The 243,793-nt window shown below is 44.6% G+C and overlaps 1 protein-coding gene across 4 annotated transcripts; it reads right to left on the reverse strand.

The window, feature by feature from the left end:
- Positions 1-4,552: 4,552 nt before the first annotated feature.
- On the reverse strand, positions 4,553-237,323 carry CHM (CHM Rab escort protein). Of its 4 annotated transcripts, XM_075940752.2 has the most exons (15): positions 237,190-237,321; positions 197,397-197,463; positions 175,372-175,444; positions 168,966-169,090; positions 148,161-148,545; positions 140,220-140,336; positions 137,087-137,207; positions 133,245-133,470; positions 87,631-87,708; positions 68,296-68,400; positions 64,898-64,961; positions 61,361-61,457; positions 32,527-32,625; positions 15,853-16,022; positions 4,553-5,866 (listed from the first exon to the last, which is right to left on the reverse strand). In XM_075940752.2, the coding sequence occupies exons 1-15, from the start codon at positions 237,260-237,262 to the stop codon at positions 5,654-5,656; spliced, it is 2,013 nt and encodes a 670-aa protein (XP_075796867.2). In that variant the 5' UTR covers positions 237,263-237,321; the 3' UTR covers positions 4,553-5,653. The 4 variants fall into 4 exon arrangements, with proteins under 4 accessions (XP_075796867.2, XP_075796868.2, XP_075796869.2 ...); XM_075940753.2 differs by lacking the exon at positions 87,631-87,708; XM_075940754.2 differs by lacking the exons at positions 4,553-5,866; positions 15,853-16,022; positions 32,527-32,625 and adding an exon at positions 59,368-60,474 and having other exon boundaries at positions 237,190-237,322.
- Between the last annotated feature and the right edge of the window lie 6,470 nt (positions 237,324-243,793).

The raw sequence follows: 243,793 nt of genomic DNA on the forward strand, positions 1-243,793 counted from the left end.
AGGACAGAGAACAGTGTTCCCTGAAAGCCGTGTGCTTGTGTGGCTACTCGGGAAAAGTTCAAATGCTGCCCAGCTGATTAGCAGGATGCCCACAGCTAGGTTTTGTGTTTCGATTGATGGTGCCCATTTGCACTTGACGCGGGGCAAATAATTTATTCCACGCATGGGTGGAAAAGATTAGAGGGAACATTGATACAGAGAAGCATCATTTGCATCATTACCCACTCCACTTATAGTCTGTCTCCTTTTAGTACTGAAATAGTTATGCAAAAGGTATAGATTGGTAAGTCCATACTCAGGAGGCCAAATTAAATGATCGCTATACCCTTTTCTGGAAATCTGAGAATCTGAAATCTTTCACATCCTCAAGTAATTTTTCTGAACAACCTGTTTAAAACTGGCATCAGCTATATTTAGGTTGTGTCAGAATAAGAAAGCAGAGGCTAGAGGCTTAGGGAGCCCAATGAAGTATCAGACTGGCCTCGTTAACACTTCTTGCTAACATTCAACATTTTGAATTTATGCATCTTTCCTTCTATAGAAAAGTCTACTTCAATATTACTAATGTGCATACTATGAATTTCAGACCTTCTGCACATCTTGGAATGAACATTGGTCAGTTTGATATTGGTCACTCTCAAATTATATGAAAACAGCTGTTAAAAGAATATTATTTAGGTTGCAAAGTCAAGTGCCTGAAAGTAACTAAATTGCCCTGTGCAATATTGTTCTGCCCACTTTTGTATCTATTCAAATGGCATGTGTTCATGCAATTAAATACTACAGGTTGAACCTCTCTAATGATTTTAATTAGCTGGCTGTCCACTTATCATGGATGTAGCCAAGATTCCTGTGGTCCCATGATGTTTGTTTACAGTCACCAGCCCTGGTTCTCCATGTTCTGTGCTGTTATTTACCTTTAGTTCACCCCTAAATGTCTTCTAATAGCCCAGTAAGCAGTGGAAGTGTTCGTAACGCTGCTAAGCAATATTGACCTCCTATGGTGAGCAAATTCTTTGGTTCGGCATCGGTCAGGTCCCGAGGGTACCAGACTAGAGAGGTTCAACCTGCATTACAATGCTTGCACATAAGGGGAGCACCGTTAAGGTTGTTGTGGATACATCAAATTAGCATTTTTTGACTTCTGAGTGCTTGATGATGCAACCTGAATATTATTTTTAATGTATTTTAACATTATTTATATTTATATTTTTAAATGGAAAAAAGGTGAAAACAAGTAATGTAAAACTAACAGCTCACTCCATTCATACATCATCAGCAGAGTTTAAACCATGAGCCTCTAGCACCATAGCGTAGACTGGTACTACTTGAGATACATAATTAACTGTGTTAGCTGGCAGCAGCGGAGGGCTATTATCCCAAGTGGAGATAGACTGCTGGATCCAGCGATAGTTTCTACACATCTCAGCTTTCTCCTTTCCATCCCTAACCTGGGAGTTGTGGTAGAGCAGTCCCCTGATATGGGGAGAGAGCAACTGCTGGGTCAGGTAGGCATTTGCAGAAGATCAATCAAACCTAATTTCTATTCATGTGCTACACCCATGGAACGTGTAGGTCACAAAGGCCAGATGGTAGCTTGGAGGAGGAGAACCCAGACTGGCTCACTTTCGCTTCCCATGCTAGCGGTGCTTTGATGGATCCTAAACATTACCCCTACAATGGCTGCTGCTGCAGAAGTGGCGGTTGTGAACTCAGCAGTTGAACGAAGGTAATCAAGTTATTTTAGAATGACGACAATATGTTCCTGAGAAACACAAACCAGAGAAATAGTCATTGCTAATAGCTTATATCTCAGGAAAAGCTGAACAAAACTTCATAGTAAAATGGCACTTCATATTTTGAGGTTATTCCCCATTGAATGAAAGGAGCATATTTGTAGGCTAGGGAGGTGAGTTTCTGAAAGGAAAGATTTATATATAAAATAAGTAAATGTTAGACACTCTAAACATAGGAGTTAGTATTACCTTCTTCTACAACTACTTCCTTTACATGGGGGCAAAATGTGCCAATAACTGGAGGGCATTCAAACATCTGTTGGCATTCCTCATGGCATTCCTCTGAGAGGAAGTCCTCACTCTTCAGGACTCCCTCCAGAAAGTGGTAATGCTTGCACATTTCTGCATCAGCAAGTCTCATACAAACGGGATTTCTTTTAGGGGTCAGTTTTCCCATTGATACAAAAAAATTTACATATGCAAGCCCATTAGAATTAATGGGAGTTTCCCATATAAATACCCTTGCCATGATAGGAGGAAAGAATCCAGAGTCTGCAAAGATCCAAGTTCTAATGATTACCTGTCAAATGACCCAAAGCATCATCATCTGCATGAAAAGCAGATGCAGCAGCTTCTTGGCAGAAAATACTTCCTAGGAAAGGGTAACTGATTGCTGTCAGAGAGCAGACAATATAACATCAGAAAGAAAAAGTGGTACTAGACTGATGGTTTGAATATTAAGAATTAATCCAATTAACCAAACTTAAAAAGGAACTCAAACATATCAAAGCACTTGTTAAAATAAAGGTGTGAAAATTGTATGAGCTCCAAGGTGCTTGAAGGACAATACAACTACTTGTTTAAAAATTAAATTAACCTTATCTTTAACCACAATAAATTCCTGGTTCTTAAAAAGTCATGTTATCTTTTTAATACATCCTGTCTGACAAGCCTTAAAAACTACTTCAAATAAGCCTAACCCTCACTTTGTATGCTTAAATCATTTAATTTGAGACTAAACCACAGTTCAATACATGATTTCCATATAATAAAAGATCATCAACAGACTTGTTTATTCCTGTTGCAAGTGAGCTGTTGGGTACTCAATTACCATTGGAGAAACCATTTAAGTTTTCATTCACTATTTGAAGAAGACATGAAAAGGTATTTTAGGCAATCAATATAAGGTAAAGTCACAGCTTATGACTTGTAAGTTGTACAGCCTTTGTTTTATCTAAAAATCAAATGTGTAGCATTACAAACCTTTTACTTTACATTGACATGAATGCATAAAATATCTGTATTGAGTAAATTTCTTAGGATTCATGTGAATTTTAATCACATCACAGATAGCAATGTGACAATAAACCAACTTTAACAAACAATACAACAAAACTTTAGACGCTTGCAATAAACTGCTTCTCTTGAACTGAAGGAAAATACAGAAAGAAACATACATGCAAGCAAACCTTCAATTTTCATACAACAAATATAATTTCCTTGTAAACATAAAAAATGTAAAATTAAACATGATTCCTATCATTGAAAGGCAAAGAGAAACCAGGTCCTTGTTGTCTTAGTTCCTTTACAGATTTATAGACATTAAGCATAATTAACCTACATTCATGCTTTTTGATATGCACATACGAATGGTAGCTGAGAATGGGCAAGCAAGCAGCCTATTTGTTACCATCTTTAATTAGATGCTTAATTGCAAGCATACCAAGGATCAGTATTATTTAGCAATCGAAATGAATTGCATGTACTTTTTTTTTCTGAGGACTTTATAATTACATAGCATGATGCTGATCCAATAAAAACAGAAGTGACAATGTAAACACTAACATGTTTAAAATGGAATTTGGATACTGTATGATGCAAGACAAAATAATGTTCTATATTGTGTTAGCTATGTTGTACAAAAATAAATTGACTTCTATGGCACAAAGCCATCTGCAAGGTAGGCATATTTACTGAAATACTGTAGAAAATCCTAGCTGGGTCAATAATTTCAGTCAATATCAGGTATCGATTATTTATTGGAATTACAGGAGAACCTTGCGATCTGAAGAATCAATATTCGCAATTCCTTGTATTTGCAGGGATCTCCTGGCTGGGGCTGGGAGCCTCGGGGAGCTCACCATGGAGGTCAGGAGCCACAGGAAATTCACTTTGGTTCCTGGCAGCAGCAGTGAATTCCCCACAGTAAGTTCTCCACAGCTGTCAGGAGCCACAGTGAACTCCCTGTGACTTCCATCTTACCACGGCTCCCAGCATCTGTGGGGGAGTTCCCCACTGTGAGTTCCCTGTGGCTCCCAGCCCCCATAGTGAGTTTGGGAGCCGCGGGGAACTCACTGTGGGGGCCGAGTTGTGAAATTCACTAATACTAAGAGCTGTGACATTCGTAATGGTGTCAGGGACACATCCACTGTGAATGGCAAGGGTCTCCGTAATTTGAATTGATGTACATGAATTGATGTACAGGATTTAAAAAGTACTAATGTGCTTGTATAACGGTATACTCAGATCTAAGCTTATGTAGCAGTTAAACTCTCACAATCATCCAAATTTGTTCATTGTGCATATTTTTATATATTGGTAATTTATACTATAAATATTTGATTTGGGTAAATCTTAAGATTTTATGGTAAAGCTTCCAACACTCAAATTTCATTTTTTTGTCATTTAAAGCACATATATACTTCTTTCTTTTTCTAGAGCATATAATTTCAAAACATTTAGCAGAGAGGTGAGAGTCTATTTAGTATCATTAACCTTTTCAAGATTTTTCTGGTTTCATAATTCTGTACACAAAGTAAGTTTATAAATACATTTAACAATTCTCTTATATAAAATATTATTTATGATTCATCATTACAAAATGCATAATTTACTATCACACAGCTTTTAGATCATTATCTGGGATGAAAACAATTGTAAATATAACAAGCCCAACTTTTTTCCTAATGCCATTTTTAAAAATTTTAATTAACTATTGAATTTTTTTTCAGATCCAAGTCCTGGAAAGCTTTATGTATGCGAAAGTTTGGGGCCATAATCTTGTCTAAGCAAAACATTTGCAGGGACTCAAAATATGCTGCATTACTGGAGGTTCTTAAGTAAAAAAAGTAGTAGACTATAAATATAACCGTCAAACAGGGATAAAGTCTTGACTCCAATCAAAACAAGAATGACAGAATGTTTCAAGTAGTAATACAGTTTCAATTGAGACCAATATATTTATTATATACAGTTTATTTCTGCATATTATAATAAGCTTATTCCTGCATATTAATAAACTTACCAATTTAAAAAACAACCATAGGATATTTTTCATTAGCAAAGTAACTGTGATATTAATTATTTGAAAACCAGCCTTCAAATGCAGGACTTATATCAACAAATAAAAGTGTATTTGTTTGAACACCCTCAAACTCTCAATACTGCCTAAAGTTCCCTTTTTTGTAATCAATTTATAGGACGCAAAGATGTGGGGGTAGATCCTTAGCTGGTGTAAACTGAAGTCAATACAGCTGTCACAATTTACAACAGTGTATGGTTTGTCCTTTTGTCCATTATATTAAACTAGTTCACAAATTTTGTTGTTATTGACGCTTGAAGTATCAAGTATCAAGGTGGCAGAATCATTACTAAAATAACAACTCTTCTCAAAGAAATTAAAATCAGATTTTAAAATGTAATTTTTATTTTTTGCTTCTGGATCCAGCTCTGACAACCTTCCTGTGACAGGCTGAGTATTACTCCATTATAAGCAGTTCCCCTGAAATCAAATAGGCTACTTATTTTTTACTCAACCTAAGTAAGGAGGAATAAATACAACTGTTTGTTCTACCTCCACCAGACTAAGTCAAACTCTTCCATGGAGATAAGGGATACTGGGTTCAATCTTAATACTTCTATTCTTCATGTTGTTCTTCTGAAAATTGGTTGCTATCTCCATCACCACCACTGTTTTCCTCAGGTGAGGGCTTTGTTATTACATTAGATGAATTACTGAATCCAGGGTCTTCTGTCTGAGTCCCATCTCCATCATAGATAATATCTTCTGGATTTGGTGGCGGTGGACAGAACTCCTCATTAGGAAACATTTCTTGAAAAATTGTCTCAGCCTATATTCAAGGAAAACAAAAGTTAATTTTAGATTGAAATTTAATACACTGAAGAAATATTTTACTGACATTTAAGATTAAAAATGTGATAATTGCAACAAACTATAATGACCATTTAAAAGTGTTACTAAAAACAGATAAAAATCAGGAACTCAGTGGTGTGAAAAGTCAGATTCTGTGGTTTCTCAGCAACGGTTGGTGCATTCTACAGTAGAATTCAAACGTAGCTTTCATTTACAAAATACATGTATCTTTTTCCATTGGGAAGAAAGACATAGTCCAGTCCAACAACAGAAGCAGAAAAGATAGAACTAATCTCGCCCCTATCAGGTGGTATGAACTTCACAGGTCTGTTGGAGCTATTCAAAAGCTAACATTTAATATAGATCATTTATCCCCCCCAAATACCTCCTTTTTAAATTAAAAACTACAATTATATTAGTGTATTGCAATATTTACTACTGTTGTTTTTCCTATTAAATGCATAGCTTAATATTTATTACTATTATTGTAAAATGTACTTTTTTCGGCAAATGCATATGTATTTTTGCTTGCTGTATTTTTATATTTTACAAAAAAATTATATATAAATGCTTATATATCTACTGTGGCAAAACTCCAGTCATGCCCCATCAGTCTTGCACTACTGGCGGATAGTTTTAGCCTCAGAGGCTCACTGCGGCCCTCCACACAGCATCTTTCTCTTTAAAAGAGGCAGGGTCCACAGCTTACTGAGCCATATTCATCACAGGTTAGTTCATGGTTTTGGAGTAAAACCCCCTCTATAATCCTGGTTTTCCTTCATGGGGCAGTCTCTGTGTTGGCATGGGGGAGGTTTATGGGGAAACTAGGCCCATCCACTACTCCGGGTTCTGGCCCAGGGACCCTAAGGCAGCAGCAACAGACACTATTGTTATGCTTCCAATCTGGGCCACTTCTCCAAAGAGTCCCTCCAAGTGCCTCCCCTTTGGACCTTCTAGCCAGTCCCAGCTCACCCACACATAGCTTCTTCTGTACTGCACTTCCTCCTTTCAATCCATCACTCTTTGTCTTCCCCTTCTCCTTACCTGGGAAAGACCTTTTAAAACAGCCCTACTACCTTTAATTGACCTCAACTGTTGAATTAGCTTGCTCCTTCAGGCAAGTCATTGACTAGCCCCAGGTGTGTGTCTGCCTTCATTTAATGGCAGCAGTCTCTAGGAGTTTTGTTATATCATTTGGAGTTACAGAGTTTAGAAAGAATTCACTGGAAACACAGAGAGCTTGAGCAGTTGTAAGTGTCCATTTATTCCATAACACAACTAACTAGAACCAGCTCAAATTAGCTGGGATGACCCCTAATGACCTAACTGAGTTACTATAACAACAACAATACATAAGTTTATTCAGGGAAGAGAAAGCTATTTATCCATAGCTCTGTATACCTGTCTTCCATGAGAGTGTGGTAACCTGCTGGTTTGGGTCTGTCATACTATTAAGTTTGTGTTTGCATGCAAGTGTACTCAAAGAAGACCACATATTTGAAAAAGATATCTATATAAATAATAAATTAAATGTTAATAAGAATAAAGTTTATTTAAAGAAATACAGTTATTTCATTATTAAACCATATAGTCTAGACACTGTCAAGATTAATACTTAAACGTGATGATGTCAAGCTGTTGACTGTCACAGTGATTGATGTTAAGAATGCTTACTACAGGGAAAAAAATCAAAGCAGATGCTATAGTAATGCATGGATTATAATAGTAAATACACTACAGCTTGGGTGAGTAATTCCCATGCAAAAGAACAGTAATTCCTATAAATCATACATTTTGCATAGAATTAAGACCTTAGGGAGCACGAACGAAATCCCAGATAGCCACTAGCTATAAAGAGGTGTGATTATTTATTACTCTATTTAAATTGCTTTCCCCAAAATAAGTACCGTAAATTAGCGTATATAACCCGTGCACGAGTATTACCCGCAGCCATGTATAACCCGCAGTTTTTCCTGATTGAGTAAAAATAGTCTTACATACTCCTCGCGCATGTATAGACTGCAGGAAATGAACCGTGGATACTGTTAATGAACGGCACCTGTAATGAAGTGTTAATGAGCCGCAGCAGATGACGCTGAGCAGTAAGTATGATACAACCCTTATTGCAGGTATATAAAACCCCTTTGAACCACACCGTTTTACCATTCATTTATTCCTTTCGTGCACAAAAAGGTGGTTTTTTTAATCCTAAATGTCTGCTAGTTTTAGATTCCTTGGCCACCCACAAAGAAACTTCAGTTCAGAAACATATAAACACTGTGGGGCGCACGTATCACATAATACCAGGTGGGCTGACCAGCAAGTTGCAGGCACTTGATGTGGCTGTCAGCCACCCATTCAAGCGCTTCATCCGAAAGAATGGGACAGTTGGATGACAAATGGGGAACACACATTAACTCCAGCAGGTTGACAGCGCGGTGCAACTTACGTGGAAGTTTGCAGATGGGTTTTGGCTGCTTGGGACAGAATAAAACTGGCTAATATTCCCAATGGGTTCCATAAATGTGACATTCTTCCCAATGTTGACTCTTCTAGCTCTGAATCCGACTATGACAGCGATTCTGATTTGGCACCACAGGTCTCAACGGTCATCGAAGCTCACCTAGCCTTGGCTATGGATGTTAGGGATGTTTTTTGTGACAGTGACTACGACTAAAGTTTTGATGGTTTTGAAAACTCAGACACTGACAATGTGAAGATGGCTTTTTTTAAAATAGTTTTACCATATATTTATTCTTTTACTAGTTGCACAGTAAAATAATGTATTTTAACATAACTGCCTCAATTATTAAATTAAAATACGGTGCTTTTATCAAGTAAGAATCAGTCTTGTCTTCCTGTACTTTCAGTTAAAAAAAATGCTGTATTACACGTGGACGAGTATAGCCCACGGGAGAGGGGGAGGGGGAGAACGGAGTTATATACGCAGGTTATATACGCTAAAACATGGTAATGAACAGAGGGGTCTCTCCTTTTATAGTGCATTTAATGATGCTCATTTACAAAGAAAGCTAAGAAGTCTTACAGTTTGGGGATTATTATTTAGATAATATCAAACGACAAACGACAAATAAGCATACTGGCAGCATGTAACTTCTAGAAGGGGAAAAAGGCCAGCACGGGAATCCCCTGATGCTATAGAGGTAAGCAATCGCTTTCAAGCTCTCTCCACAGGCTCTGCAGTGCTGAAAGCTCTGGAAGGGACCTCACAAGTAAGAAACCAGAAGGGAACACCATCTACTGGAAGGCATGGGATGCGTAATCCTACGGATGAGGGTTCCATGGCCACCACGCCCAAAAAGAAATGACGGGTGGTGGTGGTTGGGGACTCCATCCTAAGAGGGACTGAGCCATCCCTCTGCTGTCCGGACCTGGAATCTCGAGAGGTGTGCTGCTGACCAGGAGCTCGCATTCAGGATGTCAGTGAGAGGCTTACCAAGCTGATCAAACCTTCGGATCGCTACCCCTTCCTGCTACTCCACGTGGGAACTAATGATATGGCCAAGAATGATCTTGAGCGTGTTACTGCGGATTATGTAGTGCTAGGAAGAAGGATCCAAGAATTTGGAGCCCAAGTGGTATTCTCCTCCATCCTCCCTGTTGAAGGGAAAGGACTGGGCAGGGATCGTCGAATTGAGGACGTAAATGCGTGGTTGCGCAGATGGTGTCGCAGAGAGGGCTTTGGTTTCTTCGACCATGGGACTCTGTTCCGGGCGCAAGGATTGTTAGAAAGAGATGGGATCCACCTAACAAAGAGAGGAAGGAGCATCTTTGCGGGCAGGCTTGCAAACCTAGTGAGGAGGGCTTTAAACTAGGTTCGTCAGGGGACGGTGACCAAAACCCTGAGGGGAGTGGGAAAGTCGGATACCAGGAAGAAATGCAGAGAGGAAGGGGCAAGAAAGGAGGACCCATGTTTTGAATGGAGAAGATAGGACGATCAACTGGTTACCTGAAGTGTTTGTACACTAATGCGAGAAGCCTGGGTAACAAACAGGAAGAACTGGAGGCCCTGGCCCAGACCAAAAAATATGATTTAATTGGGATAACAGAGACTTGGTGGGATGACTTGCATGACTGGAGCGCTGTCATGGAAGGGTACAGACTGTTCAGGAACAACAGGCAGGGGAGAAAAGGAGGAGGAGTTGCACTATATGTAAGAGAGCACTATGATTGCTCTGAACTCCAGTATAAAGAGGGAGAAAAACCTGTTGAGAGTCTATGGGTTAAGATTAAAGGAGCAAACAACAGCATTGATGTTGTGATTGGTGTTTGCTACAGGCCACCGAATCAAATGACCAGAGAGGAGTTTAAAGGTATAGCTCAAGAATGCCGGGGGGTTATCAGGAAGGCGAAAGCGCAAATGGAATTGCGACTGGCTAAGGATGTGAAGGATAACAAGAAAGGTTTCTACAGGCATGTTAACAAGAAGAAGGTGATCAGAGAGGGTGTGCGGCCCCTAATGGATGAAGGAGGTAACCTAGTGACAGATGATATGGGGAAAGCTGAAGTACCCAATGCTTTCTTTGCCTCTGTATTCACGGACAAGGTCGGCTCCTGGTCTTCTGCGCCAAGTGACGCAAGATGGGATGAAGAAGGACCTGGGGGTTAAAGTGGATGAGAAGCTGGATATGAGTCAACAGTGTGCCCATGTAGCCAAGAAGGCTAATGGCATATTAGGTTGCATTAAGAGGAGCATTGCCAGCAGATCCAGAGATGTCATCAATCCCCTTTATTCGGCTTTGGTGAGGCCGCATCTGGAGTACTGTGTCCAGTTCTGGGCCCCCACTACAAAAAGGATGTGGACGCATTGGAGAGGGTCCAGCGAAGGGCAACCAAAATGATTAGGGGGCTGGAGCATATGACTTATGAGGAGAGGCTGAGGGACTTGGGTCTGTTTAGTCTGCAGAAGCGAAGAGTGAGGGGGGATTTGAGAGCAGCCTTCAACTTCCTGAAGGGAGGTTCCAAAGAGGATGGAGAGAGGCTGTTCTCAGTAGTGACAGATGGCAGAACAAGGAGCAATGGTCTCAAGTTATGGTGGGAGAGGTTCAGGTTGGATATTAGGAAAAACTATTTCACTAGGAGGGTGGTGAAGCACTGGAATGGGTTACCTAGGGAAGTAGTGGAGTCTCCATCCCTAGAGGTGTTTAAGTCTCGGCTTGACAAAGCCCTGGCCAGGTTGATTTAGTTGGAATTGGTCCTACCTAGAGTCGGGGGCTGGACTTAATGACCTTCTGAGGTCTCTTCCAGTTCTATGATTCTATTATATAAATGGCATAAAGTTAGTTTCTGTGCCCTTGCAATCATTGGCCATTGCACTGATGATGTGAACAATAGGGTCAAGTGGTAGCCAATTGTAGAGGTGAAATTTGTGGTGTGGGTATCTATCATTCAAGTCCATATACACAAAACAGCCTCCTGATGATGAATTTCACTCACCTCTGACCAGCAACAGATTTGAACTGAGAATCCTAAGATGAAGGATTCCATTAACAATTTTCTAAGTGACAAACTCACTTTGGTATCAACATACAATATTGGTTTCCTTAGTTTACATTTTTTCTTCTCTTTCAAAACCATTTTCAGTTACAAATCAAGAATATAGGGATCACATCTAACACACAAATTCGATATTACAGTATAAACCAGGGGTCCGTAACTTCTGGCCCATGGGCCAGATCTGGTCTGTGGGGTTAATCCCTGATGGGCCCCCCACCGCTATATTTATCTGCACCTCCACAGGTATCGGCCGATTGTAAGCTCTCATTGGCCATGAATCATTATGGTCTGTGCCACTTCCTGCCGCTCTCATTGGCCACAAATGGTGATTCACAGCCAACGAGAGCTACAATCGTCCAACACCTGCACAAACTCAAGTAAATATAGTGGCAGTGCTCCACCAGTGACTAACCCTGATGAATCATCGCCATTTTATTGCCCACTCATGGTATAAACTTTGCCTATTCAATTGGAAAACCAGCTAAATTGATTTAGCCGTTTATCAAGTTTCAAAGGAAAACTTTAAAGGTAAGGTAAGAAAACACTCCAAAAAGTCTAACGTTTCTTTATTAAACCACAGCGAAATTTTATCAACAGTTAATTCTGTTGGACATCACTAGGTGAAGAAAATGTAATGGCATCTTATATTTAAAGAAAAAACTACTAAAACAATCAACGTGTGCAGTGCATCTACCTGTGTGACAGTCAATATCAAATTACCGTATTTTAGCGCATATAACCTGTGGGTTATATATGTTTTTATAAACCGCACACCTCCTCCCGCCACGGGGCATACTCGGGTGCGGGGTATACAATATTTTTTTTACTCACCTGGTAAGCTCCTGTGCAGCTGCCGCCCTTCAGCCTCCGGGCGGGGGAGCACTCATCCCCCAGTTCCTGCGCAGCCACAGGAACCAGCGGGATGAGCGCTCCCCCGCTCGGAGGCTGGCAGCTGCGCAGGAATCAGGGGGATGAGCGCTCCCCTGCCCGGACGCTGGAGGCTGCACAGGAACTGGGGCGGTGAGTGCCTGCAGGAACCAGGGCATTTAAGCTGGCTAATTCCCTCCCCCACTCCCCGGGCACTGTAAGTTAGCTAATATACCCCGGCACAGTTTGAAATAAAAGTCTTGTATACCCTGCAGGTTATACCCCTGCACTCCAGTCCCCTGCCCTCAGTCACAATCACCTGCTTCATCCCAACTCCCTCCCAGACTCCAGTAATCCTCCGTCACCCCAATACCTTACCCCAAGCTCCCTTTTGCACCCATCCTCCATCCCAGACCCCGCCTCTCCTCCATCAATATCATGGAAGAGTACGGCCCTCGACCACTTTCCAAAATCTTGGCATGGCCCCATCAAAAATTATTGCCCACCCCAGACTAAGAGCAAGCATGTAATCAGTCACCTATGTTAGAGGCAGATCATCCATACCACCACCCCGCTAATATAGCATGTTCCCTGTTGGGATATGTAAGAATTAGTAGGGGTCGGGGAAGACCATACAATAGTGGTAGGGGTCTGGGCAGAGCAGGCATTGTCCTTTGAACATGTTTTCCCCCTTTGTTCTTGCAGCCTGGAAAGAGAGAGAAACGGTCTGACCAGAGCAGGTATTGTCCTCTCTCATGTATAAAAATGCTCTTTCCTTTTGTTCTTGCAGTCTAGAAAGATAGATAAGCATGCAGTTGGACAGTGTCATCTTTGTTTTTTTCTTGCTTTCTCTCCAAAAATACTTTCAGGATCACATCCTTTATAATCTCTAACCTGCAGATTCAGGAAGTCTGTAATGTAAAAAAGTGCTAATCTAACTGAAAATCCTGTAAACAGGAGCAGGTATAACAATATTCATCACCTGCCTATTAATATTCATTGCATAGAGTTAACATTATTAAATAAGGACTATGGGAAAGTAGTGATAGACATGTGAATTAGTATGCTAAAATGGATAAAGGAGTGTAACTGGTGCCAAATTATTGCTCACCCAGAATGTTGTGTTGGGGGTCTGTGATGGTGTGTGCATACCCCACACTGAATCGGTTGGAGTTAAAACACTGTGGGTGGAAGAAGTCATGCTCCTTCACCCAGACTGGGCATGCTCCAAATGCTGGGACAGCATAAAAGGCAGTAACACATCTCACTCTTGGCTGGCCACCAAAGAAGAAGGACCTTCACCAGGAGCTCCAGAACTGCACCAGCCAGAGACTCACACGGCAGGACCCAGGAGACCACCATGAGCTGCCAGCACCAGAGGAGCTCCAGGAAGAGGTAGCTGCAGTGGAATCAGAGGATTCAGAGACCTCCAAGATGGACCTTCACAAGCTTTGGTAGGAAGTGACCCAGGGAGGGTGTCGGAGTGGTATCTCCTACCTAGGTGAGCTCGTGTTTCAGTCAGACTCCCCACTGAGCGAGTGACAGAATGCTCTGCCACTCACAGGGCCCTGGGTCAGGACCAAGTGGAGTAGAGTGGGCCCAGGTTTCCCTACTGGGGCAGGCGGCCTCCCAACTTATTAACTCTGCCCTGAGTTAAAGGACTCCTCCATCTTGACTTTTGTTGAGAAGCTATGCTTGCTCTGAGTTAAAGGGTTACTCCACATTGACTTTGGCCACAAGTTTGTGTTTACCCTGAGTTAAAGGGCCATTCACCTTTATTGACTTTGCCCTGAGCCAAGGGCTTCCCCGTTATTGATTCCGGTCATTAGACTGCATTGCCCTGCATTAAAGGGCCATTCCACTGACTCTGGCTAGTAAGCCATGTTGCCCTCAACAAAGGGCCATTCCTCTTTATTGACTCTGGCTGGTAGGCTGTGCTGCCTGGAGCTAAGGGCTCCCCCATCTTTGACTCTAGCTGTTAAGATGGACTTCCCTGAGAGAAGGGTTAACTTCATTGACTTCGGATGTTGGGCTGTATGGCCCTGAGATGAGGGTTAATCTTATGGACTTTGGTCATTAGGTTATACAACCTCAGACCAAGGGTTGTAGTTTACAGTCTAAAAGAGCCCGCCAATGACCCAGCAACTGACTAGACAGCATACAAACATTTGTGTCCCCTCAACCCCAGAGATGTGGTGTACATACGCCGCAACAGGGCCCAAGGTGGAACAAGTATCTGCAATAAAGAGGTCCATTTACTCCATCCACTCCTAGGTTGCCTGTTTCTTCTCTAACATTCCCTATAGCATATTTTCTAGTGCTTTTGGCCTACACAGTTCAAAAGTATGATGTGAGGAAACTTCAACCACACTCCTAGGAAGATTAATCCATAGTCTCATTCTGAAGAAGTTTTTTCCTTATGTTCAGCCTACATTTTTCAAGTCTTAATTGAATCCCATTACTATTTCTAGTAACAGGCCTCTGTTTCATACAAAAATGTTCCTCTCCTTGTCGTTTAAATCCTTTATGTATTAGTGAACTATGTTCCACTTAAAGCTAGTCACTGTTTAGGTAAACGAACTACAGTATTTTCTTAAATCAACCCCTCTAGATCCTGATCATTTCTTTAGCTTTCTCTGAGGTCAATCCAGTTAATACATACCCTTTCAATCGGGACTTGCCCAGAAGAAAATATATTATTTTAGCTGCAGTCATTTCAGAGCCACATAGAGGAACTACAACAACTTGCACTTTTAAATGTAAAGAACAGTAGCTTCCAGTTACAGTAACTTAACTCATATTGAAATAGAATAGAGGGGTAAACAAAGATGGTCCTGGATGTGGCTGGTAATAGAGGAGAGCATGGTGTGAATATCTTATACCACAGCTCACTATCGGGTAAAAAGCAAACTGTAAATATGTCCAAAATAGCTTTTAAATGCAATTTAAGGAGCTCTTAATTTGCAGTTAGTTTAAAATGGTAAAACAGTTTTAAATTTACTTTTAAACAAATCAGGTACAATAGAACAGTGCTACCCTACTGTTTTGCTCTATTTCTCTTTGGATAATCCTCTCACTTTCTGGTAAGCAAATTATTGTGTTATAAAATAAAGTGAAGGATACTATAAAGCTCTTAATTATATTGTTCTGACACCACAGTTCAGGCTGTGTCAGCCATTCCATTATTAAACTATATTAAAGAGTTTATGCTTGGGCATAAAAAAAAGTTTGGTGCTCATGTTCTCTGGCCAAAGCCACTTAAAACAGGATAGCCAGTTAACATTATGTAAGTGTAAAAAGTGTTAGTGTGTGTCAGCACTGAAGGCACCCATATCATAGTAATGACTGCAGGATATAGGTATAAACTGCCAACCTCTCTTTCTAGAGTGGATGATAAAAGGGAACAGCAATGAAGACACCTTAGAGGCACCAATAAAGGGTGAAGCAGGGGCTGGACTAATTTTTCCTCTGCTCAAAGTAATAGGGAAAGCAGGCAAAAAGGGGCCAGGTGAGAAAGCAGTATTTCAGGGGCCTATAAACTAAAAGCTCTTCAACCACAAAGTTGAAAAGTTCCCTTACCTGTTTGACAGCATAGTCACTTCCCAGTTCACAATCTGGCCCAGAACAGACATAGACGTTTGAGGGTAAACTGTCATATGAATTTTTGTCGATGCCCGAAGAATCTCTCATGTTGAAGTATAGTGCCCATAGGACTCTGGGCTTTTCCGGTCCTCCTTCATTTTCAGACTCTGAATGGCAAGAAATGTTTTTAGTGACTGGCATTCAAATGTAGTAAAAGACTGGTATAATTCAACATAATAAAACACATCCGTTATTAGCATGAAATTATTGTATGTACTAGAGTACAAATACATACATACATACATACATACATATTTTGAAACGTATTAAAGCATACTGATAGTGCTTCTAATACATCCCTTTTTTCAAAAGGTTTCCAGAAAGGAATTTCATAATTAGCCACTTAACATTTTACATCTTGATGGATTAATACAATTTGTAATTTTTAAATAAAGTTTTTGGTATTCCTTAAAGAAAAAAAAACATGTTATTTTGAATCCAACATGCTTTATATTTCTCCTAACTAATCTGAGCACGGTCCTTTTACAGTGTGTCTTAAATTAATCATCCCATTCTGGAGCTGCTGATTTTGAAGTCCAATACATTTCCCAACTCTTTTCAATAACAAGTGATGCCCTCAGTGCTCCCTTTGTAATTTCAAGAGCAAAGCACATTAAATGTTTTTCCACGACTTGTTTAGAAAAGGATTTCTCCATGGAAAAGAAAAATGTGGTTATGGATGTATTCCCCTATGCCTAAAACCCAAAAGCCAAAATTTACATTGATTATAAAGCTGGATATGAATTAGTGTGCCCTTGTAGTTGAGAAAGCTAATGGCATATTGTGGTACATTAGTAGCATCATTGCCAGCAAATCTAGGGAAGTGATTATTACCCTTTGTTCAGCATTGGTGAGGCCACATCTGGAGTACTGTGTCTAATTCTGGGCCTCCCATTACAGAATGGACGTGGATGCACTGGAGAAAGTCCAGCAGAGGGCAACGAAAATAATTAGGGAGCTAGAGCACATGACTTATGAGGAGAGGCTGAGGGATTTGGGCTTATTTAGTCTACAGAAGAACGAGGGGGGGAGTTGATAGCAGCATTCAGCTACCCAAAGGGAGGTTCCAAAAAGAATGGAGAGAGGCTGTTCTCAGTGGTGGTAGATGACACAACGAGGAACAATGGCCTCAAGCTGCACTGGGGAGGTCTAGGTTAGATATTAGGAAAAACTATTTCACTAAGAGTGTGGTGAAGCACTGGAATTGATTACCGAGGGAGGTGGTAGAATCTCCATCCCTAGATGTTTTAAAGTCCCATATTGACAAAGCGTGGCTGGGATGATTTAGTTGAGATTGGTCCTGCTTTTAGCAGGGGGTTGGACTTGATGACCTCCTGAGGTCTCTCTCAACCTTATGATTTTATGAAATTACATTGCCTATTACAAGACAGGTGGGCTACGTCTACACTGGCCACAATTTCCGGAAAAGAGATGTAAATCAGGTAAGTCAGGATAGGGAAATCCGTGGGGGATTTATTCCTTTCAAGTAGGAATAAGAGATCCTCCGGAAAAGGGCTTTATTCCGGAGGATCGCGCCAGTCTAGACTCTTTTATTCTGGCTTTTCCCCAAGCCGGAAAAAAAGCGGCGGACATGTTTATTTAAATCCACGGGGGATATTTAAATCCCCCGCGGATTTCCCTATCCTGACTTACCTGATTTGCATCCCTTTTCTGGAAATTGTGGCCAGTGTAGACATAGCCGTGTGGTAAAACAGTCTCTCTTATGTTACATAGAATCACAGGGCGGAAGATACCTCAGGGAGTGATGGAATTCAACCCCCTACTCAAAGAAAGACCAAGCCCATCTCAGCCAGGACTTCTTCAAGCCAAGACTATAAACCTTCTAGGGATGAAGATTCTTACACCACCATAGATAATCCATCCTAGTGCTTCACCACCCTCTGAGTAAAACAGTTTTTCTAATATCCAACCTAGACCTCCCCCACTAAAACTTACATCCATCTCTTAGTTGCTTTTTCTGTTTCACTTCCCTTCCAATCCCTTCAGTATGTATGGAAGTTACACTTATTTTGTATATCAACCAAATGACAAAGAAATGCATATAAGTCAATCTAGTACAGTGGTTCCCAACCTTTTTTATACCATGGACTGGCAAACACATTCATAACCCTTTGGTGAACTGGTAATATTTTATTTGCATATTCATTATTGTAATTAATTTTAAGAGGTCACGTGTTATTTTACATCACATCTGTATGCACGCAATACATGTTCAATGTTTGCAGATATCTACAACACAAAAATAATTCTGTTAAAAGACTCCTTTCTTTCTTATCTTGGGCCATTAACACCTATGTAAACTTTGTTCATGGTCATGACCTAGGCCTTTTGTTCTGTGGCTGGATAGCTCCCAAAACCCCAGCTCTGGAGTGTGCAGCTTTTGTACTTTCTGCTTGTGAAAAGTACTCTGTAAGAGCCAGATGATTATATTTGTAGCTCTGCCTTATGCTGTGAACAGCAGCACCCTTCCCCCAGAAAGAGAGCTTTTTGTGTGCACAAATGGCCAGACCCTTTCCCAAGCAGGCAGCCTCTTAGTGGTGGGCTGGGCTGGGAGTGCTTCTGTCATAGAGCTTCTCATTGTGGCACACACAGCAGGGAGGGAGGGTAAACTCCCCCAGCCAGAGCTATTGCCTCCCACGGAACCCGACCCACAGTCTGGGTGCTAGTAAGCACCCTCCACAAGGCACTGGTGTGGAGTCCCTCTAGGACCCCGGGGAAACTGAACCCGAGAAGTGGAATCCAGCCTCATTCCTGGGGTGGTAGGGCAGACGAAGAAATCAGCTGTACCCTTGCCCCAGCTGGCTGGAGCACATTTACTTGGGGGAATTTAGGGAGATGTATCTGCACCCTTCCCCCCTCCCCCCCTCGCATACAGACCTGCACAAGAGGAAGGTCTCCAATCCTCTGCTTTAGCGTCTACTGGGGGGAGGGAGGGCCTGACTGCGCCTCTGGACAGCTGCTGCCCTGCACAGTGTGAGCTGCCAGCCCCTCACTGGGGTGCCAGAGGTTAATGAGTCTCCATTAATGCTCCCTAGCATCTCTGGGTCTTGTTGACCTTGGTGCTGGTGCATCACAGAAGAAGGTGTGTGGAAACTACTCCTCGCTGGCCTCTGCTTACCATGTGCAAGGAGGCTGTGCTGTGCCAGGAAAAGCCCCTCTCTCAGCTCACTCTCAGCCGGGGGCGGTTCCTAACCACTGTGAACTGTTGGCTGCCAGGTCATGCCAGGAGGTTGGGAACCACTGATCTAATACTACCATGCAACAGGACTGACGTAAAATGTTGCTTCACAACATATATTTTATTTTGTCAATTCCCACTTAACAATGACGAAGAGTTTGCAAAACCTTCAAAAAAAAAAAAACCGAATAGTCTAGCAGCACCTTACAGACTAATAAAATATGTAGATAGTATCATGAGCTTTCATGGGTACAACCCACTTCTTCAGATGAATGTTCTTCAATTTGCAGTTATGCAGCACTTTTCGGAGGATAACAGTGCCTGACAAACTCTAAAGGTTGGGATTGTAAAAAGGGATCTACAGAAATAAGGTGCCTACCTCCCAATTCAAACAGGAGTACTTATGAAGGAATTGGCAACAAATACAGAAAATAAAACTACAAATTACATTGATAACCAAACAATATAAATAATAAATTTCTCCAATGCAGGTAGTATACAGGCAGTCCCCGAGTTACGCGGATCCGACTTACGTCGGATCCGCAGTTACGAACGGGGTTCCTCTCCCTGGTCTCCAGCAGACCAGGGAGAGGAAGCAAAGCGGCGGAACACGTGGGCAGCAGACAGGGCTATCCGCTGCCCACGCGCTCCGAGGCTTGGCTCTGCTTTGCCCCCCCCATCCTCCTGGTCTGCAGACCGGGGGGGGGGGGGGAGGGCGGGAAGCAGAGCCAAGCCGCGGAGCGCCCGGCCAGCTGACAGCCCAGAGCGTCTGGGCTGTCAGCTGATCGCGCGCTCCGGGGCTCGGCTCTGCTTTGCCCCCCCCCCCGTCCCCCTGGTCTGTCCCGCTGCCCCCGTGCTCCGTGGCTTTGCTCCAGACACCTGTGGTACAGCAGCTGGGGCGCTGCCAGTTGGTCCCGTAGCGCCGCTCTGGGCGCTACTGGACCAACCAGGCAGCACCCCAGCTGTTCTGCCCCAGGCGTCCTGATTCAGCCACTGCTGGTCAGATTCAGCAGCGGCTGACTTGGGGACGCCTGGGGCAGAGCAGCTTGGGTGCTGCTGGGTTGGTCCAGTAGCGCCGAGGAGCGGCGGCGCTACTGGACCAACCCAGCAGCACCCCAGCTGCTCTGCCCCAGGCGTCCCCAAGTCAGCCGCTGCTGAAACTGACCAGTGGCTGACTACAGGAAGCCCCTGCCCCGGGCTTCCTGGAATCAGCCGCTGATCAGTTTCAGCAGCAGCTGACTTGGGGATGCCTGGGGTTCTTAAGTTGAATCTGTATGTAAGTCAGAACTGGCGTCCAGATTCAGCCGCTGTTGAAACTGATCAGTTTCAGCAGCGGCTGAATCTGGACGCCAGTTCCGACTTACATACAGATTCAACTTAAGAACAAACCTACAGTCCCTATCTTGTACGTAACCCGGGGACTGCCTGTAGTCATTCTATTTGTCTTTTTTGTTGTTTCATTGTTAAGTGGAAATTAAAATATTTTTCTGCTTATCTGAGGGTGCATCTAGACAATGGCACTATTTTGGGATACTTCTGGTATCCTGCAATAGTGTTTTTCATATCTTGACAGCGCATCCATGATTTCAAAATACCTTTTGAAATCATGGGTGCGCTATTCCTACATCCCTGTGAACCTCATTCCATGAGGATTAAGGAACATTTTGGAATAGTGTTCTATTTACTCAGATTTATTTATTTTCGAACAACTATCATGCCAGATAATGCTTACATTCAGAAAACCACAAGCAACGCTGTACTGTAAATAAAACAGCAAGTACATAAGACTACATCTATATAATTCTATCAGCATCTATTTTTATGACAATTAAACAATTTATTTAAAAAATAGATGTTAACCGTATAGAATAATCTGAAAACAAATTAAATCAACCTATGAAAGCATAAGCCTTAATACAGAACAAGATGCACATTAATATATTAAAAAGTTCATACTGCTCATAAAAGTTACTTCTTCCTTATTTAGTCAGGAAAATGAATGGAGTCCTCTTTTCCAGGTGACTTTCCCTCTTTGACCTGCCATGGCCCAGTGCTCCCTTTATCTAGTGATTCATTTTCAATAACTCCAACAGTATTTGTTCTGACATTTTAATTAAAATACGACCACTACCTCATCCTGATGATAAAAAGGCTCATGTGCCAGTGAAAACTAGCTTTTCAGTGCCTCAGTGCACCTGAGGACCCCTTCTGATCAGAGTTCTTATAGAATTTCAGTCGGTTCTAAGTAACACATCATTTTAAAACTGGATCGCTTTAAACATTAAGATTAATGTAAACAAAAAAAACCCACCCTAAATGGAACAGACGATACTGAACAGCAGGCTAATCATTTATTTACCCTTTGATACTCTTAAGAGACAGACATACAAGACTGCTTTTGAAAATGCAAGATGCAGGTTATATGTTTAAGCTTACATCTCTAGCATACAGCTTTAACTGAATGAGCACATTAGTAATGAAATATCTGAATGAAAGAAATAACAGACGTAATTCCTTATTTTACAAGCTTGTATTTACAACTCCCAATTTTGGGTCCAAAATCTGTCTTCCAAAGTCCAATAGATGAGTGAATGCATTTTTCTCAAACATTATAAAAAACCTGATTTTTCAATTTTTGCTGTTCCCCTTTTGTAAAAATGAGATTTGCCTGCACTGTAAGCTGAAAAGGATCAAAAAAATATTTTTGAGGATATATGTGCTGGTCAAGCCAAATCAGACCTTCTGATGAAGGCAATAATGATTTTCCTTTTTTTTTATTATCAAAAAAGGACTTGAGCCTTGCAGCTACAAAAGAGAGTTAAGAAAAGTCAAAAGGAGAAGAAACAGGAAAAGAGTGAAAAATTAAATCAGCTTTTCTAAAACATGGTAAATAAGACTGATTCCTTAGCCCTTGAAAAAAGTGATCATAACAATCCATGGTGAAATGCATTCTGGGAAGTATGTGTAGCTTAATTAACTGCAGTATGCAGATGAAAGTGATGGAACAGAAAATAAGGAAAAGACTGTGGATCCCTATGTGGGAAAACTAAGAACTCCAGAAAATTAGAAAAGGGGGTGGGGGGGGGGGGGGAGGGAGAGGAGAAAAGTGCCACATTGAGCCTTTTGCAAGTTAGTATGTTATCAATGATTATTAGAATTATCTACACTAGATAGTTTCTGTGTTTGGTGACAAAGTAATACTCCAGTTGACTAAAAAAAATTCCAATGTTTTGCCATTAGAAGGCAACTCCCTATAGTTGAGTACGAGTACTCTAACATTAAAAATAGTTTAATTTGTTCAGAATGGAGTAGTCACCAAGATTACCACCTGTTGCTCCACACAAAATACAAGGTTAAGTTCAAAATTCTGGTATTGATTTTTGAGGACCCCCAAAGAACTGAGACCAATCTTCTCTTTGCAACGACCACATTCTTCAATACATACGTTCCCCAAGCACTACGAAGCTGTTGGTGTCAAGGGCAAAGTTCATGAAAACATCTAACCTGGCTCTCTCAGAAACAGGGTCAGAGCTTTGGGACTCATCACTGTCAAAAAGACTGACTAGAAAATCTCAAGATACATCTAGACTGCTTTCCTCTTCCAAAAGAAGAAATGCAAATGAAGCACTGATTAGCATATTCACATGCTTCATTTGCATATCTTCTTCCGACCCTTTTTGCGGAAGAGGTTTTTTCACCAAAAAACGCAGTCTAGACACAGCTTTTCCATGAAAAAATAAATAAACCCTTTTTCAAAAGAACCTGTAAACCTCATTTTTTGAGGAATATGGGTTCTTTCAAAAAAAGTTTTTTTTCCACGAAAAAGCCACTTCTAGACTGTGTTTTTGGTGAAAAAAACCTCTTAGAATCATAGAATACTAGGACTGGAAGGGACCTTGAGAGGTCATCGAGTCCAGTTCCCTGCCGTCATGGCAGGACCAAATACTGTCTAGACCATCCCTGATAGACATTTATTTAACCTACTCTTAAATATCGCCAGAGATGGGGATTCCACAACCTCCCTGGGTAATTTATTCCAGTGTTTGACTACCCTGGCAGTTCGGAACTTTTTCCTAATGTCCAACTTAAACCACCCTTGCTGCAGTTTAAGCCCATTGCTTCTTGTTCTATACTCAGAGGCCAAGATGAACAAGTTTTCTCCCTCTTCCTTATGACATCCTTTTAGATATCTTCCCCAAAAAGGGCTGAAAGAGGATATGCAAATGAAGCACGAGAATATTGCAATCAGTGCTTCATTTGCATTTCCTCTTTTGGAAGAGGAAACCAGTCTAGATGTACCCTCATTAGCTTCAAGATTAAAAATACAATTCACTTCAATGGAAAGTTTGGAAAAAAGGAAGTTACTCACCTTGTGCAGTAACAACTGTTCATGGAGATGTGTGTCCCCGTGGGTGCTTCACTGTTGGTGTTGGGTTATCCCAGGGCTGCAGATCAGAGCTTTTCCAGAGCAGTTGTCAGGTAGGCTGTGCATGTGTGAGAAGTGCCTTGCGCTGTTTGCACTTTGACACCTCATGCACGTGTGGCCCCAACCCCCGTCTCAGTTCCTTGCATATGCCCAAGTAAAGTAACTCTGAGCAGTGGGGAGGAAGGGAGGGTCGGAGAGCACCCATGGGGACATACAACTTGAAGAACAGTCTTTATTGTACAGGGTAACTTCCTTTTCTTCATTGAGTGATGTCCCCGTGGGTGCTCCACTGTTGGTGACTACAAAGCAGTACTCCACCAGGATGGTGGGGCTCAGAGTCACTGTTTGGCGGCTGTAGACAATACTGCTGCAGCTACTACTGTAGCTTCCGTAAGCTGCAGCATACTGGCATAGTGTCTAGTGAAAGTATGGTTGGACAATCAGGTAGCTGCCTGATAGAGGTCTTTAAGGGGCACATTCTTTAGAAAGGCAGATGAAGTTGCTGTAGCACGAGCAGAATGTGCTTTTGGTAGATCTGGTAAAGGCTTATTGCAGATAGAGTGACAGCGGATTATGCATGACGATAGCCATCTAGAGATGCAGTGGGTTCAGATTGGTGTGCCATTCTGCTATTGACACGAAAAGGCGTAAAGTTCACAGAAAGTCTGTTTACATAGAAGGCTAACGCACATCTAATGTTGAGGGTATGCAGCATAGCATCTCTAGAAAATGCATGGGGTTTAGGAAAGAACGTGGGTAATACTATCGGTTCACTGATATGGAAGACTTTGGGTAGGAAGGAGGGGTGTCGGCGTAGGATTACTTTGTCCTTCACGAAGATGGTGTAGGGTGGTCCCACCATCAATGCCGCAATCTTGCTAATTCTCCTTGCAAAGGTGATGGCAATTAGAAATAACTTTATTAGTAAGAATGGAAGAGTACAGCCTATGGCTGAAAAGGGGGTCTCATGAAGCAGTCTAAGACCAGGTCCACAGGCTCCATAGGGAGGAGGGGGGGCACATACTCTATGTGGGAGGTACAAATTCCTGAGTCCTTTTAGGAATAGCATGGTGATGGGGTGAGCAAAAACTGATGATCCATCAACTCGCATGTGAAAGGCCGTTTTGCAGCAAGCTGTATCTTCACTGACTAGACAGGTGAGAAAATTTCTCTTACACAGTAGAAGACCATCAACCAGAGCCACTTTACCTGCAAAAATGAAGGCGATTCTCTTCATGATGGCAACAAAACCACACTGATCCCCAAACTTCACCATACAAACATACTGCACTTGAAAGATGGGGACCTGTCCATCTCATCACCATTCCCCTACATCATTGTCATGGACAGGGCTCGATAAATAATGTAATCTACTTGCCCGCGGTGAGTAGATTATGACCCGGAAGAGCCAGCGCAGAGCGATCTGCGCATGAGCAAAACGATCTGCGCATGCGCAGAACGGCACGAAACCGCGTGGCTGATGAGTGAGGCTCGCCGCCGCTTGGCGAGCCCTAGTCATGGAACCAGAGAGGAGCCAGGCATGAAGGTGCAGGGTGTGGGGCTGAGGTTGCAACAGATTGCCTCCATTTTGAAAGAGAAGGTTGTGGAGATGAGGAAGCAGGAACAGCAGTTCGATGGACAGACTGTGGAGGCAAGGAAACCAAGTCTGCCTCGACCATGAAAGTGCTATCAGAGTGAGCTGAGCTGAATTGGACTGAACCTTGCAAAGGACCCTCGGGATCAATGGAATTGATGGGAAGACATAATACAGAGGGTCCGCCTAGGACCATGGTCACCAACCAGTAGATCGTGAGCTACCGGTAGATCTCAGGGGCTCTAAGAGTAGCTCTTGAGCCCTCTCTGAACTGCGCGCCTGCGCAGTACATTTACATTAGATTTCCTCATTTGAGGAGCAGCTACTCACTGAGCAACAACACAGGTGAGTAGCTGCGAGGAATGCTGGGAGCTGGGAGGTTGGGAGGGCTGAAACACCCCAGCCAGCTGACTGTGGCTTTCACAGCTGGAGCTAGGCGCATCCTCCCTGGGCTGAGTGCAGGGCAGCTGGGCTGGAGCAAAGAGAAGTGGCTGCCCGGCCAGCTGGCCATGGCGCTCAGCCAGGGTGCACCAAGCTCCACGTGGGCTGGCGCAGAGGAGAAGCTCACTGGCCAGCTGGCTGTGGCGTTCAGCCCAGAGGAGGCTGAACCACGCTTCAGCTGATTGGGCGGCTTCCTCTCTGTGCCTGCCCACGTGGAGCTTGGTGGCACCCAGGCTGAGCACCATGGCCAGCTGGCCGGGCAGCCGCTTTTCTTTGCTCCAGCCCGGCTGCCCTGCGGTCAGTCCGGAGGGAGCGCGGGTCAGAGGCTTCCCTCCGTGGCTGGTGTAGGGAACTCCCTGCCCCCAACCTTGTTCCCTCTCCTCTGCCCCAAATTTGTCCCCCGCCCTCCTGGCCCCCTGTTCCCTCTCCATTGCCCCCCCCGACCTCGCTGCAGAAACCTGCCCCCCCCTGCAGAAACTTGTCCCCCAGCACCTTGCCCCCCCTGCTGAAACCAGTTCCTTCTGGCACCCTGTCTCCTACTACAGAAACCTGTCCCCCTGCTCCCCTCTACAGAAACCTGTCCCCCCCAGCACCCTGTCCCCTGCTGCAGAAAGCTATCCTGGCACCCTGCCCCCTCTCCTCTGTCCCCACTGGCACCCTGTTCCCTGCTCCAGAACCCACTAGCACCCCTCCCCAGTACTGTGTCCCCTGCTCCGAAATGACTTTTCTATGGGTCAGTGACCCCCTGATTCAAGGCAGGTTCCCTGTCATTCTCATAAATAAAGACAATGCAGAAACTTTCTGTGTTTAACATAGTATTTTATTTAAAAATGAAGCCTGGCCAACAAACCCCGAATTGGGGCCAAACCCCCATCTGGCCACAACCACTCCTGCACTCCCCCTTCCCCAGACCCTAGATCTGAGCCTATGAAACACTGGAACCTCATGCCCTCAGCCCCTCACATACCCCAACCCAAATTCCTGCACCCTCACATCCGCAAGCCTGTGGCTTGCTTAGTATCCCAACACTGCCCAGCCTGGAGTCCCCTCCCTGAGCCAGTGTCCCCTTCTCCACCTCCTCCTACATCCAGATTTCCTCCCAGAGCTTGCACCTCTCACCCCTTCCCACACCCAAATCCCTCATTCCCACCCAAGAGCCGACACATCCTGTCTCAACACAGCAAGGGTCCAGCTAGACTGCAGGGCTGTGTCTACATTGGCACCCCTTTCTGGAAAAGGGATGCTAATGAGACACTTGGGAATTGCAAATTCCGCGGGGGATTTAAATATTCCCCACGGCATTTGCATGAACATGGCTGCCGCTTTTTTCCAGCTCGGGGTTTTGCCGGAGAAAAGTGCCAGTTTAGACGGGATCTTGCGGAAAATAAGCCCTTTTCCAGAAGATCCCTTATTCCTACTTAATAAAGGGCTTATTTTCCGCAAGATCCCGTCTAGACTGGCGCTTTTCTCCGGCAAAACCCCGAGCCGGAAAAAAGCGGCAGCCATGTTCATGCAAATACCACGGGGGATATTTAAATCCCCCGCGGAATTTGCAATTCCAAAGTGTCTCATTAGCATCCCTTTTCCGGAAAGGGGTGCCAATGTAGACATAGCCCAGGAGTTTTTCAGGATTCTGGAGATATCCCAGAAAAACTCTTCTGCATCCAGGGTTGCGTTTGTTCTTCCGCTTTTTTAGTGGAAGAGCAAACGGGCTCTTTTGGTCACCCCTATATTCCTCTTTCCACAAGGGTGGAAAAAGAAGGGTTTTTTTTCTGACATTTGGTCCAGTGTAGACAGGCCAAATGTTGGAAAAACCTCTTCCTACAGAAGAATAAAAAAAAATAAAAATAAGCAGCAGTATAAGGATTGGGGATAGCAAGTGATGGAGAGGAGGAGAATAGAGAGAGTGGGGCCTCAAGGAAGGGGCGGGGCTTCATGGAAGGGGCGGGGCGATAGATCTTGGCTTGGTCCGTCATTTAAAAAGTGATCTTTGGTATAAAAAGGTTGGAGACCACTGCTCTAGGAGATTAAGAAGGCATTGCCTAGAGATCCCTTGCCCAACCCCGCTCAAGAGCAGAAGCAGGTGCACTTGGTGTTGTGGTGAGTTGCAAACAGGTCTATTGACGGGTAACCCCATCTGTGAAAGACAGAGGTGAGGACCACTGGGTGTATCCTCATTCATGGTTGGTCGAGAAACTGCGGCTCAAAACATCCGCCATGGTGTTGTTCACTCTGGGTAAGTACGATGCCCTCAAGGTGACTTTGTGGCAAATGCACTAGTTCCACAGATGCACTGCCTCTGCACAAAGAGATTGGAATCAGGTGCCTCTCGCCTGTTTATATAAAACATGTTGGTCGTGTTTTCCATGAGTATGTGCATTACCGAGTTGGTAATGATCATAGCAAAGTTTTTGCAGGCATTCCTGATGGCCCTGAGCTCGAGGAGATTGATATGTAATATTGTTTCGTGGGGCAACTGCCGTCTCTGAACAGTGTGTTGGTGTAGATGAGTGCTCCAGCTTAATGGGGAGTGATTTGCATGGTGATCTGCATTGTTGGTTCAGGCTGATGGAAGGGGACTCTAGCTAGGAGACTGTTGGATGATGTCCACCATTTGACAAATGCAACATGCTTTTGGGAATAATAACTACTTTGTTAAGTGGATGGCGCGATGCATTGTATATATTGTTAGCCAATGTTGTAAGGTGAGGAAGCGGGCTGTACAATGTTGGTAGTGGCAGCCAGATGGTCCATAAGCTTGAGACAGGTAAGTGTGGTAGTAGAGGGGCTCATGGAAAGAATCGTCACCAGGTCCTGCAGTGCATTGAAACTCTGATGTGGAAGATAAACTCAAGCTGACAAGGAATCGAGGTGGGCCCCAATAAACTCTTATGTCCTGACAGGCTCTAGAGTGGACTCCGGCTGTTTAAGAGTAGGCCTTGATGATAGAAGAGGCATTTGGTCCTGGAGACCATACTGGTGGTGTCCACATGAGATTGCCCTTTTATAAGGCAGTCGTCCAGGTTCAGGAAAATGACCATACCCTGGTGTCTGAGGTAAGCTGCTACTACTGCCAGGAACTTTGAAAAGACCCGAGAAGCAGAAAAATTCTGAAGGGGAGAACTCTATTGGAAATGGTCCTTGCCCATGGTGAATCTGAGGAAGCATCTGTGAGAGGGATGTATTGCCAGGTGAAAACATGTGTCCTGTAGGTTGAGGGTTGCGAACTAGTCCCCCTCGTCCAGTGCTGGGATAATAGAAACTAATGAATCCATTCTGAAATATTGTTTTCTCAGAAACTTGTTTAACTTGTGGAGATCCCCAATCTGTCTCCAACCCTGTGTGTATTTCTCAGGGAACGAGTCTGGGACCCTCTCTATTGCTCCTAGATGGAGGAGGCGATTGATTTCTTGCCTGAGAGTAGTTTCGTGAAAGGGGTTCCCGAAGAGAGATGGGGTAGGAGGAAGGCTAGGGGGTAGTGAAATGAAGGAAATGGTGTATCCTCTCCAGATGATATCTAACACCCACTGGTCCGATGATACAGAGTCCCAGTAGTGGAGGAAGGAATGTAGTCTATGGGTGAAAAGATAGTATTGGCTTGTTGGCACTGACCAAATGGAGAGGTCTGGCAGACCCTCGACCAAAGGTTCAAATCTGCTGTTTGGCAGCCTGGGAACCAGAGGAGCAAGACTGGGGAGGACACTTCATCTGGGGATGCTGTGTGGTTCGGTTAAAGTCATGGGGCTTCTGCTGTGGACGGTTAGAATAGCTATCCTTGTTCTACTGTAAGGTGTATAGCGCTTCCAACGAGATGGTGGGGTATATATACCCAGAGTCCTAAGAGTAGTTCTGGAATCTTTGCTGCTATGTAGGACATCATCCGTCTTGGCTTCAAAAAGTTTCTGCTTGTAAAAGGGGATATTCTCCACTTTAGATTGCAGTTCTCTGGGCACTCCTGCTGCCTGGAGCCATGAAGCCCATCACATAATGACAGCTGTAGCAGCTGCATTAGCAGCCATGTCTGCCACATCGAGTGAGGACTGAAGAGCTGTGTGGGTGATGGTGTGGCCCTCATGAGTACTTATTTTAAATATGGGCCTTTTGGAGTCTGGGAGGTGCACCATTAGCTCGATTAGCTTAGAGTAATTATCAGTATTGTGGTTTACTGGAAGCACCAAATAGTTTGCAATTCTAAGCTGTAGTGTGGCAGAGGACGATACTTTTCCACCAAACATGTCTAACTTTTTGTGTTCTTTGTGTGTGGATCTGAACTGCGGAATCTTGGATCAGTTATTAGCAGCGTCCATTATTAGCGAGTTGGGCAGTGGATGAGAGAAAAGGAAATCAAGATCCTTAGGAGAAACAAAGTACTTTCTATCGGCTCTTTTAGAGGTCAGTTGGATGGAGGCTGGAGTCTGCCACATCTCATCTGATGCCTCCATAATAGCCTCATCGATTGGTAGTGCGACTTTCCCTTGAGAGGTGAGCTGAATATTTTTAAGGAGGCAGTGTTGTTTTTCCTTAACCTCCTGTAGTTGGACCTCTTGGGAGGTGGCCACTTTTGAAAAGTTCTTGGAATTGTTTGAGGTTGCGTGAGAGGTATGTATCTTCTGGTATAACAGCTTCATCAGGTAGTGATGATGAGTTGTTATTAGCTGGTATGTCAGTCTGCTCATCTGGGATCTAGCCCTCCTCTCCTCTGAGTCGACTGTGGTCAGGAGGGTACAATGGGGCAAGAATGGTGGAGGCCTCCTCACTGGGATGGAAGGAGCTGAGAAGCGGCACCTGCGGGACCCCCAATGTCCCCATGGTGGCCAGTAGGGTGGATAGTGTGGAGGAGGATATGGCCAGTCCAAGTACCATGAGGAGTGATGTTTGTCACAGTGATAGTAATAATGCCTGGAAGCAGTAGGAGAGGATTGTCAGGAGGAGAAAACACTCCTACAATCATCTTCCCCGAATCCCATCAGCTCTGACAGCACAGGAGAATTCACAAGCCTTGGTGAAACATATGGGGAGAACTGTGCTGGAGATGGCTCCCTAGATGGAGGGAAGGACTCATGTTGTTCTCTGTGTCTGTCCTGTGCAGGTGGGGGATAAAGGGAATCTGGTGGTGCTGATCGGTACTATTGCAGCATGTTTTCTGCCCGTGCTGGGACTCCCAAGGGAAGGAACATTGTGTCTGGTAATGGCTCTGTGGAAGCTGGCACTGGAGGTTTGCGGTGCGCATACTTACGTGTCTTTGCTGAGGTCTTGGTCAGCACCAGGTCATGTATTAGTGCTGGTACCAGGGATCGTCTGAGAGATCTTTCTGGTGCTGATGATGAGCAAGTCGGCACCGAGACATTGCGGGCGGTAACAAAGGTGGTGCCGGTTGGTGGTCTTGGCACCGCTGCACCAGAGGTGTTGGGTTCGTCTCCCTTGCTGACTCTTGGAGACAGAGTAGGGGGAAGGGACCTCGCAGGAGCAGTTCTCCTCCTTAGGCGCTTTTGGGGGGGAGGAGACCTTTCCTTGTTAGCCTCTATAGGATGACAAGAGGACTCTGGGTCTTATGAGGGCTGACTAGCTTTTTTGAATAAAATCATGCAGAGCCAAAGCTCCCTGTCTTTTCTAGCTCTTGTGGTAAGACTGCGATAGTGCTCACATTTCTGTGGTAAATGAGCCTCCCCCAAGCAGCATATACACGATGAGTGTCTGTCAGACAGGCATGGGATCCCCACATGCCTCACATTTCTTAAATTCCAGCAAACCCAGCATTGTGCTTCTGACGGTGACTGCGATTTTTTGTGTGGCAGTTTGGCTTCCTGCCTTGTATTATACTCTTTCTGTCTTCCTTTGTCATATGTTTGTTGTTTCTGTTTGTTTGATTTTGTTGTTATTATTATTATTAATAATTTTGTTTGCAGAATGTAACAGGATGGGGGGCCAGTTTGCCTGGCCCGTGGTTCCCTCAAATGAAAAAACATTTTTGTTTAAACAGAACAATAATGTATGTAATAAGGAACAACACTAAAAACTAATAAAACTCAAAGTAAACCATCTGAGGAAAACAAATGCCCAAGGCGAGAAAGGAGCTCCATCCATGACTGAGGGCGTGTTTTGGGTGTCAAATTGCAAACAGCGCAAAGTGCCTGTCGCACATGCATGGCCCACCTGACACCTGCTCTGGAAAAGTTCCAATCTACAGCCCCAGGACAACCTATCATCAACAGTGGAGCATCGATGGGGACATCACTTGAAGAGGAACTACAGTTATAAACAGTAAACAAGAGAAGTGGAGGAAAATGATGAAGACAAAGACAAGAAGCGATTTAAGAGAAGGGATAAGAGAAAGGAAATGAGCACCTTAAAAAAATTGCACACAGCACAGATTGCTTTAGGGAATCAGAATGGAAAAGTAAATCACAAGCCCATTGAGATTTTATTTTACCTTGGGAATGCCAACAGTAAAATAATGGTTGTCCTCATAAGAAATAAGGAAGGATAAGGGAAAAATGGGATACAAGTAGTGCATTAGTAGTTGCCCTGATGTTTCAGTACTGGTGTCTAAGTGCATATTTTTGTTGGTCTTTTAAACAAACCTTTCCTATGCAAGGAAATATTTGTTAGAAATATAAACATTGAATATAAATATGCAGAAATGAAGAAAGCATGGGGGGAGTGGGAAGGAGCATTTTCCCAAAGTCTTGCTCTGCTCATGCTGACCTACTGGACCTAAACAATGTCTGATGCTCTATCCAAGACTATTACATCATAGTCAAGGTAAGAGATAGATAAATGTCACTTAAAAATATATATTGAATCCATTCCTTTAACTTTAGAACATGGATACCCAAATAAGTGGAGATCACTGTATGTGTTTTCATCTTGATGGTACATTCAGATGTTCAGTAGAAGACGTGTTAAAATTCAAAAGACAAATTTTTCCCATAATACATCTATTTTCCTTACCTCTCTCAGTTTCAGAATTTAGGGAGAATAGCTTCTGTACAATAGGCTCTAAATCTTCTTTAGCAGTTTTAGTTGATGAGCAGGTAAAATGGACCAAGTCTGTTGGAACGGGTAACACAGACTGATTATCATTATTACCAAGACCCTTACATACAAATATTGATTATAACTTTTAAAAAAACACCAGGGCCAAGACTTCACAGATGTCACTTCTCTTAGTTAGGAGAAGAGCTGCATTTTTGGAGCAGAGAAGTTTAGTTTAGGAAGAGTAATGAAAAAATTCTGAGGCCTTGTTTATACTTACTGGAGGATTGTCGCTCCGGCAATTGATCTTCCAGGGTTCGATTTAGCAGGTCTAGTAAAGACTTGCTAAAATGAACACTGTGGGTGCCCTTATTGACCGCAGTATTCCTCACAGCTGTGAGGAATGAGCGAAGTTGATGTAAGAGTATCTCCTGTCAACCTCCTGTTATGGAGCCATACCATAAAAATTGATGGAAGGTTTGTTGACTTCAGCTACACAATTGTCATAGCTGGAATTGAGTATCTTACATTGATTTGCTCCCCTGGTGTAGATATGAGCTGAGTAAGATCCCCAAATATAAAGTGTAACTTTTGCGGCGTAGGCTATCATTTCATAAACAGTACTGGAACCAATAACCAGCTAAATCTGATCCCTACCGTGCAAAAATTTAGCTTTCTCCGATTCTTACGGAGCAAGTCAATTAAACATTTAATATCTGCTTTTTAAACTTAAGTACAATATACAAATTTACCTTAAAATTCACAACAGTATATTTCCTTTTCTAGATCTTTATGAATATTTTCAATCTCGCCATTCAGACACATACATATTTGTACCTGACAGCCTCTTTCAATTTCTTTTTTAAACTGAACTAAATAGCCTATGAATGAAGTGCCTGAAAAATCTCAAACGGCATTCAAAAATTAATGTGATTTCAAGCAATTTATCCTAAAGACTAAAGTGATGTTTTCATTTAGCACTGTACTTAAAAATATCAGATAATTTTCTTAAAACAATACTGAGATATGTGTAGCTTAATGACATGTTGATCAAAGAGATGTTTACAATCATTAGTACAGCATTGCCTGTAATAGGTCTATCTTACCTATCAAGAAACAGTCCTATTAACATGAGTAGAAGTTGCAGACAAACAACTGTTTCAATATAGTTCTGATATAACAGTTTAATATAAAGAATTTTCTTAAGAATTTTGTCTGTAGCAACCTGCAGGGAATGGAAGGATGACTCCAGGCTTCAGGAGGGAAGAGCTCAGAAGAGGCATCCGATAAATCAGTCAGAATATTTATTTATTTAAATATTTTTGCCCCACCTCTCTATTTAAAATATTCTAGGTGGCTTACAAAATTTTATAACACAATACAAACATATATAAAAAATTAAAATACGAGACCCCAGAGGGACATAAAACCTGCTAAAAAATATTGAGAAGAGGAACATACACATACAAACTCAAACAGCAATAAAAGCATGAGTAAAAAGGGTGGCGTTAGCCTGACTCCTAAATAATGTTAGCGTTGGCACCATGTGACTATCACAAGGAAGAGAATTCCACAGCCTGGGAGCAAAAGCTGAGAAGGCCCCGTTCCGTGTTGATGTTAATCTTATCTCCATAAGAGGGGGAACACTGAGCAGAGCCTCTCCAACTGACCTCGATCCCCCAGGCAGGTTCACATGGGAGAAAACAGTCCTTCAGATTCCCCAGAGCTAACCCATTTAGGGCTTTATAGGTCATAACCAACACCTTAAATTGTGCCCGGAAACATACTGGAAGCCAGTGCAGCTGCCAGAGCACTGGCATAATGTGGTATTATAACAGGTATTAGTCAAAATTCAAGCAGCCACATTCTGGACCAGTTAAAGTTTTTGAAGGCTGTTTAGAGGCAGCCTCACAAAGTGCATTACAGTAATCCAGTCGGGATGTAACAAGAGCATGAATCACTGTGGCCAAGTAAGGCTTGTTCAGGAAGGGTCGCAGCTGGCAGATCAGATGAAGTTGCCCAAAAGCACTCCTGGCCACTGAAGAAATTTGGTTCTCAAATGTTAAAAAAGGGTCCCCCCACACTGCGTACCTGTTCTTTCAGGAGGACAGTAACCCCGCCTAGAACAGGTACCACACCACATTACCGAACAGACGACCTCCTGATCTACTTGACCTCAGTCTTATCTGGATTCAACTTCAGCTTGTTTGACTTCATCCAAACCATCACCGCCTCCAGACACTGGTTTAGATCAGTCACCGCCACACCTGGTTCTGATGTCACAGGGAAATAGAGTTGGGTGCCATCTGTATATTGATGGCACCGTCCTCCAAAACTCCTTATGACCTCTCCCAGCAGCTTCATGTAGACGTTAAACAGCACAGGGGACTAGACAGACAATTCTAACACTTTGTTGGACCAAGGCCCTAGCCAGTGAGATGGTAGCTTGATAGACCACTCCATCTCCCCGAACATTGAGCCGCGGCTGGTGCTGTACTGAGAACCCAGCCAGGCACAACTGGGAAAGATCAACGCCTCCCTCTACTCCCAGCCAGGTTGGCCCCTTCATCCAGAATTAAATCATGGATGACAGCGGTATCCAGGGATACCGACCTGGCATTCAGCAGCAGCACCCTCAAAGCTGATGGCCAGGTATTAAAGTTCCCAGAGTTACTGGGGCTGGAAACAGGACCAGAACAAGGAAAAGGACATAACTGTCTAAACTACGTTCCCCTTGGCTGGACAGTCCGGATCTCTCACCAGCACACACAAAAATTATACTATAGCACACAAAACTACCACCACCACAACACACACCCTCGCCCTCAGTCTGCCCCCAAAGGGCTCACCGAAAGGGCAGCCCCCTTTGGCTCACCCCTTTGGGGTGGCCCGCCAGCAGCAGCACGCCACCAGGCGCGGCCTCCTGGCTTTAAGCCCGCACCTGGTAATGGCTGCAGGCAACACCTGCAGCTGAAAGTTCTTAGTCCTAATGGGGCAGGCCTCTTACTCAGGAGACAGGCAGCAGCAGCAGTGCAGCAACAGCGGGGCTAGATCTTTCCTTCAAGGGGATAGAAGGCTAAAATGCTACCGAAAGTTGCAGCACTTCTTTAAAAAGACCTCTTTGTTTTACGAGCTTGGAATCCTATCAAGTTATTACCTAGCACAGTGGTCTCCAAAGTGGGGTGCGCAAGACGATCTGAGGGGGTGCACAAGATGATCCGAGGGAGTGCATGTGCAGTGTACTCAGTGCAGGGAGCCGGAGGTGGTGCTTGGAGGGGGAGGAGGATGGTCACGGCACGCCGCCTGCTGCTTCCGACCCAGCTCTGGCTGTCAGGGCTCTGGGGAGGGAGCCGTGGCGGCAGCCATTCCGCTTCCTCCTCCTCCTCCTCACCGCTGCTGCGTCCTGTCAGCACTGTTGCAAGGTGTGGTGGGGAGGATGGGGCACTGCCCGCCTGCTTGTTGTCCTGAAGGCACCTCTCCAGGGAGGAAGAGTGTCGGGGAGACCGGTGGCTGGGTGGGCATCGAGGGCCCCGCTGCCACTGGAGGTGCAAGTTAAGCAGCAGTGGCGAGGTCTGCGTGTGCCTGGTGCCATGCCTGGGGTCGGCAGACGCTGTAAGACTCTGACAGCCGGGGGAGGAGGACCCCGCGGTGCAGGGTGGCTGGATCGGCGGGGATTCTGCTGCTGCCGCCGCTGCTATTTGCTGCTGAGCCGATGCCAGTCCTCGGAGTGGCTCTCGCCAGGGCCTGGGAATGGCACTGCGCCTGTCTGGTCATCTCCGTGGGGTCGCTCGCTCGCTTCCCCCCTCCCCTGCCCTGCACTGTGTTGCTCAGACAAGCACGTTCAAAAAGTCCCCTGCCCTGGATGCCACGCTTCTGAATTCGCCACGAAGATCCACCCTGGGATCGCTCCGAGGGGAGTGGGGGCAGGGATTATGCAGCAGGGGGTGTGGTGATGACTCGTCACTCTGTCGCCTTCGGGAGGCAGGGCCGGCCCAAGCTACGGTCTGCCCAGGGCACAAGAATGGCTCCGGCTGGCCCTGCCCGGAAGCAGCTGGAGCCAGGGCTGGGGGGACTTCTGGGGCCCGATAGCAGATTCCAGTCCCACAAACTGGAAGACAGAAGGTAGGGGAGGGAAAGGAGGAAAAATACGGGGAAGGGGTGGGAGAGGAAGGGGCTTGTGCTGAGGGGAGGGGGGACAGGGTGATGCTGGGAGAGGAGAGGGTAAGGGCACTGGGGCTAGAGGGGGAAGGTGGAGGTGCTGGGAGAAGGCTTGAAAGAAGGGGTGGGCATGAGGAAGGTGGGGTTGGAGCAAGTAATGTGTGAGGGCACAGAGGCATGAGAGGAACGGGGGGCAGAGGGTGATGAGGGGATGGGCATCAGGGAAAAAGAGGGCAAAGGGGGTAGGGGCAGTGAGGGAAGGGGGAGGCACCAGGAGGGTGCAGGGGTAAGGGAAGGTGCAGGTGCCAGAGGATTCTGGGGGTGAAGCAGAAGGGCAGACACTTGCAGAAGAGGGACCAGCACTAGAGGAGAGAGGCAGGGCAGGTGTGTAGAGTGGGAGCAAAAAGGTTTTCTGTACACTTAATAAATAAAATAAAATACAAAATTATTTTAAAAATATTGTTTATTTCATCTTTATCTCATCCTTTTTTAATTTCTATTTTTTGCATGTTTTATAATGTACATAATATATTAGTAAAGTAGTACATGTAATTTATAAATAAATAAATATACATATATTGGGGGTGCGTTCTCAAAAATTTTTTACCGATAGGGGTACACGATCAAAAAAGTTTGGAGACCACTGACCTAGCACATGTGTAACTGCCTGTTGAATAAGAATATAATATACATTTTAGAGACAATTTCCCCCTCTTAGATTATGAGACATTTATGAACTGTAATGTGACCTCTTTACATTTGCAGTGCTCATGTCCAAGTTGTCTGTGTACATTGAGAAAGCAAATACCATGTGAGATCCATGGGATAATTACAGAGAAGAGGAGAAATTTGTATCTGGTTTTGTATTTGTATTGTTTGTAGGGGCAGTGTGCTGGGAGAGAAGCTGAGCCCTGATTAGGGGGCGGAGCTTCACTGATTAGGGGTCCTATAAAGGTAGCCTTCTAGTCAGTCAGCGGCACAGGAGCAGCAAACAGAGCTGTAAACAGGGGAGTTTGAGTGGGAGTTTGGATATTGGAACTTGTTTGGGGTTTGTTTTTGCTGTGGAGGGGGTGTTTTGGTTTGTTTTTTTGTTCAGCAGACTAATAGGATTTTGGTGAGAAAGTAGATAAAACACAGAGGCATTAGTGGCCATGGCCCAAGTAGTAGAGAACACAAGGAAGATGATTGGATGTGGTAGCTGCGGTATGTACATGATTCTGGAGGAGGTACCTGAAAGGAGTTTTGTTTGCATGAAGTGCCGCCTGATAGAGCTGATGGAAGAAAAGATCCGAGGACTGGAGATGCAGGTGGAAACTCTGGTCGAGTTCAGAAGGGGGTTTGAGCAAATGATGGGGCAAAGGCATGACATGGCTGAAGGGGAAAGCTTAGATATGCAGATGGAAGCAGGATCAAGGGCCTCAGAGGGGGGACTGCTGGGTGAAGAAAATGAACAGTGGAAGCATGTGACTAAGAGAACCAGGCAGAGTAAAAGATGGGTAAGTGAAGGAAAAATAGAGCTCAAGAACAGGTATGTGGAGCTGGAGAATGAAGAAGAGGTACAGCAGGTAGATAATGAAGATGGAAGGGTAAGGAAGAAGAGAAGAGTGGCTAGTCCCATAGATAAAGGGGAAGACTTAATGGAGACACCACCAATAATGAGCATTAGGAGGATACAGGATGGGTTAAAGAGGATTACAAGGGAAAATAGGAATGGCAAGGACTTGCAGCCAGAGGAAGCTAGAGATAGACTAGAGAATTTCACTGTCACTAAGAAAAGGCAGGTCTATGTGACTGGGGACTCCTTATTGAGAAGAATAGATAGGCCTGTAACCAGAGCTGATCCAGAGAATAGAAGGGTGTGCTGTCTTCCAGGTGCTAAGATACGAGATGTGGAACTGAGGTTGAAGAGGATTACTAAGGGAGCACGAAGGAATCCATTGATCATCCTTCATGTAGGAACAAATGATACGGCTAGATTCTCGCTGGAACGAATTAAGGGAGACTATGCTAGGCTGGGGAGGATGCTCAAGGAAATTGAGGCTCAGGTGATTTTTAGTGGGATCTGCCTGTTCCTAGAGAAGGGCAACTAAGATGTGATAGGATTATGATGATCAATAGATGGCTTAGGCAGTGGTGCTATAAGAAGGGCTTTGGGATGTATGGTCACTGGGAGGCATTTATGGACAGAGGACTGTTCTCTAGGGATGGACTTCACCTAAGTAGGGAGGGAAATGGACTTCTAGGATGGAGGCTGGCTCAATTGATTAAGAGAGCTTTAAACTAGGAATTTGGGGGAGACAGTTGGGAGATGCCCAGGTAATCTCTACGCCAGATTTTAACACTGAGAGGGAGGAAAACGAAGTAAGAAAGGATATAGCTGGGGGTAGGAGAATGAACATGAGGAAGAGTGGGGTGGATATTAGTTTAATAGGTCATATTGGAGGTATAACGTCCGTGCCAAATTGGGTAAAGAATGTGAATGAGGCCAAATAGCAAAAATTAAGATGTTTGTACACCAATGCGAGGAGCCTAGGTAACAAAAAGGAGGAACTAGAGCTATTGGTCCAGGAAGTGAAACCAGATATTATAGGAATAACAGAAACCTGGTGGAATACTAGGCATGACTGGAGTACAGGTATTGAAGGGTATGTGCTGTTTAGGAAAGACAGAAATAAGGGTAAAGGTGGTGGAGTCGCACTGTATATCAAAGATGAGGTAGATTGTAAAGAAATAAAAAATGATGGAATGGAGAAGACAGAGTCTGTTTGGGAAAAAATCACATTGGGAAAGAAAACTATCAGATCCTCCCCTGGGATAGTGCTTGGGGTGTGTTATAGACCACCAGGATCCAATTTGGATACGGATAGAGACCTCTTTAATGTTTTTAATGAAGTAAATACTCATGGAAACTGCGTAATCATGGGAGATTTCAACTTTCCAGAGATAGACTGGAGAACAAGTGCTAGTAATAATACTAGGGCTCAGATTTTCCTAGATGTGATAGCTGATTAATTCCTTCATCAAGTAGTTGCTGAACCAACAAGGGGGGATGCTATTTTAGATTTGGTTTTGGTGAGTAGCGAGGACCTCATAGATGAAATGGTTGTAGGAGACAACCGTGGCTTGAGTGATCATGAGCTAACTCAGTTCAAATTAAATGAAAGAATAAACAAAAATAAATCTGAGACTAGGGTTTTTGATTTCAAAAGGGCTAACCTTTAATAAATTAAGGAAATTAGTTAGGGAAGTTGATTGGACTAAAGAAATTATGGACCTTAAAGTGGAGGAGGCCTGGAATTATTTTAAGTTAAAGTTGCAGAAGCTGTCAGAAGCCTGTATCCCTGGAAAAGGGAAAAAATTTATAGGCAGGTGTGTTAGACCAAGCTGGATGAGCAAGCATCTCAGGGTATGTCTACACTACCCTCCTAGTTCGAACTAGGGGGGGTAATGTAGTCATGCGGAGTTGCAAATGAAGCCCGGGATTTGAATTTCCCGGGCTTCATTTGCATAAAGACAGCCGGCGCCATTTTTAAATGCCGGCTAGTTCGGACCCCGTGCCGCGGGGCTACACGCGGCACGGACTAGCTAGTTCGGATTAGGCTTCCTATCCGAACTAGCTGTACGCCTTGTGGAACGAGGTGTACAGCTAGTTCAGATTAGGAAGCCTAACCCGAACTAGCTAGTCCATGCCACGTGTAGCCGCGCGGCATGGGGTCCGAACTAGCCGGCATTTAAAAATGGTGCCGGCCGGCTTTATGCAAATGAAGCCCAGGAAATTCAAATCCCGGGCTTCATTTGCAACTCCATATGACTACATTACCCCCCCTAGTTCGAACTAGGGGGTAGTGTAGACATACCCTCAGAGAGGTGATTAAGAAAAAGCAGAAAGCATATAAGGAGTGGAAAATGGGAGGGATCAGTAAAGAAAGCTACCTTATTGAGGTTAGAGCATGTAAGGACAAAGTGAGAAAAGCTAAAAGTCAGGTAGAGATGGACCTTGCAAAGGGAATTAAAACCAATAGTAAAAGGTTTTATAGCCATATAAACAGGAAAAAAAAACAAAAAAAGAAGAAGTAGGACCGCTAGTTACTAAGGATGGAGTGGAGGTTAAGGATAATCTAGGAATGGCCCAATATTTGAACAAATACTTTGCTTCAGTCTTTAATGAGGCTAATGAAGAGCTTAGGGATAATGGTAACTTAACAAATGGGACTAAAGATATGGAGGTAGATATTACCATATCCGAGGTAAAAGCCAAACTTGAACAGCTTAATGGGAGTAAAATTGGGGGCCCAGATAATCTTCATCCAAGAATATTAAAGGAACTGGCGCATGAACTTGCAAGTCCATTAGCAAAAATTTTTAATAAATCTCTAAACTCAGAGGTTGTACCATTTGACTGGAGAATTGCTAATATAGTTCCGATTTTTAAGAAAGGGGAAAAAAAGCAACCTGGGTAACTATAGGCCTGTTAGTTTGACATCTGTAGTATGTAAGATCCTGGAAAAATTTTTGAAGGAGAAAGTAGTTAGAGACATTGAGGCTAATGGCAATTGGGACAAATTACAACATGGTTTTACAAAAGGTAGATCGTGCCAAACCAACCTGATCTCCTTTTTTGAGAAAGTAACAGATTTTTTAGATAAAGAAAATGAAGTGGATCTAATCTACGTCGACTTTAGTAAGGTATTTGATACAGTACCACATGGGGAATTATTGGTTAAATTGGAAATGATAGGGATTAATATGAAAGTTGAGAGGTGGATAAGCAACTGGTTAAAGGGGAGACTATAGTGGGTCATACTGAATGGTGAACTGTCAGGTTGGAGGAAGGTTACTAGTAGAGTTCCTCAGGGATCAGTTTTGGGGCCAATTTTATTTAATCTTTTTATTGCTGATCTTGGCACCAACAGTGGAAGTGTCCTAATAAAATTTGCGGATGACACAAAGTTGGGAGCTATTGCCAATTCAGAAAAGGATCGGGATATCATACAGGAAGATCTGGATGATCTTGTAAATTGGAGTGATAGAAATAGGATGAAATTTAATAGTGAGAAGTGTAAGGTTATGCATTTAGGGATTAATAACAAGAATTTTAGTTATAAGCTGGGGACACATCAGTTGGAAGTAATGGAGGAGGAGGACGACCTCGGAGTCCTGGTTGATTATAGAATGACTATGAGCCACCATTGTGACATGGCCGTGAAAAAGGCAAATACGATCTTGGGATGTATTAGGCGAGGTATTTCCAGTAGGGATAAGGAGGTGTTAGTGCCATTATACAAGGCACTGGTGAGACCCTATTTGGAATACTGTGTGCAGTTCTGGTCTCCCATGTTTAAGGAGGATGAATTCAAACGTGAACAGGTACAAAGAAGGGCCACAAGGATGATCCGAGGAATGGAAAACCTGTCTTATGAAAGGAGACTCAAGGAGCTTGGCTTGTTTACCTTAACCAAAAGAAGGCTGAGGGGGGACATGACTGCACTTTTTAAATATATTAGAGGGATAAATACCAGGGAAGGAGAGGAATTATTTAAGCTTAATACCAATGTGGACACAAGAACAAATGGATATAGGCTGGCTAGTAGGAAGTTTAGACTTGAGATTGGATGAAGGTTTCTAACCATTAGAGGAGTGAGGTTCTGGGACAGCCTTCCAAGGGAAGAAGTGGGGGCAAAAGATCTATCTGGCTTCAAGATTAAACTAGATGGGTTTATGAAGGGGATGGTTTGATGAGATAACATGATCTTGGTAACTAATTGACCATTCATTATCAGTGGGAAATAGGTCAATGGAGGGATGACAGGAATTACTAGAGAACTTTCTGGGTGTCTGGCTGGTGAGTCTTGCCCACATGCTCAGGGTTTAGCTGATCGCCATATTTGGGGTCGGGAAGGAATTTTCCTCCAGGGTAGATCTGCAGAGGCCCTGGAGGTTTTTCACCTTCCTCTGTAGCATGGGGTACAGATCACAGCTAGAGGATTCTCTGCATCTTGGGGTCTTCAAAGTATTTGAAGGCTTCAATATCGGAGATACAGGTGAGAGGATTATTCTGGGAGCAGTGGGTGAGATTCTGTGGCCTGAACTGTGCAGGGGGTCAGACTAGATGATCATAATGGTCCCTTCTGACCTTAAAGTCTATGAGTCTATGAGTAAGAGATTTTACACTTACAGAAAAGGCTTCTAATATCAGGACATGATAAGTAGTAACAACAAGAAGAAGTGATACATATACTTAGACAAAATTTCAGCCATGTCACAGATACTTGTAAAAATGAAAGATGGATCAAAATATGTATAACTACTGAGATTTACAGTAAATAGAGCCATGTCAGAGTTTAGAATTTCCATTTTAGAATAATTGCTATCAGCAGAAATATATTCACAGCTCCCTAATTTTGAACCAGATTTTCAGAAGAGCTTAGCTCCCAACAGGTTCAATTTAGGTATCTAAATAAAGTCCTGTCTAAACTATTACATTACATCAAATTATATTTGAAAACACTTAGTAGCCAACATTTTTAATGAGAACTATTTCCCCTTAGCCATGGCTTCAATGGATGCTTTGTTCCTATGCTTTCCAACAGAATATTTGGGAAGAATGTCATCAGATATTAGCTTGCAAATCTGATTTCCACCAATGGAGCTGCAGTTCCTCCACAATTGAACTATAAATCTTAGTTAGAGGAGATATCACTTCTGAAAAATGCTGATAAAGAATATTTATTTTCAAGTAAATTTATCTAGATTTTTGTTTGATTTTGTACTCTTAATGGCCCACCAGCTGAGAACATTCACATGGAAGACAGTACAGCCAATATTCTCAGAGCTGAAGTGAGTATCCTAGCTGTGTCACAGTGAAGATCCCATTCTTTTGTCTGTGAGCTCACCATCCCCTTTGTTTGTTGTTTAAAATTAGATCTTTTCCATCTACTCTGATTCCTCGCTGTCAGCTCAAGGGCAACAATGGTGCTGAATAACTTCTTTCCAGCACTTTCTTTATTGAACCAGCTTTATTCATCTTTAAATCTCTTTGCTCAATGCCATTATTCACTGTGTCTATCAAACACGTTCTCAGTATTCTTTTTATAGTTTCTTGCACAGTGCTATATGTTGCTGTATATGGTATCCTTTCCAGATCCATTCTTGACACATCTCTAAACAGTCACAGAGGTCTTTCTTTAATTTTCTATAACTGTGTTAATTCCTATTCCAGACTTTTTCTTAGCTCTTCTTTTTTTACTTTCTGAAGTCTTGAAACTCTCAGTATTCCCTTGATCAGTTCATTTTTCCAGTTAAAACCTTTTGTTCATTGGCTGCCTTCATAACTTTCCAACCTAAAAAACAGCAGCTTGAAAGCTCTCTTTTGTTTTTATGAAACATCTATAAGCCTTCCAGATGTTGCAGATTTTCTGAATGCAGTAACAACATCTGATTCTTCTTTTTATGTTAACTTCACAATTCTCATTCTTCGATACAGTTCTCAATGTGCACATTTTTTTCCTCACTGATTCTAATTCTTTGTGGCTGTGTCTACATTGGTGCGATCTTGCGCCAAAACTTGCTACCTGTCTATGCTGGCCGCGAGTTCTTGCTCAAGTACACTGACGTTCTAATGTATGAAATCAGGGCTTCTTGCGCAAGTATTCTGATGCTCCCACTCAGGAATAAGTCCTCTTGCGCAACTGTTCTTGTGCAAGAGGCCAGTGTAGACAGGCAACATGAATTTCTTGCGCAAGAAAGCCCTATGGTTAAAATGGCCATCAGAGCTTTCTTGCGCAAGAGAGCATCTACACTGGCATGGATGCTCTTGTGCAAAAGCACATCTCTTGCGCAAACGCACAGGTCAGTGTAGACGCTCTGTTCTGGAAGAGTTTTTGCACAAGAACTCTTCCGCAAAAGAGTTGTTGCGCAAGATCATGCCAGTGTAGATGTAGCCTGTCTGTTTGGTTTTACCTCTTTCTCTTCTTCCAATTGTCATAATTTTTGTCTTCTTAATGCTTATCTTCAGTCCAATTTTTCTGCTTTCCCAATCTACTTTGTGAGTTACTATGTGCCTGGGCCTGCGTTGTTCCACAGTGGGCAGGGAGCTGCTCCAGCTCCCACTGGTTAATTGGAACCAGTAAGGATTACCTATTAAGGATGATGCTTACTAGTTATCTGGTTAATCTTTCACATCCCTAAGACGAACTGGCTTCTGATTCAAGTTACATGAATTAAATACATACACAATATCAAATAAGACTGCACTGCAAAAATTTATTTGTCCACTTTCTTATATATGAGAGTAAAAAATAATTTGCCATCAATCATCATGATAAATTGGGGGTGGGGGAAACAAACAGATCTTGCTTGTGGTCTACTAAATATTCATGACAATTCATCTGGGGATAGCATGATTCAAGTATCTAAAAAAGAGACTATGAAGTTCTGAATAATATAGTGTAGAAAGCTATCTAACACTGAGGAGGAAATGGTCTCCAGTTGCGGGGTGGAGGTCTAGGTTGGATACAAGAGAATTAGTTTTTCCTAAGAGGGTGGTGAAGCACTAGGGTATGGAGGTAGTGCAATCTCCATCACTAGAGGTTTTTAATTTCTGGTTTGACAAAGTGCTGGCTAGACTGATTTGGTTTGGACTGGTCCCGTTTTTAGCAGGGGATTGGACTCTATGGCCTTTTGAGGTCTCTTCCAACCCTATGATTCTATGAAAGATTTGATTGTTAGAGATCTTTTCTATGTGTAAAGTATATATTTATGGTCCTGTATATCTAATCAACCCCTCCAATGGATTGCTACCTTGTAGCAGTTGGGAGGCTTGTGTGTCTCAGTGACCCCTAGAGCTAAGTTGGCGGGAGCCTAGTGCTCCTGGTAGGATCATCCATGCCAGACAGGTCGAAAGACCAGACTAAGTGTGATTCACTGGTCCTCCAGGTTGGGTGTTTGGCTCAGGGCTAACAACTCTGACCTAGAAAAAAATTGTTATGGAAACAACAATGAAGAATTCTCCTACAACTTTGTGCGATGGCCTTCCAAAGTCTTCTCTGGAGACCTGTATGACTGAAAGTAGTGAAAACCATGAGGAAGCTACTGCCACGATGATGGACAGCAAGACAAAGACCAGAATTGGATTCCGGAATATATGAACCATGTACAATATTGGCAAGTTAGCACAAATAGTCGCCGAAATGAGACGAAACAATTTACATGTCCTTGGTGTTAGTGAGAGTAGATGGACAGGATCGGGGAGACTGAAGACTTCTGCAGGAGAAACAGTGCTTTACTCTGGAAGAGACTATGACCAGCATCGAGAGCAAGTGGCCATCATCCTTAAGAAGGGGATTGAGAAATGTTTGCTAAAGTGGAAACCTGTCAACAGCAGATTGATGAGGGTCAGACTGAAAAGAAGACAAGTGAACATCACCTTGATCGAGGTTTATGCTCCAACCAATGACAGTAGTGAAGAAATTAAAGACGTCTTTTAGGAGCAGCTTCAGGCAGAAGTGGAGTCTACACCACACCATGATCTTATCATCATCAAGGGAGAGCCAAATGCCAATGTGGGAAATGACAACACACACTATGACAGGGCCATGGGCAGACATGGGTGTGGCACCATGAATGATAATGGTGAGATACTTGTAGGGTTTTGTTCTGTCATTGGAGGGAGACTCTTCCCACACCGCAACATTCACAATCTGACTTGGTTTTCACCAAATGGCAGAGGCAAGAACCAGATCGATCATCTGATGATGGTCATGGAGACGCTGCTTGCAAGATGTAAAAATGAAGAGAGGAGCGGACGTTGGTAGTGATCACCATTTAGTGATGGCACTTGTGAAACTTAAGCTGTGAAGAATAGGTATTAAGACATCCATACAAAGATGCTTCAATGTTGAAAAGTTATGAGATGTCACCACAAAGACTGCCTTCACCATTCAACCAAGGAACAGACTCCAAGTTTTGCAAGATTTAAGGGATGACGTATCTACCAGTATCACAGATTAACATGGCATGGGAACAGATTGTGCTCAGTCTACACAAAGAGCAGTGAGGCCTGTCTGGGTTTCAAGATAGGAAGAAGAGGAAGGAGTAGATTAAGCCTGATACCTGGAAAGCCATCAAAGAGAGATGGGACATAAAGAAGAGAGAGGTAGACGCCAGATCAGCCAGAATTCAAGAAAGATACAAGCAGAATTACAGAGAGGCAAATCAAAAAGTAAAGAAGTTAGTGAGGGCAGACAAACAAGCTTTCATGGAGGACCCTGCCACAAAAGCTGAAGATGAAGCTAATCAAGGGGAGCAAGGAAACCTGTACAGAATCACCAAGCTTGTTTGTGGCAAGTATTATGGCAGGACAAGTGCCTCCATTAAGGACAAATAAGGCCAGTTACTGTCAACAGAGAAACAGCAAGAAGCATGCTGGACAGAACATTTCAGAGAGGTTCTGAATAGACCACCACCTGAAGAAGAAGTGGACATTCAGGAAGCTGAGGAGGACCTTGATATTAATATTGATCCACCAGAGAAAGAAGAAATCAGTGCAACCATGAGATCCCTGAAAAATGGCAAAGCTCCAGGACCTGACAACCTGGATGCAGAATTGTTTAAAGCAGACCCAGAACTTGCAGCCACCATTCTCCAACCACTGTTTGTAGCAATTTGGGAAGGACAACAGATACCCAAGGACTGGACCAAAGGAGTCATCATCAAGATTCCTAAGAAAGGAGCACTTAGTGACTGCAACAATTGGTGCGGGATCACCCTTTTATCCATACCCAGCAAGATCATCCAGCGGATCTAGATGCTGTTGACAAGTCTCTGAGGAAAGAACAAGCTGGATTTCACAAGGTAAGAGGATGTATAGACCAGATTTTCACCCTGAGAAACATCATAGAGCAGTGCACAGAGTGGAAGAGACAGTTGTACATAAACTTTGTTGACTTTGAGAAGGCTTTTGACAGCATACACAGAGAAAGCCTTTGGCACATTCTGAGAGCCTACAGAATCCCTCTGCAAGTGGTCTAGCTCATTAAGAGTTTTTAAACCAACTTCACATGTAGCGTGGGATACTGAGATCTGTCTTTTGAAGTCAAGACGGGGGTCAGATAGCGATGTGTCATGTCTGTACTACTCTTCAACATGTTGATCGACTGGGTGATGTGGAGAACAACAGCAGATGCATCAAGGGGTATCAGATGGACACCTTTTTCCACATTGGAAGACCTTGACTTTGCAGACGACCATACCCATCAACACATGCAGGAAAAGACACAATACCTATGCACCTTTGGATGCCAGGTTGGACTAAGAGTTAGCCAGAAGAAAACAGAGATTATGATTCTCAATATAGATTCACCAGCACCAATCAAGATAGATGATGCAGACTTAACCAGCACAGACAACTTTACATACTTAGGCAGCAGCATCCGCCATGATGGAGATCTAAACAGTACAGTGTCCACATCAAGCTTAAGCTGTACCACAGCTGTGTCATATCAACACTACTATACAGCTCAGAGCGCTGGCGGATGACAGAGTGCGACCGTGCCAAGCTCTCATCCTTTCACACCACCAGCCTTCATAAGATACTTCACATCTTTTGGCTGAAAACAATCTCCATCTACGACCTGCTCCTGCGATGCCACCAGGAGGACATGACCACTATCATTATGAGAAGACGCTGGAGAAGGGAGGCAGACGCCATTGTAAAGATAGCACTTCACTGGACGCCTGAAGGACAATGGAAACATGGGAGGCCCAAGACAACATAGCGGTGTACTGTTGAGGCAGATATGAAGAGAATGAACTACAACTGGGACACGCTGGAGAAAATGGCCAAAGACAAACAAAAATGGAGAACTTTCGTTGCTGCCCTACACGCCAGCAGGCGTAATAGGCATTTACTATTAACCATATCTAATCAAAAGAAAAAATGCTACATACTGTATGGGCAAGTCCATCTTGCTACTAAATACAAAACTATATACTTCCCGCATATGATCAAATTTGAAACATTTTATGAATATGGGTTTTACATTTAATTGTCTTGGTTGCTGGATTTTTTTTTATGAAAAAAGGCTGGAATTTTCTACTGCTATCCCATGGGGCACCTATGTAGTCTCTTTCTCTGTTCTACAGAGTCTTGTTTGTGGATGGAGCCAGCTACTGTATTATATTGTCACTATTAAGACTCCATAGATCTTTGTTTAGTGTTAAAGATCTTGAAGCAAGCATTAGCTCCTGCTGGACCCCCTCTACTGGTATGCAGCTGCAGGGGAACACATAGCTCTCAATTCATGAAGGAGCAGTCCTGTGACTGAAAGCCTTTTAGAAGTATGGGACTTGCACAGCAATGGAGAGGCTAAACACTCTGTTTACTATCTCCAATTCTTCCTATGCAAGTAGCGAGTTATCTCGATCAACACATAGTATTTGCAAGCTCCCATTTTCATCAGTGGATAAGACAATCTGTCTCAAGGGAAGGCAGTGGAAAGGAAAAAAACTAGTAGCATCATTGTGGCGATGTGTAACCATGATTTGAGCATCTCCACAGATTTTCAACTCCAACTCTGAATAGGTTTTCATCTTTCCATTCTTATGGCACTATACATCACATATAATTTTAATCAATCCCACAGTATGAAAGGCAATTATTTAAAATTTAATAAAAATGTTACTACACAGACACAAACCTTATTTTAAGAAAACTGTGCACAGCTTTGTAATAAAAAATGTTGTTTTTTTTAAATCATGATACTTCTTTTGTAAACTGCAGTCTAGGATAGTGTTAAAGTTATTTCGTTTACGAATGTATGAAAAACATTTTAGATGAACTGGTACCACCAAAGTTAGAGCATCTTTTGTCTTCGGTAACAAAGATGAAAATCAGAAAACATATTCTTGATTATTAAAAAATTAATTCATCCTTGAGCTCAACCATGAATGGAAGCTTTCAGCCCAAAAATAAAGTACATCTCAAAGATAAGTAAATTTTAGAACATGTGATGATAGCAAAAGCCATCTTGCAACCTTAACTAAAATGCTCACTACCTCAAATGTTTTCTCAAAATTTTCTAAAAAAACCAAAATAAAACATAAAACCTATAAATCACTGAAGTTCACATCATTTACTTTCTACAAAAAGATTTTTATTACCTTTGAGGTTATGATTATAAGTCACAAAGTCTCATCAGTATATATTTTGATTATGTTTGATTTACTCAGGAATAACTGCATTAGATACAGTGGTTGCCAACATTTGTCTTGCAGTAATTCTTCTAGCGAGAAGAATGATGAGTTTAGTTCATGATTTCATCATTACAGTCTCAATTTTTAGGGCAAGTGAAGGAGTTTGGTTCCACTCAGCTGGCAATACCGATTATATGCCTGTCATTTATGCATTATGATCAAAGACTAGATGTATTTGTATACTTATCTTAAGTAATTGTTTGAAGGAGAAATCAGTCAGGTTAAAACCCATTTACAGATAATGATGTAAAAATAAAATAAGAGATTTATGAAATATGCTCTGCTACTAGAATTTAGCTCTACCCAAATGCCACTATATATTTCCAATACTATGGCAAAAAAACAAAAAAAACAAAAAAACCCCCACTAGTTCATCACTAATTGAGTATAAGAACAAAATACGAAAAGTATCAAAGGGTATGTCTATGCTACAGGATAAGGTCAAACTAAGATTGCAGCCAAAGTATCTTAATTAGACTGCGGGAAGTCGAAGGGAGAACACTTTCATTTGACTTCCCTTACTCCTCATGGAAGCAGGACCACCGGACCATCAACCAGAATGCCCCCCTCAATTCAAATTAGCATGTCTTCACTAGGCCCACTAATTTGAACCCTGAAAGATTGATAGTGGCAGCTTTGATCTTCTCTGTAGACATACCCAAATTGTGCAATTTAAATCCCTCAAAAGAAGTACATTCTGAGGAAGGGCTACAAAAAGTGGAAGTAATGTGGAGAGGCAGAATGGAGTAAATGGTTTAAGACTCTTGTGCTAGATTTTAGCCTCAATTTTGACTATTACTACCTGTGACATAGTGGGGTGCTGTCTGTCTTGTAATCCAGTGTTAATATCCCAGCTGTGTTGTTTGATTCCCAATGATTCACCCCACATGCGTATGTGTATTGGCCCAGACACCTAGTCCCAGCCTGAGCAGATAAGAAGGCTGTTCCAGAGAGAGACAAAGGAAGACAGGTGGAGCCAGCCACCTAGCTGGGGGGTAGGGCCGGGGAGTTGAGTTAGGCTAGGGGGAGTGAGGATGTTCGAGACCAAGGAAGGGGGTGAAGCTCCTTCCCCCCAAGAGGAATAAGGCTGTCTGTCCTGGCTCCTGAGTTAGCATCAATCCTATGCTACACTGGATCTCTGAGAAGCAATAAAAACCTTCTACTCTACTGACTGACAGAGTCACATCTGGCTGCAGATGGGGGTGGAGGGTCAGGGGCTCCCCGACACGTTGTCACACTAGCATGTAATTTTATATCCACTCTGAACATTATAGGTTTTCTGGGTTTCACCATCTTGCATCTTAAGCTGGAGAATACTGGTTGAGCTGGCCAGAAGAAGAGAGCAATTCTTGATAGGTTGGGGAAGAAAGGAAAGCAATCCCTGATGGCTTGGGGGTGGGCGGGGTGTGTGAAGTACAATTGTTGGAAAGGGGGCCAGCATGGTGGTCGACTCATTAGGAAGGAGAGCTTTTAAAAGGCTAGCCTGTGCTTAGACCCTTCCCTCTTATTCATGGAGCAAGACTGGCAGTACCCCTCCTCCCTCTCTGTTCTGATGGCAAATATTCCAGGTTATTGACTATATCTGCTGTGGACATTACACTGGCCACCCCATTGAGTGGGGCTGGAAAGAAATTTTTCCCTTTCCACCATATTGGCCAGGTGCAATTGGGATTTTTTTTCACCTTCCTCAGTCAGTTCAGGTGGGCTGTTCATGCAGAATGTGAAGGGTGGTAGGCCATATGTTGTAACAAATTTAAATGTATAATGGATGATCAGTATAAGTACTCTATAAAAGAAAGTATATAGTAATAGATAAATGGCTTGTGGGAAGGACTTAACGAGAGATACCTGGTAAATGAGCAAGCTGGAAGTAATTGGGGACTCCTATGATTGGTATGGCATGGAGCCAGTCCCCTATCATTATAGTCCACCTTTCCACTCTTACAAGGGAGATGGTTGGTAAGGTCTTGGCAGCAAAGATTTTGCTGGAGGGATCTGGATAGAAATGGGGACAGTTGAGTTAAGCCTCTTGGAAATGGATCTGCTGGAGGGACGGGAGTGGAAAAGCGAGGGAGCTAGAAAAGAGACACTCCTTCCACCAGTTAATTCTGAGAGAAAAAAAGAAAGGGTTACCTGCATGTTATCTGCCTGGTAGTCCCAAATATCTAATAATAAAGTTGCAGCCTGATTAAACCCTTATCAAATGTCTTCTATCCTTTCGGCATAGCCAGACACAGCGATTTCCTGTTCTGTGCTTCATAATTGATTGAACAATAACAAATTTGCCATTTAAATAAATGAACATTTTCAATATAACTGACAAAGTATTTGCTTGTATCCATACATAACATAATGATTTTTAAACTGATATTTATTTATTCTATACTATAAACAATTTTAATAGATTAGGTGGCTTAGTAAATAAGCTCAGCATGCTTTCACTTCTGAAAACCTGAATTCAGATATAGGTTATGGGACATAAATTGGTTATTAAAGTTATTACTTGTTAAACTGTTGAATAATCAATGCGATCTCATTCTACTTTATCTCCTTGAAGTAACTTCGATAAACTCTTTTTACAGAATTCAGAAAAGACCAACAGCTATTTCTGAGATTCAATAGGAACATATTTTTAATTGTTTTCAAACCACATCAAATGTTAATAGTTCAGAAATAAAGCCTTGAAAATAGGAAATTTTAATGAAAACACTGGAAGGTTCCTTCTAATAATTTAATTCATATTTTTATATTCATGTAAAGAGTTTGTACATCTGTCCATGTGTTTTTCTGTTCAAGATCATCAAATTTGGTATGCAGCTTCCTCTTATCCTAACTTAAAGCAAAGTAAGGGTTTGGTTGTTCCAGGACAATGGGATGTGGCTGGAATTTGATTGTTTCTCATAAGATAGGAAGGGAGAGGTCTGGTAGGAGGGACAGTTATACTGTAGAACAGGGCTACTAAACTTTGGAAGCACCGGGGCCAAAACTGATACTCTCAGCATATGCTAAGGGCTGCAATTTAAGTGTAGCTGCATGTATATGCAAATACAGGCAGTCCCCGACTTACGCGGATCCGACTTATGTCGGATCCGCACTTACGAACGGAGCTTTCTCGCCCCGGAAGTCGGGGCGAGAAAGCCCCGTTCGTAAGCTGCTCCGGTGCCCCTGGTCTGCTGGAGACCGTCTCCAGCAGACCAGGGGCACCGGGCGGGTTCCCGCGCTTCTGAGGCTTTGCCAGAGCAAAGCCTCGGAAGCGCGGGAACCGCTGCTGCTGCCACTTGGGTGCCGGTGCCTGTGGTCTGCTGGGGACCGTCCCCAGCAGACCACAGGCACCGGGACGCAAGCGGCAGCAGCGGGCGGGTTCCCGCGCTTCTGAGGCTTTGCCAGAGCAAAGCCTCAGAAGCGCGGGAACCCCCGCTGCTGCCGCATGAGACCCGGTGCCTGTGGTCTGCTGGGGACGGTCCCCAGCAGACCACAGGCACCCGGACTGAAGCCGCAGCCGCGGGGGGGTCCCGCGCCTCTGAGGCTTTGCCAGAGCAAAGCCTCAGAGGCGCGGGGAACCGCTGCTGCTGCCGCTTCAGTCAAAGCGGCAGCAGCGGCGGTTCCCCGCGCCTCTGAGGCTTTGCTCTGGAAAAGCCTCAGAGGCGCGGGACCCCCCCCGCGGCTGCGGCTTCAGTCCGGGTGCCTGTGGTCTGCTGGGGACCGTCCCCAGCAGACCACAGGCATCCAGACTGGAGCGGCGGCAGCAGCGGCGGTTCCCCGCGCCTCTGAGGCTTTGCTCTGGCAAAGCCTCAGAGGCGCGGGACCCCCCGCGGCTGCGGCTTCAGTCCGGGTGCCTGTGGTCTGCTGGGGACCGTCCCCAGCAGACCACAGGCATCCAGACTGGAGCGGCGGCAGCAGCGGCGGTTCCCCGCGCCTCTGAGGCTTTGCTCTGGCAAAGCCTCAGAGGCGCGGGACCCCCCGCGGCTGCGGCTTCAGTCCGGGTGCCTGTGGTCTGCTGGGGACCGTCCCCAGCAGACCACAGGCATCCAGACTGGAGCGGCGGCAGCAGCGGCGGTTCCCCGCGCCTCTGAGGCTTTGCTCTGGCAAAGCCTCAGAGGCGCGGGACCCCCCGCGGCTGCGGCTTCAGTCCGGGTGCCTGTGGTCTGCTGGGGACGGTCCCCAGCAGACCACAGGCACCCTGACTGAAGCCGCAGCCGCGGGGGGTCCCGCGCCTCAGAGGCTTTGCCAGAGCAAAGCCTCAGAGGCGCGGCACCCCGCTGCCGCTGCGGCTCTGCTCCCCGTGTCCCTGGTCTGCTGGGGGAGGGGGGGCGCAGCTAGTGTGCTCCCCCCCCCCCCCAGCAGACCAGGCTTTTGTTTTGGACTCTGGGGCAGAGCAGCTGGGGCGCTGCCGATTGGTCCTGCAGCGCCCGTGGGCACTACTGGACCAACCCGGCAGCACCCCAGCTGCTCTGCCCCAGGTCCTGATTCAGCCGCTGCTGGTCAGTTTCAGCAGCGGCTGAATCAGGACGTCTGGGGCAGAGTAGATGGGGTGCTGCTGGGTTGGTCCAGTAGCACCCCAGCTGCTCTGCCCCAGGCGTCCCCAAGTCAGCTTCTGCTGAAACTGACCAGCGCTGACTACAGGAAGCCCCAGGCAGAGTTGCTCTGCCCCGGGCTTCCTGGAATCAGCTGCTGATCAGTTTCAGCAGCAGCTGACTTGGGGACGCCTGGGGTTCTTAAGTTGATTCTGTATGTAAGTCAGAACTGGCGGTCAGTTTCAGCAGTGTCTGAATCTGGACGCCAGTTCCGACTTACATACAGATTCAACTTAAGAACAAACCTACAGTCCCTATCTTGTACGTAACCCGGGGACTGCCTGTAGCTTCTTTCACATTGATTAGAAAGATTAAGGCAAGACTACACAACACGCAGGCCCCATTTAAGTCAGTTCAGCTGATATTAATAAAATGCAATATTTACCCAATTTCTACCCACATGATAGCACTTTTAATGAGCAATGACAGTGCAGGAATTTAACTACTAAAACACCTATCAACAGAAGACCATTATATTGATATGCCATTATGGAGCGTGTTCCCAGAGGAGGCCATGTTCAAAGGATACCACCTGCAGACCGCATGTCAAGCCCTGCATAAATCCAAACTGCACTGTGGACTGCAAACAAATGGGACACGTGCTGAGTAGCCCTACTGTAGAAGGGTAGCAGCAAGGGCCAGGAGAGGAGCTCTGGGACAGCTATATACCCATTGGGCCACCAAAGGGAGGGATGGATAAAAGGACAGCTATCTAATATATATTTCAGAGAAAAACGTAACAAAAAATAGTCTAGTAGCACCTTAAAGACTAACAAAACATGTAGATGGTCTCATGAGCTTTCGTGGAACAACCCACTTCTTCACATTTTATCTGAAGAAGTGGGTTGTGCCCACGAAAGCTCATGAGACCATCCACATGTTTTGTTAGTCTTTAAGGTGCTACTAGACTATTTTTTGTTTTTTAAGTTTTTCCTTTTACAGACTAACTCGGCTACCCCTCTGAAGTATTTCATGGTGTTTGTTTGTGTTGTTTGTCTCTCAGACAGGGGATATGCACCTCTTCCCTGGCTCTGTGTGCCGGAGCTGAAGCAGCCATGGAGAGGCCCCAAGCTGCTGTGCTGAGAGAGGGCTGGGGTTGTCCTCTGTCCTTGGGGTAACCTGCATATTGAACCTCTAATTCCCAGCCCCAAACAACCCCAGAACGATTTAAATGAAGAAAAACAAAACGTGTTTGAGTTAAGGCAGAAATATTTCCTATAGCAATACAATTCTGATAAAATCTCATTTCCTTTCTAATGTTATTATGATGAAAAAATCCCATTATCTAATATTGGTACTACATGCTATAGATACAAAGAGAAAAACTGTTATTATGTGATAGTGTTTTTGCCATAGCAATTTGTCTTTTAAAAAACAAACTCTAAAGAGATGTCAGATGAAATTCAGATGGTTAGTGCTTTATTCATTGACAAGAGGGATGTTAGATACTGTGTAACCGAATAGTCATGTAACCGTATCAAATTTTAGTGGTTACATGACCATTTGATAGTTCCCAGAGGTGAGGCCAGCACCCTGTGCACTCCTGGTCCCACTGTCAAGGACCCCCCACCAGCCCACACTGCTGCCTCTCTACCAGAGGCAGCAGAGGGGAGTGGCAAGCGGGAGCTGGTTTGTGAGGGAAGCCCGTTTAAAAATCGGCTTCCCGCACAGACTGGCTCCCAGCTGCCATCTGATACAGAGGCAGCAGCACAGTGTGGCAAGCAGCCCCTGTCCATGGAAGCAGCACCTGTCCGTGGGGAGCTTGGACCCCACCCCGTGGAGGGGCTGCTGCCGCAGAGCAGCCACTGTCCATGATGGGCCCAAGCTCGCCACACACAGAGGCTGCTTGGAGGGTTGCCGGAGTAGCCTCTGTCTGCAGGGAGCTCGGACGCCCCACGGGCCCACCATGGACAGGGGCTGTTTTGCAGAAGCAGCCTCCCCTGTTCTCCACATGCTGCTGTCTCTGATAAGTTGGCTCCCCCCAGCACTAGCTCTTGCCTGCCCACCCCTAAATGCCTCTGTAGGAAGCAGCAAAGGGGGGGGGGGAATTCCATGGAGCTGGCATGGGTGGAGAACGGATTTAAAAGCCATGTCTCCGCATGTATCGACCCTCACCTGTCTGCCTCACCCTCTGCACTGCTGCCTCTGTATCAGAGGCAGCAGCACAGGGATGAGGGGGCTAGTGGATCCAGTGCTTGTGGGGAGCCGACTTTTTCAGCTCTGTATCCCCTCCTTGCTGCCTCTAATAGAGAGGCAGCAAGGGGTGGGGGGAATGCGTGTAGTCAAAAGGATTAACTAATAAGCCCAGGTTTATCTGTTAACTGTATGGTCGTCTACACAATGACATCCCTAATTGACAGGAGGAAGTTTATGATGTTGGATTAATTGTATATATGAAAATACAATCAAATAAAATAACATTAATTGCAGAGTATGCACAGAAACACAATATAACCAGAAACAAAGGAAAAAGATGAAGAACCACAGGACCCTAAAACAAAGACTGTTTCCAAAATATTATGTGAAAAAAATTCCCTCTTCCTAAGTATATTTGCTACTTATGTCAAAAGGCTATGCTATGAAGTGAACTATCAGTAACTCTGCATACCACACATCATATGGGATGTGGTTCATGTTGTTAGGCTTAAAGGTATTCTAAAAGATTACAAAAAAAAGTCACATTTGTGCCATTCTTTGCATGTTTATGATGCATGAAGAAGTATTGAATTTCATATCTGGTCTTCCTATTTTTCTGGAGCATAGCTTAGATGAGTCAAAAGAGGTGATTGGAAGCTATTTCAGATCTACACTTCAGGAGGCTTCATTCAAAAAAATTCTCTGAAGATTTTTAGTGAAGTAACTATAAAAGCCATCTCCACTGCTCTCCCTCCAAGAAATAAAACAAAGAAAGTAAAAATCACTTCTCTCAATAACTCAGATATCACTTTTTTTATTAACAGTGATATTATAATACTGCTAAATCTTCAGGTTATTGTGTTTATCTTGCAGCATAAACAATCCCTGAATTTCCAATGTAAAAAATAAGGTGGAAAATAGCGTTTTGTTTTGTTTTTTAAAGCACACACACAAAGAAACCCATCAACTTTGCAGGCCTTCCCTTGTAATTCTGAAAAACACAATAGAGGACATAAGCTCACTTCCCTACCCACACTTTGCCATCTTTTCATAAATAATCACACCACCTAACTAATCTAATCTTGGTTCTCTCATGTGAACAGATCTTCAACTTGAATGGTGATATTATAAAGCATACACATCTCTGGAGACTAAACCCAATGATTTTTATAGAGCAGTGGTCTCCAATCTTTTTACACCCAAGGTCACTTTTTGAATGTCAGGGCAAGCCAAGATCTACCCCATCCTTTCCCAAGTCCCTACCCCCTTCCTTGAGGCCCTGCCTCTCTGTTCCCCTCCTCTCCATCATTTGCTGTCCCCAGTCCTTACTCACTCTCACTGGGTTGAGACAGGAGGTGCTCTGGGGTGGGAATGAGGGATTTGGGTGTGGGGAAGGGGTGAGAGGGAATTTGGGTGCAACGGGAGGTAGAGAAGGGGATGCTATGCTCAGGGAGGGGACCCCAGGCTGGAAAGTGTTAGGGTCAGGTAGAGGGGTTGGGGTGCTGAGCCAGCCGCAGGCTTGTGGATGTGAGGGTGCAGGAGTGTGGGTTGGGATATATAAGGGAATCAGGGAAGAGGTTTGCAGTGTGTGGATGGTTCAGGAGTGTTGTGGCATAAGACTGGAGTTGCTGGGGGGTGCAGGAGATTGGGGATGTGAGAGGCTCAGGACAGAGGAGTTCCAGTGTATGATAGGCTCAGTTTTGAGGGTCTATGGTACAGGAATATTATGATGTTGCATCCAGATGGGGCTTGGTCCCAACTGTGGGCTTGTTGGCCAGGCTTCATTTTAAAATAAAATATTATGTCAAACACAAAATGTGTCAGTATTGTCTTTATTTATGAGAGGGGCGGGAAACAGGTTTTGAGTCGGGGTCACTGACCCACAGAAAAGTCAGTTGGGGCCACACAAGTGAGAAGCCAAAAAACAACAGCTCTAAAACCCCCCAAGCCTCGCTAATGTGCCCTCTACAGAGACACCTCACTCCCGTGGCACTCCAGCCCCAGGCCAGATTAACTCTTCTGGGGTTCCAGGATTAGTGGAATTTGTGGGCCCCTCTACAATCCGAGGTGGGGCCAAAAAGGAGAGATCCAGTGTGCGGGACAGGGCTACCAGTGAGTGGAACAGGAATGAGGGTGCAGAATCTGGGTGAAAAATAGGTTATAGGAGCAAGCTGGGGGTAGGTGTCTGACCAGGAGGGAGGGGGCAGGAGCAGGGTGCTGGTGGGTGTCTGGCCATAAGGCAAAGACAGGGTGATGGATAGTGTCTGGGCAGGGTGCTGGATGGGGTCTGGGCAGGGGGCAGGGTGTTGGTGGGGGGTGGGTCTGGCCAGGGGGCAGGAGCAGGGTGCTGGTGGGGGCCTGGAAATGGGGCAGGAGCAGGGTGCTGTATGGTGTCTGGCCAGGGGGAAGGGTGCTGGTGGGGGCTGGGGCAGGATACTTGTTGGGGTCTGGCCAAGGGGAGGGGATGAGGACAGCTCAGCTGCGTGCCAGGTCCAGGGTCTCAGGAAGAAATGCGGGCTGCTTTTCCCCTCTCCAAAAAGCTGGGTATGTCGCCCCGCCGATGACTTTCTTCCCCCTGCTGCCTTCCTGTGTGGGGAGAGGGCTGGGGGACAGGGAGGAGTCGTCATCCTGGGACTGCGCCAGCTCCAACTTCTCAGGTAGCGCGGGCTGTCATGGGGAACGGAGGGAGAAGGCATGTGCTTCTTGAGAAGTTGGAGCTGGTGCAGTCCCGGGACTCTTACTCCCCCTGCTCCCTCCCCCCGCCAGCAGGAAGGCAGCAGGGGGAAGGAAGTCACTGGCGGGGCGACAGACCCAGCTTTTTGAGGGAGAGGAAAAGCAGACCTGGCACGCAGCTGCGGGACTTCCCCTCCACGCTGCAGGAAGCCGGCGCTAACCTCCATTTTTGCAGGAGGTAGCATCAGCGCAGGCTCCTTCTTGGAGGTTGAGGGGAATAAGGAGGGGCAGAACGCCTCGCAATCGATTGGTCGTACCCCCGCAATCAACCAGTTGAGTGTGCTCGATGGGTTGGTGGCCACGGTTGTAGAGTTTGAACGCCAGCTTATAAGTCTAAGTGGCAAACAAACAGATCCACTATGCTACTAAAGATAAACGTGTATTGTTTTTATAGTTCAATTGTCCCTTTTATAATGCAGAGATGCAGCCAAATTTTTTCCTCATTTTTCTCAGCTTATAGAAATATCAAGTTCTGACTTTCTCATTTCACAGGGGACTTCAGTATTTTAGCACCTGGTAAGTGACATCATAGCTCTCGCAGGTTGGGGTGGCGGGGGAGCAGTCAGATGAGCATACAGCTCCAGGAAGGTTGTTTTATGCATCCTAGAGTTCTGTTGCCTCTGGTCTTCATCCCACACTTGCATGACAGTGCAATCCCACCACTCAGTGCTGGTTTCCCTGGCCCAGAAATGACGATCTACTCAGTACAACTGCTCTGTGTGTGCCAAATGCCATGACAGATTGCTGTTGTCTATGTACACACACAGTTCCCTCTGAGTGTTCTTACTCTTTCAGTAATTTCAAGATGGTCTCTGCAGCTACGTGTGAGGTCCCAATGACAGAGTATGTGAGAAAAGTGCAGGATCCATTTTTTCTTGCTGCAGATGCTGGCAGAAAATGGCAGTTGGTAAAAGGATGCCAGAAGCCCCTGAACAAAGTGGTGCTTGACAGGCTATTTTGTATGGTTGTAGGATGTCCTGTGCTCTATACTGTGGCTTGTGTTCTGGACAGTGTTGCCAGAGGCTGTGGAATATGGACCCATACTGCATTTGCTCCCACTGTGAAAGGGAAGCTAAAAATATGGACAATCTGTCAACAACGGGAGCAAGTGAAAACATGCTTTAACAACATTTTTGTTTGGCAACCTCCACATGTTGACATTAATTTCTGCAACAAAACTGTTTTTCCTATATCAGAGGTTAGATTACAATTCAGAATCTATTTTACTTATCTATTTTTAAAAAAATGCAGGACAATAATTAGTAAAACTGTATGACATGTGAAAGCCTGAGCAATTTGTAGTGGCATTCTACTTTACAGAACACCAAACACTAAAAGTGATACAATTTACATGAAAATCCAGGATTATAACTGGAAAGCAGGGTCTTGGTTATCATGTATTTGTTACTTACCTGTCATGTTTAAGAAATGCTGAACAGTTATTTTTTCTGTATAGTTAAAATAAATTATGAAAATAAGTGAAACTGGTGTGATTATACTGTGTTATTTTGACAAACTATGCATAATTTTGTATTTCTGGTGCAGAATTCCCCCAGGAATAATGATATAATATCTTATGAGATAAATGATATAAAACAGTATGTGGTCCCAACTGCAAATGGATGTGAGGACTATATCTACATCATCTGCTCTCTCCAGAGACTCTTCTGAGAGAGTTTATAGAAACAATGCTGGTACTGTGTTTTCAGATATTCCCTTTTCAAATAACAAAGCAGACCACAGAAGCTTATGAAATAGTAGGTACATGGTACTGGAATAAGATGAGGATGAGTGCAATTATTCTTTTTCCTATTGACAGCAGCAAACTGTTATAGATTATTTTCCTCAAGCATAATCAGATAATTGCGCAATAGAAGACTGATTCAAACAAGTATTTTAATAATTTGTTTTCATAAGTGATGAAAGAAAAAGTCAAAATACATCTGTTTTGTACTTACAGGTGTTTCTCATGCATGTCATGGTTGAAGAGCACAATTCAATGATTCGAATTGCTGGCAGTCCTAATTCCTCTGGTGGCACTGTCAAAATTGAAATCTAACAGAGATAAACATAACATTCTGAATATCAGATTAGTCAAAGAAGCAATTTGATCTTTATTTTCATTATTCTACGTTATTAAAGGGGCAACTTGAAACACGGTTAACAGACTATTGAGTACTTATATAAAAATGCCTACTGCCATAACATATGAAAGTGGGAACAAATCTTTAAGCGCCCAAAAAAGGGGAAAAGCCCAATAAATACTTATACTGTCATCGTATGTAACTATTTTAATAGCTACACAGCATATAATATTGAGCATGTATTACAGATTTAACATTAAATATACACTTGTGAAATCTTATTCAAAGTTGATGTTATTGACTATCAAGTTTCAAAATATCCATATTTTCTAAAATAAGATAGTTTGACTTGATTTCCACAAATGTTTTAAAAAGTTCATATTTGAGTATTTATATGGTCTCAAAGAGCTGCTACAGACTTGTGGGTAAATAAGTATGCAGTCTATCAACACCACAAATATGTATTTATCCAATAGACTTAGAAAGCTCCAGAGAAGCAGTTATTGTCAACTCCCATAAACACAGCATATGAAAGACTGATTTCCTTTTATTAACTTCTTTAAAAATTTATAAACAAAAATCTGTTAAAGTACGGTAACATGAAGGATCAGACGTCCCACAAAATCAAGGCAAATCCCAGTTAAGGTAAAAAATAATTGATGACACATAATATTACTTTCATGTAGTTTTATTTTCTTGTGTACTCCTAAGACTCCTTTGGAGGAAGAAATCTATGAGCTCAATCCTAACCTTATTCACATGTATAGTGCCACTGAAGAGAGACTATTTTTGCTAGAAAAGTCTGTGGAACAAGATGTATATTAATACAAAAACCTACACTTTTTCCACACAGAATTTAAGAAACCTAAGTATTTTCTTGCCACTACCAATATTAACAACAGAATCCTTTTACTGTGCCACTGGTTCATGAGGATGTAAATAAGTGTAATAGACAAGTGTCTAGTGGAATCTTGATTCTATGTGGGCAGCTGTTGGTTGCAAGAGGAGTTGGAAGAACCGGGAGTCTATGAAGTAACATGCATACAAAATAATGATGTAGAGAAAGACTATAGGAAATTCAATTCTCCCCCTCTCATAACAGAACATGTGAACATTTAACTTAATTTAAGGATAAAGAAATGCTTTAACCACACAAATCTCAGAGGGTTAGCTGTGTTAGTCTGTATCTGTAAAAACGAAGAGTTCTATAGGGATGTTAGATAGCATGTAATTGAATAGTCATGTAACTGCATCAAATTTTAGCAGTTACATGACTATTCAATAGTCCCTGGAGGCGGGGCCGGCAGCCAGTGTGCTCCCCTGCCACCCCGTGTTGCTGTCTCTCTATCAAAGGCAGCAGCATGGGATGGCGGATGGGAGCCACTCCGTGAGTGGAGCCAGTTTAAAAACCAGCTTCCAACGCAGACTGGCTCCCACCTGCTGCCTGTGCTGCTGCCTCTGGTACCACAGGCAACAGGATGGAGCATCCCTGTCTGCGGGGGGGGCCCCGAGCTCCCCGAAGACAGAAGTTGCTTGGTGACAGCAGCCCCTGTCTGTGGGAGCTCAGACCCCCACAGATAGGGGCTGCTGCCATGGAGCAGCATCTGTCCATAGCAAGCCCAGGCTTACTGCAGAGGTTGCTCTGTGGGATGGTGGAGCAGCCTCTGTCTTTGAGGAGCTTGCACCCCCATGGACAGGGGCTGCTGCCATGGCACAGCTTCTGTTTGTGGTAAGTCTGAGCCCACCACAGACAGAGGTTGCTTCATGGCAGCCTCTCCTGCCCTCCCACATCCGTGCTGCTGCTTCTGATAGAGGCAGCAGCATGGGGGCAGGGGAGAAGGCAGGTGGTACCATGGAGCCGGTGCTGGAGAGAGCCGGGTTTTAAGCTGGATCCTCCCAACTCTCCGCTGCTGCCTCTGTAGGACGCAGCAGAGCCTGGGGGGAGCAGGCGGGTTCGTGGAGCCAGTTCTTGTGGGAAGCTGACTTAAAGCTAGCTCCTCAGAGTCACCATCTCCCACACCGTCTTACTGCCTCTGATAGAGAGGCAGCTGGGGTTCTGTGTGTGAAATGTGTGTAATCAACAGGATCAACCTATAAGTCTTCGCTTATCGGTTAGTTGGGTATTCGACTATACTATGACATCCCTAGAACCCTATGGCACCTTAAAGACTAAGGGTATGTCTACACTTGCCCCCTAGTACAGACATTGCACAAGGAGTAACAGTTAATTCGAGGGAAGGGTTTTGGCTCAGACTACCTCGTCTACATTCGGCAATTTAATTTGGGCGACTGGCATTTTAAAATGGCGACTGGCCGCGAATATGCTAATCAAGCACGGGATATTTAAATCCCATGCTTCATTAGCAACTTTGGTATGCTTCATTTGCCTCCCTAGTCCTAACTACGGGGCAAGTGTAGACATACCCTAACAGATTTATTTGGGCATAAGTTTCCATGGGTAAAACACACTTCGTCTAATAGACTCCTCTTTGTTGTAACCACGCAATAGATAGGCTAACTGTAAATTCCACAAAGAATATGGCAAGATCTAAAGGTCTGTATATTTATATGGATAATAAAAATATCTGAGTTATAATGGTCAACATTTAAAAGTTTTGGAGGGGATGTAAAGAAACGTTCATGGCTAATCATTATTATGGATTGGAATGAGACTTCCCTGCAAGTTGTACTTTGGGTTGAGAACTTTACAGCACCTGATTTGAACTCAATAGATTATGCTATTTAAAGTGTATGTTCCCCCTTCAACAATTAAACTCCTACAGCTGATTCAGCCTCACTGAGCTCAGACTTGGAAGCTATTCACTCGCAGCATGGCTGTTCAGGTTCAGCCCGGTGCCTGAACTCTGGGAGGGTCACAGAGGCTGGATTGCTGAACAAGCCCAACCATCTGCACTGCCATCAAAAAGCCCTGCAGCCCGAGCCCTATGAGCCCAAGGCTAACAAAGGCTAGCTGTAGTTGTCCTACTGCAGTGCAGATACATATCCTCAGTGAATGGATAACAAAAGGATAACAACTGTACCGTGGACTATGCTAGTTTCCTCAAATAAACACATATAAATGCCCCTCCTGGCCTAGAGGAATATCACCTAGGGAAAATTTTGAAATTTAGTTTCAATTCTGATTCAATCCATGGTATTTTTGCGACTACCAACAGACACAAAAATATCCCAATCCTATTGCTAGCTAGCAGTTTTCCATTTTCACTGATTTTATGTTTAATTTGCAATTTTAAGGAGAAAAAATGGGATTAAGACAATATCAATAGAACTAACTAATCGGAAAGTTACATTCAAATAGAAGCAAACATACAAATTAATTGTTCACAGAAGTTTAATGTGTTCATATACAACTCCTTAAAGAGATTACTAATACAGAATTAATATATATACCTGCTGGTCTGAATCTGTCTTTAGTATGGATTGATCTGTAATGAGCACTGCTCTGGAGATCTGCCTACAATTAAATAAAGCAATTATGGTACTTCACAAAACAGCTATTTGAATTCAGGCCTTTTAAAAATACACATCACTAATTACATATTTCTTATTATGAAATAGCCAACTTCAATAACCTCAGTTAATGCATTATAACAATTGACCAAAATAAAAGCACAAATATGAGTAAAAGGCTATAAGACCAGGGCTTGAGCTTCTATTACATGGATAAAAACATTTATTTGAAAATCAGAATGTTATTACAGAACCCTTTATTTCAGTGACTCTACAATATTCTGGTTATACACTAACTAGCATTTTGAAGCAAATTTTACATTTTTATGAATAAGTACATATATTACTGACACATTTCATATGCATTCAGTGGGAAAAATGAAATGATCTTGAGTAACAAAGTTTTAGAAACATGCAACCATCATATAAATTACCACAAAGAATTACATTGCTTCGATGAATCATATTTAATGCCATAAAACTCCATATTTGAGACATTTAAATTTATAGCTCTTTCTGCAGCATCTGCCACAAGCTTCCTGGCTCTTGTGCTGCTTGTCACACTGGTCAGCAACAAAAGTATATCAAGCAAAAATGGTACAAGAATAATGTTACTTTTAAATAGAGCACTGGCAGCCCCCAGCAGCAATCTTCCAACAGACTATTTGAGAGGGAGAGAGAGAGAGAAGGGAGGGAAATAATGCAACAAAATCACTATCACTAAGGCTGTGGCTAGTATTGGTACAGTTCTCCCAGTGGCTGCCAGCATTATATGAAGATGCGAGCTAAACCAGAGAAAAATCTCAAAAGGAGGAATGACTGCAACTACATTGTAATTAGGGAAAAAAACACTACCTAAAAAAGGAAGAAACAACAAACAGTCATTTTTAAGTTTGTAGAGAAAACTATTGGTGCGTGGCTTGAAAGAGTGACTCCACATGGGCATTATTGCCTCAAGCTATATTGCTAATCATTTTTCTGTCTTTTCACTATAAATCCATGTGTACCTGTACAGAAATACAGAGATATACACAGATATACGTGCACAGTTGCAAAGTCAACGTCACAAAAGTTAGGAAATGCTAAAAGTTAACTTTATCCATGGAACACTGGAGTTATATGCAGGTATGGAGGCCTATTTGCATTGAGTTCATTACAGAATTATTATATTCATATTATCGTAAACATATTGTAATATATAACTCCAATGCCTACAACTTAGTTTACATTTTCTGATTAAGTCTGCTAACATACACACGTGCACGCTGAGGTAGTCACATGAACGCATGCTTCTTCTACAAGAGCTCTGCATCATGCATTGCACAGGCTAGAGTGTGCTTAGTGAATAAGACATTCAATATTTGTTTTTATATTCAAAGTATGCCTCTATCCTTTATTTACTGTACATCTCCCAAATCCAACATGAAACAAAGGATAATTACTTTTTCTTATCTCCTTTACTATAATATTAATTACTATAATATGTGAGTCTAACACATTACTAAATTTATCTTCATACCACCTCTATGAGATTGGGATGGGTTTCACAAATGAAAAACTGAAGCTTAGGGAAATTAAAGCCAGAATTTGAACCCCTCCCCCCCCCACACACACCTTCCCAGCCACTTGCAGTATGCTGAAGACAAGGTATCCAATTTGAGAAATGTTGGGCCTGATTTTCCAGAGTTCATGGCAGGGCCGATTGAAAACCTTCAAATAAATATCTCCCCACTCAGAAAATGGTGTTTTGTCTGCACTGTAATTTTACCTAGGGAAATGTAGATTTTTGGAAGAATTTTCCATTGGGAAAATTAAAACAAAAGTGAAGTACCGTGGCAGCTTGGCCACAAGGAGAGACCACAGCATGCAACGGGACAGGAACAAGGTCCAAAGGAGAAATACGAGCATAAAAGACTATAATTCCAATGAAGCATCGTGACAGTTCTGTCAGATGCAATGATTAATATTAACTTAAAACATGTCTGAGATGAAAATAAATCTCAAAGTACTGATATTTCCTGTAGAGAAGCCTTTTTTTTTAAAAAAAAATCAAGTCTTGTACTTAGCATTTTTCAGGGGTCCCTGGCATACATCTCTCCCGGTATGTCTACACTAGCTCGTTAATTCGAGCTAGGTAGACAAATGAGGCGACCGGAGTTGCAAATGAAACCCGGGATTTAAATATTCTGAGCTTTATTTGCATATCCCCGTCTGGTCGCCATTTTGAAATTTCACTAGCCCAAACTCACTGCTGTGCGGTTACACGCAGCAGTGAAACGTTAATTTGAACTAAGTCCTTAGTTTGAATTAACTGTTACTCCTCATTCCACGAGGAGTAACATTCCTCGTGTCATTCCATGAAGAGTAACAGTTAATTCAAACTAAGGACTTAGTTCAAATTAACGTTTCACTGCCGTGTGTAGCTGCGCGGCAGTGAGTTCAGGCTAGTGAAATTTCAAAATGGTGACCGGACGGGAACATGCAAATAAAGTCCGGGATATATAAATCCTGGGCTTCATTTGTAACTCCAGTCGCCTCATTTGCCTACCTAGCTCGAATTAACGAGCTAGTGTAGACATACCTCCCTTATTTGTCATTTCAAGTATCTGTCACTGATCAATAGCATGTTCTCATTCACATGGGTCCTGATCTGCATACCCTGTGCATCACTTTCCTGTGAGTGATTAGCACCTAATGGCAGCCAGCATTCCCCACCCCCCAGCACCTCCTGTCCACCATGGCAAGCTATTCAGTGATATGCAAGTCGCACTGTGAGGGAGGGAAAGAAATGGGGACAGGGTGCCCTTGGAGGAGGGGGTAAAATAGATAGGAACAGGCAGGAGAGGTGAAGGGGACAGAAAGAGGCAGGGCAGGCCATAATTTCTTATGGAGAAAAATTCCCTGGTATCCATTCTTTTGGTATTTGTTGTTCTTTTCAAGAATGCAGACCCAATATACACAAGAAGCTATAACTTTCATCATCAGCACAGAAAAAAAGTGATGATTTTCAACCCTTATCCAAATCTGAATAGAAGCCGCTCTTAACCAAGTAATATCCCCCTGTCAAATACTAATTTCCTACTGTATGAACAGAAATCTTAGATTTTAATACAAATCTTTCAGAAAAAAATTACAATGAAAATACTAAGGGAGCTAAGTATAGGGTGCATAGTGCCCTCTTTACTATGCACACGCAAGAAAAAAAGCCACACAGAGGATTAGGCTATGTTACCATGAAGCTGCTCTCTACACCAATCTGTAACATTTCATTTGCAACATATTTTATATATTGTACTTTTTAAAAATAACACTACTTAATCTTTTTGCACATTATTTACCTGTAGCACATATTTGTGCATGTTTTCTCTGAAAAGTAGCTATCTTCTACCACAAAATACTTAGCACTTATTCTTTGCCCAAAGTGATCTATCATTGCTTTACATCTGTAAAAGAAGATACAATATGAAGAGATTAATTTCACAATATAACTTATATAAGTAATTTGTTCTGTTCATGTAGTTGAACATTATTTGAGGGATTCAATTGAGTTTCCAACACAGTAATAAATGCCATGAATTTTACCTGCAAACAGCTAGAAATTACTCAACACAAATCTGATTACTTATAAAATGACCTTATAAAAGAAACACATAATATAGTGCATGCAACTCTTCGTTCTAAATTATACCATAAATACTATTAGAACACAAACAAAAATAATGTATCGCATCACTAATTCTGGCTCTTTACAGCAATTGCTGAGGGTTTATATTGCTTGCCTATATAGAACCTCCAGTTCCTACTCTTACCATGAGTGCAATGCCATATCACCATGGTATGTTTTCCATTGGTACCATTTATCAAAGTAAGGCTGAGGGATGTAAAATCCTGTTTAAAATGTTAACCAGTTAAACCAGCCCGCCGTGTCTCAACATGGGCAGAGGGCTGATGGAGCAGCTCCCTGCCTAAGGTATGGTGGGCCAGGCAGGGCCTGCCGTGTCATGCCGTGGGTGGATGGCTGCTTCGGCCCCACCAGATGCCGGAAAGGTAGCGCTTACCGGCTAACCGGTTCCCTTTTACATCCCTAGCAAGGACAATTTTACTGTAGGAATAAAACTTTAATGACAAGTTAGAAAGAAAGTTAGTTTGACTAATGTAAAGGAGTAGCCTTGAGAAAAGGGTACTGGGGTAGTGGGAAGGGACAAACTGAGTGATCCAAGTGATCTTTTCTGGTCCTATTGTCTGTGATTCCACAAAGCACTTATGATTTAATCCTTTAGCTGGCAAAACACAATATATCATATTGTTCTAAGAGCAGCACAATGATCATGGTAGATAACAGTCTTGAAGACAAATTTGCTTCAGGCACATATTTGAAAATCTAATATTAAGAATTTCTCTAAGGTCTTCTGTACACTAGTAGCAGCATGCAGGATACATAGAGATTTATCAGCTGGGTCCACACTGTGATGTGTACATACAGCAGTGACAAGTTCTTGTGGGGGAAAGCAGCAGGATAATACAGGCAGTCCCCGGGTTACGTACAAGATAGGGACTGTAGGTTTGTTCTTAAGTTGAATTTGTATGTAAGTCGGAACTGGTACATATTTTGGGGGACGGACGGGGAGCTGGAGTTAGGTGGAAAAGACCCTGATTCTCATACAACTTCCTTATTCTAAGAAAAACACATCCTGTTTTGATATGAAGGTTTTTTTTGGTTGATATTTTAATTAAAAATTGATCATAAGTTTCAGTGTTTCATTCTATATCCAAATCTTCCTTTTGGGGTACCTGAAAGATCCCAGTTATTCATTTAATAGTCAGAATCTTTGTTTTTTATAACTAAAAAAAGTTTATTCAATGCATATTACTGTTCCAAATAGAATTTGCTACAGATGGTTCAGTGAAATGGGTATTAAGTGTAATCAATAGTCATTGGAGAGCAGTGAAATATTGATACAATCAAAGCTGTTGTTGTATTCTGCTGAGCAGAAAATGGAAATCCCTTCCTGTGAAGTGTGTGTGTGAATTTATCCACAGGATTAATTTTAAAGAAAAATTCTGTGTTGGGAACAGGAGTGGGTCCCACAGGTGGGACCTCATTGTCCACGCACCCACTTTGCAACCAGACCCATCCCCTCAGGGCTTACCCTGCTCCGCTCCTGCCAGGGTGTGGGGTTGGGGCTTATCCCCTCTTCCCTTCTCTCCTGCTCCTCCCCATTCTTGCCCACCCACAAAACTGGGTAATTTTTCAGCTTCACCTCTGCCAGGCTGGAAGGGACTTGTTAATTTCACGTGACGCTAACAAGATACTTGCAGCTCTAGTGCTGTTGCTTCCAAGGTGGGGACTGTAACACAATGGGTCTCACTGCCTGCTGCTCCTGCTGTTCCCTAGGAAATTAATTTTTCCGCTCTGGAGTGCCCCCTTTTGGCTGGTGTCTTCTTCCCCCCAGCAGACCCGCGTCCTCCGCAGCGAGAAAAGCTGCTCTGCGTCTCCCTGGTCTGCTGCAGGAGGGGGTGCCCCCCGTGCCACCGGAGGCGGCGACAGTGGGGGAAGCTCCCCGCACTAGGTGCACCCCCCCCGTTTGTAACTAGGGATCCAACGTAAGTCGGATTGATGTAACCCGGGGACTGCCTGTACACTGCTAAAAACAGCAATATGGATGGGGGAGGTACCGCTTGGGCACATACGATGCCTGTACTCATCTGAGCACTGCCTTGCAGTTTACACTGCTTTTTATTGCTATGTCACCAGGGTTTGCAGTGTATGTACTCTACAGTGCACTGTACTACATATGGATATAGAAAGAATTAAGCAGCCCAGCATTTAGACTATCATATTGTCTCTTATCTCTACATTCAGAGCACAGCATAATAAGCTTTGATGTTAGGTGTTGCATGTACATACTACTATAACATAAAAATAATGAAAAATTTAATTTACAAAAAAGACCTAGAGCACATCGGTAGATGAAACAGATTTAGCCTCTATGACATAAGCTCTACCTATCTTTTTGTGAAATCCTTCCACACTAGTTATTTTCTAGGAAACTTCATTGATATTAGTCTCCAAATCACTCATTTACTAAGTAAAAAAACAGATGCTATCAAAAAAAATTGTGATACTACTGTCTGGCACTATCTGAGGGTATAGCAATTTTTCATATCTGATGTCAAAGTATAATGCAACAAAATCATGTTTCTGTACTTATCAGGGCCAAAAACTGAGTGCAAAATCCAAAATATGTAACAAGAATAGTGGCGCAGGAAGCTAAAATAGTGGGGAATATGTGCTGAAGTTTAGCTATTTTATTGAAATATTACACAAGTGGAGTAAAAGGATCTCAAAGTATTGGAAATTACAGGTTGAACTTCTCTAGTCCGGCACCTTTGGGACCTGACCGGTGTTTGTAACAATATTTTGTTCTTTAATTGCTGAGTGTAACTATTTTTTAAGTTTGGATTTTTTTTTTTATAAGCAACGTCCATTGACATACATGTTCGGTAGCTTTCCTTGTGCTCTTTACCAAGCATAGCAAGGGTAATGCAGGAGAACAGTTCTTCAGTTATTTTAGTGCTGCATGGGCAATAATTAGAATTGCCACTACTGACATGGTTTGAAGCCACATTATGTTTCATTGTTTGTATTTTCTCAAAGCTGAGAAGTCGAATACACTATCCAAGACTACAATTTCAAAGAATATTCTTCTTAATGATTGCTGTTATTAGCTCAGCTTTAAGCAGGATGTGCATTCAACAGTTTTTTCCTTCCTATCTTTCTACCCTCTCCCTTCAATATTACAAAGATCTTTAAGGTTTCATCCTGGATTCTCAAAAGGATTGTTAAGGTTTTCTATAATGTCAGATCACTTTTTGTATAGAAAATTCAAAAGTTTGATGAAATAGTATTGGTCTGATGTGCAAAACATCTCCTACTCAGCAGAGTGAAGCCTTTCTGAATTGGCTACCCAAATGACAGAAATCAGTTGCCTCAATGGAGCATATTTTGGAATGTGATCAACATAAGAAGTGATCACCTCTAATGTCATTAGCTCACAGACATTACCTCCCCTCCTCATCCCCCCTCTGTTCTGAAATTTGATTTGTCCTTTTTATATGTGTTCGCTTTTTTTGATTGTATCCCTTTGGTATATATGGTCATGCCAATTTTTTTCCACAATTTGATCTGAGGAAGTGGGTCTGGCCCACAAAAGCTCAACACCTAATAAACCATCTTGTTAGTCTTTAAAGGGCTACATAGTCCTGTTTTTTGTATCAACGTAAGAGAATCCCTAACAGGGTTCACTCTTGTACATGGTTAAATATTCTTTGATATTATGCCACTTTGTTTGTATTAGCGACGAGGAGTCCTGTGGCACCTTATAGACTAACTGAAGTGTAGGAGCATAAGCTTTCGTGGGCAAAGACCCACTTCGTCAGATGCAATTACTTATCTACCAACAAAATATCCGATTACAAATTAAGAATAAATACTTTTATTTAGTTATCAGTCACTTTCACACAGTAATCTAACCTGAACATCTCACAAAAGATGAAATCCTAAGGAGTTGGTAGTGTTGGTATTGTCTTCAATGGCACAAGGATTTAATCCCTATATTTTATGTAGCGCTTGAAATGAGTGACAGAAGAGAAATACAGGTAGAATAGACTCACGATTTAGTTGGAATGGTAGCAAAAACTAAGTGGCAGCAAGTGTACAAGAGACTGATAAAATCTATTAATGCTAATTTCATAATTATATGTCATTTCCATACTACCCATCTAACATTCTAACTCAATCTAAATTCAGCAACTTCCATGCACATTATAGCCATTTAATTTAAAAATAAATATTAAATATCTAAAACTAGCTTAATATTTTTCTTATCGCATTTAAACATGAAATACCACACACATAAACTGTAAATCATGCAACTCAACATGTATTTCATTTGTTACTTTAATTTTTTTAAATGTGATCATTCTAAAGTGCTCATTTAAATACTGCTAATAAACAAGTAAGTTAAGCTGGCACTATTCATATCCGCTTATAATCTTTTTTATTGTTTATGAACAAGTATCCCACATTCCCCCAAACATTCTGGAGGGGAAAGGTTCATTAAATGTCATCACTCAAAGCCAGCAAAAGCAACTATATAGCCTTTTTATTTTCCTGCTAAGTGTTGTTCTCTCTTTTACTCAGGAATAGCTATCAAGTCATATGTCTGATAAAATTTTAAACAGAAAAGAGATATTAAAAGAAGAAAGAAGCACAATGAGTTTATACTTCACTTTAAAGAATAATCATGAGAAGATTTCTGTCAAGTGCTGCTACCCAATAAGAAAACATTTATGCACTGACATTATCAGGTCTCTGTCATCTGATATGCGTTGGGACAATGAATCATATAGAGCCCTCCATTGACCTTCTTTCAATGTGCCTAGATAAAAGGATGAAAATTAGAAGCCATATCCTTGCAATGCCATGAGTTATAAATGTACTTTATAGGGCTCATTATCCAAACTAATGGACTAAGGGCGACATCCTTGAAATGGACTTACCAGCACTGACAAAGCCAGTATGCAATATTTCAGGAAAGATATGTAAATTACAGTGTTTGCTATTTCTTTTTATTATAGAAATATAAATTTTAATTTGTCACATCTCTTCAGGTTTGGGACAGAATTATTTTAGTAGAAACACATTTAAAGTAGACTCAACTTAAAATGTTAGCAATTATTTTTAATGGAGCCATACTTCAAATATACTTGATGTAAATTAAAATACCTTAAATCTTACCAAGTTAAGCCAAATGAACAATCTCTATTTAGTATACAGGAATTAAAAGCAAAAAGATAATGAAAGGTTAATAGTAATGAAATTCGCTTTTCATTTCTTTTAGTGCAAACACCATGATGCTCTTTCAAGTTCATTCATGTGACAGGGTCACAACAGAAGGCTATAAAAAAGTAGTCCTATTCAATTCTGGGAGGTGAGCCTCCCAGACTATGGGGAGGGTCCACAGAGCCCAGCACACCAATTGATTACTGGGGACAAAGAAAAAATAGGGATGGGTTTGGAGGTCATAGGGTCAAAACAATGTAGCCGAATGTGGACAACAAACAGAGAACCCAGATAGCACCCACTGCCCCTCGAAGGTCTCAAGAGAGCTAGCAGACGCCACCCAGTGGAACTCTACCAGGATGCGTGAATGGATACAGGAGCAGAAATAGGTCCCACAGTCGCAGGCCCCTCCCTCAGTCAACCTCTGCTCCCTGGTCTTGTGTGGCGGTGCGTCGGGGATCCCCCCGATCCTGCACCCTATCTCCAGCAAGATGAGAGTCCGCCAGCAAGTAGAATAGAGAGGGTTTATTGCTTTTCCAGGATACAGCACAGCATAGATGTGATGTGGACATAAGGAGTTAGAAGCTGGCAGCTCAGCACTCTGCTTAGTCTGTTCTCTTCATGGTTTTCCAGCTAAAAATTGCCCAGATCACAGGGCCTGCCCCCCGGCCAGGTGGCCATCTCCGTCTCCCTTCCTTTGTCTCTCCCCCTGGGAAGAGCAGTGCTATCTGCAAAGGCTGGGACTAGATGTCTGGGCCAATACACATGTGGGCGAATCAGTGGGAATCACACATCACAGCGTGGGGAAACCCCGGGTTACAGAGCAGAAAGCACTCCCACTATGCCACATCTTGTAGATTACCATCTTGGCTATAGTCAGGAGGAGGTTAAGGAGGAGGTCCTGCAACTTTGTGGAGCCACGGATGGGATATGCATAAATTAATAGGTGAGGGGAGAAGTGCAGCCAAAACCTCAACTAGAGGTTCTGGAAGAGCCAAAAAAGGGGCTGTAACCTGGCACACTCAAGATAAACATGCGCCAGGGACTCCCTCATGCCATAGAAGGGGCAAGTGTTGGGAACAGGAGTGAAATACACCAAGTACACACCCGTGCTCACAGCACTGTGGAGGATTCTCCAGCTGATGTTCCCAGCGGGCCGCGGAACCAAAGGTGGAGTAAAGACTGGCCCACCAGGGCTACCCACCATGTTGGTGGTAAGTGGTCCTGCCACTTGGTATCTGTGCAGGACATGAGGGTGGGGAAGTGAAGAATGTGAAGCATGAGTGTGTACAGGTGACTCTTTGGTGCGGTTCGAAAGGGGACCGGCTGCACGATAAAAGGAGGACCCTGCTCTCCAAGGACTCAGCTCAGACACTAGCAAGGTCAGGACCAAGGACATCCCACAACACACGGTAGAACTCCATGGTCAGCCCGACCATGCTCATGAACTTATTGGTGGTCATGAGACGGAGGGCTTCTGAGAACTCGACCAGAGAGAGAAAGGCAGCTCTCAGCAGTCCCAGTCACCCAGGCTGACGGTTGGGAGATCATTCCAGAGATCTCTATGGGTGTTGGTGTCAGTCAGATCCAGAAAGAAAAGGGAGGCATAGAAAGGCTCGAGCCCTCTCGCACATCTCCACCAGATCCATGGGGAGGAGCATGCCGTCCTCTGCCAGAAGTTTTTTAGCCCTCCTCTTTGTCTACAGGGCATAGAAGAAGTGAGTATCGTGATTCAGCTCCTGGAGTAAATGGATGCAAGAACGAACAAAGGCACCCCGGGCCCGAAGGTGGTCGACAGCCCTGAGTTCCTTCCGCTTCTCCTGGTACTTTCCACAGAGGGATGGATCTCCAGGGCAAGTGGCCAGACACCTCTCTAGATCTAAAACCTCCTGTTCCTATTGCTGCATCCTGCCGCCGGCTGGTCCCCAGGGTGTAGTCACTGCAGAAGAGCCACATGCACACTTTCCCCACATCCCACCACTGCTGTGCCAAGGGAAAGGTGCACTGCTGCCCATGCCAGGCCAGCCAGGACTCCCAGAAAGACGCTATGAAGCCCACATCCTCCAGCAAGCTATTGTTGAAATGCCAGTAGGTAGGCCCCACTCCTTCCGAGGAGAGAGAGGCTGTCACGGCCACCAAGTGGTAGCCCGAGAACAGGGCTGGCCAAATCCTAGAAGAGTGGGCCTGAGAAAGGTGATAACGAGAAATATAAATGCAGTCCAATCAAGAGTGAAATGACCATTGACCCACCACCCAGACAAAGGTGAATGCCAAATGACAAAGGAAAGTACCAGGAGCAGGGTCCCTTTCCGGGTGGTGGTCACACCAGACGACCACCAGGGAGTATTGCTCTATTATCTCCCTGAGGATGTCTGCGGTGGCCTGGCACTGCTCGGTCCCTGTGAAGTCCCGTTCCTCGAGGGTGCAACTGAAACCCCAACTCAGGACCAGGCACTCACGAGGATTCAGAGAGCCGAGGAAGGCCGATGCCTGCTGAAGAAGCGGAGCCTCTCCAGGCCGGACGTCCGGGCTTAGATGTTAACAAGATTTAATGTCCGCCCCTCCACACAAACCCAGAGGTGCAGCAGGCAAACGTGCACAACTCAGCAGTCCCCAGAAACTCAGGCTGTAGGTTCGGGGAGAACAGGGGCACCACTCGGGATTCACGGGCTGACAGATAGCTGAAACAGAACCTGTCCCCTCACTCCAGCTGCCGGCTAGCCTCGGCAGCTGGAAAAGTGTGGGTCTCCTGTAGAAAAAGGCAGAGTACCCCACCTCCTGAAGGAAAGAGAGCATCTAACACCTGCAGAGACCTAGCCTACAGCACCAGGTGTTCAGAGCGGCAAGGATGAACAGCAGCATTGAGAGGGCTGGGAAAGATCCTCGCTGGCAGGTATGTGGGCAGTCCCTATTGGGCACTGCAGAAAACTGACTGTACCTAAATGTAAGCAGGGCATCACAAAAGCTGTGGGTCTGCCAGTAGGCTGCAGCCTCCTGCCGCCCAGTCCCTTTACACACCCCTAAAATGGCCCTTATGGTCCAGAGGATGGGATGGAAGTCTCCTCAGTGCTGAAGGGCGAGAGCCACTTTGTTCTTGAAAGACATCCATGGCTCCAAGGGTATGTCTACACTACCCTCCTATTTCGAACTAGGAGGGTAATGTAGGCATACTGCACTTGCAAATGAAGCCCGGGATTTGAATTTCCCGGACTTCATTTGCATAAGCGGGGCGCCGCCATTTTTAAAACCCCGCTCGTTCGACCCCCGTGCAGCGTGGCTACATGGGGCACGAACTAGGTAGTTCGAACTAGGCTTCCTAGTTCGAACTACCGCTACTCCTCATTCCATGAGGAGTAACGGTAGTTCGAACTAGGAAGCCTAATTCGAACTACCTAGTTCGTGCCCCGTGTAGCTGCGCTGCACGGGGTTCGAACGAGCGGGGTTTTAAAAATGGCGGCGCCCCGCTTATGCAAATGAAGCCCAGGAAATTCAAATCCCGGGCTTCATTTGCAAGTGCGGTATGCATACATTACCCCGCTAGTTCGAACTAGCGGGGTAGTGTAGACATACCCCAAGAAACCACACATCTCGCCCTTCAGCACATTGGGCGTTGGGGCCTCAGGCCCCCTAACATCTTCTGGCCAGATCCCCTATGGGCCCTGCGACTAACAGGAAAGCTGGGAACCTGAAATTCCTGACAGTAACGGCAGTGGCAGTGGGAGAATAGCCCCAGATGTGCTGGGAGCGGGAGAAACAAAAAACGCCTCGTGGGAGCCAATGCCTGAACTAAAAGTATCAACAGGAGGAAGTGAAACTGTGTATTGGGGGAGGGTAACTAGGAAAGAAAGGGAGGCTTAGGTGCCAAACAAGAGAAAATGGGAGCATGGGCACACAGGAAAAAGATGGGGAGGAGGCAGTGGAGAGAGAGGGCCTGCTGCTAAAAGGGGGGGAGAGGGCAGCTAGACATTGAGGATGGGGAGAGGACAAGTGTGCCAGCAGGCACCTAAGTTGCAACCCCCCAGTACCTGCTGCAGGGCCCAGCAGAGCAAAAGGGGGAGGAGGTCAAGCAGTGGGGCCAAGAATGGAAAAAGGCCCCTGCAGCAACTGAGGCTAGGGAGGAAGCAGCAGTATTGGTGGCAGCAGCAGCAGAAATACAGCATAGGGAAACCGGGGGGAGGTGATCCACACCCCACTCTCAGCGCCCCACAAGAGCTGCACTAGCCACAACCTAGGGACCGAGATGGAGAGTGGGCCTCTTACAAACTGCTTACAGCACCTCCACCACAGAGCAAGCTGTGGGGAGAAAGGACCATAGGAGCTGCCCTAAAGCAGCCCTCTTACCTCCTCTGCCTCAGGGGGAGCAGCAGCAGGAGTGGTGGAGTCCAGGCCTTCAGCACTAAAGAGGATAGAGTCTGGGTAGAACCCCACGAAGTTGTAAGAGGAGATCCTCCCTACTTCCCCGCCCAGAGGTAGGGCAGCAGAGGCTCCTACTCATCCCCAGATCCAGCAGCCTCAACAGGTAGCTGAGGTGAGGGGGGAGGAAGTTGCCTGCAAACCACAGGAGAGAAGAAAAAGAGGGGGCCTGTTCCAGAATGAAAAACAGCCAAGGCCTGCCTGCCACAGCAGCAGCCCCCTCACCCCACACATTCCTCCTGAAGAAGTGAGGGGTGCAAGGGCAGAAGACAAGAGTAAGGATTGACAGGGACAGAGCAGAAGGCTATAAGAAAGTTGTGGAGAGGCAATATACAGGTATAAGTCTCAGACTGAGGAGATCTCTGTTCCCAGAGTAAGAGGGCAGGACTGGTTTAGAACCAGCAGAGGCAATCACGGGCAGTGGACACCGGGGGCTAATTGACCAGGCCTGCAGAGTCAGGCCACCTTAGGCTAATTAGGACACCTGGGGGTAAATAAGAAAACCAGTTCAGACTGGCTATAAAAGAAGCTTTGCCTACAGTTGGGGCATACGAGTAGCTGAGAGGACAGAGAAGGATGTTGCTGGGAGTAGGAGGAAAGGCGACAACTGAACACAAGGCGGACAAACCAGAGAGAAGGAAAGTGCTAGGGAAGGTGTGGGGAAGTAGCCCACAGGTCTTGGAGCTGTCTTATAGCAGGTTTTGGGGATTCACACAGGCAGCTACTATTACAGGGCTGTGGGCTGTTCCCTCTCAACACCCACCTCCACATTTCCACTTGGAGAAAAGGACTGTGGAGTTTATTTTCCATTTTGCTATACGTTGGCCAATGATTAAAAGAGCTCAGCAAACAGCAAACTAAAGCTCTTGGTGTGGTGCCTAAATCTATGGGGTGCTGTGAGCTTCTGAAACAAGAAAATCCGCCAGGAAGCGCAGGACCCACCAAGTTTTCATAGGAGCTTTGCCACATTAACCAACACCAGAGTTATGTCAAGTTCTAGCAACATGGTATCTTTTAAGTAATTAAACCCTTTTAAAAATTGGTGATTCATATTAAATTACCTATGTATGTAATTTTTAGCTTTTTTCTTCCTTTCTTTGCTTATGTTTAATTGAAGCAGAAATACTTATTTATACTACACCTTTTCAAACAAAGATACATAGCTACAGTGAAAAACCTCTTAGTTGCATTATTCAAGCCTTGGAAGAACTATGACAAAAAGATTTTAGCTTTCTTCTGTTCATATTATTATGATGGTTTATATATGACAAACTACATGTAAAGGGCTATATTTAACAATTATATAATAGAATGGCTTTCTTGAATGTAATAGGTGGACAATAATCTAGTGAAGATAGAATTTTATTGGGTACTATTGCTCTTTATCGACCCTCCACTGATAAGCTGTATGTTACATATGCTTCAGAAAAGGCGGGTAGTGGCTTGAGAACTTGTTTTAGTGACAGAGAGGCTCCTCCATGTGTATCCTTAAACCAGTATGACAAACAGGATCAACTTTGCTATTCATATCAACTTTCTGAGCTGTTGGCCATGTCACATGATAGCCAACCAGCTAATAAAAGCACTTTATTACACTTCAATGCCAAATCCATTTTATTCTTTGTTCTTTGAATGACCACTTTGCTGGTGGCAACTTGGAGTAACTTGTAGTGGGTAAACACAACATCTCTTGAACGGCTTGTATCAAGTACAATGTTTCTCAAAGTGGTCCGCTACCAGGTCGCTTCGCTTTGTTTACTTAACAGCTCTGCAGCCATGGAGCCTCATGGTTCCCATGGGCTGCGGTTCGCCATTTGCAGCCAAGGGGAGCTACGGGAAGCAGAAGTCCAAGTCACACTGCTTCCCGTGGTTCCACTTGGCTGCAAATGGCAGCCCATGGGAGCAACAAGGCTCTGTGGCCATGTAGCCGGTGAAGTAAAGAAACTGGAGCGACCCGGTAGCAGCTCTCTCAGAGTGGTCCATGGACCACTTTGAGAATCACTGATCTATTACAAAATCTACCAGAAACAGATTACTATCTCTCTAGTGCATGACTACAATAGGATAAGACACAGAGAACATTAACGAAATAGTTGGAAAACAGAGATTTGAGAATGATTTTTAAAAATTCATTATACAAAAAAAGTGTCTTCCCTAAATTATACATTATAACATAGGAATAAAACATGAATCCTGTTGGTTGGATCTAGCCTCTGTGGTATGTATATATGAGCCCTGTGAGTATTGTGTCCAGTTCTAGGCCCCCACTACAAAAAGGACGTGGACGCATTGGAGAGGGTCCAGCGGAGGGCAACCAAAATGATTAGGGGGCTGGAGCATATGACCTACGAGAAGAGGCTGAGGGAATTGGGTCTGTTTAGTCTGCAGAAGCGAAGAGTGAGGGGGGATTTGATAGCAGCCTTCAACTTCCTGAAGGGAGGTTCCAAAGAGGATGGAGAGAGGCTGTTCTCAGTAGTGACAGATGGTAGAACAAGGAGCAATGGTCTCAAGTTGTGGTGGGAGAGGTCCAGGTTGGATATTAGAAAAAACTATTTCACTAGGAGGGTGGTGAAGCACTGGAATGGGTTACCTAGGGAAGTAGTGGAGTCTATCCCTAGAGGTGTTTAAGTCTCGGCTTGACAAAGCCCTGGCCGGGTTGATTTAGTTGGAATTGGTCCTGCCTAGAGCAGGGGGCTGGACTTGATGACCTTCTGAGGTCTCTTCCAGTTCTATGGTTCTATGATTCTATGGTTCTATATTTACAAAATTCAGTATAATATGTATACATTTGTACTACTCAGATGTAAATAAAGCATATTCAACCAATACACTGTCTTCCTCAGTGTGCATGCAGCATGGAACTAAGGCTAAGAGGTGTGAACTTTTCTGCCCTATATTACTGTCACTGGACCATTGACATGAAAGCCCAATAATGAAACATCAATATCAACATTAGCTTTTCCATTGCAAATCATTTAAGTGACTAGCATAGGAAGGAAGTGAAAATGAAGCCACAGAAAAATGAGGAGTAGAGCTTCTGCACAGAAGAAAAGAGGAGGCACAAAAAAAAGTAAGAAAACAAAGGGCAGAAAGAGTGGTATTCCTAGAAAAAGTAGAAATGTTTTCTCACTGAGCAATACTAAATCTGACAAAAAGGTATGAAAAGATTACTATAATATCTAAAACGTTAGTAACTACACAAAGGCCATATCTATGTACTAGCTTCCTTCTGACACCAATAGGAGGTATGTAGTCCAAATTATAACACAAACCCACAGACCAAAATTAAACATAGAATTTGGACCTTTAGACCTAATTAGTTTGATACCACAGCATTGGATACTGTACAGAAGATGAGAGGAAAAAAATAAGATTGATTATCAGACCAGATTTGTATTTGTACTACTTAGATCAGGGATAGGCAATATTTTTGGGTAAGGGACCATTCTAAGATTTTGGAAAGTGGTCAAGGGTTGCACTTTCCTGTGGAGGAGGTGCGCGGTCTAAGATGGAGATTCAGTGCAGAAGGGCACATGGGATAAGGGAATGGGGTGCAAGAGACTCTGTGAAGTCTGAGAGGGAGTTTGGTGAAGGAGGGAGTTTGCCCGCGTGTTCCGCCGCTTTGCTCCCTGTCCCCCTGGTCTGCAGACCCGGGGGACGGGGAGCAAAGCAGAGCAAAGCCACGGAGCCCGAGGGCAGCAGGACAGCCACGGCGCGTCTGGGCTGTCCCGCTGCCCCCGTGCTCCGTGGCTTTGCTCCAGACACCTGTGGTACAGCAGCTGGGACGCTGCCAGTTGGTCCCGTAGCGCCGCTCTGGGCGCTACGGGACCAACCGGGCAGCACCCCAGCTGTTCTGCCCCAAGCATCCTGATTCAGCCACTGCTGGTCAGATTCAGCAGCGGCTGAATCTGGACGCCAGTTCCGACTTACATACAGATTCAACTTAAGAACAAACCTACAGTCCCTATCTTGTACGTAACCCGGGGACTGCCTGTATATAAACCATGAAAAGCCTGTTGATGGGTAAAGTTTAGCGGTGGAAGGAAGAGGGGTGATGTTGTGGTTGGGGTCTGATGTACACCACCAGATCAGGTGGAAGAGGTAGACGAGGCTTTCTTCGGACAACTGAGAGAAGTTTCCAGATCTCAGCCCCTGGTTTCCATGGTGGACTTCAGTCACCCTGACATCTGTTGGGAGACCAATATAGCAGTACACAAACAATCCAATGGTCTGGTAGCACTTTATAGACTAACAAAACAGGTAGAAGGTATCATGAGCTTTCGTGGGCACAGCCCACTTCTTCAGAAGACCAGAGTTATGACTAGGGGATAAGAAAACTCGAAATAAATAGGAGAAGGGAAGGGGCAGGGGGAGAGAAAGATGCTCTGTTGCCCACCCCCCTACCTCTATACATAAAGTATCAGGAGAAAGGGTGCTAAACCTGAGTAGATAAAGATCAAAGTCAGTGGATAGACTGGTAAGGTAGGAAGGATACCATTCAGAAAGCTGTTAGCACCTTCAGTGATAAAGGGTCCACCACCCCATATCTTGATTAAGTCCATGAGTAACTGAATTGAATTTGCATATGTATTGTAATTCCAAGCTTTCCCTGTGTATTTGGCTTGAGCAGCTGGCCTGTGACAAGATTGCCACCTTCAGATCTGTGAGATTATGGTTAGGGAAACAGAAATGTTCTGCCACTGGCTTCTGAGTATTTTCCTTACATATATCCGATTTATGTCCACTGATTATTTCCCATAGAGAACGTCCAGTTTGACCAATATATAGTAGAGGGGCACTGTTGGCATTTCATGGCATAGATGAAATTACTAGATGAGCAGTCAAATGATCTTTTGATTTTATGGCTTGTGTTGTTTGCTCCAGTAATGAATTTGTCAGTGTAGATATGTGGGCATAGTTGGCATCTTTTCTGGTTGCAGGGACGGGTTCCTGGAGCTTATGATGTGGTTGTGTGGCATGGTTATCAGAAAGTATATGTTTCAGGTTAGGGGATTGTCTGTAAGCAAGGATAGGTTTTTCTCCCAAGGCATCTGAGAGTGAGGGATCATTTTCCAGGATGGGTTGTAGATTGTGTATGGTGCGTTGGAGGGGTCTGAGTTGTGGACTGTAAGTAACAACAAGAGGACTTCTTGGTACAAGTGCTATAGGAACTGACCAGGGGGCCAAGCGCAGCTTGATCTGCTGCTCACAAACAGGGAGGAACTAGTAGGGGAAGTAGAAATGGGTGACAACCTGGGAAGCAGCGTTCATGGGATGGTAGATTTCAGGATCCTGACCAAAGCAAGAAAGGAGAGTAGCAAAATACACACCCTAGACTTCAGAAAAGCAGACTTTGACTCCCTCACAGAACTGATGGGCAGGATTCCCTGGGATGCTTACATGAAGAGGAAAGGAGTCCAGGAGAGCTGGAGTATTTTAAAGAAGCCTTATTGAAGGCACAGGAAGAAACCATCCCAATGTTCAATAAGAAAAGCCAATATGGTAGGTGACCAGATTGGTTTACCGGGGATATCCATGGTGAGCTTAAACACAAAAAGGAAGCTTACAAAAAGTGGAAAATTGGACAGATGATTAGGGAGGAGTATAAATATATTACTCGAGAATGCACAGGAGTTATCAGGAAAGTAAAAGCACAATTGCAATTGCAGCTAGCAAGGGATGTGAAGGGTAACAAGAAAGGTTTCTACAGGTATGCTAGCAATAAGAGGGTGATCAGAGAGGGTGTGGGGCCCTTACTGGATGAAGGAGGTAACCTAGTGACAGATGTGGGGAAAGAAAAAGTTAGTAACTATTTAGAAAAGCTAGACATAAACAAACCCATGGGTCCAGATTTAATGCATCTGAGGGTACTGAGGGGGTTGGCAAATGTCATTGCAGAGCCTTTGGCCATTATCTTTCAAAACTCGTGGAGATCAGGAGAGATCCCGGATGATTGGAAAAAGACAAATGTAGTGCCCACCTTTAAAAAAAGGAAGAAGGGAAATCCAGGGAACTACAGACCTGTCAGCCTTACCTCAGTCCCCGGAAAAATCATGGATGGGATCCTCAAGGAATCCATTTTGAGGCACTTGGAAGAGGGAAAAGTTATCAGGAATAGTCAACATGGATTAATGAAAGGCAAGTCATGCCTGACCAATTTGATTAGCTTCTATGATGAGGTAGAATAGATGACTGTGGATATGTCAGTGTATGTGATATACCTTGACTTCAGCAAAGCTTTTGATACGGTCTCCCACAACATTCTTGACAGCAAGTTAAGGGAGTATGGATTGGATAAATGGACTGTAAGATGGATAAAATGCTGGCTAGACTGTCCAGCCCAACGGGTAGTGATCAACGGCTTGATGTCAGGTTGGTGGTCAGTTTTTAGTGGAGTACCACAAGCATGAGTTGTAGGGCCAGTTTTGTTCAAAATTTTTATTAATGAGCTGGATGAGGGGATGGATTGCACTCTCAGCAAGTCCGCGGATGACACTAAACTAGGGGTAGAGGTAGATACGTTGGGATGGCAGCTATAGGGTCCAGAGTGAACTAGACATTTTAGAGGACTGGGCCAAAAGAAATCTGATGAGGTTCAACAAGGACAAGTGTAGAGTCCTGCACTTTGGAAGGAAGAATCCCAAGCAGTGTTACAGGCTGGGGACCGAATTGCTAAGCAGCAGTTCTGCACAAAAGGACCTGGAGGTTACACTGGATGAGAAGCCGGATATGAATCAACGCTGTGCCCTCGTAGCCAAGAAGGCTAATGGCATACTAGGGTGCATTAGAAGGAGCACTGCCAGCAGATCTAGAGAAGTGATTATTCTCCTTTATTTGGCTCTGGTGAGGCCATACCTGGAGTATTGTGTCCAGTTCTGGGCCCTCCACTATAGAAAGGACGTGGAGACATTGAAGAGGGTCCAGCGGAGAGTGACCACAATGATTAGGGGGCTGGAGCACATGACCTATGAGAAGAGGCTGAGGGATTTGTGTTTGTTTAGTCTGCAGAAGAGAAGAGTGAGGGGGGGATTTGATAGAAGCCTTCAATTTCTTGAGGGGAGGTTCCAAAGAGGATGGAGAGAGGCAGTTCTCAGTAGTGACGGATGGCAGAACAAGGAGCAATGGTCTCAAGTTACAGTTGGAAAGGTCTAGGTTGGACATTAGGAAAAACTATTTCACTAGGACGGTGGTGAAGTACTGGAATGGGTTACCTAGGGAGGTAGTGGAATCTCCATCCCTGGAGGCTTTTATGTCTCGGCCTGACAGGGCACTGGCTGGGTTGATTTAGTTGGGATTGGTCCTGCCTTGGGCAGGTGGCTGGACTTGATGACCTCCTGAAGTCTCTTCCAGTTTTATGATTCTCTCCCGTGGATATAAAGCAGATATCCAGGGATTTGCAGTGCTCTACACATATTATACTTCTTATATTTTGCCCAGTCACCTGTTTCTTGTCCCTCCTGAATACTGCTCTCCTTTAGGTAACTGGGAATCGTAACCCCTTGCTCCTCAAAGTGATTTTTGTTTTCTCACTTCCATTTCTTGTTTAGCAATACCTATGTGAGCTTCTCCTCCTCATTTACATGTACACAAGGCTTTAATCTGAAAGTTCCTGGAAGGATGCGGAAGTGGCTAGTAACAAGGAAAAGAATCTGCACCACAGGATCAGTCAGCCCTCTGTAAATTACCATTGGTCCATGGACTAAAGTTTGCTAAAGTCTGTTACACAATTAGTACTGTTGAATCAGTTACAGAGTAGTTAGCACCGAAACTGGAAACTTTGTTTCCAGAAATTCTGTGGCCCACAAATAATTGGTGCATATCTAAGCACCACATGGTATGATTCTGTATAACTGTGAAAACTAACCTGAAAGAATCCAACATGTGGTGCAACTGGCAATAAGTGAGTTTGTTAATTTCTATTCATATACTAAACCAGGGATCGGCAACATACAGCACGTGTGCCATAAGTGGTACACAAGCTGATTTTCTGTGGCACGTGAGGTGGGAGCTCAGCTCAGCTCGTTTCCTGCAGAGAGGAGGAGCAGGACGGGATAGGCACGCGCACAGCATGGAGTAGGGGCCAGGGCAGCCCAGCAAGACCCTGCACTGAGCTCCATGTCCCTGGGACAGCCTCTGCCTGGCCTGGGCGGGCAGCTCCCAGGAGCTAAGTAGTTAATGACCCCCATTCCTGCACACTACAGGCTCTGCCTCCTATTCTGAGAGGGCGCGGGGCTAGGGCTGCCCTGCAGATCGGGGCTGGGTGGGACGCCAGAGCCCGGGCTGCACCATGCTGCTCCCCATGGGCTGTGCCCACTGGGTTCAAACCAGCCCTGGGCTCTGCCTGCCCCAAGCCCGGAGCCACAGCCTGCAGATGAGGGGTGAGCTGCAGCAAAGGGCTGGTCCAGGCAGGGAAATGAGTCTGCCCCCCTCCGGCCCCTCTTCACTCCAGCACTGCTCTCAGAGGGCTGCGAGTCCTAGCATGGCTGCCCTGCCAGTGAGCACGCTGGGGGCACAGGATGTGGAGGTAGGAGGGGGGTAAAGAAGCAAAGCACTAAAGGAGCCACCTACATGCTCTGTGTGGGGGAGGGAGGGAGGCTGTTGCAGTTGCACCGCAACAGGGTGCGCTCCTGCAAGGCTGTCCCAGCCGGAGGAAGGAAAATGGCAGTGCACCAAGCTATTTCTGGCTTGCTTCTTTCCCACAAGCCAGATCTGGCATGGCTTTTTGGGACATTTCATTACTTGATGGGGACACCAGAGCAGAGTATTTAAAATCAGGACTGTCCAGGACATATGGTCAATGTACATATAATGGAAACTATGGCAATCAGAAGTGCAAGCAATGTCAATGCAAGAAACAAAATATGGAATGATTTTTCTTCACTCAACTTCAAACTTTCCTGTAGGCCAGATACCACTGTACAAGAATTTATTCTAGGATAAGAGGGCAGCATAGTTTATGACAACAATCTACCTAAAAACTCATTAAAATCTTTTCTCTCAGAGTGACATGCATTATCAGCAAAGATTAATCTGATGAGTCTTTAGGTGAGCTCCATTTTTAAAAATTCAATAACAGAGGGCTTTGTTGTCACCTGACGAAAATCAATTAGAGTAGGTAAGGCCACAAGGAAAACTAACATCACTCATCACCAGCCCCCCGGCAGCTGAAATGATTTGTCTTCCAAGCTTGGGTGATCAGGAGCTGTAGTAATATCACAGGGAAATTAATTTAGTTTCTATATTCTAGACCCACTTTCCTTGTTCTGGAGGACCTATACACAAATTACTTATAATCAAGGTTGATGTGTTCTTTAATACCAAGGAGGATGTTTGAAGAATAATTTTTTAAAATAGACTTCAGCATTATAAAACTGTGTTTTGTGCAAAAAGGTTACATGTGCAGTATTACCCTTACCGTCCAGATTCTTTGTCCACTACAAGGCACTTAACTGAATGGCGAAGACAATAGATTCCACCAAATACAGCACACATCCTAGAAACATAAGAAAAAATAAAAGATTCATTGTGACTGATTGTGAACAACTTCTATACTAATAAGAAAGGGAAAGTGAATTAAGTACATCAATATAATAGAATTTAACATCCTAAATGTCAGAAGTCTGAATGCCAGAATTGGAGATCTCTCTGTGCCAAATGAACCATATTATATACTTTCAAAACTGTATTCAGAACAATGCAATTTAACTATTACTAATGCACTGAGCCATTAGTTCAGATATTAATGAGCACACACATGCTAGCACAAACAAACAGAAGTGGAGAATGCCAAGTACCTCTCACAATGTGGCCAAATGTCAAACTATGTTGCAAGTTCTGCTGAAAAAGCCTTATTTTGAATATAAACCATACCTTTTCTTGCTGTTGAACACTTAAAAAGGAGCATCTGTGAGGGGAGTAGGTCTAAAAATTGGCTCCTTACCAGACCAACTCCCACCTGCCACCCCCTGCTGCTGCTTCTGATATAGAGGCAGCAAAGCTGGGCAGCAGAATCTCCTGTCTGAAAGGGGCCTAAGCTCCCCACAAACAAATGCTGCTATGCAACCTCACCTGCTCCTTTCCCCCACTGCACTGCAGCCTCTGATACAGAGACAGCAGTCCAAGGGTGGGGGGAGGCAGGCAGCTCCTGAGATCCGGTGCTTGTGGGGAGCCGGCTTTTAAGATGGCTCCCCCGAGCACCAGATTCTACTTGCTCCCTGTGCTGCTGGCTCTGTGAGAGGCAGCAAGGGGACAGGAGGCTCCACAGGAACCAGCATGCATGGGGAGCCGGCTTGAGGTATGTGTACATGTAGTCATTTGGATAACCCAAGCTTATCAGTTAACCGTTTGAACTTCTATACGCTAACATTACTATCTATTTTTCTCTTTATACATCACCAAACAGTCCTATCTTTACCACAAAGATATCATCTGTAATACACTTTCTTATCGAGCAAAAACAAAACAAAAACAATTGTCATACCTCTAGTAGCTAATTAGGATTAATCTGAATTATATTAAATTTACCACACATACAAGTTAAAGGCCAATATGAAGGATACCTAGAAGTTTTTAAGTCTCGGCTTGACAAAGTCCTGGCTGGGATGATTTAGTTGGGAGTGGTCCTGCTTTGGGCGAGGGTCTGGACTCGATGCCCTCCTGAGGTCTCTTCCACCCCTATGATTCTATGATTCAATGTACAGTAGCTCATTATATTACAGTCGTTGTATTTGTCTTATTTTTATGACCGCTATCTGTGACTCATGTTATGGTAAATTTTTCTCTAAGTTTAATACATTCAATGTAAAACAAAAGATCTCTATGGGAAGGCACAACGATAACAACATAAAACAGTACACATTATGAGAGATACAGAAAATTATGCAAACTTTGTTTACTGGGGCAGCTACTTTGTTTTGAGGCAGCTCAAAATTTGGGAATATTCAGTTTCCCAAATTAGGAAAAATATTGCCTATTGTAGAAAATCTCACTGTGACCAATTTGAATAATGAAGGCAGAGAAATCCTGAGCAGCCTCAGTAACAATATGGCTGGCATAACTCCCTGTGCAGGAGAGAGCTGGTTCTAGCACAGTAAAGGTCTTAACCACATTTTAACATCCTTAGTGTAGATCAGACTAATCGTATAGTCGATACAATTTGTATCACCTATACGATTAGTTGATAGGACAACTCTGCAGAGCCACAGCGGGGGTAGCTTCAGGAGCTGGCTTGAGCTGGGACTGAGCAATCCCAGCTCATGCTGGCTCCAGGTGCCACCCATGCTGCAGCTCTGCATTTTAAATGTAGTAAGAGCCAATGGGCTCTTACTACATTTAAAATGCAGAAGCACAGCAATCAGCGTGAGCCGGGACTGCTCGGTCCTGGCTCATGCCGAGTCCAGCAACCCCTGTTCGACAACAGCCTCCCCGGGAGACACTGGTGGGAGGAACCTGCTTTTAAGCTGCTGCCTCTCAGTGAACCAATGGGGGAGAGGGCGGGTTCTACAGAAAGCATGAGGCTAGCGGGATTCAAGCAGTCCCCCTGACTCCATGTTCCCACTGCATGTTCCCACTATGGCACTTCAGCCTTTGAAATGGAGAAGAGCTCTGTGGGACTGCTTAAGTCCCCACTGGCCCTGTGCTCTCTGGGGCGCTTATGCTTTTGAAACATGGGGCTCTTATACATTTCAAACGCTGAAGCGCCACAGTGGGAACTGGTGTGAGCAGGGACTGCTTCAGTCCCCACTTGCCCCACCTCCCCAAAGAAGACAGTGCTCCCCACTTTGCTGCATCTCACGGATAGAGGCTCCTGCACATTGATGGCAAGGGACCACCAAAGACAAGAGAAGGAAGCAAATAAGACAAGAACGTTCACACCCTTCCTTTATAGAAAACATCACTAGCTTTAAGAGGATTGTTTCCCTATAGGAGAAGAAACAGAATTTCATTTCTTCAACATCTTTCTGTTCTCTTTTGCCCCCACTGAAGTCCAGCTTCAGCAACAAGACAATCAAGTTCACACTAGTCAAAGGCACTCTGCTAGACATCACACTTAGAACTACCAAAAAAATTAAACTACTAATAATCTAGCAGCACCTTAAAGACTAACAAAACATGTAGATGGTGATATGAGCTTTTGTGGGCACAACCCACTTCTTCACATGACTGCAGTATTAAAAGTCCAGATCCAAGGATAAATAAGGGAACGGGGGTGGGAGGTGGGGGAGAAAAATAGTGAATTAGATTGTTCAAGTTACAAGAAGCTGATAAGAACAATTTGCACCTCTATAGTACCCAGTGGATGGTTAAGTCATTAGGATGTGGAAGGTAGTGTGCGAGCCAGCCAATATCTTTATTCATTCCTCTCTGATTGGAAGCAAACTTGTAAATGAAGTTAAGTTCCAACCAAGCCACAGATGCCAGAGTCCAGACATGCCAGGCCACCCTCCTAATTTTTTGCTCAACTCCCATCATGCTGTTCGGGGCTCCAACTGGCACAGAAATTGTTCTGCCAAAGCACAAACTTAGAACAGACAAAATTATCAATTTCTGTTTATTTTTCCCCTCAGAGGAGAGGGGTAACAGTTTGGAAAAATCTATTTATTCTTCCTTTCCTTTTAGCTACACTTTCGTTTTCAAGGGGAAAAAAAAACCTTTGTGTTTCTAATATTTTCCTTTTGCTTTTTTCTTTATCTTTACAAGTGAATGAGATGTTTGCATGATAATTTGTCCCTTGGCCCAGACCTACCCCGTTATGTAGACTTATGTATAAAATGGTCAAGAGAACTTATATATTACTTAAGTTATATCATTTTAAAACTGAAGTATTGCTAACATTTTCCTAGATAGTATCACCAGAGACCCTTACAAATAGTATGTCAGATTTGGATGCCCATTTTCAGAGGTCATCAGCCTCAGTCATTCACCACTGAAATGTCATCACTTCTAGGAGGGCACCTAAAGCAACTGTTTTAAAACATTATGCAGCAGCTTTATACAGGAAATAAGGAGAGAAACACTATCACCAATTACTCCTGTGGGTAATTTTAACTAGGAAGCATGATTACCCAATTTGGAATGCGTGTTAGACACTGAAATTAACATAACTGCTCTTATAGAATGTGCTGGGGAGGTTTAGGGACCCAATTAAAGTAATGTGCTCTATTTGGGTCTACAATTTGAAGAAACATCAATTAATATGGAACATACCTGCCTACAAATATAAAAGAGGGTTGACTTTGGGGGTGCGCTTACACCCCTGGAGGATTATGGACTGTGTCTGGACACTGGGATATCGGTTTGACAAGCTGCTTGCCTATATACCAATAGGAGCAGATGGAGGTGGCCTTCTGCAGATTTACAGTCCATAATCACAAAATACGTTTTTTCTTTGGGGGTTATTGACTACATACAATACCATTTAGTCACACAATATTTGTGGGTTATTTGCAGTATATCAGGTTATGAAGAGGCACAGCATTTATTTCAGTTAGGGAATGGAGACCAGAAATTGGATTTTTTTAAATAAATTATGCTGTTTGTATTGCATGGGCAATTTCAGACTTTGAAACACCATCGCACTGACATGGTAGAATTCATCTCTCTTAATCTCTCCTTTGATATCTGATAGCTATGTATTAAGTTTCCTTTAGTGGAAACAAAATTAAATGGAGGTGAGAGATAGGGAGTTGGCATACCCAACATCAGAGGTCAAGAGGTAGGGGTTCTTCTTATCCTCTCAATCTGACATCAGCCCAGCTTCACCAAGCCCAGGTATTACCACTGAATTTCTAGTGTCATGGTCCCTAACACATACAAGCATATAATTCCTGACCAAGAACTAGAAATGAAAATCTGGAAAAGCAGTCTTGAACTTCAGAGTGTGGGTGGTTTCTATAAGCACATAGGGAAAAAAATTCTAAAAAATATAAAGCTAAAGTTGCAGAATACAGAAATCAAAAGGCAATATAATTAAGGATGTGTTTCCAACCTTAACTCTGCCATAAAAGTATACATTGGGTTGCAAAGTTCTGGCTGTACCCTGTGGGTCTCGCGCTACTGCCAAATAAAATTAATCTCAGAGACTTGCTGCGGTTCTATACATAAGAGGAGGTTACTCACCTCCTGTATCTGATGTTCTTCAAGATGAATGTCCCTGGGCGTGCTCCACATCCAGCACCTCTGGACAGAGTTTCTTCAGCAGGGGTTGTGACTGTGCTCTGCCTTGTCGGTTTACATAGAACATGCATGCCGTGTTGTCTGTGTAGACACAGACGTGTATCCTTTTTGCTTGAGGGAGCAGTTTTTGACATGCTAGGCGGACAGCTCGGAGTTCTAAAATATTTATATGGAGCGCACACTCCACAGAAGACCATAGGCCTTAAACTGTTCTTCCTTCTATGTGAGCGCCCCAGCCTGTGAGTGAGGCATCCGTGGTGATGACCACTGTGGGTTCTGAAGATTGGAAGGGTGTGCCTACAGTTAGGTTGGATGCCTTTGTCCACCATTTTAATGATGCCTTGACTGATGGAGGCATAGTTAGACTCTTTGTCAGTGAATGAATGTTCGGTTTGTACTGGGTTAGGAGCCAGCCTTGGAGACACCTCATAAATAATCTTGTATTGGGCACTACTGGGTTGCAGGAAGCCACATGGCCTAGAAGTCGGAGGCAGGTGAGTGTGGTGACTGTAGGCATGTCCTGGAGGGATAATGCCCGGTGCCTGATGTGAGTGGCTCTGTCGAGAGAGAGGCTTTGGCTGTGACAGAGTTGAGGTGTGCCCCAATAAACTGCATGGTCTGCGAGGGTGTAAGCATTGATTTGGGGTGGTTCACTAGAAGTCCTAGAGAGTGAAAACAGTCTAGCACCATGTGAGTGTGTTGGTGGCACTCGTGTCTGGACCTTGCTTTTACTAGGCTGTCGTCCAGGTAGGGGTATATGGTAATTCCTTGTCTCCTTAGGTGGGCAGTGACTGCCACTAGGATCTTGGAAAATACTCTCGGAGCTATAGAGATTCTGAAGGGTAGGACCACGTACTGAAAATGGTTTGAACCTAAAGTGAAACGGAGAAAATGTCTATGAGATGGTCTGATAGAAATATGAAAATATGCATCTTGTAAGTCGAGAGAGGAAAACTAGTCACCTGTCTCCAGAGCTGGAATAACTGTATTTAGGGTAACCATCTTAAACTGCTGTTTCTTTAAGAAGCTATTTAGGGATCTGAGGTCTAAGATGGGTCTCCACCCACCAGTCTTCTTTTCTATGAGAAAATAATGGGAATAGAAACTAGTTCTGTAGAATTGTGATGGAACAGGTTCTATGGCTTCTATATGTAACAGGTGATCTATCGCTTGTTGTAAAATGATCTTGTGAGATGGGTCCCTAAAGAGGGACAGGATAGAAGGAGGGAAAGAAAGGGGATGGTGTACCCTAGGGAGATAATTTGAAGTACCCATTTGTCTGATGTAATTAATTTCCATTGATGAAGGAAGGGGAGTAAACGAAAATGAAAGAGTTTGGAAGGATTCTAATATTCTGGAGATGGCGTTCTGGTTTTCGATCTCTCGACTATATTTTCAAATTTGCTTATTGGACTGCCCCTGGCGGTTTGGGAGTATTAGTCTGAGACCGTTGTCTCTGCTGCCTGTTTCAACCCCACTGTTGGTAAGGGGGTTGTTCTTGTCTGTGATACTAGAAAGGGGGCTGTTGTTACCTTAATCTGTGGTACAGTTGGTATCTATATTTTCTTGTTCTCATTGCAGGGGCCTGGATACCCAAGGATTGGAGAATGGCTTTGGAGTCCTTCATGGATTAAAGAAGCTCATTGGTCTTTGAGGAGAAAAGGTTCTCCCCTTCAAATGGCAAGTCTTCCTCAGCTGTCTGCAGCTGTCTCAGGAAGGTTGACGAGTTGTACCAAGAGGCCCACCACGTAGTAACAGCTGTAGCCATCGACCTTGTGGCTCCTTCTGCTGCATCGACAGCCACTTGGAGCGCTATACGCGAAATTGCCCTTTTTTGCTTTCTGGCAGATCATCAATAAATGTGTTCGTTTTCGTGTAATTGTTGTAGTCATATTTACTAAGTAGGGCTGAATAGTTTGCTACCCTCAGCTGGAGTGTGGCTGAAGTGTATACTCTTTTGCCAAACGCATCTAATCTCTTGTTCCCCTCAACAGATGGGGTTGAGCGATTTTGCTGTTTGTTTCTCTGCTGTGCAGCATCTACCACAAGGGAATCGGGGGAGGGGATGTGTGAAGAGAAACTCAGATCCTTTGGGTGGCATAAAATACTTTCGGTCTGCCTTTCTGCTAGTAGGGGGAATTGAGGCAGGTGTCTGCCATAAACTTTTTGCAGATTGGAGAATGGCAGGATTGATAGAGAGAGCAATTTTAGACAATGAACTGGATTGTAAGATGTTAGTGAACTCATGGGGAGCATCTTGTACTTCCTTCACAGGGATGTTTAGGTCTTGCACTACCCGTTTAAATAAATCTTGAAAAGAGGAGATTGCCTCTGAAGTATTAGTGGAGGGAGGTAGAATTGCTTCTCCTGTATCTGCTAATGATGCTGTGTGAGCCAAAGATCCCGTGGCTGATATAGGGAAGTATTGGCTGTCATTATCATTCCTTGTGGTGTCTCTGTGAGGAGATTCAGTGGAGCGCGAGAGAGACTTTTCTATATGTTTAGTCTTACATAATCTCTTTCTGTGGTGTTGTGGAGGATGGTTCCACATTTGCCACTGCGGAGGGTATGCCACCCGTGGGGGCATCCACAGATAGGGAACCCAGGTGGCCATTTGCACTCTGAGAAGGTCTGGTTGCATGTAACTGTGTGTCCCCAATGCTTCTTGTGATTGAGGGGACAGCTGTGGTAAGAAAACTTCAAAATCCTCCCCCTCTTCGTGTGCGAGGGGAGAGTGCAGATCTGAGTCGTCAGAGAGCAGTGACTGAACAGATCTATCTTCACTCAATATAGGGGAGTGAAAAGTTGAGTCAATCCGCAAGTCTTTATTCTCCCTGTAGGTGACCAGGGGAGTTTGTGACGTATAGCAGCAACTGACAAAAAAAAGAACAATTAATGTATGATAAATAACTGTGGTTCTTCGAAATGTAGTCAGTGTGGACCTTAGTTTTTGAAGTTTCATTTATAGGAGCTGAACATGTACCTCCTAATGTTCTCATATGAAGGGATAAAAGAATAGGGTGACCAGTTTCTTCACATTTCAAAACCCATAGGTACAGCGGACTTAAAAAAGCAGGGATGGAGGGTGGGTCTGTGACGGACCAGGCCGTGTCTGGGCACAGCTGAGGGCATCTGCTCAGGGCAAATTGCTCAACTTCGGGGCTCCTTACAGCCCCCAGATTGGTGACCTCTCCAAACAGGCCACAAACCAGTCACACAGAGCACTTCAGCTGCCTGCCTGAAGCCTCATGAGCAAAACCCCTCCAACACCCCAGCAATATCCGTGCCCCAGATGGCCCCGGGCCTCATACACAGGTGGGGGGTCCTAGCACCCAATCCCACCTACCCCAAACAAGTTCTGTCCGGTTCCAAGAAACCAGTCACAGATCCCTGGTCAATTTATCCTCTGGATCTTACACACAAATCACGCTGAGCCAATCCTTTAGCATCTAACGGTTTATTATTATAATAAAGAAAAGCATGAGAGTAAGGTTGTTAAAGGATAGTACATTACATGCATCTAATCTCCCAGTTCTCGATGCAGGCTCTAGCAGAGATGTTACAGCTGCTGGTTTAAAAGTCCTTGTTGTGCATCCTAGGATCAAGATGGGTCCACAGTTCTTCCTGGCTCTTCGATCCCTGCATTGCTGCCTCTGGGATGAAGTGCTGAGCTGAGAACCAAGATGGAGGCGACCACATGGCCTATTTATCCCTCCTTCCTGGTCTCTTCTTGGCTGTAGCAGGTCACCTGCCCAGCGGCCTATCCCTGTGTTCCTTGCTGGCAGCCCTTAGGTGTCAGCCCTCATTCTTTAGGTGTGTCCTTGGCCCATTGAGTGCCATTGTCCCACAGGGCCTCGCTAATTAGCATGTCCATAGGCCGGGCTCTACCCAATGCTCAACCACATGCAGAGAAATATTCAGTATCCATACAGATTACAGATTCCTAACTACAAACACAGACATTATACAATCACATGACTAGCGTACATAGGATTAGCTTCTATTCAATACCTCACATGGCCCCCTTCTATACCATTTTTGGGACCAACACGCCCACCTATAGGTGCAGCAGTGATCTGGCTGCTTCCCTCAAATTCAGTAACGTGACATGGGTCATAAGAGCCACACCAATTACAACAGCTAAGAATCACAACTACATTAGTGAAAACAAGGAGGAGTCCTGTGGCAGCTTAGAAACTAACAGATTTATTGTTAGGAGAAGTCTGTCAGTACTGTTCAAAAAGCCAATATCCAAGCAGTCACCTGTGATAACCAGGGGTTGGGGTACAGTATCTGACAAAACACATTATCCCAGAATTGTAACAGGCTGGGAGACGCATAGGACTGAATGGACACTTGCAGTAAGTCTGTTGACCAGAACTGAAGTTTTGAGGATTAGTGTGCCCTTGTTCCATCTGATCTTGACCATCATCTTGGGTATCAGAGGAATAGGTGGAAAGGCCCTGAGACAACTGTAGCAGGAAGGTCACTGGGAACCAATCCAGGCTTATGAAATCGATGGAGCAGGCATTTGTCATTATTAGTGAAAAGGGATATTGTGGGAATTCCCCCCTAGATTGAATACTGGTTCTATGGTAGATTGCTACAGTGAGCATCACGGATGGTTACTGCATGCTGGTTCAAAAAGTCTGCTAGTTATTTGGCAACACCTGGAAGGTTCAGAGCCAGCTGGATTATTCTCTGTTGATGAAGTCCTGCTCATAGCTTAACAGCTTCTTGGAAAAGGACTGATAAACAAGCTCCTCCCCGTTTATGCAGTGGATTGCAGAGGTGTTGTCCATCAAATTCTGCATTATGGAGTCCTGCAAGACAGGTAGGAATGTCACACTGGCAATTCTTTGACCTTGAATTCCAGAAAACTTATGTGAAGTTTCAAAGAGTCTGGGATTAGAACCCCTGTATCTGCAGATGGTTTAAGTGGTTTATTGCTGATGCATCTAGGATGAGTCATTGTGGGAGAAGGGGTGAACCCCTTTTAATCCATTCCTAGGATCTATCCATCAACTTAGGCTCCTTAGGACATAAAACAGTCCTGTGACCTTCTTGTAGATGTAGTTTTTAGACAAGTACATCATCCTCAGCTAGAGTTGTGGCAGCCATAGAAATATGATAAAGGGTGTCACCTGGATGTGGCCTAGTAATTTTAGGCAGGTTTGCACCATCATTGTTGGAATTTGACTTGGTCATGTACCTACTAGAGGAATTAGAAAAGCTCTAAGTAGGCTTTTGCTGACTGCAATTCAATTGCAGGTCCTCTGAACTGCCATATGTGATGAGGTGTGATGCTTTTTTGGTAGTTCACAAATAGGCCTAGTTGGGAGAATCGAGAGGCCATACTCTCGTGCTGTCGTGGTCTCCTGCTAGGACCTGCCTATGACCAGCCAAATGCCCTGAGACAGATAAACATGAGTACTCCACCTCTTCAAGTATGTTGCTACCACTGCAAGACATTTTAGGAAGAATCTTGATAAAGTGGCTAACAGTACAAAATACTGTCATTTGGGCTAATCTACTGGGCCCAATTATGAATTTGAATTACTTGCTGTGGGCTGAGTGGATGGCTTTGTGGAAGGATGCACCCTGTAAGTTATAGAGCTTTAAACCAATCTTGAACTTAAGAGATGGAATGATTGAAACAATCATTATTTAAATCACAGCTTCATTTCCCTTTGCCAAACAAACAAATCTACATGGCTCCGTCGACGGAGCCATGTAGTTTAGACGTACCCTTAGTGTCAGGTTCCTTATGAGTGAAGAGGCAGGATCTGATGGAGGAGGAACAAGTTTCTTCTAAGGAAGGCACTGTGCACATGGTGCTATTGGTACAGAGTTTACACTGCTAGTAGTCATTTCATTCCTGGGGTTGTTTCCAACATGGGACTTTACTCCAATGATGTGTGTGTTTGGCCAGAGTGAATGCTGATGGATGCCCGGTTGTCAGTGTCAGGTAAGTTTTGTCAGTGCCATTATGATTAATCCTGGATTCGGCATAGGGCTTTGGGATTCCTCCCTCCCCCCCCCCCCCCCCGAAGCTTTGTGCAATATTTCCCCATCGGTGGAAAATGCTGATTTGTGGAGTTCAAGCTCTGGGAAGGAGGGGAGGAAATGGGGACAGAGTGTGAATCGGTGGATTCGTAGTGCTCTAAAAGTGCTGAGAGGGAAGGGAAGTAGTAGGAAGTGTGGGACTCCAGTACCCAGTGAGTGAGAAGAATGGGGGATGAGGGCAGATGGGTATGTGGGCCCCAGGTGGAATCCCAGTGAGCCTTATGCAGCCCATAGGGTGCAGGTTGTCCACCAATGATGCAGTCACGAAGTGTATTCTTCCTCTGTGCACATTACAGATTTCAAATAATAAAGAGGAGGGCGCCTGAGTATTTTTAATGACAATAGAGTTTAATCAGTGAGCTGGACAGTTCTTGTTCTGCCTGAACTTCGTCGCCTGAGTCTGACTGTGAAGGATGAATGAATTCCACTCCTAGCATTCCAAAATTAAGAGTTCACTTTGGAAAAGGAGATAGGAACCTGAGAGATATCAGTGATATCACTTAGTGCTAGGCACCAAGTCCAAAACACTGGCCTTTTAGAGAACCGATTCTCCTCAAAGGGAATAAGGTGGGTAAAGAGACAGTGTTTGCCCCATATCCATTTGGGAAGTAGGCTGGCTTAGCGAATAAAACATTGATTGAAGAACTGTAGGGACCCAGACCACTGGGCTATTAATGCTCACAGGTTTTATTTAACAGTAAAATTGCAAAGAGTGGCCTTTATCTATTGTAACACGTGTTTTACCATAGGGCTTTCCCATAGTGGAGCTTGGCAATATTTCTTTCATAAAGGTTCATGTTAGAAATTAGTTACATTTTAATTAAATTAAAACAAAGCTCTCTTTGTAATAAATTACATAACTTTTTCTTTGACTTCCACTAGAAACCTAAGTGGTTTTTTTTTAAAAGTACCTTACTTTAAAAATGTGGTTTGACAGAACTGTGCTGCTTGACTGCACAAAAGCGCGAATGGCTGTTATTTCCAAGAGTAGCTGCTACACAGAGGAAAAGGACATGACCTGTTTTCAAAGCATGCAAAGCATACAAATGGAAACCAGTTAAAAAAGAAAAAGATAATAGCAAGGAATTCCGTGTTTATTATGTAAAAGGAGTACAAATTACTGGAATTCTTATTTAAATAGGTTTCCATTAAAAATATGAATTTGGAAGCACTTTCCAATATTATTTAAATACTAAAGTTGAATTCAACTAAATCAAGTCCCAATAATTTATGACAAAGTCAAATAAAAATCATCATACCAACATTACCATAAAACAATACACTATTCAAGATGAGTTAACTATTCTTGAAGTACAAGGTAACATTAACCCTAAACAACAGGCACTTAAACTGGTATTACTCTAATTAACCGGCTACTGCCTTCACCAATAATTGAAGTTTTGTTGAAAGATGGAACCAACACTGTACTCAACTTCAACTTTGGCCTGGTGACATCAAATCACATTACAGCTAAATTAACAGTTGTGAAAATTTTCGGCCTGGTAGACCCCATCATACATAGCCTTTAAATGCCATTTCAGTTCCTATCAAGGCAGGAATCAGCAGAAGTAATTTTAATACAGCTGCAAAACAGTAGGATCCATTAATAGCTGAACTTTTGACAGCATATTCATGATGATTTATGAGTTTGTATATAATTTGATTATTCTATTAATTCTACTGATTACTGTTTCAACTAATACAGTGAAGGTCAGTTCCAAAATAAATCTTCATTACATTTCACAGAAAGTAACTGCCTCCAACTAGCTGTTTTCTTTAATTAAACATAATGTAACAAGAAAGAAAATAGGCTTTAGGATTGCTGCATCTGTTGCTACAAGAGGAGTATATTACTTTGATGTAATGCTCCCTGATTCTGATTTTTTTAAAAATAGAAGGCCTCTTCATCTGACATCTTCATTTTCAACATGGACATATCAGACACTTATATCTGTAGCTTCAAAATGAACTGAAGTTAATCTGTAAATAAATGTATCATAACATTACAATGTATGCGTCTCCAAACAGAAATGCTTTCCTTCTTAGTTTATATCTTTTAATTTCTAAAATCTGTGTGTAGTGATTACAAAGAATAGCTCCTGCACTAGCAGTTTACCCCACAGCAGGATATGTAATTCCCTCCTCTCCCCCAATTTTTCCTTAAAGAAGACTATTCTATGACCATAAGAAGGCAAGCTTTGGAGAAAGATCACAGACAAACATGCTAAAACCCTGAATTAATACATTATCCTTTTCAAGTTATTTTTACACAAAATGCAAGCTGTGTCTGGGATCTGGATATTGTATTTTTTATTTCCTGAAAGTCCCTGGAACTTCAAGACTTCCTGAAATATAGTATTATCTGTTCTAAAAGAACCCTGGAAAATAAACTATAGACAACGCAAACAATTCAAACACGGCCATATCTCCAATTAATTTTCCCCACCAGAAAACTGCAGCATGCACAACCAAATCTTAGTATGCTTACAAATCACTTGGACTTATTAAAAAAATAAGCCAGCTCTTGCATTGAATAATTCTATCTAGGAAGACCATTACACCATCTATCTGCAACTTTGTGTCAAAGTAATTATTGGGAAGGATAAGGTATTTAAAGATTACAATGCTCTACACAGCAGTAAGGTTTCCTCAACTATTCCCCAGCTCGCACCCAATCCCTACTACTCCCTGCCTCCCCTGCTGAAAGTGCTGGGGGGAACTGGCTTTTAAGCAGGTTCCTCCTAGCACTGTCTTCTGCTCCCCCCCTTGCTGCCTCTGATAGAGACAGCAAGCGGAGGAGGGGAAAGTGACTAGTCAAGGGACTAATTGACTATTCAATAAGCTTATGCTTATCGGATGATTGACTGGTCGCTTACATCCCTATACACAACTATGACTAGGTAAAGGAGACTTCCTGGTCCGGAGCCAGGAGTGGATCCATGCTGAAAAATAAGATACTGGATGAAAATAAGATTAGCCACTTCACTCATTTGTGCTTGGGGTGGACTCTTTAGACAGTCCAAGATGCACAAAGCAAAAAGGATGGATACTAGGTATCAAGAGTGAGGATGCAAGTTTCACGGGATGGGGATGGAGGTAAGGGTGGGAGGAAAGGTCTGGGGAATAAAGTAACCTAGAAAAAATTAGACTCAGAACAAATTATTTAAGTCTATTCCTCCCTAGGATCCTAAGGGTTAAAACCTGTATTATCATAATCTGATTTTAATTGTAAGAAATAACTATTCTCCTCTGTATAAAACGAAGTCTGCTATTCAGGTAAAGATTTGATTTTATCTGCGTATTTTCTATTCCAATGTAAGGAGTCTACCAGTAAAAATATATGGTACAGGACCGTGCACTTGATTTTAATTAGAGGTAGGTATATACCCTATAGTTAAAGTGCAACTCTGCAGGTCAGGCGACTGTGTGCAATGCCCAGCTTTGTCACAGACCCCTTTGTGACAACCAGGGGCGGATGAGAGTTTTGTGGGGCCCAGGGCAGCACAATTTTGCAGGGCGCCCCTTTGGAGAAAAAATAGAAAAAAGGCACCCCCCTGTGCCCGCTCCTCCAGTAGCCCCACTCTGATCATGTGAGCTACTCCTCCTCATCCCTTCTCCTAACACCTCCCTCTACACACCTGCCCTGCCTCTCTCCTCTGGTGGTGGTCCCTCCTCTTCTGCTTCACCCCCAGAATCCCCTGGCACCTGTAACTTCCCTTACCCCTGCACCCTCCTGATACCTCCCCCTTCCCTCACTGCCCTTGCCCCCCTTTTCCCTGATGTCCACCCCCTCACCACCCTCTGCCCCCGTTCTCCTCATGCCTCTGTGCCCTCAAACATGACTTGCTCTACCCCTGCCTTCCTCATGCCCACCCCTCCTTTCAAGCCTTCTCCCAGCACCTCACCCTCCCCTCTTTAGCCCACAATGCCCTTACCCTCTCCTTTCCCAGCATCACCCTGTCCCCGCTCCCACTGACACCTCCCCTCCTGCCCTTTTCCACATTGTCTCCACTTGGCCCCCTGGCATTTGTCTCTCCACCACGCTGTCCCTTGGTTCCTTCCCCTTTCTTCTTCTGACCTGCCCCCCTCCCCTCAGCACAAGCCCCTTCCTCTGCCATCCACTTTCTGCCTTCCAGTTTGCAGGGTGGCTGCGACCCCATCCCAGGCTCCAGACCACGTGCCAAACTGAGCGGTGCAATGCTGGGCCATGAGATTTTAAAGTCCCGGGCCATGACGTCACACCACACCTGGGCGCCTCCCCTCTCAGCTGTTGTATGGTGTTTCAGCACGCCACACATGCACTCCCTCAGCTCCACATGGCCCAAACTGGCCAGCGCCAAGGAATTTAAAGTGTGGGGCTGTGGCGCCCCATCACAATCCCCCTCCTCCTTCAACAGCTGCCAGCCGGCCCTTCGGCAGACGGCCCACCGGGAAATTCCCGGTATCCCGCTGGGCCAGTCCGCTCCTGGCGCTGGCATGGGGCCTATTGAAGTGTGGGGTCCAGGGCAGCCACCCCACTCACTATGCCCTATATCCGCTGCTGGTGACAACCTCTGTGCATCAGTTTCCCCAACTATAAAATGTGCACAATTCTAATGTACTTTACATGAGTATTGCAAGAACTAATGCATTTCATATTTGTGATTTGAAATCCTCAAATGACAATCTACATAAAGTGCAACATTTTATTAAAGGCTTACTAAGGTCAACGAAGGAGGATATAAAATTCTTATCTTATATTTCCAAATGTTCATAAAATGACATCAATTTTTGTAGTTAAGTTGATGGTCTTTAACATAAAATCAGCAGGCCTGAAATCTAGTGAGTAAGATTCTGGCTCAGTTAAACTACAAGCAGGAAAGAGGCTCGGCTAAAGAGAAATAGTAGAAGCAGGGTCAAGCATAAAGAATGCCAAAAGGTTCCAGGCACAGACCATAAAACACATTCCGGAAGGATCATAACAGAACACCTAGTTAAGAAACATCTTGGTACCAACCGCCTCCCCACAAATAACATGTATACCGACCTAGGTTCAGCATCAGGTCTAAATTGAGAGCATGATGGAGACAGTAAGTGAACCCCCCTTGTGATGTGATGTGTAACTTGTTTGTACCTGTGTATAAAAGTGTACCCCAAAGGGTGATTGTTGACTGACCATGGGGGAGGGGAGGGGTGCTGGAAATCCAGGGCACTTATCTGTGTGTTAGTTCATTGTCACGGCTTACATAAAGTGTGACAATCATCTTAATTCCCCACAACTCTTACTTCAAATAATAAAAAAAGAGAAGTTTTTCACTGCTTTGTCAATGGACAGCGTGCGTATTCTGAGCTCTCTATCCTTGCGAGCTCTCACTGTCAGACTGTGACAATGGACACATTTTTGTGAAATATGCGTGTCCCCTAAACAGCGCAAGCATTCACTGGGACCATCAGAGGCTGGCATAGAATCTTGTCATTTGTCGCATCTTTGGACTACAGAAGAGCCTGGCATCTCTCCCAGTGGCGGGCTCTGCCACTTTTGACTGTAGTTTTGAGAAGAGCTGTCTGTGTTTGTTTGGGGGTTTTTTCTGGTTTGTAGTTTGCCATGGCTTGCCTCTGCACAGTGGTAAACTGTGAATCTAACTAAGCTATAAACAAACTGAAGGGAAAAAAGCAGTTTCGGGTTTGTAGGTTTATTTGTTTTGTTTGTTAAAGTTTAAACTGTATTAACAGGGAAAGAACTACTGGGTAACTCAACACTATCTATCTAAATAACTATCTCTTCTTTGCTTTTCAGAAGTGCACTGAGGAGAAGAGGGTTGCAATTCCATCCATAGCAGAGGTGAAGAAGGAACTGAGGGGAATCAGGCTGCTGAACTTCAAAGGTGGGAACACTGATCAATCACTGCTTGTGCATGCACAGCCTGACTGGACACTACTCTGAAAGTCTCTAATCCCCGGTGCCGTGATGAACCTGACACCAACAGTGGAGCACCCATTGGCACCTGCACCTTCCCTTACCAGGAATATCACTCGAAAAAGAAATAAAGTTTTCCCATTCATAGGACTTGAACGTATTCCTAGACTCCAATCCTGCAATAAACTTCACATACATGTACAATCTTAGGAGCGATCCCAAGATCTAACAGACCCAATTCTTCTGACAAACACTATAAAGCCCACTTATGTTAAGCTCTGTATTTAGCATCATATACTATTAGTTCACAAGAGTAAGTGAATAATACAGAAATAAGATTATTAATGCATAATGTAACTGCTGAAGAAAGTGGCTGATAATTCAGAAGACTTAAGGGGAAAACAAGTAGTTGCATCCATTAGCATACATTGCTGAAAATATAAATCCCTAAAGATTAAAAAAGCAATATGTGTAAAAATTATCTTTAAAGTAGTCAGTGAATGTCAAGGCAGCTTGACCTTCTGCTCACAAACAGGGAGGAACTAACAGGGGAAGTGGAGATGGGTGACAACCTGGGAAGCAGTGATCATGAGATGGTAGATTTCAGGATCCTAACCAAAGGAAGAAAAGAGAGTAGTAAACTACACACCTTGGACTTCAAAAAAGCAGATTTTGACTCCCTCAGAGATCTGATGGGCAGAATCCCCTGGGATGTTAACATGAACGGGAAAGGAGTCCAGGACAGCTGGCAGTATTTTAAAGAAGCCTTATTGAAGGCACAGAAAGAAACCATCCCAACGCGTAGCAAGAGAGGCAAACATGGTAGGAGACCGAATTGGCTTACAGGGGAAATCCTTGGTGAACTTAAGCACAAAAAGGAAGCTTACAAAAAGTGGAAACTTGGACAAATGACCAGGGAGGAGTTTAAAGGTATAGCTCAAGAATGCCGGGGGGCTATCAGGAAGGTGAAAGCGCAAATGGAATTGCGACTGGCTAAGGATGTGAAGGATAACAAGAAAGGTTTCTACAGGCATGTTAACAAGAAGAAGGTGATCAGAGAGGGTGTGCAGCCCCTAATGGATGAAGGAGGTAACCTAGTGACAGATGATGTGGGGAAAGCTGAAGTACTCAATGCTTTCTTTGCCTCTGTATTCACGGACAAGGTCGGCTCCTGGACTTCTGCGCTAAGTGACGCAAGATGAGAAGAAGATGGACAGCCCGTGGTGGGTAAAGAACAGGCTAGGAACTATTTAGAAAAGCTAAATATACACAAATCCATGGGTCCGGACTTAATGCATCTGAGGGTACTGAGGGAGTTGGCAAATGTCATTGAAGAGCCTTTGGCTATTATCTTTGAAAAGTCGTGGAGATCAGTAGAAATCCCGGATGATTGGAAAAAGGCAAATGTAGTGCCCATCTTCAAAAAAGGGAAGAAGGACGATCCAGGGAACTATAGGCCAGTCAGTCTTACCTCGGTTCCTGGAAAATTCATGGAAAGAATCCTTAAGGAATCCATTTTGAGACACTTGGATGAGAGGAAAGTGATTAGGAATAGTCAGCATGGATTCACAAAGGGCAAGTCGTAAATGACCAATCTGAATAGCTTCTATGATGAGAAAACTGGCTCGGTGGACGTGGGAAAGTCAGTGGATGTTATATACCTTGACTTTAGCAAGGCTTTTGATACGGTCTCCCACAATATTCTTGCCAGCAAGTTTAGGGAATGTGGACTAGATAAATGGATGGTAAGATGGATAGAAAGAGGGCTAGAAGGCCGGGCCCAGCGAGTAGTGATCAACGGTTCAATGTCAGGATGGCAGTCAGTTTCTAGCGGAGTGCCCCAAGATTCGGTTCTAGGACCGGTTTTGTTCAATATCTTTATTAATGATCTGGATGAGGGGATGGATTGCACCCTCAGCAAGTTTGTGGATGACACTAAGCTGGGGGGAGAGGTAGATACGCTTAAGGGCAGAGATAGGGTCCAGAGTGACATAGACAAATTGGAGGATTGGGCCACTAGAACTCTGATGAGGTTCAACAAGGACAAGTGCAGAGTCCTGCACTTGGGACGGAAGAATCCCAAGCATAGTTACAAGCTGGGGACCAACCAGTTAAGTAGTAGTTCTGCAAAAAAAGACTTGGGGGTTACAGTGGATGAGAAGCTGGATATGAGTCAACAGTGTGCCCTTGTAGCCAAGAAGGCTATTGGCATATTAGGTTGCATTAAGAGGAGCATTGCCAGCAGATCCAGAGATGTCATTATTCCCCTTTATTCGGCTTTGGTGAGTTCTGGGCCCCCCACTACAAAAAGGATGCGAACGGATTGGAGAGGGTCCAGCTGAGGGCAACCAAAATGATTAGGGGTCTGGAGCATATGACCTACGAGGAGAGGCTGAGGGACTTGGGTCTGTTTAGTCTGCAGAAGCGAAGAGTGAGGGGGGATTTGATAGCAGCCTTCAACTTCCTGAAGGGAGGTTCCAAAGAGGATGGAGAGAGGCTGTTCTCAGTAGTGACAGATGGCAGAACAAGGAGCAATGGTCTCAATTTGTGGTGGGAGAGGTTCAGGTTGGATATTAGGAAAAACTATTTTACTAGGAGGGTAGTGAAGCACTGGAATGGGTTACCTAGGGAAGTAGTGGAGTCTATATCCCTAGAGGTGTTTAAGTCTCAACTTGACAAAGCCCTGGCCGGGTTGATTTAGATGGGATTGGTCCTGCCTACAGTGGGGGGCTGGACTTGACAACCTTCTGGGATCTCTTCCATTTCTATGATTCTATGATAAGGGGATGGTTTGATTAAATAATATGATCTTGGTAACTAATTGACCATTCATTATCAGTGGGAAATAGGTCAATGGAGGGATGATAGGAGTTACTATAGAGAAATTTCTGGGTGTCTGGCTGGTGAGTCTTGCCCACATGCTCAGGGTTTCGCTGATCGCCATATTTGGGGTTGGGAAGGAATTTTCCTCCAGGGTAGACTGGCAGAGACCCTGGAGGTTTTTCGCCTTCCTCTGTAGCATGGGACACAGATCACAGCTGGAGGACTCTCTGCATCTTGGGGCCTTCAAAGTATTTGAAGGCTTCAATATCTGAGATATAGGTGAGAGGATTATTCTAGGAGGGGGTGGGTGAGATTCTGTGCCTGCATTGTGCAGGGGGTCAGCCTAGATGATCATAATGGTCCCTTCTGACCTTAAAGTCTATGAGTCTATGTGAAACAATTTTTGATAATTAAATATATTTATTTGGAATACTTAATTACAAACATTTTAGAATATCTTGGCCCCATCTGCACATTTTATAACAGTAACAAGATGCAAATATAATACAAACATGGCTAGTTCTACAGGATACACAAATGCTCTTTGTGGGGGTCATCTCTTTTTCCATGTGTATTTCTGTCAGCACAATGGAAATTCTTCAAAGTGAGAAATAAAATTGACTGACTAGCACCATAAGTCACAAAACCACTTTGAAATGTATACAAGAGGAGTTGCTATTTTGGTTTCCTAAAAGAGAGAGATGTCTCTGAGCAACAGTGATAAGGAAGGAGGAGGGCTCCTCCTACACTGAAAGCAGTGAGCAGGACTGAACTATCCATGTGGAAACAAACTTCATTGCAAAAAGGAAACCAGGTCTCCTCTACAATAAATTGATGCTTAGTCCACATGAGTTATAAAAACTACCATCAAGGATTGCCCCTACCATGGTCCTAATTCGTAAGTCTTCTTCAAAAACTGTTTATCAGAAGGCACAAAATAAATTTGACATCCTAGGACTAAAACCTTCTAAAGGGAAGAGAAAGATGGGTCCTTCAGGATCCATGAAAGTGATAAAACTCAGGCTCACAAAAATATGACAGAAGCGTGTTCCACAGCTTTGAACACTTCACCAGTCCTAGCCCAGACCTGTGAGGTATGCCTTGGAGATTGTTCAAAATGGTCTATTCTGTTTTACCACAGCGGCTGTTTAGGCATCTACTATGTCCATCTGAAAGCTGGGGTGCAGACCATTTGGAAGCTTTGCACGTTAAATAGGAGACCTTGGTTTCAAAATGTAATCTATGTAGGCAGCAAAAAACTTGTGCAATATGCCCTTAAAGTTCTGCCTTGCTTATCAGGCAGGCACCACATATTATATTGGATTTAATTTCTAAGTAGTCTTTATGGCTAATCTAAAGAGGTAGAATGTGTGTATAATAGCCCATACAAAAGCAGAGGAGAAAGATTTCTTAAGGTTCCTCACTGTTTTACAAAACGACTGTAAAAGATGTTCCCCACTCTGGCAATTCGAGTACAGAGAGTGGGAACTCATAAGAGACTTTAAAAATACTTTGCCTCTAAAGCAGGGGCGGGAAAGATCTGGCCCATGGACCAGATCCGGCTCGCCAAGCCTTTTAATCTGGCCTGCAGCCTGCCCATGCAACAGGTAGCAGTGTCACTCAGAGCGGCTGGCTGCTCCCTGTGGTTATGTAGGCTGTGGAAAGGGATGGAAGCTAATGGGAGCTGAGAGATTTTGCTGGGGGTGGGGGCAGTGCAGCACAATTTCTCAACTCCCACTGGTTGATCTCTGATATAGAGGAAGCAAGGGGGGGAAGGAGAGCGTGTAGTCGACAGGATTAATCAATAAACCCAAGCTTAATGGGTAATTGTGTAGTCGTCTACACATTGACATCCCTATCCTGCACTCATACCCCCTCCTGAACCCTGCACTCCAACGTCCTGTGCCAGGTCACCACCGAAACCCTCTGTACCCTCCTCCCTCACAACTCCCTCCCAAGTCACAATTCCCTTCTCGACCCTGCACTTGCTCCAACATCCCTTCCCCAGACCAGAATCCTCACCTCCATTCATACCCTTTCTTAGACCCTGCACCTCAATCCCTTGCCCAGATTAGGCATATTAGATGGCTTGTAATTGATTAGTCATGCAACCAAATGAAATTTTAGCAGTTCCATGACTATTCGATACTCCCTGGGGGTGGGGGTGGCATCCAGTGCACTCCCAGGGAACCCCCTGCCACCCCATGCAGGAGGGAGCCAGTCTGCAAGGGAAACCAGTTAAAAAACTGGCTTCCCATGCAAACCGGCTCCTGCCTGCTACTCTGTGCTGCTGCCTCTGTATAAGAAGCAGCAGCGAGGGGTGGCAGCAACCCCTGACCATGGGGGTGTCCAAGTTCACCATGGACAGAGGCAGCTCCGCAGCAGCAGCCTCTGTCCGCAGTGGACCCAGGCTTGCCAGGGACAGACGCTGCTCTGTGGGATGCCCGAGAGCTCCACATGAACAGGTCTGCTGCCGTGGAGCATCTTATTTCTGTGGCAAACCCAGGCCACTGCAGACAGCAGCTTCTTTGTGGCAACCTTCTCTATCCTCTCCCCGCCCCATACACACACTGCTGCCCTAGATAGAAGCAGAATCACAGGGTGGGGCAGGCAGCACCTCAGAGCTGGTGCTGGGGGGAACCGGCTTTTAAGAGGACAGTGACAGGGGAAACTGACTTTAGGTGGCAAGTGCAGGGAGCCTGCTTAAAAGCCAGCTTCCTGCATGTATTGGCTATCGCCTGCCCCCCTCATCCTCAGCGCTGCTACCCCTCTATCAAAGGGGGTGCCGGGAGCAGAAAGATCTGGTGCTCATCCACTGGCTACCTCTCCCCTAGCACCTTTGATACAGAGAAGTGCATTTAGTCAACAAGATTGACGAATAAGCCCAGCAGAGGGCAACAGGGATGATTAGGGGGCTGGAGCACATGACTTATGAAAAGAGCCTAAGAGATTTGGGTTTATTTAGTCTACAGCAGAGAAAGGATTGGATAGCAGCCTTCAACTACCTGAAGCAGGGGTTCCAAAGAGGATGAAGAGAGGCTGCTCTGAGTAGTGACAGATGACAGAACAAGGAACAATGGTCTCAATTTACAGTGGGGGAGATCTATTTTGTATATTAGGAAAAACTATTTTACTAGGAGGGTGGTGAAGCACTGGAATAGTTTACTCTGGGAAGTGGTGGAATTTTTAAATCCTGGCTTGACAAAGCCCTGTCTGGGATGGTTTAGTTAGGATTGATCCTGCTTTGGGCAAGGGGGTGGTCTCAATGTCCTATGAAAAAGATGAAGCAAAATGCAGGACAATGTAGCACTTTAAAGACTAACAAGATGGTTTATTAGATGATGAGCTTTCGTGGGCCAGACCCACTTCCTCAGATCAAATAGTGGAAGAAAATAGTCACAACCATATATACCAAAGGATACAATTAAAAAAATGAACACATATGAAAAGGACATATGTGTTCATTTTTTTAATTGTATCCTTTGGTATATATGGTTGTGACTATTTTCTTCCACTATTTGATCTGAGGAAGTGGGTCTGGCCCACGAAAGCTCATCATCTAATAAACCATCTTGTTAGTCTTTAAAGTGCTACATTGTCCTGCATTTTGCTTCAGCTACCCCAGACTAACACTGCTACATTTCTGTCACTATGAAAAAGATATACTTGATAAAGCATACTTGATTGCTAGGTGTTATACAGCAACTGAGAATAAAAAGATTAAAGCATAGAGAATTGCTTCCCTGAGATTCAGTTTTGGTTACAGTGCGGGGAGGGGAGCATGGACTCAGTACACTGGAATTTAACCAAACAACAAAACAAAGAAGATAGCCTAATCACATTTAAATAAACATTCCCTGTTTACTTACATTCATTGCTTAAAAGTTTTGTTCTGCTAACATGGTCATTACTGCAAATTTCATTCTCTCTCACAGCCCCTGTTGCTTCTCTCTCACAAAGGAGACTGAAGCAGGCAACATGTTTTTCCAATTCAAATCTTAACACTTTCTTCCCATTGGCTCTCCTGACCAGTGTTCCCTCTAAACTGCACAGCAGCATAGCTTCCCAGGTGATTAATCAGCCCCATACAGACAGTCACCTCCATGCATGGAGCCCTGAGTGCCTCTGCCTGGTGGAGCTGATTAATCACCTGTGAAGCTGTGCTGCCCCGCAGCTTAGAAGGAACACTGCTCCTGACTCCCTGCCAACACTTCTTGGATTTTATCAGGGATTTCCTGAGTTAACCCTTTATAGGCAGCATTCCTCCCATCCATCACAACGACTTACGATGAATTTACTCAGGAACTGGAGACAATAGAGTTCTCGGCCAAACCTGGAAACTTAATTACAAAGAATTCTGAAAGCTTAAAATCCTGTTTAATCAGTTATCCAGTTAAATGTTGGGTTTAACCAGTTAACCAAGTAAGCACAATGTCCTCACAGTGAGCCCAGCAGGGCTGGAGCATCCTTCCACCTATGGCACCTGGCCACCAGCTAACCATTACTCAGTAAGCATCACCCAGGAGCTGGGTAGCCTAGATTAAAAGGAGGGAGCAGGAATGAAATATCCATCTAGAAGCAAATTTCATTGAAAAAAACAAACAAGTTCTCCTCTCAAAGAAGGTTAACTAGTTACCTGTTCACATCCCTAATTTGGAGTAAGTCACAAAAATTAATTTTATCCTGTCATTTCTATAATTATAAAGAGCCATTCTTCTAGGCTATTTCAAAACCAGAAATATATTTGGTTCCAGAAAATGTAAAGTACATCAAAACTTAGTGCAGCGATAACTAGACACATTAGATTCTGCAGAAGTATGAAAGATATTTGAGTACATCTCCAACATCCAGAAGGAAGAATTTTGGAACTAGCCTGAAATCATGAAACCCATTGCATTTCTTGGTTGTAGAACTGTTTATCAGATTCCAGTTTGGAAACTACTCAGTCTTAAAATAACGTAGGAACAAGAACTTAATTTATCCTATAATAAGGAATAACCTATAACTGCTCTTCAGCCATTCAGAGGTCTGGACTGCCACTTTACACACCCATATGTAAGAAATTTTCCAGAGGACTGTAACAGAGTGACTGTGATTAGAAATGCACAGCATACTTTTGGGAAAAGACCAGAAGCAAATTAGAGAATGGATGATTTTAGATTTTAATATCTATAATATGTAACAATTAATAACGGAAGGAAAATTTACGAGTTTCAAAGCAACAGTTGCTTAAAATAAGCTTGTTAATTGGCAAAAAGATATATAGGGCATTGGAAGGACAATGCATTACCTTCTCTATATCAAAATGAATATTGGCTCTTAGAAATGCTGACTATGATACATCTATCTTTAAAATGGGACAACCTTGAACAATTTCATGACAAAGTAGATCTTTCCCAAACAATGCAAACCAAGTGTAACAAAGGAAACATTTATTCCTTATTTTCTATTGCCTTTTCTGCTCATCTTAATATAATTTCCAAGCTCCTCCATATTCTGCTTCAAAATAAAATTGTGAATAGCTAGAAAACTGACCTAGTCCATGACTACAGCACCAATTTTTGTAACCAATAAACACTTTTTGGTGACAAAACAGAGTGATTGTACACACTGAAATGCAAGTCTTTATGGTGGGGAGATGCCCAGTCTTGGGGACATAAAATTTCAACCCCTACAACAGACTTTTTTCTTTTCCCCTCCCTTTATTGTTACCAAAGAGCCAGTATAGATACTGTAGTTCTTTTTGTTGACAGAACTGGCTTCCTCCATTATCCCACAATGCATACCTTAAATTAAATAAATAAATATATAGAGATATACCTATCTCATAGGACTGGAAGGGACCTTGAGAGATCATTGAGTCCAGTCCTCTGCCCTCACAGCAGCACCAAATACCATCCCTGACAGATTTGCCGCAGATTCCTAAATGGCCCCCCCTCAAGGACTAAACTCACAACCCTGGGTTTAGCAGGCCAATGCTCAAACTACTGAGCTATCCCTCCTCCTTGATTAGTCTGCTCAGTGTTTTCATCTCTGCTGCCCAGCAGGCATGCACACTCCACCACGCAACCCCTTTCAAAGTTCTGAGAATTATCCAACAGCTAAGTATTCTGTTCATTTTAGGGAACCAAGGAGCAAATTATTTGAATGTTCCTATTCTGTCTTGCACAAGGAGCACAACGGCTGTTGCAGGGATGGCGGTAGAGACTGCTGTGATGCTTTTGACATTCCTCAGCACAGAGTTCACAGAGCTACTCGTGCTGCTGCTGCTATTAGCAGCTGAGACAGCTGTGGGAGAACCTGAAGGAAATTCCAAGATGTGTAGTGATCATCTCTTATCTCCCACAATCCTGCACTGTAGAATACATACCTACAGTATGTTGCTCACACTGTCAGTGATGAGGCCCCCAGTGTGGGAGTAAGTATCAACACTCTTTGGTGATTTTTGTTCGGTCAACTTTTCGGTGTCAACCTAAGTTTCGTTGACAAAAGACAAGACCTTAAATTTACTTTAGTTGCATAAATCCTCCTCTATAAAGATCTACTTGGATCAAATTAGCAGAGGTGTAAATTAGTCAACTCAAGAAGGCTATGTCTACAGTAGCAGGTTATTTCAAAATAACTTAATTTGAAATATTAACGCCCAAAATAACTATTCTGAAATAAGCTTATTTCTTTTCAGAAGCAGGAGTTATCCTTTTGAAATAACAAGCCCATTATTTCAAAACAACAGGCTTGGTAGTGTGGATGCTCACCTTGTTATTTTGAAATAACTCCCCTATGTAGACATGCCCCACGGTTACTCTTGTGACCCAGTGAGTCCTTCAACGTCAACCAGCAGAGGGCACACCATTCCTCATTGCTTAGCAAAAAAGAACAGCTAACGGAGTTTATGAGGGAGTTCTCTAGGTAAAGGAAGAGCAATTATGGGACCCTTGAGCTAAGGGGTTGGTGTGTGTGTGTGTGTGTGTGTGTGTGTGTGTGTGTATAAAGGAAGAGCAATTATGGGACCCTTGAGCTAAGGGGTTGTCGTGTGTGTGTGTGTGTGTGTGTGTGTGTGTGTGTGTGTGTGTGTGTGTTCGTTCGTTCGTTCGTTCAGGGGGTTGAGTATAGTTGCTGGTTGCCTGAAAGATACTGTGTGCTGAGCTTATGTTTCTCTGTTTGTTTCAAAGGTTGAACTGTTTGTTTAAAGGACCATATGCTGAGGTCAGCAGCTGGAAGCTGTGGGCTTCTTAATGAAGATTTGAAATCTAGAATCCTCTATTCATTGGTCAAGCCTTAACAAGGGGGTGGGGCTATCAGGAAGACTAGGGCAATAAAAAGCTCGCTAGTAAGCAACTAGGGAGCTTAGCGACCACGAGTAGCTACGGGGAGATTTGTGAGGGAGTTTAGAGGGGCAAGATACACTTGGCATTCCTTAAAACTTCTTTTAAACTAAATCCCTAAATCCAAACTACCCGATTGAAATAAAACTCCTATCAAGAATCTAATTATCTCTGTAGAAGAGAATGCAGGCAGAAGCCCAGCAGCAAAGTGGGGGTTATCCTGTTAATTGCACCCAATGTAGCATGTATGATTACTTGGCCTATGGACAGGTGGCATATGTGCACATTCAATGCAAGGAGCTCCTGATCCTCTGAGACCAGATATGGGTTTTGAAGGCCAGGGTGACTGAATTGGAGAAGCTAAGGGAGATAGAGAGATAGGTAGACATGGTTTTCTGGGACACCGTAGACTTGTCCCACCTATGCTGTTGAGGAGGGGGGAAATCTCAGGAAAGGAAAACAGTCAACAGGAGCAGAGGGAAATGATCCCGTAGTTGGAACACCCTTCCAGATGATGATATAACATCTTCTCCCACTGAGGATCTCTCTCCAGGGGACGGAATCCAGTCATTAGAAAAGGACAGGGTTTTGTAATGGGGGATTTGATCATTCGGAACAAAACTGGTTTTGCAATGTCTGGGAGATCCATATGGTAATCTGCCTGCCTGGTGCGAAGGCTGTAGATCTCTCAAGACATCGCAAGTCAAGACATCGCATCTCAAGACATCGCTCTTATGTGTAGTGCTGAAGAGGAACTGCTGGTTGTGTTACATATAAGTACCAATGACATAGGCAGGATGGGAGAGAGTCCTGGAGGCCAAATTTAGGCTGCTCGGACAGAGATTGAAATACAGGATCTCAATGCTAGATTTCTCTGAAATGCTTCCAGTTACACACGCAGGGTCCCCCCACTGTGCACCTGCCCAACAGCTTATTCCCAGCTTGCACCTGGTCCCAGGACGCTGTGTCTCTGCTTTTTAAATGCCACCAAGGAGGGCCATGCCAAGGTGAATCAGCCCTGGCCTGCCCCAGGTCTCCCCCCTCCAGCCGCCTATGGGCAGGGCAAATATAGGCTGGTCCAGCTCCCTCCTCCGACCACCATTGGCCCAGCTCTCTGCCTCTGGCCACCAGGGAGTTGGGCCGGACCAAGCCTGGCCCAGCTCTCTCCCTTCAGCCACTGGAGGAGATTGGGCTCAGACGGTGGCTGCGGCTGACCCAGCACTCTCCCTATTGCCACCGGAGTTGGGGCGGACGGAGGCTACGTGCCCTCCTCCTCCAAGAAAACCTGGGATGCCACACGTGCCCTGCACAACCCATCCCCCCCCAAGAGTTCACACAGCTCCCGTGTCCCTCTCCCTCCACCTGAGACACCACGCATGCCCCCTCCCCTACACATGATGCTACAGCTCCTGCGCACCCTCCACTGCTTGCCACCTGAGCCCCCGAGTCGTTACATGGCTCCCATTCCCCCCCTCCCCTCATCCCAAGCTCCTGCGGCTCCTGTACATCCCCTTTCCCCCTACCCAAGCCCCTGCAGCTCCTGCATACTTCCCTCTGCCCCCCACTGGAGCTCCCATACACATCCTTCTACCCTTCACTAGAGCTTCCATGCCCCCCCCCCCCGCCCCACCTCCCACTTGAGCCCATGGCTCCCATGCACTCCCCCCAACCCTAAACAGTGGAGAAGCCCCGGCTCAATTTAAATTCCAGCAGCTGCCCACACATGTGGCAACAGCCAGAGGGAAATCCAAGCCCTGGGTCAGGTGGTGTGGGGAGGGCAGCGGGCACTGATTCAGAGGCCCAATGTAGGAGAGAAAGGACGGACTGGGGTCACCTCAGCCCGAGCCAGAGCTAGATGTCCCTCCAGCAGCTATGTGGGTGGGTGGCTGCCAAAGGGAGCTCCATCACTAGCTCTGGAGCTGGGGTGCCTCCCGATGCCAATTCAGGTGCCAGAGTGACCCCCCAGTCCAGCCCCCCTTCCCACACTGGTCCTCTGCAGTAGGGCCCCCTGCCCCCCACTCAGGCCATGGGCCTTGCCGCCAGCCCCTCCCTGCCCCTTTCCAAGGGCAGAAATTGTAACTTTCATCAGAGTGACACTTGGCGGTTGCCAGAGACATATCCAGCCCCAGCTCAAGTGTTCCCCAGTCCAGCACCCCCACCACCACCACAGTGGGCCTCTCTGGCGGCCCTCCCCATTCTCCACCACAGGCCTCACTGCCAGCCTCCCTTCCCATCACTGGAGCTTTTTTAGTTCCCCTACCACGGGCCTCTCTGCCAGCCCCCCTGCGATTTCCTCGTTCCCGGCTAGAAACCCAGCAGTAGCAACAACAGCTTACCTGCAGTGCTGCTGCTGCTCAAGAGCCATGGGTTGCTGACTCCTACTGGGTTAGCACCAGGAAGGAGGAGGGGCAGTGGGGGAAGGAGGGGCTGTAAGATGCAAAGTGACGTTATGATGTCACTCTGCTGTCCCGCAGGAAAAATTTTTAAATAATATAGACAGACAACAGTCTTAATATATTTAGGATATTTGTTTTAACATAAAGGTTATTTCTAAATTAAAAGTCTCCTCCTCTCAAAACTGGAGAAATAATACGGGCAAGGGCACACACAAAAAGCATTCCATAGCTTTATTAATGACAATGCTCACTGATCTGTGAATAACCTGAAAAAGAGAATTATTGAGTTACTTTACCAATCTATCCATCCATCACAAGAGAACAGTCCTCAGAATGATGGATTACCTCACCTCCTTAATGTTTATCCCAAGGAAGATTCTCTCCTCAAGGGAAAAACAAACAAATCATACAAACAATCATGCTAATATATTTACCCATTTTGTAACCCTATGCCAATATGAACTGTAAGTAAAGAATAATATCTACTAAAAGTCTATATTTTTTTAAACTACTAAGTCAACAGCCCCATTTAAATTAAATTCAAGTAAAAAGTTCAGAAAAGAGGACCCAGGTATTGTTCACAGAGGCACAATTTAAGTGCTAAAGTACTGACCTGATTCATATTTACAGTGGCTAGAAGTACCCTGTGTTCTATGCTGCAATTGTGTAAATGTGTTTGTGTGCATAAGGAGGATAAGGAGGGATAAGGAGAGATAAGCGTGAAGGCCACTGTATGGAGGTTGGAGGAAGGGCCGGAGACTAGGAGTACAAAATAATTATCAACAAAGCTAAAGCAAACTGGAGACCCAGACTGGATCTAGGCAGACTGACAAGCCCTGAAGTTAGTGGCAAGCACCCCTTGATAGGAAACTGATAACTTTCGCCAGAAGACAACACCCAGGAGGGGTCATCAGCACACTGAAATCAGATGACTGCGAGAACAACCTCCAAATAAACATATGTCACAGAAAGACTGATTGTCATGCTGAGTGACTGATTAAGGCCTGACAAGGCAAAATGCGTAGACTTGCATGGAAGGAAAATCCTATAAAGAATGGGGTGTCTTGTATGGTTCTTCAGGTTCCATCCTGTTATGACCATGGAGCATTAGTCTGGACTGACAAGAACCCGGCTCCTCCCTCATACTCAACTTATCTGGTCAATAAGTTGGGTCAAGCTACAGACTGGTAACTACCACATAAGCTTGGGGTGTGGATCTGTGTGTCTGTGTAAGCATATGCTATTTTGTTTCATGATCAATAAATGCAGTGTGTTGTCTTATCCCCCTGAAAAAGATCCTGTGTGCTTCTCTTAAGCATAACACCTGCCCTCCGAGAAGGAGGACTTAAACTTGAGAGATCTGAGAGACAAGAGCGGTGAATTTGTCCATGGCAGCCCAAGCATTACACTCACAGTGACTGAGCAAAACCTGCTGGTTTGCTCTGCAAATCTGCAGATCACCAAAGGTACAGACCTTTCTCCCTAGAAGGTCCATCTTTTTTGTCTCCCTATTCTTGGCAGTGGGGCCCAGCTGACCATGCCTCTCTTGGTGATTCACCACCTGGACCACTAAGGACCCCAAGGGAAGATAGAAGAAGAGGTGGTCGTTACCCTCCTGTGGCACAAAGTAGCACTTCTACACCTTTTTACCAGTTGGCAGGACGAAGGCTGGAGTCTGTCAGAGGGTCTTCGTGATCTTAGTTTTGTTCAGGGGCAAAGCCACTTTGGTAGGAGTGTCGGCATGAAGGATGTCAACAGTTAGATCAGAATTCCCAAACACCCGCTCTGCCTGCGCCCCCCAAACTCTGAGCCAGGTGATGAAGTGCTACCTCGAGTTTCAGGACGGGGTCACCTGGAGTTGCAGTCCCACGCCAAGCCAGAAGCCAAGGGCTGGAGACAAAATCAGTTCTATGAGGTCTCAAGTGGCCTCAAAGGCATCTGGAGTCGAGAGCTAGGGAAGATCCTCCACCGGGCTAGGATATCGGTATGGGCTGGTGCTGACTCAACCGAGGGACTGGGTGCTAAGCCAGATGGTGCCGTGTGCTCCAACTGAGGATGCACTACCGGCACGTGCCTTGATGAAGACCTGCCCCTATTGGGTCTCCATTTCTTCTGGGGCAGGTCAATTGTTGATGGCCTCACACCACAGGGGCTCTGCAAAGCAAAGTTGCTCTGGCTTTGGCTTCAGTCCCATGTGACTTGGACTTAAACTCTTTGGGGCTTAGGGCAGAAAGTCAAATGCTGGCCCTGCGTGATTTATTTTGGCAGACTCCTAAAGCCTGCTCATGGCCCCCAGGAGTCCCCAGATGTCTGGCTAAGAACTGCAGCTCTATGTCTACAAAATTATGCCTTATATCTTGAAACAATTTCAGCTACTTCAAAATGCAAAGGACACCTCCTGATTATCAACACAGGTCACAACTAACAAATCATTCTCAATTACTGATTTTTGTACATGCTCCCTATTGAAAATAGGAGTCTTCTGCTATTTTCAAAGCTCTGCACAGAATACCTCAAGACTACCTGAGAAAGTATCTCTCTCCACAATCTCTCAAGAAAGATTTGTGCCAAATATGTCAATCAGCAGGGAGTTACAAAACCTTACTGGGAGACTGTAGAACTCCAAATGATGTAGTAAAAAATTATCACTAACACCACTGCATTCAGATTGAATGCAAAAATGCATCTCTTGCCTAAGTCTTTAGCAATGGTATCTTCATACATTCTGACACTCTCATGCTTCTATTTTCAATAATAATTTAAAAGCCAAGTAAAGAGTCAGCATTTTTTCTCTTGAAAAGTGCTCAGATACTTTGATCATGGATATTAATGTATACTTAAATCAGTATAGAAGCACACCATATTTTAACTTTAGTATGAAACAGTAAAATGCTATTCCTAGATTGCTGAGTATTTCTACAGGTAATTTCCCTCATTACTTCATAATTATTATGAACCCACCCATTTCCATCCTACAATTATATAACAGAAGCCTTCTATGAAAAAAAAAACCCTCGCCTTTTGGATTTGCTTGTTTCTGCTTAAGTTATAGAAAGGGGTGAACAATTTGTATAGTTGGGATGCTGACAGCCATTGAACCGAACTATGAACACTCTATATAATGGAAACACTACAAGCCAAGGGTTATACACTATTATTTCTGAAAAATTGAGGGGGAGGGAGAAGAGGTAAACAAGGTAGGAGTCTTGAGAAAATTTTTGCTCTGAGACAAATCATAGATCTTTCAAATGTCCGAAATAGAAAACAGTAAATTACTGGAAACTTTTAAGGACAAAGTAAATTCAAATGATTCATCAGGAAATTCTTCTAAAATTTCTAGGAAATCAATGTGTATCTCATTCCTCGCCTTATACCGTAGTTAGATATGCTTTGAATTCTTGCCTTCTCAAGATAAAGTGTCTCTATCAAATCAATTTACACCTCCTTCCTTCTATTGCTGCCTCTGAAGTCTGTTAAATATTTCATCTACTGGATGTAAAACAAACAAATAAATAAATAAATGATCAGCCTGATTCAATGCCAAACTAGTCTCTTACCTCTAAATCATGTTCTCTGGTTCATAAAGGAGTTAATATACCAAATGGTAAATTAACATACATTCTGGATTTTAAGATGATCATGAAAATCTCCAATAATCAAGCTACTGTAATGACAAATCCAGTAACAATTCTTGCAAGTAAACCTCCCAACCTAGGAAATATGGGATTGCTACAATGCAAAAACCAAAGTTATATTACATAATCTAAATGTTCAAGTCACTATGGACTTATGCAGTGAGGTTTTGTTGCATGTTGATTGTAATCTTGGCACTCTTTTTCCATTTCCCAGAAGATGCTGAAGTGTGTATTGTATTTCCAAGACAGCTGAGAAACAACTAAGCAAAAGGTGCTATGTTGCTAATCGAGAAGATTTCCATATCAGTCCCCTATCCTTATTGCATAATGCTTCAAATTCAGTTGGTTGGGAATTTAAAGAGAATGCCATTTTAGAGGTGTGAAAGGCACAGAATATCATTCAGGTATAGAATATCATTTTTTTCTGTTCAAATATAATTCCAGAAAGTCTCATAAGAAAGGAAGAATGATTTTGGTCTCATATTAACAGATTAAAAACAAAGGAAACTATAAGAAAGGCTGGGAAAAGTTGCTTTGCTTTTCAGCATGGAACAATATGAAAATTCCAATGACCTTTTTGGTAGCAGAAATCCAATTTATGGAGATGGAAATCTCACATATGTACCTTGACAGAAAGGGAGGTACATAACAGTGATATAAAATAGTTTAATTTTCTCTTCCAAAACATACCTGCTTAAACCAATAAAGAACTAACACCACTTTTATTCACTCAAATGTCTTTAGTAGTTATAAAGCATTGTACTGTTTATGCAGAATCCATTTAGAATGCAAGGATGTGACTTACAAATGTCTTTGAATCATTCACATAAATATGCATGTATGCCATTTATAACAGTAGCCTTGATGAGAATACAGGGTAGCTGGCTGCAAGAAACGCTTAAGAGACTTACATTAAAATAGAATATAAAACGGTGGTTAGAAATCAAAGAACAGTTGACACCTTGTTCTGATAACCTGGTGATAAAAACTGTAGGCTATGATGCATATGCAGTGGAGTTACCACTTTAGAGACTGAACATTAGCAAGACAACACATGTGGTAGGTATTCTACAACAGTCAAAATTAATCTAATATTAATAAGTTATGACTGCCTTCTAAGTTGCTTCAATAGTTACAAACTAGAAATGTTAACATTTTTAGATTATTTTGATTAGAGGTACTCTAAATCTTTTAAAAAACAGGTAAGCTTGCAATTTGATACAAAGCAATTAGTCTCAAGCACCTCAGATATTAACTCCTTAGTCTAATTCCAAACATTGACCAGTAAGTATCCAAAATAGTGGAATTATGTGGGTACAATCAAAGTTTGCCTAGTTTGAAGATTTATTAGAGTCCCAGAGATATTACCTAACAACAGTAGGTACGAATTTCCAGTCAGCAGCGTGTTTAGGACTATGCTGTTCCTTTAAACCTACCACTGGTGAAGAATAAAATACTGCTTGTCTGGCTATTGAGCCAGCAATTTGTTGGGTCTTTTGTAAAAGGTGTGCCAGAGAAACAGTACTGAGGAAATCCCACCTTTGACAGAAAATGAAGAAAACATTTATCTCACTGTCTGTCTGAAAATAAAACAGTATATATTTGAAGCTTGTTAAAATATTAGAAGACATCCCAGTGAAACAAATGAGTAAGCACAGTATCAGAGTGGCTAAATGGTGAGAATTCACCACCAGTCCAGTCTCATTCCCATGTGCAGACCTCTTGGCACAAGTGAAGTCCTGCTGAAGTAAAGTGAGCTTAACAACCCACCCAATCTGATGCAGCTACAGCTTTAGGGACCATAATTTCTAAAATACATAAGTATTTGCTTATCTAACAATTTGATGAACCCAGTCCCTCCCATGCATATATATTTTCATAAAGCATAACTCGAAGTTGCTTTAAACAAAATATCTTAACGTATCCATTTTAATGTTACAATCTGCACATCCTATTTTTGTGCCTGTATCATTCTTGTATGTGAAGTTAGAAATATGAAGTGTGAATCTGATTATAATTTTAAATGTGCTAATGAGAATCATCACTGGTACCCTGGGAAGCCTAATGATCAACTCAATGAACTGTAAATAGCCTTGTTTGTCTTCAAAGTCTAGAAGGTGGTTGGTGCTAGAAATTCATGTGTTCATACCACCTGGTACTGAAATCCATTCTGAATCTGAATTTTCTGGTGGGGGGGGGGGGGGGGAGAATTCATGGGAAGGGGCAATGCCAAACAAGATTCCTGCCCTGGGGGAGAGTCTATTTAAGCAATGGGAAGCTATCAGCTCTTTGTCTTCAGATGGGTTTTGAAACTGCCTGACATGGTCTAAGAAGAAAAAAAAAAAACTTTAAAGAGGGCTGGAGACCCAAGTCAAAGAGTTTGTTTCTGACTTGAAGATTATGCCTGAAATAAGAACAGCTCTTTAAGGTAACAATCTGTATGCGATAAGTTACTTGGTGAATTGGAACTAGCTATGTGTTTTCTTTTCATTTTAATTTAGTAACTTACTTTGATCAGTCTGTTTTCACTTGCAACCACATAAATCCTACTAATTGTATTAATAAAGACACTTTTGTTAACTACCAGGCCAAATGTAAATAATAGTTACCTGGGAGGAGCAACCACCGTGCATCTCTTTCATAGCTGAAGGGAGCTTATCTGATAAATCTTCCCTGTGTAAAACTTTTATACAGAGAAAGAGGGATTTATTTGGGATTTTTAATCCTTTTGAGGGTTGGTTTCCTGGGTGCTGTGCCCTAGAACCGTGCCCTTCCAGGGCTGAAGTGGTTCAGTGTCTGCACTGCTGTGCAGGGGGTAGTAACCCCAAGTCTAAGACTTCTTGGGGGAGACCAGAACAACAATCTCAGGGGCACTCTCTGTTACCGCACTCTCACATGTTTATTTTGTCATCCAAGACCATGAGAAGTTAAGAATATGCCACTTTTTAAAGCATGATCTAAAATCTTACTGCACACAATATATTACTGAATACTCATTTGCAATACAGAATTGGATACATGCCCAAGACATCTGATGAAAGAAACATATTGGAAAATCAATTGTCAACAGTAAACTCCATAAACAAAATTTTATAGACACACACATCATTGAACTGATTCAAATCAATATCAGAATAGAGAAATTAGCAGTGGGCTGTTGCTCGTACAAGTTTACAGATATGCTTCTAAGGAACTCAACTTGGAAACAGAACAATGGAATTTATTTTCATATTCAGTGTTTATGCAAAACAAATAAAGAAAGGTTACTTATCTCGTAACTGTGATTCTTCGAGATATGTTGCTCATGTCCATTCCAATATAGGTGTGTGCATGCAGCGTGCACGCACCATTGGAAGTTTTTCCCTCAGCAGTACCCTTAGGGCCAGCAGGGAGCCCCCTGGAGTGGCGCTGGTATACTGGCCCATATATACTCCTGCTGGCCCCCTCACCCACTCAGTTCCTTCTTACCGGCATACTCTGGATAAAGGGCAGTGGGCAGCGATTTGGAACAGTAAGTAAGCGTTCTTTCTTCTTCGAGTGATTGCTCATGTGCATTCCAATATAGGTGACTCCAAAGCAGAACCTCAGGAGGTGGGCTGGACGATGAAACTACAGAGAAATGGAGGACTTCTGGAACAGTTTGGTCCTGTCTAAATAAAAGGATAGCACCCTACAGACATCTAGAGTGCGTAAAGCCTGCTCTTTCCCAGATGTGCACTGTTTAGGGTAAAAAACCAGCAGGTAGATGTCCCGGGAGGTATAGAAGGACGACACCACCTTCGGCAGGAAAGCCGGGTGAGGGCAGACCCGAACCTTATCCTTAAAAATTACCATGTAGGGGGGATCTGATGTGAGTGCCCTAAACTCAGATGCCTGCCTGGCGGAAGTGATTGCCACATGGAGAGCCACCTTCTAAGATAAGTGGAGGAGGGAGCATGTCACTAACGGTTCGAAAGGGAGCCCCATAAGTTTGGAGAGAACCAAGTTTATGTCCCACTGGGGAACAGGTTGGTGGACTTGGGGATAGAGCCTGTCCAGCTCTTTCAGGAACCTCTTGACCACTGGATTGGCAAATAGGATTTTCCCCTATTCCCCTGGGTAAAACACTGAGATGGCCACCAGGTGAACCTTGATGGAGGAGGAAGAAAGATGCTGGAGCCTAATGTCCAACAGGTAATCTAGGATCAGGGGGATTGGAACCCACCTTGGGTGTACCCCCTTCTGGGAAGCCCAACAGCAGAACCGCTTCCACTTAACCTTCTACCAGGGCCGCGTACCTGGCTATCTGCTACTCAGGAGGACCTCCTGAACCTGTTCAGAGCACTGGAGCTCCTTTGCCATTAACCACGGAGCTTCCACACTGCAAGGTGCAGCGATTGCAGGTCCGAGTGGCTGAGCCTGCCCGAGTCCTGGGATATCAGGTCCAGGACCAGTGGGAAGTATATGGGTGAGGACGGTTGAGAACCAATATTTCCTGAGTCATGCCGGGGCGATTAGAATCAGGAACGCCCTGAACTCCCGCACTTTCAGGAGGACCTTGTGAACTAGCAGAAACGGTAGGAAGGCATACAACAGGGTTCTCAGCCAGGGAAGGAGGAGAGTATCCCTTAAGGAACCCTGCCCCTGACCCACAAGGGAGCAGAAACGTGGACACTTCTTGTTCTGCTCTGTGGCGAACAGCTCCAGGTGGGGAGACCCCCACGCGCAGAAGATGGAATGGGCTACATCCCAGCGCAGAGACCACTTGTGACCCACAAATGATCTGCTCAGCCTGACCGCAGGACCTTCTGGGAGCCTGGGGGCCATTGGGTGGATGTCCGTCCCAATGCAGAGGTCTCACAGGCGGATAGCCTCCAAGCACAGATGAGGGGAATGGGCTCTGCCCTTCTTGTTTATGTACACCACCGCTGTCGTGTTGTCTGGCAGAATGAGGATAGACTTGCTCATCAGGTGGGGAAGGAAAACTGCACAAGCCAATCGGACTGCCCAGCGCTCCCTGACATTGATATGCAGGGAGGTTTCGTCCACAGACCACATACCTTGCATGTGGAGGTCCCCTAGGTGAGCACTCCAGCCCATGTCCAACATGTCCGTGACCAGTCGGATGGACGGCACTGGTTTGCAGAATGGAACTCCTGCACAGAGCTCCACCTGGTGGGTCCACCATTCCAATGCAAGGAGGATGGGGGTGTGGACTGTCAGCACCCTGTCCCAAGAGTGGACGACTGGGTTGTGGACTCATGATAGCCACATCTGTAGCGGGCACATGCGCAGTCTGGCGTGCTGCACTACATAAGTGAAGGTGACCATGAGGCCCAGTAAACACATGCAAGACAGGGTGGTGGTCACCAGAAAGTTCTGGAGCGCCCTGGCTGCCATTTATATCATGAGAAACCGGGAGCTGGGCAGAGAGGCTCTTTGTGCCAGGGAATCTAGGGTGGCACCCACAAACTGGGTAGGAGTCAGGGTCGATTTGTCCAGATTCAACAGAAGGCCTAAGTCCTCAAAGAGTTTGCGGGCTGTGGTGATATGGGCTCTGACCCGAGTCTCTGAGTCCCTCCTCAGAAGCCAATCACCTAGGTAGGGGAACACCTGGACACTCCTTTTTCTGAGTTCGGCAGCCACCACTGCCATGCATTTGGTGAAGACCTGAGGGGCCATAGAAATACCAAATGGGAGGACCATGAATTGGTAATAGTTTGGGCCCATGGTAAACTGTAGGAACCTTCAATGGTGGGAGGTAATTGAAATGTGAAAGTAAGCATCTTTTAAGTCTGGGCAATGTATCAGTCTCCAGGGGCTAAGGAAGGGATAATGGATGCCAGAGTCACCATTTTGAATTTTGTCTTGACAAAGAAGAAATTTAGAACTCTGAGGTCCAGAATGGGACAAAGGCCCCCTTCCACCTTTGGAACTAGAAAGTAATGGGAATAGAATCCCCTGTTCCGAAACTCAGGAGGAATACATTCCACCACCCCGAGCAAGAGGAGATAATTTACTTCCTCCAGTAGCAGAGGCTTGTAAGAGGGGTCCCTGAAAAGGGATGGGGTAGGGAAGGAGGGGGCAAGTGGAAAGGGATTACGTAACCCCTTTCCACTATCTCCAGCACCCATTGGTCTGACGTAACAGACCGCCAGGCCTGAAGGAAATGGGATAAACGGTCCCGGAAAAGTAGAGAGGAGAATGGTAAGATGCCCTCGAGGGTCAAGTCAAAACCTCTGATGGGGCCCAGAGGGCTTGTTAGGGGGCCCCTGGTTATTGTTAGGGGCTGGACGCAGCCGGCACCTGTCGTTCCTGCCATTGCCACTCCTGCTCCTACAGCAGGCGAAGTCAGAGTGCGGGCCCTGGGGAGGCACTCTAGGAACATTCCTATTTGAGTAGGTATGCCTCTGGATAGCAGGAGTGTGCAGACCCAAGGACTTTAACATCGCCCTGGTATCCTTGAGTCCATGAAGCCTCTGGTCGGTCTGCTCCAAAAAGAGTGAGGGGCCCTCAAACGGGAGGGCCTGAATGGTGTTTTGGAGCTCCAGTGGCACCCCAGAACCCTGGAGCCACGAGCTACGGTGCAGAACCATCCTGGTGGCCACCACTCGAGCTGCGGCGTCCACCACATCGAGAGCCGCTTGGAGAGCTGCTCTGGAGATTGTTCTCCCTTCTTAGTGAAGAGCCTTGTACTCTGAGCAGAAGTCCCTAAGGAGCAAGTCCATAAACTTGTCCATGGACGTTGTATGTGTTATGGGACAAGAGGACTTGCTGGTTGGCAATGCGATATTGGATGCCCTCAGACGTGTAGACCTTCCATCCCAGCAGGTCAGACTTTTTGGCCTCCCTTTTCTTAGGGGGTGTCAGCAGGCTGCCCTTGTCTCTCCCTTTGATTGACGGCTTCCACCACCAATGAGCCTGGGGGAGGGTGAGAGAAGAGGTTACCCACTTTGAGGACAAAATACCTCCTTTCTGCACACTTATCCGTTGGAGGAACGGAGGCAGGGGTTTGCCATAGGGCTTTGGAGATTTTGGCCACTGTTTTGTTGACTGGTAAAGCCACTCTTGAGGAGGTGTCGGCATGCTGAATGTCAACAGTAGGATCCGAGTTGTCAGAAACCTTCTCCGCTTGAACCCCCAAACTTTGGGCCAGGCGGCGGAGAAGGTCCTGATGGGCTCTCATATCCATGGATGGGGTGGAGTCGGCTAACGCCTCGTCAGGGGAGGAGGGCGATGACCCCTTTTGTACTTCACCCAGGGGCATCCTCGCAACCTGGATCGTCTAAGGTGTCCATGGATGAAGAGGGGGGAGATTGGCTCACCGGAGCCACGCTCCCCCTTGGACCTGGGGATGACTGGCCTGGAGGTAGAGAACATCCCGAGGTGGGGGACTTAATCAGAAGTGTTGCCAACAGAGGAACTTGTGGCCCCAAAGAGACAGAAGCCGGTCCGGGAAGGTCTGCGCCCTGGCTCTGGTGATAAGCCCGGGGAGTCCAGAAGGGCCACTGCCCCGGAGGCTGAGGTGGCCATGTTTGCACCATAAACACTGGAACCGGCTGAGCCCACTGTTGCTGGTACAGCAGCAGAGGACTACGGTGCCGGGAACAGTGCAGAGAACGGAAGTGGCACCACAAGCGAGACCTGGAGGTCCTCGAGGACCGGACGGATTCCGCCTCGGAGTCAGACGAATACTCCAAGGCGGACCAGGGCAGTGCCGATGTGGACACCGAAGGAGTTGCGTTGCGCCAAGACATGAACCATGGCTTGCCACGGTGCTGAGGAGGTGGAGGAAGGTGCTGGTGGGCCCTGAGGCGGTGATGGTGCTGGGTGATGTTGCCGCACCAAGTCCGGTGTCGTGTCTTTGGACAGTACCAGGGGGTGTTGGTGCTTCAATGGCTGGTGCCATCAGAGCCGGCCGATGTCTGCCCTCATGCACCAGATCCTTGATCACCCAGGAAGGCGATTGGTGCCAAGCGTCCCTGTGCCGCCTAGAGGGTGCCGGAGTAGGAGGAGGAAGGGAGGGTGAGGACTCGATTAGAACCTTTGCTGCCTCCAAGGCCTGCGGTGTGGATGGCTCTGGCAAGCCCTTCGGAGGGCTGATATCCCCTCGCTGGAAGACAGGCATGCCCAATCTAGAAGGCCTAAGCTCCGGGCTCAGCAGCACAACATGCCCCACTGGAGGGCGCATACCTAGGTGGGGAACGACCCCTGATAGGCCGCCTCTTCTTCTGAGGCACTGGCAATTGAGAGCGGTGCTGGGGCCCCTGCGGTGCTGGAGAGGCATGGTGCGCGGAACCATCGCGCACTGAGGCTGGTGCCGAGTCCAGTGCTGGTCAGAGAGCCGCTTCTATGAGGAGGATCTTAAGGCGCGACTCCTCGCATTTCGTTCTGGGCTTGAAGACCTTACAGATTTTACAGGTTTCTGTAAGGTGTGCTTCTCCCAGACTCTTTAAGCATGATAAGTGAGGGTCACCGCACAGCATAGGCCTACTGCACTTTTTGCAGGGCTTAAAGCCTTGCGGGCTGGGCATGCCCTGCGCCACGGCAGGCAGCAATCAACAGAAAACAACAAAAAAGTCTTTAACTTAAATTGCAGACACTTAGCTGAAGACAGAAGAAGAACAATGAAGACAACGATCACGTTGAGGAGCTGAGGGTTGTTCCAATGACCATCACAACGGTAAAAAGAAACTGAGTGAGTGAGAGGGCCAGCAGGAGTATATATGGGCCGGTATATCGGCGCCACTCCAGGGGACTCCCTGCAGGCCTTAAGGCTACTGCTGAGAGAAAAACTTCCGACGGCACATGCATGCTGCGTGCACACACCTATATTGGAATGCACATGAGCAACCACTTGAAGTAGTAGTAACTATTATCTGGTGGTCACTGTCCAGCACTTGCTCAAAAGATTTTGCATTCTCGTTTGTCTAAACTCGATGAAAAGGATTCAAACTTATTTAAAATTGAATGTATCTACTTCAGAGGTAGAAACCTTAGCACTTGTAAAGAAGTACACAGTTTGTTTTTAATGGCTGATGCCTTTTTTCATACATTCAATGATCTGTCAAGGTAAATGCACAGGGTTTTCACACAGTCACAGACATTAAGAATGAATTAGCCATTCTATATCGATGTTAGCTATCAGTACTAATGCCGTCACGTTCTGTCTCTGAGGCTACAGCTAGGCTACGTCTACACTGGCCCCTTTTCCGGAAGGGGCATGTAAATTTCACTAGTCGTCGTAGGGAAATCCGCGGGGGATTTAAATATCCCCCGCGGCATTTAAATAAAAATGTCCGCCGCTTTTTTCCGGCTTTTAAAAAAGCCGGAAAAGAGCGTCTAGACTGGCCCCGATCCTCCGGAAAAAGCGCCCTTTTCCGGAGGCTCTTTGAAGTAGGAATAAGAGCCTCCGGAAAAGGGCACTTTTTCCGGAGGATCGGGGCCAGTCTAGACGCTCTTTTCCGGCTTTTTTAAAAGCCGGAAAAAAGCGGCGGACATTTTTATTTAAATGCCGCGGGGGGTATTTAAATCCCCCGCGGATTTCCCTACGACGACTAGTGAAATTTACATGCCCCTTCCGGAAAAGGGGCCAGTGTAGACGTAGCCCTACACTATAGCCTTCTTCCAGAAATGCTTATGCAAATGAAGTGCGGCATGGAATATTGCCACACTTCATCTGCATAATTAATTAGCAGTGCAAAAAACCCCTCTTGCGCAAAAGCCATTCTTTTGAGGAAGAATGGCTCTTGAGCAAGAGGGGGGTTTTGCACATAAAGAGCCGTTTACACAGTTCCTTTTTGTGCAAAAGCCTTTTGCGCAAAAGCGGCTACTAACTAATTATGCAAATGAAGCGCTGCAATATTCCACGTCACGCTTCATTTGCATAAGCTTTTCCGGAAGAAGCCTACAGCGTAGCCGTAGCCTGAGAGAAAAGACGACCCTCTAATTCACAGTAATGGCTGTGGCCACATACATTCAGAGAGAATACACTTCCCTATCTTCCATTACTGTGGTACTGAGAGATCATGTCTACCCTCTAGACAGCCAAATTTGAACTCCATATTGCTACGATTATCCTTCCAGCAGTGAGTGGCCTAAAAGCTGGAATCTTCTTAGAAGAGAAATTAAGAGTCCGTTGTTGAGATTAGAAAGGAGGAAAGTGACCATTGCAGTCTCAAAGGAATTAATGGCAAGAGACATGTAAAAATTACCACACTCAATGCAGCCTAAGCGACAACTCACATTTATAGAAAACACACTCTCAGATACAGACCCCTCTGGTGGTGGTATACTAATAATTACTATTTACATAATTTTTACTTTAAATGGACAAGTTATTTCTTTAGCACCCTGAGTCTATGTTTGAAATTGTAAATAAAATATCCACAACAGACATGGAGATTTACCCTACAGACCAACGACAATTCTTCATTGTGTAGAATATAGTAGGGCCCTACCAAATTGTTACAGGTACTGTAAACCCAACAAGGGATTTTAGGGGGTCACTAAACTATTACAGACGGGTTGCAGGATTACCACACTCACTTCTGTGATGTCTGAAGAAGCTGGAGGACGTTCCCCAAGGTGGATGTAGGTGTAATCTCCCCAGTTGCTAGGAGGACCCCAAATGAGAGCTCCTAATTGCTAGTCAGACTCAGGGCGAATGGTAGATTAATGCATGGACCTGGGGGCCTGTGCAACATGAAAAATGGGCGCCTTAGTCCTGGCAGAAGCCATTGGGTGGAAGCCTCAAGACCCAGCAAGCACTGTGGGAGGTAAAGCTTCAAGCTAGGGTGCCCTGAGTCCCAGCAGGAGTCATGGAGTAGGAAGAGGATAGAAGCCAGGTGCTCAGGGAGACACTGTGAAGGGGCAAAAACTCCAGAAGATGGTATCCCCCTTGAATCCAAACAGGAGCCACATGGGGTGGAAGCCCTGAATCATAGGTGAATCTGTGGGATGGGGCAGCCCCTAGCCCAAGTTCCTGAGCCCAGACAGGAGCTGAAGAGGTGGAAGTCCTGAGCTCCATCTGGGGCCCAGGTGCTCCACAACCCCAGCAGGAGTTGCTGGGAGGGGACAGCAGCCCAGGTGCTCAGACCCTGGGCAAGAATTGCAGCAGAAGAGAAGGGAGGGGGGGAGGGGAGGGGAGGAGAGGGGGTTGCAGCAGCAGCAATCCCAGATCTTAAGCATCCTAAGCCCCAAGCAGGAGCCATGAACGGGGGCAGGAAGCAGAAGTTCCAGAGCTTGAGCGCTCCTGCAAACATTGCAGGGGATGTGAGGTGGCAGCCTCAAGCCCTGGCTGGAGCCTGGGGGAGAGCACCCAGCCCTAGCAGGAACGGGGATGGGAGGAGAGGGCAGCAGCAGTCCAGAGTCACCATGAAAGCTGTAGGCAGCAGCAGCAATCCCCAGCCCCAGTGCCCCTTATCTGGGCAGGAACCCAAAGCCAAGCTCTGGGGCTGCTGCAGCACACAAGTGGCCTCTCTTCTGTGCTGCACATGGAGGTGTGTCTGATCTGCTTCCAATAAAATACAAGTAGGGGAAGGAGAAGCCCTGTCTCTCGCCAGCCCATCAGATTTCAGGATAATCAGGTTACACAGGGCAGGGCTAATTTTCCCGATTGTAACATGTTTTCCACAGCTGTGAAATTGGTATGCCCTACCTATTGAGCTAGTCTGCTTGTTTGCCTCTATCTTTCCTTTTGGGTTTCTTATTTTCATATGGGTTTGATTATTTGTTGTATTATAGTAGGCTACAATAGATCTATAGGTTTATATTAGAGTATGTTCTGGCCAGAATGCAAGGGATTTACATTTTATATGTTGAGTTAAGGCAAGATCAGCATATTGTGTTTGGGACCTTTTACCTAAATAGACAGAAAATGAGCTAAAGCAAGGGAGGGGTACCTTTTTGGGGTTGGGGAGCCACTGAATCACAGAAAAAACTATCTGGGGAAAAAAAAAACCCATACACCTCACCCTCACTGACCAACCCCTCAAATGAGGGGGGGGGAGAGAAACATCACAGTGGTGGCCCCCAACTAAGAAGCAGAAAAAAAGACCTTCACCTTACTTCCCTCAAGTTCCACCCCAGAGCCAAGGGAGACGGGGGCTAACAGATTTTGAGCACCCCACCTCAGACTCTGGAGTGGGGCCAAAAATGAGGGATTCAGAGTGCGCGAGAGTGGGGCTGCCAAGGAGTGGGCTGGAGTGGGGATGTGGAATATGGGCAGAAGGTAGGGCGCAGGGTCCGGGAGGGAGGGTGCAGGAGCAAGCTGAAGGTACGAGTGCAGGGTGTGGAAGGGGGTGGAAGAGGAGGCTGTGGGTATGGGCTGGGCAGGAAGAGACAGGAATCTTAATGACTCAGTACTCAAACCAACAACCTCTGAATAGTCTTGTTGTCCTATAAGCCCAAGCTGTGTTTAGTCCCAGAAAGGGCCACCTGATGCTGAAACCCATTTTGGTTCTTGCACTTTTCCAATCAAGGTGAGAAAAGTTTGAACTGAGCATATAGACTTCCCACCTTTGGGAAAAAGAAGGTTGGGGGAAGGGAGAATCTAATAATAGGGGCAGCTGCCAGACACCAGGAGACCCTCTCCTCCCTTATCACTTATGATGCCCACTGGAAACAACCCCAGTTTAGGGGGGATACAATCTGTCCAAGTTTACAAAAATTCATTTAGCATTAGATTATCAAATATTGTTACTTACTACAACAAAAAAAGAAGTCCTGCTTACCTGCAGAAGCATTGTGGGATCTCTCCTTGACCATACAAAGGAAATAAAAAGGGTGTATTGCCATACCGGCCAAGACACTGAAGAAATTTTTTTGTTGCCTTGAGCCCATCTATGGTGCCACTGTCAGCCTCCGATACCATTGCAATAGAATGTAAAATAAAGTGCTGCAAGTTAGATGTTAACTTCTGGGTTTTCAAGTACTCTGAAAATTTATATTCCTTGTAATCTGTTACAAAAAAAAATACAAATTATGTAAAGGATGCAGTTTAACACAGAAATGTCTCTCATTGTACAATTCCAATGAAAATAAACATTCTTACATTTAAATATTTTTAAAGATGAACACAAAAAGAAAATATTACATTTTAGTAATGACAACTGAATATTCCAATAGGTCTCAATGGAAATGGGTAAGCCAAAGTGAAGAAAATTATAAATGGACTGTCAGGTTTGACTCTGAATTAAAAAAAGAATCTCATAAAAAATTAACTTTTAAGAGAGACAGAAATCCATTGCCTGTGAAGTGACTCCACTAGTTTGACAGGTTTTAGGAGAACAGAGTAGTAGTGACATACCTAAAAATGTTTTCATCTACTCAGTGTAATTCTATTTATTTTAAACATGCATTTTGTACCATTTAGCTATTTCTATTAGAGATGCAGTTTTTTACCAAAATAATTAAATTGGTACAATCCATAGTATGAACAATTACATCAGCATAAAGGTGCCTTAAGCTTATAAGGGAAAAAGATAAGCTTAAGTGGGATAAGGCATCTTAAAACCAGTATAATTGCATCAGGAGATAAGGTGATCATCAGGAGATGGGGGTGCTGTAACACTTTAATTATATGGATGTAGTTAAAATATACAAGTCCATAAAACAGTTTTTTAATCCTGAATGCAAAATACATTGAATATATTGTAAATGGCTGACTTTTTTTTTTTTTTAAAGCAAGACTGAGTGGACATGGGATTTACGAGGCAATGAAGAGTGGATGATTAGGATTTATTTTCCTTTTTAAATTATTACTGATGCATTTGTAGGTACAAAAGTCCTTAAGGGTATGTCTACACTACCACCCTAGTTCGCGCGGCACGGAGTGCGCACTAGCGGACATTTAAAAATGGCGGCACCCGACTTTATGCAAATGAAGCCCGGGAAATTCAAATCCCGGGCTTCATTTGCAACTCCGGTTGCCTATATTACCACCCTAGTTCGAACTAGGGTGGTAGTGTAGACATACCCTAAGAAGCTATCTGCAACACTTTTCCTGTTTAGAATAGGAAACTTAAATATTTTGCTAAGTTCAATTACTATTGTTAATAATTTTTTCTTTTTCTTTTACATGACACTCACTATATTTCAGCTACTTAAATCTTTCTTAATTAAGAAATCTTTTCTCTTAGGCTTTTTTCATCATTTCAAACTTTAGGAATATAATTCAAACACTTCCTACAACACCTAATACTACAAATAGATATGTAGCCGTGTTAGTCTGATCTTGCTGAAACAAAAGAAAGGTATGTGCAGCACTTTAAAGACTAACAAGATGGTTTATTAGGTGATGAGCTTTTGTGGGCCAGACCCACTTCCTCAGATCAAATTCTGGAAGAGAATTGGCATGACCATATATACCAAAGGAATACAATGAAAAAAAGTGAACACATTATAAAACTGATAAATCAGATAATAAATAATAATAATAATAATAATAATAATAATAATACAAAAGTATAATTTCTCTATGAGCTTCAGCCACTATTTTATAACAAATATATTTACTACTTATGTACAGCCATACAGCAAATGATCAAATACCTTTTTAAAATAAAGACAAAAAAAGAAATGTAGTATGTGTCAGCCTCTCTCTATTTTAGGCTTCCTACATCATATTACATTTTAGAGAAAAGGCTTTTAAAAAAAATCACTGCCATGCACTACCCATTAGAAGTATGCCCTCCCCAATGAATGTAATAGTCTCAAGAGGAACAGCTTTAAAGTTCTGAAGACTTTCAAATTTGTTCAACTTAGCTAAAACTATATCCAATTATTCCAAAGACTGCTTTAAAATCTGGTAACAAAGTCTGTAACCATCTCTGGAAGTAAAATAAATCTAATGTCATGCTAGCATATGAATCAATGAATTGCATCTAAAATTGATGTGGTGTCTCCTTTTTTGTACCTAATAAATTTTCTAAACATCACCTATATTCTCTCTCTGAGCACCTCTATTTCTTCCACCAGTAGCAAACCTGAAATTGCCTGTAATCTATAAAGCACTTTGGCCTAATGAGTTTTTACCTTCAAGATCTATCAGAGTTCATCACTAGTCCATCACATACTTCTCTCTGCTGGTTTTATCATTTCATTATCTATATTGACCAATTCTCTTTTCTTCTGGCACGCACTTGGTATCATGCCGCTATAATTTCTGCCACCAACCCAATGGTTCTATTCAGCCAAAGCAACTCCAAATTCAGTTACACTCCCTTAAACATATTCCAATGCTGTGACTAACATCTTCAAATATTTTCTTTGCCCTTTTACATGTTCTGTCATCTATTAAGATACCTGAATTCTTCAATCTCTGTATTATATTTTCTACAGATTTTCTAAATCAGCCCCTAACTTTAAATGGTACAGTATGCCTCAGGCAAACTATTCTCTCATTCCTTTGACATCTTCAGTAGCTTCCAATAGACTCAAAATCCAATCCAATCCAAATTAGCCTTAAAGTTCATAGTTTTCTTTAGGCTCAGTTCCCTTTTCTTTGACTACTATCCACCTTTTCCTAAAGCACCTGATTCAACTTTACTGAGATCTGGTCTTCGTTTTCCTCTCTGTGTAACACCAGTGTTGGGGGAGTACTCACTGCTTGCTCTCCCAGAACTGCCTCCAGATATAGAATTAAAACATCCTTTTAGAGCTTAAGACTGACTTATTGTATGGTGGTTTATGCCAGTTTATTAAAGGCATTTAAAAAAAGATGTATGCACTATCCAAAAAAGAAAGGAAACCACGTGTATCATACTGTGATAGCAATTACCTCAGTGAAAAAATACAGGATGAATCTCTAAAATCCAAGATTCTCCAGTCCAGTAGCAACTGTGGTCCAACATGACCACAGATGTTTCAGGATCAGAGGGTCCTGTTATACTGCGGAGAGGTGGGGGCTCAAGAGCCAGTGCACTGCTCAGCTGGACTGTGAGGGAGGAGCCAGGAGCCGGAAGGTGCAGCTCAGTTGGTTTGCAAGGGGGAGGCAGGAACTGGCATGCGGCTCAGTTGGGCTGCGAGGGGGGAGCCAGGAGCCAGTGTGTGGCTCAGTTGGGCTGTGGGGGCAGGGAGCAGGAGCCAGCACGCAGCTCAGCTGGGTTGTGGGAAGTGCGAGGGCAGGAGCCAGCATGCAGCTCAGATGGGCTGCAGTGACAGCCAGAAAGTCCGGTTTGGGGTGAGGGGAGAACACAGAAGGGGAGGGGCCAGCAGCAGGGAGCCTGAAATGACCTCCCCTTGTCTGGAAAAATCCCTCATCCAGGATCCAGGTTGGGTGCTGAGGTCCAACCTGTAATTATTTTATTACATTTTGCTAACCAGCAGTAATATTCAATCTCCCCTTTGCACCCCCAAAAAAGAAAAAAAGAAACCCACCAAGTGAAATTGAGAGAGATAAAGGACAGAGTTTGAGAATGAGAATTTAATATGGAAGTGAAAAGGGCAGGAAAAGATCAAAACATACTTTGAAACAGAAAAAATAAAAGTTAATAGAGTGAAAGTGCACGAGTATCAAAACTACAGGCAACTGAATGCACACAGAGCCGAGTAACTTTTTAGTGAAATGCACTACCTTCATATTCATTGGGATGTTGTTCATAGTCCAAACAAAATGTCAAAAATTTCATTAGCATTCTTTTTTCCACCATAGTGAGCTGTCTGCTGTTGAAGACATCTGCCCTGGAACAAGGTACCTGGAAAATAACATTTCAGAAGTTTTTCAAAGGGAGTGTCACGGGGCAGACTCACCGCTATGGCGCCGCCTGCCAGTAGTCCTAGGTCTTAGCTCATTAGACCTCAGGGTGCCTCCCTCTGGTTGGTGTCTTCCCGTGTCCTCACTCCACACTCTTCATTCTGGACCCATGTCGCTCCTGGACCACAGTGTCCTCTTCAGGACACTGTCCTCCAGCAGAGCCCACTCCAGTGACTCTCAGACCCCTTCCAGTGTGTGTGGGTGTTTTATCAGTAATCCTGTCTCTGCACTCTGGGGTCCTCCCCTCCCGGGGAACCCCCAATTCCCCTATACCCACCTTGCCTCAGTGACCCACTGCCAGTCTTCATCTAGACCCTTCCTCAGGGGCAAACTGCAGTCTGCAACAGCCACTCACCATTGGCAAGGGGGTGTGGACCTATTTCTATCCTGGCTGCCCCCATGCAGCCCTAGTACTCTCAGCCCTTACTTTAGGCCCTGTAGCCTGGGAGCGAGGTCAGGTCAGCGCTCCTCCACCCTGCCTGCCTCTCCCCAACACTGCTCTGTCTTGGGAAGCCTCCAAGCTTCCTTAGCAGCCAGGTCCTTCCTGCTCCCCCACTAGAGCAAGTGCCTCTCCCTTCCTCCCTCTGGGAGCCCTTATTTAGAGAGCCTCCACCTGTGTCCTAATTGGCAGTATCTGCCTCAGTGTGGCCTTTGCTCTCAGCCCTCTCCCAGGGTATGTCTACACTACACTTTCATAGGCGCTACACTAGCGCTCCGCTAGTTCGAACTTAATTCGAACTAGCGGAGCGCTTAGTTCGAACTAGGTAAACCTCATTGCACGAGGACTAAGCCTAGTTCGAACTTACTAGTTCGAATTAAGGGCTGTGTAGCCCCTTAATTCAAACTAGTGGGAGGCTAGCCCTCCCCAGGTTTCCCTGGTGGCCACTCTGGGCACCACCAGGGAAACTCGTATGCCCCCCTCTCGGCCCCGGACCTCTTAAAGGGGCAAGGGCTGGCTACGGTGCCCGTGCCAGGTGCAAGCCTGCCAGAACCCAGCCAGCAGACCCTGCACCTGGCACGCCATGAGCCAGCCACCTGATACCCCCCAGCCCTCCGCCTCTTCCCGGGACCAGGCTGGCGGCTCTCGGGAGCCTGGCCAGGACCACAAGAGGCGGGCACCCGCCTGGTCTAGTGCAGACATCGTGGACCTCATCCACGAACTCCGCACTAGGCACAGTAAAGTGGCCGTCTAGGGCAGGAGAGCTGCCAGCCTGGCCACCCAGGAGCAGGTTTGCATGAAAATCAGGGTTGTCTACTGAGACCCCCGACCCTGAGCCCTGAGCTTAGAATGGCCGTACTGGGTCAGACCAAAGGTCCATCTAGTCCAGTAGCCTGTCTGCCGACAGCAGCCAACCCTAGGTACTCTGGAGGGGATGGACCAAAGACAGTGACCAAGCCATTTGTCTCGTGCCATCCATCTCCAGCCTTCCACAAACTTTGGGCAGGGACACCATTTCTACCCCCTGACTAATACCACTCCATGGACCCAACCTCCATGACTAGATCTAACTTCTCTTTAAACTCTGTTCTAGTTCTAGCCTTCACAGCCTCCTGCAGAAAGGAGTTCCACAGGTTGACTCTTTGCTTTGTGAACAACAACTTTCTGTTACTAGTTTGAAGCCTGCTACCCATTCCTTTCCTTTGGTGTCCTCTAGTCCTTCTATTATGGGAACTAATGGAGAACTTTTCTTTATGCACCCTCTCCACCCCACTCGTGCTTTTATAGACCTCTATCATATCCCCCCTCCGTCTCCTCTTCTCTAACTGAAAAGTCCCAGTCTCTTTAGCCTCTCTTCATATGGGACCTGTTCCAAACCCCTGACCATTTTAGTTGCCCTCCTCTCTCCCAGTCTCTCTCTTCCCCTCTCCCACCTCTTTTTCCCAGTCTCCCCCACTTTTGTTCAATAAAGAGAGATTCTATTTTTGAACACACGTTTTCTTTATTTTGTACATCAGGAAGGGGGGCTAGGGAAGGGTAAGTGGAAGGAGGTGAGGGAGGAATGGGGTACGCGCCCCCGATGGGGAGGACTGGGCTGGCTCTGCGGGCTTCTCGGGGTGGAAGTTCTCCTGCAGCCCCCTGATTGGCCCCTCCCCCCGGGATGGCAGCCTGTGGCTAGTGCAGCCGGGATGATGGCCGAGTGCTGTAATGTTCCGCGTGTGGGCACTCAGGGCACTCCAAGCCAGGACTGCTTTGCAAGCAGGGAACCCTGAGAACTGTCTGTCCGGGGTGGGGGTCGGGTCCCTTTAAGCACAGCCCTCGGCTAGCCTGAGACAGCAGCTCCACGCTCTAAGTCCTCATCTGATGCCCTGCCGGCACTGCTTCCGGCCATCCTTAACCTCTGTTCAGGGTCCACTCTGTGTGGACATGCTAGTTCGAATTAGCAAAACGCTAATTCAAACTAGTTTTTAAGTCTAGCTGCGCTAATTTGAATTAGCTTAGTTCGAATTAACTAATTTAGTTAGTTCGAATTAGCGCTGTAGTGTAGACATACCCCCAGGGCTGGGTTTTACCCTTAATGGCTCTGTGATGGGGCATTTGCCCCACACTGGCAAGAAAGGGAAAAGAATCACAACTCATATTTCAATTCTTAGGACCATGGCATTTCCCACCAAACCAAAAGCATGACAGATCAAATGTAACATTGTAGTCTGAAAACTTAAAATAAGCTCTTCTCTGAGATCTAACTGCTGAGTTGATAATTTGACCTCATCTTAAGGTCTAATTCAGTAGACTACACAATTCTACATGACTTCCAGCTGAACAATTCCCTAACATTTAATTTATGATGGGAGCAAATAGAAGTACTTGCTTATCACTGCCAGAAAGCGAACAGACATTTTCCAGGAAAAATAACAGCAAAAAGTTGCAAAATCTCTCATTAATATCAACTTCATCTCATTCATATTTAAGAAAGGTTACATTGAATTTGTATAGTGCTTTGTTCTACAGTACCTGCTCCACTCTTCCTTCCTGAAATGCAAGAATCCTGGTGACATTTTTGAACTCTGCATATCTGCTAACGTTAGACTTAGTTAGAAGATCAATTAACAGTCCCCGGGAATAGAGCAGCTGTACAAAACAAAAAAATAAAATAACTGAGGATAAAAAAAAACAAGAACTTCCATCAAAATCAAACAATTACCTCAGTAGTATCAGATTTATAGGATCTTTTACATAATTGCCTAAAAATAAGTACTATGAAATAGAAGGATATGAAGAAATACAAAGATACCAAAATAAAACAATGTTTTGTCAGTGAGAGGAATGAGACACACAAAAATAGCTGAAGAATAGTATCGCAGAAGAAAATATGTTCCTACCTCATAGTGATATGGTTTTAATGGTTTGGTGAAATCACCATACTGTATCTCTTCTGTACTACATGAGGTACAGAATATCTGAGGTGTGTCAGGTAATACTGCTCTATGATTTCAATAAAGGGTTGTGGTCATTCCTTTGTGTTCTGTCTGTCTTTCAACATCACCAGAATGGCTACGGAAATGGTCTTCTGCTCTAGTCACTAGGGATTTGAAGGATCCAGTCCAACATCATTTTTTCTCTCTTCCAAGCCTCTAGGAAGGTGGAAGGTCTTATCTACTTATCTTTATATTGGTGATTATTGACCCCTTTTCTGGCTCCAAGTCCATCATCTTCTATCCCTCCCCGCATTTTAGGCTTACCTTTCTGATGCCTTAGAATCAGATGATTCTAAGATGCTTCAGGTGGTCCTCGAGTCCAGCCTCCTGCCCAAAGCAGGACCAACCCTAATTAAATCATCCCAGCCAGGGCTTTGTCAAGCTAGGACTTATGCATAGCAAGCCAACAGTGCAAAAGTCAACATGCTCAAGCATGAGCAAATGATTTTTCTTCTTTTAAATTCTCCCTTCCCTCCTGCCATCATGACCGAAACCTTGTTTTACAATTCAGATCCATAACTTTGGCATCATCTTAAATGTAACTCTCTCTCTAGATCCACACAGCAAGACCATATCTTACGCCAGTTTAGCACCCAGCAAAATTGGACTCTATCTCTATCAGGACCTCTACTAACATAATGTTAATAATTAGCTATTTAGTATAGCATTGTTATTTTCTACAGAAGAGGCTATGATCTCATTTAAAGTTGACCACACATTTGTCCTAATTTACTTGTATTTTCATGCTGTTAAAATACCAATGAAACTTGAAGCCTAAATTACAATTACATTTCTCCAGGAATACACTGTAAAATAATAGAAACAATTTCAAGTTTCTTTCCTTTTTCCCCTTTTCTGAAGATCAACTTATGGACGGTTTTGGTTACCTTATTTTATGTAAGTACAGTAAACTTCTGATAATCCGGCACCTTTAGGACCCAGGGGGTGCCAGATTATCGGATATGCTGGACTATCAGAAGGGGGGGGCTATGAGGGATCTGGGGTGGGGTGTGGGGGATGCCACCCCACACCCCTCATTGTCCCCTCTTCCGATAGTCCGGCTCGGCCCCAGGCATCCCCAATTCAGCCACTGCTGGTCAGTTTCAGCAGTGGCTGACTTGGGGACGCCTGGGGCAGAGCAGCTGGGATGCTGCCGGGTTGGTCCCACATCCCTGAGGGGCAGCGCTACCAGACCAACCCAGCAGCACCCCAGCTGCTCTGCCCCCGGCTTCCCCGATTCAGCTGCTGGTCAGTTTCAGCAGCAGCTGAATCGGGGAAGCGGGGCGCAGAACAGCTCCAATTGTCCGGCTGCCCGGAACACTTACGGGTTCCCGATGGTACCGGACCATCGGGAGTGCCAGATCAATGGAGTTTTACTATAAATGCCAATCCCTCCCCCCCGGACCCCTTGTATCAGAAATTTTCAAGTCACTTAGTGTAAGGGTGAATTTTCCTTTATATGCAAGATATACAGGCCCTTACTAATGCAGACATTAACTTTAATTTTCCATATTTTAAAAAAGTTTATGTTAACAAGATTTAACAAGTAGCTTTTGAGGCAGCACTAAGCTTTGACAAAGCAAAATAACTCTTCATGCACTTCCCCAGCAAGGATGATAGATCTTTAGTTTTTTATTGTGGTCATGAGATCTCAAGGTCTTGAGAAAATGTGATCACAACGTATGTGAATGGATAAGGTACAACTTTTCTAAGTCAAAGTTATGACTAGGAAAGTGACCAGTCCTTGATTCAAAAGCCACATAGGAGTCCTGACTGTTCATTAGAATTATCCCAGTTCCCCTTACCTGAGTCAAGTCATCTTCTCGTTATTCCCCTGTTATTGGTTGGTTCGGACAAAGATACAGACTTGTGGATATGACAAAGAAGCAGTACCATACAAAGGAGGGCCCCGAAATGGACCAAAGGTCAGAATAACCGCACTTGACCAGGATTAGTTAATGCAACTGGGATGTAAAATGTCTGATACACTGGCAATTATCAGAGGGGTCTTGTGGGATGACATCAGCCTGAGCTTCACCCTTGAAAGATTAGGTAAACAATAAAGAAGTGGGCTATCCAAGGTCACTATAATGACAATCAGGTGACTTATTTCCCTACTTTCTCTCCCATGAAAACTGGAGTCAATGACACCTCAGACCAACCAGTTGGCCAGAGGATGATGCTCACAAGCATGACTGTACCTGAGCAGTAAAGACAGGTCCCCCAAAATGCAGCTCCTAACCACCCCTGAAGTGCCTCAAAGCAAGCAAACTGAAGAAAAGACCTATTCATTTCCCCCCCCCCCCCCCCCCCCCCCCCAACTTATCTTTTTGTTTCCTTAATCACATACTTAAATGCCCATGCAGGAATGCCTGCCAGGAAAGACTTGTCAATTTTTTGAGGGGTGAGAGGATGGGAGTAGAGAATGTATGTGTGGCCAGTAAAAGTATGTCTATATAGCACAGTTACCCTCAGACTCTGGTGTAAGCCCAAGCCCCCTATAATCTACACACAAATCAGGCTGATTAAAACCAGAAAGCACTCAAGACTTGGGCCTGCAGTCCCACTGCAACTCAAATTTTGCAGTTTCAACATAGCTCAAGTAACTGACGCAAGATGAAAGGTCTATATGTAGTACTATATGAACACATTTGCCTGGCTGTGAGATCTGTCCAGTAAATGTAAACCCAGGTTTACAATTCAGTGTAGACACCCAACTATAGGCTTAGAAACACAATCCATAAACACGGGCCCAGCAGTCTCAGTTTACAATGCAGCACAGAGTAGGGACTGAACAAATAACCCTACTGGTGATGCTTACCAGTTAACTGGCACCTACATCTGCAGCCCTACATCTGCAGTCCACTGCACCGTGGGGAGTGGGATCCAGATACCCCATGCAGCAGGGTTGGAGGGCTAGGAGCAGAAACCGGCAGCTCTGCCAGCTGAAACAGTCCCCCTCGTGATCTCGGATAACAGGTTACACCTAAGGTTTAACCAGTTAACTGATTAATAGGGATTTTACATCCCTGGAACAGACATACTCTTAACACGGGGGTAGGAAACATTTTTTGGGTCAGGAGCCAGTGACCCACAGAGAAATCAGTCAGGAGCCACACACAAGTGAAAAGAAAAAAAAAAAAAAACCTCTCACAGATGTGGTGTCCAACTCAGAAAGACATTCCCCACCTTCCCCCTCGCACACCTGATCTTAGACAGGCCCAGGTGGCAGATTATTAAAGGTCGCCTGCGATATGTGAAGATTCCAATCTTAACCCCTATAATATCCGTAAGAGAAAGTAAGCCACAAAGTAAACTGCATAGAGACTGAACAATTTTCTTAGCCTATCATTGATGTTATATTAATTTTGTGATTTTATTACTGATTGTGCTCATGCAATAATTTGATTAATTAGAATCATAGGGTTGGAAAAGACTTCAGGAGGCCATCAAGTCTAACCCTCGGCTAAAAGCAGGACCAATACTAACTAAATTAACCCAGTCAGGGCTTTGTCAAGCTGAGACTTAAAAACCTCTAGGGATGGAGATTCCACCACCTCACTAGGTAACCCATTCCAGTGCTTCACCACCCTCCGACTGAAATAGTTTTTCCTAATATCCAACAAAGACCTCCCCCACTGCAACTTGAGGCCACTGCTCCCTGCTCTGCCATCCGTGACTACTGAAAACAGCCTCTCTCCATCCTCTTTGGAAACCCTCTTCAGGTAGTTGAAGGCTGCTATCAAATCCCTTCACTCTTCTCTTCTGTAGACTAAATAAGCCCAAATCCCTCAGCCTCTCTCCCTAAGCCATGTGCTCCAGCCCCCTAATATTTTTGCTACCCTCTGCTAGACTATCTCCAGTGTGTACACAACCTTTCCGTAAGGAGAAGGAGGGCAGAGATGGACATACTACTTGAGATGTGGCCTCACCAGTGCCAAATAAAGGGAATAATCACTTCTCTAGATCTGCTGGAAAGGCACCTATTAATGCAATTGTTGTTCTTAAATTGTTTTCTTTTTAATTAAAGAATTTTAATTTGTATTATGGTTAACACCTTAATATGACTAATTTGATTTAATATCTTTCCCATATTATTTAGTGCTTTAGAGAGATATAATAAATAAGGAACTATAAAGTTAATGTTTTTGAATAAAAGTAAAAAAAAAAAAAAACCATGAAATTGATTTTCTCTGATCAAATGGTAATTAGGTAAAAGCAACCTTAAAGGAACTTTAAGTAAACATTATTAAAAACATTTGGCTCAGGTCCTCAAAAGCCCATTATTACTACACAGAGAATGTGGGTTCTCTGTATCATATATCTGGGTCTCAAAACTTTATCAATTGTTCTTTCCAAAATATAATTTGGCTACTCTTTCTTCTCTTGAGTAACAATGTGTTACTTATGTCTCTCCTCTATGGGTTAGATACCATATACCCCAAAATACACGTCCCCTCATTAAAAGGTTCCTGAAAGGTTTTCAAAACTTAGTCTCTGCTTTTGTTGCATTCAATTGGTGAATAAAGCTAGCCATAAAACCTTATAACCTGCTTACTTTTCTCTTTGTATAAGCTAGAAATTTATTGCACATTGTTGGGAATGTAACCACTAGCACATGATGGATTACCAAATTCAAAAAGTAATGCCCCACTGGAGAAAATTACATATCTAGTACTATCATTCTAAAAGTTTCGTGACCATGAGTGCAGAAATTTGCCAAGTTCCACAAGAGAGCAAAATCCTGGCTGCCATCTCAGATTTACATGTTCTGAGGAGTTAAATATCTGGAGTGAGTTTTAATGATTCAATTTCAAGATAAAGATCTATTGGAAGACTACAGAGGGCAGTGTGGGACAGTCTTAAATGATCTCAGTGCCAAACATTAAATGCTGTGATTTACTGTAGCCTTTTGTTGCCCTTACTCCATCTGGCTCCCTCTGCAAGAGCATTTCTTCTACCTTTATTCTGTCTCTTCCATTCCATTTTCACTTGTCCTACACTCAAGGCAAACTCTAAGTGGAGGTGCGGGGCCTGGAACAAGTCACCTATATGGTGGGCCCTCTCAACATTTTTTATACAAGAAATATCTGTTTACAGGAACTTCAAGGACAACTACTGGCTGCAGGTTAAATATTGATTAATGCCCAGTTGTAAAATTATAATCTTATATTGTAGCTTTTTTATAATTATAATGAAAGAGAACACTTTAACCTGGCTGGGCACTCATACCTGGATCTCAAAGTCACAGTGTTGTTTTAGGCCCATTTCACAAGCCAAATACACAGGAAAGGGTTGGAACTTAACTTCATTTACAAGTTTACTTTCTATCATAGAGTATGAATAAAGACATTGTCTGGCTAGCAACTGGTCCCTGCCCAGGAAACATTCACATGCTTAAATCACCCCTGCAAGCAGAATATATTTTTCAAAATCAAACTGCCACCATCTAGGACTCAAAAACTGTAGCACCCTTCAGGCATCTATTGCAAAACTCCTTGGCTGTGTCTACACTGGCATGAATTTCCGGAAATGCTTAAAACGGAATACTATTCCGTTTTCAGTTTTTCCGGAAAAGGAGCGTCTACATTGGCAGGCTGCTTTTCCGGAAAAGCCCTTTTTCCGGAAAAGCATCTGTGGCCAATGTAGACGCGCTTTCAAGTAGGAATAAGAGATCCTCCGGAAAAGGGCTTTATTCCGGAGGATTGCGCCAGTCTAGACGCTTTTTTCCGGCTTTTCCCCAAGCCGGAAAAAAAGCGGCGGACATGTTTATTTAAATCCGCGGGGGATATTTAAATCCCCCGCGGATTTCCCTATTCTGAGTTACCTGCTTTGCATGACTATTCCGTTTTATGGGGCCAGTGTAGACGTAGCCTCTATGTTTAACAGAACAGAAAGAAACAGGTTTGGAGATTTGGGGAGCAAACTAACTCAGGGGTCCCTTGTTGCCCAGACCTGGAAGAGCAAGGACAGACCACGTCAGGCTGCTGGAATGGCATTAGGATCCTGCAGCAGTTAATTGCTGCTCAAGGCTGGGGGAACTATTGAAAAAAGAAATAAATGCAGTGGGGGGGAGGGGAAGGGGAGTGTTGGGGAGGCTCGGGATTGAGCCTGCTGACAGCATCATCCCCTTCTACATTCCTCTGAAGTGTTGGGCCTGGGGTGGATGCTCCACTTTGTCTTATGGACAGGATGGCTCTGTCAACACTCCATACTAGCTATAGATCATTCTTGAGGAGTTTTTGTTCAATTGTTTCTCCTTTATCTGTATATGTCCTCCCAGAGATACTATTGAGACAGCTAGGTGCTTTCATGTGCCCACTGCCTGTCATTTACAAACTCAAGAAATCTGAGGAATTAGCATTATATGGAATATGTTTGCCAGTAGTAGCCTAGGCATTGACATACCTGACATAAATAACATACATGACATAAATGTGCTCGCTTGATAACATAATATTCTCTATTTTACCTACTATCAATTGATACTCATTAAATGTCATAATGAGCATATACTTGGGAAATCTGCATTTGATGTGTTGAGAAATATAGCAAATAAAATGAGTTTGTCATTTTAACTAAGAATTTAACATGTTATAATTTATTTTCCAGCTCCCAGTATTGAATAATAAAGTTAATACTTGGACTTTGAAAACACCTGCTTCACATACTATGGTTATGATTCAAAGCCCAGAGACGTCAACATAAAAGTTCCCAACTGAGGGCTTTCTTACAGGTCTCAAGTAACTCTGTGCTCTAATTAAAAACAGTATCAGGGTAGGCATTCAGAACAATGATGAATACACACAGCTTCAATGAGCTTAGCTGTTATATTAAGGACTAATAGCATTTTATATTTTTCAATAGGAAGCTATTACAATTCATTGTCAATGGGATAAAAACTAAAAATTCTCTAATAAATACCTTTTATTAAAGAATGATTGCGGCTTAAAGGAGCATTTCCTTGGGTTCAGGAAAGCGTGCTTAAAATAGCATTACATATATACATACATATAAACATACATTCATACACACACACATACACACACACACACACACACACTGATATGAAAAATTCATCTTGACAACATTGCATGTTCTCATTTAGATTAACTTTCGTTGCTAACTGTAGTTTTGTTCCTCTTTATCTAAAATATTCTGGTCACAGAGCAATTTTAAACCTCTGACTTAGGCTCTCAATTACAGGGAAATATATTTTGATAGCTGTACTTCTGATCTGATACTCTTTGGTTTCTTTAGTTTAAAACACCCAGGCCTTTAAGACCACATATTGTGTTGTGACACTGAATAGACAGTCTAAAAGAAAGTATAACATGTACATTATTTTAGAGTACAAATTATCTTCTCCAATGATGCTATTATAATCACCTTGATTAACCCTTGAATGTCCAAAAAGCATATTCAATTTCTCTAGGGAAATACATGTATTTTATAAAGAATGTCATTTAGTTCCTACCTTGGAAACTAAATCAATATTAAATCTCCTGCCTTCTATAACAATTTGTGTGTAAGTAATTTTCTTTGGCTCCAAGGCAGCAGTTTCTGCTGTTGATACATTTTCCATTTTTCCTTTTTCCAAAGCAGACTCGTCAGAAGTTGCATCACAGAGGTTCTCACTCTCAGAGGTCATTTCTGCATCACTCCTTTCCGTCGCACTCTCTGGATCATTACACGTAATGCTTTCAGGGGATACTTCACAGCTCTCAGGTCCTAGTGACTGGCTTTCCACAGGCTGGCACTCTTTTTCAGACCCTTGAGTAGCCTCACCATTATCAGAGACTCCAAAGGCAGACAGTTTTCGCAATGCACCAGCTTCATTAACATCTTCAGCTAAATCCTGACTGATGAAAATACAAAGAGAGTCTTTAAAACCGTCTTAAAACTGATCTTATTTCAAGCAACATTATGAGTTACTGCAAGAAATGGAAAACATCAGCACTCCTGTCATGAAAGCATTTAGATCCATCTGTCTAGTCCAAATCAGGTATCTAATTTGGATCAGCTAAACTACGCTGGTTCTCTTAGCTGTTGAAAAGTCTCAGCCATTAAGTCACTGAAGATATTTGAAAACCAAGAAATTTAAGACAAAGGGACTGGTCTCAGAATAATGTCTACTTGATTTTGAGTAAGAGCATTACGACCATGATTCTATCAAGTCTTCAGAAATAGAATTATGAAATGAAGTTCTGGCACATAAGAGCTTTCAGTATATGTTTTGGCCTAAATCGTGCCATCTGACCTAAGTAAACCAACCCTTATTCCAGAACTGAATCTCACTGAAGACCCATATGGGTAACATTTCAGATTCAGTATTCAATATACAAGCAATTTTATAAATAATGTATCAATAAAACCTTAATATAAATGATTAACGAATTGTTAATCAATTGTCATATTCTCATGGAATCCAATAAGTAACTTACACATTTACCATTTTTGATGTGCTCATACCCATCTATAATACATACTACTTGTGTTCATAACACACTTACAATATCTATTAATCATTTATTAACCTTTTATTAACCATGTGACACACAAATAACCATGTAATTTTCACAATCTATAGTCTGTAAACTCATTGGGGCCGAAGATTAAGTTCTACTCTTTCTTTGTACGAGTGTTATGCATACCTTGGACCTCTGTGTTTCCTACAAAATATGGCTCACCTCCACCCTTGCTTGGTTCTCCTGAAGGGCCATCCCTTGTCCAAGCAAGCAGAGAGCCTCTTTCTCCTAGCCTCCCTACTTTCAACAGTGGGCTATTGCTGTCATTAGGTTAACCCATCAAGCCCTTGGCCCCTGCTACAAGCTCATTCTGCTCACTATTCCTTCTTGGGTTGAAGATATGGTGGAACCTAGAAATATGTTTGCCAACTATCTCATCACATAAACCTAAACACTTTTGCCCTGCCCCCTGCTCTCCCCTTCCCTGAGGCCTAGCTCCTGTTCACTCCATCCTCCCTCCCTCGTTTGCTCTCCCCTATTCTCACTCACTTTCACTGGAATGAGGCAAGGGGTTGGGGTCTGGGCTCTGGGCCCAGGCTGAGAGGTTCAGAGTTCTGATCTGAGTCTGGAGACGGGAGTTAAGGTGCAGGAGGGGATATGAGGTACAGACTCTGGGAGGCATTTTGGGTACAGGAAGAGCTCATGCCTGGGGCATGGAATTTGGTGCATCTACACCAGGGTGGGCAAAAGCCACTCAGAGGGTTGCATCCGGCCCACCTTAGGCTTTGATCCAGCCCTTGAGACAATTATAGGCCCCGCCCCCCTAATTACAGGCCCTGCAGGGTTGGGGTGCAGGTGTCAGAAGAGGGCTCAGGGTTGTGGCAGGAATGTGGGAGAGGGTGCAGGGTGCTGTAGGGGTATGTGGGGAAGGCTCCAAGATGGGCTCAAGGCTGGGGCAGAAGGTTGAGGAATTGAGGTGTTAGAAGGGGTTAGGGCTCCAGCTGGGTGGTGCTTAACTTGGATGGCACCGTTAGTGGGGCAGTGAGGCTAAGCAGGCTCCCTACCTGCCTTGGACCCATGCCACTCCTAGAAGCAGCCTGCTAGTCCCTGTGGATGGCACATGCAGCCCCTGCCAGCAGGCGTCACGCCTGTAGCTCCTGTTGGCCACACTTTCCAGCCAACAGGAATCATGGAATCAGCTCTCGGAATAGAGGCAATATGAGGAACTCCCTTGCCCATACGCCGGGATCAGCAGGGACATACTGGACAGTTCAGGGAGCCGTGCAAGGCCAGGGTGGATAGGGAACCTGCCTTAGCACTGCTGTATGGCTAGACTTTTAGTGGTTTAAAATCTCCCAGATTGGCTTCAGTAGGCCTCAGAAATTAAGCCTGATTCTCCCTGAGAAACCAGGAGGGTTGGTAACCTTACCTAAAAACAGAATAGGAAAGATACAGAGAACACCAGTGCGCAGCAATGGGAAGATTGCTAGCAGAGAAAAGGCACAACTAGATAGGACACACAGATATCAAATTCCCAGTTTGTCCTTACCTCTCATTGGCCATAGATTTTTCCTCCTCAATATCTCCTGAATATCATCCCAAAAATTAGACACTCCGGTGATATTAACATAGGCTATGCCCTGTTTCCTCAATTATTAAAAGCTTCATTTTTTAAAAAAAAAAGCAATATAATTCACTTATGAAGCAAATACAAACATAGAATCTAAGTTTAAAGGCATTCTGGATGTATTTAATAATCAAGAAATCTCTCTATAAAAAAGCTTTTCTTATGAGATGACAGAGTTAAGTCATCACTTCACTCTGTGTCCCACCTGCCTCCTCCCTCTCTCCCCCCTCAAGCCTGACCTTGCTGCTTCCCCTCGCCACTTACAATTGGTATTTTAAACCAAACCCCTACTCCCCTTCCTCTGCCCCCATGCCACCCCACCCGACTTTCAATGCCAAGAAACATGGCACAGTAGCCAGCAGACCCCACATGGCAGTTGTGACAGCACAGGGGCAAGAGGTTGCTAGGGACAGCATCCTATGGATGGATGCTAGGAGAAGGGCTCCCTGCTGGGCTTATGTGCCAGCAGCCGGTTCTTGGGAGCTCCCCCATTGCCAGGCTCTTGGAGAGCCAGAGCACGGTGACCAACCACCCGGAGTCCAGCTGCCCCCACAGAGCCTCACCCCCATCTCCAGAGGCTGCACTTACCACAGCTACTGACGGGTGGATGGGCAGCCCTGGGATCTGTGGGCAGGGCTGGGGCAGTGAGCAGCGCACGTGGGACTGCACGAGGGCGAGGTTAGGACAGCAGCCCCCTTCGCTGCAGCTTTCCCCACCTCAGCAGGCTGCAGTCCTACCTGTGCCTCTCTATGCCCCATGAAAGCTAGGCAGGCACCCCACGCCTCCCCAGCTGCCAGAGTTAGAGTTGGGCCTGGTGCACACTGCGGCCGGGGGAGAGGGAAGTTAGAACTAGGAGGGAGAGAAGGGGCCCAGGCTGGTGGGGGAGGGGGAAGAGGTTGGAGAAGGGGCCTGGGCTGGAGGGGGGGGAAGGAGAAGGGACCCGGGCTGGCATTGCTGCAGCCGGACCCTCCCCAGTGACCGGGGGAGGAGAGGGCTAAGTGCACAAAGCAGAAGGCACAGCCCCCTAGTAAACTTAAACAAAATAACAAAAGCAAGTCTTTCGTGCAGTTCTGATTAATCCATAATATGCCTGCCAGAAAGGGAAACCTCTGTTCTCTGACCAGGTTGCCTAAGTATCAAGTATTTTGCTTAGTCTTCCTTATTCTTATAATAAATATATTCTTTAAAATTTCCCTTATAGAGCAGAACTCCACTTTTAATCTGATCTGTGTTTTTTATCTTGGACTTCAATGAAGTCTACCTCAGCAACTAGTACTTTTGAACTTGGACTTTTAGTTTATGCTACCAACAGAGATGAATTAAATTAATGTCATTATAAGTGAAAGAAATTCAGCAACAATTTTGTATTATCTTTTTATCTTTCTACCACAAGACATTAAGGCACTGAATAAACATTTTAAGCTCCGCTGAAAACTAATGAACTGTGATTTTAAAGGTGATTGCGAAAGGTACAGTTTATAATCCCGCTGACTATCAATATATATGAAATTCCCCAAACATCAAAGAGTATTCTGCACAAATTGCCAAAATAGAACGGAGATGGGGCACTTTGTCAAAGTCAGCATAGGAAGAAAAAGAAAAGTTACTCACTTCGTGCAGTAACAGAGGTTCTTCAAGATGGTTTTCCCTGTGGGTGCTGCACCTTAGGTCTTGCAGCGCCGTTGCGCATCTGCACAGAGATTTTCAGTAGCAGTGTCTTTCAGTGTGTCACATATGCATGGCAGACAGCACGCACAGTGCTGCTACCATGCATGCACAGCAACTGTCCCTTGCCCCAGAAGGACAAGAACAACTCCGAAGCAGAGGGGAGGAAGGGCGGGTGGTAGAGCACCCACAGGGACAACCATCTCAAAGAATCTCCGTTACTGCACGAAGTGAGTAACTTCCCTTTTTTCTTCGAAGACTGTTCCTGTGGGTGCTCCACCTTAGGTGACTATATAACAGTACCCGTGTGAGGAGGCGGGTGCTTCAGTTAATAATCATGTTGAAACTCTGGTGAAGGCTGTTAGTCCAAGTTCCGTGCCCCATTTTGAGGAAGTGTCCAGGGCATCATGTCTGGCAAAAGTGTGTACAGAAGACCGTGTTGCGGCCCTGCAAATGTCCGTCAGATTAATGCTGCTAAGGTAGGCCGCAGAGGTTGCTATGGCCCTTGTGGAATGCACTCACAATTGCAGCAGAGGCTGTTGGTTATAACTAGTGTAAGCCAGGCAGATACAGTCTATGATCCACTTGGAAAGTCTCTGTGTAGAGATTTGCACGCCCAATGACCTTTTAGCGATGGAGATGAAAAGTCTGTTTGGTTTACAAACTGCCTTTGTTCCTTCTAGGTAAAAGGTCAGAGAGCGGCGCACATCGAGAAAGTGCCATTTAGCTTCTGCAGCAGTGGTATGCAGCTTTGGACAGAAGACCCATAGCACAAGTGGTTCGTTGCAATACCAGGGAGTAAAGACTTTAGGTAAGAACTTTGAATATGTTTGGAGGACCACCCTGTCCTTATGAAAAATAGTGAAGGGTGGGTCGGCCATGAATGTCCCAATTTCATTTACTCTTAACTGAGGTAAGTGCAACTAGCGTTACGACTTTCATTGAAAGATGCATCATTCAACACATGGCCATGGGTTTGAATGGTTTATGAGTTAGAGCTTGTAGCACAAGGTTTAAGTCCCATGCTAGGACTGGTGCTGTAAGCGGCAGAAATGTGTTCTGGATGTCCTTTAGGAAACATTCGGTTGTGGGAAGGACGAAAACCAATTTGTCCTCGGTGGGATAAAACACAGCTATAGCCGCAAGGTGAACCTTTAGCGAGCTGAAGGAGAGGCCTGTATGTTTTAAGTGTAAGAAGTACTCTAGTATGTCGGCCAGAGGAATTGAGAGTGCATCTGCCAATCTGAGGTTCTCCCAGAAGAGAATCTATGCCACTTGTACAGGTAAGACTTTCTTGTTGAGACCCTGCAACTATTTATTAGGATCTGTCTAACCTGATCCGTGAATGTTGCTTCTATTGAGAAGAGCCAGTGAGGAGCCACATGAGGAGATGAAGAATGCGGAGAGATGAGTGACAAACACGCTCCCGTTGCTGAGTCAGGAGACGAGGGACTATCTGAAGGTGCAATGGAGTCCTTAGAGACATGTGGAGTAGGTAAATATACAATGTCTGGCGGGGCCAAGCTGGAGTGATGAGGATTACTAATGCTGTCCCTGCTTTTATTCTGTTGACTGCTTGGTGGAGAAGCGGGATTGGTGGGAAGGCATAGAGGAGGGGTGTGTTCCAAGATATTGTAAAGGCATCCCCCAGAGAGTGTAGTCCAATGCCCACACGAGAACAGTACTGTGGACACTTTTTGTTCACAAAGTTTGCAAACAAATTGATTTGTGAGAATCTCCAGTTGAGAAAATCATGTGGAGTATGCCATCATCCAATTCCCATTCGTGGTTGGAAGTGAACTTCCTGTTGAGGGTGTCCACCATAATGGTCTTTGCCCAGTAGATAAGCAGCTTGTATGCGGATACTGTGGTCTATAAACCATGACCATAGGTGTGTCACCTCTTTGCACAGGTGCAAGGATCTGGCTCCTCTTTGCCGGTTTATGTAGTACACTGTAGCTTGATTATCCATAAAAATATGTACTGTGTTGTCAGAATTTCCTGCAACGGATACAGGGCATGAGTACCGCTCTGAATGCCAACACATTGATGTAGAAGGAGCACTCACGGGCCTGCCATTGTCCCTGGACCGAGAGGGGGCCCGAGTGTGCTCCCCATCTCAGGAGGGAGGTATCCATCGTCATCACAATCGGCAGGGGAGCTCTGCAGCAGCATACCCCAGCACATACTTTTTTTGGTCTGTCCACCAATCTAGTGAGCGCTTGACCCTGTTTGGGAGTGAAAGCAGCTTGTTGACGCTGATGTAATGGGGCCTGTACACCGTTCTGAGCCATTGCTACATTGGTCTCATGTAACCTGGCATGCGATACTACTGATACAGCCATGTAGCCTAGAAGCCGTAGACAAGTTCTTGCAGGAACTTGTGGGCTTGTCTGCAACACATCGACAAGGTGTTTGATTGTTTGGAATCAGTGGTGCAGAAGAGAGGTTGTTGCCTAGATGCAGTCAAGATAAACTCTATAGTCTGGGACGGTTAGAGCTTGCATTTGGCTAGGCTGATTTGGAGTCCTAACATCTGAAATAAGGACATGACCTGAGAGAGTGCTTTGTGAGCCTCCTGGCGGCTGGGCACTCTGATCAGGCAGTTGTTGAGGTAGGGGAATACAGCTACACCTCGCTCAAGGAGGTGAGCTGCCACTACTGTGATGAGTTTTGAGAAGACCTTTGGGGCCGTAGAAAGTCCGAAGGGCAGCACTGTGTATTGGAAATGTGCTGTGCCCAGTGTGAACCTGGAATATTTGCGATGCGCGGGATGCCTAAATATGTGAAAATACACGTCTTGGAGGTCAAGAGTTGATAGCCAGGGCCCTTCGTTTAGGGCTGGTATTATAGTAGCTAAAGTCACCATCTTAAGCACTCCCTTCGAATGTAACGGTTGAGTTTCCTGAGATCGAAAATTCATCTCCAACTTCCCAATTTCTTTGCTGCGAGGAAATAACAGGAGTAAGAAGCCTGTTTTTGTGACCTTGAGGTACTGATTCTATGGCACCCAGATGGAGTAGAACACTCTCGTGAGATGAGACAGGGAGGGAGGATGGGTGGAAGGAAAAATGATAAAAGGGATGCAGTATCCTTCTCTTACAACTTCTAGCACTCATTTGTCAGTCATGATTGCTAACCATTGGTAGAAGAAGGGTAGGAGGCAGTGGTGGAAAAGTAGGTAGGATTGCAGATGCTCCATATGAAGTGGTATCAGACTCTCAATCTAAGCTTCAAAATGTTTGCCTGGAGATAGATGGCTAGGATGCCAGTGGTCTGTTTGTGTTTGGTTTGATGTTGTCTCCTCCTGTTGTCAAAGTGTGTCTGAGTGTGATTGAAACGCTGCAGGCACATGGATCCCAAGGGTTTTCAACATTGTTCTGGAATCCTGGAGCGAATGGAGAGATGCATCGGTTGTGTCCATGAACAACTTAGATCCCTGGAAGGGGAGGTCCTCTATTATGGCCTGCACTTTGCGAGGAAAACCTGACAGGTGGAGCCAGGAGATCCTCCTTATGACGATAGATGTTGCAATGGAGCATGAGGCTGTGTCAGATGCATCGAGGGCAGCTTGAAGGGCCATTTGGGAGATCAGCATTCCCTTGTTTATGTTGGCAGAGAATTGTTGTTTCTTACCCTCTGACATGTTATCAATAAAAAGTAATAGTTGTTTGAAAATGTGGTGGGTGTATTTAGCCAACATGGCTGTATAATTCAATATATGTAACTGAAGTGAAGCTAAGAATAAGCCTTCCTTTCCATATGATCTAATTGCTTCCACTCTTTGTCACAAGGGGTAGTGTGCGTTGCGCTCTGTTTACCTCTTTGGCCCTTCACTACAGAGTTGGAGGACGGATGAGAAAAGAGGAAGTCCATCTCCTGAGGTGCCATGTAATATTTGTGATCAGACCTCTTGCAGACTGGTGGAATCATGGCTGGCATCTGCCATATAATCTTGGCAAGGTCCATAAGGGCCAGGTCCATAGGCAAGGTTAGTTTGGCAGTTGGTGCAGTGTGGAGTATGCTGGTCAGTTTGTGTTAGGTCTCCAGGATATGGTCCTTGAGGTCTCCCTGGTCATCAGCTACTCGTTTAAAGAGCTCTTTAAAGAGCGAAAGTCGTCACCCACCATAGGGGGTGGGGACATAAGGGTGTCATCAGGAAAGGAGGATGTGTGTTGCAGGGTGAGAGGAGACTGATGATTCCTTGTCACTGGAAGCAATGTCCTCCTCCTCCTGGTAGAGCAACCTGTCAACGGGCAGAAAAGATGATGCTTTGGAAGCAGGGGCAGTCAGAATGGGCTGTTGACCTTGAGCCTGATGATGAACCCACAGGTCCCATTAAGGCCAGTTGGGGGGGGAGGGGGTTAGAAGCACCTCGGCAACCATTGAAGAGGCTGTTGCTGAGCCCCTGGCACTGTGGGTGGTTGATGCTGTTTTTAGGGAAGAATGCCTTGGGGAATGGGTACCAATCACCGAATCATCACTTTTAACAAAGGCGGTGCCGAGTGTGGTGTAAGTGACCGTAGAAAGCTCTGTGGCGATAGGTGCTTGCCCTGGCTCCTGCAGTGCCGTTGGAAGCTGGGTTGGAACTATAGCCACAATCTTCAGTGCCGACGCAGTCTGCGGTGCCGATGGTGAAGAGTAAAAGGATGTTGGTACCGCATGCTTGTGGCTCTTCAGTGCTGGAGGCGGCATAGGTGCCAACAGTACCAAGTGCACCTTCGTCTTCTTCGGTGCCAGTGGCAGCTGGCTTGATTTTTTCTTTTCTCGGTGCCGACATATGCACCATCAGTACCAATGGCACCAATTTTGCCTTCGCCTTGCCTGAAGGCTTAGCAGGCTTATGTAGGTCCTTTGACCCTCGGGAACCATTGGTACCTGTCGGTCCTGGAGTCTCCCTGTCTGGAATCCTGGAAGGTGTTGGAGCAGGTGGCAATTTAGGCGCTTGCTCCTGTTTTTTTGACGGAGAGTCACCCTTACTGGAGGTATGGGACCTCTTCCAGATCTGGTCAGAAGAAGAGTCCCTCATAGAGACACTGACCGGTGTGGTCTTTTCAGACATGGCCAGGGATGATGGTTAGCACGGGAGGGACGACTGCTCCGAGTCCGAAGCTGGTCTCACCATGTTCTCCAGAGGGCGAAGTTTCAATTCGCGGTCTAACAAAAATGTTTTTTAAACCTTTTACAGGAAAGAAATCTAAACTCTGACTAACTACTAACTAAAACTAACGGGAATGCTATCAAAACTAGTAAGCGAAAAAGGAGAGCAACTGCGGTTCTGACTGACGCTGATGGCAGTAGAGAAGGAACTGAAGGGATGGTTGCTGCACATGCATGGTAGCAGCACCGTGTGTCCCATCTGCTGTGCATGCGTGGCACACCGGAGGGCACTGCTACTGAAAATCTCTGTCCGGACACACAGTGGCGCTGCAAGAGCTAGAGGTGGAGCACCCACACGGACACTCCTCGAAGAAGAACATCAGACCCCTTTAAGGATTGCAACACCCAATGGGCTTGAGAAGGGTTCTGTGTCTGACTGGTTGCACAGAAACGCAGCAGAGCTCCTACATACAGAAGGGAGGGGTTTTATAAGCCTTTCCCTAAACCAGAGATCCCATTCTGGATTGGGACGAAAAAGCTATTGCAAAGAAGCAGCAGGCAAAGGTGATGCCATGGTTACATGTGGTTGCATCTTTTCTGACTCTCCACCTCTGGGTTTGGGAGTGCCCAGGAACCTCACAGTGACCCAAGCCATGGATTGGCTCAGAATCACCCCAAGCATAGCAGCAAAGGCATTAGTGGTGAGCACAAAGGGCTCTTTATGCACTGTGGGAACCACAAATTTTCCCTTGTGGAAGTGACACAGACCTATATTGCCATAGATACCAAGGAGAGGAGGAGGACAAAATATGTGCATGTTCACTTCTGCTCTTTTTTCTTATTTTAGACCATCTTAATGCCCACCCCCTTGCAGTAATTGGACAGATCGCACTGAAAAGGAATATCCCAGCAAGCAAAATAATCTTAGCTGTCACATAACCCCTGTGAAGCCGGTACACAGGGAGTTGAATGAACATTTCAATACAGAATATATTGTCCAATTTTTATTACTATTCACTCTATTTATTTTATATTCTAAATGGAGTTGGCTTCAGATGGAATAGATGTAGTAGAACCTCAAAGAAAAAAGTTTATAGATAACGTGCTGAATATTATGCTGTTAAAATTACTATAATTTAGTACTTCACTTTTGGTGCCAAATCAAAATAAGATACACAATTTGTGCTACATAAATTGTGTATCTTATTTCAAAACTATTTTGAAATAGCTTATTTTGAAATTTGGTGCATCTACACCGGGGTCGGCAAAAGCCTCTCAGCAGGCTGAATCTGGCCTGCCTTGTGCTTTGATCTGGCCCCCGAGGCAATTATAGGCCCCGCCCCCCAATTAAAGTCCAGGGGGGAGGGGAGGAGCTCAACCCCACCCCTCCACACCCCACGCTGCCGCTGAGGCTCTTCAACAGGGCTGGCTCCAAAGGCACCACTTGCACAGCCACACAGTCTGGGGCTAGACCCGGAGGCTGAAGATGTCACTGACATGGTGCCTGCAGGACCGGCCGGCCCCAGGCCATGTGCTCGTGATAGGTGTGCCTCCAGCGCCAACCTGGGGTAGTGGTAGCAGCAGTAGGGGCGCCTCTGGAGCCGACCCTGGGTTGTAGTAGCAGTGCCTCCGGGGGCCAGCCCTGGGCTACCTGGCCACGATAACAGCGCCTCTGGGGCTGCCCCAGGTCATGGCGCTCTGGAGTGGCCTGGGGCCGTGTGACTGAAATGCCTCCAGGGCTGGCCCCAAGCTGCATGGCTGCAGCAGTGGCATCTCCGGGGGTGGCCTGTGGCCACGGCCAGGACAGCATGGATGCAGCCATTGCTGCAAAGGAGTACGAAGCCAAGTAAGGTTCCCCCTAACATCCAGACCTCCCCATACCAATCCCATCATTTCCCTCCTCTCCAATACCCAGTACCCCTAGTTTGATCTGACACCCTCCCTTGTTCTTTTACCCTATCTCCTGGCCACACACTGCCCCCTCCCTTCTTCCTCCTCCCTCCATCTGGCCAGACACCTTACTCCCAGCCTGCTTCTGCATCCCACCTCCCTCCCAGATCCTGCACCCCATCCCTATCCTACCTGCTGGCAGCCCTCTCTCCTACACTGTACCCCTCATTTTTGTCCCTACTCCAGAGCCTAAGGAGGTCCATAAAATCCACTAACTCCAGAACCTCTGAAAAGTAAATCTGGTCTATAGGAAACCCTGAACCTCAGTTTTCCCCTTCCTTTCCTCTCACCTGTGAGGTTAGGGGACTAGAGGAGTGGGGTGTTTCAGTTGGGGCCACATCAGTAAGCGGGGGGGGGGGGGGGGGGGAGAGGTTGGAGGGTTTGGGTTTTTTTTACTTCTCACTTGTGTGGTCCCCAATTGATTTTTTGTGGGTCAGTGACCCCAGACTCAAAAAGGGTTCAACACCCCTCCCATAAATAAAGGAAACATTCAAACCTTTTGTGTTGGACATAATATTTTACTTTATTTAAAATGAAGGTTGATAAACTAACATGAGAAAGTGAAAACGCTTAATTTGTTTCATAATTTAAATTAAACTGTTCTTACTAGCTGCAGCCAGTTCAGAAAATAAAGTCACCATACCGAGCAGCATAGTTCTCAACCCCGCCCTTTCTGCCCGAGGACCCACCGCTCCCAGGTCAGCCCGCAGTCAATTCTGAAATTTGCAAAGTGGCCCTCCCTCTTCCAAAATTCTTGCCCACCCCAGTCTACACAACACCAAATTTCAAAGTAATGCACTATTTTGGGCCATCCCTTATCCCTTGTGCAATGAGGTTTACTGGGATGGTGAAATAGCACGCCTGTAATTTTGAAAAATATTTCAAAAAAATGAGCAGCTTGTATAGACATGGGGTAGCTATTTCAGGATACCAAGTAGCCGTACAGTGTGGACATTCCCTCAATGTATGTGTAATTATGTATGGATAGTTAATGTATCTTTATGACAGGTTCTGAATTACTGTATTTATTTATTTAAATATTTTTACCCCACCTTTCTATTTAAAATATTCAAGGCGGCTATGTATATACTATGATATACAAGTTTTATAGACATAAATTGAGAATACCTCCATGATTGTGGTATATTATTATAGACCTTTGCCTGACTCAAGCTAAAAGCTGACATTTTTATTTAAAATTGGTAGACATTCACCTCCCAAGGCCATCATGGAAATTTGCCTGAGAGTTATGCATTGGAGTATGAAAACAAATATTCAGTCCTGGACCTATAGGCAGGTTTATGGTTCCATAACCATGAAAACAGTCAGTTCTAGAAAAAAATTCTTTATACCGCTAGAAGGAACTCTCCCTCTGCAATAACTTGAGGCCTCTGCTTGTAATCCTCATAGACAAATATCAGACTTTGGCTTCATGACAATTTCTAGAACATTATGTAATTTTAATAGTGTCCAATGATTTACTTACTTTTCTCTCTAATACCTACACGGTTGGTATAGTATTAAGGTCCCTATGGTATTTAAGGCACAATACTTCATGAGTGTGTTAAAAACAGGACTCAAGATCATCTCATCTGAAGAAGTAGTTTTGCCCATGAAAGCTCATGATACTATATATATGTATATGTTAGTCTCTAAGATGCCACAGGACTACTGGTACTCATTTTTAAAAACAACAGGTACACCACATTAAGAGTTCTCCAAAATTTATAGTTCTTCTAGTAAATGAAGCACAATAAACACTAGTATGGGTTAGCAGAAAGGCACTTATTCAAGTCACATATGGCTCTACTGCACACAAGCAATGCAGCTATTCTCCACCTATGTCACTAAAACTTATATACCGTAGCATTATAATTCAGAATTTACCGTAAAAAGGATACACTATATATATATATATATATATACATAAAAATAAAATAAAAAGGATATACTATAATTACACAGACTTATTCTAGAACAACTCAATGAAAAAGTTTGAATGGAAGAAATGATCATGGTTTTGCTGTAAGTGGTATGTTATTTTTAATTTGACTTAAATAAATAATACAATAAAACTTTGTATGCATAAATATTCTAATGTTTTTTCTGTTTTGACAGATACACTTACATGTCTAGCTATGAAAACAACTTTTTTTTTTTTTTTTTTTAAAAAGGGTAGTCCTGTGGCACCTTCAAAGAAGATCATCTCATCAGAAGAAGTGGGTTTTGCCCACAAAACCTCATGATACTACACATATATTTTTATTAGTCTCTAAGTTGCCCCAGGACTATTCCTTTAAAAAAAAAAAAAGTTGTTTTTAAAGTTACAGACTAATATGGCTATCCCTCTAGGATGTCTATGTACAATAGCTCAATAATACAGTCTGATGAATTTTAAAAATATTTTGTAAGAAAAAAATCATATCAACTAACTGAGGATTGTACGACTAGAAATCAATTCAGTTTTATTAACTGCTGTGGTATTTATTTGTATAAAAGGATGCTGTGCGTGGGCAAACAATATATAAGCTATAGACATTTATTTAACCATTGAAACAAACGTCTTTCTTCACTCTGGCTGTATCTTCACCTATGAAGTTCTGCTCTGTCAAAATGCTCATGGAGTGAAACTCTCAAGGCAAATTCACAGAACTACTTCACTTTAAGCAGAAATTCATAATAACCTGAGTTCAATAAGTTTTTTGCAAAGCATTTGGGGCTTGTATTCTACCTTGTTCTAAAAGTCTAAGTCAAAGTTTATCGAAGTTTCACTAAACCTTACATATTCTTAAATCTATTCAGTTCTCCCTTCATGAACATCTTAGTTTCTATGGTTTCTAGGGCTACTAATTTTACTATAAAAGTCCAGCCTCTTTATACAAAACTGAACTCATGACATCTCTCTTATAGGAATAACCTTCCTTGAATAATGTAACAACTGTATCTATAAAAAAAGAAAAATCACTTAAATTAATCCTTTGGGCAGACAACTTCCCACTAATTCACAAAAAGGATACATCTGCAGGCAAATTGTTGTGTAAATTTTGAATATTATCTACCACCATTCAATTAATGGTAGTAACAAAGGAATATCTCAAAGTGAATGTGTCTTATTAATGCCTTGTAACAGCCAACCCTTCAGATAGGTCTAATGAAAAATTGCTAACCAGCTGGTTAATTTATTCAGCACAGGTGTTCACTATTTATTTTTCAGACATTTGCCTTTTTTTCAATACAGCTTGTAGCAGAAACAGTATTCTTTTCCTTTGATGGATGCACTTTGTTCTGAGGCCATTCGTTTCAGATTTGAACAGTGTATATTATACTGCTACCCAGCTGCTTATTCTTTCAAAATAAATGTTTAATGGTTACTTCATAGACATTATAAAGTTAACCAACAACAAAATCAAGAGAACATGTAAGCTGTCAGAAGTGCCATGATCTACTCTCTCAAAAGAAAAGTTTAAGTTGTTTAGATGAACTTTTTCTTTCCTATTTTTATCAACTACCAGCTCTTTTTGTTGGCAGAAAGAGGAACAAGCATTATGCTATTAAATCACCAAATTTTACTTAGTGTGTAAAATAAAACTAGAACTGGAAGTTCAGATTTAAAACTCTTGCACAAATTATGGAATATTTGAAAATATTTTTAACAACCCATTTTTTACTCTCCTACTGGTCAGAGCCATTTTTCAGCACACAACCTCTTTGGCAATTAGCTATACGAAAGTGATTGCAACTTTTAATCCTATTTCAGTACTAGTTTAGAAAATATATTATGACAAAGGTCTGGCAGTGATTATTTCTCTGGGACTAGACAAAGTAATTTTAAAAGACAAATGGAAGCTTTAATTTTTGTCTGTATTGTAGCTGCATATGTGAACCTCAATTTTTGAATATCCTGATTTCTGTGACCTATGGGACGCATTAACCTATTTTTTACATTCAATCAACCTGCTTCCACATTGGTTCATAAAAAAGAATGAATGCTTTCATGATTTGTCTAGTGTGAAGAAACTTGAGAAACTGAAGTTTGGAAGGGGAGAGGAAAGGGCGTGAGGTTCTCTTGCCTTTCTTTTTAAATCCCTTCTCCAGAACAGCAGCGATGGATGGTGATAGGTCTGTTGTTCTTACCTGCACGGAGTGTGCCATGTTTTCCTTCCTCCCAGAAGAAATAACGGATTTCATCTGCACTAAGTGCAAGATGGTTGCCATTTTGGAAGAAAACATTAGAGGACTGGAGGCCCAAGTGTGGACCCTATGCTTGATCAGAGAGGATGAAGACTTCCTCGATAGAAGGCAGCGTTTAATCCTTCAAGCACGGCAGGCGGAAGAGCCAGAGAGGGCAGTATGGGACCAGGTAGAGAACTGGCAGCATGTAACTTCTAGAAGGGGAAAAAGGACAGCACGGGAATCCCTCAATACTATACAGGTAAGTAATCGCTTTCAGGCTCTCTCCACAGGTTCTGCAGTGGTGAATGCTTTGGAAGGGGCCTCACAAGTAAGAAACCGGAAGGGAACACCATCTATTGGAAGGCATGGGATGCGTAGTCTTATGGATGGGGGTTCCATGGCCACCACCCCCAAAAGAAAATGACGGGTGGTGGTGGTCGAGGACTCCCTCCTAAGAGGGACTGAGCCATCCATCTGCCGTCCGGACCTGGAATCTCGAGAGGTGTGCTGCTTACTGGGAGCTGGCATTCAGGATGTGACTGAGAGGCTTACCAAACTGATCAAACCTTTGGATCGCTACCCTTTCCTACTTCTCCATGTGGGAACTAATGCTACGGCCAAGAATGATCTTGAGCGGGTTACTGAGGATTATGTAGCGCTGGGAAGAAGGATCCAAGAATTCGGAGTGCAAGTGGTATTCTCATCCATCCTCCCTGTTAAGGGAAAGGACTGGGCAGGGATCGTCAAATTGAGAAAGTAAATGCGTGGTTGCGCAGGTGGTGTTGCAGAGAGGCCTTTGGTTTCTTCAACCATGGGACTCTGTTCCGGGCACAAGGATTGTTAGGAAGAGATGGGATCCACCTAGCCAAGAGAGGAAGGAGCATCTTTGCGGGCAGGCTTACAAACCTAGCGAGGAGGGCTTTAAACTAGGTTTGTTGGGGGACGGTGACCAAAACCATGAGGGGAGTGGGAAAGTCGGATACCTGGAAGAAATGCAAAGAGGAACAAGCAACAAAGGAGGACCCCTGATTCGAATGGAGACGATAGGGCAATCAACTGGTTATCTGAGGTGTTTGTACACTAATGCGAGAAGCCTGGGCAATCAACAGGGAGAACTGGAGGCCCTGGCCCAGTCCAAGAAATATGATTTAATTGGCATAACAGAGACTTGGTGGGATGATTCACATGGAAGGGTATAGACTGTTGAAGAAGAACAGGCAAGAGAGGAGGAGTTTCACTATGTGTAAGAGAGCACTATGATTGCTCTGAACTCCAGTATAAAGAGGGAGAAAAACCTGTTGAGAGTCTATGGGTTAAGTTTAAAGGAGCAAACAACAGCAGCGATGTGGTTGGTGTCTGCTACAGGCCACCAAATCAGGTGGATGGAGGTAGATGAGGCTTTCTTCGGACAACTGAGAGTAGCTTCAAGATCCCAGGCCCTGGTTCTCGTGGGGGACTTTAATCACTCTGACATCTGTTGGGAAACCAATACGGCAGTACACAGGCAATCCAGGAAGTTTTTGGAGAATGCTGGGGATAACTTCTTGGCACAAGTGCCAAAGGCACAGGGGCCGTGCACAGCTTGACCTTCTGCTCACAAACAGGGAGGAACTAACAGGGAAAGTGGAGGTGGGTGACAACCTGGGAAGCAGTGATCACGAGATGGTAGATTTCAGGATCCTGACCAAAGGAAGAAGAGAGAGTAGTAAAATACACACCTTGGACTTCAAAAAAGCAGATTTTGACTCCCTCAGAGATCTGATGGGCAGAATCCCCTGGGATGCTAACACGAAGGGGAAAGGAGTCCAGGACAGCTGGCAGTATTTTAAAGAAGCCTTATTGAAGGCACAGAAAAAAACCATTCCGATGTGTAGCAAGAGAGGCAAACATGGTAGGAGACCGGATTGGCTTACAGGGGAAATCCTTGGTGAACTTAAGCACAAAAAAGAAGCTTACAAAAAGTGGAAACTTAGACACATGACCAGGGAGGGGCTCGAGAATGCTGGGGAGTTATCAGGAAGGCGAAAGCACAAATGGAACTGCGACTGGCTAAGGATGTGAAGGATAACAAGTAAGGTTTCTACAGGCATGTTAACAAGAAGAAGGTGATCAGAGAGGGTATGCGGTCCCTAATGGATGAAGGAGGTAACCTAGTGACAGATGATGTGGGGAAAGCTGAAGTACTCAGTGCTTTCTTTGCCTCTGTATTCACGGACAACATGGGCTCCCGGAATAATGCGCTAAGTGATGCAAGATGGGATGAAGACAAGACAGCCCTGGTGAGTAAAGAACAGGTTAGGAACTATTTAGAAAAGCTAAACGTACACAAATCCATGGGTCCGGACTTAATGCATCCAAGAGTACTGAGGGAGTTGGCAAATGTCATTGAGGAGCCTTTGGCCATTATCTTTGAAAAGTCGTGAAGATCGGGAGAAATCCCGGATGATTGGAAAAAAACAAATGTAGTTCCCATCTTCAAAGAAGGGAAGAAGGAAGATCCAGGGAACTATAGGCTGGTCAATCTTACCTTGGTTCTTGGAAAAATTATGGAAGGGATCCTTAAGGAATCCATTTTGAGGCACTTGGAAGAGAGGAAAGTGATTAGGAATAGTCAGCATGGATTCAAAAAGGGAGAGTCGTGCCTGGCCAATCTGATTAGCTTCTATGATGAGGTAACTGGCTCTGTGGATGTGGGAAAGTCAGTGGATGTGATATACTTTGACTTTAGCAAGGCTTTTGATACAGTCTCCCACAATATTCTTGCCATCAAGTTAAGGGAAAGTGGATTGGATAAATGGACAGTAAGATGGATAGAAAGATGGCCAGAAGGCCAGGCCCAGCAGGTAGTGATCAACGGCTCGATGTCAGGATGGTGGTTGATTTCTAGTGGAGTGCCCCAAGGTTCGGTTCCAGGACCGGTTTTTTTCAATATCCTTATTAATGACCTGGATGAGGGGATGGATTGCATCCTCAGCAAGTTTGCGGATGACACTAAGCTAGGGGGAGAGGTAGATACGCTTGAGGGCAGAGAAAGGGTTCAGAGTGACTTAGACAAATTGGAGGATTGGGCCTAAAGAAATCTGATGAGGTTCAACAATGACAAGTGCAGAGACCTGCACTTGGGACGGAAGAATCCCAAGCATTGTTACAGGCTGTAGACCAACCATCTAAGTAGCAGTTCTGCAGAAAAGGACCTGGAGGTGACAGTGGATGAGAAGCTGGATATGAGTTGAGTTAACAGTGTGTCCTTGTAGCCAAGAAGGCTAATGGCATATTAGGTTGCATTAAGAGGAACATTGCCAGCAGATCCAGAGATGTCATTATTCCCCTTTATTCGGCTCTGGTGAGGTCACATCTGGAATATTGTGTCCAGTTCTGGGCCCCCCACTACAAAAATGTGGACACATTAGAGAGGGTCCAGCAGAAGGCAACCAAAATGATTAGGGAGCTGGAGCATATGACTTATGAGGAGAGATAGAAGGAGTTGGGTCTGTTTAGTCTGCAGAAGCGAAGAGAGAGGGGATTTGATAGCAGCCTTCAACTTCCTGAAGGGAGGTTCCAAAGAGAATGGAGAAATGCTGTTCTCAGTAGTGACAGATGGCAGAACAAGAAGAAATGGTCTCAAGTTGTTGTGGGAGAGGTCCAGGTTGGATATTAGCAAAAACTATTTCACTAGGAGGGTAGTGAAGCACTGGAATGGGTTACCTAGGGAAGTGGTGGAGTCTCCATCCCTAGAGGTGTTTAAGTCTCGGCTTGACAAATCCCTGGCTGGGTTGATTTAGTTGGGATTGGTCCTGCCTAGAGCAGGGGGCTGGACTTGATGACCTTCTGAGGTCTCTTCCAGCTCTATGATTCTATGAAGCTAAAGTTGAGGTATGTATCCACTATGACTTCTTAAGAATAAAAAACAATTGAATTCAATGCAAAAGCTAATAAAAACAAGATCAAATGCACACCAGTTATTCAGTTCTTAAATGAAGGTTTGCTAATATTCACTAAGCATTATTATGCTTCTGTAGTACTTAGGATTGCTGTACCACCATTATGCTAAGATTTTATTTTATAAATAAAATATTAGCTGAAATTGTTAATTTTCCACTTTATAATTTGTGTATTTAACCAATATTGTATTAATATAGGGTTCTCAAATAATTTTATCGATTTTAAAACTAAGGTTCATCCTATTAAGTAGTTTATCACCTTTCAATGCTGAACCTGAATTAAAAGGCAGATAATTAAATTAGGCTCCCAAATTTACCAAGCAGATAAACCAAAGCAGTGCATAGCTCAGGGGTGGCCAACCTAAACCTGAGAATGAGCCAGAATTGACCAATGCACATTGCCAAAGAGCAACAGTTCTGTCACCAGCCCTGATCATCTCCCCACCACCACTCTGAGCACATTCTGCCTACTGGCAACCCCACCGGTCAATGCCTCCTTCTCCTTTTTCTTCTGTCCACTTGGATCAGCTCTTTCTCAGTGGGAGACACTGAAGGGGGGAAGCATGGATGTGACAGGCTCAGTGGAGAGGGTGAGAAGTGGCAGGATCCTAGAGGGAAAGGGTGGAGGGGGACAGTGCCTAGGGCAGAGCTAGGGGTTGAACAGCGAGCACCCTCCGGTCCAGTGGAGCCACATGTGGCTCTGGAGCCACAGCTTGGCCACCCCTGGCTTAGCTGAATTTACTCTGCATAAAAAGGGACCTATCATGCACAACAATTCAACCTAAAATATCATGCTAATCTTAAATCTGTTTATTGTCTAAAATGCCAAGAACTGAAATTGGTTATCACTATTGCAATTTGTGTCAATGTTAACTATATTATTGAAGTACTGCATTTTGCCTATTTTCTTCTATTTACGAATGGCCACATAAGGGAGATTTTACTTAAGAGCTTAAAGATAATTCTATAGTCCATTTTTACCTGAATTCAGACTGGAAGCTGCAAAGTACAACAACTACATATAGCAGATGGTGAACACCTTCAAACACAACTTATTGCTGATTTTCAATCCAAGGTGAACTATTGGCCTTTTGTTCACTAACTTGCTCAAAATATTTATTACATCAAATCTGAATCTAAGCCAGTAAAGAATCATCCATCTTCTAAGTACAGAAGATTTAAGTATGGGATGCTTAGATAAAAGTTGATAATTTTTAGTTTTTTCTTGAGTCCAAAAGGATACAGATGAAAGAAAAAATATAATTTATAGTGACATCACAACGTAAGTACTCATGCACAATATAAAACGCTATACCAAGGCATTTTGATTATATATCCTCCATACTACTTATACTTACTTGGCATAGCAGATATATTCTATATGCTGAATGGTATTATCCTTCATATTAAGAGAAATAGCTTCTTCTGTTTCAAGGATCAATTTTCTCCAATCGTCACTCTCCTCTCTGACATCCCTCTTTTGCTTAAAAAGAAATATAAAATTATACAAAAATTTTTGAACTCTGCTTAACTAGAACAGTGCTTTAATTGTTTTTAATTAAACTTAAAATGTCACCAATGAAAATGCAAATTGAAATATAAACTTTAGTTCTATCAAATCTAGCTTTCTAGTGATGTTTTTGAGGAACATTTCTTTTTATACCAATGTACAACTAAAATATATAACTTTTTGTAGCTAACTATTCATTCAATTTATATAGGAGCACAGGTGTGCAACAAGAAAAGTATTTAAAATGAGGGCTGGCATTTACAATAGGTTTCTAAGTACCATAATACATCTTTCCACTGATGTAGTATTTGATGACTTTCTACTGAAAGCAAGTTACGGTAAAACCAGAAACTATTTATGTGTTTTCTGTTTCAAATGGGTAGTCCTATTTATGTCAGATAGATGCTGACATGGAACATTAAAATGAAAATGTACTTGGCTTGCAAACAATGTCAAGTAGGTTATTTAAAAAAAAAAGTAATACTATTACCTCTGACAAGTTAGCTCCTATAACAGTGTATAACTCTAAGTCAACCCAAAGTATGATTGCAACATGGGTTGTCATATTCACATTAGCTTTAATCTAGCTAGTACAGGTAAAAATAGCCACAAAGACACAGCAGCACAAGTTCTAGTGTAGGCTGCAAAGGATTGATAGGAATCTTATATATGTACTCATGTTGTTAGCCCATGCTGATGCCTGTGCCATGCTGTATTCCCTGCTATTTTGGCCATGTTAGCTAGATTAAAGCAAGCATGGTAGCACAGCTTGGCATACCAAACCACATGTAGTTATACCCTAAGGCTACATCTAGACTGGCATGATTTTGCAGAAATACTTTTAATGGAAAAGTTTTTCCGTTAAAAGTATTTCCGCAAAAGAGCGTCTAGATTGGCAAGGATGCTTTTGCGCAAAAAGTGCTTTTGCACAAAAGCATCCGTGCCAATCTAGACGCGCTTTTGCGCAAGAAAGCTCCGATGGCCATTTTAGCAAATTCAAGCGGCCAGTGTAGACAGTTGGCAAGTTTTTGCACAATATCTTGCCAGTCTAGACGCACCCTAAGAGTCCGATCCCTCAGTTCTGGCTGAGAACACCTGTGTTAGAGACACCTGGGAATAGCTAGTCAGACTAGAAATGTATCTAAATCACACAGTGAAATTTTAGGAAGAAACCTCCCCGGCAAGAAAATAAGTGCAATGTCATCCTGCTTGTTTGCATATAAGAGCCATTAGATTATTCTTGGAAGAGCACTTGAAACAAAGGACGTGTGTCAAACACCTCAGTGACAAACAATGAAGAAGAAAAAATCTTCTTGATCTTCAATCTTAGCAAACACAAATTCCCTTAGCATCAGAGAGGGAAGAAACTCATCTTTCCATAAAACCATTAAAACAGTAAAGAAATATACAAAACGTGCCTTATTGTTAACTGAGCCACTATGTGACAATATCTTTCACCATTCCCCCTAAGAGCAATTAATAGATTATGAAAGATCTAAGGGTACGTCTACACTTGCACCCTAGTTCGAACTAGGGATGCAAATGTAGGCGACCGAAATTGCTAATGAAGCAGGGATTTAACTATCCCGCGCTTCATTAGCATAATCTCGCCTGTGCGCTATTCCAATCGCCAGCTGATTCGAACCAGGAAGTGCGCTCCGGGTCGCATTAGTTCGAATCAAGCCCCTTGATTCGATTTGGCTGCACTTAGAGTGACACAGAATTCAGGGATTTTCTTGGATTCAAACAATTAGATAAAAGGAAACCTATAAGTAGTTCTGGATCCACAATGCTTGAGCCCCCACTGTTTAAACCAAAGAGTGATGCTGGAAGGGCTGTCCTCGGGCATACCCTCAAAAACCAAGGCCCTGAGAACTTGTTGGATGGGCCCTGGTCCTGGTCTGGTCAGAACCGACATCTGCCATTCTTCCCATTACTATTTCTCTCTGAGTGAAGAAAGCAGGACGGGTGCCCTGCTGAGAGGGTCTGAGGCATTCCTGCCCGACAGAGAACGCCATTGGCTAACCAGTGTATGGACCCCCAGGGACTTTAAGGTGGCCCAGGTATCCTGGAGACTGCAGGCGTTAGTCAATGTGGATGAACCCTCAAACGGTAGGTCTTGAATAGTGGTCTGGAGCTCAGGTGGCACTCCAGACACATGAAGCCAACAGCTGCGATGCAAAATCAGTATAATGGCTACAGTGCAGGCGGCTGCATTGGCCATGCCCAGGGCAGCATGGAGAGCAGCTCAGGAGACCACCCCACCGTCTTCTATAAGGGCTCCAAACTCAGGCCGAGAGTCCCTAGGGACCAGCTCAGCGAACCTGCCCCTGTTCGCCCAGGTGTTATATATGCGTGGAGACTCAGCAGGATCTGCTTGTTTGTTATATGAAGTTTAAGACTCCCAGACACGCAGGCCTTTCTGCCCAAAAAGTCGATTTTCTTGGCATCTGCTCTTAGGAGTGGTGCCTGGCTGGCCCTGCCTCTCCCTGATTCACCGCCTGAACAACCAGAGACCCTAGAGACAGATGGGAAAAAAAGGTGTTCGTTCCCCTCCTGCAACATGAAGTACCTCTGCTCAGCTCTCTTGTCTGTCAGCAGGATAGAGGCCTCGGTCTGCCTCTTTGTGATTCTGGTCACAGTCTTATTGATTGGTAAGGCCACTCTGGTAGAGGTGTTGGGTTGCAGGATGTCGAACATAGCGTCCGAATCCCTGACACCCTTTTTGCCTGGATTCCCAAACTCTGAGCCAGGAGGCGATGAAGTTCATGATAGGACCGCAAGTCCATAGATGGCATGGCATGGAGAGAGCCACCAAGTGCCTCATCTGGTGAGGAGGATGAGGATCCTTTCATGACTACTGCCTCTGAATCCTGAGCTTGCAAAGGGGCCTGTGAGGCTGCAGAAGAGGCAACAGTAGCGGGCTGAGTAGTGGGGGAAGGCCCTCCTTTCCAGGTGATGTTCCGGGGAAGCCTGGCCTGGGGGAAGGGACTGGCTCAACATGGGGAAGCAGATCAGTGAAGTCACCAAGGAAGGAGCCCTCAACCTCAGGAAGACCAACTCCAGTCTAGATGGCTCTGGTGGTAGGCCCGGGGAGTCCAAAAAACCAGAAGAGCTGGGTATTGTTGAACTGGAGTATACATACATGTACAAATGAGAAGATATAGAAAATGCACAGAGCAGAGAAGGCAAAAGTAGAGACGTTGGATAGTGCGTAATTGAAAAGCTGTGTAACTGCATGAAATTTTAGCGGTTACATGATTATTCGGTAGTCCCTGGAGGTGGGACCGGCAGTCAGTGCACTCCGAACCCCACTCCGAGGGATCCCTCTGTCACTCAATGCTACTACCTCTCTAACAGATGCAGCAACACAAGATGGCAAAAGGGAGTTGGTCTGCAATGGGAGCCAGCTTAATACTCCCAAACAGATATGAATTATATTCTTAGCTCTGCCACATCTTGTCTACATAGTGGTTTTGTCAGCACCAGAAGGGTATAATATTTTAATTTGAAGTAACATGTTATATGCTAACTGGCCCATGCAGAATGTGCTGAAGCCCACAAAAAGTCTTATAGTGAGTATTAATATAGTCCAGCTTCAAGCCATGTAATCATATCAATAGTTCTGATATGCTGTAAAATACTGATAAGACTTTTTCACTGGGGTGATGTGAGCCACAATTAATTTGGATTCATTAAGTGATTTGAGATCTTTATTTGGAATGTTCTATGTAAGTGCAAATTGGTATTGTTACCCAGTAACGACACTGAAATGAAAACAGAATAAGTCTTACAATGAATTCAGAATATATCCATGAGGGTGGGTGATGGCTGTAAGAGCTCATTTAATAAAGTATATCTATTATGTTGTCATATGAACTCATTTATACTCTTATCAAAGAGAACGGAGTATTACTGAAAACTAAGAAACTGACAATATAAAACAGTACAATCTTATTTAAAGATTTATTTCAGAGCAATGTTCTCTCTAATCTTTTCCATCCATGTCTGGGTTTTTCCATCCATGTGAAGAATGACTGGACTGTTTTATGTTATGTGCACCGAGGCATGTATGAAAGTGTGCAACCAGTAGAAAGAAAAAACCTAGCTGTGGGCAGGCTGCTAACCATCTGGGCAGCAACTCTCTCCTATATGGCTGCACAAGTGCACAGCTTTCAGGCAACACTGCTTCAGAGAGGATTTTTTTGATAAAAAAATATTATAATTAACAGTTAGAATAATGGCATTACCAGATGCAGCTTAGTTTAAGAAATATCTGTTTTATATAAAATGTTCCAGATTTATCCATGTATAAAAACAAGATGCATGGTAGTTGTGTTTTGCTGGCTTTAATTTTTATTAAATATGTAATATGCAGAGTACTAGGCACTACCTAAATTATTTGTTCCTTATATATTATTACAAAGCTCCTCCTTTCCCGTGGTGGGTCCTGTGCTTTCAGGTAGACTACATGCCTCAGAGGCTCATAGCAGCCCTCAATTTAGACATCAGCTTGCTGTTTGTTACGCAACTCTCATCATTGACCAGCATGGGAAAATGAAGGGAAATCGAGCTTCATAGTCTTTACAGTCCCTCCCAGTGCTACAGGGTAGGACAAACCCTTGTACCAAAACGGGTCTCTTTCTAGTACTCTTTCGAGCCAACCACCCGATGCCCCCCAGACCTCCCCCTCTTCCCGGGACCAGGCTGGCGGCTCCCGGGAGCTTGCCCAGGACCGCAAGAGGCGGGAACCCGCCTGGTCTAGTGCAGACATCGTGGACCTCGTCCACGACCTCCGCACTAGGCACAGGAAAGTGGCCGTCTAGGGCAGGAGAGCTGCCAGCCTGGCCACCCAGGAGCAGGTTTGCATGAAAATCAAGGTGGTCCACTGAGACCCCCCGACCCTGAGCCCTGAGCTTAGAATGGCCGTACTGGGTCAGACCAAAGGTCCATCTAGCCCAGTAGCCTGTCTGCCGACAGCGGCCAACCCTAGGGACCCTGGAGGGGATGGACCGAAGACAGTGACCAAGCCATTTGTCTCGTGCCATCCCTCTCCAGCCTGACACAAACTTTGGGCAGGGACACCACTCCTACCCCCTGGCTAAGACCACTCCATGGACCCAACCTCCATGACTTGATCTCACTTCTCTTTAAACTCTGTTCTAGTTCTAGCCTTCACAGCCTCCTGCAGCAAGGAGTTCCACAGGTTGACTCTTTGCTTTGTGAAGAACAACTTTCTGTTACTAGTTTGAAGCCTGCTACCCCTTCCTTTCCTTTGGTGTCCTCTAGTCCTTCTATTATGGGAACTAATGAAGAACTTTTCTTGATGCACCCTCTCCACCCCACTGATGCTTTTATAGACCTCTATCATATCCCCCCTCCATCTCCTCTTTTCTAAGCTGAAAAGTCCAAGTCTCTTTAGCCTCTCTTCATATGGGACCTGTTCCAAACCCCTCATCATTGTAGTTGCCCTCCCCTCTCTCAACCTCTCTCTTCCCCTCTCCCACCTCCTTTTCCCAGTCTCCCCCAGTTTTGTTCAATAAAGAGAGATTCTATTTTTGAACACAATTGTCCTTTATTTTGTACATCAGGAAGGGGGGCTAGGGAGGGGTAAGTGGAAGGAGGTGAGGGAGGACTGGGGTACGAGCTCCCGATGGGAAGGACTGGGGTGGCTCTGTGGGCTTCTGGGGCGCTGCGGGCCCCCCAATTGCCCCCTCTCTCCAGATGGCAGCCTGCGGCAAGTGCAGCCGGTCTGATGGCCGAGTGCTGTGATGTGCCCAGTGTGGGTACTCCGGGCAATCCAAGCCAGGACTGCTTTGCAAGCGGGGCACCCCTGAGAACTGTCTGTCCGGGGTGGGGGTCGGGTCCCTTTAAGCACAGCCCTCGGCTAGCCTGAGAAGGCAGCTCCACGCTCTAAGTCCTCATCTGATGCCCTGCCGGCACTGCTTAACCCCGGTTCAGGGTCCACTTAATGTGGACATGCTAGTTCGAATTAGCAAAACGCTAATTCGAACTAGTTTTTTAGTCTGGATCCGTTAGTTCGAATTAGTTTAGTTCGAATTAACTAATTCGAACTAAGTTAGTTCGAATTAGCGCTGTAGTGTAGACATACCCTTACTCAGTCTAGGGCTAATATATTTGCCCTCCACCACTTTCCTATACCCCTCTGGCCTGACCCTGACACAGTGTGTTTTCACAAAAAATAAAATACTAGAAACCTGATGTAGGAAATAAAGGTCATTCTAGTTTCTTACCTTATTTTCCCTAATCCAGGAGCATAATCCTGAAAAGCTAAAACTGGCCCAGTTTCCTCCATAGTAATTTCTCCTGCAAAACAAAATTTTAAAAATGAAATTTGGTTAAAAAACTCACAAACAAAAATATAGTTACTGCATACCTATAATTCTGCTTATGGGAATGTGCAGAACTTCAGGAAAAATATTTGTATTAACAGAATTGCTTATTCTATATTCTGAGGCTGAAAGTACCAAATTTCTACTGATTTGTCACATCTCATAGAATCATAGGGCTAGAAGGTCATCAGGAGATCGAGTCCAGCTCCCTGCTCAAAGCAGGATCAACCCTAACTAAATCATCCCAGCCAGGAATTTATCAAGACAGGATTTAAAAACCTCTAGGAATGTATATTCTACCACCCCCGAGATAACCCATTCCAGTACTTCACCACCCTCCTAGTGAAATAGTTTTTTCTAATATCCAACTTAGACCTCCCCCATTGTAACTTGAGACCACTGCTGCTGCTTCTGTATCCATCACTACTGAAAAGAGCCTCTCTCCATCCCCTTTGAAACCTCTCTTCTGAGAGTTGAAGGTTGCTATCAAATCCCCCCTCACTCTTCTCTTCTGCAGACTAAATAAGCCCAAATCCCTCAGCCTCTCCTCATATCTCATGTGAGCCAGCAGCCTAATCTTTCTGGAGGCCCTACATTGGACTTTCTCCAATGCTTCCACTCCTTTTTATAGTGGGGAGCCCAGAACTGGATGCAATACTCCAGATCTGGCCTCACCAATGCCAAATAAACGGGCATAACAACTGCTCTAGATCTACTGGCAATGCTTCTCCTAATGCACCCTGATATGCCATTATCCTTCTTAGCTATAAAGGCACACTGTTGACTCATTCAGCTTCTCATCCACTGTAATCCCCAGGTCCTTTTCTACCAAACTCCTACTTAGCCAATCGGTCCCCAGCCAGTAACAATGCTTGGGATTCTCCTGTCGTAAGTGGAGGACTCTACACTTGTCCTTGTTGAACCTCATCAGATTTCTTTTGACCCAATACTCCAATTTGTCTAGGTCACTCTGGACCCCATCCCTACCCTCCAATGTATCTACCTCTCCCCCATCTTAATGTCATCCACAAATTTGCTGAGAGTATAATCCAGCCCCTCATCCAGATTATTAATAAAAATATTGAACAAAATTGGCCCTAGAAACGATCCTTGGGACACTGAGCTGGAAAACAACTCTCAGCCAGACATCGAACCGTTGATCACTACTCACTGGGCCCAACAATCTAGCCAGCTTTCTATCCACCTCACAGTCCATTTATCCAATCCATACTTCCTTAACTTGTTGGCAAGAATATTGTGGGAGACCATATCAAAAGCTTTGCTAAAGTCAAGGTATATCACATCCACTGACTTCCCATGTCCACAAAGCTAGTTACCTCATCATAGAAGCTAATCAGGTTGGTCAGGCATGACTTGCTCTTGGTGAATCCATGTTTACTATTCCTGATCACTGTCTCCTCTTCCAACTGCTTCAAAACGCAGTCCTTGAGGATCCCCTCCATGATTTTTCCGGGGACTGAAGTGGGGCTGACAGGTCTACAGTTCTCTGGATCATCCTTCTTCCCTTTTTTAAAGATGGGCACTACATTTGTCTTTTTCCAATCTGGGAACTCTTCGTATCTCCACGAGTTTTCAAAGATAATGGCCAAAGGCTCTGCAATGACATCTGCCAAACCCCTCAGTATGCTCGGATGCATTAAATCTGGACCCAGGGATTTGTGTATGTCTAGGTTTTCTAAATAGTTCTTAACCTGTTCCTTCACCTCCGATGCTGCCCACCTCCTTCCCATACTGTGCTGCCTAATGTAGTAGTCTAGGAGCTGACCTTGCCTGTGAAGACAGAGGCAAAGAAAGCACTGAGCACTTCTGCTTTTCCCACAGCATCTGTCACTAGGTTACCCCCCTCATCCAGTAAGGGCCCCATGCCCTTCCTGATCACCCTCTTATTCCACATCTCCCCACCTGCCACTTTATGTACAGGCCAGTGTTCCTGAAGATGTATGCATCATGCACCCTTGCAGAACTTCCCATGTTGATGTCTAAGAAACAACCACGGTGATCCACATGTGCCTACAGCACCACCCAGAAGTATCACTCTCTGTTGATGGCATGGTGGACTAGTGCTAAAATTGGAATGTATGTGCCATTTATGCCTCCCCAGTTAAAAAAGGCCATTTCTGTGAAGCCATCTGATATGTCTTGCATGTTTCCCAGAATTACAGTCCTCCATAGCAGAATGTGATTTATTGCCCTGCACAACTGCAGTAATGCAGCCCCAATGGTAGACTTCCCCATTCCAACTTGATTTGCAAATGGATCGATAGCAGTCAGGGGCCACCAGCTTCCACATAGAAATTGCCACACGCTTCTCTACTGACAGGGTACCCTTACACAGCAGTTTGGGGGGGCAGCTCAGCACATCCCCAGGAAGGTTGCTTTATGCTTCTTAAAGTTCTGTAGCCACTGCTTTTCACCCCATACATGCATGACAATGCGATTCATCACTCATTGCTGGTTTCCCCAGGCAAAATGCAATGGTCTGCTCTATACAGCTGCTCTGCCAGTGCAAAATGCAACAATAGTTGTTACTGTCTATCTCATGAAAAATACCAGGAGCCCACATGTGTTCTTCTGTCAGTAACTTGAAGAGTAACTCTGCTGCAATGCATGATGTCCCCACGACAGTGAGCAGAGCAGAGAAGTACTGAAGAAGCTAGAGTGCGCAGCACAGAATGGTAGCTGGAAAAATGGCACAAAAGGAAACTGGAAACCCCTGGAGAGCTGGGCCTAGTGCCTTGATGGGACTCTGCATTGTCCCAAAATGTGTCATGTTCTGTTCTGTGTTCTCACAGTGCATTGCCCACAATGTCAATGAGGGAACTAAAAATTTGGACACAATATGTTGTCAGAGGGAACAAGTGCGAACACACTTCAGCAACATTTCGGGGTGACTTTTCCACACCCAATCCAATATCTGAAAATGATTCAATCTACGTTAAGTGTAGCCACCAAGATTTATTTTGCCAAGGGAACTTGCCACCTTAGCTGTAAGTTTCCCTGAATACAGAACACAGTCTGGCTATCAGAACAAATAAGGGCAGCGGTCACAAAAATTGTACCAAAAAACCCTATATAAAATGGACAGACTGACTTTCCTAAACTTAAAATTAGTCTAATTTTATGCATCTGTGACGGGGTGTAGCTACCTCGCACTGAGGGGCAGGGAGTTGCTCTGGCCAAAAAGGCCCCACCCCCACAGCCCTGCTGGGCATGCACACAAGAGAGGCAGGGTATAAAAGCCTTGGGAGCCACTCATTTGGGGCTGACCACAAGTGGGAAAGAAGCTCAGGACCAAGCTCCAGAGTAGCCCCAAGCAGCAGCCCCAGCCACAGCATCAGCTGCAGTGACAGTCCTGCCCAGGGATGCCATCCGGGGGGGTGCGACTTCCCGAGAGCTGAGCAACGCACTGGCAATGGTAGGAAGTAGCCCAGGGTAGAGGGCTGTCCTCTGGGAGCTTAGCGTGTTTCACTAGGAATCCCCGCCGAGCAAGCAGCAGAATCTTCCACTGCCAACAGGGCCCAGGGGTGGGACACGGTGGTGCAGGAGGGCCCGGGTCCCCCTACCTCTCCATCCCACAACAGGCCTGCTCGCTAGCAGTTTGAGAGGCTTACCTTTGGACTAGGCCTCAGGATACACCCTGATAGTGTGTGCTTTGAACTAGGCCTTCAGACCACATATACTCTGATAGAGGGCAATTTGCCATGAACTGAGCCTACAAGCCATGTTTGCCCTGGAAATAGGGGGCAGGGACACAAACTTTAGGGACTTCTGGATACGCAACAGCATCCTTTTTTTAAAATACAGTTTCAGCAAGAGGAACTAGTAGTGTTAACATGCTGTAATAAAATGATAGGACATTCTATGAAAAATTAACAGCAGTGGTCTAATATTTCTCCTATCTTTGTCAGCAGGGTGCACCTTTGAGACATCTGAAACTAAGATAAACCTTCATCTTTTTATTGCCAGCACCATTTTTTTAAGCAAAAATCTCTATAATGGTCTCTTATGGCTCACCAAATAATTCTCATGGGAGTGTATTTCTTTAAGTATGCAATGCCAGTATTTAAAAAAAATCAATCACAATAGACTTGTCCTCTGATATCACTTTCCCAGACTAATGCCATATCACCTAAACTCAATATCTTTTCTAAAAGCACCAATGTGCTCCTTCCAGGATTTATAATAGATCTGTGTATGAGTTGAATTACGATACAGTAAAAACCTTACAAATGTTGTCCAGATACAGGTATGGACGTAATCTTGAGCTGTGACAAAGATAGCAAAGTCCCTGATAAAAACCCATGAAGAGTGAAACAAAAAACAGGACTATGTAGCACTTTAAAGACTAACAAGATGGTTTAATAGGTGATGAGCTTTCGTGGGCCAGACCCACTTCCTCAGATCAAACAGTGGAAGAAAATAGTCACAACCATATATACCAAAGGATACAATTAAAAAAAAAGAACACATATGAAAAGGACAAATCAAATTTCAGAACAGAAGGGGATGCGGGGGGGGGGGAGGTAAATGTATGTGAGCTAATGAAGAGTGAGACAGTCATATCAGATTGAGAGACCCATGTGTTATTTTGTAAAGCAATCTAATCAGTAAATTCACTGGAATTAGCATTGACTGATCAATACCAGAGGTCCAATCAGTGGAAAACACTATTCAATGACCTCCCGAGGTCTCTTCCAGCCCTAGGATTCTATGATTCTTAAGTTCTCAAGGACTAGAATCTTCCCCTTTTACAGCTGCTCTAGCAGGCTACAAAGATGGCTTAATAATGGGGAAGTTTGTACAGTATTGGAATAAGTTCAAATGCCTTCTGGATATGAACCTGAAATACTACAGATATGTTACCTGCTTGTTTCAATACATATTTTGTTGTTAAAACTTTATTTCTAGAACCAACTTCTATCTGATATTGAATGCCATTTGCTCACAGCTTCTGTTATGAAAGCTGGAGTTTTGGGTAAAACCTTCCAAGTACTCAAATTAAATTGTTGTCTAAGGCTAACTGAAAACTTATTTTCCAGACTTTCCAACTCCCGAATTCGAAGCTAAGATGCATCAGTAGAACAACCCAGATTATCTTCTGTAAATTCTAGGTGATCAAGCCTGACAAGACTCTGAACTTTCTCATCTGTTCAACCATGTATAGCAGGGACGGGGAACCTTTTTTGGGTCAGGGGCTGCTAACCCATAGAAAAATCACTCGGGGGCCACACACAAATGAGAAGCAAAGATAAAACAAAACAAAAAAATTGTGTGTGGGGGAGCTCCCCAATGCTGGGAGGAGCCCTGAGCACCAGATCCAGACAAGCTGAGGGCTGCATCTGGTCCCTGGGCCTGAGGTTCCCCTCCCCTGATGTATAACATGTTTTCTTGGTCTGCCAAATACCATCTTGTCTAGGATCTCTATGAACAGTTTAATAAATCTCAGACCAAAATCCTGAAAAGGTAAAAGTTTTCCTGCTGATCAGATTTACTGGGTCTCAATCAAAAGGTAACACCTAGCAGTATCAATCCAGGAGATGGGTCAAGTCAAGAAACTCAGAACCTATTCTAGGTTTTTATATGCAATATAAAAGCAGCAGAAGGCAACATCTTTGATAGAAGATTTCTCTGTTAGGCTGACTGCCTTTCTGAATGTCATACCATAACAATTGTGGTAAAACAAGTCAAAGCTGCTGATGTCTGAGAAGCTGCTAATGCTTCATGATTTCTCTTGAGAGCTGCCTGTATGTGTCTATCCTTCATTTGCGCTCTCAGAAAAAAAGTCTCCTTCCATCAGAATAGCTGCCTTTGCAAGGGAAGCTACTGCCACATTGATTTTAAGGAGTGATTACAAAATGACTTATTTCATGTATTACCTGTTAAAACTCTTGTGTTTATTAGTTCCCATTCTGCCATAGTTATATGCTCCAAAGCATAGTTAAAAAGAATGACAAGCTCTTTTCTTAGTTCCCAGGAGAAAAACATTAACCAGAACCATTTCATTTCTTTCAGTAAAATTCTTGCAATTTAGACTTAATTATCAAGATTAAAAGATATTTCAATTAAATCTTTTTGACTTAGAAAACCAATTTCTTAATTTTTCTTCGAGAGGAATCAGAAGACTGCAGTCCATCTCACACTATTATATATTTATTAGCTTCCTAACTTCATAAAGTGAAAGGGAAAGGAGGCAGAATAAGCATTAAAACATCATGAATGTGAAGAGAATATTATAAATCTTTATCCATTCCGATAAATTTAGATAAAGGGTGGAAAATGCAGAGAGACAGATTGCAGAAGCATACAGGAGCCAAGCAGACTTTGGAAGCTCATACGAAATAGGAATTTTAAGGAGAGAGGACACTAGCAACATCTGGAGAAATGTGAATGAAGATGAAGGCAGGAAGCAAAGAGAGGAGCAACAACATATGAAAAGATGACAGCACAAATTGTGGCACAGAGGAGTCTGATGTGTGATTATGATGAATTAAAAGGCATAGAAGGAGATGTGAGGATGAGGGGGTGGAACTTCATGCAGAAGACAATAAATGACCATGTGACACACCTTTTATCCTCAAAAAGGCAGGAAAGAATGTTAGGTGCAGTATGTTGGACATGTTGAAAAAGTAGAGGTGAAAATGCAGGAGTATAAAAAGAGGAATGTTACAGGTGAAAGAACGAGGGCATTAAGCAGGATTTTAAGCATTTGAAACAGAGCTGAAAAGTAGATTTCAGAAAGGTAACAAATAGAAGCAATAAGATTTGGCATAAGCTCAGAGCCTCAGAAGAAAAGAGTCCAGGAGCTCTTATGCATTGCAGTTGAAAAAGAAGGATAGCAGTGTTTGCAAAGGTATTGGAAAAAGAATGGAGAAAAATTCTTACTGGCAGGGGTTGGATTATACTTTCTTAAAACCCACTCATTTAAGAGTTGTAAGAAGCCCTTACGCCCATTTATAGAATAAAAGAGCTAAAATAGAACTCGTTACTCCCAAAACAGGAGCAAGTTATGATCTAAACTAACAGCATGCGCAAGGCACAGGTGAACAAGTTTTGCTGGCTATTGTTTTGTGCATCTATGAGAGACAGAGCAGAAAAACCAGAGAAGCCGAGAGAGAGAGCAACAGGAAACCCTTAAGCCAGAGAAGAATTTGTAGCATGACCTTGAAAAAAAAGTATAGACGATTTCTGGGTAGAGTACTACCTGAAAACAGGTTTGAGGTTTGAGCAAAGAAACTGTTTACTATCGTTAAAATCCTGCTGTGTTCAGGAAAACAGGACTCTGAATATTCTTTCTAAAGAAAAAGGATTACATCAAAATATCTGACTATTAGGGCTATCAAGTAATTAAAAATTCCCCACAATTAATTGCACTGTTAAACAACAACAGAATCTCTCTTAACCAGGACTCCCTGGTCCGGCAACATCCCTGGTCCAGCAGGACCACTTATGTCTCAGGACCAGAGAGTCCCAGTGGGTGGTTGGTGGCAGAGAGCCCTGAAGTGGGGCTACAGCCCAATAGCAGAGCTACCCTGTGGCAGGGAAACGGGAGCCCAACAGTAGGGCTGCCACCCAGTGGAAAGTGTGCAAGAGGTAAAGAACAGGAGGCAGCAGGGCTACAGCCCAGCAGTGAAACTGCCAGATGAAACTGGGAGGCTGCAGAGCCACCTGGCAGCACAACCAGAAGCCTGGCATCCCCGTTACCGCCAAGTGGCGCAGCTGTCCTAGAAGGGACAAGAAGGTAGCATGGGGCCGGGAGCCTGACCATGGAGTTGCCTGGCAGCAGGGACAGGAACCCAGGAGTGGGGCTATTGTCCGCTGGCACAAAAAACAGCCCAGGAGCCCCACTCCCACCTGTGGAACTGCCTAGTGAGGCTGGGAGGCAGCAGGGCTGCCAACCAAGGCAAAAGCCGAAGCGGGGCAATTGCCCAGCAGAGCAGCTGGACCCCAGCAGGGGGCTTCCCCAGGAGGCTTGGAGCTCAGCAGTGAGGCTGTGCATGCCAGTGGTGGGGCTGTCACGATGGGAGTCAGGAGCCCTACATGCGGAGGGGCCAGTGGCAAGGGGAAGCCGGCTGGAAGGGCCAGTGACAGGGGCCCAAAAATGACCTTCCCTGGTCTAGCAAAATTCCTCAGTCAGGTCTTGAGGCTGCCAGACCAAGAAGGTCCAACTTGTATTTAAATAACTTAAAAAATAACTAATAGCAACTTAGAGACTAACGTAATTTGTAGATGGTTTCATGAGCTTTCATGGGCAAAACCCACTTCTACAGATGAATGGGATGGAATAGTGGATGATTCTACATTCAAATATACTAATTTTAATTATAACAGAGACTACAAAGTGTACAGTGATCAGTTTACATTTATGTTTGATTACAAATATTTGCTCTAAAAATAAGAAATAGTATTTTAATTCACCTAATACAGGAACAGTAGAGCAACTCTAATGAAAGATTAAATTGTGAGTGTAGAATTATGCACAAAAATAATTGTATTAAAAACTAAAACAATGTAAAACTTTAACGTCTACAACCCCACTCAATCCTACTTGTTCAGCCACTGGCTCAGACAAACAAATTTGGTTACATTTTCAGGGGATAATGCTTCCTGCTTATTATTTACAATGTCATCTGAAAGGGACAACAGGCATTCACATGGAACTGATGTTGCTGGTGTTGCAAGATATTTAGGTGCCAGGTACACTAAATATTCATATGTCCCTTCATGCTTCAACCACTATTCCAGAGGACATGCATCCATGCTGACGACTGGTTCTGCTTCATAACCATCCAAAGGTCTTTTATTGGACCAACTTCTGTTGGTGAAAGAAACAAGCTTTTGAGCTTCACAGAACTTATTGTTTAGGCTAGGGATGTTAAATTTCGATTAATCAGCTAATCCAGTAGTCAATGGAAATTCCATCGACTACATGATTAGTCAATGGGGGGGGGGGGAGACACTCATTATCCCCACAGCCCCTTTCCCTTTTACATTTAGTAAGAGCCATCCTTAGGTCTCTTAATGTGTTTAAAAGGCAGTGGCGCAAAAGGGAATCCAGGGCGAGTGGGGACTGCTTCAGTCCCCGCTCACGCCATTTTCCCCACTGAGCCTCTGCCTCCCTGGCCCTGCCCCTGCCCTGCAAAGACAGTGCTGGGAGGAACCAGCTTTTAAGCTGGCTCCCCCAGCACCGGCTTCCCTCCTTCTTGCTGCCCTTGATACCGAGGCAGCAAGGGGGGGAGAAGCAACTAGTTGAGTAGTGACTTGACTACCCGATAAGCCTAAGCTTACTGGGTAGTCGACTAGTCGCTTATATACCTACTTTAGGCCAGGGATGGGGAACCTCTGACTGGCTCATGATTTGCCTTATTCCAACCCTCAAGGCTCGGGACTCACCCTCCTCTCAGGGACAGGAGGTGGAGCTGGCACTCTAGCCATTTGGGGGTCGCCCTGCAGGACGAACCAACACAAGACATGGGTAAGATTCAGTCCCCAAACTCTGCCTGGCAGGAGGAGGAAATGGCTGTGCATGCTGCAGGGAAAATGCTGCCTGCAGGCACTATCACCCCTGTTGCTCCCATTTGCCAAAATCCTGGCCAATGGGAAGGGGGGGTGAGGCAGTGCCCAATTTCCCTGCAGTGTGCAGAGCCTCATGGCACCATCTGCATTCCTCCAATCTCTCGGGAGCTGTGCCAGGTAAGTGTCACCATCCTCTGCCCCATCCCACCTAGACCCCCACACCAGGGGTGGACAAAAGTCTCTCAGCGGGCCGGATCCAGCCCGCCTAGAGCTTTGATCCAGCCCACAAGGCAACTCTAGGCCCCACCCCCTAGCACATTGCCTCAGAGCGGGAGAAGGGCATAAGTCCTCCTAACTGCTTCTATTTAAAAGGGGCTCTGTCTTGCTAGCAGCGGTGGGAAAGGCACAAGCCCTTTAAATGGAAATAGTTGAAAAGGCTCTGGCTCCGTGGCAACGTGCTAGAAGTGCGAGGAGCTGAGAGAGCCCTTTTAAGTGCTTCTATTTAAAGGGCTGGCACCTTCCCTGCGCCTGTCAGGCAAAGCATTGCCTAGCAACCGCGGGCAACATGAGAGCCTTTTAAATAGAAACAGCTGAAAGGGCATACAGCTCCCCAGGCCTCTAGCGCATTGCCAGAAACAAGCAATCCCTTTCAACTATTTTCTATTTAAAGTTTCTATTTAAAGAGCTAGTTTTTATTTAAAGGGCTCTCGAATTCCCCACGGCTGCTACGCAACACTGCCTGACAGGTATGGGGAACGCATCAGCCCTTTAAATAGAAACTCTTAACGTGTTTCTCAGCAGTCCCCTCCTGTACACTGAAACCCTCAGTTTTGGCCCCAACCAACCCTAGCCCCGGACCTACACCTAGGCTCTGGGAGTAAGTGAATGTCTTTTTTCTCCTACTTCTCACTTAGGAGCCACATTTGTGAGGGTTGTTGGCTTTTTCCCCTCTTCACTTGGTCAGTGAATGATTTTTCTGTCGGTCAGTGGCTCCTGGCCCAAAAAAGGTTTCCCACCCTGGTTTAGGCAAAGGTAGTGAAGAGAGCTCTTTCAGTGCTCTGTAAAAAAAGAGAAGCTCTCCAAAAAGAATTTAAAGGAACTAATATGCCTAGAGACACCAGAAAAGAAAAAGGAGTATTTGAGATGACTCTCACAATCCCTTTACAAAAGCAGAACATTTTGGTATCGTCCTTTATGTACCCTTGACTGACAGTTTTAACAGAAAAGTCTCAACAGAAAGAGAAGCAAAATCTTATCTGCACTCTGTGTGAAGTGGTACAAACACATATAAAACACACCTAAGTTTTGGAGAAGCCTTTCTGGGAAAGGCAAGGGAGGAATTTAAATTAGAACTTCATCTCTGAAACTTAACAGAAACAATCTGATTTTTCAAAAATTTTCCCCACAAGATTTCTCTCTCTACCATCCATCCCAACGGGCTCTGAAATTTAACTTAAAATACGCAGAGGCACAATGAAAATAAAACACAGCGAATGCAAAGAAAAAAGTTACAAGTGCATGAACAATTAATGTGCATGAACAGCTAATCAACTTTTAGTCTTCATATACCTCCCTTTAGTAATGTCAAGTTTAAACTAAGTGGCAATTTCATTTTGAATTGCTAATTACTTTTCTAAATCTCTCAACATTTATCCTTGAAATTTCACATGTCAACAGCTCATTAATATTTACAATAAACATAGCTCTCTGAAAAGAACCACAGATTTTACATTTACCAAGGCAGATAGCTGGCACACAGAAATAGGGCTCCTTCAATTACACTTTGGCAGAAGCTAACTTTAGTTTAAAATCTGTCTACAGGAATTTATAGCAACACTGCAATGATGTGACTATTTTGAATAAGATTAGCTGCTGTTGATGGTGATGCTTGGACACTGTTTATAAATCAACAACAGAGGCAAGTACTTAAGATCTTATAATGGACCACTGCAATACCATCTAACACTATCACCAATGCGGTAAAGTATGATCAATAAAAAAAATGGCAGGAGATTAAAGGTGGTGCAATGATCAACACATAATAATCAATGCAAGCAATACACACAAAATATTTCAATAATGTTACTTACACCTGTTCTGTAGTTTGTGTGTAACTCAGGGATCAGCAACCTTTCTGAAGAGCCATGCCAAGATTTAACCCTCCTGCCCTGGACCATGCCGCTCTCCCTAACCCTAAGCTCTCTCCACTGCATGCCCCATGGACCACCTGGATCAATACAAACCTTTCTGTTGACTACCAGTTGCTAATGAAAACTCACCATTGATTACATAATTACGCCCAAGCCATTTTGCTAGTGCTGCAGCTGGGGAAAATGGGTTAATTTAAATTATTAAACAGATTAAGCGTTTTAATTTTCTCATGTTAGTTTATCAAACTTAGAATCATAGAATCGTGGGGCTGGAAGAGATCTCAGGACGTCATCAAGTCCAGCCCCCTGCCCAATGCACGACTGATCCCAACTAAATCAACCCAGCCAGGGCTTTGTCAAACTGAGACTTCAAAACCTCTAGGGATGGAGATTCCACCACCTCACTAGGTAACCCATTCCAGTGCTTTACCACCCTCCTAGTGAAATCGTTTTTCCTAATATCCAACCTAGACCTCCCCAATTGTAACTTGAGACCATTGCTCCTTGTTTTGCCATCCGTCACTACTGAGAACAGCCTCTCTCCATCCTCCTTGGAACCTTCCCTTCAGGAAAAGTGAAGGCTGCTATCAACTGCCCCCTTACTCTTCTCTTCTGAAAACTAAATAAGCCCAAATCCCTCAGTCTCTCCTCATAGGTCATGTGCTCCAGCCCCCTAATCATTTTGGCTACCCTCCACTGGACCCTCTCCAATGCATCCACATCCTTTTTATATTGGGGCTGGATGCAATACTCCAGAAGTGGCCTCATCAGAGCCAAATAAAGAGGAATAATCACTTCTCTAGATCTGCCGGCAATGCTCCTCCTAAAGCAACCTAATTTTCCATTCACCTTCTTGGCTACAAGGCGCACAGTTTATTCATATCCAGCTTCTCATTCACTGTTATCTCCAGGTCCTTTTCTGTCGAACTGCTACCTAGCCCGTCAGTCAGCAGCCTGTGAAAATGCTTGGGATTCTTCCGTCCCAAGTGAAGGATTCTACACTTAACCTTGTTGAACCTCATCAGATTTCTTTTGACCCAATACTCCAATTTGTCTAGGTCACTCTGGACCCTATCCCTGCCCTCCAACATATCTACCTCTCCCCCTAGTTTAGTGTTATTCGCAAACTTGCTGAGGAAGCAATCCATCCCCTCATCCAGGTCATTAATAAAAATGTTGAACAAAACTGGCCCTATAACTGATCCTTCAGGCACCCTGCTAAAAGCCGACCACCAACCTGACATCAAGCCATTCATCACCACCCTTTGTCCAGGAGGCATACCTGGGTGGTTGACAAATACCTTTGATGTCGACCCCCGCACGTCCGACTATCGCGCTGAGCTGACAAACAGCTGATCAGCTGTTTGTCGGCTCAGCGCAGCAGCCATGTAAATTTAAATGAAGCGGCGATTATTTAAATCGCCGCTTCATTTTACTATGTCTGGTAGCCTAATCTACATGCCTCTGGTGACAGAGGCATGTAGTCTAGATGTACCCTAGGTTACCTCCCTCATGCGGTAAGGGCCCCACAACCTCTCTTTTATTGCTAACATGCCTGTCAATATCTTTCTTGTTATCCTTCACATCCCTTGCTAGCTGCAATTCTAATTGTGCTTTCGCCTTCCTGTTAACTCCCCTGCATTCTCAATCAATATATTTATATTCCTCCCTAGTCATCCAAGTTTCCACTTCTTGTAAGCTTCCTTTTTATGTTTAAGCTCACCAAGGATGTCCCCGGTAAGCCAATCTGGTCGCCTACCATATTTGCTTTTCTTACTGTGCATCGGGATGGTTTCTTCCTGTGCCTTTAATAAGGCTTCTTTAAAATACTGCCAGCTCTCCTGGACTCCTTTCCCCTTCACGTTAGCATCCCAGAGAATTCTGCTCATCAGTTCTCTGAGGGAGTCAAAGTCTGCTTTTCTGAAGTCCAGGGTGTGTATTTTGTTGCTCTCCTTTCTTCCTGGCAGTATTCTGCCAGTCGACGCATACGAGAATGGCTCCTCACACGCAGTCCAGCTCCCACTAGTTCCTCAAATCCACCTCAGAATCTGAAAGATGTAAGAAAGATTCTGAAGCGGGAGGAGGGCAGGTTGTGGAGCACCCACGGGGATAAACATCTCAAAGAACAACAGTTACTTCATCAAGGTGAGTAACTTCACTTTCTTCTTTGAGTGATGTCCCTGTGGGTGCTCCACTGTACGTGAGTGAGTTGCAGTACCATGAGATGACAGGAACTCTGAGCCCCGCCTTCCTATCTGGTCATTGCCGAGAGTACTGCTGACACCAAGGAGGTATCTGCAAGCCATCAGCGTTGGATTGCATAGTGCTTTACAAATATGTTGTGAGATGACCAAGTGGCTGCTCTGCAAATGTCTCTGAAGGGGACACCCTTGAGAAAAGCTGTTGATATTGCCACTGCTCTTGTGGAGTGAGCTCTGGGTTACAGTAGGAATGGTATGCGATATGCAGAATAGCACTTGACTATGCATGAAGTTATGATTTTTGCTACTCGTTTTGATAGTGGTTCGCCTTTGGACCACTCAGCAAGAGAGACTATTAGGCGGTCAGTCTTTCTGAATGGTTTGGTCCTTTCTAGATTAAAAAGCAAGCACCCTACAAACATACGTGATGCCTCGCGTAGTGAGATATGTGGTTTAGGATAAAAAGAGGGTAGGATAATTGGCTCATTCACAAAGAATTCAGAGCAGATATTGGGAATGAAGTGGTGTCTCAAAACTACTCCATCTTTATTGAAGATTGTATATGGGAGCACTGCCATCAGAGCTGATATCTCACTGACCCTATGGGCCGATGTGATGGCAAGAAGAAAGACCACTTTCATAGTCATTATTTGCAAGGGAACAGTAGCCAATGGTTCAAACAGTGGTGCAGTTAGAGACCCAAGTCCTATATCCAGGTTCCAGGGTAGAAGTACAGGTCTTCGAGAAGGGTTCAGATTCATAAGGCCTTTGATGAACCTCTTGATAATGGGATGGGCAAACAGTGAAGTGCCATCAATGGCTTGTCTGAAGGCAGCGATCACCGCAAGATGCACTTTCAGGGAAGCTAAGGCCAACCCTATCTGTTTCAGGTGTAGAATATAGTCAAAGACGACGTGGAGAGGAATTATGTGAGGCTCCATATGATGTACAGAAAACCAGGAGGCAAACCTACATCATTTGGAAAGGTAAGTGGTTCGAGTATTCTGCCTTCTACTGTGAATCAGAATCACTTTGACTTGTGTCGAACAGAGATCTTTGGATGCATTGAGCCAACAGGAGCCATGCCATGAGTTGTAGGGTGTGTATTTGGGGATGAAGCAGGGATTCCAGGTTCTGAGTCAGGAGGTCCGGAAGAATTGGGAGGGGGTAAGGAGTGCATGGTGACATTTGCTGGAGGAAAGGGAACCACTCCTACTCTGGAGTAGTAATAACGGCACTTCTTGTTGTGGCAGGTGACAAAGAGGTCTATGAGGGAAATTCCCCAACATTGGAACAGAAGATGAAGGACCCCCGTTGTGGAGCTCCCACTCGTGATCTGGTGTGAAGCGTCTGCTCAGGCAAACTGCAGCAACATTGATGACGCCAGGTAAGTAAGATGCCACAAGTGTAATGTTGCTCCAAATGCACCAGTTCCAGAGTTGGATAGCTTCTGCACATAGGGAGCGAGATTGTGCTCCAACCTGATAACTGATGTAATACATCGTCACAATATTGTCTCTGAGAATTTTGACTGTAATGTTGCGAGTGTATCTGTGGAAGTGTTTGCAAACATTGAAGACTGCTCTGAGTTCCAAAAGGTTTATATGGAGTAATGTCTCCCGAGACGACCACCGACCTTGGACCCACATAGTGTTCGTGTGCACTCTTCAACGTAGGAAGGAGGCATCTGGAGTGATATGGCATGTAGGTTGTTGTTAATGAAAGGGAACACTGGACAGGAGATTTTTCTGGTCTATCCACCACTTGAGGGAATCTAGAACTCAGGTCGGAGGTGTCATTAATCTGTGAACATCGGGCTTCGTGCAGTTGTAAATGGAAGCTAGACAATGCTGTAGTCTGTGGAAATATAATCTCGCATGGCGGACTACATATGTTATAGCTGCCATGTGGCCCATCAGTTTTAGACAAATAATTACCTGTATGGTAGGACTGTACAGTAGAACGTTTACCAAGCTCTGAATAGCTTGGAATCTGTGAAGGGGCAAATAAGCCCTTGCCATGGTGGCATTGAGTCAGGCTCCCATAAATTAAAAGTCCTGAGTAGGTGGAGTGTTGACTTCTGTTCACTGACCAGTAATCCAAGGAGGTCAAAAGTTTGTCTGGTGGTATTTACCTTAACAGATGTCTCAGTTGATGAACGGCCCTTTAGCAGACAGTCATCGAAATAAGGAAAAATTATAATCCCTTTTCAATGTAGCTGGATGGTAATGGAGGCCCATAATTGGTAAAAGGGGCTTCAATGGTAAAACATGTGGGTGGTATCGTGGTTCTGATTGGTGTGTGTGACTGTTTGCATGTCCTCATCCAAGAAGTCAAACCTGCTGCTTGTTGGCAGGTTGAGGCTGCGTGCGGTTATTTTGACTGCGGCGTCTCTGAGGCCTTTGTCGCATGTGGGATTGATCAAAGGTACATTGCTGATGTTGCCAGTGTTGCCTGTTATAACCATACCCTCTGGTAAGTGGTATATAACATCTCCTCCTGTACCGGGGGGAGCTGTACATCCCCAGGGTGCATAAGGTGGTTCGTGAGTCCTTACTGAAATGAAGCATAGTGTCTGTCTTCTCGGCAAATAGTTTGGTCTTGTCAAATGGCAAGTCCTCCATTGTTTTATAGGTCTCTAGGGACCCCTGCCATTTGAAGGTAAGAGGCCTGTCTCATTACCACCACCATGGCAGTTGACCGAGCAGCCATATCCGCTATGTCCATCGCTATTTGTAACCCTGCTCTGGCAGAGACATACCCCTCTTGTACCACCGATTTCAAAATGGGCCTTTTTGAGTCAGGGAGGTGATCCATGAGTGATGTTAATTTGGTGTAGTTATCAAAGTTGTGATTTGATAAATGCACAGCGTAATTGGCTATTCTAAGCAGGAGTGTTGCCGATGTATATACTTTCCTGCCAAATAAATCTAGCCTTTTGCTGTCCGTCGGCTGTGGGAATTTGGTATTGCGATGTTTTCAATCTCTCCTGTGCAGCATCAACCACCAGTAAGCTGGGTTGGAGGTGAGTGAATAAAAATTCCATCCCTTTAGGTGGCACAAAATATTTCTTGTATACTTTTTTAATAGTGGGCGGAGCAGATGCTGGAGCTTGCCATGTCTCGTCCGCTGCTCTGAGTATAGCCTCGTCTAACAGAATGGCTTTGGGCCGGCTGGAGGTTCTTAAGCAGACGGTGTTGTTTGTCCTGTATTTCTGCCGGCTGTACTTGCTGGCTCACCGCCACCCTCTTGAACAATTCTTGAAATTGTTTGAGGTCATCAGGAGGGGAGACGTTTCCCGGAGTAATGGCCTCATCAGGTGAAGAGGAGGATTGAACCATTGGAGAGACATTGGGTGGCTGTGCTTCTGTGTCGGAAACTTGCCCCTCCTCCGGTTCTGACTGTTGAAGCGTAGGTGACAGAGTGCTGTACTTGGGGGTGGGGAGAGGAAGGGAAGAGATGGTGGGACAGGCAAATGCCTAGAGGATGTGCATTCGCATAGAGATCATCCCCTGGACCGAGACCTATAGTGGTAGGAATAGTGATGAGGTGAATAGTGGCAGTAATAGTTGTGATGGTAATATGGCCTGTCACGAGGTGACCATCTCTCGGGATATGGACATCTACAGTCTTCCCAATGCATTGCCCACTGTGATCATGGTGAAAAGGAGCAGGTGTATGACATTCTGGAAGAAGGCAATGGGGAGACAGAAAAACCCTGGTGGGAGTAGTGGGCATGATCTCAGTACCCTGAGAAAGGGGATGGTAGTTTCCGGTGCAGAGAGTGGGGAGAGATGAGCTGTTCCATGGGGTGAGATGTCAGTGTCAGCAATCTCGGTGTCGGCGGTGAAGGTGCCAGTGCCGGAGAGAAAGTAGGCAAAGGAGAATACGGTGTAGAACTCTGATGCCGAAGTGTTTTCGATGCCGACATCCTTGGTGCGGTATTGTCTGCGTGCCATTCTGGTGCCGGCGACACCTGTGATGTTGACAGTGCCGACGGTGACTGCAGCCTGGATGTGACCACTGGTGCTGAAGGTTTGGTTGAGGAAGCTGCTGGTGCCGAGTTTGCTCTCAGTTCCGCCAGCGCACGTGGCTTCGGCACTGTAGTCACCGACTTTTTTGTTCTGGAGGCTAAGACTGCCCTAGAGTAGGTAGCAGCAGTGCCAGGCGTGTCCCCAATGCTCAATCTGCTCTGTGAAGTAGCAGGCAGAGATCTCATAGGCGACGCCTTGATTTTCTTGGGCGCAACAGCAGTAGGAGATGAGGCTCTTCATTTTTGAGTCGGCTGGTCTGAGGAGGCTGTAGAGACTGATCCAGTCCACTGAAGAGCCTTATCAAAGAGGATCATTCACAGCCTCATCTCTCTATCTTGGCGGGCCCTCGCAGTTAGCTTGCTGCAATGAGGGCACTTCTGTGGTACGAGTGACCCTCACTGAGGCAACAAATACAGGCTGAGTGTCCGTCAGAGGCGGTCATGGCTTCGCAGCATGTGTCGCACTTTTTAAATCCCGGGGAGTTGGGCATTTTAATGTTCTTTGGGTTTTCTGTTTTTGTTTTGTTTTGTTTTTTAAACGCAAGGTTCTCTAACAGTCCTGAAAGAACAAAGGTATCTACATATATATCTTATATAACTATCTACACACACAAAAAAGTTTTCTTTAGGTTTTTTTTAAAACAAACAATAACGCAAAGGTATTAACAACGTAATTATTGAACTATTACGCTATGAACTATTAACAATTTAGAACACTCTCACGATGAGGAAAATGTGAGGAGACCGGTTCACTGTGTCTGCAGTCTGAGGTAGTTGAGAGGAACTGGCAGGAGCCGGACCGCACAAGTGCAAAAGTGTGCGAACGCTGTGAAGCGCCGTCCGCGCATGCTCAGTCCAGCAGAATTCTGCTATGGAAAAGTTTCCGATCTGTGGCACCGGGACAAGCCCAGCACCTACAGCAGAGCACCCACGGGGACATCACTCGAAGAAGAACAAGTTATCCCCAACATTCTCCAAAAACTTCCTGAATTGTCTGTGTACTGCTGTATTGGCCTCCCAACCAAATTCAGGGTGATTAAAATGCTCCATGAGAACCAGGGCCTGTGATCTGGAAGCTTTTCTTAGTTGTCTGAAGAAAACCTTGTCTACCTCATCCACCTGATGTGGTGGTCTATAGTAGACACTAGCCACAACATCACCCCTGTTGCTTCTACCGGTTTTTGGTGTCAGTGCCATCGTCGGCACCTGTACTGTACCAATGGTGCCGGAGTAGTCATCGGTACCAAAGAGGTTACCGGTACAGCTTTAGGGCACTGTTTGGAGCCTTTTTGGTCAGAAGCGGCAATGGATGGTGGTGCCATGATGCTTGAGGTGCCAGAGGCGTCAAAAGTGCTGACACGAGACTTCTGTGCCAATTGTCTAGAGAGGGACCCCGGTCTCCCGATGAGGCACTGAGAAACTTCTCCTCTTCAGTACCTTTTTGCCCTGAGAAGAACCTAGAGGTGATCACACCTTCCTAGGTTGTATTTCTGGGTCCGAGGCAGGGTATAAACTCTTCTCCATTGAAATCTGCTTTAATTTTGCGAGCCCTGTCCCTAAGTTTGGCGTAGCGAGAGCAATTCTGAATTGAATGCTGTTCTCCCAAATAACTGATTCACTGTGAGCATCAATCAGAAACGGGCATTGCATTTCTGCAGGAGGCACAGAGTTTAAAGCCTGGAGAACCCAGCATGATATAAAGAAAGAAAGTTTTTAACTACTAACAACTAGATAACACTTATAATAACAAGAACTAAGAAACCATTTCAGAATCATCAAAAAAACAGGGAACTGCAGGGCTCCATCTTAGGCCAAGGGCAGTTGAGAAGGAACTGGAGGGTATGGGCCGCGCATACTAGCACACACGTATTGGCTGGTGCCGTGCATGCGTGGCCCCAACAAGGACTGCTTCAAAATCTCCAATCCAGGTGTCAGGATGGCACCAAGACTCAGCATGGAGCATCAATAGGAGCCTCTCAAAGAACTGTAAAGCAATAACAGAAGGCAGGAAAACAGGCACTAGGTCAAGACCAACCAAGGGAAAGTAAGTGGAGAATTATTTAAAAAAAAAAAAAAAAGTAGATGAATGGCCAAAAAAAAAAAAAAAAAAAAAAAAAAAAGCGCAATTTGCAAAGTCTTCAGACCACACAATTATCTGATAAGCCTAGGCTTTCTGGTTAATCTGATCGACTTACATGCATTTCCCCCCATTCCCTTGCTGCTTCTATCAGGCAATGGGAGCCAGTGCCCGTGAGGAGCTAGCTTTAAGCAGGCTCCCCACAAGCACCAGATCTGCCTACCTCTACTCCCGCACCCACACTGCTGCCTCTGATAGGGAGACAGTGGCAAGGAAAGTGACGGGGCAGGCTGGATCCAATACGCATGGGGAGTCAGCTTTCAAGCAGACTCTCCATGCATGCTGCTCTGCCGATCTCTCTCTCTGTGGGGAGGAGGGGGGCAGGCAGGTTCCCCCCAGCACCGGCTCCACAGTGCCACCTTTCTCTCCTCCCCCCCCCCCCCCACACACACACACTGCTGCCTCTCAGAAATCCTGCCAGAAATGCTGCTTCCTCTATCAGAAATGCTATCAGAGGTAGAAGCGCAAGGGTACAGGGCAGCGAAGCAGTCTCCCTCCATGGGAAGCTCTGACCCTCTGCCGATAGGGGCTGCTGCCGTCCCACACTGCTGTGTCTGATTCAGAGTCAACAGCGCGGGATGGCAGGTAGCTGGTCTGTGCAGGGAGCTAGATTTTTAAACTGGTTCCCCTCAGAGCCTAGCCTCCTGCCTGCCACCCCACACTGATGACTCTGATAGAGAAGCAGCAGCATGGGCTGGCAGGGGGCTCCCCGGGAGTGGGGCAAGGAGCGCACTGGTTGCCGGCCCACATCCTGGGGCACTATCCAATAGTTGTGTAACCGCTAAGAATTCATGCAGTTTCACGACTATTCAATTACATAATATCTAACATCCCTACTTTAGGGTAGTCTGGGTAAGGATAGTCACCTAAAAACATGACCTGATGTTTCACAGGGGCTGGGCACTCAACTCTCATTAAAGTCAACAAGAGCAATCTGTTGTTTGGACCTCTGAAAACCAAGTCACTTTGGGTATGTCTACACTACTTGGCTCCGTCGACGGAGCCATGTAGATGAGCTTTGTAGACATAGCAAAATGAAGCGGCTATTTAAATAATTGCTGCTTCATTTACATCAAAATGGCTGCCGTGCTGTGCCAATCAGCTGTTTGCCGGCTCAGCACGGTAGTCTGGACACTCGGCGGTCGACATCAAAAGCCTTTGATGTTGACCCCCAAGCATCCAGACTACTGCACTGAGCCGACAAACAGCTGATTGGCACAGCGCAGCAGCCATTTTGATATAAATGAAGCAGCAATTATTTAAATCACTGCTTCATTTTGCTATGTCTACAAAGCTCATTTTCATGGCTCCGTTGACGGAGCCATGTAGTGTAGACATACCCTTTAAAGCCTGGTATATGCTAGGAAATTAGGTCAGTTTAACTATGTCATTCAGGGATAAGAAAGATTCACACTACTGTGTGATGCAGTTAAACTGATTAATCTCCTGTAATGCCTAGGTCAACAGGATAATTGTCCCAGCAACCTAGATGGATTACCTATGTCAATTGGAGGATCCCTTCCACTGGCATAGGTAGCATGTTCACTGAAGGACTACAGCAATGCAACCGAGAGAATGTCAGTGTAGCAGTTTGTGTGTACAAGCCCTTCGGGTCTTAATTTAGGCACATACATTTGTACTCAGTTCAACAACTTCAACTGAATCTACAAATTATTTCCCCCCCCTTACGATATGTAGCTGAGTGATGGTGCACTTTTAAAGCCCCCCGCCTCCAAAAAAGACAACCTGATTTGCAAGAGTAACTTTAGCTACATATTTTAGAATCATAGAGTCAGTTCAAGTTAGACATTTTTTAAATCAATTTCCGAACACTTAAATGATCAATGAAGTATATCACTGGAGTAACTTACGAGTCAACATGCAGAACCCTCTGGCCACTTCTTGAACATGCAGCTGCAATGATAGATTCAGGCAAACCTATAAAATAATGTTTATTCACAGTTAATAAACTATGCATATTAAATAGAATAAGAGTATTACTATGTCAGTACCATAAAATGGAGCAAAAAAGTAGCCATTATAACCACAGGCGCCAACTTCGAAGGTGCTCTGGGGCTGGCTCACCCATGGGAAAAAATTATGAGTGCAGAAGCCCCCGGCCAGAACCTCCTATGCCTCCCTGTCATTAGGCCCCTCCAATCAGCATCTCCACCCTTCTTCTCAGCACCCACCACAGATCAGATGTTTTGCAGCATCAGAGGGTGCTGGGAGAAGAGCAAGCGTTCAGGATGCTCAACGGTGGGAGTGGGGGCTTGGGGGGGGAGGGGGAGGCCTGGAAGGAGTCAGAGGCACAAATTAAGAAACTTGTCATCTATGAATTATAAATTTCATACATTTGTGTTAAAAAAAAAAATCAAACAAAATTTCTATGTCAGAGTTTTTTAATATTATCCTAAGAAACTTGAAGAACACAGCCACAATTTATTTTTACATTACAAAGTATTTTGGTTTTGAAAATATTAGCATCTGTTCATAGAATCTTGTCACTAACTGCTCTCCTAGAGGACTTGAAATCAGCATTGCTGATGCAAAAGCTTCAGGCACTATATGGTGAAGCTCACAGTTATCCGCCTCACCAATACAAACCCTGTGTTATTTGAAAATATAGTTGTTTTCACTATATTTCAGCCCAGGAACCAAACTTGATCAATGGTAATAGCATTCCAAGTACTCTGACTACATGAGAACCCACTCATGACAGACTAGGTAGAAGTTTAAAATGAGACTATCCAAGTTTTCTAGACTAGGGATGTAAAAGGTTAACCAGTAAGCCTCACCCTTAACAGGGGAGACTTACTGGTTCCAGTTAATTGGTAAGGACTAGAGCTACCCATTGGGGCAGCCCTTGTCCATGGTGGGCCTGGCTGCAGGCTATACACTGGCTCCCTGGGAGCCTACTACAGAGCCCACAGTGAAGCCTTCAAAGGACTGGGGTTTGGCAGCCCTTGCCAGACCTGCTCCTGGGGAGGCTTCGCGGTGGGCTCAGCAGTATAAAGCTTAAATAAGAATCAATCACGATCAACTGGTCAATTCTGGAGCCTCATTCAGGCCATTTCAATTGAAGTCCCGCAGCACAGCAAGGCTCAGACAGGCTGCCTATATGGCATGGCTCCATGCCACTCCCAGAAGCAGCTGGCTGCCAGCATTTTTCTGCACACCTCCACACACTGTCCCTGCCTCCCCACGGAAGAAGTGTTTCTCTCTCACGAGTGATCATATACAGTCCTGATACAGCATTTAACATTTTCCGACCTATATGTAGTTTCATAAACCCATCTTTTGTAGCAGCTATTCCAGGGTGTTGTCCTTAAGTATCTAAGCTGTGACTCCACTTCTTGCTATGCGCTAGTAGTGACAGAAGAGAAGGCCTCTATAAAGCTTCACACTTTTGCTTCAAGAAACAAGGGCTGGCACAAGGGTCAGCAACCTATGGCACGCATACCTTAAGTGGCATGCAAGCCAATTCTGAGTGGCATGCCTGGTGGGAGCGCAGCACCAATCCACCCACCCATCTCCCGGCAGCAGCTGGAGCTTTGCAGTTGCTGCACAATTGGAGGCTAGAGAACCAGTTCCTGCTTCCTACTTGAAGGGCAGGCGGGTGGGTGGGTAGGCCACGGGAAGAGACATGTGGGCATGTAGGGGTCTGGTCAGCCCAACAAGCAGAGCAGACAGTGTGTCCCTGCACTGACCTCCATGATCCTGGGGCTGCCCTGACCAGCCTGGGCATGGAGCTCCCAGGAGCTAAGGGGTTAAAACCCTTCCTACATGCTCTGTTCCCTGCTCCGGGAGGGGACAGGGACAGGGACGGAGGTGCTCTGCAGATCTGGGGCTAGGCGGCCGGTCACAAGCTGTTGCTGCCTCCATGGTGCACTGGGGTCTGGGCTGCGCCATGCTGCTCCCCACAAGGTGTGTTTCAGGGCAGGGAGTCCCTTCCCCAGTGCCCCACTGCATCTGGCCGGGCTGAAACCAGCCCCGAGCAGCTCCGGGCTCTTCCCTTTCCAGCCCCAGAACAGCAGCCTACAGGTGAGGGATGTGCCCCAGCAAAAGGTTGGGCTGAGCAGAGAAGTGACTCTGTTCTCCTCCCCTCCGCCCCCTCCTTGCCCCAGCACTGCTCCTGGTGAGATGCAAGTCTCAGCACTGGGGGCAAAGAGATGTGGGGGCAGGAAGATGAGGAGACAAGATGGGAGGGGTAGAAGCTGCACTGAGGGACATGGGGCAATGCAGGATATCAGGCTGGGGGAATCATGGGGCTGAGGGGAGCGAGACTGGAGCAGAGGGAAGATGTGATGGGGGGGAAAACAACTTTTCTGTGCAGAAGGTGCACTTTCCCTTACTCCCCACTTCTTTGTCTCCCTCCCCCAACTAGCTCTTTGGCTGCATTCTCACTGTCTCGCCTTTTTTCTGCGTTACTCCCCCAAGCCCCTCCTGCCCCAAACACTCTTTCATGCCCCCACCCCACACCCTCTCCTGCCACTAAACTCACTTCTAGACTCTGCTCTCCTCACCTCCTCTTGCACCCCACCTCCTGCCCAGATCCTGCATCCCTATTCCATTCACTGGCAGCCCTGTCCTGCACATTGAACCCTTCATTTTTGTTCCCACCCCAGAGCTAAAGAGGTCCACAAAATCCACTCACTCCAGAACCCCAGAAAAGTAAACCTGGCTTGTGGGAAGCCCTGAACTTCAGTCTCCCTGTCCCTTTCCCTCATCCTGTGGGGGCTGGAGTCCCAGAAGTGTGAAGTGTCTCAGTTGGGGGCCACATCGGTGAGAGTTGGGGGTTCTGGGAGGGGATTTTTTGCTTCTCAATTGTGTGGTCTTCAATGGATTTTTCTGTGGGTCAATGGCCCCGACCCAAAAAAGGTTCCCCACCCCACCATAAAGAAAGAAAATATTGAAATCTTGTGCATTGGACATCAAGTAAAATATTAATTTAAGTTTGATAAACTAACATGGGAAAGGTAAAATGCTTAATCCATTTAATAATTTAATAATGAGAGCGTGAGAATGAGAGAGTGGTGGGGTCTGACCAAGTTGCAGCAATTGGCACACTGCCCCTTTCTGCACCCCTGCAGCTCCCATTAGTTGTTGTTCCTGGCCAATGGGAGCTGCAGGGTCAACGCTCAGGGCCAGGCCAGTGTCCAGTAGGAATGTTAAAATGTGTTTAAGTAAACATGTAACTGCTGAAATGTCAGCAGTCACACACTGGAGTGGGGGGAAGGGACATGGGGCACTGGCTTTTAAGTGGACTTCCTGTGTATATCAGGAGCCTATGTCTAGCCATGGAAGTTGTCTCATCAGTTAACCGTGTACATAGTTATACTTTCACATCCCTTATGCACAGAATCCCATCTCCCCCTCCGCAGCTAAACAAGCTCCTAGTGCTGCTTGAAACTGTTTGGTTTTGTTTTCTTTTAATCTGCGCAGGACTAATAAAGCTTCCCCCAGCCTGCCTAGATTGACAGGTCTGGTTCTGCCTCCATTCAGCTGCAAACAGGGATTCAGACCTATTGTAAAAGATTTGCAAACTTCTGCAATTAACATTCAGCCTCAATTACATTAATGGTAATGTGATTTATAAGTAAAATATAATAAATATACAGGTATTGTGTAACTGGGTTGCCTTAAAATTATGTATTAGATATGACATGGACATTAAAGGTGGCAATGCTAACTCTTGTTCCACTTACAAGAAGAAACTTGCAAGATATGACTGAACTTCCAATCAGAGGACTCAGTCTTCAATTCTCAAAGCTGTCCAGTGAAAATCTAGTGTTTCACAGAGGGGGAAAAAGTCTACAGCTAAAATATATAATTGATCTTAATGTAATCCAAAATCTACTCTTAGCCTTCCCACTTCACTCGTAGGGTACGTCTAGACTACATGCCTCTGTCGCCAGAGGCATGTAGATTATCGCGCTGAGCCGACAAACAGCTGATCAGCTGTTTGTCGGCTCAGCGCAGCAGCCATGTAAATTTAAATGAAGCAGCGATTATTTAAATCGCCGCTTCATTTTACTATGTCTGGTAGCCTAATCTACATGCCTCTGGCGACAGAGGCATGTAGTCTAGACGTACCCATAGGTTGATTATTACACGATAACCCACATGTGCAAGACTCTAATAATTACAATGGACAAGTTGGGATGTGATACTGACAGTGGCCACTGGGGGCAGCTGCAGCACCAAGAATGGCCAGCAGGGCTGGTGTTCCACTATGTTGCTTGCAGGCAGGTGGGTAGGGACCCTCCCCCCTGCCTCAAACCTGGAGTCTGCCCCACCACTGACAGCCTGCAGGCCGTGGGGTGGGGCTGCTTGGAAGCCTCGCCCCCACAGACAGTTTGTAGGGGAGCTGCTGGAGGGAGGGCAGGCTGTAGGCCGTGGGTTGGGGGATTCATTGGAGGCCGTGACCAAGCCCCATAGCCTCACCCCCTCCCCAACAACCTGCAGGTTGCAAGAGGAGCCTGTTGGGGGGAGGGGGGCAGCCCCCAGAGCCTGGGTCCCCCAGACAGCCTGCAGACCACAAAGAAGGCCCTGCAGGATGGGGGCAGTGCCACCACCCCCTGGGAGTATAGTGCCTGCAGGCCACAGCAGCAGGCAGGGAGAACTCCTGCAGGTGTAGCACCCGCAGGCTATGGGGGAGGGAGAGCCATTGGAGCCCCAGAGCCTCAGCTTACAGGCCACAGGTGGGGGGGGGGGAAGAAGAGGGAGGGGAACGTACTGAAGACCAATGGCAGATACAGGAATCTCTGCCTCCCTATCCCGTTGGGCAGGCCATGAGGGGGGTGGGGGTGGAGGGAGTGCTTGGTGTAGCCATACAGCTAAAATGTAGCTTTATGCAAAATAATGTGCCTCAGTGTACTTTTGGCAGCCACCTTTTCTGAAAGCAGAAAGTACCTTTACCTTATCATTGGTAAAGGTGCACTAGCCAAAATATTGTGTCTAAAGCAGAGATAGAGTCTTATAAGTTTGTTTTAAATTTTAAAATTAGTATTGTAAAATAAGTAAAAGTGTATGATGATTAATTGTAATGTCCTAGTTCAAATGTGCATACTGATTCTCTGTAACAAGGAAATCAAACTTGTTATGTGTGTGAGAGAGAGAGGGGGGAACATACAAGAGATTTAAGTGCAAAGGCCACCTGACCAAATGTTCTAGGAAGAAGCCGAGATCTGACCTAAGTTGCAGAAGATTGCTGTATATCCCCATCGAGATGTAAGCAGTTGGCAAATCAACAGCTCTGAAGGAAGGCAAGTATTTATCAATTGGGACAAAATATTTGTGATTGAACCCAGCTTAGCACGGGAAACAAAGATGATAAGGAGCAAGAGAAACAACTGGAAAAACAAACAACCCTCAGAAAAACAGCAGGATGATGCAAAACCACTGATCCTGATGGGAAAGGACTATTATAAAAGAATGGTTTTGCCTTAAGGAGGGGGGGGGGAGGAGGAGGACATCCTGCCAAAGACTGAAGTATCGGTCCAGATCCGTTGATCACAGATGGAGGAGTGGGGGTTGTATCTGGGCCAGACCATGGACTGGTAAATAAAAGATTGTGTGTGTGTGTTTGTGCGTGCGTGCGCGCTACTTTGCCATTGTATTCTCAATAAACACAGCATATTGCCCTATTCTGGAAAAGATCCTGTGTGCCTCTTATAAGCATAACATTGGAGGTCAGGGGCAGCTCCCGGAGCCTCATCCTCACCCAACAGCCTGAAGGGTGCAAGGGGAGCACCCAGAACCTGCCCCCCAGACAGCCTCCAGGCTAAATGGGGGGCAACTGAGGGGGCCACTGGCAGGGGAGCATTGCCCCAGCCTCCTCAAAGGGGTCGCCACCAGAGCAGCATCACTCTCACTACCATAAGTGGCCTGGTAAGCTCCCCACACCTCTCAGCCCCCTGTCCTGAGACCTACACCTCCCACCTGCCTTGACTCTGCATCCCATCCCTGCCCTGAGCCTCCCCACTCCCTATATAGATCTCACCAAACCTTTCAATACTCTGCCCTAAGCCACACAATTTCTGCCCCTCCTCACCCACAAACTCTCACTCCAGCCTTCATTTTTGAAAAATACAAATCACTGAAATAAAGCATGCACGTTTGGGGGGCAGGGAATGAATAAATTACTTCAATTAAAGATCCAAGCAATGCCGAGTACATCTGTTAGTATACTGTATTAAAACCTTTGCAGTCCAATTTATGCACTAAGGACCAAAGAGGTTTAATTAAAGACAAAAAATGTCCTGGAAGCACTGGATTTATAGGGATTTTATTAACATAAAATAGTAAAAGCATAAATATAGACAACATTCAACCAACATTTCCCATCATACGAAAAGAAAAAAAAACACATTAACTTAAAAGTTGGTGCAAGTAGCAAATTCATGCTGGACAACATCCACAAAGAGAGATTAGGAGAGCAGAAAAGTTGCAGCTGTTTTTGTTTGACTTGTATCTGAATGGTTGAAGACTTCTGCCTCATCTTTTTCTTCTTCCTCCTTGCAGAAAGGTGGTCTGATCCTGCACTATTAATACACTTATGTATTCACCCTGTTGCTAATATAGACCTCCTCAAAGAGAGGACCCAACACTCCAACATTTGTAGGCACAGCCATGCATCAGTTACTTAAAGTGATCCAAACTAATTCCTCCTACTGGAATTTTTTTTTTTTTTTAAACACAAAAACTACACAGACAAATCTTTCAGTTTTGATGTGTTCAGATGACCAGATAGGAATTTCCCAATACTCTACACTGGAATTTTTCTCATAATACTCAAACAATTTCAAACTAAAGGCAAACAAGAGTTCAAATAAAACTTGATAAGCTCCCTTTTATGCTCAGCCTTTGGGGGGGGGGAGGGAGTCTTCAACAGAATAAACAATCCATTCAACTTACTCAGGAAAGGACTTCACTCTGGTATCTATCTGATTGCTACACATCACAGTTTGTCTACCAACCACACTCAATGGGGCTGGAGGCAGGGTTACAAAACTACTGAAATGTCTATTTTTATCTTCACTTGAATCTTGGTAAGCAAGAATACATGAACAACGTGATCTGAGAAGTGAAGAATTCACAGAATTGCAAATGCTCATACTATATTAGGCAAGACAAAGGAGCAACACAGAATATTAGTGATGATGTGCCAAAGATCTCTGGAGCAGAACCTGTCAGTTTTGAAAGGCCTCTGAAAGGCTTCCATAACAGTTCTGTTGTCTGAGAAGCTTTGGAATGTGATGTCCAAGCTAAACAGGACTTAATCAGTAACGGCAACCACTTGCTCCAAGCAGAAAGGGCACTTGAGAGAGAGAGAGAAGTCACCCCTTCAAGTCAGTCAAGTGAAAAAGTCACCAGGAAGGAAAAGAAAGGAGATACCAAAATTTCTAGATGTGGCGGTGAAAAGTCAGCTTTGTTTACATGACACTTAAAAAAAAGGGGAAGGTGGGTAGCTGTTCCCTGATTTACAAACATTAATACTACACGTCAATGTCACAATAGATTATAAGAGTAAACAAATATTTTTAGCTATCATTAATTTACAAAGATGGCAAGATAATTTCAGAAGCTCACATGAATTTCATATGCTATTGTAACAAACTCATCCCATCCAGCTTTTTTTCCCTATCATGTGCCTAAGTATCTATTTGTGTAAAATGGAGACAGCTTATTTATGAAAAACAGAGCAACCAAATTATCAGCAGAAAAAGCAAATTATCAAATTACAGAGAAAAAATACTTGGGTACATCCTAAAAATATCTTGCAACAACTTTTGGAGTTATTCATTTTAAAAAAAATTATTTTAGATCAGAATTGCTAATGTTCCGCTTCATAATTCACATCTATAATATTTAGCTTAGTTTTCCAGGCTATATCTTAAAAACTGTATTAGTATCTGGAATTGATTTTTTTCTAACATTATACTTACATAAGATAAACATAAAATAAAGTACTTACACCACTCCCAGCGTATCAAACAATAAATAATAGATTCTCCTGACAGGACTTTGATGACCTGGCAAAGCCCGAGTGCTTTCAGCCAAAATCATATAAAACCATAAATCACTCTTATTTTATAGAATATTTCAAAATAGATTCCTGCTTTCTACCTTGAAAGTCATTTCATGTGTTATTTATAACCAGAGAAGACCAGAATGAAAAGAAAATTGCATAGAACCAGAAAATTTACTGTGCCTGCTTTTATAAAGAATAACTTTTTTTAAAAAAATTTAGAATTCCTGGCAGGCAAAATATGTGAATCTAACCATCTTTTAGAAAATATCCTTTGTTTTACAACTTAACAGAAGGTGTAACAAGCTTTCTACAACATCAGATAAATGTAAACAGTGTTAAAATTACAGTATAATACAGCCAAACAAGGCAATTCAGTTTAGGGTGGACACTGCATACTTCTCCTGTGCTGTTCCAATAAAAAGTGCTGCATCAGAGATAGCATCACTCTAAACCGGAATTATTTCTATAATATCTCCAACATTATTGAATTAGTTTATCTATGATTATCTCCTTTTAATCACTGTTTAAAGAGAAGTGTAGAAACCTGGATATGTGGCAGTGCCATTCTATCATGTACATATTTTTTAAGTAAACAAATGTATGCTTTTTCTGAAAAGATGTGATTTTAACTAAGACCTCAATGTACTCCAAGCCTAATAAGTATAACCGGTATTTTAATTTGTCTTAATTAAAAACTGATCCTGCAAACACATATGAATGTGAATGAATTAACTCAAGTGAGTAATCCCATAGCCTTAAAATGAGTAAAGTGCTTGCAAGGTCAGGCCCTCTAAAATTGAATATTATTATTCTCAGACAGAGCTCATGAGGAATTCCTACTCGTTATCTAAATACAATTTTGTGAAAAGCAAAGGATGATCAAATCAGCAGTACAAGTTGAACCTCTCTAATCCAGCACCCTCATGATCTGAGCAGTGCCAAACGAGAGAATTTGCAGAACCATGGAAAACTTATATGGTCTAGCAGCATTACCAACACTTCCACTGCTTACTGGGCTCTTAAAAGCCATTTAGCAGTAAATAAGAGCTAACCAACAGCACAGAACACTGAGCCAGGACTGGTGGCAGTAAGCAAACTTCATGGGATTGTGGAAAATTTGGCCACACCCATGATAGGTGGACATCCAGCTAACTAAAATCATGCTGGACCACAGATATTGCCAGACTAGACAGTTTCAACCTGTAACAGCTTATGAAATTAATGACATGGGAGGGTTTTCTTGTGTTTACCCCTTCCCCCCCCACCATATAGTCTGAGTTATTACTGCCCACTGAGGGGGGCATAGCCAGGGCACATCCAGAGCCATTTCACTCACCTTCCCCTGAGAAGGCTATGTTCCCCCCCAACAGATGCGGCTCAAGAAGAAAAGACGACAAGGATGCGGAGGAAGAAGTCACCAAGGGACGTAGAAGACCTGGGAAAGCACTGATTTCCTCCAAAAAAAAGACTAAATGTCACAAGAGACTCTGGGACTTTTTTTGATTTTCTCCTGCTCCCCCCCGCATATGGACTGAATTATCACTTCCCACTAAAGGGGACATAGCCAGGGCACATCCGGGGCACTCCACTCAACTTCTCCCTAAAAGGCTATGTTCCTCCCCAATAAGTGCGACTCAAGAAGAGCACCACAGAAATCCTGACAAGAGTCTGAGCTGGGAAAAGTACAGGCTTCATCCCCCCCGCGTCCCCGTCCCCCCGAAGCGATAATATATTTTCTACACACAAAAATAATTGGAGCATAGGCAACGCTTGGGGGAACGCACTTACCCTAATAATATAGACTGTGTTATTATCAATGGTTTGCCTATTCCCAAGGGAAGGCGCCCTCACAACTAGACTCTGTTACTAAAAAACAACCACTCACCACAATCCGAGACAATGTGGGGGACACTCCTTATGTTCTGTTTTTATTTCAAAATCCGCCTGAGGTAACTCCCCCCACCACCAGAATCCGCATATGTTCTGGTCAACCCATGTGCGGAGCACAACTTGTATATTCAGGGCAATATGGGTCTGCGTGGGTCACTCCCACCAGGTACATGAGCCAACGTGGCAAAAAGGCATGGAATAAGCACACTGGGCTTGGGCAGCATGTTACTGACCTTACTTATTATGTACCCACCCTCCCCCCCAAACCAAACCTGTCCCCAGATTCCCTATTCACTCCATAACTGTTAAACTTGTAATTTGAACTTGCTTTCAAACTTTCCCTTAATAAAATTTGTCAATCAGGTTTTTTAGTTACTTGATACTTTGACCAAAAATAAATATACCATAATCAAATATTCCATTTACTATATTCTGCATTGAAAATTTTAAAGATTGAAACATTGCATGGACCTTGGGGCCGGTGGGGGACTCTTATTCCCCCCCCCCCCCGACTCCAGGCTCCTTGAAATACTTCCGCTTTGAAATGTACAGGAGTCCCCGCAGGGATTCTTGTACATTTCAAAGTTGGAGTGCTGCTGCTGCACTCCTGTCCCCTCCCAGAGCTGGAGCTAGGGGAAACTGGCTTTTAAGCTGTTTCCCCTCAGCACCCCTGCCTCTTCTGCTTCTCCCCTGCCCCCCCCCCCAACTTGCTACCTCTTTGTGATAGAGGCAGCAAGGGGGGTGAAGCAACTAGTGTGTTGACTATCCAATAAATTTTTGCTTATCCGATAGTCAACTAGTCACTTACATCCCTAGCTCTGACAACTCCCCTGGTTGTCCACCCCCATGCACGCCATTCAGAAAAGCAGACATGGAGAAGTTTGTTTTTTACAAACTGTGAGCCGGGAGAGAAGGAGGGAAATGGTGCTTCCCAGCTGTTCCTATCCCCAGCACCATCCCATCAGCCAATTTTTGGCCAATGGAAGCTTCCTGTTTCAAGAACAGGGAGCATGCAAAGCACCAATCCCTCTCCCCCCATGGCTTAGTCACCAACACACATGGGCTTGCAGCCTGGTGGGGCGGGGCGGGGCGGGGGGGGGAGAAGAGGGAGAGCAGGCTCCTGAGAAACATGCTGGGCTGGAGTCTCACTGGTAAGTCTCCCAGCCAGAGTCTGCCTCTAACACCCCAGCCTCTCCCTCCCCCACACCAGCCCTCTACTCCTCCACTGCACATAACCCAAACCCTCTGCCCCCTTCCTAAACCCATATCCCTTCCCAAACCCTGTACCCCAGTCACCTACTCCAGATTACAATCCACTACTGCCCTAGGTCACAAACCAAACTCTTGAACCCCAGTTCCCTGCCCTACGTCACAATCCCCTCCTGACTTACTTCACATTCCAAACCCCTGCAAGGTAATCCCTTTCCCTAGGTCACAACTCAGCTCTTACACCCCAATCCTGTGCTTTTGGTTACAACTGCCTCCTTCACCCAAACTCAGTGGTCCCAACCCAAAAAAGGTTCCCCACTCCTGCCATAAATAAAGACAACGTTGAAATATTGTTTTTCCTGGACATAATATTTTACATTATTTAAAAATGAAGCCAGACCAGCAAGCCCACAGTTGGGGCCCAAGCCCCATCTGACCACAGCATCATAACACTCCTGCACCACCATCCCCCCCCCCCAAACACACACACACACACACCAACCCCCTGCCCTGAGCGCCTCATACTCCCACATCCCCAGGCTCCTGCACCCCCACGCCCTCCAGCTCCTTGCCATAACCTTGACAGAAGACAAACTGAATGCATGCATGAAGCTGGATTTCACCAGTTATGATGTAATCATCAAAGAAATGTGCAAAAAGATGCAGCAGCAGAAGTCCCAGGGACTGCTAACAGGGAATTTGGAGAGAGAGTTCTCCTGGTGAAGTAGGAGCTAATACAGGACCCTTGAGGGAAGTGGCTGTCTATAGTATGTGTTTGAGGGTTTCTTGCTATTTGTTCAGCTTGTTTGGCTGCTTGGTTCCCCCCCCTTCTCCTTCTTCCCCCACAGAGTGTGTGCTGTGGCTGGCAGGTAGAAGCTGTGAGCTTCCAATTAGGGTTTGAAATCTAGAAGCCTCTATTCATTGCTTGAGCTTTAATCAGGGGGCGGGGCTATCAGGCAGTGCAGGCCTTCATAAAGGAGTGAGTCAGCAACCAAGGAGGTTGGAGAGGAAGTAGGGAAGGGGGCGATACACTCACCATTCTTTAAAAACCTTTTGCTATACTCCCGCCCTTCAAGGAGGAATTGAAAAACATCTGAGGAATCTCTCAGAAAGAAGGCAGGTATGGATAGTGATAGGCAGGGATCACCGAACTGCAGCGAGCCCCGCTCGCCAGCCACGCTGTCCGGCGTTCTGCACATGCGCAGATTGCCCAAACCCAGCTCTTCCGGGTTACAATCTACTTGCCAGAGGCGAGTAGATTGCATTATTTGTCAAGCCCTGGTGATAGGTATGCTATTGTTATCAGCACAGCATGAGCCATGTTTGTCTTCCTCCTGGAAGAAAGAAGGGATTTCATCTGCACTAAGTGCAAGCTGGTCACCATTTTGGAAGAAAAAATTAGGGGACTTGAGGCCCAAGTATCGGCCCTAAGTTCCATCAAAGAGAATGACTTCCTTGATAGAAGGCAGCATTTAATCCTGCAGGCACAGCAGGCTGAAGAGCCAATCAGGACAGTACAGGACGAGGAAGAAAACTGGCAGCATGTAACCACTAGAAGAAAAATGCAGCCAATTCAAGTCCCCCCCATTCCTGTAGAGGTAAGTAACTGCTTTCAGGCTCTTTCCACAGGCACTGTGGTGGAGAATGCTGTAGCAGGGACCTCTCAGGGAACAAATCAGAAGGGAACACTATCTACCAAAAGGCATGGGATGTGTAGTCCTAGAAATGGGGGTTCCATGACCACCACCCCCAAAAGAAGACAATGGATGGTGGTGGTTGGGGACTCAGTCATCCATCTGCTCTGCAGACCTGCAATCTCGAGAAGTGTGTAGCTTACTGGGAGCTCGCATTCAGGACACGACAGAGTCTTCCAAAAGTGATTAACCCTTCTAATCACTACCCCTTCCTGCTTCTCCATAGTTAGTTAGGAACTAACGATACGGGCAAGAATGACCTTGAGCGAGTCACAGAAGTTTATGTAGCGCTGGGAAAAAGGATCAAGGAATTTGAAGCGCAAGTGCTGTTCTCGTCCATCCTTCCAGTTGAAGGAATAGGTCTGGGCAAGGATATTCGAATTAAGGAAGTAAATGCGTGGTGTCAGAGAGAAGGCTTTGGTTTCTTCGACGATGGGACTCTGTTCCAGGCACAAGGATTGTTAGGAAGAGATGGGATCCACCTAACCAAGAGAGGAAAGAGCATATTCGCGGGCAGGCTTGCAAACCTAGTGAGGACGGCTTTAAACTAGGTTCGTTGGGGAATGGTGACCAAAGCCCTGAGGTAAGTGTGGCAGTTAGATAAAGGGAAGAATCACAAGGAGGAGCAAGCAACAAAGGAGGACTCCTGATTCGGATGGAGAAGGTAGGGTGATCAACCGGTTATCTAAGCTGTTTATACACAAATGCAAGAAGCCTCGGAAACAAACAAGAAGAATTAGAAGCTCTGTCCCTGTCAAAGAACCATGATTTGATTGGAATAATAGAGACTTGGTAGGATGCCTCGCATGACTGGAGCACTGTCATGGAAGGGTATAAAGTGTTCAGGAAGAACAAGCGAGCGAAGAAAGGAGGAGGAGTTGCACTGTATGTAAGAGAACAGTATGATTGCTTGGAGCTCCAGTACTTAGAGGGAGAAAAGCCTGTTGAGAGTCTATGGGTTAAGTTTAGAGGTGGAAGCAACAGGAGTGATGTTGTGGTTGGTGTCTGCTATTGACCGACTGGATCAGACTGATAAGGTAGATGAGGCTTTCTTTGGACACCTGAGAGAGGCTTCCAGATCGCAGGCTTTGGTTCTCATGGGCGACATTAATCACTCTGACCTATACAGCAATACACAGACAATCCAGGAAGTTTTTGGAAAATGTTGGGGATAACTTCTTGATACAAGTGCTGAAGGAACCAACAAAGGGCCATGCACAGCTTGATCTGCTGCTCACAAACAGGGAGGAACTAGTAGGGGAAGTAGAGGAGGGTGACAACCTGGGAAGCAGTGATTATGAGATGGTAGATTTCAGGATCCTGACCAAAGGAAGAAAGGAGAGTAGCAAAATACACACCCTGGACTTCAGAAGAGCAGACTTTCACTCCCTCAGAGAACTGATGGGCAGGATTCCCTTGGATGCTTACATGAAGGGGAAAGGAGTCCAGGAGAGACGGCAGTATTTTAAAGAAGCCTTATTAAAGGCACAGGAAGAACCATCCCGATGCGCAGCAAGAAAAGCAAATATGGTAGGCGACCAGATTGGCTTATCGGAGACATCATTGGTAAGCTTAAACACAAAAAGGAAGCTTACAAGAAATGGAAACTTGGACAGATGACTAGGGAGGAGTATAAATATATTGCTCGAAAATGCAGGGGTGTTATCAGGAAGGCGAAAGCGCAATTGGAATTACAGCTAGCAAGGGATGTGAAGGATAACAAGAAAGGTTTGTACAGGTATGTTAGAAATAAAAGGGTCATCAGAGATGGTGAAGGGCCCTTACTGGATGAGGAAGGTAAGTGACAGATGATGTGGGAAAAGCTCAAGTACTCAATGCTTTCTTTGCCTCTGTCTTCACAAACAAGGTCACCTCCCAAACGAATGCACTACACAACGCAGCATGGGAAGGAGGTGAACAGAGCTTGGTGGGGAAAGAACAAGTTAGGAACTATTTGGAAAAGCTTTAAACATGCATTAAATCCTGGCCCATGGATTTGTGTATCTAAGGGTACTGAGGGAGTTGGCAATTGTCATTGGGGAGACTTTTGCCATTATCTTTCAAAACTCATCGAGTTCAGGAGAGATCCTGGATGATTGGGAAAAGGCAAATATAGTGCCCGTCTATAAAAAAGAGAATAAGGAGAATCCAAGGAACTACAGACCAGTCAGCCTTTCCTCAGTCCCTGGAAAAATCATGGAAGGGATCCTCAAGGAATCCATTTTGAAGAACTTGGAAGAGAGGAAAGTGATCAGGAATAGTCAACATGGATTCACCAAGGGCAAGTCACACTCGACCAATCTGATTAGCTTCTATGATTAGGTAAACTGGCTCTGTAGATACGAGAAAGTCAGCGTATGTGATATGCCTTGACTTTAGCAAAGCTTTTGATACGATTTCCCATAATATTCTTGCCAGCAAGTTAAGAGAATATGGATTAGATACACGGACTGTAAGATGGATAGAAAGCTGACTAGACTGTTGGGCCCAACGGGTAGTGATCAATGGCTCAATGTTAGGTTGGCGGTCAGTTTCTAGCAGACTGTCCCAAGAATCTGTTCTAAGACCGGTTTTGTTCAACATCTTTATTAATGACCTGGATGAGGGGATGGATTGCACCCTCAGCAAGTTTGCAGATGACACTAAGCTCGGGGGAGAGGTAGATACGCTGGAGGGCAGGGATAGGGTCCAGAGTGACCTGGACAGATTACAGGATTGGGCCAAAAGAAAGCTGATGAGGTTTAACAAGGACAAGTGTCGAGTCCTGCACTTGGAATAGAAGAATCCCAAGCAGTGTTACAGGCTAGGGACCGAATGGCTAAGTAGCAGTTCTGCAGAAAAGGACCTGGGGATTACAGTGGATGAGAGGCTTGATGAGAGTCAGAGTGCCCTTGGAGCCAAGTAGGCTAATGGCATATTAGGTTGCATTAAGAGGAGCATTGCCAGCAGATCCAGAGAAGTGATTTTTCCTCTTTATTCAGCTTTGGAGAGGCCACATCTGGAGTATTGTGTCCAGTTCTGGGCCCCCACTATAGAAAAGATGTGGACGCATTGGAGAGGGTCCAGCAGAGGGCAACCAAAATGATTAGGGGGCTAGAGTGCATGACCTATGGAGGAGGGGCTGAGGGATTTGTGTTTGTTTAGTCTGCAGAAGCGAAGAGTGAGGGGGGATTTGAAAGCAGCCTTCAACTTCCTGAAGGGAAGTTCCAAAGAGGATGGAGAGAGGCTGTTCTCAGTAGTGATGGATGGCAGAACAAGGAGCAATGGTCTCAAGTTACAGTGGGAGAGGTCTAGGTTGGATATTAGGAAAAGCTATTTCACTAGGAGGGTGGTGAAGCACTGGAGTAGGTTACCTAGGGAGGTGGTGGAATCTCCATCCCTAGAGGTTTTTAAGTCTCAGCTTGAAAAAGCCCTGGCTGGGTTGATTTAATTGGGACTAAATGTCCTAAGGTCTCTTGCAGCTCCATGATTCTTTGATTTTAAAGTCTGTGAATACAATGTTTTGTTTATGCTGTTACTAGCAGGAATTACCCGGTGTTGCTTGGGAAAGTGGAGGAACAAAATTTAGAAATACAGTAGTCCATTATCATTTTTTGAATGCTAGAAAAGTTGCACTAAGTTCTATAGGAATTAAAATATATATAAAAATACTATAAAACAACCAATTTTACATGTTATCATCAAAAACTGTATTGTAAACTATATTTGTTTCATTATTCTTAACAAATATGTACAAATTTTTCCACTTCCAACTCCTGAACATACAACAGAGTCGTCCATGTGAAAAGCAAGATGTCTCCAAATCAATTCCAACTACTTTAAGTGACTGTCCTTGCGCTTTATCAGTATAGATTGTTAAAATATAAGTTGACTGTTGATACAACTGAAGTGAGGAGCCTGAGGGGAGGGAGAGGGAAAGGAGCCGCGGCGCGGCGTGCCTGCTGCCGGTGCCCGAACCCGCCCTCCGCTTCCTTGTGCCTCCACTGGCCTTAGTGAGTGACTGGCCCCACCACTTCCCCCGGTAAGCTGCTCTCTCATCTCTTCCCACACACAGTACCTTCTTCTGGATAAAAGGTTCTCATGCAAAGTTTGGTTTATAGTGTCCAAGTTACTACTGCAGAAACATACAAATATTCTCCTTTATATACTGTATTAGATTAATCATTATGTCAATTATCAATAATAATATTAAATTGTGTATTTTCAGTCAGGCAAATGGGCATTCTTACATGGCTCTCTGTTGACCACGTTTTCTGAATTTTGATATAGTTTGACTCTTCGGTTTGAGAAAGTATTTGCAAAACCCTGATTTAAACAAACAGTAAGCCATTTATAGGGCATACATTCTTATTAGAGACATTAGACTAACCATTTAACCAATAAGATGATGCTTATCAGTTAATGGTATTTGGTTGAACTCAAACTTAGCCCGCTCCCAAAGAGGCAGCTTCACTGCAGAAGGGCAGCGAAGCTGCTTTCTCGGAAGCCAGGTGGGTAGAGACTGGAGGGTCTGCTGTCAAGGAGGTGCTGCTGCAGAATGAAGTTAAGCTTTATACTGCAGTGTTCACAGTGCGTGTAACAGCTAAGATTTTTAGTGGCTATACATTTACCATATAAAACTTTAGCATCCTTAATTCTTATCCAACATAGCAAATTTATTATAAAATTTTCTTTAAAAAACCTGAAAATATCTTTCCATTGTGTCAGCACAAAAACCTCTCTGTATTTAACAGGCAATCAGGAAAGCCAGTTCCTTTGGTAAATGCAACATTTCTCTTCACTATATGACTATCGCTGTATTAATTCTGAAGCTATGTAGAGAAAGGAGGAGGAAAAGAGGTATTAGATGGAAAATTGATAACCAGAATTTAGCCTAAGGCTACATTTTCATTTAGTTCACCACAGGGAAACAGTTAACTAAGCCTGAAATAAGAATAAATTCAAATCTAATAACATCACTTAACTAACTCACTAAAATTACCACAAAATATATAATCCAAAGTAGAAAAAGCCCAAGCAAGGTCTCAAGTACTAATATGCATTAAAATTGCAGCATAAATATTTTACTGTTTTACAAAAATCATGGTTTTGGACAATAAAATACCAACAGCTAAAAAGTTAACAAAAAATCAACACCAGAAAGCAGAGAAACCCAGAACTAAGCAATAGCCGAAAAATTACTGCCCACAATATGGTCTTCAACACTGTAGGGAGTTCAACTACTGGGTAATATTATATAGGAAGCAGTTATGCACAAAGTATAGTCAATGTAGATTAATATTGTGATGGTAATATTGTGCAAGGGATTTCGCACAAGAAAGAGCAATCTACACTGCTCCTTCTTGCACAAAAACCCACTCTTGCACAAGAGCCATTCTGCCGCTTATTTTCAGCGGTTTGGTGCTGGGTGGGTAAACAAAAATTCAGCCTCTTTGGCAGGAACTTAGTACTTCCTGTCCAACCTTTCTGAGGTTGGGGAAATCGAGGCTGGTGTTTGCCACAAAAATCTTGGTCTAGTATAGCATCTTTGACTTGTAAAGCTATTTTCAATTACGGTGATGCCTGCAAAATATCAGTTAATTTGTGTTGTACCTCAGGAATCTCAACTAAGCGAATGTCAAGGAAATTGGCCACCCTCTTGTACAGGTCCTGAAAGGATTTGAAGTCATTGCCTGCCATTGGTGGAGGGGGCATTATGGATTTGTCTGGGGAGGAAAAGGAGATGTGTGACGGAGGTAAGATATCTTCCTCCTTTGTGTCTTCCAGATCCTCCTCCTCTCCTAGTACAGTGGTTCCTAACCAATGGTCCGCAGACCAGTGCCAGACCGCAAGTCACTGGCTTCTGGCCATAGCACACACTGCTGGACCCCGCCTACGGGGCTGGGATATACACTGGGCGCGTGGTCAGCAGCTGCTGGAGCTGAAGCCGGATGTTCGCGGTGGCTCTGGGGCTGACTAGCTGCTGTGCAGTGGCTCAGGGGAGCCGGGTATACCTCAGCCCCAGCCCATGAGCCACTACACAGCAGCCAGCTTCAGCTCTGGCAGCTGCCACATGACAGGGGGCTACTACAGCTGAAGCCAGTTGTTCACAGCAGCTCTAGGGCCAAGGCTGTAAACTTCAAAGAAATGTGCAAAAAGATGCATCAGCAGAAGTCCCATTAAATAAAAAGTGTGTGAGTACAATGTTAAATTTATACTATTATTAATCATGTCAATTATCAATATTATTATGTTGTATATTTTCAGTTATGCAAATGGGCATTCTTATACAGCTCTTTGTTGACTTGTTCTGAATTTTGATGTAGGTTGGTTCTGTGGTTTGAAAGATCCCTGCTGTCTGGGGTGGTACGAAAATTTTAGGCAAGTTAATACTAGAACAAAAGGCATAGCTTATAACATTTGCATGATTACATTTCAAACAAAGTTTACATAGGTATTAATGACTTAAGGTAAGAAAGGAAAGGATTCTTTTAACAGATGTTTTTTAGTGTCATGGATATCTGCAAATGCTGATCCTAATGATTTTATGCAATTTTGCATAATTAATATGTAAATATACAAATAAAATGTTACCAGTCTGCAATAGGTTTTGACAGTCTGGGGTGTAAAAAAGGTTGGGAACCATTGCCCTAGTGTAGTGTTGGACCTGGTGGATGCAGGTGGTTTAAGAACCACCGACTGAGGTCTTACTACCACTGTCACTTGTGGTGCTGGTGCATGAGCTCTCATGAGGCCCCAGGGATCCCATCCCTGCCACAATTGAGGAAATGGAATAGGAGGGTACCATAGAAAAAGTTACCACATCTGTTGTAGGGTCCGCTGCTGCTGTTGCTGCAAGGATGGCTCAGGAGAGAAATGTTGTGGGGAGAAAGCGATTTCTTCATCCTCCTCACTGTCACTAGAAAATGGTGGGGCCAAGCTTGATTGTGTAGCCAGTCTGCTAGAGTCCTGTAACATCTGTGTGGCATCAGTAACTGCCAGCTCCTGATGAGCAACGAGTGGCCTTGGCAGAGGTGAGTCCAGTGCCAGCAGCGTGGAGGACTGGATTTGTTGCAGTACTGAGTCACCCCATGCCTTCAACATGGTGGTACTGGGGAAATTTTGGTACATGGTATCAGAGCTGTCTGTCAGAGTCTATACCAGCAGTTCCAGTTGAACCTCAGCGGTTCCAATTGGACCAGCGGTTCCAATTGGACTGTGTCAGTACCAATTTTGACAGTACTGATGGCACAGGAGTGGTCTTCAGCTTCAGTACCGAAACCACAGGGCGTGCATCTTTAGAGAGCAACGCCCCGCAGAGTTTGTCAGACCATTTGTTGTTTTTATCTGTAAAGGGTGAGGCATGTTTCCTCTTAGCCATTTTCATGCCCAGAGCAGCCATGGAGAGGTTGCTTCTCACATGGTCCCAAGCTACTGTGGTGAGAGAAGGCTCGAGTAATCCTCTATCCCTGGGGAAGCCTGCATACTGAGGCCCTCGTCCCCGCCCCACCCCCCAAGGAATGATTTCAACGAAGACAGAAACTCAGTTAAGAATGCAAGCAATGCCAGGTAAATCTATTTATTTCATATTTTGGATTACTTTAGTCCCTCTACACTCGTATCAGGCTCCTTGAAGCCATTCAAAATATAACTAACTGCTTATATCTTCCATGTCTTTTGCCCTGAACATAAGGCCCACCTCTCTGAATCCTTCCACTGATAGTGGCCTTTCCACAACAAATTGTACATCTCCTCAAGGCCCTTCACAACTCTAACTCTTTTTACTAATCTATGTTATGGATAGGAGGAGTGCTGGCCAGCACTTGGTGACTAAAGGATTAAACTCAGCTGGCTAGTGGGGGTTGACAGGGAGCCAGGAGAACCAATGGGATACAATGCTGAAATATGAATTGAAGAGATATATCTGCTTGCTTCTCTCTTTGTGGAGTTAAACTAGGAGCTGGGGAAAGGCAGGAAGAAGTGAATCCAAGAGAATCACCATTGTGCTACCAGACCATTGGTTGTTTTTATCTGTAAAGGGTGAGGCATGTTTACTACAAGGAATATTAGGCATGGTAATGGACTGGACCTTGAAGTGGATCATGAGTAAATAAGAGAAAAATGAATATTTTGTAGCAACCAGGTTATTTTCTTGTTTGGTTAACTTCTCCGTGCTAACTCCATGTGCACTCCTCTTTTCCATTGACTGTAGCCTAGAGATACTATGTCTGTTTTAAATCTGTTCTTTTCTGAGTTGCTCTGTAACATCCGGAACAAAATATGCTTTATCAAGTGCTTTATGCTTTATCTTTTCATTTTGTTAATAAAATCAACTTTTTTTTTTTTTTTAGGCAATGATTTGCTTGCTTCCTAGAAGATAAAAGAAGGTCTGTGTGTGTGTGCCTGTGTAGACTATAAGGTCAGCTATCAGGCTATATCTACACTACGTGTTTTGTCAGAGGCACAGCAAATGAAGCGCTGATTAGCATTTTCGTGTGCTTTATTTGCATAATCTATTCTGATGCGTTTTTGCGCAAGAGGTTTTTGCACAAAAACATGCAGTGTGGACGTATCCGTTTTCTGCAAAAATCCCTTTTTGCACAAGATGCTTATGCTTCTCCCAGGGGGGAAAAAAGGCAGGTTTTGCACAAAACAGACACGTCCACACTGCATATTTTTGCGCAAAATTCTCTTGCACAAAAACAGATTGGACTAGATTATGCAAATGAAGCACAAGAAAATGCTAATCAAAACTTAATTTGCATTGCCTCTTCTGACAAAACATGTAGTTTAGACAGACTCAGATGCACCTTCTTTTCTGTTGGTTTTTTTTTTTTTTTCTTTTTTAAGCTCTCTTGTGGTAAAAGAGTTTGGGTACCACTCTGAAAGAAGTTCAAGTTCTTCTTCTGGGTTTCAGGAGTTTTTACACTTGATAGTGGCAGCTATCTCCCACAAGCACGAAATCTGTGACCTTGTGGAGTTTTTGTAAGCAGAGCCTATAGAGGCAAGGCATTTAAGTCTCTTGCAAGCCCCCACCTTCTGCACTCAGTGTGCCAGAGTGGGGAACAGCCCTTACACCTATTATTTCTTAGGCTATGTCTACACTGAGAGATTTTTTTCCAGCAGAAGACATGCAAATGGAGCACTCATTTGAATATCCTCTTCCAATCCTTTTTCGCAAAAGTTTTTGTGATTAAAAAGCCCTGTGTAGATGGGGCCATTTGTGAGAAAAAAACCCTTTTGTGCAAGAGCTTTCTTCAAAAAAATGAGGTTTACAGCAGCAAAATACATACCTGGGCTTCAAAAAAAAAAAAAAAAAAAAAAATAGCAGACTTCCACTCCCTCCGGGAACTGATGGGCAGGATCCTCTAGGACACTAACATGAAGGGGAAAGGAATCCAGGAGAACTGGCTTTATTTTAAAGAAAGCTTGCTGCTGTTTTTGGATCTGTCTTCACAGACAAGATCAGCTCCCAGACTACTGAATTAGGCAGCATAGTATTAGAAGGAGAAGGGCAGCCCTCAGTGGAGAAAGAACAGGTTAAGAACTATTTAGAAAAGCTAGACATAAACAAGTCCATGAGGCCAGATCTTAGGCAGCCATTGGCCATTATCTTTCAAAATTCATAACAATTGGGGGAGGTCCCAGACAATTGGAAAAAGGAAAATGTAGCAACCATCTTTTGAAAAGGGGGAAAAAAGGAGAACGCAGGGAATTTCACACAGGTCAGCCTCATCTCAGTTCCCAGAAAAAAAAAAAAATCATGGAGGGGATTCTCAAAGAATTCATTTAAAGCACTTGGAACAGAGGAAAGTGGTCAGGAATAATCAAGGATTCTAAAATTTTAATTTAAAAAAAAAATTAAAAAACATAGCAAGAGACCTAAAAAAGAGTCACCGTGGCTTAACCACCATGTAAAAGAAGCAGTGAGGGACAAAAAGGGATCTTTTAAGAAGTGGAAGTCCAATCCTAGTGAGATAAATAGAAAAGAACATAAACACTGTCAAATCAAGTGTAAAAATGTAATAAGAAAAGCAAAAAAAGATTGAGGAACAGCTAGCCAAAAACTCAAAAAGAAATAGCAAAATGTTTTTTAAGTATATTAGAAGCAGGAAGCCTGCTAAAAAACCTGTGGGTCCCCTAGATGATCAAGCTATAAAAGGAGCAATCAAGGACGATAAAGCCATTGCGGAGAAACTAAACAATTTCTTTGCTTCAGTCTTCACGGCTGAGGACGTTGGGGAGATTCCTGAATCTGCACCGTCCTTTGTGGGTGATGAATCTGAGGAACTGTCCCGGATTGAAGTGTCATTAGAGGAGGTTTTTGGAACAAATAGAAAAACTTAATGTTAACAAATCTCCGGGACCGGATGGCATTCATCCAAGGGTTCTAAAAGAACTCAAATGGGAAATTGCTGAGCTATTATCTGTGGTTTGTAACCTATCCTTTAAATCGGCTTCCGTACCTTATGACTGGAAGGTAGCCAATGTGACACCAATATTTAAAAAGGGCTGTAGAGGCGATCCTGGCAATTACAGACGGGCAAGTCTAACTTCAGTACCGGGCAAATTAGTCGAAACAATAGTAAAGAATAAAATTGCGAAGCATGTAGAAGAACATAATTTGTTGGACAAAAGTCAACATGATTTCTGTAAAGGGAAATCCTGTCTTACTAATCTGTTAGGCTGTGTCTACATTGGCACCCCTTTCCGGAAAAGGGATGCTAATGAGACACTTCGGAATTGCAAATTCCACGGGGGATTTAAATATCCCCCGCGGCATTTGCATGAACATGGCTGCCGCTTTCTTCCCGCTCGGGGTTTTGCCGGAGAAAAGCGCCAGTCTAGACGGGATCTTGCGGAAAATAAGCCCTTTTCCGCAAGATCCCTTATCCCTAAGTAGGAATAAGGGATCTTGCAGAAAAGGGCTTATTTTCCGCAAGATCCTGTATAGACTGGCACTTTTCTCAGGCAAAACCCCAAGCCGGAAAAAAGCAGCAGCCATGTTCATGCAAATGCCGTGGGGGATATTTAAATCCCCTGCGGAATTTGCAATTCCGAAGTGTCTCATTAGCATCCCTTTTCCGGAAAGGGGTGCCAATGTAGACACAGCCTTAGAGTTATTTGAAGGGGTTAACAAACATGCGGACAAGGGGGATCCAGTAGATATAGTATACTTGGATTTTCAAAAAGCTTTTGACAAGGTCCCTCACCAAAGGCTCTTGTGTAAATTACATGGCCATGGGATAAGAGGGAAGGTCCTTTCTTGGATTGCGAACTGGTTAAAAGACAGGAAACAAAGGGTAGGAATAAATGGTAAATTTTCAGATTGGAGAGGGGTAACTAGTGGTGTACCCCAAGGGTCAGTCCTGGGACCAATCCTTTTCAACTTATTCATAAATGATCTGGAGAAAGGGGTAAGCAGTGAGGTAGTAAAGTTTGCAGATGATACAAAACGGTTTAGGGTAGTCAAGACAGAAGCAGACTGTGAGGGACTCCAAGAAGATCTCACCAAACTGAGTGATTGGGCAACAAAATGGCAAATGAAATTTAATGTGAATACGTGTAAAGTAATACACATCGGGAAAAATAACCCCAACTATACATACGGTATGATGGGGGCTAATTTGGCTACAACAAATCAGGAAAGGGATCTTGGAGTTATTGTGGATAGTTCTCTGAAAACTTCCACACAGTGTGCAGCGGCGGTCAAAAAGGCAAATAGGATGCTAGGAATTATTAGGAAAGGGATAGAAAATAAGACCCAGAATATCTTACTGCCCCTGTATAAAACTATGGAACGCCCACATCTTGAATACTGTGTTCAGATGTGGTCTCCTCACCTCAAAAAAGATATCTTGGCCTTGGAAAGGGTTCAGAAAAGGGCAACTAAAATGATTAGGGGTTTGGAACAAGTCCCATATGAGGAGAGGTTAAAGCGACTGGGACTTTTCAGTTTAGAAAAGAGGATACTGAGGGGGGATAGGATAGAGGTCTATAAAATCATGAGTGGTGTGGAGAGGGCTGATAAAGAAGTTATTTATTAGTTCCCTAAACAGAAGAACTAGAGGACACCATATGAAATTAATGGGTAGCAGGTTTAAAACTAATAGAAGAAAGTTCTTCTTCACACAGCGTGTAGTCAACCTGTGGAACTCCTTGCCAGAGGAGGCTGTGAAGGCTAGGACTATACTAGAGTTTAAAGAGAAGCTCGATAATTTCATGGAGGTTAGGTCCATAAAAGGCTATTAGCCAGGGGATAAAATGGTGTCCTTGGCCTCTGTCTGTCAGAAGCTGAAGAGGGATGGCAGGAGACAAATCGCTTGATCATTGTCTTTGGTCCACCCTCTCTGGGGCACCTGGTGCTGGCCACTGTCAGCAGACAGGGTACTGGGCTAGATGGACCTTTGGTCTGACCCAGTATGGCTGTTCTTATGTTCTCAAGGGCAAGTCATGCCTGACAAACCTGAGTGCCTTCTATGAAGAGGTAACTGGCTCTGTGGACTTGGGGAAGATGGTAGATGTGATATAACTTGACTTTAGCAAAGGTTTTCATATGGTCTCTATTCTTGCCATCAACTTAAATTAGTATGAATTGGATAAATGGAGTGTAAGGTGGAGAGAAAGCTGGCTAGATTATCTGGCTTAATGAGTAGTGATCAATGGCTTGATGTTGGGTTGGTGGTCAGTATCAAGCAGGGCACCCCAGGGCTTTTGATCAACATCTTTATTAATGACTTGAATGAGGGGATGGATTGCACCTAACTAGGAGAAGAAGTAGATACACTGGAGGATAGGGATAGGGTCTAGAGTGACCTAGAAAAACTGGAGGATTGGGCCAAGAGAAATCTGATGAGGTTCAACAAGGACAAGTGCAGAGTCCTGCACTTCAGACGAAAGATTCCCAAGCACTGTGACAGTCTGGGGACCAATTGGCTAAGCAGAAGATCGACAGAAAAAACCTGGAGATTACAGTGGATGAGAAGCTGGATATGAGTCAGTGTGCCCCTGCAGCCAAGAAGGCTAGTGGCATACTGGGGAGCTTTAGAAGGAGCACTGCCAGCAGATCAAGGGAAATAAGTATTCTCCTTTATTCAGAACTGGTGAGGCCACATCTAGAGTACTGCATCCAGTTCTGGGGCCTTCCATTACAGAAATTATTAAGGTGCTGGAGCACATGACTTGTGGGGAGCAGATGAGGGATTTGGGCTTATATAGTCTACAGAAGAGAAGAGTGAGGGGGGATTTGATAACAGCCTTCAACTACCTGAAAGAGGGCTCCAAAGAGGATGGAGAGAGGCTGTTCTCAGTAGTGAAAGATGACAGAACAAGGAGCAATGGTCTCAAGGTTGGATATTAGGAAAAACAGTTTCCCTAGGAGGATAGTGAAGCACTGGAATGGGTTATCCAGAGAGGTAGTGGAATCTCCATCCCTAGAGGTTTTCAAGTGCCAGCTTGACAAAGCCCGGGCTGGGATGATTTAATTACGATTAGTCCTGCTTTTAGCAGGGGCTTGGACTCGTGAGGTCTCTTCCAACCCTGTGATTCTAGATTTGCTTTAAAAACCCCATGAAATTCCATTCCAACATAATAGCTAAACTTGTCTGTATTTGATTTTAAGTTTTGCAAATTGTGTATGGCTTAGGCTTTTATAAATTGAAACAATTAAGATCAGATAAAAGCCCACAGTTTAGAAGGTGAACAGAGTGTCACCTCTCTGTAATGGCAGATCTATGATATCACTAACTAAAGGTAGAAGCTTCCATGCCACAAAGATTAACAACCCCAAACAGCATAGCCTTTGTCTGAGACCAGATCAATTGCTAGCTTACAAAGATTAACCTTCAAAACATCAAGGTATTACAAACATAAAAATCCTTACTCACTCAGTCATATAGTAAAACTTTAACTAATTTCCTCAGGCAGTCTTCATTTTCTAATAATTTCCAGCATTCAAAATAATCTCCCTTGTACAGCCACAAGTGAAACAGAGAGAGAGACTTTAACATTTCAATCTAACCATGACAACTTGTAAAGCAAATTATTTGCCATGTAAAACAAGTCAATCATAAGGGTTTATACTTTTTTCCCATCTATTGGGATTTTTTGTTAAACATAAGTATGTGATGCTGAGCAGCCATAACTGATGTTAATTACTAAAACCTGAGTTATCTGAAACATCAGAGTCAAAATAGAAAATAACATGAAGTTTGGGAAAGCCTCATGAAGATACGGAGGAAACTGGAGAAGGACTAATGAACTCATGATTTATGGGCAGGAACTAGCCTCTCACTGAAATCACAACTCTGCTCTTCTGGGGTCTGAAAATGGGAAAGAAAGAAAAAAGAGACATGTTTAAGAAAGCACTCTTCAGAACAATACATTCTGGACTTCTTGCATTTTTATGAAAAAGGAAAAAAATTGGTTATTTGTAACCGAAGAACAACAGACAGAGCAAGTCTTGTCAGTAACCCTTTAATTTAACAACAAAGTGGAAATTCTGCAACAACATGAGATGAATGGGTAAACATATGGAAAATGAATATGTACTGGAATATTGATTATGCATGTAATTTTATTTACTATGAATTAGGGATGTTAAATTGCATTTAATCAGTTAATTGAGTAGTCAATTAGTCGATGGGGGGGGGACTGCAGAGCTGCAGAGGCTCTTAATATATTTAAAAAACAGAGACGCAATGTGTAGAACCGAGCGCAAGCCAGCAATCAACTGATTCCCAGCTCACTCCCGGTCCCCCCACTACGGCTCTGCCTCCCCAGCCCCTCCCCATGGGAGATGGTGCTGGGGGAAATCGGCTTTTAAAAAACAGCTTCCACCAGCACCAGCTTCTCCCTGACCCTGACTTGATAAAGGCAGCAAGGGCAGAGGGCGGGGGGGGAGGGGAGGGAGGCGGTGTCAAGTCACTACTTGACTACCCAGTAAGCATATGCTCACCTTTTTTAATTCGTGACACCCATGACCAGGAAAATTTTTGTTAAGCAACAAAAACAATCTGCCCTTATCCTAGTTAATAGGGATGTGAAGGGGTAACCAGTTAACCTGTAAACATCACCCTTACTGAGCGATGGTTACTCAATACCAGTTAACCAGTACCCAGGAGAGGCCTCCGCACCCCACGCCTGGAGCCTGCTGCACAGGCGGGAGCAGGCAGCAGGTGGCCAGAGGAGAGCGAAAGGGGGTCTAAGGAGGAGGGTGGCAGCAGCAGTGTTTCAAAATGAATTCCTTGAAGATCTGCTTTATGATGTTTCCAGGAACCGAGGTGAGGCTGACCCATCTGTAGTTCCCTTTTTTAAAGATGGGCGCTCTATTTGTCATATTTGTAACAATTTTTTCCTATTTCATTTACATCAGGGATGGGGAACCTAAGACCCCGGGGGAGGGGGAAGAGATGGGCTGGATTCAGCCCCCAACTTGCCTAGATCCAAGACTCAGGGTCCCCCCAGCATTCGGGAACCCACAGTGGTGCTCCAGCCCCACCACCACTCCACTAAGCTGTGGTGTATGAGAGGAATATGGGGAGTAGAGATGTTAAGTATCGGTTAATTTAATAGTCGGATTAGCCTCATGAATTCTTATTGGTTACTCGACTATTCTATAGTCCCTGGGGGTAGGACCAGCAGCCAGTGCACTCCACCCCACACCCAAGGAGCCCCCTGCCACTCTGTGCTGCTGCTGCTGGGGTGCCAGGCAGGAGATAGTCAGCAAGGGGAGCCAATTAAAAAAAAAAAAAAAAACAGCTTCCCTCATGGATCAGCTGCCTATTGCAGCGGTGGAGTGGTAGCAGCTGCTGTCCGGAAAAGGGGGGACCCGGCACGAGCTACAGTGCCTGTCCCCCTAGCTCATAATACATTTTAAATGCAGAGCTGCAGCAGAGGTAGTTCCTGGACTACCTGAGCTTCTGGACCCTGGCACGAGCTGGGACTTAGCCAGGCTGCTGGCCAGCCTGCTAAAAATGTACTGAAGCATGGGACAGAGGGTTGAAGAATATGTGTCGTCTATAGCATTAACCGATAAGCTTTTGCTTATTGGTTAAATCGACTGTACTATTATATCCTTAGTGGAGAGTGTCTCTTGTTTTCAGTCGGGGGGGCCACATCAGTGAGGTGGGGGGTTTCAGTGACCCCTGAGCCAAAAAAGGTTCCCCACTACTGATTTAGCCAGATATTTAGTGTCTTTACATTTATACTTACATTAGGAGATTTAAGTCAATAGCGCACATACACTTGCACATGCTTAACAAAAATGGGGAGATACCGTACCAGAAGTGTACAAGCAAACAGCATTCAGCTGGCTATATTTGTGCACATTAGGTATCTGAACACAACTCAGCCACAACAGAGTAAGAAAAATTAAAGAAACTCTTAGGCTTCAGCTTTCAGAGTATAATCCAGCCAATAACTTAAGAGTCAGTAAGTCTTTCCCTATCGGAAGGCTATTCCAAAGTTGAGAATTAAAAGGATGTTTACATTTTCATCAGAAGCATCAAATACCAGCCACCACTGGAAACAAGACATTGGCTGAGACAGACACTTGATCTGAAGCAGTGAGGCAATTGTTTTCATGTACTTTATGTTATAACCATGAAAAGTGATAAAGCTCCATCATAGGTTTATACTGTCCTATTTAGGTTCTTATACCACTCTCATTCGTAAATCTGTTTGGAACTAAGAACACATTTTCCCATAGAAACTATGGTCGTTGTGTTCCCAGGCTAGCCCACAAATCCCTATCTAACCCATAATGTAGCTGAAATACTGCATATTTGTAATGAAAAATATTAGACTTTTTTTTTTGTATTTAACCTTGAATGCTGGTGTTTGAGGAAAGGCAGGTTTAATTAAAGGAGGATGAAGAAGCAAGTGGAGATTGAGTGGGACTTCTAGGCACCCCCTGGCTGCCACTCCTATCCCACGGGCTCTGTGCCAGCTCCAGCCCCCAAGCCTCCCTTCTATCTCCATGGGCTGCACCCTGCCCCTATTCACCAGGAGGCAGCAAATGGAAGGGGTGTGGGCCAGAGGACTCTGGAGGAGCAGGGGCTGGCCACGCTTCTGGAGAGAAGCAGAAGTTTCCCCTTCAAAGTGCTGCCTCTCTGTAGCCTCTGGCTGCGTGACCACCCCCTGCTCCTCCTGTGTTCTCCAACCAGCACTTATCCTGCTTGCCACCACCTCTGACTCTTGCCTGCTCACCTTAGGCCAAGCCCTTCCTTACCCATATGCAGAACACATGTGTAGGGCATATAAAATGTGGGGCTCCATTAGGTGTGAATGTCCACCTACCTCTAGCTATCCCTGTTCAGTGGCTCTGTTTCCTCCAGAGACTATCTAGTTAACTTAACTAGGCTGCCAGACCTATTAGCAAAACATTGAACCTGTGAAAGCCATTCAAGTGGTAACCAAGCAATTTAAAAACACTTGCTAACCCCTTATATACTGTCACTTCCTGACTTTACTGTGTTAGTCTAAAGTAGGGATGTAAAAAGGCATTCAAAAATGTAACCATGTAAGCACTCAAAATCCTAGCAGTTACACTGCAGAGCTGAAGCCTCTTTCGGAGTGGGGCTGGCAAGAGCAGCCAGTCCCACTCCTGGGGAAGAGGTTTCCTTGCCATGGTGAAGCCACTTCTCCGAGAGCGGTGTGGCCAAGGGTTGCTGGCTCTGATCCAGAGGAGGCTTCGCTGCAGGCAGGTTAACTTAACTAGGGGAGCCAGCATGTAACATGTGGCAGGGGGGGCTAAGAAGGGCCCACCATGGAGCTGGGCACCCAATGGGGCTGGGCAGGGAGCTGCTTCAGCTCCAACCAGTTAACCGCAATCAGTAAGCCTCACCCACTAAAGGTGAGGCTTTCCATTAACCTGTTAACCATTAACATCCCAAGTCTTTAGGATTGTGATGAGGCATACCTGCATTGGCCCTGGGAGGGGTTAACCAGGCATGCTCCAACTGCAGGCCTAGTATAAAAGCCAGAGAAGTAGCGCAGTCAGGGCTGACCACAGAAGGGGAAGGAGCTCCTGCCCGAGCCCAAGGGCAGCCACAGGATGCCAAGGGAAATGACTAACCTGGGGGACACAGGTGGGGAAGACACCGGCCTTTAGAAAGGGTAGGAAGTAGCCCAGGGAGCGAAAAGGTACCCGGTGAGCTCAGCATGATTCAGGTGGATGCCCCGCTGAGCTAGTGGTGGGACATGCCCACCATTGACATGGCCCTGAGCTGGGGCCCAGTGGAGAGAGCAGACTCGGGTCCCCCTACATGACCCCCATTGATTCCCAAAGGGGGAGGTTAGTCAATGGCATTATAGACTTACCACCCCACAGATTGGGGCTATTATAGACTTGGCCGCTGGACGTTACTGCCTCGCTGATAGTGGGCTGTACGTGGGGGGGGAACGATTACAGGGTGAAGCACCCAGACGGGACCTAAGAGGCACCTGCCTGGCCTCCCCAGTGGCTGGGTTTTCCACCCTCTGACAAGTGGTGGAGAATGTGGGCAATAGCGTGATCCCTCCCCTGCCATAAAGGGAAGTGAGACAAGCACAGAAATGGGCCCCAAGACTCAACAGTGACTATTAACAGTGTAGCCAAAAAGGCTAATGGCATGTTAGAGTGCATTAGGAGGAGCATTGCCAGCAGATCTAGAGAAGTGATTATTCCCCTTTATTCAGCACTAGTTAAGCCACACCTGGAATACTGTATCCAATTCTGGGGCCCCCACTACAGAAAGGATGTAGATCAGGGGTTTTTAACCTTTTTACCTTCACACTTCCTCTGAAAGTAAACTTCAGGTTCACACCCCCTGGGAGTCATTTTGTGCACAGCCTAGCCCCGTCTCCTCACCTGACAGGAAGCTAAGGGGCATGGCTAGGACTATAAGAACTCTGCCAGGGAGCTCAGTTGGGGCCCAGCCTCTGAGGGAAACAGAGGCCTGCCCAGAGCGCCTGGCTGACGAGGCTGAAACCTGGCCCAGGCCTCCCACAGCCACCTTCCCTCAGGCCAGGGAAGGCTTTCCTGCATGGGCTGCCAAGGCCTGGCCAACCGGGCTACCCTCTGACTTAGAGGAACCCAAGGCTCTACTGGTGCCTGGCGATTTGGTGGACCGGCCTGAGCTGAAGGCCCGGCTCAAACCCCAAGGCCTGCCTGAACCCTGCGAGCTGGCAAACCAGCTGGATGCTGGATGCAGCTGTCTGAGCCAATTCCCAAGTCTGACGGCTGGTGGCGCTGTGGGGTGAGTGAACCCCATTACAATGCCTAAATGAATAATATGAGCTTTCTACTTTGAACCTTTTCCTAACAAATTTACGTAATATTTGAAGATGAAAGTCGGCAATGCTCGCATACTGTTGTTGTAGTATGTTGTCACATAGGCCTGATTGAGTCGCACTGCTATTGTAGTGTGCCAATCTCTAGAAGTTAAGAAATAAATGTTTATAATTTTAATTCATAATATTAATTATGAAGAAATCTAAACTTTAGAATTTTATCCAGTGAGAAGGCAGTTGCGATAAATTTTCTGGGAGGCACCTCACACCTCCCCAGTATCCTCTTCACACAACCAGTGAGGTGCGCCTCCCCAGGGGAGAACCACCCCTGATTGTAGATGCATTTGAGAAGATCCAGCGAAGGACAAGCAAAATGATTCGGGGACTGGAGCACTTCACCTACAAGGAGAGGCTGTGGGATTTGGGCTTATTTAGTCTGCAGAAGAGAAGAGTGAAGGGGGATTTGATAGCAGCCTTCAACTTCCTGAAGAGAGGTTCCAGAGAGGATGGAGAAAGGCTGTTCTCAGTAGTGACGGATGGCAAAACAAGGAGCAATGGTCTCAAGTTACAGTGGGGGAGGTCTAGTTTGGATATTAAGAAAAACTATTTTGCCAGAAGGGTGGTGAAGTACTGGAATGGGTTACCTAGGGAGCTGGTGGAATCTCCATCCTTAGATGTTTTTAAATCTCAGCTTGACAAAGCCATAGCTGGGATGATTTATTTGGGATTGGTCCTGCTTTAGGCAGAGGGCTGGACTTGCTGACCTCCTGAGGTCTCTTCCAGGCCTATGATTCTAATCTGTTTTATAAAAAAAAAAAAAAAAAAAAAAAAAAGGTAGGGGGGAAAAGGTTGTAGTTAGCAAAATCTGGCAGATGTGATGGATTCCAGCAAGCTGTTTGACTGGCTGTTTGACGACCAGCAGAAGCAGCAGTTGGTGAGCCAGCAACAACTGCAGGTCACCCAAAATCAGGAGCAGCAGCAGCAGCTGAGGGAACATACCGCACAACAGGCCCAAAAAGACTAGTGGCTGCAGCTTCTAACAATGCTGTGGAGGGCTGCACCACCTCCTCCTCCCAGCTCAGCAGAAAGAGAGGCTGGGGCGGGGGGACCATGCAGGGTTGCCCATATGACTTACAAAGATGGGATGCCACGACAATCTGGAAGCCTACCTTGTGACATTCAAGTGGGTCACTGCTGCCACTGGATGGCCTCCAGACCATTGAGCCACACAACCGGTACACTACCTGACCCAGATAGATGAGCTGAGCGACTGAGGCATGCCGAGTTCATCTCCACGCTAGACCTCATGAAGGGGTATTAGTAAATCCCGTTAACTCCCTCGGCAAAGGAGAAGACCCCACCCCCTTTAGGCTATACCTCACGCAGGTCAGGAAGACGCTGGACTTTGGACATGGAAAGAAGTAGCCCAAGGCAGAGAGCCGGAGAGCACCCGGTGAGTTCAGTGTGTTTTGGGCAGATTCCCTGCTGAGCTAGTAGTGAGACATGCCCACTACTGAAATGGCCCTGGGTTGGGGTCTGGTGGAGATGGTGGGCCTGGGTCCCCCTACTCCACTCCCATCGATCCTCAAGGGGGGGAGGGGGAGCAGTGCATAGGCCGCTGGGCCTTACTGCCCTGCTAACAGCAGCTGTACTTAGGGGGGAGAGGAAATGATTACATGGTGAGGCACCCAGACAAGACTTAGAGGCACCATGCCTGGCCTCCTGGGGGCCAGGCTTCCCACCCCACGACAAGGATGTTAGTTTAAAATCTGCTTTTAAAATATTTTATTAGTGTGCTGCTGAAGATTACAAAAATCTCTACAAAATTATCCTCCCTCCTTGGGCAGCCATTGGGCATGTGGGCACCAATTTGATAGGACTGCATAGGGTCCCATAAATCCTAAAAATGTTCTTGCTTGAGGCTGCAGGTATGTGCAGATGTTCATAAATCAGATGTTTGTAACTCAGGGAGTGCCTGTTCTATAATATCTGAGATGCAAGATGGGTTACCTTGGTAAAAACTGATATTACTTTCCAGGAAAGGTTTGTTTTTTAAATGTTTATCCAGCACCGATTTTAAATATAATTAAGTTTTTTCACTGTTTTTAAAGAAGTGTACAAACTGAATCTGAGGTTGGCTGCCTTTTAACTGCTAAATTTTAACAAGAAACTAATGGAGTTTTGACATATCTTGATTACCATTCCCTTTTATTCTTTCACATTATCTAATCACCAAGAATTGAATAGCCAGGAAAACTACTACAGTCTTTTTATTAGCACCTCAATCCTGCCATTGACCTACATGAACAGCCCATAAAGTTTCACCCAAGAATTTTCAGTTGGTACCTTTCACAGAAGTTATGTTGACCAATGGAAAAATATCCTGCTAATACTACTTTTGTTAGCCCCTATGTCAACTAAGAAATCTTTTGATCAATACTGCACACATGACACAATTAGGAATATAAAATATTTAGTTAACTGGTTAAACATTAGGCTCACCTTATGACGTTTACTGAGTTAACTAACTAAGCAGGATCTCACTGCTCTGTGGGTGGGGTCTGCTCCTGGGGAACTGGTACCTGGGTAACTGGTTACCTTTTTACATCCCTACACACAATAGGAATTTTTTTTTATTACACCTTTTAAACAGTATGTATTCCAAAAATATGCCACTTAAATATGTCTATCAATACAAATTTCAGTCTCACACATACACAGTTTAAAGGTTCAGAAGACTGAAATTTGAATAGTACACAGTAATTTCATAAAGACAGAAAAAAATCTAATCATTTAAGTTAGAGGCTTATTTTTTTTAAATAAATTTAAAAATTGGAAATGGACAGCCTGGTAAGCCCTAAACTTATAATGGGCTATTAAAATAATTTTTAAAATAAAAATACAAACGATATGGCTACGTCTACATTGGCAAGATTTAGCGCAAATACTCTTTAATGCAAGAGTTTTTGTGTTGAGTATTTGTGCAAGACAGCGTCTACACTGGCATGTGTTTTTGCACAAGAGATGTACCAGTGTAGATGCTCTCTTGCGCAAGAAATCTCCGATGGCCATTTTAACCATCGGGCTTTCTTGCGCAAGAAATTCACATTGCCTTGCGCAAGAGGGCTTATTCCTGAGTGGGAGCATCATTGTTCTTGGGCAAGAAGCACTGATTTCTTACATTAGAATGTCAGTGTTCTTGCGCAAAAACTCGCGGCCAGTGTAGACAGGCAGCAAGTTTTTGCGCAAAAGCAGCTGCTTTTGTGCAAGATCTTGCCCAAGTAGACACAGCCTATATGTTGTAAGGGAAGTCAAACCCTGAATGGGTAGCAGTCACGAAGTTAGCTCCTGGAATTGAATTTGTTAAAGTACTAAACCAGCTTTTGATAGCAGTAGCCTCCTCTTAAGGTGCATAGAATATTTTCTTAATTTCTGTGTATTTAACTAGTTCAGTTCAATCGTTACTTTATTTCACAGAATCATAGAACACTAGAACTGGAAGGGACTTGAGAGGTCATAGCCCAGTCCCCTGCCTTCATGGCAGGGCCCAGTACTGTCTAGACATCTCCCAGGGATGGTCTATCTAACCTGCTCTTAAATATCTCCAGAGAAAGAGATTCCAAAACCTCCTTAGACAATTTATTCCAGTGTTTAAACACACGGACCATTAGGAAGTATTTTTCTAATGTCCAGCCTAAACCTCCCTTGCTGAAGTTTAAGGTAATTGCTTCTTGCCCTATCATCAGAGGCCAAAGAGAACAATTTTTTTCTCCCTCCTCCTCGTGACACCCTTTTAGATACCTGAAAATCATTATGTCTCCTGTGTCTTCTCCTTTCCAAACTAAACAAGCCCAATTCTTTCAGTCTTCCTTCACAGGTCATGTTCTCTAGACTTTTAATCAGTCTTGTTGCTCTTCTCTAGACAGTCTCCAATTTCTCCATCTTTCTTGAAATGTGGTGCCCAGAACTGGAAACAATACTCCAATTGAGGCCTGATCAGTGCAGAATAGATCTCGTGTCTTGCTCACAACACTACTATTAATGCATCCCAGAATCATATTGGCTTTTTTTTTGGCAACAGCCTCACACTTTTGTCTCATATTTAGCTTGTGAGCCACTATAATCCCTAGATCCCTTTCTGCAGTACTCCTTCCTAGAAGAGACACTTCCCATTCTGTATGTGTGAAACTGATTGTTCCTTCCTAAGTGAAGTACTTTGCATGTGTCCTTATTAAACTTCATCCTATTTACCTCAGACCATTTCTCCAGTTTGTCCAGATCATTTTGAATTATGACCCTATCCTCCAAAGCCCTTGCAGCCCCTCCCAGCTTCATATCTTCTGCAAACTTAATAAGCATACTCTCTATACTAATATTAAATAGTTGAAGATATTGAACAGAACCAGTCCCAAAACAGACCCCTCTGGAAACCCACTTGTTGTGCCCTTCCAGCAAGATTGTGAACTACTCTCTGAGAATGGTTATCCGGCCAGTGATTCATGCACCTTATAGTAGCCCCAAATAAGTTGTATTAGCCTAATTTATTTATAAGACCACCATGAGAGACCGTATCAAATGACTTACTAAAGTATAGGTATACTACATCCACTGCTTCTCCCTTATCCACAAGACTCATCTGAAGTCAAAAAACCAGTGGAAGTTGAAAGTGCAAACACACAAGCTCTCCTAATCTGTGACAAACTAAGTGAGAGGATGACATCTTCCAGTTCTAAAAGCCTGATGAGCATAGTTTCTGGTCACTATCAGTCAAATCAACTAATTATAGTTAAATAGTTCAGATAAAGTTTTAATGCAGAACATGTTTTGCTAAACAATTTTTTTTATCTAAAGCTTTTAAGTTACTATTTTTAAATGCTGGTTTTATGCTGTTAATTGAATTTTAATTTCCATCCCAAAAAAAAGCATAACACAAATTTCAAGACAAATAAGTAACAGTAATTACCATTAACATAAGGTTAAAAGTGTATCTGAATAGATACATATATAGCTATACATTTGCTTACATAGAAATATGCATAGCTGGATTGTATTCTTCTGGTCAGCAGAGAGGGGCACTAACTTTAGTATAAAGATTTAATTTAGCTGAAAATTAACACGTTTTAATGGTTGAGCCAATTTTTTCATTCAAAAAAACTAAGTACAAATGCAAACCTTTATTAAAATTCATTTAAATCAATGTGTCCTGTTGGATGACTTAAATCACTTTTTAAAAAAAGAATGATTTCAACTACCAATTTAAAACAATTTTCCCCAGTAAAAAACTGAACGTGACTGCTTACTTCAAAAGAAAGAGAAAAATTACTCAAAGGGACCTGTTTGAATAACTGGGGTCAGAGCAGACCCCAGGAAACTCCATTCAGATACTTAGGTTGCAGGACTGGGCTAAAAAACTGATGAATCTCAAGTAAAGAGGGGATAGGAATAATCTTTGTTTTGCACAAAATACAGGACTAACCTCTATAATTCAAAATTTTCTTTAATAAAAGCTGTTTCAGCTAGGCAAACGTCACCATGGATATCTATGAAACAGCAATAATTTAAACACATCTATTCTCAAACAAGTTGTCCTGTTGCACCTTAGAGACCAACGTTTATATAAAAAATAATTAGGGCTGTCAAACGATTAAAAATTTAATCACAATTAAATGTGTCTCCCCGTTAAAATGCCACAGCGGCGTTTCAACAGGGCAGCACTGCATGGAGCCTGGGAACAGCTGGAGTCCCCAGCTGATCCCTGGATCCATGCAGTGCTGCCCCATTGAAATGCCGCTGCAGTGTTCCAAAAGGGCTTTGCAATGCAGAGCCGGGGATCAGCTGGGAACTCCAGCTGATCCCCAGTTCTGCTTGTGCTACCCCTTTAAAGCACTGTAGCAACACTTCAAAGGAGCACTACAGCACTAACACCTGCCATTATATGTGTTAAACTTATCACATTAATCCTGTCCCATGTTAATTGCAGGCATTAATGCAGGTCATTTGACAGCCTTAATTTATATTAGTATCACAAACTTCCTCAGATGAGCAAAGTGGAGAAAAAAGTGGGAACCTCACAATTTATACCAGAAGGGGAGGGGAAAGTACCTGTCAATTATGATGTTGCTGCTGCGGCTAATTGAGTGGGCAAATTTAAAAGACAATGAATAGTCTAGCAGCACCTTAAAGACTAACAAAACATGTAGATGGTCTTTAAGGTTAAGCTAGACTATTTGTTTAAGCTTTTCCAGTTACAGACTAAGGGCTATGTCTTGTTAGTCTTTAAAGTGCTACATAGTCCTGTATTTTGCTTCAGCTACACCAGACTAACATGGCTACACTTCTATTACTTTTTTTCCCCCCACTCCCTCTCCCTTCTTTTTTCTGTTTATAAATTGTGACAGTCTCCCCTTTTTCTTCACTCTGATCTGAGGAAGTGGGTTTTGCTCATAAAAAGTCACAATACTACACATTGAACCTCCTAGATCCGGGACTCCCTGGTCCAACAACATCTGTAGTCCAACAGGATCATACATGTTGCTGGACCAGAGAGCGCCATTGCCCAGGAGTGCAAACCAGTTGTGAGTCAAGCAGCACAGCAGAGCCCCCCACCATTGAAACTGGCCAGCCCTGGGGCTAACTGAAGCAGGGCAGCAACAGCTTGGGAGCTCCATCCCCAGAGAGCCTCAGCCAGCTGGCAAAAGCAGGCCAGTGCCAAACCCAAACCCTATAGCAGCAGAGATGGAGGGAGTGGTGGTGTCCCAGGAGGCTGGTGGCAAGGGACCTCCTCTGATCCAGTAATTTCCCTCATTTGGGAAAGGTCAGGACCAGAGGGTGCCGGACTAGAGAGAGCCAAGCCATATATTTATTAGTTTTTAAGGTGCTACAAGACTACATGTTGCTTTTTAAAGTTCTAGACTAACATGGCTATCCCCTCTGAGACATCTACTCTCAGTTCAGGTATTTGCACAGAAAATCCCTTTATAAGTGAATACAAAAAAGGAACATTTATAATAGTTTTCTGGTACATATTTTACTGTGTGTCAATCAAATATTTGAAAACTAACAATTTCCTCCAAATCAAGACATCAGCTCTTGTTGATGAGTGAAATTTAGAGACTGTCAGTATCTACCACATACAAAGAAGAACCTGTCGCCTAACATTTAATTTTAAATGCTTTAAATACTTAAGGGTATTTGACTCAACCAGGCGGAAGACTGCCTCATGTAGGCATGGTCATAGGTGTACACAAGGCTAATAGATACCACAGGAACACCTGCCCTGGTACCAACCCCCCTCAGATCCATGTTCCATTCCCTCATCCACCTCCTTGCTAAAGTCCCTACTGCCGCCTCCCTGCGCTGATCCCGCGAGCACACTTGTCAAACCCTCCCAGGCCTCAACCCCTCCAACTGTGCCCGCGCGGCGGCTGCCTGTGACCACTCGGTCCCGCTGGCCCCGTGCACGGCCCCGCCCCTACGGCGCAACAGGCCTTCCGACCCCCTGCCTCACCCCCACAGCTCTGCCCCTCGTCCCTGGACGCTACCGGCCAAAGCCACAGACCCGGCGCGAGCGCGCGACTCGCCTACCAGTTCCTATCACCACCACATCGAACTCCGAGGGCAGATTATCCGCCATCGTGGGAGGGGGGGGGTCGATCATGTGACCTGAGCTGGCGGAAATAACCCAACAACACCAGGCGGGCTGCTGGCGGAAGTAGCTGCTGCTTGGCGCGCCTTGCATTGTGGGCAGCATCTCTCTCGCGAGAGGGACGAATCTCTGCAAGGGGCGCGCTTGACTTAAGCTTGCGCTCCGAGCCGGTGCGTGCGCGCGCGCGCGCCCGAGTTATGGCTGCCATGCTGCGCGCCCGCCGCCCATGTAGCCCGCTCGCAGGGCTGGGCGGCCCCGGGGCGGTCCGGCCTGCCCGCCTCGCACTCCTGCGCTGCCGCTTCTTTCGGAGATGGCCGCCAAACTGTGCGCGTGTCCGTGCGTGCGGACTGGCCGCTGTGCGCCTGCACTAACCGTCCCTCGCAGCTGCCTTCACTCGCGCCCACCCGCAGTTGTGTCTTTTTAGGGCAAAGACGCAATTAGTGTACAATGGGGAGAATGGATGCCACCCTTCCAGGACTGCCCGGGAGTGTCCTGGCGTCAGCATCCGTCTGCAATGGCTATCGAAACAATCCTGCAGATTTTAATAGGATTTTAAGAAAGTGACATGGTCATGCTGGGGGGAGGGGTCTCAAATAGCTCCAGTCAGAGTTGGCAACCCACTGTAGCGGGAAGGGCTATAAAATATTTTAGAAAATAGCTAGTTTCCTTTGTCCACCCTACATTGCCATTCATGGCTCTTCACCTATAGCTGCTCTGGAAACTGTCCAAATTATACAGCAACAGACATTACTAGCTATCCCATATGGGGGAGGGGTGCGAACATACCCTACCAGGGTCCTCCAAGTAAGCATGAGGCTGGGGTGGCATATTGCCCCAGCCTCCTTCTCCCATGTTCCCCAAGGCCAGGGAAAAGCAGGAATGGTGCAGTGCCCCAGTCTCCCTCTCCCACAGCCTAGCCAGCCAGTGGAAGGCTGGGGCTGATTTCCTCATTTCCCCCTCCCCCCCTCCCCCATGACTGTGGGCAGGGCTGGGCTGCGGGGGGGGGGGGGGGGTGAGGCAGCTAGCAGCCCCTCCCACAGCTCCCATACACCCCCCACAAAAATTCCTGCATTTGGGCCTGCCATGCAATATACTGACTACATTTAAAGCATTCCATTACATTTTGTTCTATTACTACTTCAGTAGCTTAAATATTTGTTGATTAGCATCATTCTTACTTTCTTTCATATTTCTTATCCAAGCATATATATTAATTTTGGTTTTACATTGTAGGATGATTCGTCCTTTCCACAACAGGCACAACAATTGTTATATTTCTGTTGATTTTCTCAAAATTAGTAATATCTTTCTGGTAATGAGATGCCTCTGACCAAATGCATTATTACAGGGGGTAAATCGTTACTTTCTCACTTCCTGATGTTATGCATAAATATGTAGCCCAAAACTGCATTGGCCCTTTTTGCTACCATCTTTTATGTAATTGGTGACATAATTTGTTGTCCAGTGTCACTTCTATGGTAGGTCTGGACTTACTTTCACTTTCAAAAGAAGATATGCAAATTACACAGTAATTTCCTTATCTTCTTCTGATCGCTTTTTTGAAAGAGTTTTTTTTTTTTTCAAAAAAGCCAGCAGGTTAGATGCAGTTCCCCTTTTTTAAAAAGAACCATCTTTCTCAAAAATTGAGGTTTATAGGTTCTTTCGAAAACAGGTTGCTTTTTCAAAAAAAAAAACTTGAAAAAGAGATCAAAAGATATGCAAATTACTGCCAAATTTGCATACCTTTCGAAAGTGAAAGTAAGTCTAGACGTACCCTATGGAGATGTACTCTATAGTCTCGCGTGATACTCATCAATAAACTAGGCAAATACAACTTAGATGGGGCTACTATAAGGTGGGTGCATGACTGGCTGGATAACCATACTCAGAGGCTGTGTCTAGACTGGCAAGTTTTTCCGGATAGTCAGCAGCTTTTCCGGAAAAACTTGCCAGCTGTCTACACTGGCCATTTGAATTTCCGGAAAAGCGCTGACGATCTCATGTAAAATCATCAGTGCTTTTCCAGAAAAACTATGCTGCTCCCGTTCGGGCAAAAGTCTTTTTCCGAAAGACTTTTGCCCAAAAGGGCCAGTGTAGACAGCATAGTACTGTTTTCCGCAAAAAAGCCCCAATCCCGAAAATGGCAATTCGGGGCTTTTTTGTGGAAAACCGCGTCTAGTTTGGCCACGGACGCTTTTCCGCAAAAAGTGCTTTTGCAGAAAAGCATCCTGCCAATCTAGACGTGCTTTTCTGAAAATGCTTTTAACGGAAAACTTTTCCGTTAAAAGCATGTTCGGAAATTCATGCCAGTGTAGACGTAGCCAGAGAGTAGTTAGGAATGGTTCACAATCCTGCTGGAAAGGTATAACAAGTTGGATTCCGCAGGAGTCTGTTTTGGGACCAGCTCTGTTCAATATCTTCATCAACGATTTAGATATTGGCATAGAAAGTATGCTTATTAAGTAAGCAGATGTTACCAAACTGGGAGTGGTTGCGACTAATCTGGAGGATAGGGTCATAATTCAAAATGATCTGGACAAATTGGAGAAATGGTCTGAGGTAAACACGATGAAGTTTAATAAAGACAAATGCAAAGTACTGCACTTAGGAAGGAACAATCAGTTTCACACATACACAATGGGAAGCAACTGTCTAGGAAGGAGTATAGCAGAAAGGGATCTAGGGGTTATAATGGACCACAAGCTGAATATGAGTCAGCAGTGTGATGCTGTTGCAAAAAAAGCAAACATGATTCTGGGATGCATTAATAGATGTGTTATGAGCAAGACACAAGAAGTCATTCTTCCACTCTACTCTGCGCTGGTTAGGCCTCAGTTGGAGTATTGTGTCCAGTTCTGGTCACCGCATTTCAAGAAAGATGTGGAGAAATTGAAGAGGGTCCAGAGAAGAACAGCAAGAATAATTAAAGGTATAGAGAACATGACCTATGAAGGAAGGCTGAAAGAATTGGGTTTGTTTAGTTTAGAAAAGAGAAGACTGAGGGGGGACATAACAGTTTTCAGGTATCCAAAAGGGTGTCATAGGGAGGGTTAATGGGGGGGCTGTCAGGATCCATGAGGCCCTGCAGGAGAGCTTCCACCCCGAGGAGCCTGCAGAGCCACCCCAGTCCTCCCCATCGGGGGCTCATGCCCCATTCCTCCCTCACCTCCTTCCACTTACCCCTCCCTAGCCCCTCTTTCTGATGTAAAAAATAAAGTACACGTGTGGTCAAAAATAGAAACTCTCTTTATTTAACAAACCTGGGGGGGGATTAATTTCTGGGGAGACTTCGAAAAGGAGGTGAGAGAGGGGAAGAGAGAGGGTGGGAGAGGGGAAGTGGAAACCTGGGAGGAGGGAGCTAGAAGGGGGAAGCTAGGGGAAGAAGGAGGAGGGGAAGTATAAAACTATGGTATGCCATATCTTCAGTACTGTGTACAGATGTGGTTCTCCTCACCTCAAAAAAGATATTTTGGCCTTGGTAAGGGTTCAGAAAAGGGCAACTACAATGATTAGGGGTTTGGAACAGGTCCCATATGAAGAGAGGTTAAAGAGACTGGGACTTTTCAGCTTAGAAAAGAGGAGACTGAGGGGGGATATGATAGAGGTCTATAAAAGCATGAGTGGTGTGGAGAGGGTGAATAAAGAAAAATTCTTCATTAGTTCCCATAATAGAAGAACTAGAGGATGCCAAATGAAATGAATGGATAGCAGGTTTAAAACTAATATGCGAAAGTTCTTCACACAGCACATAGTCAACCTGTGGAACTCCTTGCCACAGGAGGCTGTGAAGGCTAGAACTCTAACAGAGTTTAAAGAGAAGTTAGATAAATTCATGGAGGTTGGGTCCATGGAGTGCTATTAGCCAGGGGGTAGGAATGGTGTCCCTGGCCTCTGTTTGTGGAAGGCTGGAGATGGATGGCATGAGACAAATCACTTGGTCATTGTCTTTGGTCCATCCCCTCCGGGGTACCTGGTGTTGGCCGGTGTCGGCAGACAGGCTACTGGGCTAGATGGACCTTTGGTCTGACCCAGTATGGCCATTCTTATGTTCTAAGCTCAGGGTCAGGGGTCTCACTGGACCAACTTGATTTTCATGCAAACCTGCTCCTGGGTTCGCAAGTAGCATTTGGTGGCCAGGATGGCAGCTCTCTTTCCCTAGACGGCCGCATTCTTGTGCCTAGTGCAGAGATCGTGGATGTTGGAGGCCTCCCCCCAAACCTCGATGAGGTCCACAATCTCCGCACTAGACAAGGCGGGCGCCCGCCTCTTGCGGCCCCGGGCAGGCTCCTGTGAGCTGCCAGCCCGGTCCTGGGAAGAGGCAGAAGGATGGGTGGCAGCGGGTGGCTGGCTCATGCCGTGTCAGGTGCAGGGTTTGCTGGCTGGGTGCGGGCAGGCTTGCAACTGGCACAAGCACCATAGCCAGACCATGACCCTTTAAGGGCTCTGGGGCCAGGAGGGGGGGGGCAGAAGAGTTTCCCTGGTTTGGCCCAGAGTGGCCACCAGGGAAAGCTGGGAAGGGCTAGCCTCCAACTAGTTCGAATTAAGTGTCTACACAGCCCTTAATTCGAACTAGGCATTAGTCCTCGTAGAATGAGGTTTACCTAGTTCGAATTAAGTGCTCCGCTAGTTCAATTTAAATTCAAATTAGCGGTTTTATGTGTAGCCCCTATTAAAGTTAATTCGAACTAACGGCTGTTAGCCTAGCGTAGGCTGAAACTGTCCCTCAGGGCCTCCTTCATGAGCATAGCCTCCTGATGGGCTTGCCAAATGGCAGCAGTGCATGGCTGCTCAAAAGCCCTGGCGAGCTGCTCAGCCTCTGCCCCCAAGCCAGGAAGGAAAGTCTCCCCCTTGTTCTCACATAGGTTGTAGAGCATGAAGTAAGCTGCTACAACCTGGGGAATGGTCCAGTCTTTGAGGTCCAGGAGGTTGAGGAGACACCAAAACCTCCCTTTGAGGAGGCTGAAGGCACCCTCCACAATCGTGCAGCACCTGCTGAGCCTGGTGTTGAAGCGTTCTTTGGTTCGGCCCAGGTGTCCCATGTAGGGCTTCATTATCCGGGGGACCAATGGGTAGGCTGCATTGTCCATGATGCACGTGGGCATGTCCACTTCCCTGACCCTGATAATGTGGTTGGGGAAACAATGTGTTGGTGTTCATGCTATGGAAGAGACTGGAGTATCTGACCATATGGGTGTCATACCTCTTCCCTAACCATCCGACGTAGATGTCTGTGAGCTGACCCTGGTGATCCACTAGGGCCTGCAGCACGATGGAAAAGTACCCCTTCCTATTGATATAGTCCGAGGCCTGGTGGTCGGTGTCAGCCAACGGTCGGGGTAGTGAGTGGTGTGTGTGCGTGTGAGTTCTATTATACACCCGAGACTTCAACTGCTAGGACACAGGGTCCCTTCGCAGGGTCCCAGAGAGGCTGACAGGTACCCCAAAAGTTTACAGGAGAGCTTATTACACCCGCGACTTTAACTACTAGGACACACGGTCCCTTCGCAGTGGACAACCTAGGGAAATCTGACAGGTGCCCCACGGATCTGTCCTCTGGAGGTGACACGATCCAAACGCCCAGCTCTGCCTGCATCTACCCCTTTGACCAGCTGGAGTTCTTTTAAATTGTGCTTGGTTCTGTTACAGCAACTGAAGGAGTCAGGTTAAAGCTTAAATAGTTACAGGTTTATTAAGAAGGCTTATAAAGCATGTTGTTACAATGGCTATTGTTCTACTTCTTAACTGCTAGCAAATACAGCTCTTAAAATGGTTACAAAGGAAAAAGGAAAAATTAAAATAAAAAAAAAAACAAAGAAAACAAAACAAAAATAATGGTACTGTGATGGGGCCCCACAACCCCGCACTAAAGCCCCAGTGGCAAGCGCCCTATTTGGGTGGCGGGGAGGCGCATACCGGCATTATGCTGGGTGTACATGTGCTGCGCACCAGCTGGCAGCCTCAGGCTCCGCGGCACGGATGCTGCGGGAGGGGCAGAGCTATCCGGTGACGTCAGGGTGACGTCAGCATAACGTCCCCCTCCAGCGCCGGGCGCAGCAGGAGTATTAAATGCCGCCCCCGGGCTGTGCAAGAGAGGGGGATGCGGCAGAAAGACAAACGCTGGAGATTGGAACCTTCGACCCCAGAGGATGGGTGAGGGCACGAACCTGCAGCTGTGGAAGGCAGGACATTTCAGACACTTGTGGAGCAACAGGGTCCAGAAGGCCGTCTGGAGCAACGAATGGCTGGCCCACGGAGGGCCGGGTAAGCCAGCAGCAAGGGAGGGGAGCTGGAACAGAGAGGAAGTAGTCTAGGGCGGGGTCATATAAGAACCCCGCAGATTGGCAGGTTTCGGCAGAATGCCCCTGCCAGCCGGACCCGGACCGAAACCAGTGTTTGTCCTTTAGGGCCCTGGGCTGGGGCCCGGGAGTGAGGGTGGGCCTGGGCCCCCCCTCCCTTCTCTACCCCTAAGCTAAGAAGGGAACTCCTGAGAGAGTGAGCAAGGGGCGTTTCAGACATGTGTCACCGGGATCCAGCGAGAAAGGT

Source organism: Pelodiscus sinensis, chromosome 13 (genome assembly GCF_052426305.1).
Source record: "Pelodiscus sinensis isolate ZL-2025 chromosome 13, ASM5242630v1, whole genome shotgun sequence".
In the NCBI taxonomy this organism is placed as follows: domain Eukaryota; kingdom Metazoa; phylum Chordata; order Testudines; family Trionychidae; genus Pelodiscus; species Pelodiscus sinensis.

Coding starts and splice junctions, on each gene's coding strand:
- CHM (XM_075940750.2), bottom strand. CDS start 237,262: ATGATCGACCCCCCCCCTCCCACGATGGCGGATAATCTGCCCTCGGAG. Junction 197,464..237,189: donor TGTGGTGGTGATAGGAACTG/GTAGGCGAGTCG, acceptor ATTATTTTATAG/GTTTGCCTGAATCTATCATT. Junction 95,264..133,244: donor ATCCCACAATGCTTCTGCAG/GTAAGCAGGACT, acceptor TTTTTTTGTCAG/TTGCTGCTATACGTCACAAA.